We start from the raw sequence: 275,592 nt of genomic DNA on the forward strand, positions 1-275,592 counted from the left end.
TGTATATACAGACAGGGTATGAACACTGTAGATACAGACAGGGTATGAACAATATAGATACAGACAGGGTATGTACACTGTAGATACAGACAGGGTAGGAATATTCGTTCTGTCCAACCCACTGTACACTGTAGATACAGACAGGGTATGAACAATATAGATACAGACAGGGTATGAACACTGTATATACAGACAGGGTATGAACACTGTAGATACAGACAGGGTATGAACACTGTGATACAGACAGGGTAGGAATATTCGTTCTAGCCAACCCCCTGTACACTGTAGATACAGACAGGGTAGGAATATTCGTTCTATCCAACCCACTTTACACTGTAGATACAGACAGGGTATGAATATTCGTTCTAGCCAACCCCCTGTACACTGTAGATACAGACATGGTATGAATATTCGTTCTGTCCAACCCACTGTACACTGTATATACAGACAGGGTATGAACACTGTGATACAGACAGGGTAGGAATATTCGTTCTATCCAACCCCCCCGTACACTGTAGATACAGATAGGGTATATACACTGTATATACAGACAGGGTATGAATATCGTTCTGTCAACTACCATGTACAATGTAGATACGATGATCCAAGGCCGGTCTCTCTTTGTGTAAGATTAAGTCATTTCCATTTTCTCTTCAAAAAGATAAACTGGTAGACTTAAGTTCTTCATTCAAAACCTAAAAAGGGATCTTCCTATGAATTATGTGGTGACACCAAACCTGTCGCGTAATCATGTCTCTTCTACACACAAAAAAAAACTGGCGCGTAAATAGGTGTCTTCTACACACCAAAAACCTCTCGTGTAACCAAGTGTCTTATTCACACCAAAAACCTGTCGTGTAATTAGGTATCTACTACACACCAAAAACCTCTCGTGTACCTATGTGTCTTTTACACACCAAAAACTAATATCACGCGAAATCAATCATGTGTCTTCTACATACCAAACCTAGCACGTAATCATGTGTCTTCTATACACCAAATCCGGCGCGTAATCATGTGTCTTCTACAAACCAAAACCAAAACAAAACCTTCTACACACACCTGTACATACCAAACCTCGTACGGAATCTGTGTCTTCTACACACCAAACCTAGCACGTGATCATGTGTCTTCTATACACACCAAACCTAGCACGTAAGCATGTGTCTTCTACACACACCAAACCTCGTACGTAATCATGTGTCTTCTATACACCAAACCCGGCGCGTAATCATGTGTCTTCTACACACTATACCTCCTACGTAATCATGTGTCTTCAACACACCAAACCTCCTACGTAATCATTTGTCTTCTACACACACCAAACCTGCCGCGTAATCATGTGTCTTCTACACACACCAAACCTCGCACGTAATCATGTGTCTTCTACGCACCAAACCTCCTACGTAATCATGTGCCTTCTATACACACCAAACCTCGTACGTAATCATGTGTCTTCTACACACACCAAACCTCGTACGTAATCATGTGTCTTCTACACACCAAACCTCGCACGTAATAATGTGTCTTCTACGCACCAAACCTCGTACGTAATCATGTGTCTTCTACGCACCAAACCTCGTACGTAATCATGTGTCTTCTACGCACCAAATTTCGCACGTAATCATGTGTCTTCTACACACCAAACCTAGCACGTAATCATGTGTCTTCTACGCACCAAACCTCGTACGTAATCATGTGTCTTCTACGCACCAAACTTCGTACGTAATCATGTGTCTTCTACACACCAAACCTCGCACGTAATCATGTGTCTTCTACACACCAAACCTCGCACGTAATCATGTGTCTTCTACGCACCAAACCTCGCACGTAATCATGTGTCTTCTACGCACCAAATTTCACACGTAATCATGTGTCTTCTACAAACCAAACCTAGCACGTAATCATGTGTCTTCTACGCACCAAACCTCGTACGTAATCATGTGTCTTCTACAAACCAAACTTCGTACGTAATCATGTGTCTTCTACACACCAAACCTCGCACGTTATCATGTGTCTTCTACAAACCAAACTTCGTACGTAATCATGTGTCTTCTACAAACCAAACTTCGTACGTAATCATGTGTCTTCTACACACCAAACCTCGCACGTTATCATGTGTCTTCTACACACACAAAAACAAACCTGTCGCGTAACCATGTGTCTTCTCACACCAAAAACCTCCCGTGTACCTTTGTGTCGTCTACACACCAAAAACTAATCTCGCGCGAAATCAATCATGTGTCTTCTACATACCAAACCTCGCACGTAATCATGTGTCTTCTACACACCAAACCCGGCGCGTAATCATGTGTCGTCTACACACTAAACCTCCTACGTAATCATGTAACACACCAAACCTCACACGTAATCATGTGTCTTCTACACACTAAACCTCCTACGTAATCATGTGTCTTCAACACACCAAACCTCGTACGTAATCATGTGTCTTCAACACACCAGTCCTCGTACGTAATCATGTGTCATCTACACACTAAACCTCCTACGTAATCATGTAACACACCAAACCTCACACGTAATCATGTGTCTTCTACGCACCAAACTTCGTACGTAATCATGTGTCTTCTACATACCAAACCTCGCACGTAATCATGTGTCTTCTACACACCAAACCCGGCGCGTAATCATGTGTCGTCTACACACTAAACCTCCTACGTAATCATGTAACACACCAAACCTCACACGTAATCATGTGTCTTCTACACACTAAACCTCCTACGTAATCATGTGTCTTCAACACACCAAACCTCGTACGTAATCATGTGTCTTCAACACACCAGTCCTCGTACGTAATCATGTGTCATCTACACACTAAACCTCCTACGTAATCATGTAACACACCAAACCTCACACGTAATCATGTGTCTTCTACGCACCAAACTTCGTACGTAATCATGTGTCTTCTACACACCAAACCTCGCACGTAATCATGTGTCTTCTACACACCAAACCTCGCACGTAATCATGTGTCTTCTACGCACCAAACCTCGCACGTAATCATGTGTCTTCTACGCACTAAATTTCACACGTAATCATGTGTCTTCTACAAACCAAACCTAGCACGTAATCATGTGTCTTCTACGCACCAAACCTCGTACGTAATCATGTGTTTTTCTACAAACCAAACTTCGTACGTAATCATGTGTCTTCTACACACCAAACCTCGTACGTAATCATGTGTCTTCTACACACCAAACCTCGCACGTTATCATGTGTCTTCTACGCACCAAACCTAGAACGTAATCATGTGTCTTCTACACACACAAAAACAAACCTGTCGCGTAACCATGTGTCTTCTCACACCAAAAACCTCCCGTGTACCTTTGTGTCGTCTACACACCAAAAACTAATCTCGCGCGAAATCAATCATGTGTCTTCTACATACCAAACCTCGCACGTAATCATGTGTCTTCTACACACCAAACCCGGCGCGTAATCATGTGTCGTCTACACACTAAACCTCCTACGTAATCATGTAACACACCAAACCTCACACGTAATCATGTGTCTTCAACACACCAAACCTCGTACGTAATCATGTGTCTTCAACACACCAGTCCTCGTACGTAATCATGTGTCATCTACACACTAAACCTCCTACGTAATCATGTAACACACCAAACCTCACACGTAATCATGTGTCGTCTACACACTAAACCTCCTACGTAATCATGTAACACACCAAACCTCACACGTAATCATGCGTCTTCTACACACTAAACCTCCTACGTAATCATGTGTCTTCTACACACCAAACCCGGCGCATAATCATGTGTCGTCTACACACTAAACCTCCTACGTAATCATGTAACACACCAAACCTCACACGTAATCATGTGTCTTCTACACACACCAAACCTCGCACGTAATCATGTGTCTTCAACACACCAAACCTAGCACGTAATCATGTGTCATCTACGCACCAAACCTCGCACGTAATCATGTGTCATCTACGCACCAAACCTCGCACGTAATCATGTGTCATCTACGCACCAAACCTTGCACGTAAACATGTGTCATCTACGCAACAAACCTTGCACGTAAGCATATGTCTTCTACACACTAAACCTCGCACGTAAGCATGTGTCTTCTACACACTAAACCTCGCACGTAAACATGTGTCATCTACGCACCAAACCTTGCACGTAAGCATGTGTCTTCTACGCACCAAACCTAGCACGTAGTCATGTGTCTTCTACACACACCAAACCTAGCACGTAATCATGTGTCATCTACACACCAAACCTAGCACGTAATCATGTGTCATCTACACACCAAACCTAGCACGTAATCATGTGTCATCTACACACTAAACCTCGCACGTAAAGCATGTGTCATCTACGCACCAAACCTAGCACGTAATCATGTGTCTTCTACACACACCAAACCTCGCACGTAAACATGTGTCATCTACGCACCAAACCTTGCACGTAAACATGTGTCATCTACACACACCAAACCTAGCACGTAATCATGTGTCATCTACACACCAAACCTAGCACGTAATCATGTGTCATCTACGCACCAAACCTAGCACGTAATCATGTGTCATCTACACACTAAACCTCGCACGTAAACATGTGTCATCTACGCACCAAACCTTGCACGTAAGCATGTGTCTTCTACATACTAAACCTCGCACGTAATCATGTGTCATCTACGCACCAAACCTTGCACGTAAGCATGTGTCTTCTACACACTTAACCTCGCACGTAATCATGTGTCTTCTACACACTAAACCTAGCACGTAATCATGTGTCTTCTACACACCAAACCCGGCGCATAATCATGTGTCGTCTACACACTAAACCTCCTACGTAAGCATGTAACACACCAAACCTCACACGTAATCATGTAACACACCAAACCTCACACGTAATCATGTAACACACCAAACCTCACACGTAATCATGTGTCTTCTACACACTAAACCTCCTACGTAATCATGTGTCTTCTACACACCAAACCCGGCGCATAAGCATGTGTCGTCTACACACTAAACCTCCTACGTAATCATGTAACACACCAAACCTCACACGTAATCATGTGTCTTCTACACACACCAAACCTCGCACGTAATCATGTGTCTTCAACACACCAAACCTAGCACGTAATCATGTGTCATCTACGCACCAAACCTCGCACGTAATCATGTGTCATCTACGCACCAAACCTTGCACGTAAGCATGTGTCTTCTACACACTAAACCTCGCACGTAATCATGTGTCTTCTACACAATAAACCTCGCACGTAAACATGTGTATTCTATATACCAAACCCGGCGCGTAATTATATGTGTCTTCTTCACACCAAACCTTTCGCGTAATCACATGTCTTCTATGTACACCAAATCTTTCGCGTAACAATCTCTCTTTTACGCAGGCATAATATAAGCCTAAAAATATATGTAATGTCGATATTTTTAAGAGGTGGGACGACTGGTTCGCCCGTTGTCAGTATAATGTGACCGGGTGGGGTGTGCTGCTTTGTGTCTTCTGCAGTATGCTTCAGTGAGGTAGCACTATAAATCGGCAAAAGCTCCGGCCTATCACAAGGAAACTTAACACGAACATATCGCAGCCTCCCAAACACACACATTCGCTCTCACCACACGCATGCATGTCGCACGCACGGGAGGCCGTCCTTAAATGTATGGAACGCCAATTAAATTAACATATATTCAATTAATTTATATCTTCATATAATTGAAGATAGGTTCAATTCAATTAAAGATAGCTTTAATTCAATTAGAGATAGGTTCAATTCAATTAGAGATAGGTACAATTCAATTGAAGATAGGTACAATTCTATTAAAGATAGGTTTGAATACGACTAATTGAACCTATCTTCAATTGATTTGAACCTATCTCTAATTGAATTGTACCGATCTCTAATTGAATTGAACCCATCTTCAATTACAAACAAATAGGGAAAAGGGACGAATTAAAGATTGGTTCAATTGAATTAAAGATAGGTGCAATTGATTTAAAGATAGGTCCAACTGAATTGAAGATAGGTTTAATTTAATTAAGGATATGTTGTATTTGAAGATAAGTTTAATTCAATTAGAGATAGGTTCAATTAAATTAGAGATATGTTCAATTAAATTAGAGATAGATCTAGGTTCAATTCAATTGAAAATAGGTTCAATTTGATTAAAGATGGGTTCAATTCAATTGTACCTATCTTTAAATAATTAAAGATGGGTACAAATAATTGGACCTATATCTTCAAGTGAATTGAACCTATCTTCAAATAACTGAAGATAGGTTCAATTAATTGACTATATGTTAATTTGGCGTTCCATATAAATGATCTTAGCTGTTAATAGGACGTTAAACAAAATAACCCAAACCAAGTCAAACTGATTTATAAGTTCCCATTGTGATTACTAATATCTTGATTGTATATCATTTTTCTACACATGCGCTCTGTTACACACGCAAATAGCCATATATCTACATGAAGATATTATAGATGACATTGTTTTCTAAACATGCATCTTCAAACTGTGTAATTATTTGATAAAAAACGTGATGATAAATCTTTGTGGTACACGTAAACTATTTCCCTTACTAGCCGATATTTTATTGCCATGGAATGTGAAAGGAAGACCTACATGTACATTGTAGTTTTACATTGCATTTTTGTCAGTAAAAGCGCTGTAACATATGCAGAGTCCTGATTGTTGAAGACTACAGTAGCTAGCATCTTTTTAAAACATCATTTTGTTCTACAAATATGTCAACAAGCTGTCAAAACACTATATTTTATGGAATTTTAGTACGATCTATTCGATCTATTCACAGATAGCTCTACTTTCGGTTTACATGCGCAGCATCTATTTCCGCTGGTTCCTCAGCTTGCTCGATGAAATGAATATAGGCAAACAAATAAACTTTTGAATAAATTGTGATTAGAGACAACACCAATAAAAAATATATTACATTTTCTGAATCATACGTTGATATTTTATGCTGGTACCAACCATAATACACTGTTTTGATGGCTGTCGGTAGGTTATGTCGACGTAATCACCCCGAGCAGCAGACAAAGAGAAAGCATAATTTATCAAATTTCGGACAAAACATGACCAGAACTATTCTAAAAATATGTTACATCAATCTTATTTGAGTCAATTTCCGTGAAATGTTTTGTATGATTTAGTTTCAATATACTAGTTCGAGATTTTTTTCCTATTGGCGGAATTTTGAAAGACATTCCCGCCATCAGAGTGGCTCCAAAATTACTGTGTGGTATTCATACGCGCTTCCGCATTAACTTTCGGTAGATGTCGATACACATTTAAATATAAATTAGACTATATGTCGATATGATAAAATATTTCTGATCATACTTTATCTGAATTTTTTGCATAGATTATTTCATATTTTGCAAATAATTTGCTTTGTGCAAAGAACTATTTTTCCTGTCGCCCACGAATCGCACTGTGTTGTTGGGCAACAATGGTGGGCTCGGAGTAGACGGGCTGGAACAGAAAGAAAATGGTGCAAACGCGGCACAGCACAGAGGCAAGTGGGGCGTCGCCGTCTGACTTATTGTCCTTTCAACGTCGAAGTATTCGGAAACCGCAACGGCTTATTGCTGCTGTGAGTCGATCTCTTGAATACACTGTTTAAATGATGCACATCCTGTGTTTACAAAGCCAGAAACTATATTTATTTATATAGTAAAAATAACTTGATATAGTAACTGGTTGCACGCTTTCCTGGTGTATACATTTGAATAGATTTCTTGAAATCAACTTGAAATGTAACAGTTAACTTTTAATGATTCTGGGACTCCTATCTCCTGTTGATCTCCCTTTGAATGTTGCAATGTTTGTATAATACTTTTTAAAAATTCACGTCCAAGTCGCATTTATTTAGTCATGAAACATCATACAAATGCAAAAATATATATATATATAAATAAAATAATTTGCCTGTTGGAAAGTACTTTAAATTGATGCAATACTACCGGTAATGTAACATCAAGTTTCTAGTGAAAAGCGGGACTGGACTTGGTCGATCATCGGTGACCAGGTAGCTCAATTGGTAGAGCATCCGGCTAGTGTTCGGAGGTCCCGGGTTCGAACCCCGGTCTGGCCGTTACATTTTCTCCTCTCCTGTTACAAAATTGGCGCCTAACTAAAATACCCACGGTGGTGGTATAAGGGTCTCGTGTGTCTTCGAGGGCGAAGACTTGGAAAAAAGGAGGCAGGTGTGTAGCGGGACTGGACTTGGTCGATCATCGGTGACCAGGTAGCTCAATTGGTAGAGCACCGGCTAGTGTCCGGTCTGGCCGCTACATTTTCTCCTCTCCTGTTACACTAGGACAGGTAGACAACGCTTTCAGTAAACATATTTTATTAAAATATTTACCTTGTCGTAGTTTAGTTCGCCAATAAGAAATATATTTCAAAATATACTGTTTAATCGATTTTGTCTATTATTAGTAACAAATCCATACTTGAATTTGAGTAATACAGAAGTTGGCAGGTTTCTCCAACCTGATATATACATTTATGTTAAGATATATGCAGTGATCAATCTGTAGTCCTGAGTACTGTACTTGACAAAGACTTTTGATGGGACTCACAGAATTTCTGGAAATATATGTAAATTTAACATTGTCGGACTCATTGTCTTTAGCAGTACAGTTGCAATGGATTCATGAAAATAAATTGTAGATTGATCTCTGAATATGCTGCATTTCTGTTTTAGCTAAACCAAATAGAGTAGAATTTCCAATGATATTGAAATGTTTGTTTATAGGATGATGATAACAGTGATGACAGTGGTGTAGTTCATATATCCAAGAGGTCAAGGGCTCGTTTTGAAGAACCTAACTCATCACCATCCAGACCCAGAGGACGTCCTCGTAGAAGGTATACAATTTGGGACTAGATGGAGCTGTATCAAATTGGATTCTAAGCTGTTACTTATATATTTACATGTGTAGTGGAACTGGACTGGGTTTATCATGGGCGACCAGGTAGTGTCTGCCTAGAGTTCGGAGGATGTCGGGTTTGAATCCCAGTCTGGTTGCTACATTTTCTCTTTTCTGTTACACATGTATCAACTGGAGTGTTGATCATTCTCAAGCATAATACATAGCTTCAGATGGATGGTGTGCAGATGCCATAGATGCTGAAGTCTTACAAATCAATGATGCATCATTTTCCTTTCCAGTGGTTCATTCAGTTGCATAATGTCAAATTAGACTTGAATTTGCTTTCTGAACAAGTCATTTTTGTAACTGCAAGATCTTGCAAGAGTTATACACTGTCAACAATTATTAAAGTGAATGCATCATCATGTTAAAAGATGAGCCTCCTTCAATTCGTACTTAAAATATTGATCACTACAGACATCAGTTCAAGATTGATAATTCAAGACCTTGTGTTAACCCTTCGACTGCTAATAGCAGCATCAAAATGGCCCTATTTTTCCAAATGAAGACGAAAGATGTATAAGAGCAAATGATAAAAAGTATTAATTTTTTAGATCAGTATACAATAACATGTCTGTAACTTTTGGATTATACATGTCATTCAAGCAAAGACTACAAACTTTGAAAAAATAAAAACCAAATTGCAAATTTACACTCCTCCATGCAGTTTGGTTTTTGTGTCGCCTTTGAAAAAGGAGACATATAGGTATTACTTTTCGGCGTCGGCGTTGTCCGGAAAATGGTTTTCGTGCGGTAACTTTAGTAGTTTAGAACGGATTAATTCGATACTTCATGGGAAGGTTCATTACCATGATAGCTCGGACAAGTTCGATAACCAAAATTATTCGCACCTTTTTAAAAGAGTTATAGCCCTTTAATTTTTTGCGAAAATGGTTTCCACTCAATAACTTGAATAATTATTACAGGATTAATTTGAAACTTCATGGGAAGGTTCGTTACCATAATACTGTGGACAAGTTCGTTAACCAAATTTATTCGCACCATTTTAAAAGAGTTATGGCCCTTTAATTTTTTGCGAAAATGGTTTCCACTCAATAACTTGAATAATTATTACTGGATTAATTTGAAACTGCATGGGAAGGTTCGTTACCATAATACTGTGGACAAGTTCGTTAACCAAATTTATTTGGACCTTTTTAAAAGAGTTATAGCCCTTTAATTTTTTTTGCGAAAATAGAATGTTTGTTACCATAATACTGTGGACAAGTTTGTTATTGGTTTTAAAGAGTTATGGCCCTTTAATTACTGGAATTAATTCAAAATTTCATGGGAAGTCTTTCGCAAGTTTTTAAAAGAGTTATAGCCATTTATTTTTTCAAGTCCTAATTTTAAAGAGTTATGACCCTTTAATTATTCGCATACACAGGCGACACCTCCACTTCCGTGGAATTCTTGTTCTATCAGTTTGATGAAATCACAACATATTCAAACTCAGTAGTGAAAACTGCAGCCATTTTACAAAACAAATTTTCTGGTCACCATGCAGGTGCCTTACAGGTCAAAAACTGGTTGCCAATGGTGAATTTAAGGTGTCATGACCAAAGTAATGCCACTATCAGCCCTGTTACTATACAAACCAAACAAAAAATTAAACAGAATGATTTTGCTATTGTTTTCATTGTTATTTCAGGCCAGTCATTTCTAGTGCTGATGATGATAGTGAAGATGATGAAGGTACAGTATGTAAAACTGAAAAGTAGTTTCAGAGGGAGGAGCTCTTAAAAAGTTTTTTTTGTGTTATGAAAATAATAAGTTTGACCAGAGGTGACTTTTCTTAATCATGGGGTCAATTAACATAAATAAGAGGTCTTTGGTACTGTCAAATATGGTCGTAATACAGAATAGCGGGGTGGTTGTATTACTGACGCGACCAATACAGAGAGTTATAGAGCAAAATAACAGGACTAAAAAGTGGCTGTAATAACGGGATGGCCGTTAAGTGAGGTTTCACTGTATGTATTTCAAAGTTATATATAAATTCAAAGTAATTCTTTGTTACTAGTGAATTTAAAGTATGCTGATAAATCCCTGGTTATGATTATTAAGCAACAATAGTGAGTGAAAGTACCTTTTGTATATGAATTATATATCCTTTAGTTTCAACAAAGAGAAGGCAGACAAAAATTGGGAAAAGCCATCGCAAAGTAAATGGTGATATTGATGGTGGCGATGCTGCTGTTCGTCGTAGTAGCAGACAGAAGAAGTTAGTATATGGTACATGTGATCAGAAGATGCTGGATAAAGTCTTGTATCTAGATGGTGTGCCTGTATTTACAGATGAAGATCGGCCAAGGAAAAGAAAGCAGATGGAGGCTGAACCTGTTGAAGAAACAGTGAGTTAATTTTATGGCACCTACAACAAACTTGAAAGGTTGTGGAAAAAAGTTGTCGGTCAACGACTTACAGATAAAAGAATCATCTGTCTTTTTTCAAGAGTTATTTCCCTTTGGTAATATTTCTGACAAAATCTTGTCCTTGCTTTACAATATGCTTAAAACCAGATACATATGAATTTAAAGTAACATAGTGATAGAGAAAGTATAGTTCTGAATCATTTAAATCTCCATTGCCAATGAATTCTAATATTGATTTTTTCAGCAGAATCTTTTTAAAATTTTGCAGAAAGGAGAAGATATGTATAGTCGGGTGAAGCGAGTGAGGCGATCCATTAAGCGAGATATGTATGGGATTCCTCTCCCAGAATCCGAAAACTCTGATGATTCTGACTCTGATGATGACGAAGAAGAGGATGATGAAAATGGGGAAGAGAAAGACAGTGGTACGTATACAAAGTTTCTGTTCAGAAATCTAAAAGTTGCTTACATAAAGGACACCGGGTATCTTTACAGTTTAATAGTGCTAACTTTTGACATTATACACAGTTTAGTAGTGCTATTTGAGTCTGTTGAATTCTATACAATGAGTTCTTGATATTTTCATTTTAAAACAAAAAGATGATGAGGGGGGAGAAGGAGAGGAAAATGAGGAAGAGGAAGAAGATGATACACCACCTCCAAAACGCTCATACAATCTCCGGGAATACAAACCACGCACACAGCTGTTTGAGGTTCCTATCGGTAAGTCCATATCAAGGATGTCAATACACTCTAGTTGAATTAGATATTTTGATGTAAAAACCTCAGATGATAAGTTTTGTGCTGGAAATCTAGAATGTAATAACCATGAAAACATCACTTTACCTGACCCCATTACTTTACTAACATTAAAATAAAAATCCTTCCATGATTGAGTTCCTACATATTACTGTTGGTGATTGTTAATTGTACCCTTAGTCCTGGTATAGAATACATATTGATTCTATTTCTTGAAAGTTTGCAATATTGAATTGATTTTGTCTCATAACTTTTATATCAGTTCTGTTCACACATGTGCAGTTGTGCTGCAATCTATCTTTTAGAGAAAATTAAAAATAATTGTTGTAAAGAATGAATTTTGTAAAATTTAAAAATTTGAATTATGATATTCATAACTTATTAATTGAATATTGTTAATAATGTTTTCACACTTTTATGACAGAAAAAAGAAAAACCAGGGTCAGTATATTCAGAGAGGCTTCACCACCATCCCCAATTGTGAAACCAAGGAAAAACGAAGTGTACCGATCTCCAGCTCACAGGACAAGGCCTGTGGGGTATATATTCATATACTATTTCACTGCAATAAAGCCCCTACCCTACTAAAAAAAGCTTGGCCAAAAGTTGGAAAAGGGCTAAATTGAAAATATCTGCCATTCTGAATATCCCCTAGTTGATCTTTGATCAAATTAAAGGATTTTACATACCATGTACTTAAAATCGGCATTTTAGAGATAATAATCAGAAGTTAACACTATTTATTTATTTATTTTTTAATAATAACTTAATTCAATCCCATGTTGTAGGTGCTATGCAAATAATCAATAAATGTTAATCTTTCATATATCCTGTATTCTATACTGGCACCCAGACTTTCTTAATTTTTGAGTACTGAAAAGTGTCAAATTGTTGTTGTATGCTAATAATTCTTTTTTTGCTTTAGGCGAAGAAAAGCAGCATACCATGGTAACTCTAGTACCTCCTCTTCATCATCCTCATCTGACGATTCCAGTGATGAAGAACGCTTCAAACGCCGGAAGGCAAAAAGCATGGCGAAAGCAAGAAATCAATGTTTGCCTATGAATATGTCTTCAGAGGATGTCAATACATCCGGAGTCCTCCGAGATCGTGTCAAGATCGGGTCAAGTCTTGCTGATGTGGACCCCATGAGTGTTGACAGAACAGTATGTTGATTTGTGAAATAGTTTGACTTAGTTATAGATACACAGTTTTGAACTATGTCTAGGTTTTGAACCTTTGTTGCAGTATTTAAGACATTTAAAACAATTTAAATGAATTGATTTAGATGATCATCGATAAAATCAACTGTAAAAATATTCCGTATTAAAGGAATAATCAAATAACTTGTACCTTATCTAATTATTCAAAATGTTTATTATGATAGAGCTGACTATGAAAGAATTGTAAAATCCTATTTTTGTCAGAATAAAATTTATTTATCTAGAGCAGTATATCTTGAAAGTGTCATAAGAACATTAGTCCATGAAAGCTAAATCAAAAACAATTATGTACCCATCAAAAGAAATTATGTACTGCTGATGGAAATGTTAAGTGATGAAATTCTAAGACTAATACTAAATTTCCATAAGCACACAGTTTGTTTTCATGTTTTTGTTTCCTCCTCAGACAACATTTGATAGTGTCGGTGGTCTGGGAAAGCATGTGAGAGCTTTAAAGGAAATGGTTGTATTCCCACTCTTGTATCCAGAAGTTTTTGAAAAATTTAAAATTAGTCCGCCAAGAGGCTGCCTTTTTTATGGACCCCCAGGTAAGATATCCCTTTAACTGTAAATTTAGTATAAGCTAATTGGCTTGTCAAACCCCTTTGAATTTCATCAAAATATATCTTTCTATTTCTTCATAGCCTTAATTAAAAAAAGAGAGAGAGATAATATTATTTGCTGGGTATTAAATTAAGAACTGCTGATGTTTTATTTAATTACTTATCATTTACATTTTTGTCTCGTCTGTGACGAAGTCCTGTACCAGTGCTTTTTCCCCAATTGATATTATTTCATATTTAAGCCAAATTCCCAAAATCTTCAGTTTACTCCTCAAAAAATCTTTCACAATTTTCTTCCCAAAATGAGACAAAAAGGCCCTTTCTTAAATCAGCGAGAAAAAGCCCTGCGAACTAGACTACTGTTATGCTGTTATTTTTCAACAGCACTTTTCACCAGCAAGCATCAACATGTCACTTTATTAAAGTTTTATGTTCAGATCTGTTGCACAAAAGTATAGTTCCAGCGTAAACCAAACTTGGTATATAGTTAATCTCCTAGTGGGTATCTCGCCACACCTTTCATTTATGGAATATTATCTATAAGTTATAGTCCAGTGGTGACTCTGCAAATTACCTCAGTTTCTCAAAAATGATTGATGCTATTGTAACCCAACTTGAAAAACCTTAGATTTGGAGAAAATGATACAAAATCTGTATTGCTTCTCCAATCAATTTTCTGATAGAAAGAGTGATTTTTGGTGTAGAAAGGACATATTTTTTTGTAAATTTTCCAGAATTTAATTTTTTCTATGTTTTTTTGAAAAAAATACTTATATTTTGGAATATGCTTTAAACTTACTTGACTGACAAAACGGGAGAGAAAATACATGCAATTCTAGTGATGGTTTTGTTTGTTCAAATTTATAAGGTTTGGGCATAATTTATTTTAATAAGTTTGTTCCAGTCTTTATATATATCGGTCCAAATTTAAACCTCAGTACAAATTGTGTATTGTTTATTTTTCACAGTGAGTTCATCAGAATTCTAAAAGTCTTTCAGTTTGATATTTTTATGTGTTCACAATATCCAGTGGTCTATGTTTGACAATTTCACATAGTTAACTTTTACACTTATGCTACACAAAATATTCCCCATTTTGGTCAGGTGGCAATTTCCTTAAATGTCCAGGGAAAAACACTGATGCTACATCCCTTTTTAGCATTCTGTCTTAATTTATTAAAATGGTGTATTTCAGGAACTGGAAAAACACTGGTAGCTAGAGCTCTTGCTAATGAATGTAGCTCAGGTGAAAAAAGGGTGGCCTTCTTCATGAGGAAAGGAGCTGATTGTCTATCTAAATGGGTTGGCGAATCAGAGAGACAGCTTAGGCTTCTCTTTGACCAGGTGCATATACTATTCTACCAAAATTTTATATTTAAAACTTATTTTACTGCACACAACAAATGCCCTATAAGATTTCTCTGTTTATTGAAAGATGCTTTTGGAAAAGTTTTTCTTGATATAATCGAAATGTGATTTTAAATGATAATGTACAATGTGTGAATTGGGTTGTATATTTACAAAGAAACTGGATCCCTATCTATGTTATCAGAAATAATCCTTTTTCAAACTACCTACAAGTATCAAATTTTGCTATCTATCACATTTTAAAGCAACACCTGATTTTTTCCCCCCTAAATTGAAGGCTTACCAGATGAGGCCCTCCATTATCTTCTTTGATGAAATCGATGGCTTGGCTCCTGTCAGGTCAAGTCGACAAGACCAGATCCATAGCTCAATTGTGTCAACCCTCTTAGCATTGATGGACGGATTGGACAGCCGTGGAGAGATTGTAGTCATAGGGGCTACCAATCGCATTGACTCTATAGATCCTGCCTTGAGAAGACCTGGGAGATTTGACAGGGAATTTCTCTTCCCCTTGCCTTCACAAGAGGTTGGTGTTTAGTATGTAACCTATGATGTCTATATACATAACTAAGAAAAATAATGTATATATATTTAAATGTATGATTATGAATATAAGTTACAGTTTAATCTCACATTTCACTCTATAATTTTTTTGTCGTTATAGGAACTAAACTGTGGGACAAAATTTTCTTCATAATTTCATTTAATTTAAAATTGGAAAAAAACTAAATAAAAATAAAGACAATTGATGTAGCTGGCCTCGAAATTGGTTTGCTGTTATGATGGTTTGAGTTGTGTTCAGCCAATCTGATTAAAATACATATCTTTTTAATCAGATTGTGTGTTCAGCTAGATATTAAAGCAAAGAGTGCTGCGGTTATTAAAGTGTACTTCTTACAATCTTATGAATTTATACATTAATTGCATGTTTTGTTTTGACTTTTGTACACATTTTCTTAATATGACATTTTGAAGTAAACTTTCCTATGACCAAAGCAGCTTACTTAGAATTAAATGAGAAGTAACTTAATTTATTCCAACATTGTTACCATGATACTCGAGGTTTGTTTGGTAGGGATGAGCTATATAATATTTCATTGCATTACGTTTGCATTAACTGCAATTTATTGGTTTACAATTCATTTTGCTTTTTATAAAAATAAAAAATAATTTTCTCTTTTTTTCCTCCTTAAAGTAGATTTTATAGATAAGTAATATATTTATAGTTGTAAACAGGATTCATATAAAGTACATACAGTATACAATATGACATTCTGAATACAACAACTTTTGCTGTTGTGATGTCATTTTGTGATACATACTTGAGTAAAATGTCAACTTTTTAATTGATTGTTGATTGATGGATTTATTTCATAATAGGCAAGAAGGCAAATCCTGCATATTCAGACAAAAGCATGGAATCCCAGATTATTGGATGTATTTGTAAAGGAAGTTGCAGAAAGGACAGTTGGTAAATATCTTAATTTTTGTCTGTGAAGATTTTATTCCAGGATAAAATTTCAATGCTTGTTTTATGAGAAGTTGTTTATGCAACTTTTAGCTCACCTGGTCTGAAGGATATGTATAGTGTATACTTTTTTTCAGAAATTGACACGTGAAAAAAATCCACTGTGCACTATGTGCAGGAACAGGCCTTTGCCAGTCAGATGCATGGATGTCGTGAATGTGATTTGAAATTTTTAATTGTCGTTTCCTTCTACAGCCGAATAATGATTTAATACTTAAATATATATATAAAGTAATTTTTAAGTAGATATTGAACAAATAATCAAGGAAATAAATAGTTGTTTTGATGTTTAATACCTTGAAATTGTATATCTATTGATCAGCAATAATGTTGATTTATCCTTGTCGAGCTGCATGTGCTCCACACCGATACAATCTCACTGGAGCAAAGTTGCTGTATTCAGGTGCAATACGATGTATAATGAATCAAATAACATCAAACAAAACTTGAAATGATATATGAGTACTTAGTTAATTCATAATTCTAAATAAATCGCCTTATGAATCCAGAGCTTTGCCAGAAACTTATAACGTTCAACTTGTATATTTATGGAAGCTGTAACAGCACACATGCACAATTTGACGAGGATAATACTAATGCCATGATCTCAATGCGGCAGTCACTGACCAACTGGCCTTATTAATTACGACCCGACTGTAAAAATTGCTCTGATTCATCGTCTGCACTGTTAAATTTTTCCTATCAACCTGTTTATTAATTATATCATTGTATTGTTTCAGTATACAAAATGGTGGTCAGTGTAACATACATAGCCTAGTAAACTTCTATTCGCCATTCCAGTCAATCTTGTCATAATTGGGCATAATTAGCTTTGTATATATCATGTACAGATACCACAAAAGGTCATACTATTGTGAAAATCACAAGCTAATTGTAATATGTAATAATGTAATATGATCAAGCTGTCATTCCAATGTGTCAAACCTGACTGATGATTCCAATTAAATGTTGTAAGGTAGCTTTGATAAGTTACAGATTTCTGTCATCTTATGCTGGAGTGTTGAGCTATCGTGCAGTTAAAGTTAAACATTTAAAATAAAATTTTGTTTTCCCTGAAAATTAACCTCAAAAACCTACCTGTGCACTATAGGCGCAAATTTACTGTACATTGTACTTTATATTTGTATTTGTATAAGCGCTAAATTTTACATATAGGATCTGTCCTGAGTTTCCTTTTTAATGGAGATAGGTATTTAATACAAATTTCTGTCAATTTTATCTTTGCCATGTTATGTATTTGCTTTCTTCATTGTCTATTTATTTGATATATTTAATACCCAAAATATGCCATTGCATACTCAACAAATAGTACAGTAATTTACTAAATATAAGCTCAACTGGTCAAAACCTAAACAACTGATGTCGTGATGCACTTTTTAAAATGTAGCTGTTCATATCTACATTATGCCCACCAAATTCTTGGTGTTGGGTATTTGATAAATGTTGTCCTTTTCAGATGAAATGGGGTCCCTTTTTTAGACTTCATGACAGTATGTTACAGCTGACATACAGAGGATTTTATAAAAGGAGGAAACTTATGCTGCGATTTTTATGCTGTTTTAGGTTACTGTGGAGCTGATTTGAAGGCATTGTGTACAGAATCTGCCCTGATTGCCCTGCGTCGTCGATATCCTCAGATCTACACAACGTCAGAAAAGCTCCAGCTTGATGTCTCTTCTATCAGCGTTGGTGCCAAAGACTTTTTCTATGCAATGAAGACCATTATACCTGCTTCTCAAAGATCTGTAAGCTCACCAGCCAGATCTCTTGCCAACTACCTTCAACCATTGCTCAAGAAGACGTTAACAGAAACACTCCAAGTCCTACAAAATGTCTTTCCAATTGTTCTAGCTCAGCTGTCAAGCCTAGATGCTCCAGGTAAAATAAGTGATTTAAGATACTTTTATAGTGATCACAGTTAATGTTCTGTTTTCACTAGAGCTGAAACGAGTAGCAGATTTTGGCATTCGAATATTCGTTTAGTATATTCGAATAGTATTTGAATATTCGGTAGTGTACAGTCGATACTTAAGAAAATGTAATTATTTCTGATTTACTAAGCTTGATAGACGACTGAAAAGCTTTAAATAAGTAACAGTGATATATACAACTGAAGAATGGCCAGAACTAAGTTGGAAGCTCACTTTAATAATCGTTAAAAAATCACTAAGTTCGCGAAAGTAAACATGGCTGGCCTACCTGATTGACGAGCTTGTGTCTGTCATATTGTCAATGTCAAGAGAAGGAATATTTGTATTATAAGACCAATAAATAATTAAAAAAATCCAAGTTCACTACATTGGGTCCGCATGTAAAATAACATGAAATAAAAACGACCGCGAACTTTCCACATGGTAAGTTTTCCTCTGTCGGTTGAGCGCTTGTAACCGGGAATGTTGCTATTGTTTCAAAGCGTTTTATTGACACTGACGTAATGCATATGGGGCACCACATGGTTGACAGTACTGTACACAGTACGGATATGAAAGATAGCAGCACTGTACCTTATATACGATGTCATGTCAGAAAAATGTTTACATCTTTTCATTCACGCGTTTTGGAACCTATTCATGTCAAAATAGTTGTATATACATGTATTTTTTTATGTTAAACTGAATGCTGGATTGGAACGGAAATCTGACGTTTGAACACGTTTTCAATGAGTTTGGCCCGGAGATGATTTGCTATGTTGGATGTATAGTACCTTTGTACATTAAAACCCCTAAACATAGCTTACATTCTGCTTAAGAATTATTGGAATTTAGCTGGAAATACTCCCAAACTCAAATGGAACGTTTGTAGATGTTTCAGATCAAAGGAATAAGGGAAGTAAATATCGTACCGAATATTCGAATACCATTCCACTATTCGAATTCGGGGAATTGGTATTCATTCGCGAACATTCGAACATTCGTTTCAGCTCTAGTTTTCACTATATTTATTTTATGATTGAGATTTATAGTTTTAATGATGCTTGGAATTCTACATTATGTCCTTAAGTGACAGAGTTTGTGCAATTGGGGGCTGAACGCTTTCTATTCTTTAGAATGCTGTTTGGATGACTTTTACACACAAACTGATGTCTTTAAGTGTAAGGGCATTAAGTGATTTTAGATTGAAGGAGAGCTATAGCTTTATCTCCACGTTGGCGGCATCAGCCTCTGTAGTCGGCTTGGTGAACAAGTGTTTTTAGCTCACCTGATCCAAAGGACAAAGTTGAGCTAATGCCATACCTTGGTGTCTGTCCGTCTGTCAACAATTACCTTGTTAACACAATAACTTGAGTAAATATATAAGCAAAAAATTGATGAAACTTTGTATGCAGCCATATATCGACAAGATCTCGGACAAGTTCGAAAATGGAAATTATTCGACAGTAGCTTACAGTTATTGCCCTTTGTAATGATATTATTAATAGACCTTTTGAACACGATAACTCGAGTAAATATCAGCCAAATTTGATGAAACTTTGTATGCAGCCATATATTGACAAAATCTATTCAACTGTAATTGATCAATCATGACAGAGTTATTGCCCTTTTTTTAGCTCACCTGGCTCAAAGGGTAAATATTTCAAATCCACCCGTGCATCGTTCCGGCCCTAGGAGAAAGGGGCCCAACAAGGGAAATGTAGCAAACAAAAAACAACTTAAAAATACTTATTCTTTTTCAAGAATGACAGGATTTAGTCAACCTGTAGTTTGAACCATTGTTGGGAGAGTCAGTTCAAAAGAGGCAAATATTTGAAATTTTACTTAATTCAAAGTATTTTGCCATACTTACTGAAATCCAGGTGAGCCATGCAGGCCATCTGGGGATACAGCTTAGGTATTTGACATGTTCCTTGTGACCAAACCTTTCCATTGGTACTACATATGTGGACCTGCCTACCTTGGCTGTGACCTTTGACCTACTTTTTAAAGCAAACTTTACCTTGGCCACTGTATGTTAATTGTACAAGATGTGCGGAACTCGGCGAGGTATGTCGTCTTCTGACAAGTCTTTTTTCTTTTGAATCATCAGTTATGCTGTTTGTCTGTAGGTCATCTTCATTTCAGAGATACTTCTTGTTCCTACAGTGATCTTGTTTTCCAGGAATACTGCAACAATATGTTATATGTAGGTCACTGTGACTTACATTTTCTGCTTAACTTCCATGGGTAGAACTTGCATTCAACTCCATTTCCCTTACTGGTTGAGCCTAGACATATGTATTTTCTACAAACACTTCCTAGACACTAAAGATGCTTACTGACGGCTTGTATCATAATCATCTCTTCAGATTCTGAAATATAGTTTTTATCTTATTTGTATTGAAGCCACCAGTTCTCAGGGAGATGGCAGCACTTCTTTGGGTGATAACGATTTACTGAGTGATGATGAAGACAACATGCCCAGTATATTTGAACATCGTGGTCCAGGTCGACGCAAGAGTCATCTTGAAGGGCCAAAACAGCAGTTTATCAGTTTTACAAGGTAAATTACCATACCTAATTCATACATGAAAGAGCAATATATGCTTTAGTGAAACTTATTCTCCATTGTGATTTATTGGAAATTTTGACCAAATTGAAGTTCTTATAGAACCATTCACATGATTTTATTGATTATGTTATAAGCTAGAATGCAAACAGTCCTAATTAACAGAAAAAAGAGTTGATTTTACATTGACTTTTGAAAGGAAACCTTTATTGTTTATCAGGAATTTAAAGATAGTCTGTCTGGAAAAACAAAAATGTTTTAATCATGTTCATATAGTTTATCCTTTCTTGTGTGAGCAGCTACGCATACAAGGAACCGTCCACACATCGACCTCGTCTGTTACTGGCTGGTACCCCTGGCCAAGGTCAGTCCTCCCACCTAGCTCCAGCCCTGCTCCATCACATGGAACAACTGCCTGTACATGTTGTCGACCTTCCATCTCTGTTTGCTGTCAGTGCAAAAACACCAGAAGAATCCTGTGCACAGGTGTGACCACTACAATTAATTTTTAGTTTTGTATGATAAAGTTTTAATATTGCTTTAATTACCGTTGCGACTGTAAGTTTGGGGGGGGGGGGGGGATAGTCATGTTATCAAACATAAGTAGGTAATGCCTAAATTTGTCATTCTCTGCTGCTTTCATTCCACAAGGATTGTTTATCAAACTTCACACACTTGGCTATCTTTTGTAACTCAACAGCCAATATTGAATCACGAGGTGATTTGTTTGAATTTTGATGCCTTGTTTGTATTGTAATTTGGAATGAACCTACGAAATACAAATGTTGAGCAATATTTGATTAATTGGCATGTTTTAAAATGTACACAGTCTGTTTTTACCGAGAATAATAAAGTTTGCTGCTATTTATATAGTTTGGTGAACATGAGATAGTTCCTTGGTCAGGGATACAAACAATTACCATCATATTAAGATTTTAGAATATGCAATGAACATGTTGATTTGTTGATAGTGTTAAAAGATTTCATTGTTTTTCCATCTTTACATTTTCCATTTTACCAAATTGTAAAATTACACATTATGATAATGATATTACATGAGGGCATTTCCAGTAAAATATGTTTCCTATGGGAGGACTCCAGGAATAAAAAAAATTCTATGCATGGTGGGTATTGGATATATCACAGCATATTTTAATGATAGTGTTTGGATTAAATGACTTGCTATGGGTGGTTCCTGTTGGACGAGCTGAGGGTCTTCCTGTTGGGTAGATATTTTACTGGAATAACCCTTAGGATATTGTTTGTTTTGATTGTAATGAAATAACCAGGAATTAATTCATACAATTAAAAATATTTTCAGATATTTCGTGAAGCAATGCGAAGTGCTCCGAGCATTGTTTACATGCCCCATATCAACCATTGGTGGAATGTACTGGGAGACACACTCAAAGCAACCCTCCAGATGCTTTTGCAGGACCTGGTACCCACCACTCCTGTTCTTATTCTGGCCACCAGTGAACAGTCCTACACAGACCTTGACTTTCAGGTTTTTATTTTACACTTCACATTCATTGTCCATTTAATTCTATTAAAGAAAAGAACCATTAAAACACAATCTTCTGCTAAGTTGTATTTATAATTTTGCTTTAAGAATGTTTTATGTTGCAAGGGGACTGTGATAGCTCAATTAGTTAGGAGTGCCAGTCATGTACTCTCAGGTGAAGATCTGAGGTGCAGGGTTCATGCTTCCTACCTGTGTCGGTTTGTGTTTCTCAGGAAGCTGAAAAACCGGCTGATCTGTGCTGCTGTGATCGTGTCCTTTCTCAGGAAGCTGAAAAACCGGCTGATCTGTGCTGCTGTGATCGTGTCCTTTGGCAAGACACTTTACCCTAATTACTCTGGATGGCATGTGACGGGCCTCCTGTATGTTGTTCAGTGAGATTGTCACTAGTTACAAGGAGACTGCCTCAAAATGACCCCCGACTGTTCATGGGGTGATGAACCCAGCGAACAAAAACAAACGTGCTTGATCAAACACTTAAATTTCATTTCACAGCTTCAGCTCATGTTCAGTGTGTATGCTGGAGAAGTGGTGACAATGACCAACCCGAGTGAGGCCCAGCGGCGTGACTTCTTCTCTGATCTTGTTCTTAATCAGACAAAGCAGCCACCAAGCAAGAAAACACAGGCTGGTAAGTAAATGATTATGTCAATAGGATATTACCTAGGTCAGCTGCCTGAACACTTGGCTCATTTTTTATGCCTTGTGGCTTTAACCTGTGTTCTTGGTCAATGTATCTTATTTTTATACGCCCGACGAAAGACGGGACGTCTTATGTTATCATGTTGGCGTTCGGGCACATATGGTGTCCGGACCATAACTCCAATACTACTCGACCCAGGCTCTCCATACTTGACACAAATATACACGGAGTGTCGCATACCAAAATCATGCCCCTTACCCCCGTATTTGTGGAGTTATTCCCCTTTGATGATTTTACTTGTCCGGACCTTAACTCCAATACTACTCAACCCAGGCTCTCCATACTTGAAGTTGACACAAATATACACAGAGTGTCGCATACCAAAATCATGCCCCTTACCCCCGTATTTGTGGAGTTATTCCCCTTTGATGATTTTACTTGTCCGGACCATAACTCCAATATTACTCGACTCAGGCTCTCCATACTTGACACAAATATACATCTTGATGAGCCGGAGTGTCGCATACCAAAATCATGCCCCTTACCCCCTTATTTGTGGAGTTATTGCCCTTTGATGATTTTACTTATCCAGACCATAACTTCAATACTACCAGCCCCAGGCTCGGTATATTCTGTATATAAACATGTGAACTAATTTTTGTGTTGTTGTGTCTAAACCAAGGTTTCCCATATTTGCAACATATATACATCTCATCATTTAAAGTTACCCTTCGTTTTCAACTACACACCATTATGTGTATCAATATCTCCTTCGAACTTTCCAACAATGATACTTCATTTTAAAGCATTACAACCTGTGAAACTACCCCCTTCCAAGTGTCAAATATTGCGGCGGGCGTATGTTGTGGCCCTCCAACGGGCCCTTGTTTCCTTTCTTTTTTATGCTCTGTTACTCTTGACAGAAATTTCTTTTTATCATTTTTTTTTTCTTCAGTAATACAAAGTCTATTATAAAGTGCAAAATAGAATATTAAATTTTGCATGCAAATATGGCTTTAAGCAGCATGTTTAATTTGAACAAAAATTCTTTAAAACATTTTCATTTGAATGTGGATGAAAAGGTACATAAACAATTTTTCTACTTTGTTTCAAATTTTCATCTGTGACGCACCAATTGTTTGCAGAACAGCAGAATAATGTGTGTATATCTCGTCTTTTGATATAAAGTGGTTTCAATTTTGAGAATTTCTGGTGAAGCATGAGGTCAATGTTGAGCATGTTATACTTTACAGAGAGTAAAACTAAAAAAGGGAAGAATCCTCGGAAAAGTGTTAATAAAAACCAAGGAGGTACAAAAGGAGACAGTTCTTTGAAAATAATACTGCAGTTTTTAATTCTTATTTCTGTTATTAAGAGAGTTCCATTGTTTTGTTTTTTTCTCATTCAATTTCATTGACATTTATACATGTACACTTGACAAAGTGTGTACATGTCTGTTTTGGTTGTTAATAAATCATGGATTCAGTAAAAGATTTAAAACCAAAATGTGAAAATTAAATTATTGAAATGACAAAAATAATGCATAGTGCATATATTTGGTTTTGATTTTTATTTGATACCTAAAGTAGGATTCAAACAAATGATAATATAAATATAAATTATTAGGCAGTTTACTAGTTCAATGTTTCTGTAAAATGTTGCATATTGACTAATTTTTTCTATACATTTATATATATTTTCTAAAAGTATGTCACAAGCTTAACAAAAGAAAAAAATAGTTAAAAATTTGATATTGTCATCAATGTAATTAAGAAATCAACTCTAATGAAGGAAGATTGTGAAAAGAATGGAAAAGGAGAACTAGCTTGGAATTCATGATAACCTGTATTTTAATTGATCGCAGATACTGGCAGAATTGTATAACTTTCATTAATTTCTTTTTTTTAAATTTTTCAGCGAGGAGGCTGTTGGAGGTCTTGCCCAAAGCTCCAGCTCCAGAACCTAGGAAGCTGACGGACAAAGAACTTGCTGCTCTATACAATCAGGAGGAGGCTACTTTGAGAGAATTACGCCTCTTTCTCAGGGATGTCATAAACAAACTGGGACGTGACAGGAAGTTCCATATCTTTGCTAAGCCTGTTGATTTAGAAGACGTAAGTGCGAGTTTGGAGTAAAATGTTTATCAAATGTTTACATTATCTGTTGGCTCATCCATCAATACACACTGGAGGGGGTAGCACATGTTACTTTTACAGGTATTTTTAGCCCACCATCATCAGATGGTGGGCTATTCAAATCGCCCTGCGTCCGTGGTCCGTCGTCCGTCCGTCCGTCCCTCCGTCCGTGTTTACATTTGGGGCCCTAGAGGGTTTGATTTGTGTCCAGCCATTGCTAATGTGGTATTTTTGTACTTATGTGGTATATCACTTAAATAACTTGTGTTCATTGTGTTCAGTATACTCCTATGTGGTACCTGGTATTAATTTTTAAAAAGTACCACATGTGCGATAGACAAAATTTCAGGACGAAATTGGGGTTGTCTTTGTTAAAACACGGATTCAGGGGAAATAACTCCGACGGTATAAGTCAGTAATATTTCCCGCGGTTGTCGATGTCACGTGATCAATCTCCGAGACGCTACCTCGGCATTCATCGTCGGCCAATATTGAAAACTTCCGAGTGTCCCGAAAGTAGAAGCCATACTTGAGTCGAGCAACGAGGTGGATGACACTGGCGCTGAGATGAAGTTTTAAGGTAAACCACTTAAACTACTTGAACAAATAATTTAGGGTATGATGTTTCAATGTGTTTGACTATATTGGTGTGACTAATGGCATTTCAGCAGCATTTTCGAAAAATCACGACAAAACCTTTCACGTAATGTAAACCACGTGCGTCAAATGTACGATGTCTTGAAGAGGAATGAAGATTTTTATCAAATTTCCGTGGGATTTTCGTCAGATAATAGCATTTATTTTGTGGGGAAATTTAAATTGCAAAATTATAACCGGCATAAAAGATGCAAGAAATCATTTTGGAATAGACATTGACACGGAGCTTGCTGAAATTTTGTTATATTACTTGGAGGAACAGCAGATTTTCTATTCAGTCGAGCTTATTTAATGAACCATGGAGAAGTTATTGCTGATTTGTATTTTGGTAGCAATATTGTTAAATACTGCAGTCATTATTCTCTTGTTCATTTTTTTGGGTAAATATTTCATGCGATGGACAGATTTTTTCAGAAGTTGGAATCAAGATTTACAATGAAGTAAGAAGGATCAAAGTTTTGGTTGGTGAAAAATATGTTAAAATTGTTTCAATCATTTTATATTTATATTTATTTCATAAATTTTATCAGGGGTGTACACTAGCCTGACGCCCGGGGCTAAGTAGTTTTCAGGTCAGGGCTGCTCAATGGCACCGACTAGCCCGTCGGCTAGTGAAAATTTCTTGTCATAAATCTACCAAAATTTTCGTTAATACATCTACATTAAAAGCCAGTTTGTTTCTGTATATAGTTGTAAACATGATAACTGGTCAAGTTAATAAGATTTTGTGGTAGACATCGGTTGAACACATTTCTCAAACGTAAATAATATCTTCATTTAGGTCTATCAAATGCTTAGGTATTCCATTTATAGCATTCAAGCGCATGAGTGATCCAGATGCAAACACGAGTGACCCAGGTGCAAACACGTTTTGCCGACATGTCGGCATAGTTGCAGAGATAATTGAGATAGGAATTCAATTATGAAGTGACAGTATATGATCATATCACATTTATTATAAGGATATATGGATCTTATTATCACTTTTGTTAATCTTGCTGTTGAAATTGAAACAAGATTGTTAGTGCTGCTATATGTACAGGTCTGTTTTGATAGATGTTCTATTCACAAACGAGGCGTGATCACACCAAATTTGTTAAGCTGTTGTTTTTCTTTATAAAGTAGGGGAATCTTGTAGCTATAAATATATTTGACAGATTGACAAATGTTCACAACATTTTCACCTGAAAAAATCGACTTATTGTTATAAATTAAAATTTGAGCTTTACTTGAATTGTCATGGTTGTTATTTCCTATGATCATGATTAAAAGCTCTAATAATATTGATTTAATTCACATTGGCACCTTTAGTTCCAATCCAATACAATTTACTAGCTGTAAGTTTTCCCCCCAGGAAATGAGAACAAAAATATCCTAGAAAGTAGTGAATCAGAGTGAATTAAACTTCAAGTTCACGGTGACATGAAACCAGAACTATTTTATAGATCTAGTAGTGATTGAGTTGGTAATGTGTTGTTTTATTTAAACTAGCAGATTTAAATTTTTGAAATTAATTATTCCCTCTCATATAATTTAGATTGAAGTTTTTTTCACCTTAACTATTCAAAATACAATATAGACATGTCAGTGTATAGGTACATGTATGTAACCGTTCAGAAAGTTTTAACTCTTTTATCTACAACTAGTAAAATAAAACCCATATTTTGTATACTCTTAATTATTTTGAAATGTGTAAGCTTCTTTTACTGTACAGTTAATTTCTTTCGCAATAGTTATGACTATCTTGACACAGAGACCATATAACATTCTGAACAATATTGAAATTGTTGAATTCTTTGTTAAATTGCAAGATTCTGATCAATTATGTTGAGGAAAAGGTAAATTTTGGAAAAAAGTATTTAAATGGAATACACGTATTGAAAAATGGAGGCTAGGGCTTGTAGAATTTTCATCAGGGCTAGTGGAAAAAATAAGCTACCAAGTTTTCAGAATTGTACACCCCTGAACCTAGAAGTCCTGAAAATTCCAAATGTTTGTTCTTTTGACATAGAATTATTGATTACCAGACCCACTGCAAGTATTCAAGAATCCATTAATGGAAGGAGGAGTATTTATTGTTCATCTGGATACAATGGGTATTCAATAGATATGATTATTTTCATCAATTTAAACCAATGTTGTTGGAAAAATCCATGTGTAAATTAGAAAGCCACTTCAATTGTATGCTTTTAAATTGTATCGATCAAAACCTAAAAAAGTAGATACATATGTAACTCAATTTATTCCTCGTGTGACAATTAAGGCCCCTTGGGCATCTTGTGTTAATGTAGACCTCTGAAAATACTTGTTCATGACAAAGTTTATTGATCTCTCATAGGTAAAACATGAAAATGACAGCTGTTATGGTAGCTGCAGTGTTGACTGCAGCAACCTTCCTGATTGCAATGACCGTAGTTCTGTATTTATGGTGCACTGGCCTACTATAAACGGTAATGTCAAACTTATAGTTTGTTGTACTACCGTGCATTGCAATGAAAATTATTCAGGTTCTACTGTTTAGAATTAAAAAATAACAAGTCCTTGCCAGCTGAAAATTGCTAAGTCTGAATTTGAAAATCATGGGTCCCGGAACTCGGACATGTGGATTTTTACACCCCTGGATAGTGTCAGGTGTTGGCGTGTGTAGAAAATGCAATGCCCTGGTAAAATGTAGTGACCATTGTTCTGTGCACAAAATTGGCTATTAATTCTATTATAGTTAATCTGAATAAATTCTTATGAAATTATTTCAATATACATTTAAAACTTTAACTAACATTCCATTACCTCTGTTCTGAAGACATTGATTTAAAGTTTAAAAATAAGTTGTTGAACTGAAGTTTTGTGTGAACTATTTCTGTTAACAAGAATAACTTCACACTAAAGAGTTCAACTTTAATGATGTGTGTCAAAGTTTTTTGGTAGCAGTTAGGACAAGGCTTATGTGGTAGTGCGAGTCCATGAGTGTGGTACATTTTGTCCAAAGCTCAGGTGGTAGGTTATGATGAATATAGAATGAGTAATATTTAAAAGTTTTTTGCTTACAATTAGGACAAGGCTTGTGTGGTAGTGTGAGTCCATGAGTATGTGGTACATTTTGTCCAAAGCTTAGGTGGTAGGTTATGATGGATATGGAATGAGTAATATTTCAAAAGGTTTTTGCTTACAATTTAGGACAAGGCTTATGTGGTAGTGTGAGTCCATGAGTATGTGGTACATTTTGTCCAATACTTAGGTGGTAGGCTATGATGGATAAAGAATGAGTTATATTCACAAAAGTTTTTTGCTTACAATTAGGACAAGGCTTGTGTGGTAGTGCGAGTCCATGAGTATGTGGTACATTTTGTCCAAAGCTTAGGTGGTAGGCTATGATGGATATAGAATGAGTAATATTTTTAAAGGATTTTGCTAACAATTAGGACAAGGCTTATGTGGTAGTCGCGAAGTCCATGAGTATGTGGTAACTTGTCCAAAGCTTAGGTGGTAGGCTATGATGGATATAGAATGAGTAATATTTTCAAGGATTTTGGTAACATTTAGGACAAGGCTTGTGTGGTAGTGCGAGTCCATGAGTATGTGGTACATTTTGTCCAAAGCTTAGGTGGTAGGCTATGATGGATATAGAATGAGTAATATTTTTAAAGATTTTGCTAACAATTAGGACAAGGCTTATGTGGTAGTGCGAGTCCATGAGTATGTAGTACATTTTGTGCAATACTTAGGTGGTAGGTTATGATGGATATGGAATGAGTAATATTCAAAAGGTTTTTGGTATCATTTAGGACAAGGCTTATGTGGTAGTGCGAGTCCATGAGTATGTGGTACATTTTGTCCAATACTTAGGTGGTAGGCTCTGATGGATAAAGAATGAGTTATATTCACAAAAGTTTTTTGCTTACAATTAGGACAAGGCTTTTGTGGTAGTGTGAGTATGTGGTACATTTTGTCCAAAACTTAGGTGGTAGGCTATGATGGATATAGAATGAGTAATATTTTTAAGGATTATGCTAACAATTAGGACAAGGCTTATGTGGTAGCGTGAGTCCATGAGTATGTGGTAAACTGTCCAAAGCTCAGGTGGTAGGCTATGATGGATATAGAATGAGTAATATTTTCAAGGTTTTTGGTAACATTTAGGACAAGGCTTGTGTGGTAGTGTGAGTTCATGAGTATGTGGTACATTTTGTCCAATACTTAGGTGGTAGGCTATGTTGGATATAGAATGAGTTATATTTAAAAGTTTTTTGGTAAACATTTAGGACAAGGCTTGTGTGGTAGTGCGAGTCCATGAGTATGTGGTACATTTTGTGCAATACTTAGGTGGTAGGCTATGATGGATAAAGAATGAGTTATATTCACAAAAGTTTTTTGCTTACAATTAGGACAAGGCTTGTGTGGTAGTGTGAGTCCATGAGTATGTGGTACATTTTGTCCAAAGCTTAGGTGGTAGGCTATGGTGGATATAGAATGAGTAATATTTTTAAGGATTATGCTAACAATTAGGACAAGGCTTATGTGGTAGCGCGAGTCCATGAGTATGTGGTAAACTGTCCAGAGCTTAGGTGGTAGGCTATGATGGATATAGAATGAGTAATATTTTCAAGGTTTTTGGTAACATTTAGGACAAGGCTTGTGTGGTAGTGCGAGTCCATGAGTATATGGTACATTTTGTCCAAAGCTTAGGTGGTAGGCTATGATGGATATAGAATGAGTAATATTTTTAAAGATTTTGCTAACAATTAGGACAAGGCTTATGTGGTAGTGCGAGTCCATGAGTATGTAGTACATTTTGTGCAATACTTAGGTGGTAGGTTATGATGGATATGGAATGAGTAATATTCAAAAGGTTTTTGGTATCATTTAGGACAAGGCTTATGTGGTAGTGCGAGTCCATGAGTATGTGGTACATTTTGTCCAATACTTAGGTGGTAGGCTCTGATGGATAAAGAATGAGTTATATTCACAAAAGTTTTTTGCTTACAATTAGGACAAGGCTTTTGTGGTAGTGTGAGTCCATGAGTATGTGGTACATTTTGTCCAAAACTTAGGTGGTAGGCTATGATGGATATAGAATGAGTAATATTTTTAAGGATTATGCTAACAATTAGGACAAGGCTTATGTGGTAGCGTGAGTCCATGAGTATGTGGTAAACTGTCCAAAGCTCAGGTGGTAGGCTATGATGGATATAGAATGAGTAATATTTTCAAGGTTTTTGGTAACATTTAGGACAAGGCTTGTGTGGTAGTGTGAGTTCATGAGTATGTGGTACATTTTGTCCAATACTTAGGTGGTAGGTTATGATGGATAAAGAATGAGTTATATTCACAAAAGTTTTTTGCTTACAATTAGGACAAGGCTGTTGTGGTAGTGCGAGTCCATGAGTATGTGGTACATTTTGTCCAAAACTTAGGTGGTAGGCTATGATGGATATATGATGAGTTATATTTAAAAGTTTTTTGCTTACAATTAGGACAAGGCTTGTGTGGTAGTGTGAGTTCATGAGTATGTGGTACATTTTGTCCAAAGCTTAGGTGGTAGGCTATGGTGGATATAGAATGAGTAATATTTTTAAGGATTATGCTAACAATTAGGACAAGGCTTATGTGGTAGCGTGAGTCCATGAGTATGTGGTAAACTGTCCAAAGCTTAGGTGGTAGGCTATGATGGATATAGAATGAGTAATATTTTCAAGGTTTTTGGTAACATTTAGGACAAGGCTTGTGTGGTAGTGTGAGTTCATGAGTATGTGGTACATTTTGTCCAATACTTAGGTGGTAGGCTATGTTGGATATAGAGTGAGTGGTAGTGCGAGTCCATGAGTATGTGGTACATTTTGTCCAATACTTAGGTGGTAGGCTATGATGGATAAAGAATGAGTTATATTCACAAAAGTTTTTTGCTTACAATTAGGACAAGGCTTGTGTGGTAGTGTGAGTCCATGAGTATGTGGTACATTTTGTCCAAAACTTAGGTGGTAGGCTATGATGGATATAGAATGAGTTATATTTAAAAGTTTTTTGGTAAACATTTAGGACAAGGCTTGTGTGGTAGTGCGAGTCCATGAGTATGTGGTACATTTTGTGCAATACTTAGGTGGTAGGTTATGATGGATATGGAATGAGTGGTAGTGCGAGTCCATGAGTATGTGGTACATTTTGTCCAATACTTAGGTGGTAGGCTATGATGGATATAGAATGAGTTATATTTAAAAGTTTTTTGGTAAACATTTAGGACAAGGCTTGTGTGGTAGTGCGAGTCCATGAGTATGTGGTACATTTTGTGCAATACTTAGGTGGTAGGTTATGATGGATATGGAATGAGTAATATTCAAAAGGTTTTTGGTATCATTTAGGACAAGGCTTATGTGGTAGTGCGAGTCCATGAGTATGTGGTACATTTTGTGCAATACTTAGGTGGTAGGTTATGATGGATATGGAATGAGTGGTAGTGCGAGTCCATGAGTATGTGGTACATTTTGTCCAATACTTAGGTGGTAGGCTATGATGGATATAGAATGAGTTATATTTAAAAGTTTTTTGGTAAACATTTAGGACAAGGCTTGTGTGGTAGTGCGAGTCCATGAGTATGTGGTACATTTTGTGCAATACTTAGGTGGTAGGTTATGATGGATATGGAATGAGTAATATTCAAAAGGTTTTTGGTATCATTTAGGACAAGGCTTATGTGGTAGTGCGAGTCCATGAGTATGTGGTACATTTTGTCCAATACTTAGGTGGTAGGCTATGATGGATATAGAATGAGTAATATTTTCAAGGTTTTTGGTAACATTTAGGACAAGGCTTGTGTGGTAGTGTGAGTTCATGAGTATGTGGTACATTTTGTCCAATACTTAGGTGGTAGGCTATGATGGATAAAGAATGAGTTATATTCACAAAAGTTTTTTGCTTACAATTAGGACAAGGCTGTTGTGGTAGTGCGAGTCCATGAGTATGTGGTACATTTTGTGCAATACTTAGGTGGTAGGTTATGATGGATATGGAATGAGTAATATTCAAAAGGTTTTTGGTATCATTTAGGACAAGGCTTATGTGGTAGTGCGAGTCCATGAGTATGTGGTACATTTTGTCCAATACTTAGGTGGTAGGTTATGATGGATATGGAATGAGTAATATTCAAAAGGTTTTTGGTATCATTTAGGACAAGGCTTATGTGGTAGTGCGAGTCCATGAGTATGTGGTACATTTTGTCCAATACTTAGGTGGTAGGCTCTGATGGATAAAGAATGAGTTATATTCACAAAAGTTTTTTGCTTACAATTAGGACAAGGCTTTTGTGGTAGTGTGAGTTCATGAGTATGTGGTACATTTTGTCTAATACTTAGGTGGTAGGCTATGTTGGATATAGAATGAGTTATATTCAAAAGTTTTTGCTTACAATTAGGACATGGCTTTTGTGGTAGTGTGAGTTCATGAGTATGTGGTATATTGTCCAAAGCTTAGGTGGTAGGCTATGATGAATATTATAAAGATTGAGAAATTTAAAGATTTTTTGCTTCGAATTAAGTCTAAGTTTTAGTGGTGTTGTAATTTGTCCAAAGCTTAGTTAGTACTTGCACCACAATGAAGAAGATAAACATTTAAAGCATATAATGTATCCATTAATGAGCTATAGTCGAATTAATGAGAAACAGTTGACCAGTTGACAAATCATAAAAAGTGACATCCTGAAATCTTAGTTAAGAGGTAAAATTAAATATGAATGGATATTACACTTTTAAACTGAAATATTTTGGATGTGCACTATGTTTATGTATAGTAATATGTTCTTAGATTGATACAGGGTGTTGATAACCATGTTAGTGATGTTGCTGTTAAGGCTGTTTCAGTTTATAACAAAGTTACATGTATACAGAAGTGTGAAGAAAAAAGCTTTTGTTGTCCATACAATACAATTGTTTGTGTTTTTTTTTAACAGCTGAACTCAGTATGCCGGGGAATAGAAAACGGAAAAAAACGCACCGAAGTCCTGCCAATGACGACAGTACTAGTAGAACTAGTGAGCCAATCAAAGAGGGAGATTTTGTCCTAATGGACAAAATCTGGCCTGTTAAAGTCAGGAGAATTGAGTCCAGCTGTGTTACTGTATACAGCAAATCTGACAATGCCTTGTAAGTAAAGCCATAGTGTTATTCTTATAAACACTGTATAGAGGGAAAGCACATTTGAAAATATCATTAGTGGGGTTAGTGTAAATAAATTCCTTTTTTTCTTTTCTGTTCATTCAGTGTTGGTATAATACTAAAACAATTCCTGCTTTCATTAAGTCAGTGTTGTGAAATGAAACCCTCTACCCAGCAGCCTCGGTGACCTGACCTGTCCTGTGCATTTGGCCTGTCAGGTCAGGTCACTCTGACTGCTAGTCATCAGGTCTTCGTTTCACGATATTGACTTCATAGGCAGTTATATATTCTATATTGGTAATGATTTCTGAAGCATAATAATGTCTTTGTATAAAGGTAATTGTTAGGTAGTTTAATTTGAAATTTGATGAATATTCCTGTCACAGCTACAACACATTGACATCAAAAGTGGATTCCATGAAGTTTGAAAATATAAATTGGAAGACCTTGGCACGAAGTAAAACATGAGAGTTTATGTTGTTTATTTGATTGAAGTTAATTGTTAAAGATTTTTCTCTTTTTTTTTCTAATTTTAAAGGGGTATGCATACTTACTTTTGGGTATAATTTCATTTAGATAAAAAGTTTTCGCATTATTTATTTTTCCTGTTATCCCCAAAGTATGATTTTTCAGAAATTACCCAGTGTGCTAAGTAACATTATTAATATGTTTCATTTGAATTAGTATTAAAACTATGCCAGTGACTTATTCTGTCAACAAATAGTTTGTTTCAAATCGCGAAAACATGGTCCAAATGTTTTTCAGTTCTTTATTTTATCAGTCTGTTCAGTTACTATCCTATACAATTAACAGATAACTACAAAGAAAACACTATTTTACCCTTTCAGCTAGTATGTACGTGTATACCCCTTTAAATAATATGATAGCAAATTGCTGCAGACGATGACAAGTTAATTTTAAAGTCATCAATTTGTTTTTTATGAATTGCAAAATTTTGTAAATACATGTATTTGGGATGCATGAATCAGTTTTTTGAGTACATGCAGATGAGATTTTTAAACTGAATGTTTATCTTGCAGAACATGACAGGTTGTTCCATTTTGATTTGATGATGATAAGCATGTTTTCTAACATTGTTCAAATAGCTCGTGAGAATTGTAGCAATTCCACTTGATATTTCCTTGACAGCAAGGTGAAAATTGAGAATTTCGTTGTTAAACTTATTTATATACTATAAATCAATTTTATTTGGTAGTAATAAAACTCTGATTATGCCTGTAATATTTGAGGTGGCCTTCAACATGTAGGCTATATTTGGAAATTAAAGACACTTGACATCTCAAGATTGAAAATTGATAAGGATACAGAAGGTGATGTACGCGTGTTGCACATTTTTCTGAATTTGATATATATATTGCGATTTAAAAAATAACCAATGTTGATTTCTTATTATATATAATTAGACATTAAGAGGATTTTTTTTTTTAGAGAAAAATGAACTTTTCAATGTCACCTTCAGCTAAGTTCAGTATGCATGTTTTTAGTTACACTAACATTTGTTGTCCCACTCCAAACAAAAAATATTTGAAGAGTCAACATGCATGTAGTTTTTATTGAAATGTATTTAAATATATCTGTTTAGAATTTGAATTTTAATATAGTGTTATATAAATACCATAATATATATACATGTATGTGTACAGTATACAAATGCATAATTTGTTCTTTATGAAATGACCGTAACAAAGGAAAAATGTCAAGATTATTGTTTAACAATTTCAGTATATATTAAACAATCCAGGATCAGATCGAAAGTTTATGACGTACTAGCTCAATGGACAAGTACTTTTCAAAATCCACTAGTCTAGAAGGAAAAAGTACTTGTCCAACAATTTGCATATGCTCTTTCTTTCTTAGATATTGAGTCATTATATGACTATTAATATTGCTGTCCATTCATTTATTGGCATGATTGGTTGAAAAGCAGTGGCATCTGTCATAGTTTAATAGGTTTACCCATCTAGTTAAAAATCTCTGTAATCCGAATGCAAGTGCTATTTTAAAGTGAGAATCAAATCAGCCTTTTAATGGTGTGATAAAGGCATTTTACAAAAAATGTTTACCGTAGGTCATTTACTTATCTTTTTTCTCTCCACACTACATGTTAGGTATACAATTGAACTTGTACTGTGTAGCAATTTAATTAATAACATATACATATAAGGCTGTTGTAATAGTTTTGCATGTGTCAATACAGTAAAATATTGCCTGTGTCAATAAAGTAGAATATTGCATGTATTCCCATTATTATGACCATTAATTCTAATTCAGTTAAATGCCTGAAAATAATTTAATATTCAAATTTTCTACATATTTTGCAGAAAAGTTGAAGAAAAAACCTGTTAGTTACAGGTTATGGGAACAAGATGTGGAATGGGCTGAAAGAGGTGGTCAAGGTATTATTATATTATTTTTTGTACAAAATCATATATTTATAAAGAAATTTTATTATAGAACTAAAGGTTGGCAATTAAGGTTTAAGCAGCCCTTTTCTCGTTGTTGATCTACAGTCCAGTATACATCTAATTTTGCATGTGTTTTTGTTAGAGTCAACATGGTAATACCATGAAATCGGTTTGGGAGCGTATGCTGTAGTAAATGTTACACAGGTAAATCACAACCTAATAGATTGATTTACAAAAATGTAAACAAATAATTTTTAGGAAATTCTGCAGCATTCATTTAATCACTTATCCAACAGATTTTAGCAGCAAAGTGTTCAGCAATGATCACTTGAGGTACTCCTATCAATATTATCCTGAAAATGTTTTTGGAAAAGTGATAATTTGATCAATATATAGAGCAACCCACCAAAAAAAAGTTGAATTGCCAATGTCAATTTTGAGATATGATTAAATAATGGTTCAAATTTTGATATTTTCAATTGTCCTTTGAGAACAAATGTTGTAGGACTGCCTAGATTGATAGTTAAGCTAGCTGCTTGCACCAAAACATACTAAAGTATACTGTGTATTTAACGCTAGATTTTCTGGCGAAATTACACAATATTAGTGATATAATTTACAATAGAAAGATTTTTTAGAGTAAATACGGTAAAACACACAGGTGTCTTGTGATAGTCAGACATGCTATTATAATCCCCTTATCTACGCTTAAACGTATGATATGAGGGTGATAATGTAAAAAGAGAAGTTTCGGCTTATATTTAAGCAATATTCGTGTAAGTAAAAAATGCTTTTAAATTTTACTTTTGCTGAAATTGTTTTTTTTTTTTTTTTTTTTTTCTTTGGAAGATGATGATATGGACACTGATGATGAAGAGATGAACAACTTCAACATGGTCAGTGACGACAAGGATCTTGGTAAGGAAAAAGCCGATGATAACGTTGTGAGGGACAGCAATGATGCCAGTGAAGAGATTGACAACGACAACATGGTCAGTGACGGCAAGGATCTTGGTAAGGAAAAGGACAATGATAACGTTTTGAGGTTCAGCAATGATGCCAGTGAAGAGATGGACAACGACAACATGGTCAGTGACGGCAAGGATCTTGGTAAGGAAAAGGACAATGATAACGTTTTGAGGTTCAGCAATGATGCCAGTGAAGAGATGGACAACGACAACATGGTCAGTGACGGCAAGGATCTTGGTAAGGAAAAAGCCAATGATAACGTTGTGAGGGACAACAATGATGCCAGTGAAGAGATTGACAACGACAACACGGTCAGTGACGGCAAGGATCTTGGTAAGGAAAAGGACAATGATAACGTTTTGAGGTTCAGCAATGATGCCAGTGAAGAGATGGACAACGACAACATGGTCAGTGACGGCAAGGATCTTGGTAAGGAAAAGGACAATGATAACGTTTTGAGGTTCAGCAATGATGCCAGTGAAGAGATGGACAACGACAACACGGTCAGTGACGGCAAGGATCTTGGTAAGGAAAAGGACAATGATAACGTTTTGAGGTTCAGCAATGATGCCAGTGAAGAGATGGACAACGACAACATGGTCAGTGACGGCAAGGATCTTGGTAAGGAAAAAGCCAATGATAACGTTGTGAGGGACAACAATGATGCCAGTGAAGAGATTGACAACGACAACACGGTCAGTGACGGCAAGGATCTTGGTAAGGAAAAGGACAATGATAACGTTTTGAGGTTCAGCAATGATGCCAGTGAAGAGATGGACAACGACAACACGGTCAGTGACGGCAAGGATCTTGGTAAGGAAAAAGCCAATGATAACGTTGTGAGGGACAGCAATGATGCCAGTGAAGAGATTGACAACGACAACATGGTCAGTGACGGCAAGGATCTTGATAAGGAAAAGGACAATGATAACGTTTTGAGGTTCAGCAATGATGCCAGTGAAGAGATGGACAACATGGTCAGTGAGGGCAAGGATCTTGGTAAGGAAAAAGCCAATGATAACGTTGTGAAGGACAGCAATGATGCCAGTGAAGAGATTGACAACGACAACATGGTCAGTGACGGCAAGGATCTTGATAAGGAAAAGGACAATGATAACGTTTTGAGGTTCAGCAATGATGCCAGTGAAGAGATTGACAACGACAACATGGTCAGTGACGGCAAGGATCTTGATAAGGAAAAGGACAATGATAACGTTTTGAGGTTCAGCAATGATGCCAGTGAAGAGATGGACAACATGGTCAGTGAGGGCAAGGATCTTGGTAAGGAAAAAGCCAATGATAACGTTGTGAAGGACAGCAATGATGCCAGTGAAGAGATTGACAACGACAACATGGTCAGTGACGGCAAGGATCTTGATAAGGAAAAGGACAATGATAACGTTTTGAGGTTCAGCAATGATGCCAGTGAAGAGATGGACAACATGGTCAGTGAGGGCAAGGATCTTGGTAAGGAAAAAGCCAATGATAACGTTGTGAAGGACAGCAATGATGCCAGTGAAGAGATTGACAACGACCACATGGTCAGTGACGGCAAGGATCTTGATAAGGAAAAGGACAATGATAACGTTTTGAGGTTCAGCAATGATGCCAGTGAAGAGATGGACAACGACAACATGGTCAGTGACGGCAAGGATCTTGGTAAGGAAAAAGCCAATGATAACGTTGTGAGGTACAGCAATGATGCCAGTGAAGAGATGGAAAACATGGTCAGTGAGGGCAAGGATCTTGGTAAGGAAAAAGCCAATGATAACGTTGTGAAGGACAGCAATGATGCCAGTGAAGAGATTGACAACGACAACATGGTCAGTGACGGCAAGGATCTTGATAAGGAAAAGGACAATGATAACGTTTTGAGGTTCAGCAATGATGCCAGTGAAGAGATGGACAACGACAACATGGTCAGTGACGGCAAGGATCTTGGTAAGGAAAAAGCCAATGATAACGTTGTGAGGTACAGCAATGATGCCAGTGAAGAGATGGAAAACGACAACATGGTCAGTGACAGTGAAGATGCAGAGTTTGAGGATATAGATAATTATGCAGATAAAGATTATGAGGCCAGCAGTGAGGATGAGGAAGAAGGAAACAATACTGACATGGACGACCACAATACTGACATGGACATGATAGATAATGATTTGGACATACAAGATGAGGATAAAGAGGAGGAAAATGGTGGCTCCAAATTAGGGTCTGGTTGTCAGTTTGAAGAGTTAGATGAGGATATCATTGAAAGAGACCAAACAAGGAGTGGTATATATATAAGAAAACAGCTGAAATGTAGCAAAACCAATACAGGGAAGAAGAAAAAAACAAGCCGCGTGTATAACAATTATCACTGTTGTTTCATTTGTAAAAAACATACAACAAATATTTTGAAGCATTTGAGGACTCATAAAGAAAACAAAGAAACAAAAGAAATTGTAGACATGAAGGCAGCAATTGATGCAGGAAATTCAAAAGACAAAACAATAATAGAAATGAAAGAGGCCATTACCAAAAAACAAGTTCTTTTGCGGTGCAGGGGTGACCATGAACATAATATGAATGTAACAGCACAAGGGCATGGGGAGTTGTTGATTGCAAGAAAAAATGGCCAATTCAATGTTAAGGACTACGGGCCTTGTCCCCTCTGTTTTGAATGGATGAAAATAAAATCATTTTCTAAGAGACACCAGCTTAATTGCCCTGCAAAGAACAAGGACATCCTTAAACAAAGCCTAACTAAAGGTGAAGCTATCACCCAGTCTGCTGTATTAGTAGGTTTAGTAAGTGAGAAGGCAACAAAATCTCTCATAAAAGAAGTTTTCCCAATCATGACTAGAGATGAAATAACAGAAATGGCTAAAAATGATCCTCTTATTGTTGCGTTGGGCAACAATTGGCTTCGTCGAAACCTCGCCAACACTCTGAAACGAAAATACTACACATCGAGCAGAATGAGGGGTGCTGCAAGACTTCTTTGCCATTTGCACAATTTGTCCAGAGTAAAATTACCAATGATTGATTATATAACACCGTCGTATTTTGATACCATGTGTGAAGCAGCACTTCTCTGTGCAAATGTAGATGCTGACGATGAAGAGGATTTAGCAAGCCCATCTTCAGCACTCAAGATCGGGTTCGACATCGGGAGGTTAGCACATTTGAAACTTGGAATTACAATTAGGGAAGGCAACATAAAGGGCAAAGAAGATGCTGAGCAGTTTAACTCACTGATGAAAATGGAGTGGACCCTAAGAGTATCGAAAATTGCACATTTAAAACTTAATGCCATGAAATTGAGGAAGACATCCCCATTGCCTGTACCAGAAGACCTTGCGTCAATTTCCACTTATCTCAAAAGTGAATTGAAAGGGTTGGATTTAACCCAACGATCTTCAGTCAAAACCAGCGACATCTACAAAAGAGCGGTTATCCTTACTCAGACCCGCCTGTTAACATACAACAAGAGAAGGTCTGGAGAGCTGGAGGCCTTGAGGTATGTTAAATAGGACATATTTGCTTCATTTTTCAAGTCTTTCCTTGACATTGGCTGGTAAAAAATGGAAATTATAAATTTGAAAAGAGAATGTGCTTTGTTTTAGATGTACTTTTAGATTTAGATGGACCATCACCACTTATATATTGTCATGTGTATTTATAAATAGTTGTCAGTGTCTCCTGTGTATGCATACAGTTATACTAATAATGACGAGTTTTTGGATTTTTGTTTCAGTATGGAAAATTACGACAATAGGTCTGTTGGGCTTGATGAAGCAGACGGAGCATTACTTGGAAACGAACTAACTGACTTAGAGAAACATCTGATTGACAGTCAACAGCTCATCAAGATTAGAGGAAAGGTAAAAATACAACTTATGCATTAGTGTTTACCCCAGGGTTACAAAAGGGCATGGTATATGTAAAGAAAAAAGGGCACCCCAAAGTGCGTAATTTGTCAAAAAAAGTCACTTTGTAAAGATATAATTAATATTAGCACTCACTTGCCAAGGGAAAGTTTTTGCTAATTTCCAGTAATAGTACAGATACAGATACAAGTTTACTATTATCAGGAAGTGCAAGCAATGAAGAAATGAAACATTAATGAAGACATCATGGCATTATACACCACAATAAAAGGGCATGGTACAGGGCCATGCTAATCGGGCTTGGGGGAAACACTAATTTCAATACTTATTTCAATGTGTTGTTTTGACCATGTATTAAATGTATTTGTAATTTTCATATGGTCACTATCTGAAGCTCCCATCAACTTCTGACCCAAGACCTGTTTCTTTCTTTGTTGTGTTCAAATCATTTTACATTTAAGCATAATTTCACTGATCCTTGTATGAATGTGATTCAAAGTTGATAAATGTGTAATGCTAAGTTTTGGCTATGTCTCATACATGCAGTTTCACTAGGATATTTTTTTCTTATTATTCTAAAATATAGCTTCATTGCTTGGGTTGTTTAATTTTTCATTCCAGAACTCCAAGCCTGTGCCAATTCTTGTACCAGAGGATGTTGTTGCTGTCCTGGAGTACATTGTATCAGCAAATGTTAGAAGAAATGCTGGCGTGAAGACGTGGAACAAATACGTTTTTGCAAACGCAGGTAAAGTTGGTATTCTTATAATCTGAGGTAAATGCTTCTCTGTGGCTTTCCCCAAAAGACAATTGGTTTTTATAGGGTGCTACAGAAAGCTGAATTAAGGAATATATTGTTAGAGTTGACCCCACTAAAAACTTTTTTTTTTTGCCCAGCAGTAATGTTGCCATTGAGGGCTGACATTTCTATTTCTGATGATTTTAAGAGAGTTCAATGAAATATCTTTTACTCCATCACTCCTATTTGGAAATCAATGATCTCTGTTATTGTTGTATGTTGCATTTGTGTTTTTTGGTCAGAGAATTAATTCACATAGTTGTAGATATTAGTATGCACTTCTTTCCCATATCATATAAAGAACTGAGTTTAGAATATGCAAGTTGTGCAGCATTCTGGGTTCCAATTTTATTTAATCTAGTGTTGTATAACGTGTGTTATCCAGCAAATGCTAGGGATGTGAAAATGAAGAGTAAGCATTAGCCAATGAAATTGCATATTTTCGCCTTAATGGTAACAACAGCACTATTGTAAATGATGTCGTACCTATTTACGTATGCAACTGAAGTACTGATTTTTGTTTTTTGTTTGTAAAATTGTAGCACAACTAATCAAAGTGCTTTACATATATAAATGAACACTTCTGACATTTTCTCAAGTTGACCCATGTCAACACTAGCGAGAGCAAATTTGCAATAAAATAGTAGTGCATTGTGACTATGATGCATTCATAATTTTTGTGCAGACATAATCCTAAGATTTTTTAATTATCAGGTGAAGGTGTCTTCAGGGCATATGACTCGCTGAAGACAGTATGTAGTGAGATATCGTTATCAGCACCCGAGAGAATTACTAGTGTTTCCATGCGGAAGTATATTGCCACACTCAGTCAAGTAAGCTATACAAATATGCATCAACATGTTCTCAATCTTGGAATATACATGTATTTTGTAATGTTTGTAGTGTATGATATTATGCCAATACATGCAATTACAGCTTTTTTCAGTAGCCTTGTTGTCCTTGTCTTGATCTCGGTCTTATTTAGCTTTACAAATGCGAAATTGAACACTTGGTAGGGCCTGCATGTCATAAGATAGTCACATGATTTTGGGAGTAAAATTAATCTCGGGTACATTGTCATGATTGTCATAACTTTTACATTAGGAAAATGAAAATTGCAATAATTTTGGGAAAAACAATTTTCAAATGCACAATTACAGCGGATAAAGTATACAACACTCATTCTAAACATTTGCATTTCATTGATTTTTATGTATTAATAACATTTTTTTCTTCTGTAAGACTACAGTCATACAGCAACTACTAGTACCTGGCTTTAATGACGAATAAATCATGTCTTACATTTGGTCTAAATATAATGTTGTCTGTCTACAGCGAAACTTTGGTACCCGGAAAGTAGTGTTACCCAATAGTAGACTTGCAGACCCTAGTGAACACATTATTCTGCACAAAAAATTGATATAACTTTTGACAAATCTAACAACCCCTGTTTATATTTCAGGTCATTGACATGAAGGAGCATGAACTTGAATGGCTGTGTGGTCATTTAGGTCACACAGCTAATATACACAAGCTTCATTACAGAGCTACAAGTGGCTTCATTGAACGTGTGAATATTGGCAAACTAATGCTTCTTCAAGATTTGAATGTTGCTGGACAGTTCGCTGGTAAAAGGCTCCAAGACATCGATATTGTTGGTATGTTTTTTTCTTGTTCCAGAAAATTGTTTTTTTAATGTAATGTTGCTTAAATTTTTTAATGTAATGTTGCTTAAATTTAAGTGTTTGTAATATAAGAAGTGATTGTTTTGAGTATGAAATCCTATACAATTATAACAAATATGTTTGAAATGTATTGTATTGATTTATTGAATGATGGTAAAAAAATTTGAAGGCAATATATATTGTATGATGTTGAATTCATCTTCATGAATATTTAGGACTGTTATAAAAATAAAAGATTAATTTGTGGAATGTTCTAGTGCCCTTTTAAACAAAATATCCTTATCTAGAGTTTGAATCTATAGCAATAGTCATTTGGGATTCTTGATAGCTTTGACCTTAGGAGTTGATTCTAATGAGACCTTTGAACTTTTTTTTTTTTTTTTTAAACGTACTGAAATAGTCAAGATATTTGTCTGAACAGTAACAATAGCAGCTATATGTTTCAGGCGAGAGTTCGTCCCTTTTGTCATATTTATTTCAGTGTATTTATATGCTTGCAGTATTTATACACTTGTTTAAATTTAAAGAAGATACAAAAGATTTCTGTTTGCAATTTTTATTAGATGTTGTCAAAGGAACCTCCTCATCAGCCCAAAGACTTGAACCAGAAAATACAGGAAGATTAGATGAAGACGTGTTTGGTAAATACAATAAAATTGTTTTAAAATCTAGTTTACAACATGGCCATGCATCAAATATATTTACACAAGTATGACATAATTTAAAATAACGATAGAATATAACAATGTAATAAATATATAATTATCATCACAGCTTAAATATGGTTTAAAAATGAACGTTTGTATATCACACAAGTGTTGCTGAAGGGCATGATTAAAGCACTAGGAGTCGAATATACATACAATGCTAATATAGCAAAAGGTAAAAATTGACAGAATATACACTAACATAGTGTGAATTAAATTGGGACAATGAAGTGGGTGATCTAAAATTAAATTTTACAAAGGAAGATTATCAAATGAGATTGAATATTACTATACTTAAATATCAGTGTAAGGGAATTAATCACAGATATAACTGTATATTCTATTAGTAATCACAAAAGAAATATTTAGAAATTAAAACTAGACTAGTTGAAGTAATTTATAAAATATTGCAGTATATATATACTCTAGCCATAGCGTATCTTTGATTTACAGAAGATGACAATGTACCCAGAAAAAAAAAGGCTGCTAGTACCAGGCAGGCATGGAGCAAAGACGAAGAGGAGGAATTGAGGAAACTCTTCAAAAAAAACTTTGACACAAGGACCTATCCAGGTCTCAAAGACTGCAATAGAGCAATCCATAACAGTAGAACGAGCAGTGGATTAATTCACAAAAGAAATTGGGAAACCATCAAGAAAAAAGTTATCCGCATGGTCAAAGCACATAAATGACTTGGAACTAGTGCCATCTGCTAGTAAATAGACTTACATGTCTCAAAACAAAGACGTTGGAAGTTCTTGGGGGGGGGGGGGGGGGGGGGGATATTTTGTTTGATTGTTTAATTGTTAAAATTTGGGTAGTATGACATGATTGTCAATGGTTCAAAACTAATAACTTAGGACAGACAATGGAGATATAATGATTGAAATTAGCGAGTTATATGGACACTTGTTATGTGATGTGTTTTGTCAAAGGCTTAAGTGATTTGACTTGATGGAAACAGAATTAGAAAATCAATGAATTCAGGTACTTGCTAGGACAAGTCTTTTATGGCAATTTGATTTAGAAAATCAATGAATTCAGGTACTTGCTAGGACAAGTCTTTTATGGCAATTTGTCCTAAGTTTTTGATGGTATAACATGCTGGAAATAGACTTGCAAAATTGCAAAATCAGATATTTTTGCTGATAACTTTGACCAACCAAACAGTGAAGTGTTAAATTATTCCTGTCATACCAGATGCCCAAAATCATTATTGGTGTTGATGTAGATTGGAACCTTGTTTCTATAAAGCTAATTGATTTTTATTTTGTGAAGAACATCGGATTGAATGTTTAAGCCAAGAATATTTGCTGATCTGTTATTTGGTAGCAATATTTTTAAAAACTGCAGGCCATACTTAGGGAGATTGATTATTTTTCAAAATATGGTATCAAGGTTTATTATGAAGAAAAAATAATTCAGTTAAAATTGTATTGAGTTTACTTTAATAATCATTTGTCCATAAGATATGTGGATAATTTTTTCCAAAGCTGCGATAGTAGACATGATAAAAATAGATGTAAAATTGATTGAAGTTAGCTTAATGCTTAGACACATCTCGTGTGGTAATTTGTCATTTTATTTAATTAAGTGACCAGATGTAAACAGATTTTAAAAAATTGAAGTGGTACACCTTTAATTCAGATCTAGAAAAGTAGTATTTTTAGTTCCTGAGATAGATATTGATTTGAAGTCGAAAGCCTAGAGATGGTGATTGAAAATTGTATTTGATGCATTAATTTTATTGCTCTTTCTTCAGGTGTATTGCATTCTGAAGATGGTGTCATTTAAACATACTAGGTTAAAAGTGTGAACTATTCATGTGCTTGGATGATATTTGAGCTAATTGTAAGTAAAAATATTGTTTTTTGATGATAATTAGCTATATGAATGTCAATGAATTGGATATTTACATTTCATACTATAAAGCATATACATGCATATTCGAAAAAAATTGCATCAGTATTAGAACATGAAGAAAGAGCAAATATCTGTTTCATTTTGTTCATTGCCTAATAAATAGTTTGACATGATAGATCAATGTACATGTAAAAAACAACGTTTTTACATACATTTTGTTCGAAGACAAGATGGTAAGATATTTTTGATACTTTTTTGTTATTCTTATGTGATATTTGGTATATGGATAGATGCGTAAAAATTACTGGTATTCCATGCATATTTCCTGATGTTGGCCTTTCTTAAGATAATCTCGATGTTTCTTTTAATTCATCTCTATATGGACTGCAGAAGAAAACTGGGTTACAGGTTGATGTTATCAGGTGTGCTGATTTGAACAGTGCTCAAGGAAAAACTTTATGTGATTCTGTCCTATGCTTGGTCATGTTATTTCATGATGGCATTATGCCATGAAAGTTTTTTTTGTGCTTTTGAATGAGAAATGCAAGATAATTGCACAATAAAGTTATTTTAAAAACTAGTTTTTATTGATTATTATTTCAGACTAATAAATTGTAATGCTGTTTATGAAATAATAGTAGATATGCAGAAGGATAGTTTTGAAAGAAACTTGGCAGAAAAGAAATTCATCTTGGCCACAATGGTTCGAAAGGCTGAAAATGATAAACTGCAGAAAGAAGGATGATGTTTTCATAACGTACAGCATTCTATCTTGTACAATATCTTCTGTGGCATTAGTTTCAGGACCAAAGTGATACAACATGTTGGATAAATGAAGGATATTATTTAATAAATTTGAGTGTAATATCAAACGCATAAAATATCTCATTACAAAACCAACTTGCCTACATAATTTACGTATGACTTTCCCAGGCGAATGCTTTCTAGTACACAAAAAACTATTGTCATGTCACAAAAAGCCAAGGTGAAGGTCAACTTATATCGCTTCCCACCAAATATCAATAAAAACACCACAACTTCAGAACTGCAGTTATGAGATAAACATCTATAAACTTGATTTTAACTGAAAATTTGGATATTTTTAATAGTACTTTTTCTACTCATAAGTCTAGCAAGTATTGTACGTAGGAAATATTGTTGCTAGACCGTTTCTTGAAATAAATGTTATACTGTCTATGGATTTGGGTGAATTATCATTGTGTAGAACAGTGAAAACATGTTTATTCTCTTTCGTATTTGAATTATTTATTATTGTTGAATTAATTATTCGTATTTGAATGGAGTGTCAGTGATTTTAATTTACTTTAATTTTAAGTTTTAGTCATCGTCATATGACTGACATCACAATGAATAGTACAGAACAACTTGGTAAATCAATTCTTTGCAAGCATTTTCACATTCCATTTAATTTATATCTGACTGCTATTAACACCTTAAAAAATAAATCGTTATTATAATGTTTAAAAATAAGTGATTTGCCATCTAAAAATGAGGACCACATAAGTTATGGCTGTAATTACCCCGTAGGTGTCAATTAGACTGATACAAAAATTGCTACCACTTAAAGTCTCTTTTTGTGATAAAAGTACCACATAAGAAAAGTACCACATAAGCAGTTAATGTGGGTCCGTCCGTCCCTCCGTCCGTAAACAATTCTTGTTATCGCTATTTCTGAGAAAGTACTGATGGGATCTTTCTCAAATTTCATATGTAGGTTCCCCTTGGTGCCTAGTTGTGCATATTGCATTTTGGGACCGATCGGAAAACAACATGGCCGACAGGCAGCCATCTTGGATTTTGACAATTGAAGTTTGTTATCTCTATTTCTGAGAAAGTATTGAAGAGATCTTTCTCAAATTTCATATGTAGGTTCCCCTTGGTGCCTAGTTATGCATATTGCATTTTGGGACCAATCAGAAAACAACATGGCCGACAGGCAGCCATCTTGGATTTTGACAATTGGAGTTTGTTATCGCTATTTCTGAGGAAGTACTGAAGGGATCTTTCTCAAATTTCATATGTAGGTTCCCTTTGGTGTCTAGTTATACATATTGCATTTTGGGACCAATCGGAAAACAACATGGCCGACAGGCAGCCATCTTGGATTTTGACAATTTGAGTTTGTTATCGCTATTTCTGAGGAAGTACTGAAGGGATCTTTCTCAAATTTCATATATAGGTTCCCTTTGGTGCCTAGTTATGCATATTGCATTTTGGGACCAATCGGAAAACAAAATGGCCGACAGGCAGCCATCTTGGATTTTGACAATTGAAGTTTGTTATCGCTATTTCTGTGAAAGTACTGAAGGGATCTTTCTCAAATTCCATATGCAGGTTCCTCTTTGTTCCTGGTTATGCATATTGCATTTTGAGACTAATTAGAAAACAACATGGCCGACAGGCAGCCATCTTGGATTCTGACAATTAAAGTTTGTTATCGCTATTTCTGTGAAAGTAATGAAGGGATCTTTCTGAAATTTCATATGCAGGTTCCCCTCAGTGCCTAGTTATGCATATTGCATTTTGAGACCAATCGGAAAACAACATGGCCGACAGGCAGCCATCTTGGATTTTGACAATTGAAATTTGTTATCGCTTTTTCTGTGAAAGAACTGAAGGGATCTTTCTCAAATTTCATATGGAGGTTCCCCTTGGTGCCTACTTATGCATATTGCATTTTGAGACCAATCAGAAAACAAAATTACTGACAGGCAGCCATCTTGGATTTTGACAATTAAAATTTGTTATCGCTATTTCTCAGAAAGTAATGAAGGGATCTTTCTGAAATTACATATGCAGGTTCCCCTCAGTGCCTAGTTATGCATATTGCATTTTGAGACTAATCAGAAAAAAACATGGCTGACAGGCAGCCATCTTGGATTTTGACAATTGAAGTTTGTTATCGCTATTTCTGTGAAAGTACTGAAGGGATCTTTTTCAAATTTCATATGTAGGTTCCCCTCAGTGCCTAGTTTTGCATACTGGGACCAATACGAAAACAACATGGCCGACAGACAGCCATTATAGCTAAATCTTAAATTCTATATATAAGTTCCCCTTGTTTGAATAGTACTAGAGGGCTGTTTCTGAATTTACACAGATAAGTAAGACTTAGAGGAAGGGAAAAGTAGGGAAAAGATCAATCTGACATGGAACCTATAAAGTTCATTCAATGGTGGGCGCCAAGATCCCTCTGGGATCTCTTGTTTAGTGTAGTCAAAAATAGAGAAAACTTCAGTGGGAGAGATTATGCTTTTAGTTTAAATAAATATTGAAGTTAAATGAATATGTATCAGTTCAGCCATGTTAAGTGGATGGGCAAAGGGAATGTGAAGGTGAATTATGTAGATTGTATGGAATATTGTATAGGGACAGTTACACTTAGCAGGTAGAAATCCTATATAAAGTCTTTTATCCTGCAACTGCCACCACATTGTCGGAATACACCCACCATATATATTTTTGCTGTATACGGTAGTGGCGGAAAACAGCTGTATTTTGGAATCTTGGCACATGCTTTAATTTGACTTGCCTACTTCCAAGTAAAACAATGTTTAAAAGACGAACATATTTGGATTATTGTTGATACTGTTTCACGTCAAAAAGATTATTTTTGATGACTGTTGCCGGATAAATAGAATACATGGTCAGTGTCTTAAAATATAAGCTGTATTTTTGGTTCGGGACAGAAAGAAAAAAGTGGCTCGCCAAGGCTCGCCATTTTTGTCTTTCTTTACCCTCGCCAAAATACAGCTTATATTTATGTATTCTCTATATATGTTTTCTCTCTGGCTGTAGACCAGTATGTTAGTCATCAAGTGTTGATAATGGAGCCAATGGTTACACAAACCTCACCCCTTGGGTTGAGTATAGTCCAGGACTAGTGTGTCTATACAATAGAAACAAAACTCAGAGTGTAGTAGATTACAGCATGATGATTGGGGAATACATCGAAATAACTCGATCTAACTTAGCAGTGAGAGATCAGACAACCATATTTTCTTTCCTTTGCAAACTTTTACTAACTTATTTACAGGAGAGTTCCACAAAGGGAGACATGAACACATATGGATGGTTAGAAATAATATATATATATACCATATATATATAACAAGAGTTCTCTTCTTTCTTATAGTCATTCTTATTTCTAAATCTGCAGAATTATTATTAAGATTTTCTGTTTAAGTGGATGTCACACTTCACTTTAGATTCACTAACTAGGGGTATGCAAACTGCTTTTGACTTATTGATATTCTTATTTTAGGTGCCTGACTATACTGATATCATCACAAAACCAATGGATCTTGCCACCATGATGTCCAGAATAGACCGCCACAGCTATCAGACTGCCAAGGAATTTATGAGTGATATCAATCTCATCTGTAGTAACGCCCTGGAGTACAATCCAGCCACTGATCCTGCTGGTTAGTGTCTGTTTTTAGCCCACCATCATCAGATGGTGGGCTGTTCAAATCGCCCTGCGTCCGTGGTCCGTCGTCCGTCCGTCCCTCCGTCCGTCCGTCCGTCCCTCCGTCCGTCCCTCCGTCCGTAAACAATTCTTGTTATCGCTATTTCTCAGAAAGTACTGAAGGGATCTTTCTCAAATTTCATTTGTAGGTTCCCCTTGGTGCCTAGTTATGCATATTGCGTTTTGAGACCAATCTGAAAACAACATGGCCGACAGGCAGCCATCTTGGATTTTGACAATTGATGTTTGTTATCGCTATTTCTGAGAAAGTACTGAAGGGATCTTTCTCAAATTTCATAAGTAGGTTCCCCTTGGTGCCTAGTTATGCATATTGCGTTTTGAGACCAATCTGAAATCAACATGGCCGACAGGCAGCCATCTTGGATTTTGACAATTGAAGTTTGTTATCGCTATTTCTGAGAAAGTACTGAAGGGATCTTTCTCAAATTTCATATGTATGTTCCCCTTGGTGCCTAGTTATGCATATTACGTTTTGAGACCAATCTGAAATCAGCATGGCCGACAGGCAGCCATCTTGGATTTTGACAATTTAAGTTTGTTATCGCTATTTCTGAGAAAGTACAGAAGGGATCTTTCTCAAATTTCATATGTAGGTTCCCCTTGGTGCCTAGTTATGCATATTACGTTTTGAGACCAATCAGAAAACAACATGGCCGACAGGCAGCCATCTTGGAATTTCACAATTGAAGTTTGTTATTGCTATTTCTGAGAAAGTACTGAAGGGATCTTTCTCAAATTTCATATGTAGGTTCCCCTTGGTGCCTTGTTATGCATATTGCGATTTAAGACCAATCAGAAAACAACATGGCCGACAGGCAGCCATCTTGGATTTTGACAATTGAAGTTTGTTATCACTATTTCTGAGAAAGTACTGAATGGATCTTTCTCAAATTTCATATGTAAGTTTTCCTTGGTGCCTAGTTATGCATATTGCGTTTTGAGACCAATCAGAAAACAACATGGCCGACAGGCAGCCATCTTGGATTTTGACAATTGAAGTTTGTTATCACGATTTCTGAGAAAGTGTTTAAGGGATCTTTCTTAAATTTCACATGCAAGTTTCTCTTGGTGCCTAGTTATGCATATTGCGTTTTGAGACCAATCAGAAAACAACATGGCTGACAGGCAGCCATCTTGGATTTTGACAATTGAAGTTTGTTATCACTATTTCTGAGAAAGTACTGAATGGATCTTTCTGAAATTTCATACGTAGGTTTCCCTTGGTGCCTAGTTATGCATATTGCGTTTTGAGACTAATCAGAAAACAACATGGCCGACAGGCAGCCATCTTGGATTTTGACAATTGAAGTTTGTTATCACTATTTCTGAGAAAGTACTGAATGGATCTTTCTGAAATTTCATACGTAGGTTCCCCTTGGTGCCTTGTTATGCATATTGCGTTTTGAGACCAATCAGAAAACAACATGGCCGACAGGCAGCCATCTTGGATTTTGACAATTGAAGTTTGTTATCACTATTTCTGAGAAAGTACTGAATGGATCTTTCTCAAATTTCATATGTAAGTTTCCCTTGGTGCCTAGTTATGCATATTGCGTTTTGAGACCAATCAGAAAACAACATGGCTGACAGGCAGCCATCTTGGATTTTGACAATTGAAGTTTGTTATCACTATTTCTGAGAAAGTACTGAATGGATCTTTCTCAAATTTCATATGTAAGTTTCCCTTGGTGCCTAGTTATGCATATTGCATTTTGAGACCAATCTGAAAATAACATGGCCGACAGGCAGCCATCTTGGATTTTGACAATTGAAGTTTGTTATCGCTATTCCTGAGAAAGTACTGAATGGATCTTTCTCAAAGTTCATATGGAGGTTCCCCTTGGTGCCTCATTATGCTTATTGTATTTTGAGATCAATTGGAAAACAACATGGCCGACAGACCGCCATCTTGGATTTTGACAATTGAAGTTTGTTATCTCTATTTCTCAAATTTCATAAGTAGGTTCCCCTTGGTACCTTGTGTCCTGAAAACAACCTGGCAAACAAACAGCCATTATCGTTTAATCTCAAATTTCTTATATAGCTAGGATTCCCTTGTGTGAAAAGTACTGGAGGGATGTCTCAATTTGCACAGATTAGTAAAATGAAGGGAAAAGTAGAGAAAAGATCAATCTGACATGGTACCTATGAAGATCATTCAATGGTGGGCGCCAAGATCCCTCTGGGATCTCTTGTTATAGCTCTGTCAGGGATTGGTATGTGATGAGACCGACACGTGTTTAGAAGGCTTGTTACTATAGATTGATAAAGTTTCCTATAGGCATAGTAAAAAAAAAACATCGTCAAACCCACCAAGAAATCTTAAAAATTAAGAATTTCTCAATTCAAGTGAAACCTTAGCTTAAAAATTCCAACAGATGATGATAATAATAAGCAATGTTGACCAAGTTTGTGTGTCCCAAATGAAGTACTGGGGTAGAAAAGTAATATCAAGTGTGTCCAAAAATTAAGTATTGGGGTAGAAGAGTAAGGCCCACCAAATTAATCAGTTGTTCGTCGGGAATCCCGCTCCTAAAATGTCCATGTCCAGAAAAAAATAAAAACAAATTTTGCCACACACCTCAGTAAAAATCGGTAAATCCGGAATTTTTTTACCTGTTTTTCAACTTTTTCCCAGGTCATTTATATTAAAACACATCTAGATGCTTGAAACACGAGTCGTGTAAGCGTCTCATTGATTTCAATGATTAATATAAAAAAAAAAAGGATGAGAGTAGCCACAAGGGAAGGCGAGATATAGTTCAACAACAAAATAAATAATACAAGAAACCGCCTTGAGTCGTACTTTTAGAATTAATATGGATGTACATAGGGGGGCAGCTGAGCTAATGGCTAACAATCTATCAGTGATGAAAAATTTTGCTATTTATTCATTAAGCCGATATTAATCTGGAGAAGATTAAAATATCAGCTATGCTTTCGAAGCTTGAATTGATAGAAATATCTTATAAAGCCATGGCTCTGTCTGTGCCTGTAGAGATAAAATGTAAATTTGTTTTAATATAATAATCAGTATTGTTTTCTATCTATCTTCCATGATTTATACAATTTTACCTTGAGATCTAGTATTACAATTTGTTGTAATATGGTCAATAATAAAGAGGAATTATTATAGTTCATTTACTCTGTTCTGTTTTAAAGGTATGAGATTACTCATTTTGTATATATATCACTGCCTATTAAATATGATTGAAAAATGTAGTTCGGTGATATTTTGTTATGGCTATTCCATATAAGTAATCATTGCGGGGTTGATGGAAAATGGGTTGTTTGAGTCAACGTTTTAATATTTCATATTTGTTGTGAATTCTTCAAAAACATACATCTCATTCACCAATTTTCTGTTATTTTACATGGTATTTTTTGGTTATTTTGGGGTTTTTTTGGGTTTTTTTTTTTTTTTACAAATGACATGAGTTTGATTTTACCAAGGAGCAGTATGTCAATAGATAGTTGTTGGATTTTTTAAAATGCAATTTTTTTTTAGTTATCTGTGCATGAAATCTTGTGTGAATTACTCATTAATATACAAGTTAACTTTGAAAAATGGAATAGATATCGCTCCCATGACATCGGGATCTTTCGCCTCTTAAAATCTCCAAATGGAATTTCTGGCAAAAAAAAAGGGAGAAAAATTCACTTGTTTCTCCCTTTTTTTCCCAATTTCCCAAAGAATAACTGATTAATTGGCATGGCTTAATATCAAGTGTGTCTGAAATGAAGTACTGGCATGGGATCAAAGATTAATATCAAGTTGAAAATCCTATATGACACATGATCCAACAGAACAAATATTTGTAGGATACAAATTACTTATCACGTGAACAATTACATTAGCTTCAATTTTGGAAGACTTGCTTTGCCTGTTTTGTTTTCTCCCTCAACATTTTATTACATTCCTGTCTTCTTGAAAAGATGCTGAGTCTTGTACAGAAAGTTTTTCCTACTTTTTCTGTATTTTAAATGTTATACTTATTGGCAACTGTTTTCTTGGATAATAAATCCCAAAAATCCCAAAAAGAGTGATAGGCCACAAATGAAAATGCCATTTGTTAGGTCTACACAAGATAACTACCACTTTAACAGGAGCTACCACTTTAACAGGAGCTTGATTCAGGAAACTGTATCAGGTAGATATTTAAAACTTGATCATTGTTTTAATTTGTAATTTTAGGTCGTGCCATAAGGCACAGAGCCTGTGCCCTAAAAGACACCGCAAATGCCATCCTCAATGCTGAATTGGACCCAGAGTTTGAGAAAAGCTGTCAAGAGATTGTAGCCTCCAGGAAGCGAAGAGGTATATCATATTTATGTTCACAATGCCTGGTTAATTTCACCAGGATTTCTATAGTTTGTGGTTGATAAACTAGCATTAAAGATGATAATTAAATTGTCTCAATTTTTTCTCACCAATATGGTCAAAGTCAAATTTTTGCCTGATTATTTTGTAGAAGATAGGAAACTTGAACGGGAAGGAATTAAGTTCAGGTGTCGATATTTTGATTTACAGCGATCCTCTTTCAACAGTTTTTATGAAATTTGATGCTCATGAATGATCAATACCTGAAGTAGTTGTGCTTGTGATTTACTTGAAAAAGAATCCCAGCATGGATAAACTAATTAGTTGTTCTGTTGACTGAAAACTTAATACCCACTTGAAAAAATAACAAGATAGGAACTTTTTATGCTAGGTATATACCATAAAGTTGTTGAGTTTGTGGGGAGTATCTGTAAACATTAAACTTCACAGTGAACACATAACATATGCATGCATGTATAATGATGGAAATTACAGATCCTAGTATAAATATTAGCTGGGTATTATAATTTACGCTTCCTTTAGTGTCAGACTGCAAATATAATCAAATAGCCGATAATGTTCTTATGACCTGGTTGTACGTACATTAAAACATGTAAACTATTTTTAGGTATAAATCCAGCAGATTCTGCACCTCAATTCTGCCACACATTGCCAAAGAATTCCCAACAAACACCTACCTCCTCTAGTCAAAACACGCCTATGTCAGGGATCAACAGTGGCTACCGTGTGAGTCGCCGGGCACGTGGTCTCGATGCAGAGTCATCAGTTGATCTTGAATTGGTTGAGGCACAGTGGCGAGTGGAAAAGAGAAATACTTCTCCAATAAAAAAAGACACAGAAAACTCAAAAGATTCATCAGCAAAGTCTGTTTCGTCTTCAAAGAAACCTATTCGGTTTACATCACCCTCTTCACACAAAAGTCGTCCAAAAAAAAAAATAGTTTGGAGTTACACAAAACGTCGTAAGAGGAAAAGGAGGTTTACATTTGAGCATGAAATGAATACAGAAGAGGAAGAGGAAGTAGATATTGAAGAGGAAAAGGACCGTATTCATATTGATGTGACTCAAGAATTACACATAACACCTGTGAGAGACCTTTCACCTAGAAATCAGACAGATATGTCTCCACGATGTGATTTGTCACCGAGGGAGAGAGGACAGTTGTCACCTATTAGCAGGAGGAGAACCCACTCCCCCAGGACTAGAGACAGTGATCCCCACAAACACTCACCAAGTATACCTAAGGCTAGTCCTCGTATAATGACGGATGATGAATATTCAGAGTCCAAAATGGACATCTCTCATGGAGACGGGAAAAATTCTCCGGTGTTCAGGAAAAGGATTGGAACACGGAGAAGTAGTGAGGGACATGATGAAATAGAACAATCATGTAGTTTACAAAATTCATCTTCTAGTAAAGAGTGTGAAACAGAATCTCAGGTAAAAAACACGACCACCAAGGACAAAATACATACCTCAACAACTTCCTCAGGAGAACACACAACACCAAGCAAGGACACACTTGCCAAAAACAATCTAGTGTGTGTGAATGGGGAAGTTGACAGTGGTGTTGGAAGTTCAGTAGACAGTAATGGAGACTCCTTGGACAGTGTGGACCAGGCTAAACAACTGAGGGGAAAGGTCAGTTCCTGTCTCAAAAAAATTATTTTCCTTTAGTATAGATATTACGTGACAACATGTTGTTTGAGGAATTTTTTCAGAGATTTTTGGATGGAATGTATATTATTGCAGTAAATAAATTTACATTTTTAGCCCACCATCATCAGATGGTGGGCTATTCAAATCGCCCTGCGTCCGTGGTCCGTCGTCCGTCCGTCTGTCCCTCCGTCCGTCCGTAAACAATTCTTGTTATCGCTAATCCTCAGAAAGTACTGAAGGGATCTTTCTCAAATTTCATATGTGGGTTCCCCTTGGTGCCTAGTTATGCATATTGCATTTTGAGACCAATCGGAAAACAACATGGCCGACAGGCAGCCATCTTGGATTTTGACAATTGAAGTTTGTTATCGCTATTTCTGAGAAAGTACTGAAGGGATCTTTCTCAAATTTCATATGTAGGCTCCCCTTGGTGCCTAGTTATGCATATTGCATTTTGAGACCAATCGGAAAACAACATGGCCGACAGGCAGCCATCTTGGATTTTGACAATTGAAGTTTGTTATCGCTATTTCTGAGAAAGCACTGAAGGGATCTTTCTCAAATTTCATATGTAGGTTCCCCTTGGTGCCTAGTTATGCATATTGCATTTTGAGACCAATCGGAAAACAACATGGCCGACAGGCAGCCATCTTGGATTATGACAATTGAAGTTTGTTATCGCTATTTCTGAGAAAGTACTGAAGGGATCTTTCTCAAATTTCATATGTAGATTCCCCTTGGTGCCTAGTTATGCATATTGCATTTTGAGACCAATCGGAAAACAACATGGCCGACAGGCAGCCATCTTGGATTTTGACAATTGAAGTTTGTTATCGCTATTTCTGAGAAAGTACTGAAGGGATCTTTCTCAAATTTCATATGTAGGTTTCCCTTGGTGCCTAGTTATGCTTATTGCATTTTGAGACCTATCGGAAAACAACATGGCCGACAGGCAGCCATCTTGGATTTTGACAATTGAAGTTTGTTATCGCTATTTCTCAGAAAATACTGAAGGGATCTTTCTCAAATTTTCATATTTAGGTTCCCCTCGGTGCCTAGTTATGCATATTGCATTTTGAGACTAATCGTAAAACAACATGGCCGACAGGTAGCCATCTTAGATTTTGACAATTGAAACTTATTATCGCTATTTTTCAGAAAGTACTGAAGGGATCTTTCTCAAACATTTTTATAAGTTCCCCTTGGTCTGTAGTTCTGCATATTGCATCTTGGGACCAATAGGAAAACAACATGGCCGACAGGCAGCCATCTTGTATTTTGACAATTGAAGTTTGTTATCGCTATTTTACAGAAGGTACTGAAGGGATCTTTCTCAAATTTCATATGTAGGTTCCCCTTGGTTCCTGGTGTTGCATTTTGGGACCAATCCGAAAACAACAGACAGCCATTATCGCTAAATCTTTAATTTTATATATAGGTTCAATTGTTTGAAAAGTACTAGAGGGCTGTTTCTGAATTTACACAGATTAGTAAGACTTAGAGGAAGGGAAAAGTAGAGAAAAGTTCAATCTGACATGGAACCTATAAAGATCATTCAATGGTGGGCGCCAAGATCCCTCTGGGATCTCTTGTTGTTTTTAATGATTCATACTACACAACTAGTGACATCTTTTAAATGGTATGTAACATCATCCTAAAATCTTTCAAACATCTTGCATAAGCAATTCACTGTTGTGCTATACATCAATTAATTAATATCAATTAATTTTTATGTTGATGTGGAAAATGTTCTGAAATTGAATACACACAGGCTAGGCTTAGATAGTTACAAAAAAATATACATATTTCTTAAGAACTGAACTTAATCTTGTTTCTAGCTTTTGATATTACAAAAATATTGAGGGGAAAAAGGGGGGGGGGGGGGGGGGGGAATTCATGTGGTGAAACAAAATTATTGTTATAATCAAAATGGCCTCTGACCTGACCTTCATTTCATGTCATATCATGACCAACTACTATCAAGGTATTTATTAACAAAAAATAAAACATATCAGTGATAGCCACCAGAGTGCCCAAATTGGCACTCCTCCTTTGCAGTTTTGAAATTATGAGGTCTAGTGGATTTTTTAGGTTACCTGAGACTCGGGTGACCTATTCTAACTGCCTTTTGTCTGTCGTTGTCCATCTTGAGGTGTGCATCCGTAACAATTTACATTTTCAACTTCCTCGTAAATAAAATTTTGCAGAAACGTTCCATGGCCAAAGGTCAACCAAAATTGTGAATTATATGGTCCCCACCCGCCAAGGGATTGAGGGCGGGGCAAAGCCCAAAAGGGGTCAAATTAACTGAAATTTTAAAAATCATCTTTTCAAGACCCAAATAAGATAGAATCAAATACTCTTCATAAACTGAATGGGCTTGAAAAAGTGCTTTACCAAAATTGTGAATTTCGTGACCCTGGGATTTGCTCCTAAATAAGTAGTAAACTTTACCAAAGGTTTATTTAGGGAAATCACATTTCGGACTATCTTGGTTTGGATTAGCAGATAGTGATGACAGTTTGATGGTGTGCACATGTTGGCCATGAGTGACCCCCAGGGGCTGATGTGTGGAGTCAAAAAGGGTCAAATGGAGCTTTCCTTTTTTTTAGGTCTCCTGAGACAGAAGTGACCTGTTCTAATCGCCTTTTGTCCATCGTTGCCCTTTCATAAACAATTTACATTTTCAACTTCTTCTCCATAACCAAGAGGCCATGGGCCAAGAGACCTGATATTGGGCATTTAGCATGCTGGGGTGAAGGGCTATCAAGATATGTCTAATGAATGGACTTGACCATTGTTCAATGACACAGGGGTCAAATGTGCTAAAATCTTTACACAAAATCTCCCTAATCAAGAGGCCCGGCCTAGGGACCTGATATTGGGCCTTTGGCATGCTGGGCATTAAGTCACTGGAATTAAATCTGCCAATATATATCAAAAACTCAGGTGACCATTAAGGCCCATGGCCTGGGCCTCTTGTTGTTGCTTTTTGTTTTTTTTGTTTTTTTTCTTCATTTTTTCCCAGTGGCAAGAAGAATGCTTAATATATACAACTGTTTTAATGTTGTCAAGAAATGTGCTTTATGTTCTACTTTAATGTTTAGGCAACAACTGAAGTAACTGTACCTGGAAAGGAGAAAGAAAATGAAGATCAAACAAGTCAGAAGGCTGTAGAACAGGAAGATAAAGGTATCTGTACAATCTTGTACTTTATGGCTTACACATCCAGTTTTAAAAAGAATATAAAAATCTTGAAAGAAAAAGTGACACTTGCACGGTTATTTTCCGTAAACAAATTTGTGGTTTTATCATAATTCTATTTACTGTTATATCTAATGTGAAATAATTGAAGGTCAAACAACCTAAACCTGGAATTATTATACATTTGAATGTGTATTAATGAAACATTTGTTTTTAATTACAGAACAATCACCAGGAATTCGGATGACACGATCACGGCTTCAGACAAAAGAACAGGAGCGAGCACTAGCCATTCTGGAGGCTCCCAGCCAGCCGGTGGTTATTGATAACGATAGACTGGCATGTTTGTTGGAAACCTTGGTCAAAATTACACTTGATTATGATATAGAGAAGCTGGAGAAGTTGTATAGTATGCTAAGCCAGTGTATATATCACCATCGAGAAGATTTTGACAAAACTGTGATGACTGAGGTTTGTATATGTTAGCATTTTCTTGTAAAATTGTTCATTCTTCTTAATACCCAGCATTTCATCATGACTGAAAATTAATTTTCAGTAATAATAGAAGTTAAGCCATAGTGTAGGGATTGTATTTATGTCTGAAAAGGGAATTAACTCTGATTATAATGTGTCCCCCACATTGTTTAAAGCTGGGTCTTGTAGTTTAAAGGGATTGATCATCATCACATGGGAGTGTAGCAGCATGCTGAATGTAACAATGAAGTTACGATGAAATGAACTTACATCAATGCCAGCTTATTAAGTGTGGATTTACTCTTGTATCACACATATGAAATCAGTTTTATCACTTGTCACCATTTGAGTTTACTGTTGCATTTAGTTTCTAAATTCAATGAACTGCATTGTTTAATATTCCACTCATAAACCAAGCTCATATATTGAATTATGCATATTATTTAATACATGATAGTGTACAAAATGGCCTCCCACTTATTATATTCAGATCTTGAATTGTCGACTTACACTTCTACAAACAGAATCTTTCATGATCCTGTCCCATGCTTGGTTGGTTTGGAGAAGTTTCACTGTAGTTAAATGGTAATCTTCTGACTGCCAAGGTTAGGGGAGGATTTACATAGATTTTATTGCCTGCATTTGTCACCACAAAATGTGAGCATCAGTTTATTAACTAGAAACTTTTGTAATATATTTTAAAGATAGTTTTTTAATTAATTTTTTTTTTTTTCTCTCCTACAGAATCTAGAAGACTGCGTAAAGCGTTTTGACCATTACAATACAGGTATGCCAAGCAGTTCCTCTGGATCTGTGTAACATCATCCAGCAGCTACAATCAATACTGCAGGGAACTATTCAGTAACAGTCTTTCATTTTGATGATAACGATACTTTGAACAAAAATATCATTGTTCAGGGGCTTTTTGTTGTGTTGTTGGAACAGTGGTATTACAGGTTTTTATTTGTCCTCCACCTTTGAAGTCAGGGGAACTATAGATTTCCTCTGTCCTTCTTGTACTTATGTACATAATTCCAAAGTTTATGAGAGCTCTAGCGGCTTGATTACTCTAGCAAATTTGTTTTTCTCAGTTTTTAGGTCAAGGTTAAGGTTACTGTTACTATTTTTAGTGAGAGCTGGTAAGGGACATACTGCTTTAGAGATACCCAGTATGCTTGTTCAGCAATCATACAGAATGCTAGTTTTGATTTGAGCTGTTTATTAAATGTAAACGAAAGATATTAATTACTGCCAGTCAACTATTATGAAGGCTTTACCCTAGTAAGTATAAGATAAATTGTCCCACATATTGAAACTGAAATACTAAGAAGTTGTAACTGTTCCAACAATATTGCAAAAGGATGTCTATAGCTATCACACTGCCACTGATGGAATAACTGTTTTTTGAGAAGCATTATTTTGAATGGTGTGAACATGTTGATTTTTAATATAGATTATATTTTTCATGAGGTCCTATTAAGAGAATTCTTGGTATGTATGTATCTGATCATTAATGGCATAGTTTGTATGTGGACATATATTTTTTCTTTTTCTTTTTTTCATGAAAGGAATTTTTTCAACTTTGTTCAGGTCATTTCATCAAAGACAATCTAGATAAAATCCCAGAGCTTAATAAGACAGAGAAATGCAAGTTTGTTAGACTACGGCCTTTATATATTGGTTAAGGTAGAATTTTTTGTGGGTAATTTTTTTTAATTAATAAATATTGTTACACTAAATGATCAATTTAGATAATTTAAGTTGTAATTGAAAAAAAAAAAAAAAAAAAAATAGAAAATAAAACTGCCATGACCATATTTAGTGCCTATGTTATGCTCTGGGATTTTACCTCTAATCGGTTGTGCTATTTAGTTATACATTGTTTGTAATATCATTTTTGACACCTTGTAAACATGTGTTTCTACTGAAAATGTTTAACCATTGTTAATATAATGTAACAAAACAACAAAATTACAGACTACTGAATACAAATTTCTGTACCTCAATACAGAAACAAGAAGTCATCTTCTACAGTTTGGTTTAATTTTGTTTAAATTATCAATAGATTGTAAATTTCTCCGTAGTCTTCTGGAATGAAAAAAAAGTGGTACAAACACTGCATACTTGACTTCACAATAGAGGGGAGTTCACTATAAAAATGAGACACTTCCTCTCTATTTGTTTTATCTTGAGAAACAGTTTAATCAGTGTGTGATAATATTCAGCAATTAATATATGTTTATTTGGAAGTTTGATGTTTTAAAGTGGGGTATTACATAATGGGTACATTATTCATGGGAAACATTGGACATTTCATAACTGTGAGTGTAAGTGTTTGATGAGATTGGAATGATTTGAAATTGCTCGATGAAAACTGTAGAGAAGTGCAAGAGAAATAACTATTTAACAAATCTGCCTTACATGTGCTATTATGGTATTCCTCCCCTTTTGTGTTGTATTATTTTTATATTGGTTACAAATTTTTACAACTGCATGTAATGTGCGTACACATGCTTGTTTGTGTGTTTTAAAGAGACATGATCACTTACATCAAGGGACCAGCAGCCTCATTTATATTGGAGGTGATGTCTGTGAACCTGAGTATATCCTGTACATATATTTACTTGTAAAAATGACTTGATGTACATAACTAATTTATTTTTGGTTGAACACCTGTATCAGTATTTCAGGACAAGGTGTTTTTAGCTCACCTCGCCTGAAGGGCCAGTGAGCTTTATGCCATGGTGTGGTGTATGTCGTCTGTCCATCATCCATCAACATTTGCTTCAAATTGCTACTAGCCAAAAAGTTTTGAATGGATTTGAAACAAATTTGGTCAGAAAGGTTCTTGGGGTAAGGAGAACAGATTTTGCATAAACAGTGACTTTGACCCCCTGGGGCTAGAGGAACAGGGCCAAAAGGGGGGAATAAAGGTAAATCCTTTAATTGCTACTAGTTATAAAGCTCTGAATAGATTTTAACCATATTTAGTCAGAAACATCCATGGGGGAAGGTGAACAGGTTTTGCATAAATGGTGACTGGCCCCCCTGAAACCAGAGGGGGTTAGACCCAATAGTGGAAATTGAAGCAAATCCTTTAAATCGCTACTTGTTATAAAGTACTGAATGGATTTGAACCAAATTTGGTTAGAAACATTCTTGGGGGAAGGGGAACAGATTCCCCCCTGGGGCGAGAGTCCTTTAAATTGCTACTTGTCACAAAGTACTGAATGGATTTGAACTAAATGGGAAGTGGAACAGATTTTGCATAAACGGTGACTGATCTCATGCCACAACCATATATAGCATTGTTCGACATCAACAAATAAAGCTCTTAAAGAATTAAACATGAACATTATTGTGATATGGTCAAATCCAACCAGATGAGCGATACAGGTCCTCTGGGCCACTTGTTTATTGGATAGAACAATTCTGGTCTAAAGAAATAAATTTTGATAGAGGATGAGTGGGAGTTGATGTTTTACCCTTGATATCTGGTGTATCAAATTACAGTGTACAGGCAAAAAATTAAATAATAAATTAATAATTATAATGTAATGTACAATATATTTAAGAAGATCGAATGTCTTCACCATATTATACCCATAAATGTTAATACTGTCGGTTTTGATAATTTGAAATGTTCAGGTTTTATTCATTATTAAATTAAAATACAGTATTAATTTGTTTTCAATTAAATGAATTTTTCAAGCTTTCGGGGGTAGAAATAAGGGTATCTGAATCAGTGGATCCAATACAAGCATTGTTCATTCTTATACACCAACAACTGCATACATTAATCATAACTACTTTTTGGATAGCTCAAGTGTAACCAGAATACATCTTTGTAGGAACATGACACTTTGCTTGTTAATCACAGGATGTAGAACTCAGACAATATTTTTTTATATACAGTGTAGTAAATCTAAAAATATATTAGTGTGTTAATGGTCTTTCAGAAATAAAATATACAGTACATGTATAATGCCTTAGTAGATTTCACTTTGACATTCATATCATATATTAATATCTTTTTTTTTCTTTTTAATTTGTTGCATTATTTCTTTTTGCCATAATGTAATATTTATCACTACAAAATTCATTAAGACATCAAATAATTTCTTTGTTGGAATATAAAAAAGTTAAAATTTCCATATTTTGACAACAGGCGTCTGCATCTGGTTAATATATTGATAACTTAGTTGTTTGCCCTCTTATTTCTACCTCTGATGCTACTTTATTCTTGGGAAAACTTGGTCAATTACACATGTAAATATTCCTTGTTTTACACGAAATGAAATAAATGAAATAGTAATATCTGACTTGATGGTATAATACATGTTATGAGGCATTGTTTAAAATAGAAAGGTTCAGAATAAAATTGTAATTTATAATGTTTTGTACTATTTATGAAGTTAATAGATAATGATACTCAAACATGTTTATTTATTTGTCCTGTTGTTTTTACATGATTATGATCAAGCACAATTTAGACTTTATTCAGCAGGTATGGTAATATTTTTGTACAAAAAAAATGGACTGAATGCCAGGCATAGCCTGAAGTTCTTTCCAAAATTATTCATGGTTACTGTTGTTGTTGCTCAGATTGATCCTCTTTCTTTTTCCTCCCAATTGATTTATCTATTTTCAATTCTCAGTGAATAAAATCAGGTAACAACCCTATTTGAAATGTGATCTCAGGAATGGATCCTTGCTTTCCATGTTTGAACCCCCTCTTAAGTTGTAGTCTATTCTTTGATCTCATTAAATATGCCAGTATAGTCATACTGTGATGACATAATCCATACCAGTTTTGTCCAGCATTACTTTGTAAAAATGTTGTATGGATGTTATTCCTTTTGTATATTTAAATAGTGTTTTATACTATAGTAGTTTGTCCTTCCTGAGCAACCATTTGCTAAGAGACAACTTACAAAACTCTCCCTGGCAGTTTCTTGTATTAAGAGATTACCACCTTTTAAAACCACCCAATCTTGAATTACTTAAGAGACAGCTGTTTAGAGTTATTTCTTGTAGACTGACCTGTATGAAGAGACCACTAATAATGACAAACTACTTACAGAATTCCTTGAGCTCTTAATACAGGTTTAAAATGGAAAGACGGATTACATCACTTGGCATTATTTTGTTATGTGGGTTTTCCAATATTGGATTATGAAAAATAAAAATATCAGAAACTTCATGTTTTTGTAAAAGTCATTCATAATGCAATGTATCAATTCATCCCTGCATCCGTTCCAAAATATATTAAATCATTGAAAGTGATTACTTAGGATTATTCCCTTCGGGCCAATGGTCAAGTTATCAAAAATAAGAATGTAGACATAAACAGCATTGCAAAAGCAATCATTTTACAGTTGAGTTGTACATAGCATTCATCAATACACTGTACTTGATAAAATATTTTCAAATTAAGTTTTGAAAGTACAATGTGTCAAATTTCTGTTGACTGTACATGGCAATAATTAACACAGCACCAGTATGACAATTTTAAATGGTTTTATGTGTTTGAAAAAAATCACTATCATTTGTACTAAGATCTACATAGAAATTAAGTTGTTACTGCTTTGTTTTTTGCAGATATTTACGACCATCATTCCTTCAGTCAAAACATTACAATTAATTTGATACTTACGCTGTGCTATCATATCGTGTAGATGTTATATGTTGAGAATGTAAAGTGAGATGACAGAGCAGGAGCCAGATACACTTGTATATAATTAAATTCTAGTATGTATATTGATATTTTCAGTTATTATTTTCTTTTTTTCATTGCAATCGAAAGATTTTTTGAACAGTATCGGCGCTTAAGGTTGATTTAACTTACACATTTTGTCCACCAGACCGAAGAACTGGGGCCGCGGTGGCCGAGTGGTTAAGGTGAACCGACACTTTATCACTAGCCCTCCACCACTGGGTTGCGAGTTCGAAACCTACGTGGGGCAGTTGCCAGGTACTGACCGTAGGCCGGTGGTTTTTCTCCGGGTACTCCGGCTTTCCTCCACCTCCAAAACCTGGCACGTCCTTAAATGACCCTGGCTGTTAATAGGACGTTAAACAAAAACAAACCAAACCGAAGAACATGTTGTTATGAAACATTCACCTTGGAACATAAGCCATGATCTTGGTATCCACCAGCCCAAAGAACATGTCATAACACTGTCATAACACTTGATTATTAATCCACTGGAGCGAAGGGCTATGCAAGGCTTCAAAATTAGTATCTGTACATATTTTCAAGAACCAGTTTTAACAAAATTTGGTATAGGAATTCAATATTTCTTTTCAAAAGAAAGAAGACAGTATCTTTTACAGGACAAATGATAAAAGTTTGCAATGCAAACAAAAGTCCTTCTGTAAGTGAGGTAGAAAGCTTTTAAAGTTTTCAGTGACTCCATTGTCCCGGGAAAGCTTTATGGCAAATCTGTTCCATGAAAACAAAGTTTCTAGGGCATTGCTTTATCATGTAAATTGTTCCCATCCCAAAATATACCAATGGACAAGAAAGAAACAGCAATAACTGAAAACAAAGGCATGACTTATTAACACAAATTCACACATCATAAGGTTTGGACAAGAATGCGGGGAGGTGTAGGTTGTGAGGTAGTTACTTTTGGACTTGCAAGCTTTCCAAAAACTTTTTAAGTGGGGTGGGACTCCGTTGCCTGGGGTTGTTGCATGCAATAACTCGAGTTCCCTTGGGTCTATCATACTCAATTTTGCAGTTTTTCCATTCCACAACTGCTTGCATGGGATTTTTTTTAACGGGTACAAAGGTCAAGGTCATTTACTATAAATAGAATAAATACCGTGCAATAACTCAAGAACTTTTTAGCAGGCAAATTCCGTGGAATTCTCGTCTTATTAATGATAGAACAAACTAGAACTGTCGCCAGGATGGCTGACTAATACTCCTGCAACCTGCACGAGTCAATGGTGAATTGGAACTCTTAATTAGAGGCTAACTAAGATAACCCAGTAATATAGTGACCAGTTGACATAGCAACCATAATTTTGAGGAAAATAAAGTGAGATGCACATCTGCACATGGTCCTCTATATTTGTGTAAAGTTTCATTGAAATCGGCCCTTCAGTTTAGGAGGAGTTGTCCGGACAAACTTAAAGTTATGGTTCTTATCGGAAAACCTGTTCATAGTGACCAGTTGCCATAGCAACCATAATTTTGAGAAAAAGAAAGTGGCATGCATATCTACACATGATCATTAATATGTGTGTGAAGTTTCATTGGAATCGGCCCATCGGTATAGGAGTTGTCCGGACAAAATGTGTCTACACACAGACAGACAGACAACCTGATTCCAGTATTACCCCCCCCCCCCCCCCCCCCCCCCCCCCCCCCCCTTAACTTCGTTGCGGGGGTATAAAAATAAACAACAAATAGGCCTTAACGGTCAGAGTCTTGTACTATTGTAATATGCATACTCTGTAGCAAGTATAGTGGTTCTGTTAGCCATGGTGGCCATCTTGGATTTTGGACCAACCCAAAAGATAAGCATTTTGACTATAGGTATACAAAAAAATTGAATGTGCATATTGTGTCAAATTATCCTCTGGTGCTATTCAAGGAAATACATTGTAATGATAATCTCCAACTGAAGGTACCAAATATTTGTAGCCTACTATATACTTTAAAGCATGTACTGAAGCCTGCCTACACCAAAACCATTAGTTTTTGAGACAAAAAATATAAAAGTAAAATTACATGCGTGTAATGATTTCGTGTGTCCCTACCCAATATTAGTAATTTGGTATGCAAGTTCAAAATGTTTCAAAAATCAGAGTTGAGTTTTTTTCCAAAAATTAATTTATTCTACTCTGGGAAGTAAAATTTAACCTCCACAGAAACCCTTAAACCAAATATCAGAACCCTAGTACACTTATAAATGTATTTAACTGGTGCCTTTCAACACTTGCACCAAAACATTAACATTTAGAAACCAATGCCGACAACATGCTAGTAAGATCCCCCTCTCTTTGAGAGGCGACCTAGATATGATGGATGTGCAATAAAAATAAATCTTTGCTCATATTCACAATTTTAATATAAATAATTATATACAAATGTGATGTATCACAGTTCAAATGAAAAATGAGATTTAAACACGAGTTCCACATATGTAATCATATTACCGAGTGAAACAAAGCGTAGCAATTATTGTCCCTATTCATGACTGATTTTGTTCGCAGCCTCCAATCCTCCACACCATCACAACAAGTCAATTCCATTGGTACATCCAATGCACCATATTAATTTAATTTATTTCTTCAATTCAATAGAGTTATGAGCACTTCAAACGGCTTCAATAATCCTTTCTGACACTTCATTCTGTGCATGTCTTGTATGATGTTGAAAGGAAAATCACTCCAGATGATTTCATTTACTCGGACAGATCTGACTTGATTCCCATCACGTTGACGGGTATCTCTCCACAAGCATAGCATGGCCCTTGAAAATATAAGGATATTGGTGTTCAAAGTCTACAAACAAACTTCACTCTAATGTAGTTCATGGAATACAATTATCAAAGTAAATCTACAAAAGGTAATTGAGCTGTATGTTGATAATCTCCACTACCAGAGGTTCAGAATATGGGATTAGAAGCTTTGTTATACTCATTGGTGGAGATTTACTTACAATGCCTCCAGCTGCACATGCTGCCACAAGTCCAAATTGTCCATCTTCCTTGGCAAGGCGATGAGCTGCAGTCGTTACCAATCGGACTCCTGTGGCGCCAAATGGATGTCCAAGTGACAGTGAGCCGCCCCAAAGGTTAAACTTATCCATGGGGATGGCCCCAAACTGTAAGAAAAATATAGGTGAAGCTTGTTTTAGGCATCAGTGGTCATGTAAGTAAATCTCATTTTTGTATCTAATAATATTGCAAGTGAGTACATTTTTAGGTCACCTGAGACGAAGTCAAAGGGGTCAAATATGCTAAAATGTTTAAATGACTTCTTCTTGATTGATAACCATGGGGGCCATGGAATTTACAATTTTGATAAAACACCTAAAGGCCCTTCCAACCACATGATTTTACCTTATAAAAAATAGTAAATTCAGCCCCTATCCAGGAGGAAATGTGAAACCCATGGGCCATAAAATTTACAATTTTGATAAGGCATCCAAAGACTCTTCCATCAATGAAGAGTCTTTGATTCTGCAATATCTGGGTCTCAAGAAGAATATTTTTGAAATATCAGTCAATTTTACCACTTTTGGCACCATCCCTCTGTCCTTCACATTGATTTTATAATTTCATCAACAATGCCAATAGGCCTGTATTGCTCACCTGCTTCTGGAGCAACTTTGAAGTTGATCTTTGTCATTTATAAAGATACGAAGCTGATTACCATTTTAATCAAATAATTGAAAAGGCTAGGTTTATTCATGTAAATAAAATTTTGTAGTCCTTCGTTTCAGCATACTATTGGCCCAATATCAGGTCTTGGTGACTCTTGGCTATTCAGAAATCGTGGATTTCTGCCCTTCTGGCAGGTGAGCTATAAATGGTTCAGGACTCCGGAGTTTTTAAAAAGTCGAAGAAAGTGTGAAAAAGTTAATTATTGAAGGATGTCAAACAATGCACAGCGATAAATGAAGCCAGATTGGTCAGGTGACCTGAAAACAAAATTGTGCAATGTTCAATTAATTGGTCTGGCATACAATTAACAAAAACTTACCTTTCCACTTCTTCCCATATGATTCTTTGCAAACCAATCCGAGTCTAAGGCTTTCAAGTTTGCCAGGATCTGGCCCTAAAACACAAAACAAAGACCCTTGTGAAAGTTCCAATTTAAACAATACCAAATATTTTTGTTTTACACCATTAAATCTTGATGCATAAATTACGTAAATACATGTATCAACTAAGCAATGACTGCACTGTTTTTAATATATATTATTGAGCATTTTATATCTGGTGTGGGAATATGACTACAAATTTAGAGCTCAAATTACATTTGTCATGGTTAACATTCTATTTTATTAAATATATTTCTTTTTAAATTGAAATGCTACTACAATAAACTTTCAGAAGAGAAATTTTATGTCAACTGTATCTGATCAGTTATATATCTAATTTTCGGGAATAACACTTACAGCAAAAGCTTCATGGTATTCAAAAACGCTGATGTCTGACATTGAGAGTCCAGCCTTCTCAAGAATTTTAGGTGTTGCATATGCTGGTCTGAAAAAGAAATATTGACTAAAGAATATCAACTAGCAAATACACTTGGACCTCAAATACTGCCAACATTTTATTTTGGTAAACACTAACATTTACAGTATAACCTATGAGGGCATGAAGAACAACCAACATCACAGAAATGAAGCGAAGCACAAGTGAACTAAGTGTTACAGATCGACTGACAGACAGACAAAAGCAAATATAACGTCTTTCGGAACTAGAACATGAAGCGATGGCTAATACCGCCCCCCCCCCCCCCCCCCCCCCCCCCACCCAGTACTAATAAACCAGTATTGTTGAAATGACCTCATATTATCATATCTATCCTGTAATAAGGTGAATGAGGTCAACAGATAATCTCTGTGTAGGAAACGCTCATTTCTACCTTGTTGGGTGGACTTACCAGATATAGTCTTGCTTATATGATGAAGTATTATGTTACAGCGTACCAACTCACCCGAGCAGTAACTGGTCCTTGGGATCCTGAGAAACATACAAGTAGTCCCTCAAATAGGCTTTGGGTTTAAAGCCAAGGGCCAAGGCTTTTCCTTCTTCCATAATTAGACATGCTGATGCTCCGTCAGTCTAAAAGAATATGAAATTTACCTTGAAATCTTAAATGAAGTATCAATACATATACATAGCAACAAATATTTTGCTAAATCTCAAGGCAAACTAGAATCCTTTTGGACCAATGATGGCAGAATTTTTATGACACTTTATGGAACCCCCACCAAAATCCTTATCAAATCTCGGTGATCTACCTTCACAACACCCAGCATCAGAATGAGAACTGTTTTCTTACAAACACCTAGTGACTCTTCACATTGAAACATGCAGATTTTTACTTATTTTTTATTATAACTTTGTGATCGATATGAAAGAAAAGCTATAAATGTTCCATACATATTCAAATCCAAAACTCCACAAAATAAATTGCATGCTAGTAATATAAGAGATCATTGATACAACATCATAATCAGTGATGATTAAGTTATGATAACTATCTAACGATCAGGACCGATAAACTAATGATCATTGTTGCATCATGACTTATGATGGTAAATCTATGATCATTACTTTATGACAAACATTGATCATTAATCATTAGAAACAAATTTGGGCAAATTGAAAATACAGACGATGGAAAACCTAATATCTTAAATGATTACTTTGTTTCCATTTCTACTATTGACGATACTAACACTGACATACCAGCTGTAGAACTTCGGACGGACGCAACTATATCTGATATACCCTTCACTTAAATGACATCCCAAAAACGTTAAATATTAGTAAACCAGTGGGTATTGACACAATTCAAAAAGTGTTTGATCGTGTGTGGCACAAGGGGCTGATGGTGAAGCTGGCAAATTACGGTTTTTCAGGGAAATAGTTAGATTGGTTAGGTAATTATATTAGTGATAGACAGCAGCAAGTCTTTGTTGCAAATAATAAGTCTTTAGTTTAACCTGCAAATGCCGGTGTTCCTCAAGGCTAGGTATTGGGCCCTCTTTTATTCATTCTATATATAAATGACATAGCTGATAACCTTGAAAGTTTGTGTAAATTATTTGCAGATGATACTTCCTTACTGTACTCAGATACCTCTCCTCAAACCATTGAAACAAAGATAAATATCGATCTAGGTAAACACTGGGCAGGTACGTGGTTAGTTAATTTTAATCCTGCTAAGACAGAGGCATTACTTGTTTCCGACTTTGAGCTTGACCATGTAATTGAAATAAATTTTAATAATGTAAATGTTGACTTTGTAGAGAATCATAAGCACCAAGGAGAAATATTAAATGAAAATTGTAAACAGAGTTGCCACATTGAAAATATTTGTAAAAATGTGTCAAAACAGGTATTAAACTGTTTTACGAAAACTAAAGTATGTGTTAAACAGCGATCTTTAGGCAAAATATACTCTTGTAAAAATTTCAATAGAGGCACATTTAACAATTTAAGTGTTTCCTGTCATACATGTATATTTGAAGTGTATTTATCAAGTTGGAACTCGGGATATAAATAAGTATGTAAGTTAACATAGTCTCACCAGAAATGATGCATTTGCTGCAGTGATAGTGCCATGTGGCTTGATGAAAGCTGGTTTCAGACTTGAAAGCTTCTCCATAGATGATGGCCTGATGCCATTGTCTTTGGTGACTGGTTCTGCCACGCCTGGTACTTTGTAGCTGAGGACGTCAGAAAGAAGTCCCTTCTCTGATGCCTCATGTGCCATTGTATGGGATCTCAGAGCAAACTCATCCTGGAACAAATAATTGAAATATAGCAGGAAAGTTTAAAAAGAGAAATGGTTTCTTGGATTAACTATTTTGATGATCAAGAATTACAAAGTTTTCTTTTGCTTTCTTATAGCAGGAAAGTTTAAAAAGAGAAATGGTTTCTTGGATTAACTATTTTGATGATCAAGAATTACAAAGTTTTCTTTTGCTTTCTAAGTGTTTAAGATTACCATATGAACAAAATGTCACTTTTACAGGTACAAATGTGTCATAAAATTTAATTATATAACAAATCAATCAAAGTGAATAAACAGTAAATTTCAGTTGAAATTCTGAAGTTGAAGTGTGCTTTTGGATGCTTGTGTATTTCAGGTTTCCTTATAATAATAATCGTTGATAATTTGGAGTTTTATATACCGCTATGTCACAGTAACATAGCCCTCTCAAAGCGGTTCACAAATTTATATCCATGGTTTTAGTAACCAGCCAATGTCTTTCTCAACTCCTCGGGGAACATACAGCTGGAGCTGCCATTTTGACGCTAACAGCTTACAAACGACATTTCTTGCACTGTCCTACTATTTACTTATTTACAGATGAGACAACTGGAACACAATAGAGTAAATTATCTTGTTCAAGGATACAACACAGCGCCTGTGCCGAGATTTGAACTAGTGACCCTTTGGTCATGTAGCCTTGTGTCCTACCACTAGACCACTGTGCCTCCAATATGATAGCTTATGTACTTAGAGAGAAATTTAGCTCAATGTGGAGCTGAACAGAAAAATTGAACTAATGTGGCCCAATTAATTAGCAAAGTCCAATCAGCAGTAATATTTTTCTAAAATTCTGAATCTAAAATGTGTTTTAATGGTTTATGACAGCTTCTGTACTTGGAGAATAATTTAGAATATAACAGAAATGTTGACACTGTCACCAGTAAAGTAACGCCTATGTCTCTCTTTGCAACTCCATCACATGTGAGGCAACAATTCAACAGAAAGTAAAGAATATTTTATATTTACTTGTTCTCGTCGGCTTATTTGAAAAGCTGCACATAATCGGTCTGCAGAGTGACCCATCGTCTCATTGGTAGAAAACTCAGCAACAGCGGGTAACTGAAAAATAATTTTTATTACATTATTACCTTCATCAAAATTTATATCCTCACTGCTGATGTCATAACTTGTGAAATATATGTCATATTCAATGAAAAACCTCTTTATAATAATGTACACCAGTATGAATTTCTTTTAAATGTTGCTGTATTACCTCAGGTGTGAGAGCAGATGGTGACAACATTTTCATAATGATGCCAGCCTTATTCTTAGACTTGTTCAGTTGTAACATCAATTTCCTCATTTTACGACTGTGTCTAATTGGCACATCTGACATAAACTCCACTCCGCCAGCTACTACAGCATCACATGATCCTGATGCAATCAACCCCATACCTGTAAAAGATATATTACTCTCAATCAAAGGACAATAAATGTATTATTCCTTATTCCTGTACCAGGGAAAAACAAATGATGTATCCCTTCTCCTGTGAACAGATATGAATCTCTCTCCATACCTAAAAGAATATCATGGCAAAAATATTTTTTAAAATATCCCCTATGCCTGTGGCAAATACACCTCACATCAACTTTGAACTCAAAAAAAAAAAGAGCCAGTAAAAAGGCCAAGAATATGTGTAGGTTTTCTGATTCATGTTGCAATCATTTCCTCGATAAACTACCAGAGAATCCTTGCCAACGAACATATACCAAAACTAAGTAGTAACAAAAGTAAACTTTAAAATCAGACTTCCCTGGTATGTCTTTTCTGAAAAGTTCACTTAGAATTTGAAGGCATTTTCCTTCCTAAAGTGGTATATTACAGAACTATTATTCTGATGTACTTATTGTTAACTTGAATATTTTAGACATGCATACAAATGCTTTGAATAAAGATTAATATGATGGCTTACCAGTAGTGATGGCTTGGTTTGAGGAGATGCACGCTTGTGTGACTGTGTGGGCAGGGATTGTATCGGGGAATCCAGCTCCAAGGGCGGCCTACAAAACATATCTCTACTGTCACAATGATTGTTACCAGTACATTTAATAAGTTGTAACATATTCATTCATTATATCATAATGATAATGTGGCATTCTATCTGATCATCTAATATTAATGGCCTGAAATAATAATAAAAGAAAAAAAAAGAAAAAAAAAAAGAAATGCCCCATTGCCACTAAACACCCCGAAATACAATTTGGTGAGTAGAGTATTGCATCAGCAGTTCCTGATATTAGCCAGAATCATTGCATCGGAACAGGACGGGACAGGCATGTGTTACACTTATGCCCCCCCCCCCCCCCCCCACTCAATTTGCAAGTTTTCCTTTCAGCTCACTCAATATTGTACAAAACAAGTCAAAATTACTATGTAGTAATTTAGTAAGACAGAATTTCGACAAGTCCACAAAATGTTGATTTCCACCCATTGTTAATTTATATTTAGATTATCTCTAAAGGAAAAAAAAACAGATGAAAAAATTAAACAAATACAATTTTACTGATAAAGGATGTCAGGGTAACTGGCTGTAAAATTGTGGTTGTTTTACGCTTACTGACAGGAGAGGTTTCTGAGACTTACTTCTCTTGCAACATTGCTGGTCTTCACTTCCTGAATGACAGTTCCGTACAAAATGTAATCAACAATACCTACAAAAGCAAAAAGAATGTCAGGCATTCAACAAACATTAGCATAAGCTATATCAATAGATAAACTTCAGGCAGATGACCAAAAAAACAATGGGTCAATGTATTGTCTATATTCATTACCTAGATTGAAAAACACAACTACTAATATGTCAAATTGTCATTGAGTAGTAAAATACTTTCATTCCAATGAATTATTTTTTCCTCAATACAAATGTATTCAGATGAACAATTACACCATATATTTGGCCAATCAATATCCAACTTAGACAAAAACTAGGTACTTACTTTTGTCCATGTTTGTCTTCCTGATAAGCCCACTGAAATATATCACAATACCTTCATTAAATGAAATGTTTTCATTATAGGTACCCTTTTAATGATAAAAATTACAGCTCCACTACTGAGATTCCATCCCAGTACATTTTGATTGTTAACAAGCTTATCAGTTACACCAATATTAGTAGATTAATATTTTTCTACAACATTACTAGGAATAGTTCCCTAAAAAAGTCTGAAACATGTATTCTGTAAATAATAAGATCCAAGCTAGGATGAAACGATGGACAAATACACTTGTAACATTATCTTGCACATCTCTTTAAATCCATCAGCAGAAATCTTAGTGCAAAAGAAATGAACATTAATTGAATTTAGAAAATCATTTTTCTCCAAATGGTATTAATTTAACTTTCCAAAATGTTTCGCATGAACCCAACCATGCCATCAACATTTCTAAAATGTTATGTTGACTTACGATAAAGCCGCTCTAGCCAAATCATGTGGCATCAGGTTCTGATAGGATGTCATGGACATGAGAAATGGAGTCCTCACACCTTCCACAAGGACTATGTTCCTGCCTTGGTTTCCACCTACGGTCTTCTTTTCTAAAGGAAAAACTTAAATCAGAACTGGAAAACAATAGGCCTGTGGGGCCTGCATCACTCACTCGATGGCAGTGCACTCTAAGTTATATCACAAATACCCCGTACTTTTTCAATTTTGGAATTTCGCAGTCAACACTTTCCTTTAACTAATATTTTAGTGTTTTGGTTCCACCTACAGGTTAGCAGGGGCCCCATTGTGTGGCTATACATCCCTCATAATCATCAAAAAGCAATCTGTTGAAGTTTGACATTTGGACTTAAAAACAATTGCATGTATGAAGCAAAATATGAGGTGACCCATTCCATACTGGTATGATACTCATTTGTAGAGATTGGTTTATTATATCTAATCTGGGGTCATTTAATTTCCACCAACTTTGTTCATCAATCTCATAAGACAATGTTCATCAGTGAAACAATACATTTGGCCGTGAACTTTGAGTCACTGACAGTGACCTTTGGTCGACTCTTTGATTTTGACCAACTTTGCCTTTTTAAAATCAAAGCAAAATATTCACTTGTAAAAACATGCAAATCTTGACACCAACCTTTGACTTGCTATTCAATTCCAACTAAAGGTTTTGCAAAAGTTATTCCCCTTCACCCAAGGATGATTCAGACAAAACTTTGACCAATTCCTTTCATTTCTACAGATGAAGAAATTTTAAGAATTTGAGGTCTTTCCCCTGTCAGGAGCCCAACACGTCGAGCCTCTGGGGAGTCTGCCCCACCTTTTGTACAAAATTGGTTCCCCTTGACTCAAGGATGGTTCAGACTAAATACTTTCATTCCTACAGAAGGATTTTAAAGAATTTGTTATATTTTCCCTATTGAACCCTGTTCCTCTAGCTGCTTGGGGACCAGACTCGCTGTTTTAAACTGATTGTTTCATCTTCACCCAAGGATGCTTCTGACCAAATCTAGTCAAAATTCACAAAGTTGTTCATGACTATTAGTGATTTTTAGGAAAAGTTGACAGATGGATGACCTGCCATGGTATAAGCTAACTTGCCCTTCGGGTAGGTGAGCTAAAAATTGATGACATACAAGATTTGAAATTTTACAGATTACATATCAAAGCAATTAGTTTAGAAGGTACTCTAGATCTTTCAATATCAGATTAGATGTGAATGAAAAGAAATTTCAAAGAATAATCAATTTTTATCATGATTTAGTGTAATAAGGCTGATAAACTTATTAGTTTAAAGTTAGTGAAGACATGTGTCCTGTCTTTGAATGACATACATATGCATGAGCAGCAATGGCTACTTTGGTTAATGCCTTGAATGGTATCAGGAGATTGTATTATGTGAATACATTAGCGCATTGCTTTTGTGGACTTACTGGAGTTGGCTGGAGCATACTGAGCAACTGAGGTACTGATACATCGCAAACCATCTGAAAAGAAAAGCATCATGCATGTATAATTTACTATTATTTAATCTACACTAAGCATGGTATCAGTATGTGATGGGCATTTCATAGGCTATTACAGGCTCATAACAGGTGGTATATTTTGTAGAATTGATTACTTTCAGCAACAAATATTATCACCATTAAAAAAAAAGAGGTTAATTGCACTTAAAATATTCAAATGATCATTGATAAAACAGGAGCAAGGAGTCCATAGAGCCATGGAACTGTATTTTGGTACTAGTAGATCATTTGTTGCCACAATGCTGGGAATAATTAAACAACGATTGCATTGCCTTTTTTTACCCATAGACTTTGACCAAAATGTCCACATTTTGAGCTCAGTGGTTTTATCCGAATCTGAATTTTAGGTTACTCATCTGATAGACCTTCAACTTCAACGTTCATGTTATCACAGGCACTACTGAGTGTAAATCAAAAATGTAAATTGTAACTCTAAGTTAAACATTAAGGGGAAATAGTGTATTTGGAAAATATTAGACAAATTAACATTTGCAGACTTGACCTAAGATTTCAAAATTTTGTGCTAGCAATATGTAAGCATCATTTCAAATTCTTCCATATATGCATTCCCTATGACAGACCACACCTAGACAGCTTTTTTAGTTTAAAGTCACAGCCAGTACAAAATGTGGTATCAACAGGAAGTAGTGGAAAAGTTCAATGCAAAAAGAAATCAAACCTAAACCCAGGCAATTTCCTTGGTCATAATTTTCTTCTGTAATTGAGATAGATCCAGTATATTTAGAGCATCTGCCAAACTCACATGTATACATAATACTGCTGTAGATACAAGGATGTATTATATATGTATACAGTTAGTGTATGTAAGTGTGTGTGAAAGTTGTCTTTGTTTCTTTCTGTATCATGTGAATACTTTATGTGGAAAATCTGAGTAAAAATGTCAAAAGTGAAAAAAAAAGATACAGGGGTGTAAAAAAATCCACTAGCCGACATCCGGGGCTACCAAATTTTCAGTTAGGGCTAGTGAAAATTACAGTCATACTAGTGACTAGGGGGCTAGTGAGATACCCATGACGTTTCAGCAGATAAAGAAACTTTTAAATTCAATTCTGTTTATGGGGTTGACCAAAACACATTTTAAAACCTTAAAATTCTTGGCAATAATTTTACCTACATATCAGTCAGAATACTATGGAGTCAATTGTTTCAAATTGATCAATAAGCATAGCTTTTCACACGTATGCTTAAAGTTCAAGTAGCCTAGGCTGTACATGCATCATAAATTATTTAAAGAAAGTTTATATAAGCCACAAAATAAGCAGCTATTGTTACCAAATCAATATCTTCTAGTTGACATAAGAATGCTGCCTTAGATTGTAGTCCATATCTTAAAAAGTTGGCAACAAATTAAAGCCAAGCTGGCAGCAATGTTAGGTCTCCTGAGAATACTGGTTTTGGAATCTGGACAAATTTTAAGGAACCGTCTTTTTTCAAAAGTGATGAGACACTTGGGTTCAGGAAATATTATAGCTAAAAGAACTGATTTTTTTTTTTCAAATGGAAACTGATAGAAATACATAATATATAGAAATATATATGATGTTTATTCGATCTCTCCTAACCCCCCTCCATTACTGCACACACACGTTGGATTTTTGGTGTCTACTAACTACTAACACGGAGCTTGTGATTATAAACAAATTTTTACATCCCTCAGATACACTGATATACATGTATTATAATCATTATAAACACTATCTAGTAATTAGATTACAGATACAGCAAATGTACTACATTTGTACATGCTATCAGAGTTTTATTTACATTGTAGATTTGCACACCTATGTATTAGATGTTTGATATAGTCCCATAGAAGTTTTATTGTAGAGGTACTCACATCACAGGATGTTACATAGTTCCAATGACAACCACAGTAAGTACGTATACATATCTTGTAGGCAGAAAAGTGAACATTGTGATGTGTATATCATGTAAGGTGTCAAAAAATGCGTAAAAATACATGTATTTATTAGAGCTGAAATGAATATTCGAATGTTCGCGAATGAATACCAATTCTCCTAATATTCGAATAGTGGAATGGTATTTGAATATTTGGTATGATAATTTACTTCCTTTTAGTCCTTTGATCTAGAAACATGTACAAATGTTCCATTTGAGTTTGGGAGCATTTCCAGCTAAATTCCAATAAATCTTAAGCAGAATGTAAGCTATGCTTAGGGGTTAACATACAAGGTACTATACATCTAACATAGTTAATCATCTCTGGGCCAAACTCATTTAAAATGTGTTCAAATGGCAGATTTCCATTCCAATCCAGCATTCAGTTTAACACAAAAATACATGTATATTGCAAATATTTTGACATGAATAAGTTCCAAAACGCATACATGAAAAAATATAAACATTTTACTGACATGACAGCGTAAATAAGGTGCAATGCTGCTATCTTTCATATCCGTACTGTGTACTGTCAACCATGTGGTGTGCCATATGCATACTCTAATTATGTCAGTGTCATTAAAAAGCTTTGAAGCGATATTCCCAGTTACAAGCACTCAACCAACACAAGAAATTTACCATATGGACAGTTCGCGGTCGCTTTATTTCATGTTATTTTGCCAATACATTGAATGTAGAGCATTTACATACAGACCCAATGTAGTGAACGTTAATTTTTTATTATTTATTGGTCTTATAATGCAAATATTCCTTCTCTTGACATTGACAATATGGCAGCCACAAGCACGTCAATCGGGCATGCCATTCATGTTAACGGTGTCATCAATAGGCAAACTTGAAGTTTTTTACAATAATAAAGTGGGCTTCCAGTTTAGTTCTGGCCATTCTTAAGTTGTATATATTACTGTTAATTATTTAAAGCTTTTCAGTGGTCTATCCAGCTTAGTAAATCAGAAATATAATTACATTGTCTTAAGTGTCACCATTAACTCATCGAATAAACCAAACAAATATTCAAATGCCAAAATCTGCTAGCTACTGTATTCGTTTCAGCTCGAGTATTTATGAAAAAAAAAATCAAAAACAAAACACTTATTACTGCCAACACAAAATATGCAGTATTTAAATATCATCTGATAATTTCTCATAAAAAAATGTTATCATTTTATTTGCTGTATTCCTTTGTAGCCTACAAGCTACATAGAAATATAGAATGTTACACACAGCTACTTGTCAGGAACAAAATGCAGTAATGTTTGACTTGTAATTTTGTTCCATCTCTAAAAATACAGTGCCTGGCTTCAAATTGTGCAGCGGCAGATAATGCATATAGCATTATGGCATAAAAAATTAACACAAATATGGATATAAAACAATTCTAATACTGCTACTGTAATAAAATAACAAGATTAAAATTCAATTCTCTACTGAAATAAGGAATGAGAAATTAATTTGTCAAAACTGAAATGACTTTTAAAAGTGCCTCAGTTGTGGAAACAAGCTAAACACATATGGTCTTGGTAATAATTTGGTTGGTGACTAGGCCAATAAGCATATAGCAGAATGTAGGTCTATTTATCAGCTGAAGAGTTATACTGTATGTTGAGGGACATGAGGGGTCGAACGGTAATCGATGGCGTATAATATAATAACAAACGTTTCGGTTTCCAAGTAACATTTGACACAAATATGTATCGAAATGCTTCTCGAGCTTAAAACATATGTTATCTATCTGATAAGACGTAATACACACTCAAATTGGCTTGCGAATTCCAGACACCGGCTCCGATCTTCCACATAGCCGCCATGATGTATTTTGTAACCTTTGGACATCATGTGACCAAACGTTAAATTAGAGCGACTTAAGTAAAGTGTTATATATACGGTCGTATGACCAGTCTTGAAAATAAGAACAGGCCGAAATATAAACGACTTCCAAAATTTCGGTTAAAATTTACTCAGAAATTCGCGAAAATAACAAACGGGATTTTGCGATTGACGAAGTTTTTCGAGACTTCACGAGAGTACAAAGTGCAACCGGCACCGGCAACATGTCTGCTATGCGAATCCTTGGAGCGTTCAGGAACATTGCGAATCATACACAACGTAATTTCATTTAGTTTCTTGTTTTAAATAAGACCTTGTTGTATCATTTCACAACTCATGTTGTCAAATTATCATGAAACTCTTTTAGTCAATTATTTGCACAGCAGAACGGTTGTGTACAGTAGCCTAAGCTAATTTTGCGTTCCTTGTTGTTCTTACATGCAAACGCCAGGTAGGAATACAAGGTCATGTCCTGTGTGACAAAATTGAATGCAACGATAGTTAAAATTTCGTGGTGCTTATAAATGAAGGAAATAATAATATGATGATCAATTTATCCACCCTATTTTACTAAATGCATATGATAACAGTAACAAAGTAATAAGTCTAACACCTGACAACTGTCAAAATTTTGTCAATTTACAGTAAAATAGCCTACAGGTTGGGGAAATCACCAACTTTCGTATTAAACGCCAATTGAGGTACAGTTGTTGGGCAGTAGCGGATCATTAGCTATATTGGATCACTCGAAAAACTAAAGCTGATTATGAAAAAAGTACAACTCCCAGGAGGGTGTTTGTTGTACACATTTGTTAATCATTTTTTAGTGTCTACAACGAAAACTTGATATACAGGAGCAAATTACGTACAGAATTCAAGAATTTGTTAATTCCTCAATCCGCTAAACAAGAGATGGCCGCCATCTTGGATAAAGGACAGTTCGATTGGGAAATGGTTTCTAAGATACAACACACTGTCAAACACATAAAAATGCATTCTACTAATTGAGCTACCTGGTCGTCAGCATTCATCCCAGTCCTGTTACGCTACATTCCTTCCTCCTTCAACAAAGTCTTTGACTCTGAAGACACAAGAGACCTATACCAACTCTGTGTATTTAGTTGCGTCCCATATGTAATTGGAAAAATGCACTGCCAGACCGTCAAACCCCGGACCACCAAACATTAGCGGGATGCTCAACCAATTGAGCTACCCGGTCGCCTGCATTCATTCCAGTCCAGTTCCACTTTAATATTGCAAAACTTACTGTTTTGAGTGATTTTGGCTAATTTTATAATGGACTGGCATATAATACGCAAGTTGGCTGTTTCCCCAACCTGTAGACTTGATAGTTAGTCTCCATTTTACAAGACGTGTTTGTAGTGTTCGCAATTCATTGCACATATAATGCATCTTGCTGTTCTGATATGTTTCAAAGATACTTGATGGTCAGTATTAAAAGGACAATTTAGTAAAGCATGCTTTTTAGGTCACCTCAGAGTAAAGCTTTAGGCGATATTAACATCAGAACCCTTCGGATTAGGTCTTGAGGTGAATTTAAGGTTCTTTTGGAATTAATTCTGACCTGGTTGTTAGAATAAGGCAGTTTGATGATATGCAAATGTTGGCCCCACTGACACCCAGGAGCTGATGGACAGGGTCAAAAAGGGTCAAATTGACAAAAAAATATATTTCAAAACTCTGGTGCCTGTTGCTCTTATTGTTTTACAAATTATGCTTAACCAATGTACCACATTTAAACATAATTTCAGCAAGAAAACTGTGATACAAGTTTTATTTGTTAAAAGGTTTACAAGAAATTTATTTCAGTTATTTAAATTAAATAATTTAATTAAGTTTTAATTGTACTTTATTCAAACAATAAACATATAATCAAAAGAAATGTTCAAAATTTTTAAATACTTTTATTTATTTAATAAAAACAAATATTGAAAAATAAAATGAACTAAATTCTTTTGAATATCATTCAATTATTTATAATTGGAAAAAAAATACACATTTATCAGTTTACATTTGAAAACGATTAACCGTCAAGTTTGAGAATTTCATGTTTTGACTCAGGATTTTGATTTGACTCTCAGGATTTCAGAGCTGAGAGTCACTGACTCTTGAGATTTTAATCCTATTGGATGCCCTGTACTCAAGGAGATAATTTTACTATGAATTAGCATTGCATTTCATCCTCAAGGTCATGTGGTGCTAATGTTACTATGAATTAGCATTGTATTTCATCCTCAAGATCATGTGGGGCCAATGTTACTATGAATTAGCATTGTATTTCATCCTCAAGGTCATGTGGGGCCAATGTTACTATGAATTAGCATTGTATTTCATCCTCAAGATCATGTGGGGCCAATGTTACTATGAATTAGCATTGTATTTCATCCTCAAGATCATGTGGGGCCAATGTTACTATGAATTAGCATTGTATTTCATCCTCAAGATCATGTGGGGCCAATGTTACTATGAATTAGCATTGCATTTCATGCTCAAGGTCATGTGGGGCCATGTTCAAAGCATAAGTCTTAAACATGTTTACCTAGAATTGCCAAACTTTGTATGAGATAGAATATTAGAATACTAAATGGGTTGGTATTCATCATAAAGTAAAGAGTTATCGCCCTTTCCATTGACTGATCACAAGTAACTTGGTATATATCTCATAAAGGCAATAAATAGATCAATACTTGGATAGCAGAGCATATTGTATACATGGATGGGATTGTATATTTATATTTAACATTCCCAATTATATAGTCTAAGAGTTAATGTCTTTGTTCAGATTAAAATGTTATGCCTGGGTTGTTCATAATATTCTGTCTTTTTACTGTCTGCAGGTGGACAAAGTCGTTGGCTGTCAACTTCAAGTGCTTTAGGTGGTGAGTTGATTTTGTATAAGAAAAACTTGCACATGTGTTTTAATAGTTAAAGGTTGGTAACAGAAACATGTAAATTCTGTTATGCAGAAATTGGTAAATGATGACAATGAAATGTGTCATGGATGTGTTTTAAGATTTAACCAATTTGAAATTATAATTTATCATATTGTCTTTCAGCCAGAACTCATCTGAGATATGAGGTTAAAGATGATGTAGCAGTTGTGAAATTTGACTCTCCAAATTCTAAGGTATGCATCATTGATATCTGATTTCCTCAATAAATACATGTAAAATTTGTAATTGTTAAGTGAAAGGTTTGGCCTAGTAGTTAAAATCACCATTCCTGACAAGTGTTTTTTGTTGGTTGATGAAAATTCTACTTTTGTAGAGGCATTTTCATTTGGATAACCTCAAATTTTTGCCATTTGAATTGCACCAATCTGGAACACTCTTTGTCGAAATTAAAGACTTGTTCAGTGGAGACATGGTTATTAATTCGCATATGTGATAAATTGTGACTTTTCCATAAAAATGCCCCACATAAAGGTAACATAATCAAAAGCATTGAATGCGGAATGATAATCATTAAATATGTGGAATTACTTCCGACTTCTTTTCATCTGAAACTCACTTGTCTGTTAGCAAATTCTGCTTGTCGGTACAGATCGACAAATGTTTTTGCTGGGCTCTGTTACACACTGATGAGAACATGTGATTAAATATGTGAATTAATGTGATTTAGGTAAACACGCTCTCCAGAGATGTACAGCAAGAGTTTTCAGAAGTGTTTAAGGAGGTCAGTGACAATCCAGCTGTCAAAAGCATTGTTTTCATGTCCGGCAAACCTGGCTGCTTTATTGCAGGAGCTGACATAGGGTATGTATCTGTTTTTTCAGTAAGAATTGATAATCCTGATACTACCCCAAAGGTATTACTTTTTAGACATTTCAAACAGATTCATGCTTCTTTGCATACTTGCCAACTTTTTAGAAATCTCATCGGGGAGAAAAGTGTGTGAGTGACATTTTCAACTGAAAAACACTATGCGTGTTGCCAATGTAAACAACTTCTAAGGGAGATAATTTGCTATAGAAAAATTACTTCCCTTTCTGATCATCTCCCTTTCTAAGTTAAGAAAAATGTTTCATTTCTAATTTGTCAAACTTTGGAAGGTATCAAGTAATAAGCAGTCAGTAACAAAAAAGATATACAAAATAATTTTTTCATTAGTTTTTCTCTCTTATAAGACTCTTTACTCTTACATAGACAGGGCCCGGCAAAAGCACTCGTCCGCTCGTCCTGACGAGTAGATTTTCCCGACGGACGAGTGGTTTTAATTGTCAACTAGTCCGTCGGACGAGTAGAATTTCTCTATGTTATTTCAGTATTCGTTAATAAAATTGCTTAAAATTTGATGCATTGTTAGTTATGTATTCTTTTTTGTGCCATTATTACGAAAAATAGCAAAATTTCTGCATGATAGCAGGTAAGTAGGCCTATCTTCGTCTGTAAATCGGAAGTCATGTACGATGACCGATAACCTCTGAGTGTTCTGGGTGACATGTAAGTATAATGGGTGTTGTCCGAGGATGTCTGCATAAAAATGGCTTAACGAAAATTGGATTGTTAATTTTATTGTCAGTCAACCTAAAAAAATAGGATGACAGTTGTGTTGAGACGACTGATTCAAATGAAAATGGTAACCATTATGATCTCTAACAAATAATTAATTAAGTCACTGCTATATTTTATACTGGTTCATCGAAAACTTTCTCACAATTTCTCGCGTAATGTGACCTATTTTCCCGATGTTTACATTCGCTACATTCCTGTATTAGTTGAATCATCGGTCTTTCTATCGATGGATTAAAACTTTACTAACGTAATGAACATTATAAGATCGATCGTAAATGTATTGAATACAATTGGTAAACAGCCATGTGAAAAATGAGAATGTTGTATAGCAGATAATTCTGAAATTTTTTGGACAAGTGAATTCTTTGTTCGGACAAGTACTTTAATTCAGGCAACTAGTCCGATGGACCAGTGCTTTTGAAAGTTTTTCCTGGGCCCTGATAGATATGTTATCAGAAGAATGTTTAAATTAAAATTAATGTCAATTAATGCAAATTACCACAATGATATCACAGCTATTTTTATCATTTATTATCAAATTGTCAAAAATGCTACAATAATTATCTGGAATGTTATATATTTTAAAGAAGTTTTAATTGTATTCCCCATGTTTTAAAGCACATCGATTGAAAAGGGGTCTGTTTTAATATGACAGTATTGGACAAATGAGATTTTTAAGACATGTTTTGCCTGCAGTTGGAAAGTTATTTTCAGCCAAAAAAGGTCCTAGGTTGAATCTGAAAAGTACCCTATTTATGAAGTACGGGCGAGAACCTAATTCCTAACTCATTGACTACTAGTATTGTGGATGATGCAAAGTATCTTTTTACTAATAAAACAGTTTTTTTCATGCTTTGCAAATTCGCTGAAAATCTAATTTTGTATAATAGTGTAGATTTGTAGTTTGAATGAGATATTCTGTATTTTGATATATATGGCTTAGATTATTTATGAAATTCATTCATGTCACAGAGGCCTAAAATTTAACAATAATTTCATCAAAGGATGATAGAAGCATGCAAGACAAAAGAAGAAATTGTAGAGCTGTCTACACGTGGCAAGGCATTATTTGATGAAGTGGAGAAAAGCCCAAAGCCAGTTGTAGCTGCCATTAAAGGCTCTTGTCTTGGAGGAGGACTAGAGGTAGATAAGTTTTATTTTGTTCTGAGTGAATGGTTATAGTGCTGGAAATGTCAAGTAAATATTCAGGTCATTTTCTAGCATGTTGTGCAAAAACAAGATAACAAATTTTTAACTCTAGACTTCTGTATGAAAACGAGAGAGAAAAAATAATAAAAAAATTATATCAAGGTAAAAGTGTTTCAACAAATTTCATTAAGAGCCTTATCGTCAAAACCATCCATTTCTATTGGTGTGTTGGACTTTCCAGCACAGGATAGATAATTGGTTTTTTGATTTGGAGGGGTGAACACTTACCTGTCCAGACAAGCCTGGGTCCTCTGCGGGAAATAAACTGTTAAGGTGTCAAACATGAACTCTAACCTGAGGTTACAGATTACAAAAAATATTCAACAGGGCAAAAAATACAACAATCGGGAGTTCATGTTGGACTATATCATGATTAACAGTATTTTGTTGCTTAGTTATCTGAAGAGAAAGTCTGTGGTAAATAGTTATTTGGCAATAAGATTGTATTGTTTGATGTATGGAATACGTTTTATCATTTTTGCACTTGAAGACAAAAAATTCTATTCTACTGGTCCTAGATTTTAGACTTTTGATTTATATTTTCTATCACAGAAGAACTGTTCAAGTTTTGAATATTACGACACGAAAGAAATTTGGTGTACAATAACAAAACATACTTTGTTTAAAAATATGTATTGGTTGCTTTGTTAATATGAATGAAAATTTACAATTACATTGTTGTGTGATACCAGGTTGCCCTTGCCTGCCATTATCGTATTGCTGTGAAGGATAGCAAAACCAACCTCGGTGTGCCTGAGGTTAAACTAGGTCTCCTTCCTGGTGCTGGTGGTACACAGAGATTACCAAAAACGGTATGTAACTGTAAATTATGTTATGAACAGTCTAGGCCTGTAATTGGCTGTACTTTCCCATCCTTTCAATAGTAATATCACAACTAAATGTCATTGTGTGCATTGTGACAGAAAGAAATCAAACCAGTTAAAATATACCACTTCTATAGATTTACATCAGTCTGAGAGAACTGCTTTCATTAAACATTTACAGTAATATCTAATTCTTGATGATGTGAAAAACTAAATCTTTAATTACTTTTTTATTTTGAACAAGAGCTAGAAAAAAGGAAAGTTATGAGACATGTCAAAAGCATTTTTCAAATAATATTTCAAATGTTGTAGAGATATAAATGATATGAAAAATAATGTTGCTATGGGTGTCTTCCTTTAGGTTGGTGTCCAAGCAGCATTGGATATGATGATGACAGGTAAAAACATCAAAGCAGATAAAGGCAAAAAGATGGGACTGGTAGATCAAGTTGTTGATTGTCTTGGTGAGTTACTACATACAGAATGCATAGAATTATCTCTGTAGGAAAGTCCAATAATTTGACTTCAAAGTGAGACTTTGTACATAAACCTGTTAATTTTAATGCAGATGCTGTTCTTGCAGATATATTTTTCATATTTTTTTATAGTTTTTTGAGTGAAAAATATCAAATAGTGTATCTTTTCAAGCATTTAATAATAATCACATCAGTACTTGTTAAATAAAGAGTAAGGTGTTCACATTTTCGATTAGTTATTTACTTATTGAAAATAATAGCAGTGCCGTCAATGACCTTTACTTCTGTGTGTCAGGACCTGGGCTGATGGATCCAGAAACAGCAACCCTGAATTACTTAGAGGATGTAGCTATACAGGCTGCCAAAGGTTTGGCCAGCAAAAAATTGCAAAAGAAGCCATATTTTTCATACATGAATTGTAAGTATATCATGATGTTGTACACTGCAGGTAAAATACCTTAGTGGCTGATGTTTGCACGCAGTAAAACTGATGCATGTATACCTTTGGACTGTAAATTTTGGTGCATAGAAAAGTGAAAAATTGTCTCAAGTTGACAAACAGATCCATAAAAAGTTTTCTGTTAAAGTCTCCCTATGTTTTCATAGCATATACATTAGGACAGTACAAAAATATGTTAAATGATAAAATAAATACCCTAATGGTGATATGATGTGAGAAACAATACTGTAGTTCTTCATAATTGCAATTATAAAACTGGGAAACTACTCACTGATTATTGGAAATCTCCATTCTCTATGTGTAAATCAGACACAGAAAATATGTCGTGCATACATTACATGCACAAACTGGTGTGTTTGAAAGAATGGTGCACTGGCAATCAAAGCCATACATCAAAAGCCAAAAGTCGATCATAGGTTGCTGTTGCGAAGGCAAAGAAACGGATGGAATAAAATCACAATTTTATCTTCAAATTACATGAGTCATTTGACAAAAATTAAGGATAGCTAAATGTGAAAAGCCATCATGAATAGGCAGTGAAATTTCTCTGCATTTGATAAACCCATGCTTTTCTGTTTATCCTCCGTGATGTAACTTGGGGTGTGCAGGATTGGTTCACGTTCTGTTTTTAGATGATTATTACTTTATAGATTTTTACATTCATAAACAAAAACATAAAGAGGCTTTAAGAACATTGATATATCTCTGTATAACTGTTTTAGATAGCTTTGTTTCTTTACATGGTGAAATTGAGGCTAATTTAAAGTTAAAGGAAGAATATTTTTAAGGTAAAAAATGTCATTTTTATGTGAATTTGGAGATGTAATATTTTTGTTATTTTATGATGTCTGAGATTTGTGTTTTTTACTAGATTTTATTCTCCATTTTCAGCTCTCTTGTCTACATCCCGGGGGATGTCATTTGTAAAGTCTCAGGCTACAAAGGCAGTGATGAAAATGACAGCTGGGAACTATCCTGCACCACTGGAAATACTAGACGTAAGTTTGAGATATCTAAAAGATAACAAGTACAGTGGAACTTCGTTAAATCGAACTAGGAAAACTCTAATAACCCGCTTAACTCGAAGTACTTTTTCAGTCCTGGCCGGATGATCTCTTTATCATCCTGGCCGGATGATCTCTTTATCCTAGTAAAAAAAAACTTAGAAAACTTGTATGATACAAATTAGAAATTTGGTCCAAACAATAAACACCCTACTTGAAATGATCAACAAAATTGAAGTATCATTTTTGAGGCTAACAACGATCGGTGGTAAACGCCAACATTTTTTCAGCATCAAATCTCCGCTTGTAATACTGAAGGTATCAACACTATTACAAACCTACTGATTATTATATGCTATTATAAGTGTTTAATAAATTAATTAAACAATTTGTCTGTGGAATCTGATAACAACAACTCTCGGTGATAAAAAGTACTGCTTTACTTGCATTAGGTAATTTCCCAAGGCGGTCGCTGACAATAATACACACGGCAGTGAACTCATTTATTCGCTCGCTCAAGCGGAAATAATCTCTGACACACTGGTACTGGGCTGATGTTTTTACATTTGTAGAAATGAAACAGGCAATGCTGCCTATTAAATCTTTTAATGACTGAAACAATAGCATAATTACTGCAGAGATGTTCAGAGTATGTCTGTTCTAAACAGTCACCGCTGTGTATTAAATCAGATAGCACGCCAACTCAGTAACAGCAACATTTTATTTGCACATGCGCAGCTCAACTTCCTATGCTAATACACTATAATGGTGTGGTTATCGGGAAAACATAAGTATGCCTATCAAACAGTATTTTATATGTCCAATATAAGGGAATAGTTCTGTTACATTTTACCTGTCTTCACACAGTACCTAAGCCGTTCATTTTCTGAGGAAGTCTGAGAGAAACTTATTGTTACACATGTTGACAGGTTGTAGAGAAGCAAGTCGTGGAAGGAAAAGAAAAAGGAGATGCTGCAGAATCTGAGGTAGGTAATCATGTGTGTGATTGTCTGTAACTTTATATTGAATGTGAGATGCTTTATTCCCAAATTATGACCCAACAAGCAACTGTCCCTAAAAGTCCGTCAAGAAATGATAAGGAATATGAACTTCAGTTTATCTCTGAAATTTGATGTTGTATTGGTAAACTCTAAGCTGACATGTTTTAGGACTTAAGGTATTGCAGAGTCAATATGTATGCAGTGTGATAATGAAACTGACTGATGTCAGACATATGAAAGTAATTTTAGTTTTATGATTCTAAAATCGGCTCTTGGTTATCTTTTTTTTCTTTAAATATCTACTGATTTTTTATTTGAAAAGTTGATTGCACAACAATTGTTATTTCCCGATATAATTTAAAGTTCAAGTTTACAAACAATTGACTTCAGTATTACAATTTATTTGAAAAGTTGATTGCACAGCAATTGTTTTTTCCGGATATAATTTTAAGTTCATGTTTACAAAAAATTGACTTCAGTATCACAATGATGTTATTGTAGGTTATTCTTTATTCATTGTGAAATTATTGTTGCAGGGATTTGGAAAGCTAGGCATGACCACTGAGTCTAAAGCTCTGATTGGTTTATACCATGGAGACACAGCATGTAGGAAAAACAAGTTTGGAAATCCAGAGAAAAAAGCCCAGTAAGACAGTCATCAAACCAAAACTGAAATATCCTAGTGGGATACTACACTTGTTTCTGTATCTGACCCAAATATATTGTATATAAATAATCAATCAAAGTGTCAATCATTTCTCGAGACAATCTGTCTATATGAACCACCTATAATGACTCTTTTAAAAGGTTACATAAAACCTGTGTCAGGAGTGAGAAATGGAGAGTTTAAGTTACAAAATAGTTTGTGACCAAGAATATAAAATGGTAATAAACAGGGTAGATGTATCATACTCAAGTGTAATTTGTAACAAGTAATCGAGAGTGTGAAGGTTGATACACTATTTCAACCCCCTTTAGGTAAATGTCGGAATATGTATTGATTTATATTGTAATTTACACATTTGGTCCATGAATTAAGTTCACTTTTTGTGTGCGCTCTAGGAACATTGGAGTTCTCGGGGCAGGTTTAATGGGTGCTGGAATTGTAGAGGTGTCACTGGGCAAGGTTGACTATGTACAGATGAAGGATGTCAACTCCTCGGGCCTGGCCAGGGGAGAGGATCAGATCGTCAAGGGAATGCAGACACAAGTCAAAAAGAAGAAAATGACAAGGTATCATTTTACTGCTTTTTCAGAAAGTACTAAATGGATCTGCCTCAAATTTCATATGTTTGTTTCCATTCGTTCCTCTCTATGCATACACTTTTTAGACTGACTAGAAAACAAAATGAATAACAAGCTCCATTTTGGATTCTGACAGTTGAAGTTTATTACCACTATTTCTCAGAATGTAGAGAACTTTCTCACATTTCATAAGAAGGTTCCCCTTGGTCCCTAGTTGTGCATGCTAAATTTTGAGACTGATTGGAAAACACTCTGGTGGACAGGTTGCCATCTATGATTTTGTCAGTTGAAGTTTGCAATCACCATGCATTTCTTGGAAATAATCCTTGAATTCTTTTAATGTCATTTGTGGATTTTTATTCATTGCTAGTTGTATATGTTCAGTAATAGACTGAAGAACAAAACTCCATCTGTTTTTATCCATACAATGTATACATGTATGTCAAGATAAATGACTAATCTGTTTTTACAAAAAACCGATAAAGACCTTTCAGTAGTGGGCGCCAATATCTGTCTGGAATCTCTTGTGTAAGCCATTTTTGATTTTGATATACCGGTATAAAGTTTGATACGGCTAGATCAAACAATTGATCTCAGACTGTGGAGTCTAATAACATGCTGCATGTTCTGTATTTCTAGTGCAGAGAAGGACAAGGTCTTGTCCACAATGGAACCAACGTTATCCTACAAGGATTTCAAAAACTGTGATATGGTGATCGAAGCCGTGTTTGAGGATATCAATATAAAACACGCTGTCATCAGGGAAGTGGAGCAGGTAAACTCGATTTCTCTCATACAACAGCTAATGTGTTCAAACGGCTACTTCCTAGAAAGTCTTATAACACATACTTAGTATATTGCTTAGAGCAGTAGGTTTCTAAATGCCTGAAACTTTTCTACATTCTGTTATGAACTTCCTCTGATAAATAGTGGCAAACAATGTGGTAATACAGATCATAAGTCTAATGTGCAATATATATTGGATATAATTTTATGTTAGTAAAAGTATCAACCAAAAATGATTTAATCTTGATTTGTCTAATTTATCTTTGCTTATGTAAATTTTGTCTTACTGAATTTTCAGCATATACCAGATCACTGTATATTTGCGACAAACACTTCAGCGTTACCCATTTCCCGTATAGCAGAAGCCAGTAAGAGGCCAGAAAAGGTTGCTATACATTTATTTTGCATTGTTGAAAATGAATTGAATTTGAAATTAATATAATGTTTTATTATTCTAAGGGGAAAACATAGATTTGAAATAATATTTTAAAGTTATTCCAGTTCTCTTTGAATCCTGTTTAATATAAAGAATGTTGTTTAGGTATGTGAATGCCTAACAGCTGGTAATATTATGTTGGTGATAAAACTGAAGTCCAGATGTGCTTTATTTTATATGGTATGTAAAGTGAGAATTTACAGTATCCTGACTCCATTGTTCATTCCTGTATGTATAGCCCAAAAAGACACATACCATAGTCTGGCTGTAAGGGCCTATTAGTAGTTTTGTATTGTTTATAATTGCTACAAATCTGCGGTCTTCTGTTTACAGGTCATTGGGATGCACTACTTTTCACCTGTAGATAAAATGCCACTTCTAGAAATCATAACAACAGATAAAACATCAAAAGACACAACAGGTAATATACTACTAAGGGAAGGAATAGGCATGTTGTATTTCATTTCATACTATTACTCAACTCTTATGTCGGTAAGGGCCTGCAGAATTACAATAAGGAGATTTCTTCATGTCTTCTATTGTCAAAGTATGTTGAATGATCAAAAGGTATTCTCCTACCCCCATATTATAAAATGTTTCTTTTTCTTTTATAAGCTGGTGGAGGGCTATTCAGATCGCCCTCTGTCCATTGTCTGTCGTACATCTGTAAACCTTTTTACCGCTATTTCTCAGAAAGATCTAAATCTTTCTCAAATTCATATTCAGTATCCCCTTGGTCCCCTAGTTTTGTATTTAAGATTTTTTGAGTCAGATCAGGAGACAAAATGGCTGACAGATGGCCACCTTTGGATTTGACATTTGAAATTTGTTATTTCATTTCTTGAGAATTGCTTGAATAGAAAAAAAAAGAGAAAGAAGGGAAAAGGTAGAGAAAAGATCTTTCTTGCATATAAATAAAGATAATTTAATGGTTGGCACCAAGATCTCTCTAGAATCTCTTGGTTTTTTGGTGGTGTCACATAGTCTTAATAATACCTTACATGTTGCAACGGTATTAAACCCAAACAAAAAACAAGCACTGTAATGTACAAAGCTGTCTAGTACTATAATTGTGCTGATTACTACGGTGGTTCAGCCATATACCTTCAATGCTACAAGGCTAAGCTATCATTGACATGTACATATTGTTTTAGAAATTGGGTCACTTTCAGTCAAGTCTGGGGAGTTTTCAATTGACAAAAACTTACAGTCCTCAAAACAAATTTTATTCTTTGCCCTTATTTCCAATGTTCATTTTGTAACTTTGTACTTGCAGCATCTGCTGTAGATGTGGGACTAAGACAAGGTAAGGTTGTGATCGTTGTCGGAGACGGCCCAGGCTTCTACACTACCAGGATCCTGGCCTCTATGTTGGCAGAAGCCATCAGACTGTTACAGGTTTGTGGTTTTGTTAGGGCCCTTGCAAATATATCCACAGTGTTTTAAAGTCTTTTTCATCTAAGGAATCAGATGTCTAGAAATTTCATATGAAGTTCATAAGGTCCATGTAACTTTAAAAAATGGATGAGGAATATGTACATTTGTCAGATATACAGCAGCCAGGCTTGTGTTGATCAGTCTGCTTTAATTCCATGTAGGTCTGATGTCTGTATAACATTACCAAGTCTTCAAATCGGACACTGTTTTTCGTTGGTTTTGTTTCATCAACTTGCTTTGAAAAATAAAGATATTGCCAATCATTATCATATTGAAGTATCCATCCAATAATGCTTGTTTGAATCTCAAAGTGATGGTAGGCACAGATTTAACTACCTGTTTTTGGTCTTTGACAATTTTATAGATCTAGTCCATGAACAACATTGATGTCTATGTAAAATGCCATGTTCTATTATGTGCGTAAAGTAGACATGTAAGAAGTAGTTCATTCACTAAATTGTTTATAAAAATACCAGCTAAGAAAAAAAAATAATAATACAATTTTTGAAATAGGAGGGTGTGACTCCAACACAATTGGACAAGTTAACCAAGAAGTTTGGCTGGCCTGTGGGTGCAGCTACCCTGGCTGATGAAGTAGGTGTTGATGTAGCAGCCCATGTGGCAGAGGATCTCACCAAAGCTTTCGGCTCCAGGTTTGCTGGTGGAAACCCCAATGTTCTGGGAGACATGGTGAAAGCTGGATACTTAGGTAAAGTGTTCGGTCCGGAAACGTCCATCATCTTTTCTAATGTGAAGTAGTCTGTAAAGTGTCTTTAACAGTGAATACAATCAAATAACATTGGCTTCTTGATATCACAAGTACAGTATTTGATTTATGTAGAGAATGCAAGTTTGGATAATTGCGGGTTTCTTTTTTTTGTTCAATGACATTCTTTGTTAAAGATAGTTACACTTTGTCTTCTTGATACAGACAAAATACTGACTATAGTCTGTGAGACAAAACCTAACAATAGGCAGAGTCATGTAGGTGGTAAACCAGTAACTAACTAAAGTTGATAGGACACTGTCTGTAGTTGGTGAGATAAAACCAAACAATAAGTAGATGGTAAACCAGTAACTAACTTAACTGTGTTCTTGTCACATATCAATAAACAACCACTGGTGATATTATATTATTTTGGCCATACTGCAAGAAGGTATGCTTTTAAAATTGACAGATAACAGTAGTTCTGATGTGGTATTACTTACGCCCTTATTGACAACACTGAGTTCATGCTTGTCTTTTTTTTAATGTGCTGTGTCCACAGGACGTAAATCAGGGAAAGGATGCTTTGTGTATGAAAAGGGATCCAAAAAACGCCCAGAGAATGCAGGAGCAGCAGAAATTTTACAAAAATACAAACTTGACCCACCTGTGCCGTAAGTGTCTAGTTCTGTTCTTTTGGCTGTATTGTGATGACTTTCATTTACATTAATCTACAGGCTACAGAACAGCTGTATGGGGAAACCATTGTATTTTGACTTTTTTTTTTTTTTTTTTCCGAGGTCACTGTCCAAAGTAAAATGTCATTTAACAGGGTTATCTTTTTTGAAAACTTTTATGTTTCATTTGGAAAATATTGATAATGTGCCATATGTAATGAAATATGAAACACTCATAAAATGCTATCTCCTGAGAAAAAGATTTTCAATTACCAACAGACCTTAGTTTAAGTACAGTTTGTAAGAGTTATCCTTCTTCCCATAATCTATCATTGCAAGAAAGGTTATGATTTTAATTACAAATGTTGGGGTTTTTGTTTTTGGTATAAAAATAATATTTCTATAGTTCCGTTTCTGTGGAAGTTGAATGTAATTATATGCATTTAACATTACAGAATAACAGATGAAGATATTCAATACCGACTGTTCTCCAGATTTGTGAATGAATCGGTGATGTGTTTACAGGAGGGAATTCTGAAAACACCTGTAAGTTTTATTTAGATATCATATTTGGTTATTAGCTTTTATTTGTGGTGTCAATATTGATGCAAGATTTAATGGAAAGAGACATATGTTGAAGTATGAATTTCAAAGTTATTCAATTAAACATAAAATATATTTATTTATTCCCTTATTTCAGTTGGAAGGAGATATTGGTGCAGTGTTTGGTCTTGGGTTCCCACCATTCCTTGGAGGTAAGAACAAAATGGTCTGCTGGTTAGCATTCTAAAATATCCTGGTGGAAATATGATTCCTTGTCATCAGTCATGCCTACAGTTCAATCCCATTCAGTTACTGGAAAGTCTGAAAATAAACGGCTTTTACAGAAATAGAGGCCATTGTTTGGGGAGCATATAGAGTTACCCATGCTTCCTATCAAGTCACACCTTATGATGGTCATCTGTCAAGGGTCACATTTGATCCCTTTAGCAATGAAAAGCATGTGTACGACATATTTTATGAAAGCTTCAACAGAACTTCTAGTCTACCGTAATGTTTACCATAGTATAATATTGTTTGAATTTATTTACAGGACCATTCCGTTATCTCGACTTACATGGAGCTAAGCAATTGGTCGAGAAAATGGAACGATACCAGCAAAGTTATGGAGAACCATTTGCACCTTGCCAACTGCTGTTAGACCATGCCAAACAACCATCAAAGCGTTTCCATTAGAAATTTATCTGAGACATTGTGATATTCTTGAATCTTACGAACAAATGTGTCAGGGGCTGAATGGTATGACATGGCCATATAGTGCTCAACTTTATCAGGTTTAAAGGTTACATGTGATGTAACCAAAGTGTGATATGTGATGCTGAATCTTGTACAGTTGTGGTGCCATTTTCACATGCAAAACTTTTAAGATATAACTTCAAAAATGTTGAAAACACTGAAAGTTATTGATGTGAGTTTTGTGTTTTACTGGATTCAAAGGTGGTGCATGTGAAATTTTGATTTTATGGCCTGCTGGAATTACATTACTTCAAGTATGAATCACTTTCATTCTCTAGCCCAAGGCTAGTCTATGAAATCCCTGGTTTCTGATTACGAGATTATTTCTATGATAACATTCAATTTGACAAATTTTGTTATTTCATTAATTAATTCTACAATGTAAGGTACTGTCGTGGAAGTGTTTTTCATTCAACGCAACCATTTATCATGATTAAGTCCAGCATGGGCAATCTCAGGATATATTTGTTTTATATTATGTTACATTTGTATAATATATTTACCATTTTCAGTTTAAACAGACAATAATTTATTATTACCAAAATTTCGTGGGGCATCATGGACATTCTTGTCATTTACTGAAAATATCTTTGTAATAAATACTGATGTGATTTACTGTTTTGTTTGATTGGTTGTATAGATATATATAGTTTTACTTTCATTCCCAAAGAAATATACATACTGTAAATGTTTACATTTTGACCTCTTTATAGATATCAGACTTAATAAATACCTAACAAATTATCCTGAATCAAAAACTGGAGGAATCTGTGTATTTATGAATGGTGTAATTCCCAAAAATAATAACTGCGTCCAATGGACCATGTTTATATCCAAATTAGTCCCACAATGCAACGGGCGGGTTATCGGCCAACAACAATGCCGGAATGCCAAAACGCAGATTCTGACAAAAAGAAATGTAAAAGGGACTGTACTCGGTAAAACCTCAGGATTTCCTTAGGAGGAGAATTTATTTGTTGGAACCTAGCAAGAGAAGAAAATGGACTCTAGTTCCGATTTTGCTGGACATATATTGGATTGCTGGTTAGCTTTTTCTGTATTCCTTATACATTGTCAACTTTACCAATCTGATTTTAATAGATGTTTTGTTGCATTGATATTGCTATATTTTAAAATAATATTTAGTTGTATGTTTGTTTATACTGATCAGTTATTACGAGAGTATTTTGCCAATATGTTCAAATGAAAGCATTAATAGGCAAGTTCACGCGTACTCAATATGTAAACCACAGAATATCTTTCAAAATTACAAAGTTTTTTTTTTTTTTATGAAATTCATAAGGCAAATATACTGGATGGACGTTTAAGTTTGAATTATTGAAATCATTCCCAGTAAAGTTACAGAAAAGTATAAACATATAAACTTTGTTAACACCATTCTAAAATGAAAAAAGTCTGATCCTATGAATGTACAGGTTTATAAGATTAAGATAAGAATATTATTTTTCATTTAATTATAACTCTACTAAATGTGAATGGGCAGACAATAGGACTCGGGAAATGATATTGAATTATCTTTGATTGAGGATAAAACACAGTGAACTCATAGGCCTTTAACTTAAGATTCTACAGTTATGTTTGAATTGTTAATCACAACATTGTTGAAGGATAAAACGATACACACAGTATAGAATACATCAGATTCTTGAGAACATAGTATGGGGGAGTCTGGTCCTGTAGAACGGGACACAAGGGAGTGTTCTGGAGAACTTGGCATTAAGGAGTCTTGTTTTGGAGTGCACAGTCCTGGAGAACGGGATGTGAAGGGGGCCACGTCCTAGAGAACAGGGTGTGATGGGGGCCACGTCCTGGAGAACGGGGTGTGACTGGTGTGTCTGAGTCCACGCCCTGGAGAACAGGGTGTGTAGGGTCCACGTCCTGGAGAACGGGACGTGAAGGGGGCCACGTCCTCGAGAACGGGGTGTGAAGGGGGCCACATCCTGGAGAACAGGGTGTGTAGGAGTTATGTCCTGGAGAACAGGGTGTGTAGGGGGCCACGTCCTGGAAAACATGGTGTGAACGGGGCCACGTCCTGGAGAACATGGTGTGTATGGGCAACATCTTGGAGAACATGGTGTGTATGGGGGCCACGTCCTGGAGAACAGGGTGTGTAGGGTACACGTCCTGGAGAACGGGGTGTGAAGGGGGCCACGTCCTGGAGAACAGAGTGTGTAGGGTCCACGTCCTGGAGAACGGGGTGTGTAGGGTCCACGTCCTGGAGAACGGGGTGTGAAGGGGGCCACGTCCTCGAGAACAGGGTGTGAAGGGGGCCACGTCCTCGAGAACGGGGTGTGAAGGGGGCCACGTCCTGGAGAACAGGGTGTGAAGGGGGCCACGTCCTAGAGAACAGGGTGTGTAGGAGTCCACGTCCTGGAGAACATGGTGTGATGGGGGCCACGTCCTGGAGAACGGGGCATTTAGAATGTTAGTGGAGAATGCAGTGTTAATGGGTCCCGTTCTGGAGTGCAGGTATTCGGGAGTCTGGTTCAAGAATGCAGAGCGTGAAGGAGTTACGTTCCGGAGAAAAGGCATTTCAGTGTATATTTTTGTGTTTTGGGAGGATGCGGTATGTTTGTGTTTGTCTCCTTGTGATAGCGATTTATAGTGCTACCTCATTGCACACTGCCGGAGACACCGCGGCATGAGTAGAAAATTACATTAGAGACTATGTCTATGGACACAACGCCTTCACGGGGACGAACGCTTAATAGGTGGGGCAGTGTCAAGAGAGATATTGGGAAGAAGACAGTTTTTAGAGCGAAGAGAACAGATAATATCCAAAATTAAGTCGCCTCTTACGATCATGCAATTGGGGCATCGGGTATAGCTCTTATGCCCTACCTCAGGGCACAGGGACACTTAGGAGTTGAATTATGGCTAAAAGGTAGACGGAGTTCTGAAGAAAAAGGAAGTAGGAGTCGGATTCTGGTGAGGACTTTATTTATGTGATTGATTTATATTATTGGGTCTAATAATTCGATATGATGCCAGTCTTTATGTGTACTAGTAAGTGGGGACCAAGGGAAACAAACACACTTTTGCAAAGTTTCAACGTCTCGGATATAACTAGCGACCCTAAAGTAAGCGGCCAATCTCGAGGTGAAAAATGCACAGAAAAGAAACATTGGAAACATGACATGATATGTATATATGTTGCAGTAGACCTACTCTGACAAATAGCTTTAAAATATAAGATAATCGCCTGTCAGCCATTTTGTTCATCCAGACAGTTTCAAATTCAAACAGACTTACGGATCCAGGTAAACTGAAATGAGAAATTTGGGAAAGATTAATGCTGTACTTATTGAGAAATAGCAATAAATGAAATCCAAGATGACAATGGTGACAGGCTAAAAGAAGAAAGTCAATCAATCAATCAATCAATTCTTTTATTCCTCAATTAAATGAGATTTACAAAATAAATAAAGTATTTTAAATCTTTACAATCGTTGGTTTCTACATTTTAGTTCATTGTCAATTATTAGTTAAATGTAGGAAGAGTTCATTTCATAGGATACTTTCATTTTTTTTTGGACATTTGGTTAAAGCATTTGTATGCTCTTTCCAAAAACTCTGCAGCGTCTTTCAAAAACAGTAGATACATTTCTTCGGATTCAAAGATGGTTTTGAAGGCATGACAGTTTGTACCGAATAGTATTCTCAGAAAATATTCATGAGATAGGTTATCAAGGTAAATACAAACTTCGGGTCCGTATGACGCAAGAACTTTTTCCATAAATCTCAATCTAAGGTGTTTCGTAGTATGACACTTTGACACAAAATGCAATATAGGATCAATATATAGATCCTCACAATTTTCACATTTCGATTCAATCCATGTTGGCGTAAAAGTTAGCATTTTGGCTGCGTAACGTATTGTCTGCGTACATGGCATATTCCATAATACATGTATGTATGGTGAACGGTATGTACAATGTACATCTTGAAAACGAATGAAATCTCCGTCGACGCATAATCTTTCTCTTAACAATTTATCTTCGGTGTAATTAATTGAGCGATTTACTAGTCGTTTCCACACATTTTTGGGGGGGAAATGCGTAGATTTTACGTAGTCCAGGAGATGATCCTGTAGATCATATTCAGCCAATGTTTTAACAATATCAGGTATAAATCCAGTTTGGGAAGTTGGTTCGTTCAGGTGCTGATAAAGCCGTGACAAGAATATTTGCTTCGGTAATTTATTCGACGGAAGGGCAATTAATGTATGTAGGAACAGAAGTTTCTTTTTGTCTATCTCTGCCGCGATTCTGTAGAGTCCAAGCATTGGTTCCGCTATGTCTGATCGCGTACGTTTCCTAAAACACTGTGCTCTTTTCGCAATTTCGTGCTGAAAGACATTGAGCCGTTGAATATCTTTTTGCAAAGGGTTACTCCAGAATTGTGAACCATATAACACACTAGGGAGGATGACTTTCTTATATAAATTGGCGGTTACCGTAGGCTTCGTGGATTTACAGTCCTGTCCAAACCTTGTCATAAGATTGAATGATTTTCTTCCCTTTTCACATCCGTTCGATATTGCTGCTTCGACCTTAAGATCGTTGGTTATCAGCATTCCAACATGCTTATATGAATTTTGTATCGTTAGTTTTGTTGCGTTTAAGGTCCATTCGAAATTTGTGATATTTCGTGTTTTTCCAAATATAAGAATAGCACTTTTACTCGCGTTATATTGGAACTTCCATTCTTTCGCATAGTTTTCACATACATTTAAAAGATTTTGCAAGGAAGCTGGATTTGTAGCTAGTAAGGCGAGATCATCAGCCAGTGCTGGGTTTCCACATTTAATTTCACATATTTTCGCTCCCGAATTTGTTGCTTCTAATTCCGTTAATAAGTCATTAATATATATGAGGTATAAAAATGTTGACGTCACTCCTCCTTGTCGGATTCCGGAGCGTACCGGAAACCACCGAGATCGAGTTCCATGAGTCATTACTGCACTTGATATGTCTGTGTATGCGTTGCGGATAATTTCAAATGTATGTCCTCTGATTCCAAAATCATGAACTTTTTCCAAAAGACCCGCATGCCATACCGTATCGAACGCTTTCCGGGTGTCAAGGAATGCGGCAAAGACATTGCTGTGCTTTTCTATGTTATACTTTATACATTCCCTGAGGTTAAATGCGACTGTTTCACAGCTTAACTTTTTCTGAAACCCTTGTTGTTGAATGCACAGGTTATTTTGTGTAAGTAGTAACCATTCTTGAAGTCGATTATGTAGTAGCTTTTCCATAACCTTATATAAGGCTGGCAGCAGCGAAATCGGTCTGTAGTTGTCAGGATTCTGTTTGGACTTGTTTCCTCCTTTAAATATAGGAATAATGATCCCGCGTTTCCAGGTTTTAGGAATTAAATGATTTTCTTGTATTGCATTGAAAAGTCCGTTCCGTACCTCCGTACTTCCGTACCCGGATACCTCCTTACATAATCTTTACATTTTTATCAGACACGCAAACTCGGTATAACAACGCCATTGACCATGCTACAGGAACGCCAGAGCTGTCTTAGGTGATCAAATATGATTATATTCGGTGGGTATGTCTTTATATGATGTAGTTATACCATTATATGCGGTGCTTTTTTCTTTATATTCGGTGGTTATGTCTTTATATGAGGTAGACACATCCTTATATTCGGTAGATACGTCTTTATATTCGGTAGACATAACCTTATATCCTGTAGATATGTCTTTATATTCGGTGGATATGTCTTTATATTCGGTAGATATGTCTTTATATTCGGTAGACATTTCCTTATATTCGGTAGTTATGTCCTTATATTCGGTAGTTATTTCCTTATATTCGGTATATATGTCCTTATATGCGGTGCGTTTCCTTTTATATTCGGTAGTTAAAATGAAACTTTATATTCGGTGCAAACTTTCTTATGTGCTGTGCAAACTTCCTTATATGCTGTGCAAACTTCTTTATACTATGTATGATGATGACCAAACCCGGAACTTTATGAGTGGATGAATCCTGCAACGACACCGTACAGAGAAGCGTCAACCCAGACTCCAGAATCTCCAAACAAAATCTTGCTTGAAGATTTGAAACATGGTATCTAATCATGAAATACTAGAGTTTCCTTAGCTGTATAACTATTTTGAAGAAAAGTTATTTTTCATTGTTGTTTAAAGGGGTATGGCGCATATTGGCATGTTTCGACCTAACGGTCACCGTTTTTAAAATCAAAAAAATAAATGTTAAAAACTGAGTTTTTTAATACAACCCCATAAATCTATAACAAATAAAGATTCTTATTTGCGAAAAATTTGTTTGTTCATTGCAATAGATTTTCATAAAATTACCATAAAGTTGCATCATCGGGCTATTTGCAACTTTCGAGGGAAGTTTTCCCGCATTCATATCATTTTTTTTACATAGAGCGCATCGGAAGACCAACTGTTACAATGTCTAATTTTATTCTATATACCAAAAGACAACTAAAATCCTATTCTTAAAAAGCGGTTCTCCGATGCGCTGGTATAGAAAAATTGAAAAAACATAGTTGATAAAACATTTAAATTTTAGCATTAACTAGACTGACTCTAAATGGTAACATAAACTTCACATGTTAGTCCGCATAGCTCATATGGTAGAACGATCGATTATCAACCCGAAGGTTTGGAGTTCGAATCACTAAGATGTATCTCATTAATATTTTGTTATATTTACATTTACACTACAGACCCACTATATAACTTTACCAAGCTCACTTCTCAGTTCAATGCTTAAATGTTTCTAAAAATGATAACTTTCAATTTGTCTTGGTCATATTTGAAAGATATTTTGAACATTAAACACAGATTTGATATGAAGTATTTAGTATAAAGATAGAAATGTTGAGTTAGAAAATTTTCACTTGGATACAAAAAGAGTGAAAACATAACCTATTTACTCCGTATCATTCAAAGTAAAATCTGAATGAACTGAGGGAATCACTGGGGTCACGTGATATTTTACCTGTATTTAGCCCGGACTATCGCTGTACGTGGCCTAGGTCAGAATAATCGGGAAACGACCATACTTCTTTCTAAGTCAATGAAAATGATATTAACAAGCATGATTAAATTATCTAAGCATACAGTGAGGACGTTAAGTATACCAAACTTTCCCACTAGAAAACAGACTTTGTAATTTGTTTCTTTGTGTGGAAAATGAAGCCTGTTTTTCATAACTTGTCCATTAAGCACTCACTTCTATGGCATTCCGTTAGGGCCCAATTTCCAATATCGCTACTTCGCTCCTTCGACGTAAACGCAAAGGAGCTAAAACACGATGGCGAAGGAGCGAAAATACGATGGCGAAGGAACGACGGAACTTCGCTCCTTCGCCATCGTGTTTTCGCTCCTTCGCCATCGTATTTTCGCTCCTTCGCGTTTAGGTCGAAGGAGCGAAGGAGCGATATTGGAAATTTGGCCCTAACAGAACACCATACACTTCAGATTAAAAACCTCAATGTTTATAATATACATGTAACTCAAATAATAGTCTATAAGTGAGTGATTTTGCTTCTTGTTATTTCAACCACGGACAATGTACATACTAATATGTGTCCGTGCTTCAAAAACAAAACAAAAACAAAAACAAAAACATGCATAAAACAAAAGATAATATACATAAACGTCGCAAGTTTTAATTGTAAATAGTTTATATAGTAATACGGTTGCCTTCTAGCCCTTTAGTTCTGTCTGAACCGGCTGACTAGTTAAACCAGGGGTCGCGGGTTCGATCCCGGTGGAGGTACACTGTGTACTTGCTTTTCTGTTGCATGTGGTGCCGTTGACCACTCCAAGTGAAAAAAGCTATAGGAAAATGAGAGGCTTCGTTGGGGATAAAACCTAGGTTAATGTGTGTTCGGGGCAGGTTTTAATTGTAAATAGTGTACATAGCGATACGGCCGCCTTGCTTCTAGTGTTGGTGATGGGGGGATGTCCCTTTAGCTAAGTCAGTAGAGCGGCGGACCAGTAAGCAAGGGTCGCGGGTTCGATCCCTCCGAACTTTTACGTTGTTAGTAGCATATGAAATGTGGCAGTAGAATAATGATGTCATTATGCAGTGCACATGTCATCACGGATATGATATATGTGATAATCTGGAATCCGACAATGAAAAGTGAAGACAATGCTTGTTACATCAGGACAAACAAGAATTTCAGCCGATATACGTATAGATGTAATACATTGTGTTTACATGGTTGTTTTTTTTTTTTTTTTTTGTTTTTTTTTTTAATGGGGGGTGTATAATTTACAGTCTATATGTATTGGAATAGGCCCTAATATTGGCCTAGTTTGTAGCATATTTTGCAGATACGTTGTGTCATTATTTAAGGATTAACATAAATTATTTTTTCTATTATACAGTCATAACAGAAAAAGCTGGAGTGTACTCTAAATAAACGCGCTCTTCTAAGGCTTTGCCTTAAATACTATTATTTCATGATTATATACCATGTTTCAAATCTTCAAGCAAGATTTTGTTTGGAGTTTCTGGAGTCTGGGTTGCTTTGACGCTCTCTGTACGGTGTCGTTGTAGGATTCATCCACTCATAAAGTTCCGGGTTTGGTCATCATCATACAGACGTTTGCACATAGTATAAAGAAGTTTGCACAGCATATAAGGAAGTTTGCACCGCATATAAGGAAGTTTGCACCGCATATAAGGAAGTTTGCACAGCATATAAGGAAGTTTGCACCGAATATAAAGTTTCATTTTAACTACCGAATATAAAGGGAAACGCACTGCATATAAGGACATATCTACCGAATAGAAGGAAATAACTACCGAATATAAGGACATAACTACCGAATATAAGGACATAACTACCGAATAAAAAGACATATCTACCGCATATAAAGACATATCTACCGAAAATAAGGTTATGTCTACCGAATATAAAGACATATCTACCGCATATAAAGACATATCTACCGAATATAAGGTTATGTCTACCGAATATAAAGACGTATCTACCGAATATAAGGATGTGTCTACCTCATATAAAGACATAACCACCGAATATAAAGAAAAAAGCACCGCATATAATGGTATAACTACATCATATAAAGACATAACCACCGAATATAATCATATTTGATCACCTAAGACAGCTCTGGCGTTCCATTGTATGGTACTATACTGCAGTGTAAAGACACTGATATTCATACATAGCTAACGTTACACCAATATCATTGATGCTGAGAAGCACTTTTGATTATTTGATAGACGTGCTAAAACAGAACAACAACATGTGCCGTTTTCTAAAGAAAGACATGTTAACGAACGGAGTTTGGTTTATCCAATTATTCTCCACAAGTTTGTCTCATATTCCAGTGTACCCAACGATATTCCCTACTTGGTGAAAACACGACAGAATAGGTGATAAGATAGATCCTCTGTTTTCTCAGATAGTCATAACAAGGACATTTCACCAGGAAACTGTGATACCCATGCTTGATCATGATAGTGAGATATTACGATCTGTTACAGTATTTCGTTACTAAACACTAATGGTTTTCAAGAGCGTGAGTAATAGAAAGCACACCTGTCTTTCACCTTGATGTACGTTTAAAGGTATAATAAGCCACAAAAGACTCCCTGAGTCACAGGGGTCTGAGAATTTGTTACAGTCTATGTGTATTTGGACTTTACCATATGTGTATATTACAAATGATCTGGTCCTCATGACGCCTACCCTTCTAGAACACCTGATGACGCCTACCCTTCTAGAACACTTGATGACGCCTACCCTTCTAGAACACCTGATGACGCCTTCCCTTCTAGAACACCTGATGACGCCTTCCCTTCTAGAACACCTGATGACGCCTACCCTTCTAGAACACCTGATGACGACTTCCCTTCTAGAACACCTGATGACGCCTTCCCTTCTAGAACACCTGATGACGCCTACCCTTCTAGAACACCTGATGACGCCTTCCCTTCTAGTACACCTGATGACGCCTACCCTTCTAGAACACCTAAGACGCCTACCCTTCTAGAACACCTGGTGATGCTTGTATTATATAAGAGTAAGGGCTGTTTTCCCTTATAAATACTAACCAGCTGAAGTTGCATGCCTACCTTCACCAGCATAGCAGAGAAAAGTGCGAAAAACTGAGTGGCCGGGGAGTAAACTTACCCCCCCCCCCCCCCCCCCCCCCCCCCCGGGTTTCTCGGATAGGGAACTAATGAGGACGGACCTGTTGATTGTACAGTTGTATGTTGTTTTCAGACGATCCTTGGCAGACTTTCAAAGCCCGAATTAACAGTATTATAACAGCAAAAAATGGTTAACTGAAATAAAAATTTGGGAAAATATTTATTTATTTATTTCCATACAGATCAAGAAGTTTCAATGCAGGATAATATGATATAACATTCATTTTATATCAAGACCAACTTTAATATAACAAAAAATTGCAAAAAATGTGTTACAGTAATTACATTAAAAAATATTGAGCTTTCAAAATGTCTTCAAAGCTTTTCGAACTTGATAAACCTTTATTTTCTTTTAAAGTGCAGAAAATACTATTACTTAATTTTTTTTTTATAAAATTCGAGTTAATACATATTTTGCTTCTCAAAACAGGCCATCTTATCGTGCATGGAAAATAGTCTATGTTATAATTAGCTAAGTCCGATGGGGAAAACATCATCTTAAATGAAAAAACAATGGCCTAGTCCAAATCTTACCTACGGAAATCTTGTCTATTCATTTGTAAGATTTATGCCAAACCTTGATTCTTCCTATTCAAGAGGGCCCACATGTTATGACAGCAATTCCTTCCAAAATATTAAGTAAGTGAGTAAAAATAGTATATACTTTAGTACTTCAAACATTGAAACGTTTTTTAGCCCACCATCATCAGATGGTGGGCTATTCAAATCGCCCTGCGTCCGTAGTCCGTCGTCCGTCCGTCCGTCCCTCCGTCCGTCCGTCCGTCCGTCCCTCCGTCCGTCCGTAAACAATTCTTGTTATCGCTATTTCTGAGAAAGTACTGAAGGGATCTTTCTCAAATTTCATATGTAGGTTCCCCTTGGTGCCTAGTTATGCATATTGCATTTTGGGACCGATCGGAAAACAACATGGCCGACAGGCAGCCATCTTGGATTTTGACCATTGAAGTTTGTTATCGCTATTTCTGAGAAAGTACTGAAGGGATCTTTCTCAAATTTCATATGTAGGTTCCCCTTGGTGCCTAGTTACGCATATTGCATTTTGGGACCGATCAGAAAACAAAATGGCCGACAGGCAGCCATCTTGGATTTTGACCATAGAAGTTTGTTATCGCTATTTCTGAGAAAGTACTGAAGGGAGCTTTCTCAAATTTCATATGTAGGTTTCCCTTGGTGCCTAGTTACGCATATTGCATTTTGGGACCGATCAGAAAACAAAATGGCCGACAGGCAGCCATCTTGGATTTTGACCATAGAAGTTTGTTATCGCTATTTCTGAGAAAGTACTGAAGGGATCTTTCTCAAATTTCATATGTGGGTTCCCCTTGGTGCCTAGTTATGCACATTGCATTTTGGGACCGATCGGAAAACAAGATGGCCGTTAGGCAGCCATCTTGGATTTTGACAATTGAAGTTTGTTATCGCTATTTTTGAGCAAGTACTGAAGGGATCTTTCTCAAATTTCATATGTAGATTCCCCTTGGTGCCTTGTTATGCATGTTATATTTTGGGACCGATCGGAAAACAACATGGCCGACAGGCAGCCATCTTGGATTTTGACCTTTGAAGTTTGTTATCGCTATTTCTGAGAAAGTACTGAAGGGATCCTTCTCAAATTTCATATGTAGGTTCTCCTTGGTGCCTAGTTATGCATATTGCATTTTGGGACCGATCAGAAAACAACATGGCCGACAGGCAGCCATCTTGGATTTTGACCATAGAAGTTTGTTATCGCTATTTCTGAAAAAGTACTGAAGGGATCTTTTTCAATTTTCATATGTAGGTTCTCCTTGGTCCGTCGTATTGCATTTTTTGGACCAATCTGAAAACATTGTCGACAGACAACCATTATCGCTTAATCTCAAATTTCATATATAAGTTTAATTCCCTTGTTTAAAAAGTACTGGAGGGATATTTCTCAATTTATACAGATTAGTAAAATGAAGGGAAAAGTAGAGAAAAGATCAATCTGACATGGAACCTATGAAGATCATTCAATGGTGGGCGCCAAGATCCCTCTGGGATCTCTTGTTTTAAAGCTGTAGCGGTTTTGGCTGTGGGGATTTCTGGCTAGGCGTAGATCTATATAACAGTGTTGCGTTATAATTAATAAATGATTTATGTTCGTTTGAACGTGTGAATTAGCACTTAAGTACTATTTGAGTTGGTGATCCGAAGGTATAGATTTAAATTTTTTGTCGTAGTTATACTGTGATATGTATATGTATATCGTCACATTTTATATCTTTCCGGTTCAGTCAAGATGGCATTCACTACTTAGAACAACTTGCATGTGGAATAATTTAAAGCCGATTTCAGAATTTGCTGAAGATATTATTAAACTGATCTTGTTAGGCCCATGAATTGAAATATCGTTCTTTTTTATCGCTTTAAAGTTGGCACGGAAGTTAGTAATTATTCTTATTTTTGGTCCTATTTCCGGCGAAAAAAAACAACCCTATTAGGCTATATGGCACGCCATCCTATCATAAAATTTTAAAAATACTTAAGGTCAACTAACTTAAGGATACAGATGTACAGTATGCAAGATCTTATAAAAACAGGCCGTAACAATCTGTGACTATAATTTAATCGTCCTTAAGTTAAAAACACTTTTTGACCTTATGGTAAATAAACTTTTGACATTATGACCATTATGGCAAAAAAGTTTATTTACCTTAAGATAGAACTTTTTTTTTACCTAAATGTCAAATCTTTAGACCTTAATTAAGTTTGTGTAGGCAATTTTATGACATCATATTATCACTAATTAAGGATGACTTTTAGTACACTTTTTTTTTAAATAATATACTTTGAGGTTAAACTATAACATGATCGGACTATTAACAAAAATGGAACGGATCATCGAACCTGTACTATTTCTGAAAATATCTCGATAGTGAATTCACCATACTGATTGATTCAGTTTTGCTTGGAAATTTATAGGGAAGGGTAGATAACTCACGAAGAACAAATATGACGTCACGGCTAAAATCCTAATGGCGCACTGCATGGAAAACTATTTCCTGTTTGCAGGTTTTTGCTGTTTATGAAGCAGGATTTCCGCAGGTAACATTGATATCACTTTATGCATCTACATGATACGTAACAATGTCACTGACACTAGCTGTCTCTCACTCTTCACCTTTCAAGTGCATTAATAAGTATTAGTGATTGCCCGGATATTGTTACAGGTTCTCTAGTTCGGAAACGGGAAGTAGGACCAGGAATTATACAAACATGATATAAAAGTATAGGTAATGATTTTCGATAGGGTATCAATGTCATTCTCTAATGCTAATTGTCATTACTTGTATGTAACTTATATATGTAGAAATGAACCACTTTGCACATTCACAACAGTGTTGCAACTTACTTGTCACAGTGCCAGTGGCGAACAAAATTAGCCTAACACTTTTTAGTTTGTACTCCCATGTTCATTGATTCTTGGCTATAGTTAACGTGACATTTTCCCTTTATGGTAGATGTGGAATTGGTTGGAAGATAGTTATATAAAATCCAGACAGAGTCTGAGATGTTAATTAGGGTTAATTGTGCTACAGAAAATAAGCCTGAAATAAAACATTTACAATATGACATTACAACTGTAGTGAACCGAGCTGAAAACCAGTGAATCCGCTGGTAGATCAAATGGTTAGACTATCTGTCCAGAGTTTGGAGGTTCTGGGTTCAAGTCCCTGTCTGGTTTTTGCATTTTTGTCTTTGTTACATTTGGCACCCTAAATGTTCACGGAAAATTGTATAGGGTATTGTGTGCGCCTTCATGATCAGTGGTAAAAACTTTGTTGAAGGAGGGAGGAATGTAGAGGAAATAGACTGGGCTGGAAGCCAGCTAGATCTAAGGTTTAGAGCGTCCGTCTAGAGTGCGGGAGTCACTGATTCAATTTTGGGTCTGCATGATCGTTGCATTTTTCCTGTCCTGTTACATTTGGCACCAAACTTATACCTACCGAATGTGGTGAAAGGGTCTCGCATGAGGTGTCTTCATTTTGTGAATATTACTATGATTGATATTGTGAAGCTATTAAGTTGATTATAAAGGCCCCAAACAGTACGTGTTTCTTTTTGTATAGAAATCTATGTTATTATATATACCCCCTTTAACAAAGTTAGGGACGGTATACTTGAATCGGCCTGTCCATCCGTCCGTCTGTCATCCCATAATCTTGTCTGGACAACTCCCTACTAAATTACTCTACCAATTTCAACAAAACTTGGCATGTATAATCAGTACAACATGTCATTGTGCATCCTGACTTTTTTTTTTACGATAATGCATTTTTGAAACTGGCCGCCGACTTCTGATTGGTTGAGGCTTGTCCGGACAAGTCCTACTAAAGTACAAAACAGATTTTAACCAAACTTGGCATGAAGTTATGCCCAACTAAAATGAACATAAGTCAATTTACAATGTTATCAGGAGTGTTAAATATTTGTTACCGAACCGATGTACAATTGCAGTATTGGATAGTGTATATCATGTATATTTATAAATTGGAGCTGGTTTTGGATCGATTGGTGTCTTAATATTGTCATTCATAAAATGTAGTAACTGACTAGATTAAATATGATTACACTCACCAATAGCCTACTCAACTATAGACGCCCACAGGGGGGGGGGGGGGGGGGGGGGGGGGGGGGGGGGGATTAGTTAGCCCTTGGGATACAACTCTAGTTATAATTTTTATTAATTATGTAATGAATGATCTGCATATATGCAAAAGATATTTACTGTTCAGTATGATGATATAGATATTTGAGAGTTTACGGTATATTATAAGTTAACGTTCATGCTGCATCTGTGGAAGCCCCACTGTTGGTTGAATTAGATCAGAATACAGAAGAGAAGGTCTGCTTTTAAAATGGTCAGTAATAATATCATTGGTAGAATTTCAAACAAAATAAAAAAACTATATCAAGGCTTAAATTTGAGGTACATATATTTCACAATTGGGCTACAATAATCACTTTTACCAAAAACATTTCAATTGACTAGACTGGGCAAAACATTTTTTTCGAGGCATTCAATGACATTTGTAAAACAATTCTTACTTTTTACACTTCATTTGAGGTGTTCAGACACTGAAAAATAAAATGGTTCAGTTATAAATATTCAATAGTTATAAAGCTATCATAGCTAGAAAATCATTGTTTTTATTGAAAAGAACATGTGTTTGAAATAAGTGCCAATTTAAATTGACTGAAGGTTTACAACACATCCATTACTACAGAACATCAAGTGAATTCCTTGTCCTAAATATGTAAATGTGGAAAGGATAGGTCCACTTCCCAGTACTGGCTATTAGCTTTAGTGTTAGCCTTACACTGCTAGGATGTACACCTGCTTCAGTATGGGCTGGTTATAACTAGGGCTGTCAAAGGTATACAATTTTTGCCCCAGGTACTCGATCTATGCAATCCGACCGACCGGTACCCTGTTACCCATAGATAGCTACATATATATAGGCTGTCAGCGGACCAGCTGTCTATGTGTAACTGATGTTAGTAAATGGTAGAGATGACATTGATAATAAAGTAAAAACATAAATTTGTTCTTTTTATACTAATAGATCAACCTAAAAATAGTTCTTAATCATTTATGTACTATGATGAAAATTTTCCAAAAATAAAATAAAAAAAAACCCAGTGATTTTACCCTAAATATTGATATTTTTTGGTCTAGGGATATGCTTCCCCCAGGTTTTGTGATATTCTAAACCTATGCAATTCTCTCAATCCTCAATAATGCTTAATATGAAAATTTTCTAAGGTAGGGATGTCATTTTGAAATTCAAAAGCAATCTTTAAATGCAGTAAAAGGAATAGTGTGTAGAAATCATCCAGTTGCTCCGTATCTGCATTATATATCCAGACATTATACTATACTGATGCAGAGTTCTACTTCTATCAACGAAGCCTTGCTGTTTGGTTAATAGTTTTTTATGTATATCACCGTAAATACAGACCTACCTACTTTTTTTTGTGGCCATTGGATGTGCCTTTACTGTGTGTATTACCGTACAAACTTTGTGAAATTGCTAAGTGTTTGAAGAAATGTGGTCAAAAACATGTTTCTAGGCTATGAGAATGAATTTTCAAAGTGCTAAGAGTACTTGCAACATTATAACTATTAAGATATATGTTGTTTACAGAACACTAAACATCGTTTAACTGTGGATATATGTGTCAAGGCTCCAGTGTACTTTAAGACATTTTATTTGTACTTCGGAGAACGATATACAATTATTGCATTTTGTGGAGGTGTACTCAAGACTATACGGACCTGGTCAAGAGTTTTTTCATCAAAGCCGCAGGCCGAGGTGAACAATCTCTTGATCAGGTCCATATAGTCTTGTGTACACTGAACACAAAAGGCAATATCTGTTTTGTAATATGGTCAACTAAAATGAATGAAAAATCCCAAGGCTTGATCCAGTCCAAATCATGTTGACTAAAGTTTTCAAAGTCAGCATGCAGAATGACCTTTGGAGCTTAAATATGGCCGGAATAGTCTTGTTGCATCTGAAGTATATGTCCGGGTGTTCAACAAGTCTTTTTTCTTAAAAATATCTTGTAATTCCTCTTCGTTTATTGTAGCGAAATGTTGTTGGGGTATCTCGTTTGTAAACAAAGTGATGCCAAACAATCGTTTGTTTCCAGCATTCTGATTGGCTGTTGTCCAAAGTAACATGTTGCGTGATTGGAGGCAAAGATTGCAGACCTGTTCATGCTATGGCACTGCGTGGGGAATTTCCCATCTTAGCTATTTTTAACAGGTCTACTCACTGAGGGTACTTGTGAGGGAAACAGGAAATTGGCCAATGAAAATTAAGGAAACAGTACTCCAGTCATATAACAATAGTAGTTCTAGCTAGTGCAAATATTTCAGGGTTTGGGCACCCATTTTCTAATCCTGGTCGGGATGAAAACTGACTGGAATTGGTCACCCAGGTACTCGTTACTGACCTAGTTGTAACCCTCCATTATCAAATGTGGGCTATTCAAATTGCCTTTTGTCCTTTGTCTTTCCCTTTGTCCATCCATAAACATTTTTTTTACCGCTATTTCTCAATAAGTACTCATTGGATCTTTCTTAAATTTTACATGTAGGTTCCTCATGATCCCTAGTTATGCCTATTGAATTTTGACACTGATGAGAAACAAAATGACTGACAGGTGGCATTTTGAATTTTGACAGGTTGAAGTTTGTTGCTGCTATTTTCAAATTTCATATATTTGTTCAACTGGTCCAATTTTGTGTGTATTGAATTTGAGACTGATTGTAAAATGAAAACTCTGATAGCTAGGTAGCCATTTTGAATATTGATTGATTTAAGTTTGTACCTCTAGATCTATTTCTCAGAAAGTACTGAATGCATCTTTCTCAATTTTATATGTAAGTTCCTCTTGACCCCTAGTTGTGTTAAATAGAGCTGAAACGAATAGCAGATTTTGGCATTCGAATATTTGTTTGGTTTATTCAAATGGTATTCGAATATTCCGGAGTTAGTGTCTGGTTTATTCAAATGGTATTAGAATATTCGGGAGTTAGTGTCGACACTTAAGAAAATGTAATTATTTCTGATTTACTAAGCTGGATAGACAACTGAAAAGCTTTAAATAAGTAACAGTGATATATACAAATGAAGAATGGTCAGAACTAAGTCGGAAGCTCACTTTACTAATTGAGGTGCTTATGGCTGCCATACTGTCAATGTCAAGAGAAGGAATATTTGCGTTATAAGACCAATATAACGTTCACTACATTGGGTCTGTATGTAAATGCGCTACATTCAATGTACTGGCATGTATAAATGCGCAAAATAACATGAAATAAAACGACCGGGAAATTTTCCTCTGTCATCAGATGGAGGGCTATTCAAATTGCCTGACATCTGTGGTTCATCGTGCATCCTTAAACAATCCTTGTAATTTCTTAGAAGAACTAGAAAGATATTTCTCAAACTTCACACATTGCTTCTTTGTCATAGCATGCTACAAATTCAGTTTTGACAGAAATACAGCCTTAGGAATTTGCAGGACCAATGTATTGCTTCAATGTGTTTTTTTAGATGTTTTATTTTCATTACTTAGATGTTTAGTTTTTGATTTTCATGTTTGAGATGTTTAATTTTTAATTTTCGTTACAGGTGTAGGTGTTATTGCTTTAAAGACATCATCCCTCTCTTGAAGCCTGTGGGCCACAACCAAACTAACCCTAGTAGGACAGCAATACATTTTGGCTGTACAGGATGGATGGGGAAGTCCACTTGTATCTGGCCATGTTTGCCCATACCCCAGAGAAGACAGGAAATGAAGCTGAAGAACCAGAATACATCAGCATCGAGGTGGGAGACATTCTTGAGGTTAAGGGTCCACGTCCATCTACCAATGATACTTGGATGAAAGGCCACAATAAAAAGAAAGGCACAACTGGATTCTTTCCTGGCAACTTTGTGGAATATGTAGGTCCTGCGCCAAAAGTAGAACCACCGGCATTACCAGGTTAGTGAATACTTTCTTTGAATGTTTGTATTTATGTGCTTTTGTTTGGCAAAAACAAAGGATGTGATGGAATGCAGTATCACCAATTGACCAAATATCTGGTCTTAGCCTTCAAAATCAAGGGTTTTTAAAGGGTAAAGGTTGGTAATCAATTTCACAGCTTGTTTTAAGCGTTTTCTCTTCGTGACAAAGTCTGGGAGGGAATATAGCATTCAGTTCTTATGTGGATTCGTGTGTTTTCGTGTGTATGTATGTTTCATCTTTTGTTTATTTCTGTAGCGATTTCACTTATAGACAGATTTCTGTCATGTTGATCAAGTATAAGAATACCTTTTGTCGATTCATGTCGAGTGCCGCGACGAGAATCGAACCTGTGTTTCGTGCGTAATACTCCTTGGCTCTACCTGCTGAGCCAAAGAAGCATGCCCAACAGCTGAGTAACAGAGCTTTACATAATGTACAAGCCACATCAATTCGCTCCATTTACACCTGGAACAAGTTCATGTTTCAAAATGCCAATGTCATGAACAGGGTGACTGGTACTATTTATAGAAAATCTTTGTCAGTATTCAAGCAACTTAATTATGAATGTATTTTAATAAAACCCAATATATTTGTCAAGTATGAGAAGACTTTTAACGAGTTCGTGTATAATGGTGACAGGGTAATGGAAAGGGTCACTGCTACTAGTTACAGAAAATCTTTTATCATCTCTTGAGCCACTTCATTTTCAAATGGATTTTGATCCAAAAATCAAGTATGAGAATACCTTGAATGGGTTTGTTTCATGGTGCCAAGGTTAAGGGCAAGGTCACAGTTACTATTTCAAGCGACTTCAGATTTTGATAAAACTTCATATATGGTAAAGTTTGTGAATACCTCAAGTGAATTGGTTTCAGAGCTTATTGCAGGATATTTTGGCAAGTATACTTGGTACATAATTTATAATGAGATCATTTGAAGTTGCAAAATGAGATTATGGTGTTAATTTTCTGAAGCGATGGCAGCATTATCAACATTTCATCATTATACTTTGCATTTAAATCTGTTGTTCCAAAACGTCAAGTCCAGCTTTAGCCGAACGTGGTACAGTGGATACTACTTATGATCAGATTTTATAATATTGCATCATGTTTGCCAGAAATATCCCCTAAAATGTGAGTTTTTGTTTTGATGTAACTTCTTTGGATTGTATAAAAGATGCTGATTCCTCATACTGATGATCATGTGACTGTCGGGATGACAACATGTGGGAATACTGCCACAGCTGTTTACGAGAGCAAGGTGATGCAGGTTTTCATCGGAAGTTCGATAAATTTTGACATTACTGTGTAATATTTATAATTAATATTAATAAGTTCAATGGAATGGTAGAATACAATAGTTCTTGATCACTGACTTAATGCAAGTGTAATTTACAAAAGAAATAAAAGGTGGAAATATGCTGCAACATTGTGGTGATTTTGCAGACAAAATGCAAATTTATCAATATCAGTATCAGATACTGATAACTTGATTCAATATTTTGTTACATACTTTTTGTAGAATGTTATTTCTGTTTTTCCATCTCTTTCTGCACTAAGTCATACGTCTTACGATTGTAATCAGTTTAAGCGACCTATAATGGCTTGCTCCATTATAATATCCCCGTCATTATATTATTACCTGGTTATATTTTTCTCTGGAAAGAAGAATATTTTTATAAACAAGATCCAACATATTTTAATTAAATTTGATAGTGGACATTTCAACACACCGTTCAGTTACGGAATATCATACAGAATTTATGGTCCAGTGACTATGGAAATTAGGGATGCTGGTAATTTGAACTCAATGTTATTTCAACCAAATCTGGATTATGGACATTTCAACACACGCTACAGATTATGTGAATTTAAATTCTTTGCTGTATTTTTGAAAACCCTAAGATTTTGAAAATTTAACATAAATCTTTATTTGCTTCTCCATCCCATGGACTTACAAATTACATAGTATATCATAAAATTGAATACATTCTATAATATATTATGTGACAGTCAAGACCTATGGGCTTTTGTTAAATTCTAATATTACTTCATCCTTATGGTTTAGAGGTAATTGGGAGATAAAAGTGGACAGCCATCATCGTTTGTATCAGGTTTAAAAATTCAGACTGGACAAAAAAACATATACCGGTAAGTATATTTCAGTAAAACATTTATTGTACCAGCAGTAAACTGGTAGGGCTACAACGTAAAAAAGATCAGACAATTTATCTGAGGGAAATCATCACTGCGTTATTGTACAGGGCTACCGTATCAGTACAGTAAGCTGGCCTACCTTGCATGTTTGTTATTTGTCCTTATAATAGCATGCAAGCACATCACACAATCACAGGACAATGATCATAGGACATTGAATTAAAGCCATTTATAGATGCTTTTTAACAAAATGTCAAACACCAAAAACAACAAAATGGTTCTGTTTATGTAAGCACAGACTGGTTTCAAAATTTGTCTTCTCTATAGGTGTATCTGAACCTTTTCAGATGTTTTTGGAAATTCCCTGTCTTACATACACTCATGTGAAAAGTCTTATAATCTCAGTCGAGTTTCTGCTCGTCACAGAAACTGATAAGATACTGAAATTGCTTTTGTTCTATCCAGGAAATCTCTCCTGAGCTGACAAAAAATATTTCATTTCTATGCTGTTCAGGTATTTGGTCATTTTCTTTAAACATTTACAAAAAAAAATAACATAAACAGTACAAGGAAGTCGATGTGCCAAGATTTCTGTTATTCACTATTCAACACTGCCAAAACTTCCTTGTACATTGTATTGCCAGCGCGATATTTCCATGACAAAGAGAATTAGTCTAAAAATAGTTTCTAGAAATATTGGTAATTTCCTTGGTAGAGTCCCAGTCCCTATTACATGTTAGGTAAATGGCTACCATTAACAGGTAAATGGCTACCAGGTTAATAGGTAAATGGCTACCAGGTTAACAGGTAAATGGCTACCAGGTTAATAGGTAAATGGCTACCAGGTTGACAGGTAAATGGCTACCAGGTTAACAGGTAAATGGCTACCAGGTTAATAGGTAAATGGCTACCAGGTTGACAGGTAAATGGCTACCAGGTTAATAGGTAAATGGCTACCAGGTTAATAGGTAAATGGCTACCAGGTTAACATGTAAATGGCTACCAGGTTAACATGTAAATGGCCACCAGGTTAACAGGTAAATGGCTACCAGGTTAACAGGTAAATGGCTACCAGGTTAACAGGTAAATGGCCACCAGGTTAACAGGTAAATGGCTACCAGGTTAACAGGTAAATGGCTACCAGGTTGACAGGTAAATGGCTACCAGGTTAACAGGTAAATGGCTACCAGGTTGACAGGTAAATGGCTACCAGGTTGACAGGTAAATGGCTACCAGGTTAATAGGTAAATGGCTACTAGGTTAACAGGTAAATGGCTACCAGGTTAATAGGTAAATGGCTACCAGGTTGACAGGTAAATGGCTACCAGGTTAATAGGTAAATGGCTACCAGGTTGACAGGTAAATGGCTACCAGGTTAACAGGTAAATGGCTACCAGGTTAACAGGTAAATGGCTACCAGGTTAACAGGTAAATGGCTACCAGGTTGACAGGTAAATGGCTACCAGGTTAATAGGTAAATGGCTACCAGGTTGACAGGTAAATGGCTACCAGGTTAATAGGTAAATGGCTACCAGGTTAACATTAGCACCTGGTACATAGGTACATGCAAACATTTCTCAACGTAACACGGGATACAGGTAAAGGTACTGTATGGTGTTTAAGGAGGAAGAAGACATCATGATGTACACGTTGTCGGTGATGTCAAATGATACAGAACACAATAACTTAATAAAATGACAAAGATCTGCATTGTTTTCAAGTTATTTGACCATGAGGTCTTTTTCCAATCTCTAAATTTTCTTCAGTAAAATGCTTCATATTCTATTAAATTATTTTGTTACTTTATCAATCAACTGTCGAATTTTAAACAGGATTATTTTTGAGGACAAACCTGATACAGAAGAGTTTCAGTAACAGCATTTTACAAGAGTTGCCTCCCTTATACCATTGAGTGAGAAATATTGGCTACTGTGTGGCCAGTTCAACCCAACTTGCAGTGTACGATAACCCTTGATTCATACTAATTAATCAACAAAGTATTTGTGCCAATTTTGTTACACATGATTATAAACTTTGATAGGTATGATATGGTCTATTATTTTGACTGTTTTTATAAAGATATTTTGAGCTTTAAAAGTGGGAACAATGCTGTAAGTATGCCTGTCAGTAATTTCATTTGAAGCTATCAAATGTTTTACTGGTATTAAACCTTTTCTTCTAAATATCATCAAAGCCACTCAATATCACTTGTTCAATTTGTATTTACACTGAATGTTTCATTTATCATTAGAAGTAAAAAACAAAAACCAGAATACAAAAACTGTTATAAGCTCCACAAGAGCTGGGTCAAATTGTACTTAAACACTGATTACTTGTATCTTTCAACTTAATGTGTTGGCTTTGTCATGTAATTTAATGGATCAATACTTTTTTCACTTAAAACTGCCCTGAAATATGTTATACACCAAGAAAATTATTTAAGGACCCTGTTTAAATTAACATCCAGCACAAATTCCTACCAATGCTTGAAGTGAGGCCAGCACTACCAGCATGCCATGGTTTAAATATAGTTGAGAGCTCAATACTTCATCGCCCACTGGGGCTGGTATCACAAGGACTTAATCATCCTAGCTTCATTACAATTCAGTAAAAATGGATTTCTGTAAAACCATTGGAACCAAAGACACGAAATTCTGTGTGTTTTTTTTTTTAAATTCTGCGAAAAGGGATATTCCAGAATATTGATGCTCATAAAACTCGGACTGTATTCGTGATGAGTAATCGCTACACTGGATGAGTAACTAGGCTCGGAATGAGTAACAGCAAACGAAAAGTAATAAAAAAGTATGATATGTTATTGGTGAGATGTTGTACTTCTCCATTTCTATTGTGAAAAACATTAACTGTGCCAACCCCCTGTTATTGATAAGACGAGATATAAATTATCATTTTCAGTTTGATATACAAGCATAGAAAATTAATTTGTTTTGATGTTTTATTTTACTAATCCAGTGGGTAACCAGAAAAGCTTATGTGATGGTGTGTTGTTCGTAATCTGGTGTCTGTCCATCTGATGGAGTGTTGTTGTCCATCGTCTTGTGTCTGTCCATCTGATGGAGTGTTGTTGTCCATCGTCTTGTGTCTGTCCATCTGATGGTGTGTTGTCCATTGTCTTGTGTCTGTCCATCTGATGGTGTGTTGTTGTCCATCATCTTGTGTCTGTCCATCTGATGGTGTGTTGTCCATCGTCTTGTGTCTGTCCATCTGATGGTGTGTTGTCCATCGTCTTGTGTCTGTCCATCTGATGGAGTGTTGTTGTCCATTGTCTTGTGTCTGTCCATCTGATGGTGTGTTGTCTATCGTCTGGTGTCTGTCCATCGTCTGGTGTGTTGTCCGTCGTCCAGTGTCTGTTCATATGGAGACAGGTTATTGTTTTTTCTCCTCAATGAATAGTCATAGAGATAAGGCCTCATGTATGGTTTATGTGTGACAGTTTTTAGTTTGGTCTGACTGAAATTTTGAACCCATGGGACATATATATTCAAGATGGTTGCCATCTTGAAAATCTTGTTATCCTTCCAAATGAAAAGACAAATGGAAACTTTCACTTTTGTGATTGGTCTGGAGATACTATGAACTGAAATCATTTGATCACTTGGCATGTTGATTATGAATGATTTTATGTTATATATGTTGCTTTATTTTTACCTTTTTTGTTCAAAATTTATGCATTAATTAATAAAAAAAATGGCGAATAGAGATCCGAGGTACATAATTCAATATTCCCCACCTGTGTCGGTTTGTTTTCCTTGTAAAGCTGAGAAACAGGTTGGTCTGTGATGTTGTGGTTGGGTCCTTGGGCAAGACACTTGACTCTAATTGCTCTGTTAAGTCCCTTCCATGAATTTTACTATATAAGATATTATGAATTAAACAACTCACTGCTTTACATATCAAACAAACATAATTGTAGTCACTGAATTGTCTGTCTGTTGAATTATGGGACTTGATATTTGGTCAGATTACTTTCCCTGCTTTCACTTTATTATAGCTGTCAGTGAGACATTTGCATGACAATACAATATATAGCACTTAAAGTATTCTATACTAACAGCTATCAGTGTCTTTTAACTGTGTCAGTTAACTGTGTATATCAGACTGTGTTTTGATGGCACTGTTTATAATTCATCACATGAACACATGGATGAAAGTGTTGAGTATTAATACCGAAATCTGTGTTTTAGAAAAATTTTCCCCATAAAATATGCCTATGTTAAATTTTGACAAAACCAGCTATTTCAGTATTACAGGAACCAGGACACTTTCACCTATGTGAACACATATAATCAATGAAAAGGAAATTGTTTACACTTTATCACAACAACTCTATAAATGATATGATATCTGAAAGATACCAATGCCATCTTTAAAGAAGCGTAGCCAGTGAAATACACAGGCCGCCAGCTTATTTTAAATACCATATTGTTAAAGCAGATGAGTAATTGACATAATTTCTAAATGTTAATTGTTTGATCGTTACACAGGACTTTGTGATATTACTAGTTATTTCTCTGCAAGTGACATTGTTAGGTTAAGTTAATACACTTATTAAATTTGGCTATTTCATGATTTTGATTAACACCAATAAGACTGAATCAAGAGGCTGTCATATTTGACCCTATTTAGACTTGTCATATTTGACCCTATTTAGACTTGTCATATTTGACCCTATTTAGACTGGTCACAAGGATTGACTTTTACAATATGGTAGGATTGATCTGTATACTATATATTCATCTGTGTACCAGCTATATTAACTGTTACAGTCTTCACCTTTTCTCTATGAAACAGAGTGCTTGATTAATCAAATTTAAATCACTGCCTCCACTAGGTATCGAACCCTGGGCCTCAGGCTTACTGGTCAAACGCTCAACCGATCAAGCTAAAGAGAAGTTGTCTCTTGCCAATCGGTATGTTGTGGCTAGTTTTTACCAGGGTTACATCTACACAAAATTTTCAGAGTAATTCAGCCGAGAATGAAAATGCCAGGATTAGCTGGACTTTGTTCCTGATATCTGTATCGAGAATTGATGAACCTGAGACCAAAGAGTGTCTAGACTGACTGTTATCATCTACATACAATACACAGGCTATTGTCCACATATTATCTGTAGCCATGTTGACAATATTTAGGGGTACGTAAGTGACCTTGATCTCTATCACAGTCAAGGCCCCAGACTTGAGAGGTACATGAAGACCTTGACCTCGATCACAGTCATGAGGCCCCCAGATTTTAGAGGACTGCGGATGGCTATCAACTTTGCATTACAACAAGCATGTGGAGGAACGGGATTACTTAACTTTTATACATCCCTGGCTTCAAGCAAGCAAAATAGTGTAATATCAACTGTAAAAGGAGGGAGTAATGCAAAATACCCTGCCAGCACTGGGACTCGAACTGGTGACCTCTTGCTCTCATGTACGTGTAACATGGAATATTGATATTTGTATAGTATTATGATCAATAATAAGATTTGAAAGTTCTGCTGTAAAAGCTTTCCCTCTAATTTTGATATAGGATTTTAAGTATGAAGATGCTTGTTGAAAATGGTTTTGAATTTGTATCAGAAAAAGAGGTAGAATTGTGTTTATGCTACCCAGATTCTCTTTTGACAACAGAAAAAAATTCAATCCTAGACTCCTTTGTGAAGAAACTCTAGTTGCACACCCCCAATATACATTTAACACCTTCAGGATTTTGTAAACTGTCAATTCTAAGGCTTTTTGATAGAAATCATTTTGTCTTCCAATTTTGTTTTGAATTATTTAGTAAAGCTTCCAAATAGAGATAGCATATAAATATTTAAATACACTGTTTATAATGGTAAAATATCTAATTTAAGGTATTCAAATTTTGAAGCACGATATAGGCATGAATAATGTATTAAGAGCTGCCATCATCTGTCATGGGCAGATTTAATGAGATATCAGCCAGGTGAGCACAGGTGTCCATTGTTACTAATGACTGCTGCACTGCGATTTCTAAAGCAGCTTTCAAAATGTAGCAATACTAAAAATAGAACAGGAGCCGATTTGTCGAGTACTAGTCTTAATGCTCTAAGCCGACCTACTTACGACTAAACTCGTTCAATTTATTCATGGCCCTAGGCACAACTATTGAAGCAATTGACACTGGGAAAGAGCCTGTGATTCTTAATCTTCTATAAAATTGTCACTTCTATGTACAGTCATCGTGCCGCATAGTATTGGCTCTAGCTTGGTATAGTATCTGATGCTTGCTTCATGATGCATGGCTCATGTATGGGTGTGAACATGCATTGATCTCTTTTGACTGCATGCTGCTTGCATGATGGATTCTCAATTTGATCTGAAATCTTAAAAATACAATTTATGAAAATATTTTCATAACCCAGGAAAGTTTTATAGGTCTGACTTATGACCAAAAAAAATATGGATGAAGCTTAGCCATTTCTATTGATTTTTTTGGACATTTTATCTCTGAAAAATGTTTTACATCATAATCAAAATTTTCTTTTGAAAATCAGTTTTTCCTACCAATTAGATATTTCATAATTTTACAAAATTTCCTGAATGTCAGATCTCTAAAAATATATCTAGTGTGACTCTTAATCAAGTTTTAGATTTTAATGAAAGTTTTTCTTGACTTCACAAATATTTTGATATATTATTGTTGTTTGGTGAAGTTACTTGCAGTAAAATCTGACTTAACCACTGGGAAAAAAATTAACTGAAAGTTGTTAATAAGAAGGACTATATAATCGGAGTTATTATCGACAAAGGCTTGTACCTGCGTATAGTGCGCAGAGGAATTTTTCACTTGTCAAATTTGAAAAAAATTGTGCACTATATGCGAATATTTACAGTATGTTCGCAGGCCGTTTGCCTCTAAATCCATATCTTATATTAAAATAAACAACTTAGTTGTGTCCATTCTGCCAAGCCTGGTGGTGAGTAGCATTGTCTAATACATAAACATAAAATTATTCAATATGGACAGTAGCGTAGTGCAAATGTACATCTGATTTTAATTAGATTGAAACTTGTTCATCCTCGTATAAAGTGCATCGTATAAATTCGGACAATTCAAACATATAGAGTTTATCATTGTCAGTTTTGACATTTGTATAATTATATGGGTCAAAATTAGCCAGATTTTATAGGATTATCAATTATATCTTATATGGCATAGACCACCCAACAGATAAATTATATTTATGTATATGTGTGTGTTGGAAATGTATTCCTGATCTGAATTTTAAATTAGACAACATAATGAAATTTATTCAGATAGCTTTTGATCTTCTGTTCTTTTATGCATGCATCACTTAAACAATGTGATTTAAAATGAAATCTCCATGTCAATTTATAACATATAGACAAAAAGAAAAGTCGGGTTTCACTAAAATAGTTATTAATGATATTTTAGGTGCCCATACATTACCTCGTAGATTCATTATTGTGACACTTCCGTGAAACATATAACTTTTCTATCCAATTTAAGTAATGGACCTTAAAACTGTCTGTTTGGAGCGTGATGTTCTTGGCTTTCATGTATACATTGACAGTAAAAATTTGTTTTGATTTATATAGAATATAACCTTACAGCCAGGCACCTATTAATTATGTTGATGAAATTTTGTGTCTATACAAAGTGCAAATTTTGTACTAATTTAAGAAAATTGCTTTTGAAATACATGTACTTTTGAATTAACAGTAATTTTTATTTAAAGCTTCATAGAAGTCATAATCTGAACACTTCACTTTCAGACATCATCAAATTTTAGATCTAATTCACCATTAAATCAATTTAATTATTTGACCTATTGACCCGATGAGTTTAATCATTTGACCTATTGACCTGATGAGTATAATTATTTGACCAATTGACCTGATGAGTATAATTATTTGACCAATTGACCTGATGAGTTTAATCATTTGACCTATTGACCTGATGAGTTTAATTATTTGACCAATGGACCTGATGAGTTTAATCATTTGACCTATTGACCTGATGAGTTTAATCATTTGACCTATTGACCTGATCAGTTTAATCATTTGACCTATTGACCTGATGAGTTTAATCATTTGACCTATTGACCTGATGAGTTTATTTATTTGACATATTGACCTGATGAGTTTAATCATTTGACCTATTGACCTAGTGAGTTTGATCATTTGACCTATTGACCTAGTGAGTTTGATCATTTGACATATTGACCTAGTGAGTTTGATCATTTGACCTATTGACCTGATGAGTTTAATTATTTGACATATTGACCTGATGAGTTTGATCATTTGACCTATTGACCTGATGAGTTTGATCATTTGACCTATTGACCTGAATAGTTTAATCATTTGACCTATTGACCTGATGAATTTATTTATTTGACCAATTGACCTAATGAGTTTAATTATTTGACCTATTGACCTGATGAGTTTGATCATTTGACCTATTGACCTGATGAGTTTCTCACCTACTTGCAAATAACAAATTACAGTCAGAACACTTAACATGGATCTTCCTTTTCTGCTGAAAACCAAAATTTCTGGGATTGAGACAAGAAGATTCCCCATTTACAACAATTGTATGATATGTCCAAGGAACAATACAAAGACAATTGATTTTTTTGCTACCATAGATCATGTCAGTTGTCTTTCCCTATTCCATGTCAGATAGAACTTTCTCCTACCATTCGCAAATCTGTCTTCTGTTTTACCAAAGATTTGTATTGTCACCTGAGTGTGAGATTTGTCTGTCACTCTTTAGGGTGTGATTTTCATTTAAACAACTTCTTCTCAATAACCAAGAGGCCCAGAGACTTGATATTGGGCCTGTAGCATGCTGGGGTGAAGGGCTACAAAGTTTGTTCAAATAAATGACCTTGACCTTCATTCAAGGTCACATGGGTCAAATAGGCTATAATCTTCAACCAACTTCTTCTCAATAACCAAGAGGCCCAGGGACTTGATGTTGGGCCTGTAGCATGCTGGGGTAAGTGCTACCAAGTTTGTTCAAATGAATGACCTTGACCTTCATTCAAGGTCACATGCGTCAAATAGGCTATAATCTTCAAACGACTTCTTCTCAATTGTAGCATGATTAGAGCCAAGAGTCACCAAGACCCGATCTTAGGCTAATAGTATGCTGGAATGAAGGACTAGAAAATATATTGACATGAATAAACCTAGCTTACTCTGATATTTAAATAAAGTGGTTATCAGCATAGTTTTTGCAGATATGACCTCAATCAACTGCAAATTTGCTGTAGAGCCAGATAAGCAATACAGGCCCATTGGGCCTCTTGTCTATCTTACCTTAGGGTGTGATTTTTTAGGATGTGTTTTGTCTGTGGTCCCCTAGGGTGTGTTTTGTCTGTGGTTCCCTAGGGTGTGTTTTGTCTGTGGTGTCCTAGGGTGTGTTTTGTCTGTGGTGTCCTAGGGTGTGTTTTGTCTGTGATCCCCTAGGGTGTGATTTGTCTGTGGTTCCCTAGGGTGTGTTTTGTCTGTGATCCCCTAGGGTGTGATTTGTCTGTGGTTCCCTAGGGTGTAATTTTGTGATCCCCTAGGGTGTGTTTTGTCTGTGGTCCCCTAGGGTGTGTTTTATCTGTGGTGCCCTAGGGTGTGTTTTGTCTGTGGTGCCCTAGGGTGTGTTTTATCTGTGGTGCCCTAGGGTGTGTTTTATCTGTGGTGCCCTACGGTGTGTTTTGTCTGTGGTGCCCTAGGGTGTGTTTTGTCTGTGGTCCCCTTGGGTGTAATTTTGTGATCCCCTAGGGTGTGTTTTGTCTGTGGTGCCCTAGGGTGTGTTTAATCTGTTGTGCCCTAGGGTGTGATTGGTCTGTAGTCCCCTGAAGCGTAACCCTGTGTAGATAAAATAATATGATGGGAGTAAAATAGTCATGTCCCCCTACCTTGAGGAGGATGTGACAGAGAAATCTCCACCCCTCAGGGTGTTATCCTGGCTTGACCAAGAATCTAGTAACCATGGGATCAAAAAAAGGTCATTAGTCCTCTCCCTGTGAAACTAGGAGTACTATAGGTTTCTTCCTCATTCGTATGTCCGTCCGTTTGTTTGTCAGTCCGTCCAATCAGTTTCTGTACTTTTCTCAACCATGCTTCAAGGTATGTTGGTGAAAGTTTGTCTGAACTTCTATATGAGTAGTTGGAGATCCAGTTTGAGTTTCAGGGTTTTTAGATTAAGGGTAAGGCCACTGTTACTATTTTTAGCGGGGATTGGTAGGGGACATGTTTTGCTATAGCAATACCCAGCATGCTTGTTTTTTTCCTGGCAACAATAGGATCGCTGGCAGTAATAGGATCGCTTTGACCTTGAAAGTTGGAATAATAATTACCTTCTGTACATATCAAATGATGTATGAAATCATACGTAGAATCAAGGATTGTAATTGATGGATTCAAAATCAAATGAATAAAGAAGGGTTTTTTTCTGATTGAGGTTTTCCCAGAAATTTTGATGTTAGTTAATATTCAGATCTGGTAGTATTATAGCAGGCGGTCTGTGAGAAGGGCGGGGCTGGTTTATTTAGAGTTCATCTTTAATGACATCAGACGAAACCCATTTGTCCTTCACGTGACAAAATATAATGACAGAATATGCTTTACCTCATCAGCATAGATGTTCACTTATGGTATTTAGTGGGAAAGAAATATAATCTGTGTCAATTACTTCATTCTTATTTTTTGGCAAAGGTATTATATTAAAGAGTTAGATTGTTTAAAAAGTTAAAATATGTGTATTTTAAATGTGTTGTTTGACAAGATTATAATTAACTTTGACATTGATGTTTCGTTGACTTGTATGTACTTGAAAGCGCATGATAAAGCGATCTTATCCCAATCTTAATACACAGATTAGTTATTTACTGGTTTACTGCCTACAAAAACCAGTAATTTTGTGATGATTATTCATAGTGAAACCTAACAAGTTTTTAAAGCTGAAGTATAAAATACCCAAACTTATAATTTTTCTTCATATCCAAACAAGTGTCTCCAGATGCAAAGCTGTTTATTCTGATTGTTTAACTTATATATGATACCTTCTAAGTGCAAATAAAAAGATTTTAATGATTTTACAGACCTGATGGTTGATGTTATCGTTTTAACGTTGTACTCACTGAAACATCTCAATGTTTTAAGTGGTGCTAAAAATAATTTGATTCATTCTTGGCAAAACAGATTCTTTATGTTTTTATTCTGGGGTTAAATAGGTATCATAAAGGGTAAATTATGACTTTATCTTGGTAGATCTGCATGAAGTGTTGGCGACAGTGTGTCTGCCTGGGCGAAATCATGGTGCAGGGCCTGGTAGTAGTTGGGTCCCCTGGCAGCTTACCAACCTGTCAGCACTGGGCTGGTATAGGGATCTGCCAGACTCCCCAATATAGGGGGCTAGAAGCAGGTCACTCGGACTCTATACAACTTGTTTACATCACATTTGGAGTTCTCTGTTCTCAGATTAGTACATACACTATATAGAGATCCTACAGCTTCTATCTTATATTAATAAACATGAAAGTCTGTAAAAGGTTGGGGTTTTTTTTCATTGTCCCAAGCATCAGGCAATGCAAGCTAACCTAAACATTTGTGATGGTTTATAAATGGAAAATGGAATTAAAATATCCTTACATAACAGAGGAAGATTTTGTTGCGAATATTTATGAAACCTCTTGACAACAGACAACTCCATGTTACTCAGACAACCTCTTGTCTACAGACAACTCCAGGTTACTAAGACAACCTCTTGTCTACAGACAACTCCAGGTTACTAAGACAACCTCTTGTCTACAGACAACTCCAGGTTACTAAGACAACCTCTTGTCTACAGACAACTCCAGACTACTCAGACAACCTCTTGTCTACAGACAACTCCAGACTACTCAGACAACCTCTTGTCTACAGACAACTCCAGACTACTCAGACAACCTCTTGTCTACAGACAACTCCATGTTACTAAGACAACCTCTTGTCTACAGACAACTCCAGGTTATTCAGACAACCTCTTGCAATTGTCTACAGACAACTCCAGGTTACTCAGACAACCTCTTGTCTACAGACAACTCCATGTTACTCAGACAACCTCTTGTCTACAGACAACTCCAGGTTACTAAGACAACCTCTTGTCTACAGACAACTCCTGACTACTCAGACAACCTCTTGTCTACAGACAACTCCATGTTACTAAGACAACCTCTTGTCTACAGACAACTCCATGTTACTAAGACAACCTCTTGTCTACAGACAACTCCAGGTTATTCAGACAACCTCTTGCAATTGTCTACAGACAACTCCAGGTTACTCAGACAACCTCTTGTCTACAGACAACTCCAGACTACTCAGACAACTTCTTGTCTACAGACAACTCCAGGTTACTAAGACAACCTCTTGTCTACAGACAACTCAATGTTACTAAGACAGCAAATAAAACACATAAACAAAATCCTAGGGGTTGTAGCCAGTTTAGCCCATTAGAGGGCACATCAACAAAATCCTTGGGGTTGTAGCCAGTCTAGCCCATTAGAGGGCACATCAACAAAATCCTAGGAGTTGTAGCCAGTCTCACCCATTAGAGGGCACATCAACAAAATCCTTGGGGTTGTAGCCAGTCTAGCCCATTAGAGGGCACATAAGCTGGATTAAGCAGCCTGACAAACAGCCATATATAGGATATTTAACCAAAGGAGGTTTGAAATAAATCAATATAATCTTGGTATCTGTCCACTGCTATGTATGTCTGCAGGCTGTCCTGTACCAATATACAACTCATTAGTTTGTGTTTCTGCTCCACTCCCTGTCAAAATGAGGCTGTGACGTGACCTGCTGGTTGTGCTGTGACTGACCTACTGGTGGTGCTGTGACGTGACCTACTTGTGGTGCTGTGATGTGACCTACTGGTGGTGCTGTGACATGACCTACTGGTGGTGCTGTGACGTGACCTACTGGTGGTGCTGTGACGTGACCTACTGGTGGTGCTGTGACGTGACCTACTGGTGGTGCTGTGACTTGACCTACTTGTGGTGCTGTGACGTGATCTACTCGTGTTGCTGTGATGTGACCTACTTGTGGTGCTGTGACATGACCTACTGGTGGTGCTGTGATGTGACCTACTTGTGGTGCTGTGACATGACCTACTGGTGGTGCTGTGATGTGACCTACTGGTGGTGCTGTGTTGTGACCTACTCGTGGTGCTGTGTTGTGACCTACTCGTGGTGCTTTGACCTGACCTTCTCGTGTCTGCATTAGCTTGAAGATGATATGATAAGGTCGTAAACATTTGTAATAATCATTTCTCCAAAGAATGAAAACCAGACAAAGTTTTATTTTTTGATATTGCATACATATTTATTGAATAGAAAGTTGAGTGCTACCTCAGATTGTCAGAAAGATCCAAGCTTTCTTCCATAAGTATAGTGATATAAGTCTTGTAATAAGGATGACAAAATGGGGGGGGGGGGGGGGGGGGGATATGGGGGGCATCTTTATAAATGCCACAGTCTTTTTAACTGCTCTCAAAATAGTGTTGCTGTAAGAAGGCTGTGACAAGAATCCTAACATAGGATAAAGGTTGTGACAAGGATCCTACAGTAAGTTACAGACTCTGTGACAAGGATCCTACAATAAGTTACAGACTCTGTGACAAGGATCCTACAATAAGTTACAGACTGTGACAAGGATCCTACTGTAAGTTACAGACTGTGACAAGGATCCTACAGTAAGTTACAGACTGTGACAAGGATCTTACAATAAGTTACAGGCTGTGACAAGGATCCTACAGTAAGTTACAGTTACATACTGTGACAAGGATCCTAAAGTAAGTTACAGACTGTGACAAGGATCCTACAGTAAGTTACAGGCTGTGACAAGGATCCTAAATTAAGTTACAGACTGTGACAAGGATCCTACAGTAAGTTACAGTCTGTGACAAGGATCCTACAGTAAGTTACATACTGTGACAAGGATCCTACAGTAAGTTACAGACTGTGACAAGGATCCTACAGCAAGTTACAGACTGTGACAAGGATCCTAAAGTAGGTTAGAGGTAAGATTTGTTTTTGTGAATATCAAAGCATCATTTTTTTCCGAAATTTTGGAAATAAACTTCACAGAAAATGATAATATAGATCTGTTTAGTCTTGTTTTATAAACATCTCAAAAACATGCTGTTGTCTGTCAGTGTTTGATCTGGAGTTGGTTTTTTTTTACTCAGAATTAGCTATAAATCTCTATTTTCTTCAGCCTTTGATAAGTGAATTGAATGATAGAATTATCAGCTGAGCTGGAATCGTAAAGTTCACAATAAAAGATTACATAAAAAGTTCACAATAAAAGATTACATAAAAAGTGGGTCATACAAGTTCTCTAATCCAATCATTTTACTCCAGGGAAATCAAAAGGATATCAAATTGGCTAAGCAGTTGGTGATTCAATTCTCTTTTTGGAGAAAGAAGAAAATTGTCTTATGGTGATATTTTATTGAATGATTTTAGTATCCTCTAAAGGGTAATAAGCCCTAATATAATCATGTGATCCTTATGTATGTAGGGGATGGAAGCTGGTATATAACCATGTGATCCTTATGTATGTAGGGGATGGAAGCTGGTATATAACCATGTGATCCTTACGTATGTAGGCGATGGAAGCTGGTATATAACCATGTGATCCTTACGTATGTAGGGGATGGAAGCTGGTATATAACTACTGAGTATGTGATCCTTACGTATGTAGGCGATGGAAGCTGGTATATAACCATGTGATCCTTATGTATGTAGGCAATGGAAGCTGGTATATAACCATGTGATCCTTACGTATGTAGGGGATGGAAGCTGGTATATAACCATGTGATCCTTACGTATGTAGGGGATGGAAGCTGGTATATAACCATGTGATCCTTACGTATGTAGGGGATGGAAGCTGGTATATAACTATGTGATCCTTACGTATGTAGGCGATGGAAGCTGGTATATAACCATGTGATCCTTATGTATGTAGGGGATGGAAGCTGGTATATAACCATGTGATCCTTATGTATGTAGGGGATGGAAGCTGGTATATAACCATGTGATCCTTATGTATGTAGGGGATGGAAGCTGGTATATAACCATGTGATCCTTACGTATGTAGGGGATGGAAGCTGGTATATAACCATGTGATCCTTATGTATGTAGGCGATGGAAGCTGGTATATAACCATGTGATCCTTACGTATGTAGGGGATGGAAGCTGGTGAAATGGTGACAGTGGCCGGTTAGTGTAATAAGGTTAGGATCACATTATGGTTTTTGTATCCAATTGTAGCCAGATTGTATAGTTCTTTATTGTGAGAGCTTTCATGCATTAATTTAGTTGTTCCTGTTGTAACTATATTGTAATTAAACTGTTATTAGATTGTAACTCTACTGTAATTGAATCACAACTAGATTTTTTGTTTTTTTTTGTTTTATTTAATTGTTATGAGATTGTAACTATATTGGGGTGGTTAAGGTGTCCCGACACTTTAACACTAGCCCTCCACCTCTGGGTTGCGAGTTCGAAACCTACGTGGGGCAGTTGCCAGGTACTGACTGTAGGCCGGTGGTTTTTCTCCGGGTACTCCGGCTTTCCTCCACCTCCAAAACCTGGCACGTCCTTAAATGACCCTGGCTGTTAATAGGACGTTAAACAAAAACGAACCAAACAAACCAAAGTAACTATATTGTAATTAAATCATAATGTTACATATTGTAACTATAATGACTAGATTGAAACTACATTGTGACTAGATTGTGACTATGTTATGATTAGATCATAATGTACTGATGGTCAATTAAAAAAAAGAAATTATTGTTTATCTGAACTGTTAATGTTAACTTTATGCTAAAATGTGACTAAATGTGACTGGATCGTAACCAGATTATGACTACCCTGTATATTGTAATGTGACTAAATGTGACTGGATTTTAAACAAATTATGACTACATGACTACCCTGTATATTTTAATGTGACTAAATGTGACTGGATTGTTAACAGATTATGACTACATGACTACCCTGTATATTTTAATGTGACTAAATGTGACTGGATTGTAAACAAATTATGACTACATGACTACCCTGTATATTTTAATGTGACTAGATTGTAAACAAATTATGACTACATGACGACCCTGTATATTGTAATGTGACTAAATGTGACAGGATTGTGACCAATCATTGAAGCAATCAATCTTACTGGTAACCTGACCTCCTTGTGACCACCACTGTGTAGTGACCTGACCTCATTGTGACCACCACTGTGTACTGACCTGATCTCCTTGTGACCACCACTGTGTACTGACCTGACCTCATTGTGACCACCACTGTGTACTGACCTGACCTCATTGTGACCACCACTGTGTACTGACCTGACCTCATTGTGACCACCACTGTGTACTGACCTGACCTCATTGTGACCACCACTGTGTACTGACCTGACCTCATTGTGACCACCACTGTGTACTGACCTGACCTTATTGTGACCACCACTGTGTACTGACCTGACCTCATTGTGACCACCACTGTGTAGTGACCTGACCTCATTAATATTGTGACCACCACTGTGTACTGACCTGACCTCATTGTGACCACCACTGTGTACTGACCTGACCTCATTGTGACCACCACTGTGTACTGACCTGACCTCATTGTGACCACCACTGTGTAGTGATCTGACCTCATTGTGACCACCACTGTGTACTGACCTGATCTCCTTGTGACCACCACTGTGTAGTGACCTGACCTCATTGTGACCACCACTGTGTACTGACCTGATCTCCTTGTGACCACCACTGTGTAGTGACCTGACCTCATTGTGACCACCACTGTGTACTGACCTGACCTCATTGTGACCACCACTGTGTAGTGACCTGACCTCATTGTGACCACCACTGTGTAGTGACCTGACCTCATTGTGACCACCACTGTGTACTGACCTGATCTCCTTGTGACCACCACTGTGTAGTGACCTGACCTCATTGTGACCACCACTGTGTACTAACCTGATCTCCTTGTGACCACCACTGTGTAGTGACCTGACCTCATTGTGACCACCACTGTGTAGTGACCTGACCTCATTGTGACCACCACTGTGTACTGACCTGATCTCCTTGTGACCACCACTGTGTAGTGACCTGACCTCATTGTGACCACCACTGTGTAGTGACCTGACCTCATTGTGACCACCACTGTGTACTGACCTGATCTCCTTGTGACCACCACTGTGTAGTGACCTGGCGTCATTGTGACCACCACTGTGTACTGACCTGATCTCCTTGTGACCACCACTGTGTACTGACCTGACCTCATTGTGACCACCACTGTGTACTGACCTGATCTCCTTGTGACCACCACTGTGTACTGACCTGACCTCATTGTGACCACCACTGTGTACTGACTTGACCAAGATAAATCACTATAAGAATAAAACTGTAGATGAGATCTATCAAGTGCCATAAGTTTTAATAGAAAGCATCATTGCCAAGTAAAAGGACTTTAATGCACGGTCTAACCTTATTGTTAAGACATTTTGTTGGTCATTGATTTTCTTTTTCATATCACATTTCATTTGTCTGTCAGTCGTTTGACCTTGTGATCTTGTGACCTTCTTACTAATACAAAGTGTCTGTTGGCCATGTGTGGGTCTAGAAAATTTATTTTATTAAGAAATACAAGGTTGGTATATTATCAGTATAAACAGGGGGTTAAGGAGTTGAATTCAATCCAGATGAACACATGATAAAGATATTATTAACTCATCATGAATAACAATTTGGGTCAAGTCAGTTTTCAATATTTCTTTTTTTCCATTTTGTTATATATTGTTCATGTTCATTATCCCCAACATCTAAAAATAACCTGTTTCCAAAATCAGCTGGATGTGGGAAGGTGCCAGAAGTTATGATTTAGATGGTGTTTGAAGTGACTAAAATAGCTGATAATGTGTAAAATACAAAGATACAAACTGTAACCCAAGTCAATCTTCAAACACGGCCCTGGTGGTTCTCGGTGGCAAGGTTATGTATTCGGCTGGAGTTCTTCTTACACTGCTTGCAAAAGCTGTTTTACACTCGAGAGTATGCTTGAAGTATATGCATTCCTATATTACATTTATCTATGATGATACAACAGCAAACATCTTTTAAGCAAGAATTTACACGGAAATCCAGCTATATAGAATGTTAAGAGAAATAAAGGCTTAAGATTTTTAAGAATTTTATACGAAATATTTTGAGAAATTAATCCTAGATATAACAAGAAATAATATTTGATAGTGAAAACATAGAGAAACAGGCCTGATTTACCAAATTTAGAAATTGCAATGGTACTTCTAAAAATCACTAATGTCTACACTCGGGTAAATAAAAATTACTATGGTACTTCTAAAAATCACTAATGTCTACACTCGGGTAAATAAAAATTACAATGGTACTTCTAAAAATCACTAATGTCCACACTCGGGTAAATAAAAATCACAATGGTACTTCTAAAAATCACTAATGTCCACACTCGGGTAAATAAAAATCACAATGGTACTTCTAAAAATCACTAATGTCCACACTCGGGTAAATAAAAATCACAATGGTACTTCTAAAAATCACTAATGTCCACACTCGGGTAAATAAAAATCACAATGGTACTTCTAAAAATCATTGGTACATATGAAACGTGAAAAGATAACTTCGTGAAATAAAAAAAAAATCTTCTTCAGGTAGTTTCAGAATTTTCATTTTTAATGTGACCAAATGAGAAAATGAGTTCTTGTTTCAACTATACTAATCAGATACACAATTGTATTCTTAGGTTGGTGTAGAGAAAGGTTAAGAGTTTGGTTTGATTAGGATGGAGAAATGAGTTGCGTAGAAACCTCCTCTAATGGAGATGAACTTGAGTTACCTCTAGCTGTGTCCTGCCATTAGCCAATCTCATTACCCTACGTTACCTGTCGATAAATTAACACTACCGTTTTCTTTCCGCAGTCCGCTGTCTTAAATGGGTTTCTTGAAATAGTATCGAAGGAGCCAGCTTTCCTGTAAAAAGTTGTTGGGAGTCTTGAGCGAGAAATAAAAAACCCAAGACCTGCCGCAGTGGTGATTGTAGGGGCACGTAATGGTGCCCTCGAGTAATTAGGTCGGGGCGTAACAAATGATAGAGTATCGGCAGGTTAACTGGCCTTTTATCCCCAGAGGTGAGTCTCATTTAGGATGGCAGCAGATCTACAGTGATCAGGCTCCACCAGTATTAACCTGTCACATCTAGCCCCAGTAGTCTAGTGCAGGTGGCTTATATAATTTGTTTTCGTCCAAAACCAGCTAACTGACATAAACCAGTATCTACAATGTGTACTCTACTGAAATTGGCAGGTTTTTTCCAACTGCCAAACTGCAGTGTTATTTCTCTCTATGACATTTGAAATTTGAATTAGGGAAAGAAAACAAGAAGAGGGAAAAGTCAATGCGCCAATATAAGAAGAAAAGATCCTTTTGAGAAATAACTGGTAGATGACCTACACTGTAGCTTTGTTTATAAAACTTTTATATATCATCTGTAATTTTTCAGACTTTTATGCAAATGTTGGAGTTTTCAGGTCAATGTTTTTATATTTAGCATGACCTTGAAAACAAATTTTAGTTGAAACTGCGGAGATAGTACTAAGATAGGGACCTCTGAATCCAAAACAACATTCATGACAGCTTCTTTAGAAATTAATTCATAAAGGTCATGATTTGCCCTGGATTCTGTTTTTCCAAATTAGATAAAAAAAAAAATCATATTAAGGCAAGACTTTCATTAATGAGTTGTGTTGGTTCTACCTGAACTCATATTCAAGATGGCCACCATATTACAGTCTTCAGAACAATCGATACTTGGATCACCTCACCACAAGGACAAAAACTGTTTTGGAGGTTGAACTTTGACTAATGAGCTTTTTGTTCCAGACAGTTCCAACTGAAATTCAGACACTTGTAAGTTAAAGATGGCTACCATATTTTCTTGAACTGAATGTTGTATGCAGATGAACCATTTCTACAGAGTTGTACTTTAAAAAAACATGGACCTCTACAATTCTCAAGGTACCATCTTTAAAGAAACTGTTGTGTTTGTACTTCTGCTGAACAGTGAGTCAGATTATAAGATATGTTTTAGATAATGAGCTATGCTTGGAGATGATTTGTTTATCTGTATTACAATAAGATGTATTATGTTTGTAATAAATCTGCAAAAGTTTTACCTTAAGCAAATAATCTACATTTGACAAACATAAAATGAAATATTGTTGTTTTATTGCACAATATTAAAAAAAAATTAAATAAGTTATGATAAAGATAATCAATTCTCAATCAAAAAAAAGAAATTATCATGAAATCCTGAAAAGTTTTCTTTCTGATATTTCCATGCTGCATATGTTTTGGTATGACAAGAAAGATGCTTTTGATGATAATGATGTTATTGCACAATATTCATAGGCATATGAATATTCAGCCATTTGTATATTAAGCCTATAGCTATAGCCTCCTTCATTACTTTTTGCACTATTATATACATTATTACATGCTCTGAAAGCAGGTGGAATGGCAATGTTTGTCTCGACTCTGCAATATCTCGGGAAATTAATTGTAAAACGTGTAAGTTGTAACTGGTAAAGTTCATATTGTGATGAATGAATTGAAAACAATCACACATGTTGTTTTTATTTCCGGCTCATTTCTTCTTCAGCATGTAATATTGCCAGGGTACATGTACTTTCGGTACTCCTGGATACACAGACTAGCTGGCAGAGAACCAAAAGTACGATATAAATTATTGGTTTTTAAGTCTATACTTTGTAAAAAACCCACACCCACTGGCTAAATTGACAGAAGTATGGAAATCATTGCTGTGTATGGATATTTGTTTGTTCTACCTGTATTATAGGACAGCACATAGAGCTCAATCTTATGTCATTGAAGCCACTTTCTAAATGGTTTTTTTTTTGTCTGGTAGCAAAGTGTTGAATTCAATTACTATTTTCCAACATAAAAAAAGACTGTTGCAAGGTTTTGATTGCCACTTTATTAAAGATTGAATTATTTGAATAAAAATGATGCAGAACATTACCAGTTTGTATGATCTAATGTCACCGTATGAATATTACCAGTTTGTATGATTCTAATATGTCAACATATGAAAACATTACCAGTTTGTATGATTCTAATATGTCAACGTATGAAAACATTACCAGTTTGTATGATTCTAATATGTCAACGTATGAAAACATTACCAGTTTGTATGATTCTAATATGTCAACGTATGAAAACATTACCAGTTTGTATGATTCTAATATGTCACCGTATGAAAACATTACCAGTTTGTATGATTCTAATATGTCACCGTATGAAAACATTACCAGTTTGTATGATTCTAATATGTCAACGTATGAAAACATTACCAGTTTGTATGATTCTAATATGTCAACGTATGAAAACATTACCAGTTTGTATGAACTTGATAGACATTCTAATATGTCAACGTATGAAAACATTACCAGTTTGTATGAACTTGATAGACATTCTAATATGTCAACGTATGAAAACATTACCAGTTTGTATGATTCTAATATGTCAACGTATGAAAACATTACCAGTTTGTATGATTCTAATATGTCAACGTATGAAAACATTACCAGTTTGTATGATTCTAATATGTCAATGTATGAAAACATTACCAGTTTGTATGAACTTGATAGACATTCTAATATGTCAATGTATGAAAACATTACCAGTTTGTATGAACTTGATAGACATTCTAATATGTCAACTTATGAAAACATTACCAGTTTGTATGAACTTGATAGACATTCTAATATGTCACCGTATTAACGTTTTATGTAAGTCCTGGAAGTGTCTACCATCAGACTAGACTAGGCTCACTAAGGAAGGACGATTGGCAGGGAGATTTTTGACAGTGTTCAGATCGATACATCAATAACTATAGTCACATTTTTCAGAACACAAACAAAACCTTCACCAGAGTTGTAGTGCTCGGCTACATTAGAAATACATGCACATCACATGTTATGCAAATGAGATGTAATTTTTCTGCTGACACATAGCATTTTGAACACTATTAATAATTTATAGGGTTTATTTTTAAAGAATTTGGTCTGGGTACATATGATCTTTAGAATTATTATGCCTGCGGCAGCAGGTCCTTACCATTCTACCTTGGCAGTATATTTTAATAATTGATACACTTTATGCATCGTCAGATATAACATAATTTGTCCTATTTCCATGCACATTGTCACGTTGTTGAAACATGTGTTGTAGATCTACTGATGATACAGGTGTTCTTGAATTATTCTCATTGTGGGATTTCTAAGGTAGTTGTGCTTGATTTGCTCTGGGGGTTTGAAGGCATGAAAGCATTGTGACATTACCAAAGAGACAGAAATTGAAAATATTGCCTTTTTAGATTTCTTTGACAAATTTCTACTGTTGCGAATGATTACAAATATATCTTAATGATACGATAAATGGAATCTTATAGCCTGTCCATTCCATATGAGATTAATGAATTTGTCACAAATTTTTATGATATCCCTCCAGAGGCTCAGTAAAATGAAAAATTGTTAGGAACAATTCATAAATATCATATGAAATGAAAAGTCATACAATAACCTATATATGGTCCATGAAATTAACCCTGTGAATCTGACAGTTTTTGATGGGTGTTTTGTATGATTTCATCATTTTGGTGTATAATTGTAATATATTACTTATATAATCGGACCATACATGTCCTCCTATATAAACCTGGTTGGTACTACAGCCAGCTATATAATCGGACCATACATGTCCTCCTGTATAAACCTGGTTGGTACTACAGCCAGCTATATAATCGGACCATACATGTCCTCCTGTATAAACCTGGTTGGTACTACAGCCAGCTATCTGATTAATCGGACCATACATGTCCTCCTGTATAAACCTGGTTGGTACTACAGCCAGCTATATAATCGGACCATACATGTCCTCCTGTATAAACCTGGTTGGTACTACAGCCAGCTATCTGATTAATCGGACCATACATGTCCTCCTGTATAAACCTGGTTGGTACTACAGCCAGCTATATAATCGGACCATACATGTCCTCCTGTATAAACCTGGTTGGTACTACAGCCAGCTATCTGATTAATCGGACCATACATGTCCTCCTGTATAAACCTGGTTGGTACTACAGCCAGCTATATAATCGGACCATACATGTCCTCCTGTATAAACCTGGTTGGTACTACAGCCAGCTATCTAATTAATCGGACCATACATGTCCTCCTGTATAAACCTGGTTGGTACTACAGCCAGCTATCTGATTGTAAATAATTTAACGAGGATGAAGTGTACTCTTCTGGGCTGAAGTACACAGCACTTTAATGTACTTCACACAATGTGCAGGAAGTCTGACAACTCTTAAAAAAAAAATTGTTAGAAATATAATACTTCACATTTATATGATGGTATCATCAGAAGAAAAAAGTATTGAATGCCGATGTGAATGGACAACCTTAATTCAGGAAATATTGTAGGTTGTATAATACTAGTTCCTCTTTTTATGCGAACCTGACAAAGAAATTAGAAAAAAAAGATACATAAAAAGTACTGTATTTTTTCTGTTTTTAGGTCACCTGAGGGGTGGGTCAAAAGGGGTTAAATTGACTGATATTTCAAAATCTTGTTCTCAAGATCCAGATATGGCCCAATGAAATACTCTTCATGGATGAAAGGTTCTTATGGCATTTATGACATTTTTTAGCATAATTTGTTTGGTTTTCATTGAAAATTGGTCAGAGTTTGGTCAGGGCTTACTTTTCTCAATGATGTGTTATCAGAGAATGTGTCAAGGTCCGGGCCTTACTATGGGATCAAAAGTGGTCAAAAAATAAACACATGATCCACTGAAACAGAATGTGAGAGTTTTATGATTCTCTGATGAAAAATGACAGAGATGTGGCACTTTGAAAAATGTGCAATTCAGATGTTTTTCTGTCATTACTGTGACACATATAGACTTGGTAATTAGCACATCTACAGCATGAGTGACTGGAATAGTTGTGCAAATAGTTGACATTGACCATCAAAGTTCAAGGTCACAGTTATCAAATCAGAATGTCATGCTGTTTGTAATGTCATGTTATTTCTATCAGGTTAATCCAATGTGATGCTCCAGTATATTGTAATCAAAGCTGCTACCGTACTGTTACGGTCTTGGTTTATGCCTCTATTTGGACTTAAAATATCTGTCTTTGATAGATATAAATCAGTACAATTAACCCCGAGATGCCTTGGTTTATTGTTGGGATACCAGCATCTTTTACCTTGGTTTATGTGGTACCAGCTCATTGACCTTGAAATGAGGTGGCAACATCTCATTTGACCTTGAAATGAGGTTGTACCAACCAATATCACCTTGAGATGATGTGGTACAAATCTCACATGACCCTGAAATGTTGAGGTACCTACTGATATGATCTGTAACCATGTGATGCTGAATTATTTGACTTGAGACATTAATGCTATCACGGTAGATTGTGGAATGTCTGCTGGATTGTGAAATGCATTATAAAGAAGGTATATATGTTTAATGATGTGAGGTATCTTTACAAGTTTCAGTTATTCACTGCAAATGGTATAACATTTATCTGATGCTAGAATTTAATTCTTCTTTGTTTGAAATTATTTTCAGATTAGATTTTCTGTATGAGGTGCCAGGTGGCCAAATTAAATTACCACTTCAAAAATTATTTTCAGTAAATGTTTAAAGTTAAAATCTCTATATACTTTTGTATATAAAAATGTCAAGCTGACCTGCAAAAATTCAAATTTTGGCAGGTGGCATGAAAATTAATGAAAATTATAAGTCATATATTTTAATTAATACACTGAATATTCTAACCTAAAAATATTCCACTAAATTTGTCAATGTGAAGCCTTCTGTTAAGATTCAGAATCTTGCACAATGAAATGTGTTAATACATTCTGGCCTTTAGAATAAATTGAACGTTTGAGAACAAATAAAATACACCTGAATGTCGGCCATGACTGATTTTGACAGTTGGGTTGGTTTTGTATTCATTTTTAAACCAATCTTTTAAATTTGTCCTCTTACCTCATGTAAAACGCCCACCAGTTGAGAGTTTTCTCCCGTAAGTATAAAATAACATTTAATGAACATTTCATTAACTCAGTAGTCTACCTGTGGTTTGATTTATATTAAGAGTTATCTCCCTTGAGTGACACTTCAGTAACATATATCCTTAAGCTTGTTATTTAATCAATCTTGATCAAAGTCATTCTATGGCATAAAACACTCTTAAGTGAAGTTAGAAGAAGTCAAGTTATCTGTTCTCTAAAAGTTTTAATTCAAAATGGATTCATTTTTCTCATCCTATAAACTGGAACTTTTTTTTTGTGATGCATAGAACTACTAGGCTTTGTACATGTGGGAATGTTAACCACCAGTTGTATAGGAATTCCTGTCTGGAGAGATTTGCCTGATACTTTTTAGTGCACTTGGTATAATCGGTGCCCACCTACTTCAACTGCTAGACAGTGTGTACTCTGATAAGAGAGCCATTATGATAAACCATATTTTAAATTGATACCCATTTAATATGATCAGGTAATGCATTGAGGGGGAATCTGGCCGAGTTTCTGCTGTGCGTGAGTTTAGAGTCTCTCTTTGACAGCTGATGATGAAGATTTTACACTGAGAGACCTCCGTGTGGAAAAGGTGCCCCAAGCCAAATGAGTGTAAAACCGTATTTTTCTGCTTTCAAGAACACAACAACATTCTTTAAAGATAATTTACATTCTTCTAACTGTAATATGAATTTCTGCTCTTCTCGAAAACACTGTTAAATAGTTTGTGCATTCTACGGAATAATAAGATTAAAGAAGAAAACATGTCTACAGTCTTTGTAATCAAAGGTGACTTTGTTCAGTGTACTGTAGATTAAAATGAGTTTAAATCTGAAGCTTGATTCCAATGTTAAATCTGTGATAGTTTAATTGTCTGTAATATGTGACTATTTCCTATATCTGGAAATAAGATATTGCCTTCTAATAAATACGACTGTATTACCCCCTCCTCTACGTTCTGACAGAATTCATGAGTGATAGTATCCCATACAGTGATTTCTACATTAGAATTTACATAGGTGAGTATTCCATGCAATGGTAGCTAGTCCCATGGAAGTTCTCTTGAGATGTGTCTGGGGTAGCTTCCCATTTTGTTAGGGCTCATATCCCATGCAGTGATTTCTGCATTTAAGAAGTTGTGGGTAGGTTGATGTCCCATGCAGTGATGTCCAGCAGCTGGGTTGGAGCCACTGCCAGGCCCTCCAGATCCTGTTATGTAATACTGGTTCAGGATGACTGGATGACATCATCAACCCAACATCTGTGTTGTAGTTCACTCCATGTAACATTATAAGCTGATTTTTTTTAAACTGTTGTACATAGTTTAAAAACACGTTTGTGAGCTTCAGTTTTAGCATTGCTAGAATAAAGAAAAACCTTTATCGAAGCAAGCATCTTTGCCAGGTATAGTTGGACACCTATATTTTGGAGATGTGAAGAGTAATTTGAACAATAACACACTCTATATTCCTGGACTTGAGTATAAAACTAGCAAAGAGCTATAATTCCCGCTCACAGTGAAACATATGACCTAATTTTAGTTCAAGAATGCTCCACCATCCCCAGAAATATTAGCATAGGGAAATACAAGATATATCCTGACAAGAGATATGTTGTGAAATAGGGGCCACAACTCTGTTTAATGTGGCCTAAGATCTGATTTTAGTATGTGAGATTCAGTAATTCGTAGAGGTACTCCTTACAAAATTGGGCGGTAACTTTGGACAAGGTGACACAATGAAGAATAGATGATGCTTTTCAAATCGTTGAAAATTCATGTATCTGTTTGGGAAGCCTGTAATTAAAACAAAGGTACTTTAGCAATGTTGAGTAAATAAGAATTAAGTTATTAAAAAATTATTAAAGGAATTTCACAGGAGGACACTGAGAAGCAATTAAACTGAATCTCATTTAATGATAATGTTTTATATACAATATGTAGTAATTCAAGAGCAGCATTGCTTAAGGAGACATGCTACCTTATACAATACACCTGTGATTAGTGTTAGAGTTATCTTTCTTGCATTATATTTTTATAAGGAATATCTTTTCAGAATTACCTGGGCATTGTTAAGAAAACCATAACTTATGTGAATTTTAGAAGTATTTGATATATTATAGTGTTTTTTGAGTGAAGCTCTTTAGGAGCATTTCACAATATGTTTCCAAGCAGTGGATTTGATTTGGATTCAAGTTAATTGATCAAAAGATGAATGTATTCGTGAACTGAAATCAAGCAAAAGTATTGAGAATATAATGGTTTGAAAGCAAACTTACATGGGCAAATTGAATTTATTTGTTTTTTAATTACTTCAGGAAAAAAACCCAAACAAACAAATTTTGCCATCAATGTTATTTTAAGCATATCATTTTACAGGTTTGTGGGAGATACAGAATGTAGTCATGACTTTGTGGTCTACATGTGTTTGTGTCAACTTGGCATGTCTGGTGTAGTATTAGATCTATTTCTGTGAAGAAGATCAATGGATCGTGTTAAGAGCGATATTTTTTCTCAGGCATCAGCTGTGACTTATGTATGTTCTTGTCCATCACTATGGTTACCTAGGAACTGGCCAGGACAGGAAGCCGTTTAAATTTACCAGCTATTTATGGATTGGATAGACGTTTAGATGACCTTGGCGAAGCGGAGACATTTAACATGATCATGATATCACGACTGAAAAGCATGATGGTCAGTTTAAATAGGTAGCCCCTCCCACCCTCTCCTCACACTTTAGTAGAAAATAATGTAATGGTTTTTCTAACTATAGGTATAATGAATAAGATCAATGATACTTTATTTGTGATACAGAGAGCAAGATCAATGAGACACGATAGTCTATTTTGGTCTCTGCACAAAAATAGGCTGACAGTGACATCAATGAGTTTTAAAGATTTAATAAGGCAGAATTTTATGTCAGGATTTTGGCATTGGTGTAGAATCTTTAGAGCAAAAATCAGTCTCTACCAGGTGTTGTCCTGTGTAAAAATTGTTATATAGATTGCACTATAGTTTTGCTTTTGCTGACAAAACTTTTTTCTTAACCTGAATAAATTGTCATTACTGGCTACAGAAGAATTGTCTGTCTGAAATGTTCTGGTATATATATCATTATTTCTTTATTAATTCTTAAAGACATCTAGGTGGAATCGGGTCAGGTCCAGCCACCAGCAAAACTGAGTTTTGGCCTTATAAAGAAAGTATAGTATCAGGTTTGGCTTGAGATCAATAATTCCCTTAAGGTATAATGACCAATTTATCAATTGATGAGTCGAAAAAAGTATGTGGGAGGTAAAACTATTACAGATAATACAGTGACAGGCGATACCGAACCAGACATGTCAAATACATCAGTGGTGCTATATATAGCTTACAGAACAATACTGGTGTAAATAGCCCTAATATACAATCTGATACTGTCTGATTTATTATCTTATTCTTCTGGATTTATCATCCTTTGTGTTAAAAGTGTAAGTGAATTCATCCTGAAATACCTGAATGAGAAAATGCTTCCTTGATGCTAGTGTTATACAGACTAAAATAGCATTGGAGTATAAAAATAACTTGTGTATAAGATTTGTTCTAAAAGCGCATGCCTCTGGTTGCAAAAACAAATATTTGTAAATGTAAATGTTTATTTCATCAAACTTATTTGTTATTTATTGTGTCTGCAAAGCATGGTGGACACTTATAATTAGGGATCAATTTGTCCATGGTAGTGTGTTGTTGGCGTCAGTCACACTTTAGTGTTTACCACATGTATTTGTAATTTGTATATGGCTTTATCCTGATAGATCACAGATAAATATTCCATATTTGCTAGAGTTATGGCCCTTTTTACATAGGAAATTTTCTGAATTAATGGTATCCATTTTTGTCCTGCTACTGCTCGCTACATCAATTGGTTACTTGGTATGTGGCTTTATCATGTTGGATTACAGATTGAGTATCTATTTTTTGCTGAAGTTATAACCCATTTTACATAGGAAATTATCTGAATTAACTGTTTTCCATACCTTAATTTTCTATCGCTTGTCATGTCAGTGTAACCTGGTGATTTTGAACTCTGTGTGAAATTCCTCTTTTTGCCTAAGGTATGATCCTTTACAAATCAAAAATCTATCATAATTAACAGATTTCCGGACCTTTCTTCACTTCTGCTTGAACCTTGTTTCTTGTTTCACTATTTTCAGACCTGCCAACTACTACTATTTTATAGTAATCTTTACTATTTTGTGGTGGTCGTTACTCTTTTTTCTCTCGAAATAGTAGCAAATTACTCTTTTTGATGCAATAGATTTGGCAAGAATTGTTAAGAATTACTCTTTTTTGCTCAAAAATGGGCCAAATTACTATTTTTGAATTTGAAAGGTTGGCAGGTCTGTATTTTGTTGGAGTTATGGCCCTTTGCACAAAACATTCACATAATCAAATTAACTGTACTGCTGGGCAATTTAATTAAAAGTGAGTGCAAGCGACCTATCCACTTTTGTGGAATTATAGTTTTTCTAGTTATATTTCTGCGTATCCTTCTTGAAATTTCCTTCGGGAGATTGTGCCGTTCAAATCGTCAAAACTCGGGAAACTATTTGATAGACTTCCTGTTGACAAACTAATACCCTAACACAACACATGCTGCCTGTTTCTGAGGAACTAATTCCAAAAATTTTTAATTGAAGTATTGCCTAAATTAAAAATAAAAGACAGAGAATATTCCTCTCAATTAGGGAAGGTTGGCAAACATAGTGTATTACACTGATCACACGTTTTCAGCTCCAATATAGTCAAAACACTGGGGAGTTGTTCCCTGTAGGAAGAATCTGTCAACCTCTTTATTGAATTAACACTATTATTCTAGAACAGCTCAGTGAATGTTGACCAAATTTTAAATTGAGCTAGAGTATTAATCAATAAAAATGACTTGATATTAAAGTGGAGTGTTAAATCATGGTTGAAATGTCCTAAAGGACATGAATACAAGAGTAAACTATACTGTAAACACAGTTATTTGCGATATGTAAACTATATGCATGGGGGTAATTTTCGCAATGAATCCACCCATTTGTAGTTTGAGATTAAGCAAATTGATATCAAAATAAACACGCTGGGGAAATATTCGCAATCAAAAGGACTCCGTGTTATTAGCGTAAATTTCCCTCTCGCATAAATCTCCACATTTACAGTACAGTTATATACCTTGATCACTTGGTTATGATGTTGCTTCTCTATGAGATAATTTGAAAATTAAGTATTCAATTAACAATTACGTTACATTTCAGGTAGAAGTAGGTCAATCCTATATATATTAGGTCTTAGACATTTGTAACTACAAAGTTGTTTGAAGGCAAAGTAACATAGCAAACAGCACAAACATAAATGATTCCTATCAATACAACAAACCATTGAACTGGAATTATGTAAGTACATGTAGGAAGACAGCCTATACTTTCCAAGCCCGCTCTCCTCATTTCCAGGCACTATTTAATGAATAAGCAGTAGTCCATTATAAGCTGCTTATTATCAGAAGACAGGATTGACGTCATCAAGCTCAACTTTTGCTGCTCGACTACTCGGCAAGTATTTAGAAAAATAGTCATCATTTGTTTTTGTCTCGCCTGCAACAAAGTCGTCACGCAAAACTATTGTGTTACTTTTCCGGCAGCAACGGCAGCATCATCAACATTTCACTTTAAAGTTTTGTGTTAAGATCCATTGCTCAAGAAGTAAAAGTCCAATTTTACACAAACTTGGTATATAATTAGGTCATATAGTGGACATAGCAGTACAGCCTTCATTTACAGAATATCATCCAGAATTTATTGTCCAGTGACTGGTACAGCCTTCATTTACAGAATATCATCCAGAATTTATTGTCAGTGACTGGTACAGCCTTCATTTACAGAATATCATCCAGAATTTATTGTCCAGTGACTGGAAATTAAGGATGCTGGGAATCTTGATTTTCAAAAAGTATCAATGTTATTTCAACCAAACGGGGAATATGTTGCAGTGTAATATAGATATCTCGCACACACACTCAACAGATTACATGAATTTTAATTTTGTTGTTGTATTTTTGGGAAAGAAACCTTTGATTTTGAGAAATTAATGTAAAATCTTCATTGCATCTCCAATTGATTTACAAATAAGTTGGTAGCCAAGTTTGAACAAATTTTGTAATAAATTAGATGTACATTTGTATCTCTTTTTACTTTTCAGAAAGAGTGATTTTTGGGGTAAAAATGACATACGTGAATTTCGAGAATTTCGAGAATTACTGATTTTGCGAAATTTGATATTTGTTTTTGTAACCTTTGAATATTTACACTTGTCTACAATGTATACAGGGGACTTCCATACTATCAAATAGAGTTTGTTATTTTTAATATTGATTTTTTACTAAAATTTTAGTGAATATCAGAGTTTGCTTAAATCTTTCTATACTGACCAAGCGGAAAAGGAGAGAGTAAGCCTTTGTTATACAGAGGACAGTAAAAGAAAAAGTGTTCGTCATTTTCAACAACAACACACACAGGTAATCCATGGTTAGATCTTATTGCCAGTGCAGTTAACATGGAGAGATATGTAAATCCACCATGTATTAATACATACTCACTTCTCCAATCAAATCTCCAGGTATGATTTATGGACGAAATGGATCAAGTATGCTACCTTATATTAATAATAATAGGTAGGTTTCTATGAATAATTCATCATGGCGAATTGAGAAATTTACATTTGCAGTTTTGTCATGAATAATTTTGACATCAAGTTGGTCTGAAATATCATCCTATACATTGTATATTCTTGGGTATTGCAATATTCATATCAACTTATGTGATTGAAGAAATACTGAGTTTTAAATACACAGCATATCTGTTGGGTGGTGTTATTTCTTACATAAAAAATAATAGTTTCTACTTGTCAATGTATTTATACCCCAGACCCTATCCTGTTTCAAAATCAGTATTTTGTAAGACAGTATATTTGATTTCAACTTCAGGTATTAAGTTAAGACACATCTGAACCTTAAGTTAGGATGTGTTATGTGTCAAACGGAAACTTGACTTAAGACACATCATGTGTCTAACTGAACCTTAAGTTATGACACATCATGTGTCTTACTGAAACTTGAGTTTGACAGATTATGTGTCTCACTGAATTGATGTGTCCTAACACATTAAGTGTCTTATTGAACCTTGACTTAATTGGGATACATCAAATGTCTTCTGATCCATGAGTTGAGATATGTCAAGTGTCTTGCTGATCCTTGAGTAACGACACATTGTGTATATTATTTGAATTGAGACACGTGACACATTGTGTATATTATTTTGAATTGAGACACGTGACACATTGTGTATATTATTTTGAATTGAGACACGTGACACATTGTGTATATTATTTTGAATTGAGACACGTGACACATTGTGTATATTATTTTGAATTGAGACACGTGACACATTGTGTATATTATTTTGAATTGAGACACGTGACACATTGTGTATATTATTTTGAATTGAGACACGTCTTATGTCTGACTGAACCTATAAAATTGTTTTAGCCATTCTCTAGATACCTACTGGACTCTGAGTTTGACTAGTTTATCAGGTTAAGGGTCACCAAAATTTAAGTAAAGTGCATTGACTGTCTGTTTGTTTAATTACATATTAAAATGTTTTTTGACAAGTAATTATATATAATGGTAAGGACTATCATCATTGATTCTGATATCCAGGGAAATATTTTAAAGTTGGATTAAAGTTTAAGACTACATACACATCGTAGGAGCAGGTGTTGATCTCAGCTTTATATACTCCCACATTACAGTTGTCTGGCTATAAAACATTTTTTTCAAGTGAAAACACAAACGCATTAATTGAATTATAGTTCTTCATTGTTTATTTATTGGTGTTATTAAGCTACATGGTTTTCAATAACATTATTTATACATCAAAAATACCTGAAACGCATCAAACCAAATGGCATAATTATCTGATATATTGTTTTTGTAATTAAATTCAACAGTGTTGAGCACATGCTCCCCTAACATAGCATGCCACCATGGTCACATGACATCAACGACAGTTGTACTATACACATATACAAAAGGGAACAACAGAGTTCAACTTCATTTAGCATAGTGTTTTTTTTTAGCATAATCAGATAATTATTCATTGATGCAAAATAAGATAACAGTAAACATAATTATTTGAATGCATCTAATTATATATAATTGATAGATTAGTTGGAGAGTAATCTAATGCTACTACTGTTCTTACATAACATTATTACTCAACGCATTATAACAAAGATTTCTGTTTCGCTTTTCATTTGACACGACGATAGATCGTCATTTCTCTTAGATAAGACACTGAGGTGGGTGTGTGATGACTGTAATGCCTAATCCTCAGTATGTAGGTGGAATTCATTATCAGTGAAATAAATTCTCTGACGTGAATGTTTTAATTTGACTTTTATACATCTTGGTCCTAATCATTAACAAGTTTTTATATTATGAAAGATGAAAGATGAGATTAAATACAGCTGTCACCATATTCATATCTATTTACGTAATAAGGGGGTATGTGTATTATGATATGGGAGGTTTCAGTCACTTCCATTTACATGTCTAGTAGTTCAAAAACCATCTTGTGATTCATGTTGTAAATATAATTCCTTTTTGGAAAATTAAACATTGTTTTAAAGAAATAAATCAAAATTAAAAATGTTTTAAAGAAATCAATTTATTTTTAAAAAAGCTAAGCAAATGAAGCTGTTTAAAGATCATTCTGTTTTGCCAGTGGAAGTATTGAAGAAAAAAATTTAATCATAGGTTCTTATAGGGTTACCTCCCCTTTAATGATGAAGTGTGATAATTCAATGCTTTATGTGTTGTCTTGTTGCCTGTTGTGATTTATAAATAATAATAATAATAATCCAATTAACTAAACACATTCCTTCCTTAAGACCAAGACTGTTTAAAACAAATCCAGTTTTTTGGTTCTTTATTGTTATGAAACACTTTAAACTTGTGAATGCTGATCAGGAACTAAGATAGACCATAATTAACATGAGAAATGTATTATTCTGTTCGTGATTTATGTCTGGAGAAGGAATGATGGAGGTGAACTTGTACATCATTCTTCCGGCCCCCAGCAAGTTACCTGTTTTTAGAAATAAAGCTGTATTTAAAACTAAATTAACATGATGTATGGTTTTAACGGATGTTAATGTTTATTATCACGGTAAAAACATTTAACAGCTATAATTACAGAATTCATCACAAATTTATTTCTGGCTTGATATAAACTTTCTTCCACTTCCTGATAGATTAGCATTGAAAATTTTGATAAATCTATGATGATACGTTGGAGTCAGCGATCTGAGAGTCGTCACCTACAGTTTTAGATGTTCGAGTCAGTGATCTGTAGAAAGAGAGTCGTCACCTACAGTTTTAGATGTTTGAGTCAGTGATCTGAAGAAAGAGAGTCGTCACCTACAGTTTTAGATGTTTGAGTCAGTGATCTGTAGAAAGAGAGTCGTCACCTACAGTTTTAGATGTTCGAGTCATTGATCTGAAGAAAGAGAGTCGTCACCTACGGTTTTAGATGTTCGAGTCAGTGATCTGTAGAAAGAGAGTCGTCACCTACAGTTTTAGATGTTTCAGTCAGTGATCTGAAGAAAGAGAGTCGTCACCTACAGTTTTAGATGTTTGAGTCAATGATCTGTAGAAAGAGAGTCGTCACCTACAGTTTTAGATGTTTCAGTCAGTGATCTGAAGAAAGAGAGTCGTCACCTACTGTTTTAGATGTTTGAATTAGTGATCTGTAGAAAGAGAGTCGTCACCTACAGTTTTAGATGTTTGAGTCAGTGATCTGAAGAAAGAGAGTCGTCACCTACAGTTTTAGATGTTTGAGTCAGTGATCTGAAGAAGGAGAGTCGTCACCTTCAGTTTTAGATGTTTGAGCCAGTGATCTGTAGAAAGAGAGTCGTCACCTACAGTTTTAGATGTTTGAGTCAGTGATCTGAAGAAGGAAAGTCGTCACCTACAGTTTTAGATGTTTCAGTCAGTGATCTGAAGAAAGAGAGTCGTCACCTACAGTTTTAGATGTTTGAGTCAGTGATCTGAAGAAGATAGTCATATTAATCAATACTTACAAATGACTTGCCTTCAAATCATTTAAATGTACGTATGTCAAGATTCAATAATTCATTCTGGCACTCTCAGGTTATGTCTTCCTTGTATGTCAAAAAGACAATAAAATTGATAGAAAGATGCGAAATTAATCCCTAATAAGGTTTTTTTCTAAACACCTTGACAGGTTGTATGTTATCAATTTTTGACTTACGTAGAATATAGTTCTGGTAATTTAAAGAGAGAAAAAAACTGAAAACTTATTCATAACAAGTCCAAGGTTCATTGAAATATTTTCCTTTCTTAAACTTAACCATACAACAAGCACTTTTTGATGTTTTTTTATTATGAACATTCACTTTTTTTTCAACAATGATATCAGGATAGTTTGCAATGGGTGAAATATGATTGACATATGTCTGTTTGAAGTTCACAGATCTCCTGGCCTGTGTTATTTGTACTCGCTATATATACTGTATATCCATAGATTAGGGTTTCTCATAATTTATTGGAAATAATTTTGTAAATGTTGTTTCCGTATAGAAATTCAACTTTACTGCCATATATTTTGCTGATAATGTTGAAATTCATCTACCTATCCATCCAAGCATCAAGAGTACTTAAATAAAGCCTATGATATGGGATGAAATCTCCTGAGAAAAGTCTCCTTCAACCTACCCAAATTATAACCTACCCAAAGTATAACCTACCCAAATTATAACCTACCCAAAGTATAACCTACCCAAATTATAACCTACCCAAATTATACCTTTGACCTTTTTTGTGTCATTAGTCTGTAAACAATTCAACTTCTCAAAAAGCCTTGAACTCAGAAGTTTGCATGAACCTACCATGGTCATCATATTGTCAAAAAGGACTTTTAAGTAGACCTACATTTCACCACCACAGGGTGTGCTGTGCATGACAAACTTCCAGACAAACTATAGTTTATGGGCATGCATTGTGGTTTTGACAGCATTCGCAACTTTTTACCTGTGCTGTCTGACGGATCATGTGGTGAAGTGATGAATGCGCTATTCAAGGCCTGTACTAAGTAGGTAAATTGCTTGGGGGTATACTTTAAACTTGTAGACCACCATGTAGGCCCGATCTAAAGTTAGATTATTGTAATTCTTGTATTTAAGTGTGGCATATTATTCCATAGAAAAGTTTAAAAATTGATGAAATATATATAAATCCTATTCGACATGAAATTGATAGACATTTCATATTACCACATACCAGAACAGCTATTGTAATGAACAGCTATTGTAATGAACAGCTATGGTAATGAACAGCTATTGTAATGGAACATTTCATCCCATTGTTTCACCAGGTACATTTAAGCATTGAACGGCTTTCAGTTGGCATTCATATTGACTATGAATGCCAACTGAAAGCCGTTCAATGCTTTTATTTACCATCTGCGATTTTTTATTTGTCGTGCGATTTTTTTTTGAAAATTTCAAATTCAAATTTCAGTTGGCAGTTCATAAGCTGGTGAACTCGCAACTGAATTGGTAGGGTTATATAGTGGCAGTGCCATACAATGGTAAATATAGTACTATGTATGGGTCTGCAGGTAAAGATACAGTGTGTGCCATTGTGCATGTGAGGCTGAGTAAATGGATGCCATAAAATGCAGTTTACCACTTCCAAAATCACCTTCACTGGGGTTGACACAAGTTTAAGATATCTTAGATCATCTAAAGATGACTGAAGGAAGGGGGTATTGGTTGTGTCTGATCTGACATAGAGAAATCATCAGAAATTGTATTATACCTGGCCTGTACAATAGAGAAATCATCAGAAATAATATATTTTACTTAGTCTGTACTATAGAGAAATCATCAGAAATAATATATTTTACTTAGTCTGTACTATAGAGAAATCATCAGAAATAATATATTTTACTTAGCCTGTACAATAGAGAAATCATCAGAAATTATATATTTTACTTAGCCTGTACTATAGAGAAATCATCAGAAATTGTATTATACCTGGCGTGTACAATAGAGAAATCATCAGAAATAATATATTTTACTTAGTCTGTACTATAGAGAAATCATCAGAAATAATATATTTTACTTAGTCTGTACTATAGAGAAATCATCAGAAATAATATATTTTACTTAGCCTGTACAATAGAGAAATCATCAGAAATTATATATATTTTACTTAGTCTGTACTATAGAGAAATCATCAGAAATAATATATTTTACTTAGTCTGTACTATAGAGAAATCATCAGAAATAATATATTTTACTTAGCCTGTACAATAGAGAAATCATCAGAAATTATATATATTTTACTTAGTCTGTACTATAGAGAAATCATCAGAAATAATATATTTTACTTAGTCTGTACTATAGAGAAATCATCAGAAATAATATATTTTACTTAGCCTGTACTATAGAGAAATCATCAGAAATAATATACATGTATTTTACTTAGCCTGTACTATAGAGAAATCATCAGAAATAATATATTTTACTTAGCCTGTACTATAGAGAAATCATCAGAAATAATATATTTTACTTAGCCTGTACTATAGAGAAATCATCAGAAATAATATATTTAACTTAGCCTGTACTATAGAGAAATCATCAGAAATAATATATTTTACTTAGCCTGTACTATAGAGAAATCATCAGAAATAATATATTTTACTTAGCCTGTACAATAGAGAAATCATCAGAAATAATATATTTTACTTAGCCTGTACAATAGAGAAATCATCAGAAATAATATATTTTACTTAGCCTGTTCTATAGAGAAATCATCAGAAATAATATATCTTACTTAGCCTGTACTATAGAGAAATCATCAGAAATAATATATTTTACTTAGCCTGTACTATAGAGAAATCATCAGAAATAATATATTTTACTTAGCCTGTACTATAGAGAAATCATCAGAAATAATATATTTTACTTAGCCTGTACTATAGAGAAATCATCAGAAATAATATATTTTACTTAGCCTGTACTATAGAGAAATCATCAGAAATAATATATTTTACTTAGCCTGTACTATAGAGAAATCATCAGAAATAATATATTTTACTTAGCCTGTACTATAGAGAAATCATCAGAAATAATATATTTTACTTAGCCTGTACTATAGAGAAATCATCAGAAATAATATATTTTACTTAGCCTGTACTATAGAGAAATCATCAGAAATTTTATTATACCTGGCCTAGACATATTGTTTTATACTGGTTTATGTTGTTTTTGTCGTTATACAATGTATGAATTTTCGAACAGTTTAAGATATCTTAAGATGAAACTTATAACATATTTCTGTTATTATGAGAAGAATAAGAAAACATTTTTCATAAAAACAATTAAATCAGAAATTTGATTTTGGGTTCACCAGGAGGAACATTTTGTTTAGGCATTACCATGTTTAATGAAAAAAATAATTAAACTGTGTTTTCTGGAATATTAATGAAGATATAGGTATGTAATTTTATGGCATTTTTTTTCAATTTAGGAAAAATGTTTTATCACACATTTTCTTTTCTTTTCAATCTGGACAAAATTTTGATCTGATTATAATAAAGTAGAATTGTCTTCACATAACAGCTGTTTCTCCGGGAGCAATATCATAATTACATTTGAGTAAATCTATATTACATTACTGTACCAGTGGAAACTTATTCAAATTAAACTAACATGATGTATCTAAATTGAATTCAATATGGTGATCTTTCTGAACTTGTTTCTGGTTTCGTTATCATTAACATTTCATGCATTTCCGTGGAGATTATTTATTGCAGTAACAATACATTATTCAGGCAGTCGACTGGTTTTATGACTGCTTGCTTCAGACAGGTAAATGGATAGGACTAAGATCAGAGAACTAGAGAGTCGATTATAGGTATATGGGAGCCCCAGGTTCCAACGGTCTAGCAGAAAGGTTATAGAAACTAAAATATTATTGACTTTCCATCCACACTGGGGATGGAAAAGTTGTTGAAAGATGATAAGTTTCTAGTTATCTTTGTGAATTGTGTTATTGTTGTCTTTATGTAATCTAATGGTGGGAAAATGGAAACATTTCCATATTAAATATAGTATAGACTACAAAATGAATATCAAGTTGCTGTTTCCTCCCCCTCGGACTCAGTAGTAATGCTAAAACATCATCTAGTTGTTTCCTCCTCCTAGGACTCGTCAGTAATGCTAGGGACATCATACAGCTGTTTCGTTTTTCTAGGACTCGTCAGTAATGTTAGGGACATCATACAGCTGTTTCCTCCTCCTAGGACTCGTCAGTAATGTTAGGGACATCATAGAGCTGTTTCGTTTTTCTAGGACTCGGCAGTAATGTTAGGGGCATCATAGAGTAATTATACTCCTCCTAGGACTCGGCAGTAATGTTAGGGACATCATAGAGTTGTTTCCTCCTCCTAGGATGCGTCAGTAATGTTAGGGACATCATAGAGTTGTTTCCTCCTCCTAGGACTCGGCAGTAATGTTAGGGACATCATACAGTTGTTTCGTCCTCCTAGGACTCGGCAGTAATGTTAGGGACATCATACAGTTGTTACCTCCTCCTAGGACTCGGCAGTAATGTTGGGGACATCATAGAGTAATTATACTCCTCCTAGGACATAGCAGTAATGTTAGGGACATCATAGGGTTGTTACCTCCTCCTAGGACTCGTCAGTAATGTTAGGGACATCATAGGGTTGTTACCTCCTCCTAGGACTCGTCAGTAATGTTAGGGACATCATAGAGTTGTTTCCTCCTCCTAGGACTCGTCAGTAATGTTAGGGACATCATAGGGTTGTTACCTCCTCCTAGGACTCGTCAGTAATGTTAGGGACATCATAGAGTTGTTACCTCCTCCTAGGACTCGTCAGTAATGTTAGGGACATCATACAGTTGTTACCTCCTCCTAGGACTCGTCAGTAATGTTAGGGACATCATAGGGTTGTTACCTCCTCCTAGGACTCGTCAGTAATGTTAGGGACATCATAGAGTTGTTTCGTCCTCCTAGGACTCGTCAGTAATGTTAGGGACATCATAGAGTTGTTTCGTCCTCCTAGGACTCGTCAGTAATGTTAGGGACATCATACAGCTGTTTCCTCCTCCTAGGACATAGCAGTAATGCTAGGGACATCATACAGCTGTTTCCTCCTCCTAGGACATAGCAGTAATGCTAGGGCATGTTAAGGACATCATACAGTTGTTTCCTCCTCCTAGGACTTGGCAGTTAGCGGAGTAGAGTTATTTCCACAACAGAAAAACATCACAAAATATGAATAAATGTTATTCTGTTTTCTTATTGAACTGATATCATCTGTTTGTCTGTTTTCTTTGTTGTACCTTTTTTGTTTCAATATCAAATTAGTTATATGTCTTGTAGCAATGATGTCTCTGTGTTGGAGCAAGGTTGGTGTTAAGGTATGATTATATGTCAACATGGTCCAGATACATTTAATTTAGCTGACTGTTCTAGTTGTATTGACAGTGTTAAGAGTCCCAGCCTCTGATAATAATAATATTGATACCTTCATGCTTGTGTATATAAGAGATTTGATTATTTTGTTAAGTTGTCCATCACCACAGTGTCTGTCTGACAAGTAGGTCACTAGGTCAATCTCAGCCTGCTCCCTTACCTGTACACACAGGTGACCCCAGGCTTACCTGATTGGCTGTCTCATTTGTCACTGCCTGGTGAAGTTTAGGAAGACATTTCATAGTTAGCTTGATCCTAGGAAAATTTGGATCAACGATAAATGTAGTGATTTTAAAAATAGATATATTTTTAAATCCTAGGTTATATATGGAATCAAAATGATCACGTTATTTCATTAAAAAAATGATGTTAAACATTCCATGAATTAGAGCTTTATTTGAAATAAGGTCTTGTTAGCAGCTAACAGACTTTACGATGTGATGTACAGGTGTCTCCAACAGGTGGGCATGGATGGCTGAATAACCAACCAATCAAATCTCCTGATGACAGGAAGGGCTGGAGGGCAACCAATGAGGCGCCAGATTGGATCATAAACTATTTCACAATTTACAAGTAGGAAACATATTCTAGGAAATTTAGTGGAAATACAAGCAAAATTTTGACACAGTTTTGGCATTTCTTCTCTGAAACCCAGAACAGAATAGATGTGTTTTGAAGTGATATTTCTTGCATGTTAAATGCATTAAAGGTTGACATATGTCAAAAGCCTCTATGTTTTCGTTCTTATTTGACCTCAGGCAATGTCGGTAACCGCACCTGTCTCTAATTACGAAAGAACCTCATTAATACTAACTACAGTTGTCAGGAAAAGCTCATTATGTTTTAATTTGGTCAGTAGGTTTATTTCAGGATGGTGTCAGGATAATTTAAAAATAAGAAAGATGGAAAGGGTGCAGTGAGGGAAAGGATGGAAAGGTGCAGTTATAGGGAATAGAGGAGGGAAAAGGTGCAGGAAGGGAAGGGGAACAGTGCAATTAGGGAGAGCGAGAAAAGGTGTAGTTATTGACGACAGGGGAAAGGTGCAGTTAGGGAGGGGAATGGAGGAAAGGTGCAGTTATAGGGAACAGAAGAGAAAGGTGCAGTTATAGGGAGAGGAAGAGAAAGGTGCAGTTATAGGGAGAGGAAGAGAAAGGTGCAGTTATAGGGAGAGGAAGAGAAAGGTGCAGTTATAGGGAGAGGAAGAGAAAGGTGCAGTTATAGGGAGAGGAAGAGAAAGGTGCAGTTAGGGAGGGGAGGGGAAAGATGCAGTTAGGGAGGGGAATGGAAAGGTGCAGTTATAGGGAGAGGAAGAGAAAGGTGCAGTTATAGGGAGAGGAAGAGAAAGGTGCAGTTATAGGGAGAGGAAGAGAAAGGTGCAGTTATAGGGAGAGGAAGAGAAAGGTGCAGTTATAGGGAGAGGAAGAGAAAGGTGCAGTTATAGGGAGAGGAAGAGAAAGGTGCAGTTATAGGGAGAGGAAGAGAAAGGTGCAGTTAGGGAGGGGAGGGGAAAGATGCAGTTAGGGAGGGGAATGGAAAGGTGCAGTTATAGGGAGAGGAAGAGAAAGGTGCAGTTATAGGGAACAGAAGAGAAAGGTACAGTTATAGGGAGAGGAAGAGAAAGGTGCAGTTATAGGGAACAGAAGAGAAAGGTACAGTTATAGGGAGAGGAAGAGAAAGGTGCAGTTATAGGGAGAGGAAGAGAAAGGTGCAGTTATAGGGAGAGGAAGAGAAAGGTGCAGTTATAGGGAGAGGAAGAGAAAGGTGCAGTTATAGGGAGAGGAAGAGAAAGGTGCAGTTATAGGGAGAGGAAGAGAAAGGTGCAGTTAGGGAGGGGAGGGGAAAGGTGCAGTTATAGGGAGAGGAAGAGAAAGGTGCAGTTAGGGAGGGGAGGGGAAAGGTGTAGTTATAGGAAGAGGAAGAGAAAGGTGCAGTTATAGGGAGGGGAGGGGAAAGGTGCAGTTATAGGGAGAGGAAGAGAAAGGTGCAGTTATAGGGAGAGGAAGAGAAAGGTGCAGTTAGGGAGGGGAGGGGAAAGGTGCAGTTATAGGGAGAGGAAGAGAAAGGTGCAGTTAGGGAGAGGAAGAGAAAGGTGCAGTTAGGGAGGGAAGGAGAAAGGTGCAGTTATAGGGAGAGGAAGAGAAAGGTGCAGTTAGGGAGGGGAGGGGAAAGGTGCAGTTAGGGAGGGGATGGGAAAGGTGCAGTTGGGAGTTGAAGGGGAAAGGTGCAGTTAGGGAGGGAAGGGGAAAGGAGCAGTTAGGGAGGGAAGGGGAAAGGTGCAGTTAGGGAGGGAAGGGGAAAGGAGCAGTTGGGAGGGAAGGGGAAAGGAGCAGTTAGGGAGGGGAGGGGAAAGGAGCAGTTAGGGAGGGAAGGGGAAAGGAGCAGTTGGGAGGGAAGGGGAAAGGAGCAGTTAGGGAGGGGAGGGGAAAGGTGTAGTTATAGGGAGAGGAAGAGAAAGGTGCAGTTATAGGGAGAGGAAGAGAAAGGTGCAGTTAGGGAGGGAAGGAGAAAGGTGCAGTTATAGGGAGGGGAGGGGAAAGGTGCAGTTATAGGGAGAGGAAGAGAAAGGTGTAGTTATAGGGAGAGGAAGAGAAAGGTGTAGTTATAGGGAGAGGAAGAGAAAGGTGTAGTTATAGGGAGAGGAAGAGAAAGGTGTAGTTATAGGGAGAGGAAGAGAAAGGTGTAGTTATAGGGAGAGGAAGAGAAAGGTGCAGTTATAGGGAGGGGAGGGGAAAGGTGCAGTTATAGGGAGAGGAAGAGAAAGGTGTAGTTATAGGGAGAGGAAGAGAAAGGTGCAGTTAGGGAGGGGAGGGGAAAGGTGCAGTTATAGGGAGAGGAAGAGAAAGGTGCAGTTAGGGAGAGGAAGAGAAAGGTGCAGTTAGGGAGGGAAGGAGAAAGGTGCAGTTATAGGGAGAGGAAGAGAAAGGTGCAGTTAGGGAGGGGAGGGGAAAGGGGCAGTTAGGGAGGGGATGGGAAAGGTGCAGTTGGGAGTTGAAGGGGAAAGGTGCAGTTAGGGAGGGAAGGGGAAAGGTGCAGTTGGGAGTTGAAGGGGAAAGGAGCAGTTAGGGAGGGGAGGGGAAAGGTGCAGTTAGGGAGGGAAGGGGAAAGGAGCAGTTAGGGAGGGAAGGGGAAAGGAGCAGTTGGGAGTTGAAGGGGAAAGGTGCAGTTGGGAGGGAAGGGGAAAGGTGCAGTTAGGGAGGGGAGGGGAAAGGTGCAGTTGGGAGTTGAAGGGGAAAGGTGCAGTTAGGGAGGGGAGGGGAAAGGTGCAGTTGGGAGGGAAGGGGAAAGGTGCAGTTGGGAGTTGAAGGGGAAAGGTGCAGTTGGGAGGGAAGGGGAAAGGTGCAGTTAGGGAGGGGAGGGGAAAGGTGCAGTTGGGAGTTGAAGGGGAAAGGTGCAGTTAGGGAGGGGAGGGGAAAGGTGCAGTTGGGAGTTGAAGGGGAAAGGTGCAGTTGGGAGGGAAGGGGAAAGGTGCAGTTGGGAAGGGGAGGGGAAAGGTGCAGTTAGGGAGGGAAGGGGAAAGGTGCAGTTGGGAGGGAAGGGGAAAGGTGCAGTTGGGAGGGAAGGGGAAAGGTGCATTTAGGGAAAGTTTGACAATATGTAAATAAAGCATGGTACACCTGTATCCAGGTATGTTACATGAGTTAACGAATTACATGGTATTCAAGTATGTATATCAACTGGAAACCACAGCCTCAACACATGTAAATATATACATTGAAATAACTGATATTTACCTTTATCTAGTAACTATTTCATGGAATTTTCATTTTCTATTGATATATTCAAGGCTTAACCACTGTGGCCTCGCCAACATGTACCGGATATGGTGACTAGAAATGCTTAATCATGACATTAGTTATCTTGTCAGTGTGTATGATAGCTATATACTGGACACTGGGCAGTTTTATGAGGACCAGTATGACAGTATGTAGACTGTCCTATATCTGTATATATATACATTTGTAAGATTAATTCCACAATGTTTGCATAGTCAGCAGATATTTTGGGGATCTCTAATATCTCCTGACTAGATTTTTGTTGTTGTTTACAATGGTGTGTGATTTATCTGTCATTATTCCTTGTCTGTGTGAACTTCATTTGATAAACTACGTCTATGTTTTCTCTAACTTTGATTTAGATTGTCTTCTGTTGTTTTTATACCCCTACTTCCGACTAGGTCGATAGGATACATGTATTAGTCTATATATCACCTCTGATTTACAATGTATGGAAGGTGTATATTGGGAGGGTGGCCGAAAGTGAAGTTAAATAATATATAAGTTTGGGCAAAAAAAGACAATCATTTTTTTGGCCCACAGGGTGGGGATTTGGTTGGGTGGGGTCAGAAACATTGTAAATGACAACCCCCTATTTTGTTTATTCATATCTTCACTATTTTAGATTGATAAAGTTAAAAACAAAGATTTTTGGTAGGGGTGTACTTTTTATGCAGGAATAAAAAGTATCTGGATGCCTTTTGGTAGGGGGGGATACATTTTATGGAGGAATAAAAAGTATTCGGATACCTTTAGGTGAGGGGGGTGTTGTGTTACATATTATGCATTACACCGGGTATACACAAGGTAAAACACATATTTCCTACCATCTCACTTCATCAACAATTTCTGTACCAAAATCAGTTGCATTGCAAACAAACCTAGTACCATTTGATACAGGAGATTCTTAACTTTCCATATGTATGCATTGATCCTGTCAACTGACCACTGGTCACTTTTCTTCTCAAGGACTTCATTGTTTTGAATAGAGTTAGACAAGCATATTAATAAGCTTGCAGCCAGCAGCCCCAAGTTTTGTAAGAATTGCCCAACTGAATACTGGATTATCCCCTCTGGTTGTAAACAATCAGACATAACCTGGAGATGTGAATTATAAAGCTCAATCGTATTTATAATTCAATATTCTGGAGACATGGACCAGTGAGTCTACCATCACTAATTGCCGTGCTCTTGTTAAATATGTACGTGGCCGTTTGTACTTTAGAATCCTGTCCTAGTAGTATTGGGAACATAAACGCTGTACATGTACTGTTTGGTTGTTGGCCTTTTTGTACTCAACATAGAAACAGTTATACATAGCTATCACAGCGGTCGGGCCACATCTGAATGCTTACTGCTGTTCTAGACAATATAACAAACATGTTACAGACATGTTATAAAATCTTAAGCAGTTCCTTCCCTTGGGCATAATCATTCTTTTGATAGTTTTTCTTCAGTTTATTACGCAGAAATATTACGCTTCCAAAATTGGGCTTAGAATTAGGAACATCTACCCAACCTGATATAATTGCAACATAGAAACTGAAAAATCTTTTTTTACTTGATTGATCCTTTCAGCATAAAATCTTGTCCTTTTGACCTCTTGTTTATTAATGCAGCCTGATAATGTGACATTAATATTTATGATGTTATATATTGGGAATTAGTTAAAGAAACAAAAAAGGCTCTTAAATCGTAATTAAACACAGATAGAAATAGAAAGACAAAAACTGACCATCCTTCATTTGAAAATCAAAGATATTTAACGGTTTTCAGGTAAGATTTTGAAACACAATATACAGGTATTTTGATAATGCAAATGTAAAGACAAGAAAGCAAAAGATATTCATTGTACGAAAATAGAATGTATTTAATTGTTTGGATGTAACATTTGTTAAGCGTATAAAGTAGTTGACCCGGACATTACCTGGACATAACCTACACTCAACCCTCGATGTGTTTTACCTGTGTGACAAAGTCCTACCAGGAAATTGAACTTATTACCTGTACAGTATTTCCATGAAAGGCTTGTCTGTTGTACCTTAGAATCAGTCTTACTATGGTACCATATCTTTCCAGGTAGAAAAATAAATGTTCTGGCTTTGTGTTTTAAGCTGATTCCAAACTTTTTAAAGTCATTAGGCATATTTTGACATTTCTCTTCAACCTCATTGTTCTTTGTAATTTTGGGCTTTTTGCTTATGAATTTTTTGATAAATCTGCAAAAATTAAACCATTAAAGTGGAATAAACGGCTACAACCTGAGTTAATGACCAATGGTGACTATTGTGTTGTGTAGCTGAGAGGCAATTGTGAATTGGTGAGGACAGGCAAGAATGAATAGGTGAGGCAAGGCAATTGTGAGTTAATGAGGAAAGGCAATTGTGAATTGGTGAGAATATATAGCAATATGTGCCCGAAACAAATACATATCCTGACAAATACAGTGTTAGTACTTATGTAACAAAATCAGTGTATACTAATATACTGTTTTACAATTTTGAAACAAGACCTGTTATTTCAGCATCAAATCTTACGATGTTGAATGTTTAAAGCTGTTTTGGGAAATTAATCAAATTAAATTAACATATGTATCTGAAATGATATAATATTTGATGTTCTTGTTCTTTATTTCTTAGCAGGATTTAAGACAAATTGTCATGAAGTGCTGACCTGACAACTTCAGTTTTTCTACAGAATTATAGGACTCTACTGTTAAAGTACAGCGAACCAGCCCCACATGAGGGCATCTGTGTATGATTATGGGTGATCCAGTGGTTTAGATAGGACTGCTAGAGGGCAGCTGTCCACCTGATAGGGGTAATGACCTCATTTGGTGGCTAATACCTTATTATGTAAATGGAGGGCCAAAAGTTCATAATTCATTAGTAAAGCTATCGGTGTGTCATCTGTCATTACTGGTACACAGGTAACACTTGAAAGCCTATAACCACCTATAGGATACTTCACATCCAATGTAGATTTTAGTCCGGATATTGACCTTTCTTTGGCCTTGGATAAACAATAGGATCAATGATGGAAGGTATAAAACTTGCTTTGTTACTAACCCCGTAGGTATATGTTTGATTTAAAAATATTTTATTTGTAAATATACAAATAGGATCAGACACAAGTTTAAAACTTATAATCCCTATATTTTTACAAGTACTTATTTAATTAAAAAAATCCTAAAACATGGATAAAATAACAAATTATCTCCCTTATATATAAGACAAGACAGAAATTTTAGTTTTGGCATTTAATGAAACTAAATAATACAATACAAAAAGCCCTTTCACCCCAGATCGAACTATAGAGTCACATTAAAGTCCATTCATGATAAATCGCCATAAATTCTGAACAGGGTGAAAGGGCTACAAATATGAGAATAATTTAATTTACATATGAGCCCTATAAGGCAGACAATCAATAAATTAAATTTGTTATATTAATTAAGCACATCAAACATACTATACAAGTTTCCACTCTCGCACAAATAGCACCAAATAGTAATATTACATACAATAGATAAGCAAAAGTTCTCTAAATTTTATATTAAACCTATGTGAAGACAATAAATTAAAGATAATTTAACATTCTTCAAGGGAGGGTGGGTGGGTTTTTGAAGATTTCTGACCAAATATCTGTACATCCTGACACCTCAGGATTCTAAAATGGAGTGCCCAAGCTACAAAGAAATAACAAGAGAAAAGGCGCCCAATAGGACTGACCAATGAAATTCCTAGGCTAATAAGGGGTCACCCCACGGACCGGTCAAGCTCGTGCCAAAACTGGAAATTGACACTGGAGGTGTGAACATGATTCATGACACTGGATCATTCAATACATGTGTAAAAGATATATATATATATACAGGGAGGTAATTAAACATTTTGGAACAAAATATCCAAATTATCTCCCTTATATATAAGACAAGACAGAAATTTTAGTTTTGGCATTTAATGAAACTAAATAATACAATACAAAAAGCCCTTTCACCCCAGATCGAACTATAGAGTCACATTAAAGTCCATTCATGATAAATCGCCATAAATTCTGAACAGGGTGAAAGGGCTACAAATATGAGAATAATTTAATTTACATATGAGCCCTATAAGGCAGACAATCAATAAATTAAATTTGTTATATTAATTAAGCACATCAAACATACTATACAAGTTTCCACTCTCGCACAAATAGCACCAAATAGTAATATTACATACAATAGATAAGCAAAAGTTCTCTAAATTTTATATTAAACCACCAAGCCCTCGGCCCCAAAAAGGATGACCAAATGATTATTTGTAAAAAGCAGCTTGAAAGGTGATGATGGAATTTTTTACAAAGTTAGCCACTTGCATTTTCTGCTCTAGGGAATGATCTAAATAAATCTTATAGGCATCACTGGCCCAATCCCCTTGTAGTTGTATGAGTTCCCCTGGAACATTGGATTGGAAGGCCCAAGTGGCCCCTCCCCTCCGAAAACTGTGGGAAGAGAAAAGGGCTGGGTCCCTGCCTGTCTGGACAATCAAAAATTTTAAAAATTTTTGGAAACATGAATATGAGATAGGTTTGGATCGAGTCCCGGGCATGGAAAAGGCTGGGGCCTCGGGAGGGGCTGGAACTAGGTCACACATATTGTGAAAGGCGAGAACTGGGCATAATTTGGAGGAGGGAATTCTGATTAAAGGAATGACATGCTTTCTTTTACCAAATTGGTTGGTTTTGGACCATTTTAAACAGACCATTAACATATCACCCTGCACTGAGATATCCTGCCTCAATAAAATTTGCTCTGGTTTGAAACCCCCACTGGAGGCGACGATGTTGGATTTTCTAATCATTACATAAAAAGACAACAAAAAACTGCACCACAAGGTTGCATGTAAAGGATCAGAGAAGTTGATAAATTTCACAAATTCTAGCAATATTCGCGGAGTGATGGGGGAGGCTCTATGGGGGCAGTGTGGGTTGAGCCGGGCTACACCTCTCAAGGCTAGGTTAACTTCAAACTGCCTTACCTGTGAATAATCAGTGTCAGTTAAAATGTGAAGTGTTTTGACACCACTGACATAATTGCGAATAGAATCGGGACTTTTCATGCTTCGACTCAAAAATTGAATGTATAAACATATTGTCTGGGTGTTAACGGGTAATGGTTCCCGCTGAAAGGCCTCACAAAAAAGGAAAAACGCTTGCCATTGTATGTCTAAATTTCGGGAAGTACCCTCAGCGAAGGCTGCTCGCATGGAGATTTTTAAATCGTCCTTTAATTTTGTAATGGCCTCCCCTACAAAAATAAGGAAGCAAGAGCATTAAATTAAGAAAACTATATACATCTACAGGGCACATAGTACATGTACACAAGTGTACATCTATGTACTACCACCTATGGGAGAATTTGAAGATCTCCTCTTCTATCGGGTGAAATGTGACTTCCATCCCTCTGGTTAGCTCGTGAAACATGCCTTCTTGAGAGGGATCCAAATGCCATCTCGACAAATGATCTGGAATTCTGTTTAGCTCACCTTCAATATGTCGGGCTCTCAGCTCAAACTCGTGGATGGCAGCATGAAAACATATTTCACGTAAGCAACCCTGCATAAAGGCCACCCTAGATCTACCAGAGTTTATGACTGCCACCGAAGCACTGTTATCACAGTTGATGACAATCTTTTTACCCCTGAACAAAGCCCCCCATAACTTGACACTTACCACTATGGTTAGTAGTTCTAGACAATTTATACTGAGGTCCTGTACACGGATGAACTCTGGGAAGACCACATGAAAACTTTGCCCTTTGCAAAAACCACCACAGCCTGATAAACAAGCATCTGATGAAAACTCACCATCTGGCGCCGACCATTCCTCCAAACTCATCATGGATACCCCATTGTATAAAGACAGAAATTCCTTCCACCAGAGGAGGTCTTTCCTAACTGCTAAGGGAACTATGAGAGATGCTTCAGATCCTGTATTATCACGGAGCCAGTTAAGGAGTCTACTTATGAAAATACGGCTCTGTCGAACACAACTTGCTACAAACATCAACTTACCTAGCAGTGACTGCAACTGTTGTAAGGTGGCCTGATCCTTTTCTAACCATACCACTACAAGATCTGTTATTTCCTGTAGTCTAAAAGGGGGTACCTCTAAAGTCAGAGACTCTGTGTCAAAGAGAACTCCTAGAAATACCATCCTAGTAGAAGGAGGAACAGCTTTTGACTGGGATTCAACTAGACCACCATTCTGCAGAACTGCCCCTAAAAATTCAAAGGCGTTCTGGCTTTTAGCCTTCGTCTCCGCACCTGCGAAATCATCTAAGTAATTTAAGATGAAATATCCTGCCTGGAGACAAATAAAGGACACTGTCGAGGTAACTCTCTGACAAATGTAGGCAGCCGATCTAAGGCCCATGGATAACACCCTATCAAGATATATTTTTCCGCTCCACATATAACCCACTAGGTGGATATCTCCGGGATCTATAGGAATTTGCCTGTATGCACGTTTAAGGTCTCTTTTGAACATGTGACAACCCTTACCTTTATCTTTGATCAGATCCACCAGATCATCCACTCTAGGATAAGTGAGATTGATGGGCTTACCTAAATAAGAATCCTTTGGAATGTGGGAATTCACTGACTTACCCTTGGGGAGACTGAGATCAAGTATCACCCTTCTTTCTACAGAATCTCTTTTAGGTACAGAATTTAAAGGAGACAGCTTAATGGGAGTCCTAAGTGGATTAATGTCAAAAGGACCTATAACTGCCTCTGCCTCTAATTCCCTTTCCAAATACTCATCCATCTGCTTTGGGTATACTTTGGCCCCCTTATGATTGGCTACGAATTCCTGAGATCCAAATTCAAACTGATTGGTACAAACCGGTTCACTTCCCTCTGTTTGTTTGATACTTACCGGAGTAACAAGATCTTCCTGAAAACCTAACGGGAAACCAAATTCTAACAGATCACAAATTTCCCGGTCCTTGTAGTCAGTTAACATGGCTCTAAAATAATCTATATTCAGAGCTGATTTAGCAGGAAACCGACAGCCTTCAAAATTGCACTTACCTGACTCCTGGATTAGGCGATGCTGCTCAATTATATTTCCGTTAGACTCCTGTTTTACTGTACCTGGCTTCTTTATGAGCTCCTCATTATCTACAAATTTAGGGAGAAAGAGATCAACCTCAGCCACCTGATTATTTAACACCTGATGTACAAGACTAGATTGGGATTTCCTACCCCCTGGGCCTAGTCAGATGTGATGTGGACACTCTTGAGAAGATTCCTGATGTGGTCTTTTAACCTTCTCCTTCCTCCAACATGAGGCACAAATGTGCACCACATGTCGACGAACTCCCATGACTTCCCCCTCATGATCCCCTTTTTCAGAGCACTTGTTTCTCTGATAGGCTGAGCAGAACCAGACTGAGGGCTTATCCGAGGTCCCTTGCCCCCGAGAGGTAGGGTTTTTTGATTTAACAAGGATATGCCTAGCCAAGATAGGTACCTCAATACTAGCAGGATTATCCGTCCAATCCTTTTCCCCTATTTCAATTTTCCGTAACCAAGCAGCATAAAGTGACAAAAGAGCTTTCCATTCATATATATTGGAATAGTAAACGATACGCTTCAGAAACCCTGTTCTTCCCTCCCTCTCGGTAACCGAAATTTTAGCACTGGAGATAATTTCCAACTCCCCCGCTACAAACAATTTAAATGATAAATCGTTAAATTGTATATTTTGGTTTACATACTCAAACTGTAAAAAATGGTGGGGGTATTTCTGAGGGAAGGACACAGCATCACTAGATTTTCTTTTTATTCCTGAGCGCTTAGACATGTTCTGCTTTTTTGACTCCACATAGCTCGATCCATCACTATCAGATTCGTCGGAACATGACGACAAGGACTCACCAACCAACCTCAACCCACTCAACCTTTTTTGCGACCTTTTGGCTACCCCACTAGACTCTCTCAATTTTTTTAAATCAGTATCGATTGACACTTCCATACCTTTAACTGTCTTTTTAGCATGGCCTTTTTGTCTTTTACTGTCTCTCTTGGGTTTGGGACCTTTCCTCGTTTCGTCACGGTCGTTGTTCTGTTCCGGATCCCCCGAACGCGACCCTCGAGTGATGCAAATGTTAGCCAACTCCTTTTTCAATTGAGCAATTTCTCGTTGCTTGGCCTCTAGCGCGCGTCGCTTCTTTTCAAATCGGATCTGCTTTCGAAGCGCGGCTATCTCCTGAGTTGCCTCGCGGACGTCTACATCTTCGTCATTCTGTTCCTCATCACCGCAAGTTTCGAATTCCTCGGCCGACTCTTCCTTCTCACTATCGCTTGAGTTGTCCCCGGAAGTTGATAATGAATCTTTGCCGGACGCGTTCGCTTCCGCACAGCTTTCCTCGTCGTAATCTAAACCTGATAGTTCATTATCTGAAGTTACTGAATGTTCAGACTGAGCCAAGCTTGCTCCTTCATGAAGCGCTTTGTAGTCCACTTTTTTGGCACGAATTGGTCTGCTCGCCATTTCACAGTCTGTTTTTGAAGATTTCTGACCAAATATCTGTACATCCTGACACCTCAGGATTCTAAAATGGAGTGCCCAAGCTACAAAGAAATAACAAGAGAAAAGGCGCCCAATAGGACTGACCAATGAAATTCCTAGGCTAATAAGGGGTCACCCCACGGACCGGTCAAGCTCGTGCCAAAACTGGAAATTGACACTGGAGGTGTGAACATGATTCATGACACTGGATCATTCAATACATGTGTAAAAGATATATATATATATACAGGGAGGTAATTAAACATTTTGGAACAAAATATCCAAATGGGTGAGTGAATCAAATGTTTGTGGATATAGGTCTGTCAGATGGGTGAACCACTGGTTTGTGGAGGTGTGAGAGGTGTGTGGACCACTGATTTGTGGAATTGTGAGAGGTGTGTGGACCACTGATTTGTGGAGTTGTGAGAGGTGGGTGGACCACTGATTTGTGGAGTTGTGAGAGGTGTGTGGACCACTGGTTTGTGGAGTTGTGAGATGTGTGTTGACCACTGGATTGTGGAGTTGTGAGAGGTGTGTGGACCACTGATTTGTGGAGTTGTGAGAGGTGTGTGGACCACTAGTTTGTGGAGGTGTGAGAGGTGTGTGGACCACTGATTTGTGGAGTTGTGAGAGGTGTGTGGACCACTGGATTGTGGAGGTGTGTGGACCACTGATTTGTGGAGTTGTGAGAGGTGTGTGGACCACTGGTTTGTGGAGTTGTGAGAGGTGTGTGGACCACTGATTTGTGGAGTTGTGAGAGGTGTGTGGACCACTAGTTTGTGGAGGTGTGAGAGGTGTGTGGACCACTGATTTGTGGAGTTGTGAGAGGTGTGTGGACCACTGGATTGTGGAGGTGTGTGGACCACTGATTTGTGGAGTTGTGAGAGGTGTGTGGACCACTGGTTTGTGGAGGTGTGAGAGGTGTGTGGACCACTAGTTTGTGGAGTTGTGAGAGGTGTGTGGACCACTAGTTTGTGGAGTTGTGAGAGGTGTGTGGACCACTGGTTTGTGGAGGTGTGGGAGGTGTGTGGACCACTGGTTTGTGGAGTTGTGAGATGTGTGTGGACCACTGGATTGTGGAGTCTGTGGGGGTGGACCACTGATTTGTGGAGGTGTGAGATGTGTGTGGACCACTGATTTGTGGAGTTGTGAGAGGTGTGTGGACCACTAGTTTGTGGAGTTGTGAGAGGTGGGTGGACCACTGATTTGTGGAGTTGTGAGATGTGTGTGGACCACTGGTTTGTGGAGTTGGACCAATGGATTGTGGAGTCTTTGGGGGTAGACCACTGGATTGTGGAGTCTGTGGAGGTGAATCACTGGATTATGGAGTCTGTGGAGGTAGACCACTGGATTGTGGAGTCTGTGGGGGTGGACCACTAGTCTGTGGTGTCCATGGGGGTGGACCACAGGTGACCATAAACTGTAGGCCAGGTCACCGACCACTATAAGTACACATATAGGTTTTATAGTCACCTATAAACATGACGTAGCTCCACCTTTCTTTACGAGTCTCCATTCTGCCGAGACACTAACAATTTCCTGTTTTGGGATATTGGCCCTTTGTGGTATCTAAGCACATCATACCTGTCACTAATAACCAACATACAGTGTGTCATCTGTCAATAAACTCCCATCAGCTACTATTGTGTCCTGCAGGTGTCATAGACTTCAATTTGAGGAAGTATTTTTTTTGGAAAATATGGAATTGATTTTTGATTTCTGCTCCTTGCTGGTAATCAAATTAAACCAATACAGTAAAATATGTTGGTAATGAGTTCTACTGCACCAGGAAATGGTGAATCTGGAAGCGAGTGATTGTAAAAAACAGTGAATGGATGAAATTTGTTTGTCCATAGAAAGGGGAGAGTAATAGTTGGTAATTTTTCCTGAGGATTTAATTTACCTGATTATTAAATAGAACCAATTTATCTATACACTGAAATGTATAGAAATGTTTACTACATTATGTTTACAAAGGCCATGGTTGTTCCAAATTTAATACACAAAATCTAGATGGACTGGAATAGGAGTTAATCACAAAATATTAGCCGTGTACAGACAGTATATTACCTAGCTCACTTTCTTTTAATGTAAATTAGTCTCTAGAAGTTTAAATGGTTGGATTCAGCCTTTCATCAATAAACACCTGTTCTAAAGATTCTACCTCTCCGAATACATAATTTCTGTATATAAAGATGATTGGTCCACATATCTGTTTTGTGGGTCACCTGATATGAAGTGAGCAGCATAAATTGTCTGCCATCTTGACTGGTAATAGCCTTTGGTAATGGGGCTATGGATACGGCCAGGGTGCTGAGCTGGAGTGATGGAGAGTCTGGGAGAATGGCCTCTAAATTAGCTTTATTTCAGGGTGTTATCCCTCAGACATCAACTGGTGTCAAAATCGTCTACCGTAATTTACTCATAAAAACGCCCTGATAAGTACATCTCAACCATAATGAATGATGATCTTTAGAAAACTACATACAAGATTGAAAAAGCCAAGGAAACAAGTTGTGTAGAATATGTCAAATACTGGGCTAAAAGTCGAGGAAACAAGTTGTGTAGAATATGTCAAATACTGGGCTAAAAGTCCAGGAAACAAGTTGTGTGGAATATGTCAAATACTGGGCTAAAAGTCCTACAATATGTCAAATACTGGGCTAAAAGTCAAGGAAACAAGTTGTGTAGAATATGTCAAATACTGGGCTTAAAGTCCAGGAAACAAGTTGTGTGGAATATGTCAAATACTGGGCTAAAAGTCAAGGAAACAAGTTGTGTAGAATATGTCAAATACTGGGCTAAACGTCAAGGAAACAAGTTGTGTAGAATATGTCAAATACTGGGCTAAACGTCAAGGAAACAAGTTGTGTAGAATATGTCAAATACTGGGCTAAAAGTCAAGGAAACAAGTTGTGTAGAATATGTCAAATACTGGGCTAAAAGTCCTACAATATGTCAAATACTGGGCTAAAAGTCCAGGAAACAAGTTGTGTAGAATATGTCAAATACTGGGCTAAAAGTCAAGGAAACAAGTTGTGTAGAATATGTCAAATACTGGGCTAAAAGTCAAGGAAACAAGTTGTGTAGAATATGTCAAATACTAGGCTAAAAGTTCAGGAAACAAGTTGTGTAGAATATGTCAAATACTAGGCTAAAAGTCAAGGAAACAAGTTGTGAAGAATATGTCAAATACTCTTGCTGTAAAGTCATGTATTTTCATGAGGGCCTTAATTTCGTGGTTATTAAGAATAATAAAAAAACTTCTTAGGTCAATTTTTCATGTATGATATATATAAAATTTGATGTATCACCAATGGAAAAATGAGATATGCTTTTAAGCATAAAGACCATGTCCTCAAGATTTTCTGAGTAGACCACCATGTTTTCTCATATCTTAGTATCCCAATATCTATTTTAAAGGGATCGTAACTGTGTTATTTGATTGCAAATAATGTGTTAGATTTCGTATGGTGTGCTTATTAGATGAAATATTGTACATAGCAGTTTAAGTTCTGTATCAGACGTATATTTTGTATGGTGTGCTTATTAGATGAAATATTGTACATAGCAGTTTAAGTTCTGCATCAGACGTAATGTATATTTCGTATGGTGTGCTTATTAAATGAAATATTGTACATAGCAGTTTAAGTTCTGCATCAGACGTATATTTCGTATGGTGTGCTTATTAGATGAAATATTGTACATAGCAGTTTAAGTTCTGCATCAGACATATATTTCGTATGGTGTGCTTATTAAATGAATTATTGTACATAGCAGTTTAAGTTCTGCATCAGAGGTATTGTTTGTGTGTATGGTGAGGCCTTATAGGAATTGTGTTTTTATTTCAAATTCTGCTTCTGATGTTTTGAAGGTGTTTATTAGGTCAAATATCTTCAGAAGTCTTACAAGAAGTGTGTTTTTAGGTCAAATACTGCTTCTGATGTTTTGTAAGACACACATTGAAAAGTTTATGTGAAGGCTAATTTGGTGTATAGGTGGTCAAGATGTTGGGCGGGCACCTCTAGATAAGCCAATGACTTCAGCAACTGTATATGTTGGGCCAAGATAGATTTTAGTTTCCATTACCTTTGGAAAGAGTTCAAGGAGAGGAGAATAAAAACTATGGGGAGGTCAAAGTGTATTTATTCAGCAAACATTTCAGGTTATTGGCCACAGAGGAGAGTAGGCCGAGGTGGATGTCCTCATTGTTTGGTCAGATACTGACCACGGGTTACCCTGTTTGTTATGGACATGTTAAACCCTAAGATAGAGTAACAAGGGAATGGTCAGGTAAATGTTTTATGATATCTCTTATTATCTGGACTTTCACCTGTACAATCTGTAGGACACTTGGGGGTTAGTCTCTCATAGTAACTAGGTCACACGCCTTAAAGCTCACCTAGGTATAAAGTACTTGTAACCGTATGTACTTTAATCACAACTAGTGTATATATTTTAAATCATTTAATTCATAAGCTATCTTATCTAAATATAAGCTTATGTAATCACTTTGATGATTGTGAGTTCAGTATGGTTGACATCATTTAATTGATTACTGCATGCCTGTCAAAGAGGTGACTTAAGTTGAATCTTTTTGTTGCTTTAGCATCTTATTATAGCTTCATGTAGCATAATCTATCTATGTTTAAGGGTAAATTGCAAAGGATACGTGAAAATAATAAATTTGTATTTTATAAATCTGAAGTTTAAGGCCAAATGTTTTCAGTGAACATTGACAAGTTAACTAAAATTAGAGACTCCAGTCTAAAACTGGAGACTTGGCACGAATGTCATGATTTACAGCTTATGAATTTTAAGAGCAAGTTAATAAAGTTAAAATGATTTAATTCACGACCTTCTTTGTATATGATCCTATAAATGTTAAGAATAATATGGAACATGGATAGGTATAATGTTAATCTCATTGCATATCATAAACTTGTGTTGGCACTGGGTCAGGCTTCAGTGGAATTCACTGGGTCAGCCTTCAGTGGAATTCACTGGTTCAGGCTTCAGTGGAATTCACTAGTTCAGGCTTCAGTGGAATTCACTGGTTCAGGCTTCAGTGGAATTCACTGGTTCAGACTTCAGTGGAATTCACTGGGTTAGGCTTCAGTGGAATTCACTGGTTCAGGCTTCAGTGGAATTTACTGGTTAAAGCTCCAGAGGTTTTCACTGGTTCAGGCCCTAATTGAATCCATTGGCTATTTTCTAGTTGTCAGCTGTTTCAATCGATTTGTTATTAATCAGATGTGAATTTCCCCAATATTGTTGTTCAGTTTTAAAAGCAGTTGCATAAACTACATATGATATGCTGTACCTTTTATATATATTGTATTCACCACAATTGCCCCTCCCCTCTCTGGTGGAGAAATTGAAATAATATAAATGCCCTTTCTAATCGTAAAACAACTTCAAAATAAAAAATATTACTATATTCTATATGTCAAGAATTAACTTTGGTGATCACAGCTGGACTACTGCTCAACCTTTGTCCCCTCGGTAACCAATTTTTAAGGGCCCTGGGCGCTAATTATGGCAAATATGGTACTTCAAAAGATCTCTGTCATCAAGAGTCTTAGCAGGGCCATCAATCCTGAACTTTTGGAAAAGAATTATTGAGCTAAATTCCAAAACTAGATTACCTTGCATTTGGCACTAATTTATATATCCTAGGGACCAAAATTATTGAGCTTGACTCTCTTTTATTTATAATTTCAGGTGCCTGTCTACTAGAGACAGACTTAGCAGGTTTAGGTTTGTTTGGATCTGTCATCATAGAAGATGGTGATAGTACAGTTTTGTATGACCTTGACATTTTGTTTGACCTTGTCATTGGGGAAATCTTATCATTAGCCTTCTGATTTATCATACTTGATATCTCTTCTGCCTGCTGGGTAACTTTCACCCAATAAAATATTCACCTGTTAAATTCATATATTATAGTAGCCCAGAGTCAATTCTACCTTCATACACAGTGGTATGGAGTAGTAGAATGAGGTTGAGGATGGAGCAGGGAGTGAATATTTCTATGTATGTGGTAGTTGCAGTCCCATACTGTGGTTTATAATTAATGCACAGCAGTGCATATTGGCTGCACAGGAAAATATTTGCCTTTAAAACTTGCAATACTGTATGCAGGCACTTTGTGTTGAGCAACTGTTCCCCAACTGGCATGTAGATTTATGTGTGTGTGTGTGTTGGTATATACTACAAGGAAACTGATAACCAAGAAGAGAGAAAAAAAGAGTCTTTAAATCTCTAGGGATCTTAGTGTATCCTAGTTGACCCCAGTTGACCTCATCAGAGGGAAGCTGACTACATTTCCAATGACCTAATTGCCGGAACATGAACCTGCTTCATGCTAAAATGAAACAATGACTGTCAGTTACAGTTAGCCTTTATAGATCAGCCGACCTCTCCATAAAACGCTTTCATGCAGACAGGAATGTATAATGTTGTATTATTAGAATATAACACCTGTTAATTAGTACTGGTCCGACAGACAATCCTAGGTCAGGCTCTAAACCTTCCTCATCCACAACAGATAGTCCTAGGCCAGACTCTAAACCTTTCTCATCCACAACAGATAGTCCTAGGTCAGACTCTAAACCTTCCTCATCCACAACAGACAATCCTAGGTCAGACTCTAAACCTTCCTCATCCACAACAGATAGTCCTAGGTCAGACTCTAAACCTTCCTCATCCACAACAGACAATCCTAGGTCAGACTCTAAACCTTCCTCATCCACAACAGATAGTCCTAGGCCAGACTCTAAACCTTCCTTATCCACAACAGATAGTCCTAGGTCAGACTCTAAACCTTCCTCATCCACAACAGACTATCCTAGATCAGGCTCTAAACCTTCCTCATCCACAACAGATAGTCCTAGGTCAGACTCTAAACCTTCCTCATCCACAACAGACTATCCTAGGTCAGACTCTAAACCTTCCTCATCCACAACAGATAGTCCTAGGTCAGACTCTAAACCTTCCTCATCCACAACAGACTATCCTAGGTCAGACTCTAAACCTTCCTCATCCACAACAGATAGTCCTAGGTCAGACTCTAAACCTTCCTCATCCACAACAGACAATCCTAGGTCAGACTCTAAACCTTCCTCATCCACAACAGACTATCCTAGGTCAGACTCTAAACCTTCCTCATCCACAACAGATAGTCCTAGGTCAGACTCTAAACCTTCCTCATCCACAACAGATAGTCCTAGGTCAGACTCTAAACCTTCCTCATCCACAACAGACAATCCTAGATCAGGCTCTAAACCTTCCTCATCCACAACAGACTATCCTAGATCAGGCTCTAAACCTTCCTCATCCACAACAGACTATCCTAGGTCAGACTCTAAACCTTCCTCATCCACAACAGATAGTCCTAGGTCAGACTCTAAACCTTCCTCATCCACAACAGATAGTCCTAGGTCAGACTCTAAACCTTCCTCATCCACAACAGATAGTCCTAGGTCAGACTCTTAACCTGCCTCATCCACAACAGACTATCCTAGGTCAGACTCTAAACCTTCCTCATCCACAACAGATAGTCCTAGGTCAGACTCTAAACCTATCTGATCCCCTTGACTATTTCAGACTAGGGCAATGCCCCTTTGACCTAGAGGTAGGATGTACACTCAATGAGCAAGAGGTCTCAAGTTCGAGCCTCATGGGATCGAAGTAGGGTATTTTTCATTGATATTTACCTTCTTTACTTCCTAAATGTAGTTCAACGACATATATTTCACTAACCCATTTCTGTTTGAATATGGGTCAATTTGTACCTTGATCTAAGATAAAAGTGTATTAGTATTGACATGTTAAGTTTTGTTCACCTAGATATACAGGTATACCTGGTCTGTGAGTCATTGTTACCTGATGTGGGCACTGTCCAGATCGACTGTAATTAAATGGACATCGGCCAATAAAAACCTTGGTGGTCTACTTCTGTTGTCTCTCCTCTGGTCTGAGTGTTGGTCAGTTTGGCTCCAATGCTATTATACCTATTATAGATAATGACCGATTGAGTGTTAATGTGAACATTAATTCTCTGATTTATGAAAGGTTGTGCAAATATTTTATCATCAGATATTGGTGGATATGGCTAACAGGTATTAATCATCAATGTATCCCTGCAAATTGTAATTAAATTTGCTGACAGTTTACTTTGGTAGTTGTACCATTGATAAAGTACATGTACTTCATCTACCTTAGTAATATACTATACAATTATTGCATTTTGTGGAGGTGTACACGAGATTATACGAACCTGGTCAAGAGTTTGTTCATCGAGGCCACAGGGCTCGATGAACAATCTCTTGACCAGGTCCGTATAGTCTCGTGTACACCGATCACAAAAGGCAATAACTGTTTTGTAATATGGCTAACTAAAATGAATGAAAAAAAAAAATCCCAACGCTCTGTCCAGTCCAAATCATGTTCACTAAAGTTTTCAAAGTCGGCATGCAGACTGACCTTTGTTACTGAAATATGGCCGGAATAGTCTTATTGCACCTGGGTTTTCAACAAGTCTTTTTTTTTTCAAAATATCTTGTAATTCCTCTTCGTTTATTGTAGCAAAATTGGAAATAGCACGAACAGGTCGGCAATGCCTGGGGAATTTCCCATCCGAGGTATTTTTAGCACGGACAGGTCTACTCACTGATGGGTACTTGTGAGGGAAACAGGGAATTGGCCAATGAAAATTAAGGAAACACTCCAGCCATATTACAAAGCCAAGTACGGCATTGTGATATTTAAAAATTATCTTTCTTTGTAATACAAAGCCAAGTACTCTATTGTGATATTTATAAATTGAAACCCAAAGTACTTTATACCAGTAGTGTGATATTTTCCCCACATTCCTATCACAGGTGGGATTGAGGGCTGATCCAATATCTAATACTGTCACTTTCAAAATTAAAAGTCAAGGTATTTTTTCTGCTCTACATATTTCATGCATTCCTGAATATTTTGCTGTGCATTGTCATCAGATGGTGGACTGTTCAAATTTCCTTTTGTCCATGGTCTATTGTTGCTGTCTGTAACCTGTGATGATCATCAACTATTTCAAGCATTTTTGGAAGGATGTTTCTCAAACTTGATGTGCCTGTTCACTTTGGAGACTGATCATGAAAACAAAATGGCTGACAGGTGACCATCTTGGGTTTTGCAAATTGATTTTTTTTTTATCTTGAGAAGTGTGAGAAGAATATTTCTCAAACATTATATAAGTAGTTTCTTCTTTGTCCTTAGGTGTGCATTAACAAATTTTAAACTGATCCAATAAACAGAATAGCTGACAGGTGACCATCTCAGATTTTGACAAGTGAAGTTTCTTTTTGCTATTTTCAAATTCTCAAAATTAATGTGATTGATTTGTAGGTTCACTATGTGCTGCTGAATGTGTTCAGTATTGGGACTGTATGGCTAGGGTAAGGAGGAACCATGTGTTAATAACACACCTGCCTTTATAACCTAGGCGGCTGGGGTTTGATTCCGCAGTCCAACGTGACAAGTTATGTGGTCACCTGCCCAACCAAATGGGTTTTAACCCCAGGTTCTCAGGTTTTCTCCCACAGTTGGACCTCTCACACACTTCCACCCGGGCCAACAAGAATGATAGACCTCTCACACACTTCCACCCGAGCCAACAAGAATGATAGACCTCTCATACACTTCCACCCGGGCCAACAAGAATGATAGACCTCTCATACACTTCCACCCGGGCCAACAAGAATGATAGACCTCTCACACACTTCCACCCAGGCCAACAAGACCTCTCACACACTTCCACCCGGGCCAACAAGAATGATAGATCTCTCACACACTTCCACCCGGGCCAACAAGAATGATAGACCTCTCACACACTTCCACCCGGCCAACAAGAATGATAGACCTCTCACACACTTCCACCTGGGCCAACAAGAATGATAGACCTCTCACACACTTCCACCCGGGCCAACAAGAATGATAGACCTCTCACACACTTCCACCCGGGCCAACAAGAATGATAGACCTCTCACACACTTCCACCCGGGCCAACAAGAATGATAGACCTCTCACACACTTCCACCCGGGCCAACAAGAATGATAGACCTCTCACACACTTCCACCCGGGCCAACAAGAATGATAGACCTCTCACACACTTCCACCCGGGCCAACAAGAATGATAGACCTCTCGCACACTTCCACCCGGGCCAACAAGAATGATAGACCTCTCACACACTTCCACCCGGGCCAACAAGAATGATAGACCTCTCACACACTTCCACCCGGGCCAACAAGAATGATAGACCTCTCACACACTTCCACCCGGGCCAACAAGAATGATAGACCTCTCACACACTTCCACCCGGCCAACAAGAATGATAGACCTCTCACACACTTCCACCCGGGCCAACAAGAATGATAGACCTCTCACACACTTCCACCCGGGCCAACAAGAATGATAGACCTCTCGCACACTTCCACCCCGGCCAACAAGAATGATAGACCTCTCACACACTTCCACCGGGGCCAACAAGAATGATAGACCTCTCGCACACTTCCACCCCAGCCAACAAGAATGATAGACCTCTCACACACTTCCACCCGGGCCAACAAGAATGATAGAAATAAGCTGATATAACTTGTTTTGCAATTGTTGTAAATACAAAAAAAAAATGAATAAATAAATAAATAAAATTGCATCTGTTAGGTTTTTATCCCACCAACTGTTCTGTCAATGTGAAGAAGTAGTCCTCCATTTTGGAGGTTATATTAATATAACAGATGATTATTCAGATGAAAAAGAGAAGAAAGGTAGAGAAAAGATCAGACTTACATAGAACTATACATCATTGAATGGCGGGCACCAAGGTCCCTCAGGGACCTACTTGTTAAAGGAATTTCTGAGGTCATTTGTAAAGCTATAAAAACAAAAATTTGCATCCTAAAAGAGAATGGTCTAAAACAAATTTCACCCTTGACAACACTTTTAGTACTTTAAATTCTATAGTTTTCAAGATATGACAATTTATTCATCAGAATTGAAATGTCTTTTTGTTACATGATCCTGGCTTTTATCTTAACAGACTTTGAGAGTAAAGAATTATTCAGAAATGAATTTAAAGCTGAAGAGAATAGGATAATATTTAAATGATACCTGATGTCGTTTATGATGCACAGTTTAATTTGATCACCTGACTAGCATGGTTACGTAGACGTCTGGAGTCCAGCCAGCATCAACTTTACCTTTAGTTTATTCACTTATCTTTCTGACAAATCAAAACATTTCTAAAAAAAAAAAACTTACATATTGAGTAATAAATATATTCATCAGCTCATTTTTTTTCTTTCACTTAAAGCTATTTATTTTTGAGCGACATCTAAATTTTTCAATGACATTTTTGAGCAATAGAGATATTATGCAAAATCTATGCATATTTCCTCTTTTAGTTCTTCACAGAGCCTGAGGGGTATGAAAAAAAATCTTCTAATTCATGAATAAAAAGCATGAATGTTTTGACCAAGTGATTGGAAGTCAGGATAAACATGTCTGAACGAGATTTTTTTGTGCAAATAGTTAAGTTGTAATGATATATTTTCATGGCCATCAGTAATTATAAGTACAGGGTCATTGGGAGGTCACCTCATAGATGTTACTCGACACACGCCCAAACTTATTGATATACAGAAAATATTGATTAGAATTAAATGGCAATAAGTAACATTAAATCTCATATTTGTCCTCCACAAAGCGGCTTCCAATTGCCATAAAAAGCTATAAAAAATTGGATTGTTGAGAAGAAAGGACAGATACATTGTACGGACATTGTAGGTAGACATTTTATAAATTATGGACAAGTAGTCGGAGTCAACTTCAGGTCATGTTATATCTCCTGAATGTAGTCTGTACATTACAATAGCTAACCAGAGCTCTTATTGAACATTCCCAACAAAGGAACAATGCCTGTCAAGCAAAAAAAATCTTTGGTTCGGTCAATATTGGGTCATGAATGAGCGTATTTTATTTTTTGTATATGCTAACTGGCGTTAGTTGCCTTTGTCAATCCTGGTCATCTGTAGGTCAGCCTCATATCAAGTGACCTCGGCATTCATGGATCGATTTCTCACAAAACAAGAAGCCTTTGAACATGGAATTTTAATAAGTGGTTCTGTAGAAATTACCTAAAATGACCAGAGCGACAGCTAGGTTGTGTTACCATGGCACACAAAGTCCAGTGAAGGTCGTGTGATCAATAGTAGCACTAGATGGGTTGACCTCGGTCACTGAGTCAAGCTTAAACATGTCCTTATGAGGGAGAGGGTTTCCAAAGGGATTTAACAAACTGACAAAATGAAAAAAAAAAAAAATGCAATGCTGCATTTTCTTTTGTTACTGCTGAAATTCAAATATTTTTTTTGATATATTGTGCTGTGATTTTCTGTGAAATTTTAGACTTTTTATAATTATTTCAGTTTCAAAGTTTTCCCTTTCTGCCTCAGCATTTCTGTGCCTGCTGTCTGCCTAGTCCATGTGAAGCATGTCATCATGCTCTCAATGGCTGACTGAGCTCGCCATTTACCCACTGCTGCAGTGATGAATCACTCGGGTTTCTACAGAGCTAATTACATTTCAATGTCCTTTGTTAACAAAGCAAAGACCTTGCAGTTGAAAAATCTCAAAAAAATTAAAAAATCTCTAATGATGACCTGAAGTTTGTTGAAAGTCTTCTTTTTAAACAGAAATTGCTCTGTACCAAAACATATTTGAAATGCCTTCAACGTGGTAATTTCCTTGTTTTATTCTAATCGTAATATCACCAATGTAAGTATATCTGTACTATGAATTTGCAATCAGCTTTTTTTTCTTTTCCATCCTCGTCATAGCGACCCAGCTTCACCATCAGAAGACATTATGTCATTACAACATGTATTTGGGTGGAATTTCGGACACAACTGGATTTTTGAAATCTTTATTATTGAGATTCAAAGGTTAAGATTCCGAATTTGCTGACAAGTTGTCATTACATAATAAAATGTTTTTACAAAAGTAAAACCTGAAGTTATACGGTGTCGCTGACCTGCAATAGTCAAATCTGCTGTCAGCCATTCCAAAAAATATAGAGTAAAAAGGAGTTTTAAATGGTTGTCAAATTAAAATGCCATATAGTCGGTTTATAATGAGCTGTTTCCCTGGTATCTCACCTCAGAATTTATAGTTTTTGAAATGTTTCTAGCTCCTCCATAAGTATGCATCACTTGTTTTCTATATACTGGGTACAACCATGAGAGGTCTATGGTAGTGATGTTATCATAATGCTTTGAGATTATTTATAACATGAATTCTACTCGGATTTTGGGCTTAAAGTTAATGACGTTTGAGTCATTGATACATTTTGTTTTTCTCTAATCTTACCATGTTTTCAATTTTGATATTAATTTAACACTTAAATTTCATTGTATAAGTTTTGGAATTTGTTCTAAATTTCCTATAGCTGGTGTTTGTGTTTAATATACATTTGAAATTCCTCATTATCAATTTAGTCACCAAACTTTCCTTTTTTATTAAAATCAAAACATTTAAAACTTCTCTTGACAATAAGAAATTGAAATTAATTCAATTGAGACCTCTTAAATGTGACCTACATTTCCTTGGAATTGATTTTGAAATCAAATTTTGAAAGTTATAGATATAAGCATTGTGCAATGACATTTCAATTATTTTAGTTTCCAACGAAAGAATTTTGAATGCTTTAATTTGTATCAAAAGTATGAAAGATCAGATGATTCCAGCCAATTTGAGCACTAGGTCCTAATAATGGTTAATGTTGGGTTAGACTTCCAAAATCAGGTGACACTGTCTGTCATCGGACAGTATAGACAAAAGATAATTTTATCTAGGGTTTCTCCGACATAGATATTTATGGTGTATTTATTTATAGAGACCCAACACGAAGGTCAGCGAAGGCTGACCGATATATACAGACAGGTACCTGTCTTAATCAACAGCAGGAGTGCTCAAATTGGTCAGATAATACAGGTTTTCACAATTCATTATAATTTATGAGAGGTTGTACAGATACCATTTTTACACAGAGAGGACCTACTTGCTGTCAAATAGGGTATGCAGATTGTGAATTTCTGAATTTACAAAGGGTTTGAAATCTGTGATGAAGTTTTATTTACTGTGTTAAAATATTCCATGTTAAGATATTCAATATTAAGTCATTAGCATCACATACAAGATCAATTACTTTAAACAATTTACATTTTGTGAGATGGTTTGCTGTATGATCAGTCTGGAAAATGCTGAGGTTTTATGGTATACCCTGTGTTGTCCGTATGTCCATCTGTACATCCGTCCGTTGACTTTTCCTTGTTAGCGCTCTCTAGCTTGTTATGGAATTTTGCAATTATTTTTAGCAGAGTTATACCCAAATATGGGTATTGTGTAGAAAATGCACAAGACATTTTTTATTTCTTATTCAAATCCTGTAAGATTTTTTTCACTACAACATTAGGGGTTTTTATACGCCTGTCAGCAATGCTACATTTTCCTGTGGTAGCTTTTCCAGTGACCGCGTATAATGCTCCCGCTTGCGGAGCTCTTGTTTGAGCTCTTTTCATGCTAAATGATGGAGACTGTAATACAGCAAAACAAAGACAATTTTTGGAGAAAGGAGAAGTTGGAATAACAGTTTTTCCTGTGGAATTTAATGTAGATTTCTTTGTTATTCGTAGACATGGTGAATAACTGTAGCTGCCTCCCCTACCCTCACACTTCTGACCCATTTCAATCCCTATTATCTCACTTCCTCTAGTTTCTACAAACCACAATAGGGAGAAATCACACTTATCTATCATCTATTAGCTAGCCAATAATTCCTATAAATGGTACAAAAGACACACCAGTGAGGGGCACCTGTCAATGATATCAATGTGATAATTGATACAAGCTGAATAATAAATTACCCTTCTAAGACTCATTAGTAATGTTAGGGGCTAGATGTGTGGAAATCCAGAATTGAAGTGGGGCAATCCTAATTTGAACCCTGGATTTTTTATAAGATAATTAGTGGTGGGTTTATTTAGTACAGCTATTGATGGTAAGCTGGGTACTTAGGCAGTAGATCATGGCTTTATAGACATTGAATGTTTCTGACTTCAAAGGCCCTGACCATCTTGTGTCAAAACTGATGCATGGTCATATAAAGTAAAGCCAAGTTAACCTATACCTGTGATGTATCTGTGGAGGCCCCAGAAACTGGGATGCTAGGCATTTCAGCCATGTATATATATCAGTTCACTTTGGTGGTCAGTCAGTACTCTGCCCCGCCAGCTCTAACTAACCATGAAATTATATCTGATTTTTTGTCAGGGGCTAGCTGGCCTAGTCATATGTATGGTGGTCAGTTCTGGGTCACATGCAGGCCTAAGATTTATTTTCTCTTGTTCTCCTATCATCGTGTCGGACCAACTTTGAGGGTCAGGGAGTGCAGTGGTGAGTTGTGAGTGGGAAACCTGCCAGATAAAAGACTATCTCAGACAGCTGGTGCAGGACCAGAAACAATATGGCTCAAATGATCTATTGTTTTCACGTTCTCTCCATTGTCCATCTGTTTTACAAATTCATATTGTGGACATATGATGGGCTAGCTCTTCAGAGGGCCAGAAAAATAGGACTGAGGATAATTTGGGGGATATCAATTATCACAGATAATCATTCCTTGGCTGCACAATAAATTGAACTTTGACACATGTAATATAGTCTATAATTTAATCCTACACATGATTGATATCGGGACGTCAGTGCCCCCTAACTTTCTACAGTAATCATACATTTGTTTGTTTGAGTTTCAGTTGACATTCATAGTCATAATGGTTGTCACTTTGACAAAATGTGGCCTAATGTTTTCCATAGTTTGTGGTTGCCATTTTAGAAATATTTTACTGACGCAATTTGTTACGGTACGGAGAGTTCATATTCACCTCAGTACATATAATGGCCACCTTTTTAATAAGTTTTTATCAGCAATGTCTTTACATGGTAAATATTTTAATCACAAGTGCAAGATACGTTTGCATTAGCTCTGTCATTTAAAATGACTATGAATATGCAAAAACCAGTCGGTTCAATGCTTATATTTACCTTCCTACAGTTTTTGCTGCTTGGTGAGATTCCATTCAAAATAAATAAGTTATTCATTTACCAACTGAATGAGCCTTTACATGAAACAGCTGTTCTGAACTTTTCACCATTCCCATGGTTGAAATTATGACGTTATAATGAGAATTAATTAATGTAATTGCACATTGAATGACAACTCTTTCTAGAGTTATGTAATTGTGTCATTGCCATGTAAATGTCAATACATTGAGATTCAGTTGTGATTTACTTACTGCTTGTATTAGGATGGCTGTCCGCTCCAAGGTTTTTATAAAGAATGCTTGATTATCTCCACCTAGCTTGTTCAAGATTTAAAAAAATGTGAGTCTCTTTCATCTCTATGGAAGTACAATTCTATACACCCAAACCAGTCAGTATCTATCTGAAATACCTAGTCCGGTAATATGTCTCGCCAAACTTTCTGGTAGCAGGTCTTAATATTTGTGAGTTTATAACTGGTACAGCTTAATTTATATTCAATGGGAAATATTTATTTAAACCATTGAATTGGTCCATAGACCTTTTATACATTTGAATGCAACTATAGTGCTATGAAGGCAATAAGACTCCATTTTTATGGTGCAAAAACAGAACCTACATGAATAGGCCTCAGTGAACACAACAGTATATCGCAATAAACCCTGACTGATATTTATGGCTTAATGCTTAGAAGGGTTGATGAGGGTTTCGCATGTGGGCAAGACTACAGACTTAATGAATAAACAGGAATCTATGAAATTTGAATGATTTGCGCTGATGGGACATCTAGATTTAATTCATTGTGTTTTATATATTTATGCTGTGATGGTGTTTGGAATCATTGATATGACAAAAGAAAACCTTAACTTTTCAATTTTAAATGTTGATTAGTTTTATCGAGAGATGAACCTTGTCTTCTGTTTTATCCGTAACAATTACCACAGGGACTATAACGATGCATGTTTAATGTCTGAGATCATGATGGAAATCCTCAAGAGCTTTAAGAGAAAATAGGTTAATTTTGTATCATGTTAATTATATATGTATAATTTTATCTAAAGATCTCAGCTTGTTGTATAGATTTTATCACTCTACCTGTGTGTGATTGAGGAGATGAACCAAAACATAATTTGTTTTTTTTGGTCTTTGAAGTAGCTTTAATTCCTTTTTCAACATTTTTTCCAGATTTTTAAACGAACATTAATGTTCGGTTATTGCCATCAAGAACTGGACTGAGAAATATGACCATATTTGGTAGCCACATTCACCAATACGCCATCTACTGTCTATTTCAATGAAATATGGCTGCCCCCATTGCCTTACGCTTCAAATAATTTACTTGCAAAAACATCCTCGTTTTATGTAGTAGTTTTACCGAAAATGTTGAAATGTATTCAGTAGATGTTTTCAAGATGCATACGATTGAGAAATGCATAACGCTAGCGAAATGTGAAGACTAAATGAACCTGAACTTTGCGAATAACTCCAGGTCAATAGGGCCTATATTTATGTAAACAAATATTGCACAGGCGCATTCGTCTCGGGATGTTTAGAAAGTTTTGCTCTTCCGTGTTCATTCCAAAACGGCTGGCATCGGTCTGCAAATATGTCCGCGATTTACTTAAATGTGTATTATATATATTCTAGAATGTTACATCATTATCAACTAGATGAGTATTTTTATAATTTAGAGAAAGAAATATATCAATAACGGCATACGAGACGATACATTGTATCATACTATATAGGTTACTGTACAGTACATGTTTGCTAGAAAGGTAGATACTAGGTGGCATTTGTGGTCAGGGTGACTGGTCATAGTGTTAACATTGTCATCGATTTCCATATTCCATTTTCCTTTGACGAAAACGACCAATAAATCAAATGCAAATGATAATATCTTGTTGCCATGTGCACGGGATTGGTTGTTGTAGGCGATACTTAGAACGTATTTACTGTTGTAAGGGAGGTAACTGCAAGATTACGGAAATCAAACGTTAAACCAATTTGATTGGTCGATTCTTCCATGACTTTGGCAATGGGTTTACAATCGAAGTGACAGATAACTACGGCAATATTCAGATGATATCAACAATAACACTTTTAGATACGTGTGGTCGGCAGTTGTCATGTTTAAAATGAACAATTATATAGCTTGTTTTTATTTCGGCAAAGTCGAGAATATTTACTGAAACGGACAACAGGTGAAGCAGACTTGGAAATACCGAAACGAAGAAAAATGGGGCTTAATTATAATATAAATTGGCATTATTTTCAGAGAATTGACCCACATATATGTTTTTCAATGCCTAATTGTATCATATGTAAAATATTAGAGGTTTACGAATTTTAAATTAATTTTTCATTTGCGAATCAGGGCCCGATTGTCGTTAGAGTTGAATTACCGAAATGGCCGATAGTGGACCCAAATCGATATTTTTAAGAGAGAATGACTCAATATAGGATCTATTAATCTTTGGTGTGTGTATAGAGACCATATGCATTTTTTTCCTTTACCTGGAAGTATTTTGAAAGAATTTGCAAAATACCGAATTCACGATCAAATTTTCGATTGTGACGAACTACTGAGACGGTGTTAAGTTCATGTTAAGTCAATCTGATTGAAATCAGCTGTTACATATGTACACTGTACACATGGCTACGTTTACTATGCAATACGCCTACGTAATTTTTTTTCAAAGACGGAAAACGGAAATCCGGATTATCTAAAAACAAATGCAAAAAGACTTGTGATATTCACTTAATTTGACATTCAGCCATTAATTATTATTTGTAGTTTTATAACTTCTGAAATAGTGTGATCGATTCTCTATATAATATTGCTGTGGAACTTGTGCTATTTTTCAAACAAATTCATTTTGATAATTTGTTAATTTAGAACGTTCATCAAGTCATGATCAAGACTTTAAATTCTCGCTACACCATACTTCAAACACAGTAATCAATGAAATTGAAAATTGAAGTCAAGCAAATGAGTTAATATTTACCTAAATAATTTTTCAATTATATATATACAACACATGTTCAGATGACTATTTGTGCCATGCTGTTACAAGATTTCAGTTACAATTCTAAAAGTCAAGCAAATGAGTTAATTAAATATTTACCTAAATAATTTTTCAATATACAACACATGTTCAGATGACTATTTGTGCCATGCTGTTACAAGATTTCAGTTATAATTCTAAGATTGAATTAGTATGTAAATATATGTTATACTGTCAATATCCACAAAGCGAGTGTAGTCTACTGTACTCAGTCATGCCGGTAGATAGCGGTACATATACGTACTGCTTACATCTCGTGCTTACTTGTGTGAACTATAAATCAATAACAAAAATGGTTCATATATTTCTATATATGACTTCACAAATTATGCGGTGTCTGAAGATCTGAATGAAGTGAATAAACGATGTATTAAATTATTTTTATGAAATATTCAAGTCATAGATCATTCTTTTTTTTTAAAATACTGATTTCAGGTCCATTTTGGTAATTCAACTATAACGGCAATTAAAATACTTCTCGTTTTTTTTAAGGCCGGAAAACCGAAATCCGGATTATCTAAAAACAAATGCAAAAAGACTTGTGATATTCACTTAATTTGATATTCAGCTGTTAATTGTTATTTGTAGTTTTATGACTTTTGATATATTGTGATTGATTCTCTATATAATATTGCTGTGGAACTTGTGTTATTTTTCAAACAAATTCATTTTAATAATTTGTTAATTTAAAATTTTCATCAAGTCATGATCAAGACTTGAAATTCTCACTACACCATACTTCAAACACGGAGTAATCAATGAATTGATAAACTGAAAATTTACCTTAAATAATTTTTCAATATACAACACATGTTCAGATGACTATTTGTGCCATGCTGTTACAAGATTTCAGTTACAATTCTAAAATTGAATTAGTATGTAAATATATGTTATCCTGTCAATATCCACAAAGCGAGTGTAGTTTACTGTACTCAAAGTCATGCCAGTAGGTAGCGGTACATAAACTTACTGCTTACATCTAGTGCTTACTTGTGTGAACTATAAATAATAACAAAATGGTTCATATATTTCTATATATGACTTCACAAATTATGTGGTGTCTGAAGATCTGAATGAAGTGAATAAACGATGTATTACATTATTTTTATGAAATATTCAAGTCATAGATCATTCTCTTATAAATATTGATTTCAAGTCCATTTTGGTAATTTTACTATGACGGCAATCAGGCCTAGAATGGCGAATAAACCCCTAATATTTTACATATGATTAATTTTGACATTGGAGAACATAAAATTGTGTCAATTCTCTAAGAACTGGTAGAATGTACAGAATAGAGCTTCATAAATATATTCTCAAAATTACTAATTACCCCGGTAAATATAACATTTTACATAAACCTCCCATGACTGATGGTGAACTTAAACTTGCAAATCTCCTGTGTCATTCCAATTTTGATATGTGTAAATATATACACGTACTGTTATATATATAGTTATAGATATGGAATGCTTCACAATTTGCATACAGTTATGGAATCTTATAACACCCCCAAAAATGTTCTCACCACATAAAGGTGTGATTTGTGCAATTACATTGCTACATTGTGTGGTTCAGTATGATTGGATGATCAACATTGGAAAAGGACATGTACAATAAATAGGGAATGTGTCGTCCCATCGAATGGACTGTAATCTTTGTGATCAGGTTTGAAGTTGAAAATGAATCTTGAAGTTTTCTTTTCCTGTTTTCTGAATTATTCGATGAAGATAGTCTTTATCTGGTTGTTATTCTTTATCACATTGTTTACAATACTGTAATTATAACAGAAGTTTATCTTCTCATATACAGATTTATTAACATCAAATGATTCCTGAACAAAAGGAGTCAGGATTTTTTGTTTTGATGTACCATAAATGCTTGAGTACAGTTTCAATAGGATACATTCCTAATTCGGGCCTTGATTAGCAGCTCTGGTTTTGGTTTTCAGTAATTCTTTATGTGTGTTTCATCATATTTAGTTGAAATACAACTATGTATGCCAAACTAACGATGGAACTAGCCTAAATTTAGTGCATATTAGAAGTCACAGAGTCCTGGCTGTATTATAACTGATGATGCCTTCCCGAAAGAAAGAAGACATATTTTATTTTCATCGATCCAAGATAGATCAACAAACTTCCAATTTCAATTAGGACCTTACAGAAACGTGTACAATCATCAGAACAGCTGCAAACATTTCAAATTTTTTGCAATTAATTCCTAAACCGATATCAGTAAATTTATCAACTTAAAACTAAGAAGATTACTGATTTTGCATTAAACAATAATGTTCGTTTACAGTACTTCCAGTACTTTGATTTAAAAATTCTTGCTTGGAAATGTTTTCAGCTTTAAAAGTCAGATATCAAGGTCATTCATTGCATAAATAGAAAATGATAAAATTGTTGGTAGATAAGAAAATGGGTCAAGAGTACTGTCATCGGTAGCATTAGAGAATGAGTTCACAAACTGGGATCTATATACTGATGTTTTAACAAAAATACAGAAAAAAACAAAATATTGCAATATTTAAAATAGACATAGGTCATATTAGGTTTTGCATTGAAATTGTTGTAAAATATATAAAGTTTTGATTACATGTTGGTAAGTATGAGATTTTCCTCTAACACAACCAGTATTGATACCTATAACATTTTGCCCTACTACAACTGTAATAGGATGCATCAATGCCACATTGGATTTGGTATAAAAAATAAAATAACAAAATGTTTGAAAATACAGTGTTTTAAAAAAAATCTCCACTTACTCCAACTTCTGGACTTAGTTAACCCCTATAGAAACCTTGATACCAAATATTGATACCCAGGGCTGCTTTGATGCCCATAAACACTTGCACCAAAAACTTAACATATAAGATTTGCCAAAAAATAGTTCAAGTCCAAAATGTTTGAAAATGCAGGTTCCTAGTAAGCAGTCAACTTTGAGAAACCAATACTGACACTGACCGAAAGTGACAATATAAGCTTTCTACCTCTTCAAGAGGCAATCTTAAAGAGCTGTAATAGGAACATAGTTACATCATGGATATCTGTGTTCGTTTTTGAACCCAGTGACACTGGAAGGTAGAATCTCTATGTTAAATACTCCTAAAATCACACGTGGATGCATTTAAATAAAGCCTGCACTGGAATGCACTCCTAATTGAGACAGGACTGTACCGAAGCAGCTCTGGAATGTGCACACAGTATATTAATTTTACATAATCAATTTAAGTGTGTATTGCAGAAACAGCATTGTTTATTGAGTGACATAGGTAATAAAGGGTTTTCATAATGTCTCTTTGTTTCCTATATGTGGCTCCAAGTTCTCTGGCACATGCGATTTGTGTCAAATTACTAAAGTTCTCTACAATTTAAATTGTTCAAAGCGTTGTCATCTTAACAAAGTAAATATGTATCAAATTTTTGGTCAAAGTCATTCCAGATTTACTTTTTTTGAAAGGAAGTCTTTTTTAAACTGAAACAATAGATACTAATATATGTAAGGAAATTGAGAATGTTAATTGTTGGTGTAAGTTGGCAGGAATTATTTACCATCTCGAAGCTGATAAAGGGTTGATATGTACTAGTAACAATAAAGGATATTAATCATTCCAGCTGACACACTAGCCTGTTAGGAATTCTTTGTTCCAGACAGAATTTTGAAACATGTCAAATTATGAAAGATAAAGATCTCTTCATGTAAGTTATAATTGTTTTTCAGCAATGTGTATTCAGGAAATATTTTTGACATTTTTTAAAACCAATGTCACTGTTTCTTGCATAATAATTAGGGCAAGTTTTGCCATTCCTTCTTGATATTTCATATTGACTTATTGGTCTGTGAATAATGGCTGTGAGGTATTGGTGTGTAAATAAGATAAAAAAAAATATCAACAGAATTGGTGATTATAATTAGTTGTCATCCTGGTCAGAGTTGATTGATGACCTGATGACCAATTGCTGATTAAAAAGATTGTTACCCTTCCTAAATATAAAAAAAAATGTATTCTTCAAGTTGAAGTGGTTGTTTATTGTGCTAATTGAAACAGAGAATTTTGTGATTAATAAAATCTTATATTTGGTCAGTGTGATAAATAGAATCTTATATTTGGTCAGTGTGATAAATAGAATCTCATATTTGGTCAATGTGATAAATAGAATCTTATATTTGGTCAAAGTGATAAATAGAATCTTATATTTGGTTGATGTGATAAATAGAATCTTATATTTGGTTGATGTGATCAATAGAATCGTATATTTGGTTGATGTGATAAATAGAATCATATATTTGGTCAGTGTGATAAATAGAATCATATATTTGGTCAGTGTGATAAATAGAATCTTATATTTGGTTGATGTGATAAATAGAATCATATATTTGGTTGATGTGATAAATAGAATCTTATATTTGGTCAATGTGATAAATAAAATCTTATATTTGGTCAGTGTGATAAATAGAATCATATATTTGGTCAGTGTGATAAATAGAATCTTATATTTGGTCAATGTGATAAATAGAATCTTATATTTGGTCAGTGTGATAAATAGAATCTTATATTTGGTCAATGTGATAAATAGAATCTTATATTTGGTCAATATGATAAATAGATCGAATCTTATATTTGGTCAATGTGATAAATAGAATCATATATTTGGTTGATGTGATAAATAGAATGTTATATTTGGTTGATGTGATAAATAGAATATTATATTTGGTTGATGTGATAAATAGAATCTTATATTTGGTTGATGTGATAAATAGAATCATATATTTGGTTGATGTGATAAATAGAATCATATATTTGGTTGATGTGATAAATAGAATGTTATATTTGGTTGATGTGATAAATAGAATCTTATATTTGGTTGATGTGATAAATAGAATCTTATATTTGGTTGATGTGATCAAAAGAATCATATATTTGGTTTATGGACACACAACACCATCATATAACTATAACACACAACACCATCATAGGACTATAACACACAACACCAGCATAGGACTATAACACACAACACCATCATAGGACTATAACACAACACCATCATAGGACTATAACACATGACACCATCATAGGACTATAACACACAACACCATCATAGGACTATAACACACAACACCATCATAGGACTATAACACACAACACCATCATAGGACTATAACACAACACCATCATAGGACTATAACACAACACCATCATAGGACTATAACACATGACACCATCATAGGACCATAACACATGACACCATCATAGGACTTAGGACAACATATATGACATGCATTCCCATTCAAACTTCAAACATTCTTGTTCAACACAGAAATTAAGTGGGGGCACTAACAACTAGTGTATCAAAAAATCTGTGTTAGTGGCATAATATTTTCTTCTTATCACTGACAGGGGTCACCCCAATCCTGACACAGACATTGATAATATGACGTGCTTGACCGATAGGCTATATTTACATCAGTTATACATAAATTATACAGCCTTTGTTTGTACCTGTAGGTCAGGTAAAGTGGAAAATGAGGTCAGTGCCCCACACACCCAGATATAGGATTGATTTTCCCTATAACATTTACAGTGGAAGACAGTTGTCCTGGAACAAAGCTGAGACAATGTACAGGTGACATCACCTGATGTGATGTCACAGAACAGTGTATAATTGCAAATTACCTAATATAGGTTAATGGTGTATGTTATATGAATAGGTGACAAATTCTACTTCCTTTAGATTGAAGGTTAAGTTTACCACTCATGTCAAGTTAAGATTTTCTTTAAGCAAATCCTCTCCTGTAGATTATCAAACTAGTCTCCCATGTACGCCTTCAGTAAAACCTGTATATAGCAACCAGTCTAGTAAGTTGTGATCAAACCTGTCTATAGCAACCAGTCTAATAAATTATGATCACAGTAAAACCTGTCTATAATGACCAGTCAAGTTGTGATCAAACTTGTCTATAGCAACCAGTCTAGTAAGTTATGATCACAGTAAAACCTGTCTATAATGACCAGTCAAGTTGTGATCAAACTTGTCTATAGCAACCAGTCTAGTAAGTTATGATCACAGTAAAGCCTTTCTATAATGACCAATCCAATAAGTTATGATCATAGTAAAACCTGTCTATAACAACCAGTCTAGTAAGTTATGATCACAGTAAAACCTGTCTATAAGGACTAGTCTAGTAAGTTATGATCACAGTAAAACCTGTCTATAACAACCAGTCTAGTAAGTTATGATCACAGTAAAACCTGTCTATAACAACCAGTCTAGTAAGTTATGATCACAGTAAAACCTGTCTATAACGATCAGTCTAGTAAGTTATGATCACAGTAAAACCTGTCTATAAGGACCAGTCTAGTAAGTTATGATCACAGTAAACCTGTCTATAAGGACCAGTTCAGTAAGTTATGATCACAGTAAAACCTGTATATAAGGACCAGTCTAGTGAGTTATGATCACAGTAAAACCTGTATATAAGGACCAGACTAGTAATTTATGATCACAGTAAAACCTGTCTATAAGGACCAGTCTAGTAAGTTATGATCACAGTAACACCTGTCTATAAGGACCAGTCTAGTAAGTTATGATCACAGTAAAACCTGTCTATAAGGACCAGTATAGTAAGTTATGATCACAGTAAAACCTGTCTATAATGACCAGTTCAGTAAGTTATCTGTAAGGTACAGGTCTGTGTCCATGTTTAATGGTGATCATTCTCTGTTAGTGTTTTGACATCAGATTCATACTCGGCAAAAACAGATTACTGAAAAATAAGAACACAAAGTTACATGAAATATTGAAAGTTAATGTTGGACTTTTGTAGAAATCAAGGTTTTATTAGGTAATATGCTTTAGCTGGAGAGGAATTTTTAAAATATGCAGGGCTCAGGGTGTTCCAGATATTGATTTTGTCTTCATTTCGAAATAAGTCTTCCATCTTATTACTGAAAACGTTAAGTTTTCAAGGGAAAACATTGCATGGAGAGAGAAAGCTGGAAATATGTGTCTGTGAAAAATATTGTTTTGAGTAAAATGTAGCCCAATAACAATCAACTGTAGTAGATAACTAACTGTCCATCGATGGCCTAATGAACTTACTGTAGATTACTGATGGCCTAGTGACCTAGTTTAAAGGACAGGTGGATCCACCCAAATATAAACCAACAGTGTTAGCTCATTGACATTGTAGTGTATTTAGATATAATACATTGATGACCTTACGAACTTAAATATAAAATGTCTAAATGATCTAGTGAATTAAAATATTATTCATTGATAACATGATGTATAGTTTGTGATGTAAAATTATAAATATATAGTTCATTGATGATGTGTAAGTACTTCATCATTGATGGCATAGTGAACTTATTGAGTAGCACATTTTACCATATAATTACTCGTTAATTTGACTCTGAAAATTACACAAAAAATCTTTCTTTTTTTTTTTTTTGCTGAATATTTATAACATGAAATAGCTTTAATATCATGACATTGAGCTTGTCAGGCTTTGCAGAGCTAGTTAACACATATAAAAGGTTTTTGTAACCTAATATATGTCAGGCCGTCCTCCGATTAAGGACTTGAGCAGCAGTTTTTGTCAGGTGACCCACAAGTTTCTTTTGTACCTGTGGAAGAAATTCTAACGAGATTTTATGTCCTACATATGAAAATGTCGATTACTAGGGCAGACTCCTATTTTGGTTTATAATTGGTTTACATTCTTTTTGTCCATAGTTGTTGCAATCATGATCTTATCAATTGAATGAAAAGGTTAGAATGACTTGGAAAGAAACTCACAGAATGTAAGAATAGATTAATTTTTACACCAACTCAAATTACTGGTACTTCAAAATTTGCTCTTTGAAGGTTAGTTGAATTTTCTGATGTAACTTATACTGTTAATAACTTTATTTTTGTGAGTCCCTCTTTTCATGGTATCTAAAGACATGCTCTAGGAGGTAGAAGGGGAAGGAACATTTAGGGGTTATACAGATGCTATAACCTGTTGAGCTACTTGGCCGTCAGCATCCGTCAGCATTTAGCCAGTCCAGTTCTGCTACATTACTCCCTCCTTCAACAGTCTTTGACCCCAAAGACATACAAGACCTATACCACCTTCCATGGGTATTTAAGTAGGGTGCCAAATGTAAAAGTAGAGTAAGATTACACTGACCAGACTGGGACTCAGGACCTCAGAGCTTGAAGAGAGACACTCTATTTTTATCTAATGGATGTGTGTGAAATGTAACCATTAACATGAATTACATCGGCTATCTATATTTTAATCTGCTGTATTTGTGATAAGAAATATGAAATATTCATCCATATAGGATTGAGTCATTTTCTACTAAATTATTACTGCTTTTAAAGCCAGCTGGCTTGAAAACATGAAATGTGGCAGTGATTCTATCGTCGGGGTTGTAATTACCTGTAACTCGTATAACTTTTTTTTGTTTCAAAACTACTTGACATAAGATCCATTTCAGTAGATACATAAGATATAAGATTTATATATAGTTATAAAGAAGTTTGAAAAGCACTTGTACTTGAAATGTTTTCATTAAAGGTTTAAATCAGGTTCAAATACATATTCACTGATAAGCAGTTGAATCACAAGTTATTTAAAGAACACACATATGTAAGACTAGATACTCCGACTGATAATATGATAAGAGTGATATTCTATATATAAACATAGATTAGCGAACATTTTCAGACAACAGTGTCCGTTGGACAAATTTCAACTTCATATTATGCAATCAATTTTATTTGAATAATAGGCAGACAAAGATTTCAAATAAAGTTTGGTTATTTTTGGAAACACACACGTTTTTTAAACAGTTTAAAGCAACCCTTTTCAAATATTTACTTTGGGTTCAATTACTTGAATTTTTTTCTTTAAATAGTAACTGTTATAAGGCCTAGACTTTTAATTAAACACACACATTGTGGTTTCATATAGAAGTTGATATTTAAATTCAGACAATTTCCTCTCCACAGAATGTATGGGTAAAGCTTTGTTACTTTCCTATAATGAATGTTATATTCAGAACTGAAATGTTTTATTTGAAGGTATGACATAATTTACTTAAACCAAAAGATACACATACAAATCTGGATCAATTTGACGAGTTTGTTAAAATTTGAATATTGTATTAGGCAGTATATCTATATAAAAGTCTGTATTATCCATCAGCTTTCTCCAGTCTGTAGTTAGGGATTGAATAGTATCTTCAATATAGTGCTCTATTTATATTTTCATATTGTGAGGATATAATATATACATGTATAAAATAAATATTTGCCCCCCTCCTCTGCTATTTTTACCGTACTGGTGTCCTGTTGTGAGGCAGCTCTGTGTGAACACACAACTGGGTAAGTGGGTCAGTGGGCCAGGCTTTATGTACAGTGGGCCATGTGTGTGCATACACTATAGTGGAGAGGTAGAGTTGGTTCAGCCAGCCACCAGTATAATAGCTTAGCAGGAATTATATCTCCAACCCAACAACTATGTATCATAGGTGTTCGCTCTGGGTAAGTAATCCATGATTTTATCTTCAATATCACCCAGATGGGGAAAATATAGAGTCATAATTCCTACAGTTTTTTTTTTAATTTCTTTGCAGAAGGTTTGAAACAGCTGACTGTTTCAGATTACATTGGGTTAAAAATGTTCATATGCATACAAATATATAACACATTTTGTAATTTCTTCATGCATAGCTATGGCACATGCATTTCCTGTGAGATACTCTGTGCATGCATGCGTCACATACGTTTAAGTGGTTTTCCGTGTGCGAGTTTCAGCGTTTTGTACTTGGTTGCATTTTAGCTACCTGCTTTTAGCTACCTGCTATCTCTTGAAATGTGGTAATTATGTCATATATATATATATGTGTGTCACCTGAATATCGGGCAGAATTAGTGAGAGCTATGAGGTTTCATTAAAATTTCACTGAGTAATATGGCAATAAATGGATCACAGCCTTCTAAGTGAAAAATGGCCAAAACTGAAAATCTAAAAAATTTCTGAAATGTTGAAAATGTGAAAAATATTTCTTGATTAAAAATGAAGGTATTTCAGATGAAGCTATTGTTTGTATTGTAACTACACATCACAGGCCAGGACCATGAATCTAGGCCCTAGATTCTAGGGGGTCTTTATCATAATAGTGTAAATCTTCTCATGAATAATTGTCACTCTTACATAGGAAATTATTCACTTTCAGAAAATGTTTTCCATTTCCTTAGTGTTGTGTTTTAGTAACATGGCAGTTACCAAATTTTATTATTTTGTGCAAATTCTTTAAGAGGTGTTATTAATTCATTAAAGGAAATGTTCTCTAAAATTGACTATGAATTAAAAAAAACAACAACTTTGTATTATAATTAGTGCAGTATAAAATGAAATCAATTCCAATCACTTGAAAAACTTGCTTATTTATAACAATAAAATAGTATTTATGAAAACAGGAATGAGTCAGTGATTTTTTGTGTTGAATTTTGTTTTTTTCTTTCTGCAAGAAACATTGATATTTTGCAGATACCTGCCTTTTATTAACATATTTTCTCTACCAGAATGTCAATGTAACATTATACAATTATAGTCTTTTGATAAGGTCACTACATAGATTTATCAACCTGTGAAAAAAAAAAATGTCAGATTGATATTTGTGTAATGTCAATAAAACCCAGTATTGACCAAAATCAAAAGGCTATATTAGTTTAATTACATTCCTAGTTTCAGAATCATTGCTTGTCTGTGTTCCAATTGATTGCCAAATATTCAATATTATCAAACAGTGCCAATTAAGGGGAAGTAATTTGAATCTATTTGTTTTTCCGAAAATATCCAATCAACCAGCTTTTTTTTCTCTCAGGTTTTTTTGCAAGACATTGTCAATGTGTTTTTTTACTGGGAATCATGTGACACTATTTTAGCCAAATCAGGAAATGTGAAAAATATTTACAATGAATGTAAACAGATCTCTTTGTCAAATCAACAGACTTTCCATTAATTTCTAATTACTAAAAAAGTATGGGTTGATCAGGGGAATTTTTTTTGGAATACTTAATATAATAGTAGTCATCATACAACTTTGTAATACATAATTATTACAATTGATTTTGGGGAAAAAATTGTTTTTCCATAACTTTATATTACTTATAATATCTGAAAAGTAATATGATATGGCCTAAACATGTAAAAGGGAACTGTTGGCAGGTACTCTGTCTGAAGATTTATATATAGATTTTACTATCACAGATTTTAAAGTTGGTCTAGAGAAATGCATTGTTACAGCATGAACGTATTACGTCCTTAACTTATCGTTTCCTTACTATTTTTCAGAGGTTCCTAAAGTACCACACCGACTAGTAGACTGTTATTTTGTGAGACCAGTCCTGTGCGCCTTCTGTAAGTATTTTTTCTTTATTTGAAGATTGATATAAAGACATTTGCTTGGATGTTCTGACTTTCTTTTCGTTGGAATCATTTTTGGGCGTGCCTTTAGACGATTCCAATATGACCATGTAGTATTTATCCTCAAATAAGCCCCCTCCCTTAGTGTGAAAGTTTGGTACTGTATTTATCCTCAAGTGAGCCCCCTCTCTTACAGTGAAAATTTAGTACTGTATTTATCCTCAAGTGAGCCCCCTCTCTTACAGTGAAAGTTTAGTACTGTATTTATCCTCAAGTGAGCCCCCTCTCTTACAGTGAAAATTTAGTACTGTATTTATCCTCAAGTGAGCCCCCTCTCTTACAGTGAAAGTTTAGTACTGTATTTATCCTCAAGTGAGCCCCCTCTCTTACAGTGAAAGTTTAGTACTGTATTTATCCTCAAGTGAGCCCCCTCTCTTACAGTGAAAGTTTAGTACTGTATTTATCCTCAAGTAAGCCCCCTCCCTTAGTGTGAAAGTTTGGTATTGTATTTATCCTCAAGTAAGCCCCCTCCATTGCTGTAAAAAAGTTTAGTACTCAATTTATACTCAAGTGAGCCCCCTCCCTTACAGCGAAAGTTTAAACCCCTCCGTTATAGTGTGAAAGATCTGAAAACCTGAAATTTACATTTTGGAAATAAAGTGAAGATTTTAAATCAAGATGGAAGTGTTTGAAGAGATGCTAAAATAATGAAGGATTAACATGTGAATCAGAAAATTGGATATCTGTACTTACATATCTTTTGAGAAATATGTCTATAAATGTTTTTGTTTGTTAAAATTACCTTTCATTAGTGGTCAATGTAATTTTTTTTCTTTGAAAATGAAAATAATTAAAAAGAAAAAAAAAAATAACCAAAATGACATAGGAAGTTTTATCACAGACAGTTTCTACTTTGAGTGTGATGCATGAACACTTCAAATGACAGTTTTTTTTGCTTGTTTGTAGTATGTTTATCATATAACTTGCTTATCCTGTTCATGTAGTAAATAAAACTTAATAAGATTAGTTAAAATAAAAAAGTAATGTCATTATTAAATGATGTCTCTGTCTTCTCAGCATTGGGAAACCTACCATCAAGTTGAAATTTGCCTTTACTGAATGGATTTGAGAATATCATATTGATTTCATAAATATTAGTTTTGTGATAAATAGAATCTTAAATACATGTTTAAGTATGATTTGGAATTTATTGATTCTATATGTAAGATTCACACAATAGAACTGTTAAAAAATCATAACTATGATGGTGTTTTGAATAGTTTGTCTGTATAATAAATTGATGTGATGAAGTACTTTAAATTTCTACAACACTGAAGTATAAAATCTAATTTTGATGATTATGAAAATTACATTGAATCAGAATATTGATCACCAGTCTGTAAAATGATTGAATGAGCACAGCACTTCAGTTGATTATAAATAGAATATGAAAGAGGCTAGTAAGCATATTCACCAAGATTAAATATCACTGGCTTCACAATGAAATTGAATAAACATGGTAATTTTGTAAAAGCCAATACATAATTTATAAAGTGAATTGGGCTAGTAGGTTACGGCACACAATGAGCCATAACTATTTCTGATTGGGAGGTTCTGTACAGGTAAGCAGAAATGTCATAATTGATTTCTGTCCAGGGAACAATTAAGTTTCAGTGAAAGTATCAGAGCATAAACGGACCATGTGAACATTGATCCGGTGTCATGTCTAGGTGCTGGAGATGGTTGGTTTGATCCGGTGTCATGTCTAGGTGCTGGAGATGGTTGGTTCACGAATGCAGTGCATAGCAGTGCAGAGAGGTTAATGTGAATCTCGCTGTACAGTATTATTTGGAAATGTATATTTCAGTATCATTACCCATCAGAAATGTTCTGTCAGTGATTTAGACTTCAGTCTGTAGATGTCCTAGATGGTGGTTTTGCCATAAGTATTTACAGCAAAAATGTCTCTACCACAGTTTTCATGTTTAAAAGTTGTGCTTCATGCTGCCATTTTGTTGTAATGGATTTCTTGAAGTGCTTTGTTGGTGCCCCAGATTCAAACACATGCCATAAATATTCTAAAAAGTGTTCTTTTAGTGAAACCTGTGTAGAAATTAAAGACTGTTGGAATAGGTTAACGATTCATTCCGTATACATGTGTATTTGACATAAAGTATAAGAAAAAAAACCCCATTAAACTTTAATTTAGAATTGTCACATAATTTAGATAAAAAAGGAAGTGCCAAAATATATTTTATTGTTATGTTTTGTTCATTAGCAGAATGTTTTGTTCATTAGCAGAATGTTTTGTTCATAAGCAGAATGTTTTGTTCATTAGCAGAATGCTTTGCTCATTAGCAGAATGTTTTGTTCATTAGCAGAATGTTTTGTTCGTTAGCAGAATTTTTTGTTCATTAGCAGAATGTTTTGTTCATAAACAGAATGTTTTGTTCATTAGCAGAATGTTTTGTTCATTAGCAGAATGTTTTGTTCATAAGCAGAATGTTTTGTTCATTAGCAGAATGTTTTGTTCATAAGCAGAATGTTTTGTTCATTAGCAGAATGTTTTGTTCATTAGCAGAACAATATTAGCGGCATAGTTACATTATTTGAAATCTAGTCTTAAAGAAAACTTGAACATATGTTTGATCGGTGCAAATATTTCAGGGTTCAAATCTTTCATAGATTATTTTCTGAAATCAACTGGCTAAATTAGAAAGGAGTGGAATTGGAATATTTTCTGCAATCAGCTGGCTAAATTAGAAAGGAGTGGAATTGGAGTAATCAGCTGAAAATGCATATCATGTAATAATAACACTTTTGGGAGACATATCATGTAATAATAACACTTTTGGGAGACTGATTTAACTGAAATGAATGGGACCAATGAATGCCCAACCCTTTTCCAAATATTTAAATCTACTGATAACTCAGGCCGAATGTTTGCATAGGTAGAGAAAAATATTGATCTTTTTCCTGTTATGTAATAGGCAATGATATCAATTCACCAGCATTGACCCAATAACACACTTAGATTTCCCTGAAGGTGTTGCTCAGTAGATAAATTGTCTGACCCACTAACACAGTATTTCCAGGACTGCATTGAGTAATGAATTGCAAACAAGACACACTTGAGAGAATGGAGTGTTGAACAACAAGAGAATTATCACATCAGGAAGATTTTAGATCTAACCAGCCACTAGAATATTCCTGTTTTAGGAAGAATAGGGTTTGAGAGCTAGTGACAAGGAAAATGAAAAAAAAAAAACTAAAAACAGGTTGTACAGGACACTGGAGGTTTAGAAATCAATAGGAAGGTTGTCTCTGTATGATTCACAAGACAGGTCATTGTGTCACCGATTGGTGTAAGGCACAGCTGCTGAGCTCAGGCTTAGCTCAGTGTGTCTCTGGGGTTTATAATCAGTGAACACATTGACTCATTAGGGTTTATAGCATCTAAGGAAGGACTCATACACAGCTTACTTGTCACTGATAAAATTAGTCCTCACATTCTCTGTCAGATTGAATAGGCTCACTTGAGACTAAAGTCATAAAGGGAGTGGTAAACAAGCTAACAGTATCTCTATAGGTTACTGGTTTATATACACGGAGGCAAGGGATTGTTAGGTTCATATAAAAAATTAATAGAATTCAAAGTTTCTTCAAGATTAAGTCTACTTATTTGAGCTAATGGTCACTGAGGGAATGAATTAACTACTTATTTGAGCTAATGGTCACTGAGGGAATGAATTAACTACTTATTTGAGCTAATGGTCACTGAGGGAATGAATTGACTACTTATTTGAGCTAATGGTCACTGAGGAATTAACTACTTATTTGAGCTAATGGTCACTGAGGGAATGAATTAACTACTTATTTGAGCTAATGGTCACTGAGGGAATGAATTGACTACTTATTTGAGCTAATGGTCACTGAGGGAATGAATTAACTACTTATTTGAGCTAATGGTCAATGAGAGAATGAATTAACTACTTATTTGAGCTAATAGTCAATGAGGGAATGAATTACTACTTATTTGAGCTAATGGTCACTGAGGGAATGGATTGACTCAACTTGTTTGAGCTAATAGTCACCGAGGGAATGAATTACTTGCATTTAAAGTTTAATACAGCTCACAATCCCTATAGAGATCGAATAGGCCTATAAAAAAAAAAATATATATATATGGAGTGTCAAGCCCAGTTAGGCCCCAGTGGAACATCACCCTGCTGACCATCACTCTACAAGAGGGAGCTCCCACAGTATGACACTTCCCTAGCATACCCAACCCACATCAATTAGCACATATCATTTACCTGGCTAGCAGATTAACACTACTACATATACAGTCTTCCTGAGGAAGACTAGGTTTAATGGTTAACTAGACTTAGATATGTCTTGTTAGAGTTTGTCGTCACTCTGGTTGTAGAGATTGTCGTCACTCTGGTTGACTAGGTTTAACGGTTAACTAGACTTAGATTTGTCTTGTTAGAGATTGTCGTCACTCTGGTTGTAGAGATTGTCGTCACTCTGGTTGACTAGGTTTAACGGTTAACTAGACTTAGATATGTCTTGTTAGAGATTGTCGTCACTCTGGTTGTAGAGATTGTCGTCACTCTGGTTGTAGAGATTGTCGTCACTCTGGTTGTAGAGATTGTCGTCACTCTGGTTGTAGAGATTGTCGTCACTCTGGTTGTAGAGATTGTCGTCACTCTGGTTGACTAGGTTTAATGGTTAACTAGGCTTAGATATGTCTTGTTAGAGATTGTCGTCACTCTGGTTGTAGAGTTTGTCGTCACTCTGGTTGTAGAGATTGTCGTCACTCTGGTTGTAGAGATTGTCGTCACTCTGGTTGTAGAGATTGTCGTCACTCTGGTTGTAGAGATTGTCGTCTCTCTGGTTGTAGAGATTGTCGTCACTCTGGTTGTAGAGATTGTCGTCACTCTGGTTGACTAGGTTTAAAGGTTAACTAGGCTTAGATATGTCTTGTTAGAGATTGTCGTCACTCTGGTTGTAGAGATTGTCGTCACTCTGGTTGTAGAGATTGTCGTCTCTCTGGTTGTAGAGTTTGTCGTCACTCTGGTTGTAGAGATTGTCGTCACTCTGGTTGTAGAGATTGTCGTCACTCTGGTTGTAGAGATTGTCGTCTCTCTGGTTGTAGAGATTGTCGTCACTCTGGTTGTAGAGATTGTCGTCACTCTGGTTGACTAGGTTTAAAGGTTAACTAGGCTTAGATATGTCTTGTTAGAGATTGTCGTCACTCTGGTTGTAGAGATTGTCGTCTCTCTGGTTGTAGAGATTGTTGTCACTCTGGTTGTAGAGATTGTCGTCACTCTGGTTGACTAGGTTTAAAGGTTAACTAGGCTTAGATATGTCTTGTTAGAGATTGTCGTCACTCTGGTTGTAGAGATTGTCGTCTCTCTGGTTGTAGAGATTGTTGTCACTCTGGTTGTAGAGATTGTCGTCACTCTGGTTGTAGAGATTGTCGTCACTCTGGTTGTAGAGATTGTCGTCACTCTGGTTGTAGAGATTGTCGTCACTCTGGTTGTAGAGATTGTCGTCACTCTGGTTGTAGAGATTGTCGTCACTCTGGTTGTAGAGATTGTCGTCACTCTGGTTGTAGAGATTGTTGTCACTCTGGTTGTAGAGATTGTCGTCACTCTGGTTGACTAGGTTTAACGGTTAACTAGACTTAGATATGTCTTGTTAGAGATTGTCGTCACTCTGGTTGTAGAGATTGTCGTCACTCTGGTTGTAGAGATTGTCGTCACTCTGGTTATAGAGATTGTCGTCACTCTGGTTGTAGAGATTGTCGTCACTCTGGTTGACTAAGTTTAACGGTTAACTAGACTTAGATATGTCTTGTTAGAGATTGTCGTCACTCTGGTTGTAGAGATTGTCGTCACTCTGGTTGTAGAGATTGTCGTCACTCTGGTTGTAGAGATTGTCGTCACTCTGGTTGTAGAGATTGTCGTCACTCTGGTTGTAGAGATTGTCGTCACTCTGGTTGTAGAGATTGTCGTCACTCTGGTTGTAGAGATTGTCGTCACTCTGGTTGACTAGGTTTAAAGGTTAACTAGACTTAGATATGTCTTGTTAGAGTTTGTCATCACTCTGGAATCGGCTGAGCTTATTCTGAATCTTGTTAGAAGTTAAATGGTCACTTATTCATCATACCAAATTAAAATGCAAGTGCTTTAATATATATATATATATATATATAAAATGCTTTATGAAAAGAAAAAAAATAGTTGTATTTGCCTGTGTGAAGGCTTGAGCGACTTGATCCATCAGGGGTTATTTGAGCTCAAAATTTGTAAGGGTTGGCAAGAGTTTATTGAATTTCACAGGTCCATTGTAGCTAATATCACAATCCTTAACAACCCTGCTAAAGCCTTACGAAGCATTGCAATGACATTGCACAAGCTTCTTCATGAGACTGATAAGGTTTGTGAAATCTTTCTGATGAGTGATGACGCTCCCATTCACTGGCCTACTGAGCCCACCGTTTCCATATATAGGTATATGATTATCACGTCTGGTGGCTGCGTGATTGTCCTTTCAGCCTGGCCTCATTCCGTTCCTTTCATGAACAGTTCAATAACTACTCAGGCAATCTTTGTTGCTGCCGTTTAATGAAGACCGATGACATTTCTGGTCAGGTACTGATTAGAACTCCAGTCTCTCACTTATAACTGTACCTCTAACCTTTCAAAACGTTCAACTGATCTTTTCAAACAACTGGAATCAATAATTGGATGACCTACATTTAAGGCTGGCCAACCATAAGGTTTCTCCTGTTTATGATGTAAGATTTTTTTAGAGCTATTTATAGAACATCTTTGAAACACTGTCAAATGACTTTGGTAGCTGTATCTAATCCCCAGTCGCATGCTATGTGTATGCATCTAACTATAATATATTCAAATAGTTCACCAATATTTTCATATTCAATATTTCTTTACAGTGTATATTTAAACATTTTGATGGCATTTTTAGCCCACCATCATCAGATGGTGGGCTATTCAAATCGCCCTGCGTCCGTGGTCCGTCGTCCGTCCGTCCCTCCGTCCCTCCGTCTGTAAACAATTCTTGTTATCGCTATTTCTCAGAAAGTACTGAAAGGATCTTTCTCAAATTTCATATGTAGGTTCCCCTTGGTGCCTAGTTATGCATATTGCATTTTGAGACCAATCGGAAAACAAAATGGCCGACAGGCAGCCATCTTGGATTTTGACAATTGAAGTTTGTTATCGCTATTTCTCAGAAAGTACTGAAAGGATCTTTCTCAAATTTCATATGTAGGTTCCCCTTGGTGCCTAGTTATGCATATTGCATTTTTAGACCAATCGGAAAACAAAATGGCCGACAGGCAGCCATCTTGGATTTTGACAATTGAAATTTGTTATCTCTATTTCTGAGAAAGTACTGAAGGGATCTTTCTCAAATTTCATATGAAGGTTCCCCTTGGTGCCTAGTTATGCATATTGCGTTTTTAGACCAATCGGATAACAACATGGCCGACAGGCAGCCATCTTGGATTTTGACAATTGAAGTTTGTTATCGCTATTTTTGAGAAAGTACTGAAGGGATCTTTCTCAAATTTCATATGTAGGTTCCCCTTGGTGCCTAGTTATGCATATTGCATTTTGAGACCAATCGGCAAACAAAATGGCCGACAGGCAGCCATCTTGGATTTTGACAATTGAAGTTTGTTATCGCTATTTCTGAGAAAGTGCTGAATGGATCTTTCTCAAATTTCATATGAAGGTTTCCCTTGGTGCCTAGTTATGCATATTGCGTTTTGAGACCAATCGGATAACAACATGGCCGACAGGCAGCCATCTTGGATTTTGACAATTGAAGTTTGTTATCTCTGTTTTTGAGAAAGTACTGAAGGGATCTTTCTCAAATTTCATATGTAGGTTCCCCTTGGTGCCTAGTTATGCATATTGCGATTTGAGACCAATCTGAAAACAACATGGCCGACAGGCAGCCATCTTGGATTTTGACAATTGAAGTTTGTTATCGCTATTTCTGAGAATGTACTGAAGGGATCTTTCTGAAATTTCATATGTAGATTTCCCTTGGTGCCTAGTTATGCATATTGCGATTTGAGACCAATCTGAAAACAAAATGGCCGACAGGCAGCCATCTTGGATTTTGACAATTGAAGTTTGTTATCACTATTTCTGAGAAAGTACTGAATGGATCTTTCTCAAATTTCATATGTAAGTTTCCCTTGGTGCCTAGTTATGCATATTGCGATTTGAGACCAATCTGAAAACAACATGGCCAACAGGCAGCCATCTTGGATTTTGACAATTGAAGTTTGTTATCACTATTTCTGAGAAAGTACTGAAGGGATCTTTCTGAAATTTCATATGTAGGTTTCCCTTGGTGCCTAGTTATGCATATTGCGTTTTGAAACCAATCTGAAAACAACATGGCCGACAGGCAGCCATCTTGGATTTTGACAATTGAAGTTTGTTATCACTATTTCTGAGAAAGTACTGAATGGATCTTTCTGAAATTTCATATGTAAGTTTCCCTTGGTGCCTAGTTATGCATATTGCGTTTTGAAACCAATCTGAAAACAACATGGCCGACAGGCAGCCATCTTGGATTTTGACAATTGAAGTTTATTATCGCTATTTCTGAGAAAGTACTGAAGGGATCTTTCTGAAATTTCATATGTAAGTTTCCCTTGGTGCCTAGTTATGCATATTGCGTTTTGAAACCAATCTGAAAACAACATGGCCGACAGGCAGCCATCTTGGATTTTGACAATTGAAGTTTATTATCGCTATTTCTGAGAAAGTACTGAATGGATCTTTCTCAAATTTCATAAGTAGGTTCCCCTTGGTCACTTGCATTGCATTTTTGGACCAGTCTGTCCGGAAAACAACCTGGCAAACAAACAGCCATTATCGTTAAATCTCAATTTTTATATAGCTAGGATTCCCTTGTTTGAAAAGTACTGGAGGGATGTCTAAATTTGCACAGATTAGTAAAATGAAGGGAAAAGTAGAGAAAAGATCAATCTGACATGGAACCTATGAAGATCATTCAATGGTGGGCGCCAAGATCCCTCTGGGATCTCTTGTTTGGAAAATAAAGACAAAAATTCTCTGTGCTTTAAAAAAGCTCAAATTGAAATATGGTAGGTTGCTGGAACAGATGATCGAAGATAGGTTTTCAGTGTATGTGTTTTGGTAATCCATCACGGACATCTTGTTTGGCTTGACACTGCTTTGTTTAAAACGTCATATCCAAACAACAAAGAGTCATCGTCACAGTTTATAAAATCATGATACCACCGACTAATTACAATGTACCACAAATATATCAATTCCTGTGAAACCTTTCCCTTTTTACGATTACGGATCCCAAATTTGTTACCATGTGTGAGTTAGTTCTAAGGGAATTGTACAAAATGAAAATACAAAATTTTCTATACAGATATATGGTACCTGTAAAGGATGAGTATATTGTACATAAGTATGGTATAAAACACTTCTATTTTGTGTGGGATTTATTTTCACATTACACAACGAGAGTCAATTGTGAATTCAAATCCTTACATGATTATTTGTACAAAAATAACACTTTTCAACATACTTTATTGCTTAAATATAAACTTTATTTATTTTACAACAGTTGCGAAACAGGTTATATAAATTTACATTAATCACGCTTGTTGGCCCAGATGGAAGCGCACGAGGGGTCTTATTGTGGGAAGAAACCGGAGTACCCGGGGAAAACCCACGTGGTCAGACAGGTAACCCTGTAACTGTAGTACCTAGGGAAAACCCACATGGTCAGACAGGTGACCCTGTAACTGTAGTACCTAGGGAAAACCCACATGGTCAGACAGGTGACCCTGTAACAGTAGTACCTAGGGAAAACCCACATGGTCAGACATGTGACCCTGTAACTGTAGTACCTAGGGAAAACCCACATGGTCAGACAGGTGACCCTGTAACTGTAGTACCTAGGGAAAACCCACATGGTCAGACATGTGACCCTGTAACTACAGTAACTAGGGAAAACCCACATGGTCAGACATGTGACCCTGTAACTACAGTAACTAGGGAAAACCCACATGGTCAGACAGGTGACCCTGTAACTGTAGTACCTAGGAAAAACCCACATGGTCAGACATGTGACCCTGTAACTACAGTACCTAGGAAAAACCCACATGGTCAGACAGGTTACCCTGTAACTGTAGTACCTAGGGAAAACCCACATGGTCAGACATGTGACCCTGTAACTGTAGTACCTAGGGAAAACCCACATGGTCAGACATGTGACCCTGTAACTACAGTAACTAGGGAAAACCCACATGGTCAGACATGTGACCCTGTAACTACAGTAACTAGGGAAAACCCACATGGTCAGACAGGTGACCCTGTAACTGTAGTACCTAGGAAAAACCCACATGGTCAGACAGGTGACCCTGTAACTGTAGTACCTAGGGAAAACCCACATGGTCAGACAGGTGACCCTGTAACAGTAGTACCTAGGGAAAACCCACATGGTCAGACATGTGACCCTGTAACTGTAGTACCTAGGGAAAACCCACATGGTCAGACAGGTGACCCTGTAACTGTAGTACCTAGGGAAAACCCACATGGTCAGACATGTGACCCTGTAACTACAGTAACTAGGGAAAACCCACATGGTCAGACATGTGACCCTGTAACTACAGTAACTAGGGAAAACCCACATGGTCAGACAGGTGACCCTGTAACTGTAGTACCTAGGAAAAACCCACATGGTCAGACATGTGACCCTGTAACTACAGTACCTAGGAAAAACCCACATGGTCAGACAGGTTACCCTGTAACTGTAGTACCTAGGGAAAACCCACATGGTCAGACATGTGACCCTGTAACTGTAGTACCTAGGGAAAACCCACATGGTCAGACATGTGACCCTGTAACTACAGTAACTAGGGAAAACCCACATGGTCAGACATGTGACCCTGTAACTACAGTAACTAGGGAAAACCCACATGGTCAGACAGGTGACCCTGTAACTGTAGTACCTAGGAAAAACCCACATGGTCAGACATGTGACCCTGTAACTACAGTACCTAGGAAAAACCCACATGGTCAGACAGGTTACCCTGTAACTGTAGTACCTAGGGAAAACCCACATGGTCAGACATGTGACCCTGTAACTGTAGTACCTAGGGAAAACCCACATGGTCAGACATGTGACCCTGTAACTACAGTACCTAGGAAAAACCCACATGGTCAGACAGGTTACCCTGTAACTGTAGTACCTAGGGAAAACCCACATGGTCAGACATGTGACCCTGTAACTGTAGTACCTAGGGAAAACCCACATGGTCAGACATGTGACCCTGTAACTGTAGTACCTAGGGAAAACCCACATGGTCAAACAGGTGACCCTGTAACTACAGTACCTAGGGAAAACCCACATGGTCAGACAGGTGACCCTATAACTACAGTACCTAGGGAAAACCCACATGGTCAGGTGACCCTGTAACTGTAGTACCTAGGGAAGACCCACATGGTCAGACAGGTGACCCTGTAACTGTAGTACCTAGGGAAAACCCACATGGTCAGGTGACCCTGTAACTACAGTAACTAGGGAAAACCCACATGGTCAGACAGGTGACCCTGTAACTGTAGTACCTAGGGAAAACCCACATGGTCAGGCATGTGACCCTGTAACTGTAGTACCTAGGGAAAACCCACATGGTCAGGCATGTGACCCTGTAACTGTAGTACCTAGGGAAAACCCACATGGTCAAACAGGTGACCCTGTAACTACAGTACCTAGGGAAAACCCACATGGTCAGACAGGTGACCCTATAACTACAGTACCTAGGGAAAACCCACATGGTCAGGTGACCCTGTAACTGTAGTACCTAGGGAAGACCCACATGGTCAGACAGGTGACCCTGTAACTGTAGTACCTAGGGAAAACCCACATGGTCAGGTGACCCTGTAACTACAGTAACTAGGGAAAACCCACATGGTCAGACAGGTGACCCTGTAACTGTAGTACCTAGGGAAAACCCACATGGTCAGGCATGTGACCCTGTAACTGTAGTACCTAGGGAAAACCCACATGGTCAGGCATGTGACCCTGTAACTGTAGTAACTAGGGAAAACCCACATGGTCAGACATGTGACCCTGTAACTGTAGTAACTAGGGAAAACCCACATGGTCAGACATGTGACCTTGTAACTGTAGTACCTAGGGAAAACCCACATGGTCAGACATGTGACCCTGTAACTACAGTACCTAGGGAAAACCCACATGGTCAGACAGGTGACCCTGTAACCGTAATACCTAGGGAAAACCCACATGGTCAGACATGTGACCCTGTAACCGTAATACCTAGGGAAAACCCACATGGTCAGACATGTGACCCTGTAACTACAGTACCTAGGGAAAACCCACATGGTCAGACAGGTGACCCTGTAACCGTAATACCTAGGGAAAACCCACATGGTCAGACAGGTGACCCTGTAACTGTAGTAACTAGGGAAAACCCACGTGGTCAGACAGGTGACCCTGTAACTGTAGTACCTAGGGAAAACCCACATGGTCAGACATGTGACCCTGTAACTGTAGTACCTAGGGAAAACCCACATGGTCAGGCATGTGACCCTGTAACTGTAGTACCTAGGGAAAACCCACATGGTCAGACAGGTGACCCTGTAACTGTAGTAACTAGGGAAAACCCACATGGTCAGACATGTGACCCTGTAACTGTAGTACCTAGGGAAAACCCACATGGTCAGACATGTGACCCTGTAACTACAGTACCTAGGGAAAACCCACATGGTCAGACAGGTGACCCTGTAACCGTAATACCTAGGGAAAACCCACATGGTCAGACAGGTGACCCTGTAACTGTAGTAACTAGGGAAAACCCACGTGGTCAGACAGGTGACCTTGTAACTGTAGTACCTAGGGAAAACCCACATGGTCAGACAGACAGGTTACCCTGTAACTGTAGTAAATAGGGGAAAACCCACGTGGTCAGACAGGTGACCCTGTAACTGTAGTAACTAGGGAAAACCCACATGGTCAGACATGTGACCCTGTAACTACAGTACCTAGGGAAAACCCACATGGTCAGACATGTGACCCTGTAACTGTAGTAACTAGGGAAAACCCACATGGTCAGACATGTGACCCTGTAACTACAGTACCTAGGGAAAACCCACGTGGTCAGACAGGTGACCCTGTAACTGTAGTAACTAGGGAAAACCCACATGGTCAGACATGTGACCCTGTAACTACAGTACCTAGGGAAAACCCACATGGTCAGACATGTGACCTTGTACCTTTATTGCTTAGTGACATGGAAGTTTTGCATGACATGAGTCCATGACACTATAAGCTTATCATTCATGAATTTATAGTCATGTTTAGATCAGCATTCACAACGTCATGTATTTGCTTATATATCTGAAGAGGTAAAATCGCGAAATCCAAGTGATTTACAATATTCTACACAGTGTGTACAAAGTTTTTATGATTAGTTAACAAATTATGTTTGTTTGACCAAATTCTGATGTTATTTGAAGACAAATATAATGTCATGTGTATGTGCTTTGAAATATAGAATTAAAATATAGTTAGTGAGTGCTGTCAATGTAGCATTCAGATAAATTGTGATTGCATTGAAGTGTATTGGTAGAGCTAGGACATTTGTATAATGTAATTTAAACATTTTCTAGATTTATCTTAATACGGTTGAATTAGATGTCATCCAACAGCCAAGGTCAATGTGATAGAGTGGTCTAATGGCCATGGTCAGAAGTTCACCGCTGGAGATCTATAACTACGAAACAATGAATATTGATGAAAGATGTTGTTTGTTAAATGACCAAGGACCTTCCACTAATTATAGCACAGTTGATATAGGGTCATTGCTACCTGATGAAGAATAGGTTCCTTTTAACTTACCTGTAACGACTATTGATCAAAGGTAATCACCAAAAGAAATTATCTCTCCGTCATTTGATTCATTCTCTATAGCTTTTTCCTGATCTATAAAAAGCATCAGTTGAGTGTGTAAATTATATGATAAAAGACTTTGTTGGTATTGAAAAAAAAGTCCTTATTAATGACTTTTTTTTATGTGACAAATGACAAATCTCGACACGAATGATATTAGTATGCAGACCTCATTAACGAATCGGGAGATATGGCAGTGTCATAATTGTTAAAGTACTTTTAACGTGCACAGAAATTAGAAATGACAGATTTGCACAAAAAATGTATTAGTAATAAAAAAGCAGAAGTAAAAAAAAATATTCAAGAAATGGAAATAATATAAATGGGTTTCCTTAAAACGTTTTATTAGTTCATCCGGCTCATTTTGTACATTCATCCCTTGAAGCTGCATGCGGCATTCATCTTGTCAACTTTTTTTTCTAATTTTGAAATTCTGTATAAAAAAAGGATTGGTTTTGATTCTACCAAAGTTTCCTCATACCACGAGTGTGATAATGGTATTGTGATGTAATCTGTTATGAATTAAAATCTGGGTTTTACAGGATTTCATTTGATTCCAGTCCAGTTATAAAGAAGTAATTAGATTTTGCAATATATCTCTATAACTCTATTTTAGTACAATCAAGTCTTTACGTAAGATTGGCTGGAGGAGAAATACCTAACTAGGGCAAATTTTTATTTTTTTTTATCAAAAAGTTTTACGATGTTAATTTTTTGTTTCCAGGTCAATATTCAGAAGCATGTTAATCATGATCGAAAAGTCACCAGACATTCTGTAAAATAAAAAATCTTGGAGAGGTTCATAATCCTCATACCAAATGGAAAGTCATGCAAGATCATAAACAAAGATATGTCATGCCATCAGTTTCACAAATAGTTTTGTCAGAGAGGATAAGAGTGCCCGAGACCTGATGACCCCAGATATACAGAGTTAAAGTACCTTGTCAGAAATCCCCACAGGGGCATCATACCAGTCCTCATTGTTATCACATCAAATCGTAAACAGATTTACCATCAACATTTCTAATTGACTCTGTTTCTCTTGGTACGATCAGGTACATGTATCTGTATAATCCGGGGGAGCAAATTATCTTTCTTTTATCTGTGTTTATGCAGTGTCAAAACTGTTTCATCTTCTGGGTCAGGTTTCTAAATCTTTAAAATGTAAAAAAATGAAATTGTCCTTTAGGTGTGGTAGCCATTGTTTAAATCAAATGACTTTGTATCACATTGAAAAGAACCCTTATGGCAACTATGAAATCAGTTTACAAATATTGATGTTCAGGATAAAATGCCATCCCAGGGCCACATGTAGAATTCAAAATGAAGTTGTTTTACAGTGATGTAGGTCAGCAATATTTCGATAACAATTTATGGACATACAGAATTTGTGAGGATGGTGATTTTTATATAATTTCAGATATACTCATACTTATCAGAGCGACATCAATGAATAAAACAAAAAATGAAAGCCAGATCCTGAGGCTTTTCAGGAAAATAATATTTTTTTTAACTTATTTAACGAACCTCAGTTTATTCAATATGTCAGTTATAAGTTGGATAAAAACTGTTCTGTATGCATGGACATGATTCTTATTATAGTTAGGGGGTTGTATACCCAGAAATAGGGTAATGGTATTTTGACTGTGGTCAGCTGTTATTAGACAGTGCTGATTTTCATTATTGATATTTAAACACTTTTATGTGATAGTTCCTCTGTAGGAGGTTCATTAGTTCACATCAAATCACTGTATTATTACTGGTATTTACACTATCAATTAGAGACATGGTCCACCACAATTAGAGACCGTGGTCCACCAACTGTCCAACATACAGACGCTCTCTCAATCCTCATTTGTTCTTCATTTTACCATCTGTTGTATTGGCTACTCTGACCTTGACTCTGCTGAAATAACTATCTGTAGAAAATCTTCACAGCCAGGTCTAGGTGACCCATATATTGATGACTAGTAATAATGACCTATGCCAAATGCTGACCACCAGGTATAATGAGAATGGCTGACCACTATCTGATTTGTGGCCACAGCGTGGGTCATTTAACTGTTGTATTGATGGTTGATCTGATAATTTTCAATAAAGTCATGATTTCTTTGTATCAGGTATATATACTAAAACGTATTTCTGTTCTCTCATATCAGGTAAACATATACATATATAGATTGGTCGGGTGGTTAAGTGGGTGGAGTGGTTAAGGATCGAACATCATTAGGTGGGGCGGGTGGTTAAGAAACATTATTAGGTGGGGCGGGTGGTTAAGGAACATCATTAGGTGGGGCGGGTGGTTAAGGAACATCATTAGGTGGGGTGGGTGGTTAAGAAACATTATTAGGTGGGGCGGGTGGTTAAGTGGGTGGAGTGGTTAAGGAACATCATTAGGTGGGGCGGGTGGTTAAGGAACATCATTAGGTGGGGCGGGTGGTTAAGAAACATCATTAGGTGGGGCGGGTGGTTAAGGAACATCATTAGGTGGGGTGGGTGGTTAAGAAACATTATTAGGTGGGGCGGGTGGTTAAGGAACATCATTAGGTGGGGCGGGTGGTTAAGGAACATCATTAGGTTGGGCGGGTGGTTACATTCTTGACTGCTTACACCTTGGCAGAATCAAAATTCCTTTGACATATTTAGATACAGAATCAAAATTCCTTTGACATATTTAGATACAGAATCAAAATTCCTTTGACATATTTAGATGCAGAATTTTACAAACTGCATTTATCTGCAAATAAGCTGCTGCCAACAAATGCTTGCTTCAGAACTATCAATTTTAAAATAATGAGCTATAAGTGGCTTATTTGATGATGATTTAATGGTACTGGTCATAATGAAAGATAGTCTTTATGCTTGAATAAAACCAACACTTGCTTGGTTCAAAATTATGTACCAATAGGAAGGTTTTAAGATTTTAAAAACTTATTAATTAAAGTATGCACTATCAATTGTTTTGAATTGACTTGTAGAGTTTTAGGTCAGGCTTACTGTAATACCCATATATTTCTTATCAAACACATCTTATAATTCAGATGGATTTAGAAACTGAGTAGATCTCTTTTGTTGTAAATTCATAGTCTGTTGAACAAGAGCCATATAAATGATCTAGATCAAATAGTGTACCTGAACAAAAGTTCTTCCTTTGTTATTAAATGTATGTCAGATTTTTAAATTGAGGTCATGTCTTTAGAGTAAACGAAGCACTTACATTTTGTCCCATATATCCTTTGTGACCCTGCTAACTGGTAATGTAAATATTCCTTTGTGTGCCCTTTCCAAATATTGACTGCTATCAATGGGTAATTTTGTGCTGACTATCTAATGGTTTAGCTGACTGCAGTGTAAGTATATTTATTTTCCAAGGCCAGAAGGTTATAAGCAGGACAGATAGAAATGTTGTCATTCCAGCTTAGGTAAACCAAGGGAAAAACAGCTGATGAAAATTGGTTTTAACTTTGATTCCATATTGGTTTTAACTTTGATTTCGTATATGTTAGCGGTTATTTTACAGCAACACACAAAAGAGTTTCACAATAATACTATTTTAAGAAAAAGGTTTACAATTTATCATTTGTCCTAGTAATGAAACCCAAATCCATTGATAACATTTAAATACTTTTTAACATTCTGCTACAGAGATGTTAATATGAAATGTATTAGTTTCATGAGAATGCCTAGATTGCTTATATCTCTACCTATAGTAAACCTTGAGTCAGTTCGAACTTTGAACTTTGAAATTGAACAGGTTCATCAATAATTATTGATGTTTTAATTGAAAACAAATGTAATGGAACTATCCGCTAATTCAAACTGACCACAGGTTTACCGTATTTGGTGATTTCAGTCATTTTGTATGTGTGTCCACATATTTAAAAGAAAGATATATTGTAATGCAATGTGACGTCACTGTATTGCTACTATGACATCACTGTATTGCTGCTATGACATCACTGTATTGCTGCCATGACATCACTGTATTGTTGCCATGACATCACTGTATTGCTGCCATGACATCACTGTATTGTTGCCATGACATCACTATTGCTGCAATGACATCACTGTATTACTGCCATGACATCACTGTATTGCTGCCATGACATCACTGTATTGCTGCCATGACATCACTGTATTGTTGCCATGACATCACTGTATTACTGCCATGACATCACTGTATTGCTGCCATGACATCACTGTATTGTTGCCATGACATCACTGTATTGCTGCAATGACATCACTGTATTTCTGCCATGACATCACTGTATTGCTGCCATGACATCACTGTATTTCTGCCATGACATCACTGTATTGCTGCCAGCACATGATGTATTTTATACGTTTAGAACATGTGTATTAGTCACAATATTGATTTCACTATGGAAACCCAATCCTTATATAAATGTGGATTTCATAAGCCTATTATATGTGTCCGTTATCTACCTAGAATCTGTCTCTATATACACAAATATGGAATGGACAAGCTGGAGTTCAAATAGGTAAAACCTAATGATGCACTGTAAAATGTCAGTACAGATGTACTAACTGTAGTATTTAGTGATATTACCACTAGCCATACTGATATAATAACTGTAGTATTCAATGATATAACCCCTAGCTGTTCCCTTCTTTACACTTTCTAATGTATATGAGAGAGAACAACCAACCCATTTTATGGACAAACATTTCAATAGAAATTCTTGGTGTTTAATGGATAGATCAACTTAATTAGATTACACTGCAGGTTGTCTGTGATCATTGGTATTAGATTCTTGAAAAAACTCGCCTGCCTGTTAATGATATTGTCTTTGTTATCATATCTAACAGCATGTACACATGCAATGGCTAATGGGTTGTTTCAGTCTGTATAAAACCCTGGTGTATTTCAAAAAGACTTTTATCCAATTAATGTCTGCTAAAGTTTATCTATATCTGAGTATGCTATAGTTGACCTATATTTGAGTCTGCTGCAGTTGACCTATATTTGAATCTGGGGCCACAATAGCTCAGTTGGTTAAAGGGCCAGAATCTTAACCTCAGGTGAAGCTCCAAGTTGTGTGATTCGATGCTCTCTACTCATGCCGCTTTGTGTTTCTCGGGGAAACTGAGAAAAGGGTGGGTCTTTGCTGTTGTGGTTGTGTCCTTGAACACTTTACCCTCATTGCTCTAGTAGTCACCAACTACTACAAGGAGACCCTGTCTGAAAATGACCATTACTATCACAGGGCCATTGACCCAGCAAACAATTCTGCTACAGTTGACCTATATATAAACCTGCTACAGTCAACTACTATCCTGAGTTCGCTACAGTTGACCTATATCTGAGTCAGCTAAAGTTGACCTATATCTGAGTCTGCTATGGTTGACCTAAATCTGAATCTGCTACTGTTGACCTATATCTGAGGCTGCTATGATTGACCTATATCTAAGTCTGCTATGGTTGACCTATATCTAAGTCCGTTATGGTTGACCTATATCTAAGTCCGCTATGGTTGACCTATATCTAAGTCCGCTATGGTTGACCTATATCTGAGTCTGCTATGTATGGTTGACCTATATCTGAGTCTGCTTGCTACTGTTGACCTATATCTGAGTCTGCTATTTATGGTTGACCTATATCTGAGTCTGCTATGGTTGACCTATATCTAAGTCTGCTATGGTTGACCTTTATCTGAGTCTGCTATGTATGGTTGACCTATATCTAAGTCCGCTATGGTTGACCTATATCTGAGTCTGCTATGTATGGTTGACCTATATCTAAGTCTGCTATGTATGGTTGACCTATATCTAAGTCTGCTATGTATGGTTGACCTATATCTGAGTCTGCTATGTATGGTTGTCCTATATCTGAGTCTGCTATGGTTGACCTATATCTGAGTCTGCTATGTATGGTTGACCTATATCTAAGTCTGCTATGTATGGTTGACCTATATCTAAGTCTGCTATGTATGGTTGACCTATATCTAAGTCTGCTATGTATGGTTGACCTATATCTGAGGCTGCTATGGTTGACCTATATCTGAGTCTGCTATGGTTGACCTATATCTAAGTCCGCTATGGTTGACCTATATCTGAGACTGCTATGGTTGACCTATATCTAAGTCTGCTATGTATGGTTGACCTATATCTAAGTCTGCTATGTATGGTTGACCTATATCTGAGACTGCTATGGTTGACCTTTATTTGAGTCTGCTATGTATGGTTGACCTATATCTAAGTCTGCTGGTTTCACACTTATTGTTTGAGGAGTTGGCTTCAGGGTTCAAAAGTGCATCAATGGCCCATGGCTATCTTTTTTCTTCCTACTCACTACAAATCAATGGTCATTTGGTTGATTGCTTCTGCTCACTTGTCCAGAAACATCACAAACCCAATAGGTTGGTTAATCAAGCCACTCCTCACAGGAAAGGCTGACCAGATGATTAGAGATTTCCTTAGAAACACTGACCAGAGGCCTCCTCAACTCATTAGCACATCCCCTGACCAGGTGTACTTGAACAGCAGGACTGAGAAGTTTACTGGGTTTGATTTAATATTGCTCCCACATGGCCATCAAATCAGCATTGTCTTCCAGTGACCATTTATTCATTGATGAAAAATCAAAATTGAAACTGAAGTATGATGAAAACGAAATTATATGGTAATGTTTGAGGAATGAAACAAATATTAAAAAGAAAATGTTGTGAAAAGATGAGATGAAATCAGTCTACAAAATATTCTCAAAGATTTGATTAAGCTGTTGGTGCTTGATTCTACTCCATAGTCCACTTGCAGGAGCATTACCTTTAGGGAGTAGGTTGAACACTAGTGTGTTTATCTGGCAGAAAAAAAAATTAGAGGATTATTTTTTCATGTCTAAAATAATTATGTGGTCAGATTTGTATCTGCTGTAAAACAGATCATGCACGGTACATACATATTTGGCCGATTTAGAGAGGGTTCAGTTTGGATAAGTGATTCATTTTGACTGGTCAGGATCTGGGGATAATATTGATTTGATAGAAGTTTTTTTTATGTGTGAAGCAGTGTTGATATTAAGGGAGTTAATGAAATCATAGAATGTGAAGACAATAAAGTTATACTTATTAAATAAGTTCTGATACTGATTTAAAATGTATGCCAAATATCATTTCATTATCATTTCACAATGCTGACATTGGGGCTGATCTGCATCTGGCCTGACACTCCACCTCTGTGCTTATGGGGCGTGACAGGGGGTATTTATTTCATCACTAACTAGAACGGTTTTACAAATAATAAGAACAATCATTTCAAACATTTACCAGTTCCTACCGACGGTATTAAGGACAATGATATTGCATTTAATTAAAATGAAGCTTGATCTATCATTAACTTCCTTATCATGTGCGTATTTGCTCGCTGCAAAAATAACCTGTATGGGGCCTTATGTAAATTAGATGCACAACTCCAGCTTTCCAGCTCTACTTGTTTTTTAATGGTAAAGAGACAGTGCTGCTTTGATGACACATGGTGATTTGACTTCCTCTAGACTGTTTTAATTAGTAAACTATTAAACCACAATGCTCCTTAGTTATGATGTTGGGTACCAATTTACTTACAACACGCGTATGCCCCAAGACAAACATTATGACAACAATAGCCACAGGTGTTGATTTCACAGTCTGTTGGCCGGGCATATGTCATGTTTTCTCAGGTAATGCGGTTTACAGAAGTAATTTTAGATATATTTTTATCATTCTGGACTCAAAATCAATTCGGTATTTAAGGAATTTAGAGGAATCAGTATTTTTTACTGTCACAAAGAAGTTCAATGAACGATTTTGATCAGTATCAAGAGGGGATCGGTTTAGAGAAGGATCTGTTTAGAGAAGGATCTGTTTTCTGATCAGTATCAAGAGGGGATCGGTTTAGAGAAGGATCTGTTTTCAGAAGTTGCACTGTACTCTCCATCATAGGTACTGGTAGAATTGTTGTCTGGGCTATTGTTATGATAGAATTTTGTATTCTTTTGTGCAGGCTAAGAGTTTTATGTATATTCTATAATTTACTGCATGGTCAGCTTTATTTGATTCAAAAGATAATGAATAACCCAGACATGAGGCTCATGGTAGAGTGGTACTTAAAGACATTTAAAAACAAAATCTAAATGTTTAAATTGGAGAAAAGATGATTTGATTACAATGATATGACATAAAAGTACATGGTACAAAGTCAATTATGTAAACCTTCTAAGGCCTTCCAATCACAACTCCACAACTGTCTCTATGGCCTCCCTATCACAACTCCACAACGGTCTCTATGGCCTCCCTATCACAACTGTCTCTATGGCCTCTCTATCACAACTCCACAACTGTCTCTATGGCCTCCCAATTACAACTCCACAATTGTCTCTATGGCCTCCCAATCACAACTCCACAACTGTCTCTATGGCCTCCCAATTACAACTCCACAACTGTCTCTATGGCCTCCCTATCACAACTCCACAACTGTCTCTATGGCCTCCCAATCACAACTCCACAACTGTCTCTATGGCCTCACTATCATAACTCCACAACTGTCTCTAAAGCCTCCCAATTACAACTCCACAACTGTCTCTATGGCCTCCCAATCACAACTCCACAACTGTCTCTACGGCCTCCCAATCACAACTTCACAACTGTCTCTAAAGCCTCCCAATCACAACTCCACAACTGTCTCTATGGCCTCCCTATCACAACTCCACAACGGTCTCTATGGCCTCACTATCACAACTCCACAACTGTCTCTATGGCCTCCCTATCACAACTCCACAACTGTCTCTATGGCCTCCCTATCACAACTCCACAACTGTCTCTATGGCCTCCCAATCATAACTCCACAACTGTCTCTATGGCCTCCCTATCACAACTCCACAACTGTCTCTATGGCCTTCCAAACACAACAACTCCACAACTGTCTCTATGGCCTTCCAAACACAACAACTCCACAACTGTCTCTATGGCCTCCCAATCACAACTCCACAACTGTCTCTATGGCCTCCCTATCACAACTCCACAACGGTCTCTATGGCCTCCCTATCACAACTCCACAACTGTCTCTATGGCCTCCCTATCACAACTCCACAACTGTCTCTATGGCCTCCCTATCACAACTCCACAACTGTCTCTATGGCCTCCCAATCACAACTCCACAACTGTCTCTAAAGCCTCCCAATCACAACTCCACAACGGTCTCTATGGCCTCCCAATCACAACTCCACAATTGTCTCTATGGCCTCCCTATCACAACTCCACAACGGTCTCTATGGCCTCCCTATCACAACTCCACAACTGTCTCTATGACCTCCCTATCACAACTCCACAACTGTCTCTATGGCCTCTCTATCACAACTCCACAACGGTCTCTATGGCCTCCCAATCACAACTCCACAACTGTCTCTATGGCCTCACTATCACAACTCCACAACTGTCTCTATGGCCTCCCAATCACAACTCCACAACTGTCTCTATGGCCTCCCTATCACAACTCCACAACTGTCTCTATGACCTCTATGGCCTCTCTTGTCACAGCTCCACCAACATCTATGCTGCCTTTCAATCACAACTGGACAACTTCACAGTCTCTATGGCCTCCCAATCACAAATAGTGACAACCATCTATATTGCTTCCTTATCACAACTAGACAACTGACTTTGCAGCAAAATTGAAAACTTGTGATATTTCTGTGGCCTCTTTATCAAAGCTGGACACCCCTGTCTTTGATGTCCCAATGACATCATATACCATTTACTCTGTGTAACTGAGAACTGGTACCTGAGTGTGGCTTCTTTTGGATGACCTTTACAACTTGGGTTCTTCACACCATTATCACATTCTTTGTGGTAATACTGTCATATATAGAATTCCCTTAGGCCAAACACAATTTACCTACCGTTGTAAGTAGATTATAGGCCTTACTTATCTCATTGTTACCCTAAGCATATTACCCTCTGTGGCCTGTATCAAAATGTCTGTTATCCTAGGGATTCTGACAGTCAATTTACCCATCTCCACGGACATCTGTCTTGGCATTCAATGTAGGTTTGATTTCCATACATGTACACTTAAAGTTCAAGTTAATTTCATTTCCATGATTATCTGATAGCCAGAGAGTACAGGTAACCTGAGTCAGTACAAAGGTTCTTACATTTCTTCATAAATAAAAGTACATTCAAAATTGCATATCTTAACGCTATGACACAGAAATGTATACAATTAATCTCATAATCTGGCATTGCATGTTTTTAATTCAATGAAGAGAAATTGTATCAAATTACTGAGATAGAATATTAATGCAAGCTTTTGTGACATTGAGGTAAAAATGACTGCTATCAACACGCCAATGAACAAATTCTGATGCAGGTCATTTGCTTTTAACACTTTCACTGTACCTTTAACTATCAATGTCAATCTGTGAATTTTATACCTGAGTATTAGAGGATACAAGCTGTGGGGCCTTCCTGTAGGGCAAGTAGGGTTCTCTGTCTTTTCTGTCAAGGGAACATCAGAGAGTTGATAAGGCCTTACTGTACCATACTGCTTGTTGTAAGAGGCTAGGAGTTGTGGGGCGCTCCTGCAGGATTGGTTCTCAATGTCCTGTTTCCAAGGGAATATTGGAGTCCTGGAATAAGGTCTTCTAGCAAGAGGCTAGGAGTTCTTGCGCCCTCCCGCAGGATTAGGGGACAAGGCCTACTGTATTGAAAGAGGCTAGAGTTGTGGGGGTTTTTCTGTAGGATTATGGGGATTCTAAAATGTCTTTACTTTTAAAGGAATATTGGAGAACTGAGGAATAAAGCCTAATGTAATGTTGATTGAAGTTTCTTGCCTTTAGTCCAATTGAGACTTGGACTGAAAAAGATATTTTCTTTATATATTTCAAAGGTTTGTCTGATATATTGTGGTTTTGAATTCTGAAAATGCTACTTTTCTAGTGTATATAGGCCTCAAAAGGTACTTCTCTATTAAATTCTTTTTCACACAAAGATTGCTATACTAGTAGGCTTTTCTAGAGGTAAAAAACGTTTTCTGGGAAAGGATACTTTTAATGAAAGTCTGTAAATAAGTTGTCTGCCTAAATGATCTATCAGTGCTCTCAAGCTTCACTTATTGGCTGCTAACGAGCCAATCAGAAAGCCCAACTGATATTTTACTCAAAAAAGTGAAACATAGCCAATGCATGGACCTGGACCTGCATAAATACACTATCACAGTTGTACACAGAAAAATAAACTGCATCTCTTAAAAATACAACATTATTCGGGTGATGATGTTACCGTATTCCACGGGATGAGTGTTCATGAAACAAAAATTGGATTACACTAGTTAAAACATAATTATTAAGAAAAATCCTTATCTCATTTATATGACAACATAATGTTCAGTCTTTTAACCAGAGACTTTAACTTCATAAATGTATATAAAAAAAAGGTAGGATATTAGAAAATATATGATATTGTAAGCGAACAGTGTACTTATTAGGTCGAATATGGTTTTAGAAAAATCTATGATCTTGTAAGCACACTGCATTTATTAGGTCGAATATGGCATTAGAAAATCTGTGTAGTACATTATGTAGTATCCTTTGTTCTTTTTCTTGTTTCTGATGCCTCTCTATGAAGTAGAAACAGTCTTATACAAAGGGTTGATTGGACACTGTGATGTCACAGGCTGACGAAGGCCTGGCAATAATGTATGTTATAGGACCATTTGTAAGCTATATAGACCAACGGTCTGGACCAAATATACCAAGACCAACCATCTGGACCAAATATACCAAGACCATGCAAGGGTCTGGACCAAATATACCAAGATCAACAATCTTGACCAAATGTACTAAGACCAACGGTCTGGCCATATACCAAGACCAAGGGATGGGACCAAATATCCCTTGACTGTTGTATTGATAGCGATTTCTTTGGTACATGTTACAGAATTTGGTCCTGTAAATCCTTCTTTGGTACATGTTACAGAAATTGGTGCTGTAAATCCTTCTTTGGTACATGTTACAGAAATTGGTCCTGTAAATCCTTCTTTGGTACATGTTACAGAAATTGGTCCTGTAAATCCACTCACTGGGAGAGATTAATCTTCACACCTTTGTATCTATAGAATATGTTAACTGACTTTAAGGGAGATAACATCATGTAATTTCAATGAGAAGTAGGCTAGTTATAAATAGTCACTGATATCACTTTACTGTCAGTTATAGTTTGCCAATAAAGCTGTTTCCAGCTGAATGGCTTTTAATTGAAAATTGTGTGGAAAGTACCCAATGAAACAGCAGCATACAAAGTGTACACACGTGTGGACAGATGACTAATATATTATCACTGACCCGATAAAGTTTTTTAAAACCTTACTGTGGCAGGTCTCGTGTGCAATTTCCAAATTTAAATGCCTGCCTATCACTGGGTTGTGTCTGTCATTATTCTCGACAGAAATGGAATAGTAATGTCATACTTTTTCAATATCCTATATGACAGTTTTCACCAAAATTCGAATTCTCCCACATGTAATGTGCCTGACACATACTAAATTCGATATTCTCCCACATGTAATGTGCGTGACACATGTGTGGCCCATGTGAGATGCTCATGTATGATAAACTTTATCACAAAGGTGTACGTTGTGACCTCCATTTTGGTAAACGCCAGTACTGACTGAAAATGATAAAATTTGACATAGATAAAATCAGTCTCTTACAAAAAATATTCACACAGGTAGGGTTAAAATTTCATCTCATCTTTAAAAAAATATGGTCACAAAAAATATTCACACAGGTAGGTTTAAAATTTCATCTCATCTTTAAAAAACTACGGTCACAAAAAATATTCACACAGGTAGGGTTAAAATTTCATCTCATCTTTAAAAAAACTAGGGTCACAAAAAATATTCACACAGGTAGGGTTAAAATTTCATCTCATCTTTAAAAAACTAGGGTCACAAAAAGTATTCACTTTTTTTTCGATATTTTTCAGCGATTTTATCTTTTGCCTGTGCAGGTTGTTGTTTAGACACAATTTTCTTGGAGTAACCATTGACATTGAAATGTGAGTTTGAAAGAGAGTGCCAGCGGTTAAAGGCTTGGCAAAGAACAAGATTCGCTCTATTCATTGGGTATGGCATTTCTAAAAATAAGTCAGCATCACTATATTCTTAAAAAAATCTTAGCCTTTCTTTAGTTCTTCTCTGCTCAGTTACGTGTGTGTTTGTGTCTACAACCCACATACCTGTCTTTCTCCTGGTGTGAATTTTTTAATGAATTGAAAATTGTACTGAAAGGAACAGCCCTTATACAAGTGTTTTAGTATATGACTACTGTAACACCTGTACATAATGACCACCTGTCTATAAAGACCTGGAATCCTACCTGTATATAGTGTCCACCTGACTACAAAAACAAGAAATGCTGAATCTCCCGGGGAGTCCTTACCAGTAACAAATTGTCTAAAAGGCCAGAAATACTGATAGTGTCCACCTGTATAGTGTCCACCTGTATAGTGTCCTCCTGTATAGTGTCCTCCTGTATAGTGTCCTCCTGTATAGTGTCCACCTGTATATAGAGGCCAGAGATGTTGTTCTCTAAAGGAATCTCATTTCTGTATAGTAATCACCTGTGTATAAAGGCCAAGGTTATTAAATCTTTTGTGGTATCAAATATGTTTCTTCTTTTCGATCAATGACAATTTTTTGCTACCAAGAAATGAGAACGATTTCTACCTGTCTTTGTGAGTGACATAATACATAGGTGTTAATTTCTTATTCCTCTGTCACCAACCTTACAGAACGATTAACCTTTAAACTATTTCATAAGTTCAAACCCCTGTCAGGGGAAGTAAGGAATGATAAGAGAGAACTACTAAAGAAAGTCTGCAACAAACATCACACTTCAACAAAGGGGACATTGTCCGATAATCTTGTGGGACAGGGTTGGTATAGAACTGGTGGCCTTGAGAGAACCAACGTGTATTACCACAGATCCTATCATGGCATGTCAGCAGAAAAGTTGAAATACCACAGAAGTGTACCCATACAAATGTCACATGTATTGTCATCTGGAAAAGTCGGTTAGCTATAGAAATGTCTGATACATCACCTCACTAGGGCAGGATTTAAATCTCTAATCTTTTACACAATAGATTGGCAGATATTGTGGTTTTGTGGTTTTAATGTTGACCTATTACTGTCAGAGCTTTAAAAGTATGGTTAGTTTACCTGCTCTATATCTAATAGGGAAGGGACCATGTCCGGCAATCATAGCATTGCTGTTTTATTGTTTCACCAAAATTACAAAACTCTGTCACATTTTCTGCAAAACCTCTTCAGTAAAACCTGACTTAACCGAAGCCTGACTTACCTGACACTTGAGGACCCCTGATAGGCTTTTACAGCTAGTTATTCTAGGTCTTAAATCAGTGCATCATGATATCAAGAAAGATGGAGTCCTTTCTATACAATATACACCTCTGAAAATCTGAATTAATCAGACCACCTGGTTTGTGTCAAATCATACTGTGTCAAATCATACCGTGTCAAATCATACCGTGTCAAATCAAATCATACCGTGTCAAATCATACCGTGTCAAATCATACCGTGTCAAATCCAAAAATGGTCTATTAACAATTGATAAATTGTTGCATGATATTAAACTAATTCAAACATTTTTCTGTCTTAGAAAATAACAGAAAAGATGAAATATTTGGTCTGTGATGAATTAACTTGATTTAAACAGGTTTCAATACAAAAAAAACCTCAATGTTCTTGAATTCTCAGCAGTATTACACAATATAATTACTACCCTTGCTAGTTGCAATAAATGCAGCACAGAAGCCAAATATAGATTGAAGAAACCCGTGCATTCTCACAAACTGCTGCATCAGCAGAAGGATACTTTATTAATTGAAATGAAATTGATTCTCTCTCAGCCTTTCCATTTGTAGGGATTAGGCGGAGGAATGAGTTGTACAGGGACAAGACAGAGATTTTTACAGTCAAGTGTCTCATACCTAAGTTCTGTAACAGTAACATAGAGATACTACACCTAGTTGAAACCACAAAAGCCACAGAGTGTGGACATAGATTGTGCTGAGTCAGCTGGTTTGTGGTTAGATCAGCTGGTGGGGCAAATATTTAAATCAATAATCTCCAGCTAAATATAATAACCCTCCAGTGCTGTGTTCAGCAATTGGTACAACATCTATACAGGTGGCACGACTAAGGTCTTTGTAGGCTCCAATACCTTATACAACCTTAACATTGGCTTAAATACTGACCACTGGTCAAGGTGTTTTAGTATACATATGATAAAAGTTCATTCAGATTAAAATCAGCTGGTCACGACTTCATGCTGTGTGTTACCTAGAAGGTAGTGAAGTTGGCAGCACAAAGTATATGAGGTCACAGATGATGTTAATCATATTAATGTAATAATATAACATATTAAACATTCAATTCAAACTCTATTGGAAAGAATTACAAGAGTTATTTGACAGTTTTAACGAGATAATGTATACATAATACTAAATCAAACTGGATGTAGGCTTGTCTTCCTCTGTTCTGATAACATCTTCAGGGTACACACTTTTATGTACATTATTTTAAGGGTACATGCTATGTACATTATCTTAAAGGTACATTATCACATTATCTTAAGAGTACCCGCTATAAATATTATTTTAAGGGTACATGTATGTACATTATCTAAAGGGTACCCAATGTAAACATTATCTTAAGGGCACATACTATGTACATTATCTTAAAGCACATGTTAATTCATTATCTTTGTATGTTATTTTAAGGGTACATGCTGCATACATTATCTTAAGGGTATACACTATGTACTTTATCTTAAGGTACATATACATACATATTGAGGAATAACATTAGAGACATATATTCATAGATAAGAAACATCAAAATCTGTTTGAAAGTTTACTTGTAAATGTTTTGTTCTTTTGTCATTGCAGGTAAAGACTATATCTGGGGTCCCGGAAAAGTGGGTAAACGATGTGAAGGTAAGGATATGATTTATTTCTGTTATGAATGCCATTCCTCTTACTGGTACTACTTCTCTTAACCAGGGTGAAATAGACTGTCCTGTGCTGTCTTGGTCCATGAGCAAGACACATTACTCCAATTGCTCTGGATAGCATGTAATAGGCATCACCAATATCGTTAAGTGAGGTAGCCACCTGCTACTACAATGATATGTGATCTCAGAATGATACTGGCTGTTCATGGGTTGATAAATCAAACAGGCAATCATCTCCATTTCTAAAACTAAAAACACACTCTTTCCAGTCAAGGCTGTGTGTACATTCACTACAGTGTACCTAGAAATTATGTCATATTTCCTATATATATTTGAGCAAAGATTAGAGTATGGAGATCATGGATAAAGGACTTCACAACATTTTAATCCATGTTCCATTATAATCATGATTGCTTTTGTGTCCGGTGTGAAGCCTACTACGGGTTATGGAAGATCATCCACAGGATATTCTACCAGGTTAGATTATTCATAAACCACAAAATGTACATTACAGGGGAAAAATAGTGAGTTATCAAGAATACCTGGAGAACCTGAGATGCAACGTTTTAGGTTTTTCCTGCCCTGCCCTTGATCTCCTACAGTAAGTCAATCCCGCTTAGCAGGGGTTTAATTACATGTGCTGCTGGGGGACGCCTGCACAGCTGTTGAGTACAAACCTGTCCTGAAAGGGGGAATCGCTTGACCGACTTTATATAATTGCTGCTACCAGATATAATCTGTCATAGGATGTAGGTCACCCGGTTTGTATGGGGATGTGTTTGGGGAGGACTGTATTTGTCAGTTGTAGTTACCTCATAGTGCACTTGGGGCTGGTATTATACACATAATGCTGTTATCACAATCATGGTACAGGTAACCTTGTCTGGCATGTGTTCTAGGTGCTCCATGCTTCCATCCTGGTTACTGTATGCCCCTTCCCCTCTATCCTGGTTACTGTATGCCCCTTCCCCTCTATCCTGGTTACTGTATACCCCCTTCCCCTCTATCCTGGTTACTGTATACCCCCTCCCCTCTATCCGGGTTACTGTATGCCCCTTCCCCTCTATCCTGGTTACTGTATACCCCTCCCCTCTATCCTGGTTACTGTATGCCCCTTCCCCTCTATCCTGGTTACTGTATGCCCCTTCCCCTCTATCCTGGTTACTGTATACCCCCTTCCCCTCTATCCTGGTTACTGTATGCCCCTTCCCCTCTATCCTGGTTACTGTATGCCCCTTCCCCTCTATCCTGGTTACTGTATACCCCTTCGCCTCTATCCTTGTTACTGTATACCCCCTTCCCCTCTATCCTGGTTACTGTATGCCCCTTCCCCTCTATCCTGGTTACTGTATGCCCCTTCCCCTCTATCCTGGTTACTGTATACCCCTTCCCCTCTATCCTGGTTACTGTATGCCCCTTCCCCTCTATCTTGGTTACTGTATACCCCCTCCCCTCTATCCTGGTTACTGTATACCCCTTCCCCTCTATCCTGGTTACTGTATACCCCCTCCCCTCTATCCTGGTTACTGTATACCCCTCCCCTCTATCCTGATAACTGTATACCCTTCCCCTCTATCCTGGTAACTGTATACCCCTTCCCCTCTATCCTGGTTACTGTATGCCCCTTCCCCTCTATCCTGGTTACTGTATACCCCATCCCCTCTATCCTGGGTACTGTATACCCCCTCCCCTCTATCCTGGTTACTGTATACCCCTTCCCCTCTCTCCTGGTTACTGTATGCCCCCCTCTCCTCTATCCTGGTAACTGTATACCCCCTCCCCTCTATCCTGGTTACTGTATACCCCCTCCCCTCTATCCTGGTTACTGTATGCTCCTCCCCTCTATCTTGGTTACTGTATACCCCCTCCCCTCTATCCTGGTTACTGTATGGCCATTCCCCTCTATCCTGGTTACTGTATACCCCTTCCCCTCTATCCTGGTTACTGTATGCCCCTTCCCCTCTATCCTGGTTACTGTATGCCCCTTCCCCTCTATCCTGGTTACTGTATGCCCCCTCCCCCTCTATCCTGGTTACTGTATGCCCCTTCCCCTTTGATCTTGGTTACTGTATGCCCCCTTGGTAGGTTCTTAATTCCAAATACTGTATGCCTCCTGGTTCATTAAGGTTGTCTGCTTTGGTGATTGATGCAAGAAAATCTCTTTTTTACTGTGTCATGTTTTTATCGGAAAGTTAACATTTTATTAATGACCACAAAAAAGAAGAGCCACTGTGTTACTTACTCCAAATAAAGTCTGTTATTGATAGCTTTACATAGGACAGTTTAATGTATGCCTGTATAAACATAACAGATATGTTACCAATGTGTTACTCATGTCGCTTAAAATGTTTAAAAATTCTGTGCTGATAAAGTTCATTAACCTAAGGTTTGAAAAAAGTACAGTTTGCAATATTGACATTTTGGTAGCTATATAAGTCCTGAATGTACTTGACTACCCTTCCGTTACATTGGCTAGTACAACACCATTACTTCTAAACCAGTTCACCTCAGGCATCGTACATGGCTTTTGGCAATTTCATTGAAGGAGATTTTTTTATCAAATTAATCAGATCAATTTTGAGATTTATCAATTCTGGCAAATTTTTCTTTGCCAGGTTTCTACAAAAACAATAATAAAAGAAGGTCTTTTCAATATAACTTATTGGTATTGGGAAACAAAGCCTATATTGCTGTCCCCTTATAAAAAAAGGCAAATTTTAATTCAGTGAAAGTTGGAGATACGAGTAGGTATTGGGTTGTTCACTGTATGATGATTTCAGTAGCCAGTTTCTGCCCTGTCATTCCATTAGTTCTAATCTACATTCTGTAATCCTTTTGTACCTGGTGGTAGTTGTGGATATACAATGGTCACCGTCCCAGAAACTTAACAGTACTCTATAGTGAGATGTGAATATATACAAATATTTTCTGGCTCAGCTGGCTTAAAATGCCATATGAGTTCACTTACACAGAAGCTAGGTGTACTTATGTGGAAAAATTCCCCTGACCTAAACTTCTGGCACGATCATAAACTAGCTATCGGTGAAAAATTATTTAGTTTTGAAAAATACTGTAATTGAGATATGAAGATTCCTCATACTTGTTTGATTTGGTTCTGAATACGACAGATGTAAAGGTATTTTGAAAAAACACATTGACACCCTGTGGTTATTATGGCCATAGAGTGATGCATGTATTGATGACCTTTGAACCTTTGGCAGGTCTTGAAGTCATTTTACTTTTGAAGGTTGTGTATTTAAGGGTTAGAGGGGGACAAGAAAAGGTTGTAATGTAGAGTTTTATTTTTTAACATAGATAAGCTTTGGTATCCATCTTTGGAAAATCTAACTTTAGTTATGTCCTTGACTACTAAATACATCATTTATAGTCAGGATATGAATTATTCAAAAATATACAATAAGCATACATAGCAGTCATCTTTCTTGTGGTTTTTTTCATATGACATAGAAAAGCAATCTTCATTTTTCAATCTGTCAGGATTTCCAGCTACAGTCAAACAGGTTATGTAACAATTAATTTTCAAAAGTCCAGAGGAACATTGTTTGGTATATATGAAATTATCATAGGATTTTAAAAGAAATATTTATGGGTCAAATATGGGATTTTAACTTACTTTGTAATTAGGAGAAATTCGTAGGAAGCCATAAGTCATAAGAAAGTTTGTATGTTTGGAACGAGAACTGACTTGAATACGTAAATGCATTAATGCACCAATCAATTTTGGCAGTATGTTAGTAACTTAGAAAAAAGCAAAACTTAAGGTAGCTGAGAAAATTCAATGTAGATATCATGTTAGAAACTCTAACTTTTGGTTTGCACGTATTTAGGAATGGACACAATACTGTGAGACACCTGTAAAGGAAGTAACTTTGTGTTTTCCTATTTACTGACCTCTTCCAAGAGTCCATTATATAGGGAAGAATATGCCAGTCTTTGCCATTCTACATCTCTCCATTAAAGCTCTAAACACCTTACATTTGATATTTCAGTAATATCCTGTTGGCCTCTGGTTTCAAACTTTGATATTTAGATTTATTTCATACTTTTACTCTGACGTACGATTGAGTGCGTCGTTAATAACTTGTAAGCTGTAACAAACATTGCTATCAGAGAAATCATGAATTGTGAAATCTGGGACATATATTTAACTACACACCTGAAAAAATGACATGAGTGATTCTGTGTTCACTGACAAAAATAATTATGTAAGATTGGGGATCTGGATGCAAACTGTGTCGGACAGGTAGATTAATTAATCCCTTCCCTCATGACGAGTCAGTGAGGAGATAAAGGGATGGACTTGTATGTACGTAACCAAATGACGTCCTCGGTCTATCGACTTCATTAAATCCTTCTGTACTCATGACGTCTTGAGAGGTCACAGAAAAGTGCTCTCGTATCCTTCACGACGCCTTCAGACATTGTGGTATACATGACTTTTTTCCTTGTGACGTCTCAGGACATCATGAAACGCGTTTGTGCTACTCGCTAGTTAGCATAATCCTATGTTGGAATTGAGGAAAGAAATATGTATTTAACAAACTATAGCTATCAAAAACAGTATAATAATAAGATATTTCATTTGTTAAAAGCATATTCATTTGTTAAAGTAGTCTTATGCTCAGAAATTGGCTGGTTTATGTCTGACAAAATAGCAGACTTGGATTTTACTTTCAATATTTATCAAGATTGCGTATTACTTGTGCACGTTTCAAAAAACTGATGTTGGGATGTGTGATAATGAGTGATAACTAAAACACTAGTGACAGCCTTGTGTGTAAATGACCAACCTCACGGCCGCTTCTGGTAGCAACTGCAAACTTTAATAAGTACAAAAGCTTAAATGATCAAATTGTCCTGAAACATAATACACTCACAACCACCATCTCTGTACAAGTTTGCATTTCAATCAAGTGTGGCTAAGAATAAGGTCACTGTTACTATAAATAGATTTTCATCCTCCTGTCTATAACAGCTACATTAATTATCACAGTTCTGTTGCTTAAAACTTTTACTCATAACTGTTTTCTCTTTTTATAATATTTTGTTGTGTTTTCCTGAGCAACATTGTGATTAAACAATTCTAATCATATTTTGTTGCATATTGGTCATTTTTTAATAAGGAGGGCATTTGTATTGCTTGAGATGCCGTGTTAGGTTAAATACGGTAAGTTAAGGTTGAGGTTCTGGATGCCAGCAGTATTGGACCAGTGGGTTTATTATAGGATAAATACAGTAAATGTAAGGTTGTTGGTCCAAATGCTAGCAGTGTTGGACCAGTGGGTTTATTATAGGATAAATACAGTAAATGTAAGGTTGTTGGTCCAAATGCTAGCAGTGTTGGACCAGTGGGTTTATTATAGGATAAATACAGTAAATGTAAGGTTGTGGGTCCAAATGCTAGCAGTGTTGGACCAGTGGGTTTATTATAGGATAAATACAGTAAATGTAAGGTTGTGGGTCCAAATGCCAGCAGTGTTGGACCAGTGGGTTTATTATAGGATAAATACAGTAAATGTAAGGTTGTGGGTCCAAATGCCAGCAGTGTTGGACCAGTGGGTTTATTATAGGATAAATACGGTAAATGTAAGGTTGAGGGTCCAAATGTCAGCATTGTTAGACCAGTGGGTTTATTATAGGATAAATACGGTAAATGTAAGGTTGTTGGTCCAAATGCTAGCAGTGTTGGACCAGTGGGTTTATTATAGGATAAATACAGTAAATGTAAGGTTGTTGGTCCAAATGCTAGCAGTGTTGGACCAGTGGGTTTATTATAGGATAAATACAGTAAATGTAAGGTTGTGGGTCCAAATGCCAGCAGTGTTGGACCAGTGGGTTTATTATAGGATAAATACAGTAAATGTAAGGTTGTTGGTCCAAATGCTAGCAGTGTTGGACCAGTGGGTTTATTATAGGATAAATACAGTAAATGTAAGGTTGTGGGTCCAAATGCCAGCAGTGTTGGACCAGTGGGTTTATTATAGGATAAATACGGTAAATGTAAGGTTGAGGGTCCAAATGTCAGCATTGTTAGACCAGTGGGTTTATTATAGGATAAATACGGTAAATGTAAGGTTGTGGGTCCAAATGCTAGCAGTGTTAGACCAGTGGGTTTATTATAGGGTAATTGTGGTAAATTTGAGGATGTAGGTCTGAGCCCCATCCTGGTATAGCCACATTATCTACATGTAACTTAATCAATAAACATTTCTTGAATGAAACTTGAGTAAAAAAAAATCTAGCAAAACATCAATTTTAACGAGAGATCCACAATTAAGATGTAATTAGTTTTTTGCAGACTTGAAATAAATGCTACCATAAGAATATCTTGAAGAGGTGAACTAGTGCATGTGTTTCACCATCTTTGATTAGTTATCTTGTTTTGTATGATAAACGAGTTCCGGAGAATCTTGTAATTGATTTGAATATCAAGACAAGATCATGTGTCGCCAGTTATTGGCAATAGAGGTTATCCAGTACCCACAAACTTCCAACCGTCCCCGCAGGTCCTCAGCACCATCAACCAACACATTCAGTCCATTATCTTCCCAGAATTCATTTACGTGTCTGTGTGTGAGATGAAATGGAGGTACAAAAGTATAAATAAATGTCTAAGAGTTCACCGAGGGGAGATATGGAAACAGATCTCATTTCTTGATAGAAAACAGAAATCGAGGTTGTATTTGGTTCAGCAGTAACGTAGTTTGTTACGGGTTTCTGTAAGAGATTCTGCACACTGCCATGCCATGCCATATCTGTTGACACCATTCTGGCAAACGATAACCAGTTATTGTCTCGTAGATTAGAATAATAAAGATTAAATCCTGTGGATTTATGGTGAAATAAAGGTAAACTGCACTCAGCTTGGCCTCTTGATAAAACAATGATTTTGGATTTATTGTGCCAGAGGAACCTGCCCTTTATTTACTGATTGTATAGGATTAAGAGGTACAACGAATTATGTGTATTAAATGTAAAAGTATATTAATTTTTTTTGTATTACGAATCATTGACTTCACTTCAGGTTTTATCAAAGTTGCAGATTTCAGACGGAAATGATGGTATGAAATACCACAAGAAAACCCTGAGATGTTCAGTGTCTACAGTAGATATAAAAACAATACAGTCTCTGCCGTTCATTACTTTTTCTACAAAAATTCTTTTGTTCCGTTAATCTTAACCACAAACAAGTATTTGCTCATTCAATCTTATTTCAATAAGGACAAGGAATTTAAGGGTGGTTGAGTGGCACAGTGGTAACATACATTTACCTTATCAGCTAGGATTTCATTCTCTTAATCTGACATGGAAATGTATGATGTCATCTGCCCATCCATGTTTGGTTTCTCTGGGTACTCCAGCTTTCTTTCAGAGTCAACAAGAGTGAATTTTTATTTTTCATTAGTTGATTGAATAAAGTTTAGTGACCAATTTGATAGAGTAACTAGTAAGTGTTGTTTTTATTTTCTTGTTTTTATTTGCAGGTTGCAAAAAATGTTGTCACATGCGTTGTTGGGAAGTGTTCTTCAACAGTCACTGTAAACGGGACAAAAATGGCATCGTGCCCCAGACACACGATAAGGATGTGGTAAGTCACCATGTATAGTCTTTATAATGCTCCACTTGTGGTACCACTTGTGGTATCTACACATCAACTGCCACCTGTTCCTCTCTTTAAAAGGTTGAACATGTTGTGATATGAAACTTGGAAATAGAAAACAGGTTTGAATTGTCAAATTTGAACTGTTAAAAAAAAAAGGCAAATTTCATAGTGGTTGAGTTTATGGGAGCAGGCATTTAGGTCACATCCCACTTGTGGTACCAATCCCTCTTGTGGTACCAATCACTTGCCCAAGTTGATTGTGATAGGTTTAAGTATGTATGGGGGTTAATCAGTTTTTTTTACCCAGGTTGTATTTAATGAAATAGTTGAAATTCATGGATAGAAAGGAACAACAGTGGTATCTGTGTATTGTTGAAAGTCAGACATGGTTTGTCTCTGATGATTTATCTACAGACATTGTGCCCCGGCTTTACCTGGGCATATTAGCCCTGTCCTCCTCCATAAATACATGAACAGATGAACATAAAATGATGCCTATCGGAGGAATCTTTATATAGTACAGGTATAACTGACAGGTGAATGATATCTCCCACACCTCCGCACATCACCATGGATTGGCAGTGCTACGTAAAAACAATGATACATAAAACAAAGGGAGGAGCCATTATATTGTACAGACTGACAGCCGGTATAATAATGCTCTAATGTTAAGGTTATTTGGTCCTTACAAATCAAGAAAAGAAAACATATTTTAGTCCAAATCCATTCAGAATTCTACTGATATTGCAAAATGTATGAAACAGAATGAAATTATTTTATGTTCGGTCATCTTTGTAAATCGGATGTAGACTTCGCTGTCATCTTTGTAAATCGGATGTAGACTTCGCTAAAGCTAAGTTATTATCAGTGGAACATATAATCTAGATGACAGCAGACTCGCACAATTAAGGTTATATGGTACCTTATTTAGCTATCTCCTTCACAGGAGAGCTGTACTGTAATAAAACCTGTAAATTTCATTTCAAACTTCAAAAGTTCTTAAGTAATTCTCCATTAAAGACAAATATACACTTAAGATAAATCACAGGTTAATATTTGTCCTTCCATATATATATATAGCAGTAAGCATGTGCTCCCAACTCACTGATAAATTGAATTTTGTAGAGTCACATTCAGTGCAACTATTCATTGCCCTGTGTAGTTAGACTGGTCCCCTGTCTCTAGAATATTAAAATTATAAATAAAATTGAGCTTTATGATTTTGATCCCTAGGATATGTCTGATTCTAAGTTTCAAACTAGGGGCAGATAATCTGGTATTAGAATTTAGCTTGGCAATTCTTAAAAAAAAAAAACTTAGGGTCTGGTGGCCAGTCTACTGTGTAGTGTGTACCTCTCCTTTCGTTTGTCACGCTCTGTCATCCTATCTTTCTCTCTCTCACACTCATCCCTTGGTACTTTCCTCTCTCTTGCACTCGTCCCTTGGTACCTTCCTACTGATTATTTGTCTGAAGTGTTCCCGTTTTCAACCTCAGGTAGTAATAGTATAATCCAATCTATGATTTAATATGTAAATATACTATGGACACTGTTAGGATGTACGTTCTAAGCTGGTTAATACTCTAAGCTGATTAGTGTGGTGTATTTTTAGCCAAGAAGGATATAACAGGGGGAAAGCTGGAGCCAGGCAAATTTTGGCCAGATCTTTCACTGAAATCCCAGCTACTCTAGGTTACCTAGGGGGTTAAACACTCAGAGCACTGGGTTAGTATGATCAATACCAACCAGTTTCCATAAATAGCCTGTAAGAAAGATCCATTGTGATCGAAACCATGGGGGCCAGACCAATGTCTTCGACTAAGAATAGAAATATTTTTTAATGCTCTTGGTACTAATTGTGCTGAATTAGGTCATCTGGTTGTCACTGAGGGTACTTAGGGAGTTCCCTTTTATCAAATGGCATTGAACTGATACAAATTTTTGTTGATGATAATGTTAAGCTTTAGTCATTGAATAAATTACCAACCACTCTATTGGATATTTAACTTCTAAGAATAAGATAAGTGTTTCTCTAGTATTTTCTTTTTTACCGACACTCATAACTACATAAACGACAGGATGTCAGCGTTTTCACTGATTCCGTCATTAATTACGTAAATGACAGACTGTCAGCATTTTCACTGATTCCGTCATTATTAACATATTCATTAGTTACATAAACGACGGGTTGTCAGTGTTTTCACTGATGTTTCATTATTTACATAAACGACAGACTCAGTATTTTCACTGAATCCATCACTAATTACATAAACGACAGGCTGTCAGTGTTTTCACTTATTCTGTCATCAATTACATAAACGACAGGCTGTCAGTGTTTTCACCAATTCCGTCATAAATTTCATAAACAACAAACTATCAGCATTTTCACTTGATTCAGTCATTGATTACATAAACAACACTGTCAGCATTTTCACTGATTCTGTCATTATTTACATATTCATTAGTTACATCAACAACGGGCTGTCAGTGTTTTCACTGATTCCGTCATAAATTTCATAAACAACAGACTATCAGTGTTTTTGCTCATTCAGTCATTAGTTACATAAACGACATAGACTTTCAGTGTTGCCACAAGTCCCTAAAAGAAAGAATGCAAAACAAAAAAGAAACTATGAATAACATACATTTTTCAATTATTGTCCAAGATAGAAACGAGCGATAAGATTAAGATATGCATTTTTTATCAGTTTCAGCTATACAGCTATATATATCCCAAGTCTGTCTGACTATGAGCTCACCCACACAAACCAGACTAGATCGAAACCACAAGCCAAGGCAATCTGCTTCTCAGCTCTCCTTTTATAAGATTTCAAATAACTGCTAAAACAAAGTAGCATTCTGGGAGTTTTTAGGCCTATCTCCCACACAACTTTCCCAGGGTATAACCTGCTGTCAGCTATATGTAGACTGAACTACAGAGTTGTGTGTGGTTTAATATGGATTGCAGTGAGATAACAACTTTGTACCTATTGCTGAAGCAAACATTATTCCTAGGAAGAATCTATTGTTGAGAAAAATTCCTTACCTAATAAATTTGCTGTGTTCCACAAGATTTCAAAAAGAAATTAAGTCAAATGCTCATTCAGATATCTCTCTAGTATCTGTGTACACAGTAGTCCAGAGAGATACAGAAACAATCATGGAAATAAATTTGCTTCCAGTGTGAAATAATCAGATATTGAAACATTTAAAGAAATTTGTTATACTATCAAATCTTACATTTTGTTTATGATATCGTCATCAAACCTGGTAACCATGCAAGAAAGTACATGTGTGTGCTGGTAACCTAAGTGAAGGACAAATTATTTTTGAAGGTGTGATTTCTGGGTCACAGACCAAAGTTCAAGACTGCAAGGTCATGTTTAAATTAAGCTTTATGAAAACAAAACAGAATTATCATGATTCCATGTGGAGACTGTGCCAATTTGATACAATCACTGTATTGAATTAAAATGGCTTTAGCATATCTTTATTTTGAAGGTCAGATGTCAAGGTCATTATATATACCATAAATACTGCAATTAAAGTAAAAAGTCTGATGATACTTTGATAGACATGGGTTTTAAATGTCAGGGTCAGGAGATCAAATGCAAGATTTCATAAATATATTTAAACAAACTATAGAGTTCCTACAGGAATTGCTAGGAATTTAGAAGAAGAAAAAGGCATTGAGAACTGAGGTAGTGTATTAGGTAAACATACTTGTTTTAGCGATAATTTGACTTACATGTTTTTCACACTGGAAGCCTTCCGCTAAATTATGATTGCGTTATTGGAGTTTATCTACATTGGTTTCTAATTCATCATTCTGCTAATTTGTTTTAATTGGGTTTGTGCTAAAATTTTGAGTCTGTCAAATTAAGTATGTTTACCTTATAAGCTTGTGAGATAGATTAAACAGGTGACATTAACTTCATGAAAAAATATATCTTTCTCAGTGGCTGTCAAAAATGTTTCACACTGAATCCTGTTACGAACTCATTTGGTCTAATTGATGTTACAGGTCATTTACAAGGTAATTCTCCTTTGTTACAGCCCCTGAAAGAATGGAATATCAATGATGTTACTGACTGGATGGCCGCGGTGAACATCTACCGTTACGCTCAACTCTTCAGGGACCGCAATATAACTGGTGTTATGTTGGAAGATATGGATGAAGACAAGCTAAAAGTAAGCTATTCATTTGTCCCTAACAGTGTTAGGATCGATATGGAAGTTAGACTAGAATTACATTATGCATGGTACCTTCAAGTGGCTTTTCGAAAAATCTACCACTGAAATAAGTGAAAGCACTGCGATATCTATTTAATAAATAGTCCCTAAACAGATAATCTGGGCCACAGCAGGGACTTGTAACTATTTAATCTATACAAAATTATTCCTAGAACTGTATCTACCATTTCATCATTCCCTAGTCACTGTAATCTACCACTTCATCATTCCCTAGTCGCTGTAATCTACCAATTCATCATTCCCTAGTCGCTGTAATCTAACACTTCATAATTCCCTAGTCGCTGTAATCTACCACTTCATCATTCCCTAGTCGCTGTAATCTACCACTTCATCATTCCCTAGTCACTGTAATCTACCACTTCATCATTCCCTAGTCGCTGTAATCTACCACTTCATCATTCCCTAGTCACTATAATCTATCACTTCATCATTCCTAGTCACTATAATCTACCACTTCATCATTCCCTAGTCGCTGTAATCTACCACTTCATCATTCCCTAGTCACTGTAATCTACCACTTCATCATTCCCTAGTCGCTGTAATCTACCACTTCATCATTCCCTAGTCACTGTAATCTACCACTTCATCATTCCCTAGTCGCTGTAATCTACCACTTCATCATTCCTAGTCCCTGTAATCTACCACTTCATCATTCCCTAGTCGCTGTAATCTACCATTTCATCATTTATAGTCGCTGTAATCTACCACTTCATCATTCCCTAGTCGCTGTAATCTACCACTTCATTCCTAGTCGCTGTAATCTACCACTTCATCATTCCCTAGTCACTGTAATCTACCACTTCATCATTCCCTAGTCGCTGTAATCTACCACTTCATCATTCCTAGTCCCTGTAATCTACCACTTCATCATTCCCTAGTCGCTGTAATCTACCATTTCATCATTTATAGTCGCTGTAATCTACCACTTCATCATTCCCTAGTGACTGTAATCTACCACTTCATTCCTAGTCGCTGTAATCTACCACTTCATCATTCCCTAGTCACTGTAATCTACCACTCCATCATTACTAGTCACTGTAATCTACCACTTCATCATTCCCTAGTCACTGTAATCTACCATTTCATAATTCTTAGTTGTTGTAATCTACCACTTCATCATTCTTTAATTAAGTGGCTGTAATCTACCATTTCATCATTCTTTAATTAAGTGCCTGTAATCTACCACTTCATCATTCCCTAGTTACTGTAATCTACCACTCCATCATTACCTGGTCGCTGTAATCTACCATTTCATCATTCCCTAGTCGCTGTAATCTACCATTTCATCATTCTTAGTTGCTGTAATTTACCACTTCATCATTCTTTAATTAAGTGGTTGTTATCTACAATTTCATTATTCTTTAATTAAGTGGCTGTAATTTTCCATTTCATCATTCTTAGTTGCTGTAATCTACCACTTCATCATTCCCTAGTCGCTGTAATCTACCATTTCATCATTCCCTAGTCGCTGTAATCTACCATTTCATCATTCTTAGTTGCTGTAATTTACCACTTCATCTTTCTTTAATTAAGTGGTTGTTATCTACAATTTCATTATTCTTTAATTAAGTGCCTGTAATCTACCACTTCATCATTCTTAGTTGCTGTAATCTACCACTTCATCATTCTTAGTTGCTGTAATCTACCATTTCATCATTCTTTGATTAAGTGGCTGTAATTTTCCATTTCCATCCTTGCCAGGTCTTAGATAGTGTTACAGGTGTATTAAGAACCAGGTGTTGAATCAAAGCCAAACACTCTCTGACAACTCCATAAGGCACAATGAACATATGATGTACCACTAATATTTATATAAAGCAGTGCCTAACAGTATTTTATCAGCAAAAACTAGGTCTTTAGGTCGAGTGGTTGACAGATTTGCTGTCTGTTAATACATCCCATGAGTTTTTTTGTGTGTGTATGGGAAAGGTGTAGAGCGGACAAGTGTGGGTGTTGTAGCATTTTGTGAGTAAACATGTCTGGTGGAGGGTGGACACTTAGTGTCTGTATAGCAGGATATGATGTTTCTACACAGATATAGGTCAGGACAGGAGATTTGTGGTTCTGGCATAATTAGTTTGGCAATATTAGTAGCAGACCAATAGGCTGTTGGTTCTGACCACAATACTGATGTTCTGTTGTAGATATACCAAGTCTGTGGTGCTTGTGGTCTATTATATCAAGCTGGATGACAAGCCAAGAGTTTTCTTTTCATCCAAATTCCTCAAACAAATTTTTAATATGCCATGCATAAATGTTTGGTTAATGAAGTGAATATAAAAAATGAATTTATTTTTGTTTTGCCATGCTGCAATCTGTAGCTTGGCCTATCTGTCAAGCTTTATCCTGGAATGTTATTCCTCCATTTCAACTTCATTTCCACTGACAGCATCAATTCCTTTTCCTTCTCTTTCCTTCTTTTTATCAACATTTATATCCCCCCTCCCAACCACACACTCACACACATGCCTACCTTTCTGGCCTAGATTAAGTTCACTAGAATGAACCTAGTTATCAGTACACTAACATAAATCCTCCTTGGATACTTGGTGTAGGTAACACTCCATCCTAGAGCCTACCACTCCCAGTCTGACTGCTATGGTCTACCCATGGCTGCCAGCTTGACTGGTGTATGGCCAACAGGTGCCATCCAGGGTTTATGTAGTTGTCTACCTGCTTGGAACTTCCCTATATTTGGTTGAAGATTTATATTCCCACTGAACTTTGACTTAATGTACCTATAAGGAAATCAAGTGTTATTTTCCATAAACTTTCACAGTTTCCCAAACTTCTATTCTATTTATATATTATTGAATTCTATTTATATGTTTGTATATATATGTGTTTTCTGTTAACTTTAAAGGAAGATGACCAAATTTTTCTCTAATCAACTGAAAGGAAGATTAGTGAATTTGATTGAATTTAAAGAACAAGTCACGGTTATGATAATTCCACTGAAAATATTGACATTTGCACTGCATCCTTCCATTGTAATGTATAGAGGACACAATATGTGTTATTAGACTACGATACCATTTGATCATGTGACCATTATGTCACTGCTCTCTTCGTGAAGACATTGACTGGGCTATTCATGGGAAAGGGCAAATCTTTTGTGGTTGTCTGTCTCACAGTTGTCAGTGGACTTGATGTAACTGTACTTACTGATAGGTCTGTTTGTAAAGGTTTCTGTATTACCGAGGGTTTTGTTTAAAGGTCTGTTTGTAAAGGTTTCTGTATTACCGAGGGTTTTGTTTAAAGGTCTGTTTGTATAGGTTTCTGTATTACCGAGGGTTTTGTTTAAAGGTCTGTTTGTAAAGGTTTCTGTATTACCGAGGGTTTTGTTTAAAGGTATGTTTGTATAGGTTTCTGTATTACCGAGGGTTTTGTTTAAAGGTCTGTTTGTAAAGGTTTCTGTATTACCGAGGGTTTTGTTTAAAGGTCTGTTTGTAAAGGTTTCTGTATTACCGAGGGTTTTGTTTAAAGGTCTGTTTGTAAAGGTTTCTGTATTACCGAGGGTTTTGTTTAAAGGTCTGTTTGTATAGGTTTCTGTATTACCGTAGGCTTTGTTTAAAGAGGTTTTTACTACATGTACAAAGTTAACTGAATTTGTTTTTAGGACTGGTTATATATATATAATTCTATATTACTAAGAATTTTGTTTAGAAAAGTTTTACTAGAAGTACAAAGAATGAACTTGTTTTTAGGATTGATTATATATATAATTCTATATTACTAAGAATTTTGTTTCTAAAGGTTTTACTAGAAGTACAAAGTTAAATGAACTTGTTTTTAGGATTGGTTATATATATAATTCTGTATTACTGAGAATTTTGTTTCGAAAGGTTTCACTAGAAGTACAAAGATAACTGAACTTGTTAATAAATCCTGCATGCTTTCCACTGAAGAGGAAGACAAACCACCAGCAAGCCAACATCTGTTGCTGGAAATACCCCATTATATAGCCACTGCCAAATCCCATCATGCTGTAAACAGTAATGTTGTGCTGAGTTGACTCAAGCAGTAGTAGGTTTAGACATGCAGGGAGGCATTTAATCCCTATCTCCTCAATCTTTCCGTAATGTCTAGGTAAAAACCATACATTATCGGCCAGAGAGCCAAGCTCCGGTCAAGTTTTCACGAAATGCCAATCATCCAAATAAAAAATGGCTTATCAGCTAAGAATTAGATATTTAATGTTATTGGTAACTGACATAGCTTGCTAGTAATATTGAGTATATGGATTTGTGGGTTGTGAACTGGGCTGTGGATGACCTACTATCCGGTATATGAACTCAGCACAGAACCCAGCACAGGCTTTAAGGCTCAATCTGATCTCTAGATTGAATCGCTAGCATTAATTAAAGCTAGCACTGACAGGTATGGCAGGGATGAGCTAGTGACAGCAGCAAGGAGCAAGGCTTACTGGGCAGCAAAGGGCAAGGCTTACTGGACAGCAAGGAGCAAGGCTTACTGGGCAGCAAGGGGCAAGGCTTACTGGACAGCAAGGGGAAAGGCTTACTGGACAGCAAGGGGCAAGGCTTACTGGACAGTGAAGGACAAGGCTTACTGGACAGTAAAGGGCAAGGCTTACTGGACAGCAAGGAGCAAGGCTTACTGGACAGCAAGGGGAAAGGCTTACTGGACAGTGAAGGACAAGGCTTACTGGACAGTAAAGGACAAGGCTTACTGGACAGCAAGGAGCAAGGCTTACTGGACAGCAAGGGGCAAGGCTTACTGGACAGTAAGGGACAAGGCTTACTGGACAGCAAGGGACAAGGCTTACTGGGCAGCAAGGGGCAAGGCTTACTGGACAGCAAGGGGAAAAGCTTAATGGTCAGCAAGGGGCAAGGCATACTGGGCAGCAAGGGGCAAGGCTTACTGGACAGTAAAGGGCAAGGCATACTGGGCAGCAAGGGGCAAGGCTTACTGGACAGTAAAGGGCAAGGCTTACTAGACAGCAAGGGGCAAGGCTTACTGGACAACAAGGGGCAAGGCTTACTGAAAAGCAAAGGGCAAGGCTTACTGGACAACAAGGGGCAAGGCTTACTGGACAGCAAGGGGCAAGGCTTACTGGACAGCAAGGGGCAAAGCTTACTGGACAGCAAGGGGCAAGGCTTACTGGACAGCAAGGGGCAAGGCTTACTGGACAGCAAGGGGCAAGGCTTACTGGACAACAAGGGGCAAGGCTTACTGGACAGCAAGGGGCAAGGCTTACTGGACAGCAAGGGGCAAGGCTTATTGGACAGTAAAGGGCAAGGCTTACTGGACAGCAAGGAGCAAGGCTTACTGGACAGCAAGGGGAAGGCTTACTGGACAGTAAAGGGCAAGGCTTACTGGACAGCAAGGGGAAAGGTTTACTGGACAGCAAGGGGCAAGGCTTACTGGACAATAAAGGGCAAGGCTTACTGGACAGCAAGGAGCAAGGCTTACTGGACAGCAAGGGGAAAGGCTTACTGGACAGTGAAGGACAAGGCTTACTGGACAGTAAAGGGCAAGGCTTACTGGGCAGCAAGGAGCAAGACTTACTGGACAGTAAAGGGCAAGGCTTACTGGACAGCAAGGGGCAAGGCTTACTGGACAGCAAGGGACAAGGCTTACTGGACAGCAAGGGGCAAGGCTTACTGGACAGCAAGGGACAAGGCTTATTCGGCAGAGTAAGGGACAAGGCTTATTTGGCAGAGTAAGGGACAAGGCTTATTCGGCAGAGTAAGGGACAAGGCTTATTTGGCAGAGCAAGGGACAAGGCTTATTCGGCAGAGTAAGGGACAAGGCTTATTTGGCAGAGTAAGGGACAAGGCTTATTCGGCAGAGTAAGGGACAAGGCTTATTTGGCAGAGTAAGGGACAAGGCTTATTTGGCAGAGTAAGGGACAAGGCTTATTCGGCAGAGTAAGGGACAAGGCTTATTTGGCAGAGTAAGGGACAAGGCTTATTTGGCAGAGTAAGGGACAAGGCTTACTCGGCAGATATCATCATCATCATCTAGAAAGTTTGTCACTGGAAAGTTTTGTCATGTCTTGTTTGATGATGAGGTAGTCATGTTGTGGAGAAGGTTATATAGGTTGGAGTACGGTCAGGCTTAACTAACAGTAGATTTATAATGAGGGGTTGTAATATGGAAGAAAGATGTCTATGCTGCCATTTATATCTACCTGGAGCCTTTAAACCAGCAGCAAATGAGCCATCACATTATACATATTACTCTCACTAGACATCATGGGTCGGTGAACAATCCCACCTCTAATGCACTACTCTAAACACCAGGAAGGACCCAAGTTCCTGGTTAAACCATTTCATTTTCTTTCCCAAATAAAGTAAAATAGAGGGCAATTCACCTTTATTGTTAACTGTTCTGCTCTAAGTATGTTATATGCAATAGTTGATGGTAGTTCCAGGCCTTTAATTTTGTTTGAACTGACCACTCCACATGTACATCTGATTCACCTCTGTACTATACAACCAAAATCTGGGAGATTTGATTGATGGCCGGTAGAATGGGTTAATGTCTCCTCCCAGATCCTGGTTTGTTCCAAACACCTTTAGTAGATGACAGGAATTGGTAGGAAAATCCAGTTTGGTCCTGTACTGAAGTGGTGAGATAATCACACCAGCCAATCGAAAGGTGAAGTGGGTGTATGGATCGGAGTTTAATGACTTGTGAAGTTTGATGAAGAAATAACAAGGTGCACATCAAACACCATTGTTTTAGTGAATGTAGGTCTAACATGTAATAATACCCCGTGTCGGTGTATGATTAATCAATTGGCAAAAAATATCTATTCAAATGTCAGCCAAACTTAATTCATTTGAATGGCGCCTTGGTTCTGCTAATTGTACATTGGGTCAATCTTAAAGGGGAAAAAAACAATAGCCTTGAGCAAGGTTCCAAGTTAAATGACGATTAAACGTCCTTTGTCTTAAGGGAACCACTGAATGATCCTAATCATATATTAACAATGGACACGGGAGTCATCTGGTACAATCTTGTGCTCGGCACACTGGTCCAATTACACTGGTACATTAGCCTGCTCTGGTTGATCTTTAAAGCACCCTGACTATTATTGCTAATATGGGTGTCGACTTCCTTGGCAGGTAAAAATAACGACTTATGCCAGAAATGGCTACAAAGACTGACAAGCGATAAGAACAAGCTCGAAGTACCTATATTATGCTCTTATCTTCCTGATTACGTTTTTGAAGACAATGATATAAGGTTTGGCTCATTGTCTCCTGTTCTGTTTTTAGCCTGTAGATCTGTGTCTGGCATGGCTTTAGCTAACCTCCTGTCATACATGATTACGATATCCGTCTAATCGTAGACAAAGCAACCTGCCGAACATGCTGATTCCTAGTTCTACGTATTGTGGGTATTGTCATATTACTCTTATAGAACATTGAACTTCTGGTTATACTGGCATGAGCCAAAAGAGAACTTCTGGTTAATCCAAAGGAGAACTTCAGGTTATACTGGCATGAGCCAAAGGAGAACTTCAGGTTATACTGGCATGAGCCAAAGGAGAACTTCTGGTTATACTGGCATGAGCCAAAGGAGAACTTCTGGTTATACTGGCATGAGCCAAAGGAGAACATTTGTTATTTTGCTACCATTTCTCCTGCTAAAGGCATTCAAAAGGAATTGACTTTATATCACTAAGGAATTACATTTAGAAACATTATGTGTTTCAGATCAAAGTTTTGAAATAAAAAAAAATGAATACACTATCAATATACATGTGTATCATTTTCAGACCAAATTCTGAAATCATGTCTTTTGACGATTCTGCCGTAGAATGTTATGGTAGCGTAGGTCATTTGTCATGTTTTGTGTTTGTTAAGCCTTGTTAAGCTATACATTTATAGATGGAGTTCAAGTTTATCATATAACCTCCAGCTTTGAATACATTTGAATTTGATAGGCATATACCCTTGGTGTTATGTGCTGTCCCGTGACCTAACTATGAAAAATTGAAGATATTTTAGCCAGATTTGTACACATTTTCATTCTGGATTAATGATACACCATTTAACACTTCCATAAGCCTATAGATCAAGGTCAGGGTTTACCTGTTGTAGTAATTAACTGTCTGTGTGGTTTCATTATTACGGAATCTAGTGTACTAGATGCCCCGCTAACATCAGGTGATTACGTATCAATATGTTATATCAATATGTCTGGTAATCAATCTTCATGGTTTCTAAAACGAAGTTATTAAAAACAAATTGACGTCAAAACAGGAATATGAATGCGGAGATGAGATTTCATAGTTTCTTAGCCGTACCAGTCGGTAATATATACAGCCCGTATCCAACACCTGCCTATACGTCTTGTCGACAACATCAAGTACACTTTCACATCAAACACTAGTTTATAGTGTTGTGTCAGGTACAAGTTTGTGACATTCATATGCTGATATCGGGGTCATTCCTCATATTCTGCCACCGACATATGGACAGATTGCGTCACATCTTACCTCATTTATATTCCCGAGATATATTTCAAACTTTCGCCCCAAGGTACAAATGTATTTCACTAATTCAATGAGTGGAAAACCCAGTGAAGTTTAATCTTTGTAGCCATCCCATCTCTTACTGAAGTTTAATCTTTGTAGCTAAGACATCCCAGAGAAATGTTTTACTGTAAAAAATGAAATGTTTATATTGATTTTGAATCGAAATATTAAACTATTGTTGGAAGTTACCTTGATAATTTAGTAAAGAAACTTAATATTCTACGTACCCTTGTTTTTAGCTCATCTGTCCCGAAAGGCCAAATTAGTGTGCCCGTTATTATGTCATAACTGTTACATAGCACAGGGCGAAGACAGTTCATCGTCAAAATGGCCGCTCCATTTAAAGGATCACACTGTCAGTGATGAATACCTTACTGGTTATTAAATTGAATGAGAGTCTGCATAAGACAAGAAAAAGTGTAAGAAATGTAAATATAGCCATGGTATTTTAGTCTTTATCAGTTGCAAGCGCATATGAAATATATTGTTGTCTGCAAAGCTGTCATATAACAACCGTAAATAGAACAGCAGTCTTTATCAGTGACAAGAGCATTACATGTGCATTTTGATGTTTGCCTGCAAAGCTCTGTCATTCATACTAAATATAAATAGCAGTCATTATCAATGACTTTTGTTTATGCACATGGTTATATTTGCTTCCGAAGTTTTGCCATTCATGACCACTATTAATACCACAGCAAGCCGATTTGATGCTGAACTTTTAATACCTTCTCTGTTAATGTTACAGATAATGTCCATGCTTTGATTGGTTAAACTATGAAAAATATCACTTTTGTAGAATGAATAATTTTCGTTACTTCACTAGTAAATATAGAGAATATACATTATTGTTTATATGTTCCATACTGGAATGATAGGCTTTGCCTAATACTGAATCCATTAGCTTCATTTTACCTAAAAGTTTGTTGAAATTGCATGAAATGGAAGTGATTGTCACTCAAAAACCTGAAAGTATTGCAATTGTTAACTGTCATTTAACTATTTGTTTACAGGAGCTGGGAGTTCAAGATAGCTTTCACAAGAAATCTATCATGGTGGCCATTGATGAACTGTGTGGGACGTGAACCAGAATCTAGCAATGTGAGTTCCTTCCATTGGTATCATTTTTCTCCATTTACTAGTTTCTGATAGTCTCCAAAAAGCCAATTTGTAATCTTGTGTGAACCAAGATGTAGTGTTACTGGGTTGGATTTCAAATAAGATGTTCAATTTATAGAAATTCAAAACTAATTATTTAGATATGATACAAGACAATAAAATAATTAGAGATACAGTGGAAAATACAATAATTCAAACGGGGAGGGTTTGTCTTCCCAGGTCAGTTATTTCTTGGGACTAGATATGATCCAAAAGATCAGAGAGACTTCTCTGTAGAAAGGGTCAGAAATGACGTAGAAAATGGAATTTTCATAAATAAGATAGTTAGATATGGTATATGTATGAAGGAGGGCATTTATTTAAATACATATGGCATATAGGTATTAAAGGAGGACGTTGAGACTGTTTATTTAGATAAATATGGTATATAGGTATTGAATGACGCGTTGAGGTTGTTTATTTGCATAAATATGGTAGATTTTCATATGGGTATTGAAGGAAGGCATTTATTTGGATAAATATGATTCAAAGGTAATAAAGGAGGGTGTTTATTTGAATAAATATTGTAGTCATGCGAAAGGAATTCAGGTTAAAAATTGTTATATTTCGCTCAAATATAATGATACGTTTGGATATCTGTATCCTGTTGGCAAGGTGTGGGGTAGACATATAGCCATAATTATCAAGTAAAGATTGATCTTTACTAAGTCAAAATACAATCAAGGAGGTTTGTATAAAAGTGGAGACAGGTATACATTTGTAAATACAAATCAAACATCCTTTGTATACCCAAATTCAGGTTAAGGGAATTTATATAATGACTTTCCTGATAGCAATCCAAAACTACTGTAACCATTGTACAGACAATCCAGGGGGTGTGTATGGGTGAATTAAAAGTACAAACTTTGTCATTGCATGTACAGCATGAAATTGGACAGTTTAAGATGTGTTTTGTTTGTGAGTGTGACAGTAATGTTCCTGTTATATAAATGACTTTTGACCACCTGTGGGAACGTAGAAAATTGGCATTATGTAATGTTGACATATAATTATCATGCTGTAGTTAACGTAATTAATTCTTTTATATTTATAGGTCCATTAGTATTCTGGTGGAACACATTGCAAATTAGTCCATGTTCTCATCATAATGCAAAATGTTTTCCAGTTCAGTTAATTTCTGTTTTATCATCTTTAAGACGTCACTACCCGATCCTGTACTCAATCTGGTACTCGACATAATTTAGGTCAAACTCATTAACAAAATGTAATCAGATTTGTGGAAAGGTGCTTTGTGAAACTACATTTGTGGTTTAACAATTAGAGACGGTGGTGAATTTACACTTTTGAAGTGGGAGTGTAATTTTCCAGAGTAACATTGGCCACCAGGTAAATGTGTCACAGGCGTGGAGACTTTGAAGTTGTTCAATAAAACACCAGGCCTAATGGGTTTATAGGTGTAAGTTAGTCACCCTGAGTTGGCCTGTGTGGGTTTGTACTACAGGGAGCAGGATGTACTTGCCCCAGATGATCCCTGATAGTGCTGGCTATATGTCTCCAGACAGGCTGGCAGTCCACTAATTTAGTTTTTAAACTAAATATTCCAACAGTCTACAATTCCTTACACCTAGCTCAACCCCTTTCCTTCTTCATGGCATCAAAGGAAATACTCAGAAAAGTAAATTTTAACTTCAGCATGAAGACATATTCTTGTCCTCGCCTGCCATTCCTAAACTGTTAGCTTAGAAAGTCCTGGCCATGCAATTCAACTCAATAAATGTTTGTCTTCTCTTTCTCAAATTACTTTTATGATAATTATGTTAATATCTGTCTACCAGTCGTACAGAGGAGGATATATGATAAAAAGTATTTCTACAATTTATTTGCATTTTTTGAGGACCTATTAAAAAAGAATGTAAAATTTGGCTTGATACCTGACAAAAATACAGGTACAAGTCTCATTGTCTGATGGCATTATACTACAATATATAGGGACTTGATATGTATGAATACATTAAACGCTTTAGGTAACTGACATGCCAAAGATTGATCTTGTTTATTTTCCCCCTTTAATGTATGAATTATGTAAGAAATGTAAAATATAGCAGTGCAATGAAAATATTATATTTTTTTAAGAAACTGTATCTTTAGTGAGTTTCATGAGACACTCCATCCATGTCTTTTGTAAAATTTCAGCAAATTAGCATAAACATTAAATTGATATACCTGTATAAAAACACAAGGCAGGTCTCAATAATAACAACTAACTTACTGCGCAGTAGCATTGTCAACATGTCTTACTAAGCCACATTTTACAATAAATGACATTTTAATACATACAGGTGTCACCAAATTGACTTTGTTAATTTATGTCTGTTCACTTCTGATAAAAACTATTTATGGAAATAATTTTATCTATTATTAATAATCCAGTATCTCCAGATATGTGTCTGAATAAGTCAACAAATATTGAAGATACCACACACAGAATAATACTGAAACGTCAATTTTTTTTTTTTTTTTTTTTTGTTCTTCACATTTTGATATCACATGTTTTAACTCCATTTCTGGCAAAGTGCAAACAAATTGGCATACGTATTTCACAAATATTCTTCAGTTCTTAAATTCTTTCTTTCTTAAATGTTGCCTTTGAGCAGTGATACAAATTTACAAGTGGAAATAACTGAAATGTTTAAGAATTCCATATATGTATATAACAATCTGTCTCCGGCAGAACCAAGATAGTGTATTGATACATAATTTGATAGTTCCTAAATTTAGGAGCATATTATTAGTGGTGACGTTTTCATCATATTTTGAATGTTGAATAGAAGTTTATTTAAAATGACATTATCGTGTTAAATGACCTGTTACAGTCTAGCCAGGCAAATGATAGGCTGATGTGCATTCTACCTGTGTTACCTGCACACATATGCGCAGTTTTCTCACAGGTGTATAATTTACCTGGTTTAGTGGCATACATCACTGCGTGACATCTGGTATCCCATCACTAATGAGTGACCGACTTTTTTTTGTATAAGGTGACAATAATTTCATCACAATTTTGTCTTTACTGTACTATCTAGTTTACTTTACTAACTATAAAAGTTTTCTTTATAATTTGATGGATTAATAAAACAAACATTAAAAGAGCAAGACAGTTTAGAAGTTTCTAGAGGTTTGGGTGGAGTAAAGAGGATGTGTGTGGCAATATTGTAGTGTAGTGTATAGATATTGTGTATAGGGATGTGTGTATAGATATTGTGTATAGGGCTGTGTGTATAGATATTGTGTGTAGGGCTGTGTGTATAGATATTGTGTATAGGGCTGTGTGTATAGATATTGTGTGTAGGGCTGTGTGTATAGATATTGTGTATAGGGCTGTGTGTATAGATATTGTGTATAGGGCTGTGTGTATAGATATTGTGTGTAGGGCTGTGTGTATAGATATTGTGTGTAGGGCTGTGTGTATAGATATTGTGTGTAGGGCTGTGTGTATAGATATTGTGTGTAGGGCTGTGTGTATAGATATTGTGTGTAGGGCTGTGTGTATAGATATTGTGTGTAGGGCTGTGTGTATAGATATTGTGTATAGGGCTGTGTGTATAGATATTGTGTGTAGGGCTGTGTGTATAGATATTGTGTATAGGGCTGTGTATATAGATAGAGGTTTTGAGTATATAGAAGTACAGGCTGTGGAGTATATAGAGGTTTTGAGTATTTAGAGATACAGGCTGTGGAGTATCTAGATCTTCGAGGTTTTGAGTATATAGAGGTACACGCTGTGGAGTATATAGAGGTTTTGAGTATATCGAGGTACAAGCTGTGGAGTATATAGAGGTTTTGAGTATATCAAGGTTTTGAGTATCAAGGTTTTGAGTATATAGAGGTTTTGAGTATATAGAGGTTCAGGCTGTGGAGTATATAGAGGTTATGAGTACAGAGGTTTTGAGTATATAGAGGTACAGGCTGTGGAGTATATAGAGGTTTTGAGTATATAGAGGTTCAGGCTGTGGAGTATATAGAGGTTTTGAGTATATCGAGGTTTTGAGTATATAGAGGTTCAGGCTGTGGAGTATATAGAGGTTTTGAGTATATAGAGGTTCAGGCTGTGGAGTATATAGAGGTTTTGAGTACAGAGGTTTTGAGTATATAGAGGTACAGGCTGTGGAGTATATAGAGGTTTTGAGTATATAGAGATACAGGCTGTGGAGTATATAGATCTTCAAGGTTTTGAGTATATAGAGGTTCAGGCTGTGGAGTATATAGAGGTGTAGACTGTGGAGTATATAGAGGTTTTGAGTATATTGAGGTACACGCTGTGGAGTATATAGAGGTTTTATATAGAGGTACACGCTGTGGAGTATATAGAGGTTTTGAATATATAGAGGTACACGCTGTGGAATATATAGAGGTGTATAGTATATAGAGGTTTTGGCTGTGGAGTATATAGAGGTTTTGAGTATATAGAGGTTTTGAGTACAGAGGTTTTGAGTATATAGAGGTTCAGGCTGTGGAGTATATAGAGGTTTTGAGTATATAGCGGTATTTGCTGTGTAGTACAGAGGTTTTGAGAATCATACCGGTGTTATCCCTGCCAGTGAGTATAGTGGGTGCCTTGCCTAGGCTGTCAGAGTTATATAGAGTATTCCTTGGCTGATAATGATCCGGCTTTTGGGCCCCTGCCAAGTCTGTTATGTTGGAAAGTAGGCTAAGCTTTGGTTGGCTGCCTGCCTGCCTGGCTGGCTGGTTGGACTGACACACTTGCTCACAGAGGCAGAACCAAGCTGACAGCTAGCATACCTACCTGGCCCTGTGTGTATGGCTCTATCAGTTGTAAAGCCACAGAGCTTGTAGGCCCTCACTCTTTCTCTACCCACACAGCTGTACACATGGTCTGGCGATATGGCCACAGTGTAACATGCTATAACATCTTGGGATCTACTTAAATCATTTTCACTGTGGATTGTTATTCTGTGAACAGTTCTGGATTTTATTTTGTTCTAATAGGAGTTTATTACATACTGTGTGAGGATATTTTTAACATGGTATACAGGATGGATTAATAACACCGGATTTTTCCACTGACCTACATTTGGTGTGTTAAGATTTTTTGACTTGTGGAGGACTGGCAGTAGTAGAGCACTACCTGTGTATATTTATGGGGAGTCTCTGAAAATGTACGAATTTCCTTCACAATGCCCCTGTTCATCAAATGAATTTACTCAACTGTGTGATTTCTATCCCCAGGGACCTGTCTATCCCTCTGACCCCATGGAAGGTAGGTTTTAACATTTTTCTTCATATAACTTAAATTATAAGCCTTGATTTTAACAATTTTAGGTGAATATTTTTTTTTATTTTCATGTCTGTTAAGAAAAACTACACTAATTTCTGTAAGTTTTCATTTAAAAAATTTTGAATGGAAGGATAAGAAATTTCATTATGTATAAAAGACAGTGATAATTTTACATTATATATTTTTGTTTCCATATAAGTATCATATAGCTACTACAAGTATATGAAAGCTGGAATCAATGAATGGATGCTATGATTCTAGTTTTGATTTGATGATTATTTTTTTTTATGTGAAAGATATCTCCGCCACAGAAAATGTAAATTGAATTTGTTAATTTCTTTGTTTAGCCGCAAGCTGTGGAGCTTCTTCAGAACATCGCTTTGCAGAATATAGCTTCTCATCAATGCAAAGATGTCATCTTTGCGACAAGTTTCTCTATGGACTTGTGCGCCAGGGACTTCAATGTCGGGGTAAGTATGATTATTACAGATTTCTTGTTAGAAACTTTTTAACTTTGTGTCTTGACATTTCTTCATTTGAAAAGTGATCTAAAACTTATGAAAAAAAATAATAAAGTTGATTGTGTTTTGACACAACTGTGTTTTCCACAAGCAACAAAAAAAATCTTGTAAGTTAATGTCGGCAGAATGTATTTAAAGAATCTTTTGTTAAAGAAATGATGAGGTTTTTTTTCTATATTACATTGAGGTAAAAAAAAACTGCTTTAGAAATTTATGTTCTTATTTTGATATTGAGTTCCTTTTATTCACAGAATGTGGTATGTGCTCTCACCGCTACTGCTCCGCATCAAGAACGTCAGAATGCAATGTACCAAAGATAGACCGCTTGAGAAGACCCAGTTTCACACAAAGTAAGCTTTCTTATCCGGTCTCACTGGCTGTAACAGTCGACACTATGGGCTAAGGGCAGACAACTCTGTTAGGAATTGTAGTATTAGTCATGCATTGAATAGCCGACTTATCAGAAACTAGGTCAGTCAGAAATCTTTAAATCGTGTTGAGCTCTGTTGATGTGTTATCCATTGCAAATCACATATGGCCTAGGAAATAGCACAGAGATTGTACAGAAAATGTTATTTTACAGGCCAGATCATAGGAATTTCTTTTTTTTTCTTTTTTTTTCGCAAATTTTTATTTTTGAACTTAAACAAAATAACACTTAATAATGCTACAATGAGATTGAAATGGTGGGATTTTTGATATCAGATTTCATATAAGTCTATCCTAGTTTGATATGTATTAAATTAGAAAACAAAAAGTTCATATTCCTGTTTATAATATAATCACCAATAATTTTCATAGTTACAATTGTATGTAAACTGATAAAGTTAAGCTTGTTATATTTCTGGAATAAAGCTCATTAACCTTAATACCTTTGAGGGAGAAAAAAAAAGAAGATTAAATATGTAATTTAGTTATTCATGATACTTCCTGACAAATGACGACCAATATATTCCCCATCTTTGTTCCAGATTCATCATTTGGGGCAGAATTAGGAGAGGAAGTTAGTAAGTGCCAGTTAGAGGCGCCCTGGATCATTGTCAAGTGTACGGAGGTGATTGAGAAGTGGTGTGTGGACCACAGTAAGTGTACAAACGGGCCACTGATTTAACTAGTGTTCTATTAATAGTTAATATCATTTTAATGGTTTGTGTCCTTATCCTGTTCTGAAAAAAAAAAAAAATGGAAAAAAGATTTTTGTGTTATGTATGCTTTTAAATGCCCTTTCTCCTGCTTTACTACCTTACCATGTATGCACTTTGTTAAAAACCTGTATTTTTTAAAACTCTGTCTAGCTGTCAGTCTTTACATTCGATTTACATCCTGTTTCAGAATCTGAAGCACTAAGTGTTTATAGAATTTTTGCTAAGACTGAGGAAATCAACGAAATCAAGGCTGAACTAAACCTAGGTAAGTTGCCTGGTAGTACTTGGCACTGTTAAATGTTAACAGAGAGATCAGTTTGTGTGAGCTAATATAGGTGTATGACTGATATATAATTCTAGTCATAATAACCATATAGGAATTTTATAGAAGGTTAATTCAATAGTGCTCTGCACATCAGTTTACAAATTTTCTGAAATTTATTGACAGTATTCTGACAGATCTTGACTTGAATCAATATTTGTGTCTCAATAATTTCTGTGAGGATAAAAACTACCATGTACACTGTATTATATTTGGATATGCATGAAGAATAAGAAATAAAAATTGAAGTAGTTCCAGTGTTTTTGATATGTGATTTTTATCTTTTCACAGTAAATGATCCTACACAGGTGAATCTGGCTCCGTTTAATGTGCACTGTGTTGCTGGGGCCTTAAAAAAGTACCTCCGCGAGCTTCCCAACCCAGTCATCCCTGTCGACATGTACGACGCTTTCATGGCTGTTGCACAGCAACGTGAACACGGATCATCAGATATCACAAAAACTTTAATGGAGTTGATCACAGCTTTGCCAGGTCCTCATCAGTCAACGCTGCGCTTCCTGATGGCGCACTTTATCAGGTTATGGAAGATACAGCACGAGTCTGAGGTCGACGACGGTCTGGACAAACTGTCCCACGTGTTCTGTCACATACTGCTGCGGCCGCCCTGGGAAAAAATCATGTAAGTGTGGATTTAAAATGAGAACAGAATGGTGATGTTGTGATCTCATAGAAACTATATCAATATTGCTTCAACGTCATATCAACGTTCAAAAAATCAGTCAAGGCAAAATGGCTGTAAGATAAAAAGAGAATTGAAAACATGATGGTGCAAAAGCATTGAAATAAAACGGATCAATGTTGTTATGTACCCGAGATCGGGGAAGGTGGATGGAGGGCATACATCTGACTTCAAAATACTTCTTAAAAGGCTTTTGTCTAAATGACTTGTCTTCTTTAATTTAACATTAAAATCATAGGTAATAGAACTAATTTGAGCTTGCCCCTCATTTCACAGATACTGTTAATCATATGACCCACTAACATTAATATTTATCTGTCCTGATTGGCTGTCTTTACATATACCACAACATGGACTCTGGTCCTATTATCTTAAGATTAGAATTCTGTAATCAATACTTGTTGTGTCGGGTCAGTGGATGATTTGTGATCTGCATGCAGAAAATAATACCATGTGAACTAGGAAGCAGGATGTTTTCATTATTTATAAATGAGTGACACAAAGAAATGAGCCCTGAAGGAAACTTCAGACTCGGTGGTGAACATGCCTTGATTTATAACTTGTGTTCCAGCTTAAGAGAATTCTGTCCTGCCTGTCGATGAGGAGGTTTTTGTCTGTTATCTTGTATATACTTACATTATATAGGGCAATAGACATTCAGAAGTCTATATGTGTTAGGTGAGGTTAGATGTGGAGTCTAGAAGGGATTGGGGATGCCTATCATTGTTAAGCGATTTTCTCAGCATCTCCATGGTGATGGAAACAGGAATTGGATATTGATTTAAGAATGTAAAAACCCACAGCCAGTCTATAACTCGGAGGCTTATAATGTCTTACATGCAAGTACATTGATCAAGTATAGTCAGTGATGGAGCTTAACTTTGATGTCATATATTTCAAAAGTTTGGCCGAAAGTACTGATTCGAAAGTAGTTAGGTATGGTATCAGTAATGTATATTTAAAATGTTTAATTTGAAAGTAAAATGTTGATTTATATTGTTTCAGTGAGATTGTTGACAACACCAAGTACCACATAGACATCTTCGAGGAGCTTTTGAAGAACGGAAGTTGGGGAGAAGCACCTCCCCCATCACCGCCCACCCGGCCACCCCGCCCACAGTCCCCGATCATATCCTCAGAACATCTATCCGTCATGTCTGCCGAGGAGCGACTAAAGGAAGCAGAATGGTACTGGGGGAATCTGTCCCGTGAGGAAGTTAATGAACTGTTAAGAGACAAACCTGATGGAACGTTTCTGGTGCGCGATTCAGCTACACAAGGAGATTATACATTAACAATACGGAAAGGCGGAACTAACAAACTCATCAAAATTTACCACAGTTCCGACGGCAAGTTCGGCTTCGTGGAACCGTTAACTTTTAATTCTGTTGTGGAGCTTATACAGCACTACAGTAATATTTCACTGTCTATCTACAACCGAACACTCGATACCAAGCTTCTTTACCCTGTGTCCAAAAACAAGGCAGCGGTAAGTCATCTTCCCACCATAAATATTTTAACTATTCTAAATGGCAGATTGGATCATGTTCAGCCTTCACCAAACAATATATATGATATCCTTGGTGATAATTTACCTTTAATTCTTAATTTCAAGTAAGGGGTGATTATATAGATCTTTGTTGTTAAATATGGATTTCATTCTGTAGAATTATGGAATATATGCAGTTACCTAGGACATTTTAAACTATATATTTAGTCGAAATTAATTGCATTAAATTTTTGTTCTGTAGGAGTTAGATACAGACAGTCTCAAGGAAGAATGCAAGAAACTCCAAAGAATCAATGCAGAGTACCTTACGAAGATGCACGAATACGATACACACTACGAGGAACACTCCAAACTCTCTCAGGAACTCCAGCTCAAACACCAGGCATTGGACGCCTTCAAGGAAACCGTCGCCGTGTTCGAGGAACAGATGGAACTCCACAGAAAACATCAGCGAGATGTATCACTCCACGATATTCAAAAGTAAATATAATTTTCCCACTTCAAATTTCATAGAAAGTCTATAGAAATTGGTGGATCATTCAGTCAGATTTATAAAGATCAGCATTTGAACTTTTTGATGATTTTGAATCTACTCTTTCTGCAATATGTATTGGTCAAAAGACAACATTCTGTCAAGTTGGATTTTGTTAATGAGAATACTTTGGTGTGGGGATCTAAAATGTCATCCAAACTGATCACAACATTGTGGGATCCCATTGAACCTGTTTATTATATTATTTTGAATAAACTTCCTTCTTCTCCCTGTAATCATTAGCTACTGCGAGAGGCTAAATTTTCATTACACAATTGATATTTTAATTAAAGGTTATTTGCTAATTATTGTTTTATTTTCATTGCAGATTACATGAAAATTATGAGCTGTTAAAAAGTAGATGTCAAAGTATTTATGAAAGTAAAGAAAAATTGGAAATGGAAATTAACAGAAAAACTACTCTAAATAGAACACTAATAAGTGATATGAACAGTTTAAGACCAGAAATCAAGAGACTTCATAAACAGCGAGAGCAGGTGAAGAAGTTTCTTCTGGACCAAGGAGAACAGCCCGATTCTATTGACGCCATTCTCCTGGAAAACGACAGGTAAATATGTCTGAATGTTAGGTATAAAGAAATGATGGGAAGTAATGTTATAATTGTATGTACAGGTAAACAGTGGTGATTTGTATGGTGATAAAGGCTGGTACATTTATTGTTCAGTTTAGAGTTTCACTGGCTCTAAATAGTGAAACATGATCACAGGAAGTTGTGCAATGAAAGGCCTCTTACCTGTTCCCATATGTTTATGTTACCATTAAGGGCGAGTGATTTTAAAATATTCATCGTTTAACAAATGGGATATGTATTCGGGGATCCTCTATCAAATAAGAACCTAATTAGGCTACTTCTATGTGGAGATTTTCTCACTCGATATGTAATACAGTTTACATTATCATCCTAATCAGCCATCTTTCACTGGATATGCAATACGCCAAAAACAAAAAAATAGGATATAGGTGAAATTTATACAGGTAAACTCTATTTTTATTCCAAATTGATTTGCATATATGTAAAGTAGTGAACATCAGTGAAGAAATGATGTCTGAAAAGATTACTTAGCAACAGAAATCACTGTATCTTAGCAACAGAAATCACTGTATCTTAGCAACAGAAATCACTGTATCTTAGAAACAGTAAAGGCTGAGAATCTGTTTAAATATTCAAAGTTTGACAAGGAGAATTTGATTTTACAGGGACCCTCTATTAAATGAGAAGAACTGGTTTGTGAACTGTGTTCGGGAACAAGCAGAGCGTCTTCTCGCTGGAACAAAAGATGGAACATTCCTGGTTCGACCAAAGGATCGTGTCCATGTGTTGTCAATCATGTAAGTTTTCCAGGGATAGTCATTCAAATTTTATATTTATTTTCACAATTTTAGTGGCAGAATATCAAGTTAATTGTGAAAACAAAATTGTGAATTAAATGTTAAATGTTTTTCTAGCATTTTCTTGAGATAAATATCAAATTGGATTGTCACAAGTTTGAATAAAAAAATCATCAAGAGAGAGAGCATTATTTCAGATTGCAATTGTCCAAATTGAAATTGTCCATATTGAAAAAAAGCATTTCTTTAAGAAGTGATTATATAGTGTATAAATCCTTAAAACAACATGTCAAATATCAAGCTGGATTTGAATTATGATTTATAGATGTATTATATTGAATGTCCATTTCTTTTGCAGGTGCAATGGGAAAGTAGGTCACTGCATCATCGGTAACAATGAAGGACGCTTCGGGTTCTCTGAAGGTTTTTACAAGTTTGACGATGTGAAAGATCTTGTATTGCACTACCACAGAGAATCTCTGAAGGAACACAATGGAGAGTTGGACACAAAACTAATTTATCCTGTACACTGCCAGACAACAAGTGCTCAGGGCCAAGGTCCGGACATATACCTCAAAATGCGACCAACGACATCTTAGTGCATATACATATACAAATTATTGACAGTATTCAAGGCAACTGTGATTCCTCTCGTCAGTAGTGTTACAATGCGAGTTCATAGCATAATCTTAAGTTTGTGGAAGCTATATATCGAGCAAGGAAACTGTGGTGGTGATAGCCACCGTAAATATGTGCTGTGTCTCTAATCAAAGAGATCTGCTGAGATAAACTCTTCGTCGTAAAATATAAGTACTAGTTTTAATGTGCTACCCACTAGAAAACGTCTTTCAATTCTGGTGCACAAATGGTCATGTGACCATGGACGCTTTGTTTCATTGGATCAAGTCTACAAGACTGCTGAATAACAGAGTCAAACTGTTTTTTCATTGGTCAAATAATTATATATTTAGTTGTTTTTTTTCTTGGATGAATGAACAAAATGTGACGTTTGTGACATTAGGTGAATGATTCACCAAATGGTATGAGAACAGCAGAAAAATGAAGTGAAAGGATACATCTGTGATTGGTACGCCCCAAGTGCTACATAAAGAAACTTAATTGCATGTTATAGATTTCAAAGTAATTTTCTTACTGATATTTTTTGCAGAAGAAAAAGATATGTGGGGAAATTTATCATGATGATTGTGATTTGCATGAGAAGAATAGTTGAATTTGTTTTGTGAAAGTTTGTTGTCTTTTGAAGATTATGTTTGTGAGAACGAATGGTGATAGCTAGAATATCTAGAGTCATCAGTGATGCATTGTTGTTTGTTTTTTTGTTGCTGATGTACATTGTACTGCAATCAAATTGTTACTCTTGAGCATGGAAATGATTTAAATGGCATTTGTGTGTCTGTTAAACCACAGGACCTGCAAAAAATATGTTGTTCTATTACGACTTGTGTTCAGTTAGCAAAACTGTAAATATTGTGCTCTAGCTCATTCAGGAAAAAGCTCTGATTGGTCGCTGATGTGCATGTTATTAATATAAAATGAGTGAGAGTGGGTGAGTGTGGGTCATAGATTAAGATCATCTCCCATTTCTCATCATACCTGACTATCTTAAGGTAACGGAATCAGACTGGTGCTATACATGGTTCTTTGTGTCCTTTTGATAAGCACCATGTGTGTTTGCTGAAAATATCTTTCTGTGTTGGTAATACATAAATAAACCTGTGCTCTTCCAGAAATATTTTCCATAGATAATCCAATTCTAGTGATACGATTGGCGAGGAGGATAGAGATATGGTACAAGGTACGACAACCTCCAGGCAGAATACTCACTCGACCATGTAGAGAGTGATGGAGCGTGTCTCTAACTTTTCTGTATAATTTATTACTGTCTCTTAATTTTGTACCATGCTAAGCATTTTTAGAAGTATGCTTAGCCACAAATTTTAAATGCATTAATATATTCATCATTAAAACTATACTGCTTGTTCCTTCAGCATTAACTTATTTTAAATTTTCATAACTATATCTGCTTAATATACGAGACAAGCTTGACCTTTCAAAAGTTCAAATAGTGCCCCCTGGCCTTAAAGCTTTCACAGGTTCAAATTTTAGAAGATAATTTTCACATATGTTTATGAAACGTTGACTTATTCAAATATTATAACTTCGTCTTCCTAGTATTTTATATATGAATAATTAAAAGCATGTTTATGACATTTACAGGGCAAACTATTTATGTGTATCAGTTGACAAGATTGTATCACAAAGACAATATGAAAACCGTCAAAGTTTTCATTGTAATAATATTTTTTGACAAAAGTTATTCTATATTTTGTGAATCTCTCAATCTATCAAAACAAACTTGCTTTATATTGTAACAATTTGTAAGAGTTTCATAGTTAAATAAGAACACAATACATTCCAAATGAAATGTATAACAAGTAAGGACTGAATCCGGCAAATAAACTTACAAGTGGTTTTTTTTTTTTTTTTGCAGAAATCTTTGCTATATTTTACAGAGAAAGGAGGGCTATATAAATTGTTATGTATGAGGATTAAGCTTCTGTATACCAGTTAGATTATGACTTTTGTTATGAAATCTTGTGTACAAGTTTCTCACTACTACCAGGTGTGATGGAAAAGTCATATACATGCCTGATTGTTATGACAGAAATGTTGTGTAATTTGTTTCCATAACTTACATCTTCATCATTGACTTCATTGTCTGTGTGGTTCTGTGTGTAGTGCCAAGCAGACAAGTATCGATCAGTTCATATCTTACACAAATCCTACAAATAAAAGCATCAATTTTATCTCGGGCATTCTATTATATTTTCTGTTTCTTTAATGTTTACACATGTTACAGAGGAATCTGTGCTTTTTCTGATGTTAAATGAAAAGTATGTGTTCCAATGTGATAGTCGTTTGCTTTATGAGTTTTCATTAACTTGTTTAAGAAGTTAATAAAACGTATGATTCATTTTGATCCATGAATCGGGAAATTTTCCACACCTATTGGCTTATTACCAACAAGCAAGAAGGAGATATTTGTTAGTTTGGTCTAAGAGGTGTGGAATGAAAATTTCAGCTTCCAAAAGTATTTTATTCTAGGGACTATTTGTTGATCCAAAACTTTTCTGGAACTGAAAGCAAGGAGATAAATACCGAATTCACAATCGGGTAATGAAAATGACAATCTGTAAAACTAGATGACAGTCTGATACATTCCCTTCAGGGTTGTTGGAGAACTGACACTATCTCATTTGTTATGTGGGGCTATAATTGCTTGGTCACTGGAGGATCAGACATGATTTTATCTCCTGGTGAAGATCCAAGGTGTGCGGTTAGATCCCTTTTCCCAGGGCCAGTTGTATTTTTCTGAAAGCCAAGATCAGCAATCATTCCGTGCAATGTGTGGATGAGTCCTTGGGCAAGACACGTCACTCTGATTGCTCTGGATATCATGTAATATGCCTTTTGTTTGTTCAGTGAGGTAGCCACCAGCTACAACCCAGTGGCATTTCTGGTCAAATATACTTCTATGCTATAATTTAGTTTGCAGCCATCTAAGATGGTAATGAAGCTTGGTTTCAGGAAACTATACAAAATGAGAAAAGAAGAGTTTCTTTCAACAAATAGCCAGATAGTGAGAGGACTAATCCGATTCAGGCTGAAGTAATTGATATGGCTCAACATTTTAAACACATCAATCTTTGGGATTTTATTGGTAATATTTTTTGTGAAGTCGTTGATGGCACTGGTGAGCTAAAAATGAAATCAAAATCAAAATGAATTACTATATACTGCATCTGCCAGAGACATCTTAACATGTGAAAAGACAAACGTAAACAAATGTACTCCGGGATTTATCATTATACAGAAGATTTTTGTAATAGTTCGGAGGCAAAAAAGTTTCAACAAACAGCTAATCTTCAGAACGTTTACAATATTTCAATTACATCTAGTTAGTTTCTGTTTAGTGCCTACATGACTCTAGTCTATTACTAGGTTTTGGTGCCATACAGTCATATTAATCAGTGTTAGACAACATACACTACAAATTATACACAACGATAGCACGACACAGGAGAGACAACAGACACGAACAGGAGACACAACAGACACACACATGGAGAGACAACAGACACACACAGAGATACAACAATCACGACACAGTAGAGACAACAGACACGACACAGAGAGACAACAACACGACACAGGAGAACAACATACACGACACAGGAGACACAACATGACACGACAAAGAACACAACACAGACACACAAGAGACACCAAGAGACAGACTCACACACAACAGACACACACAGGAACACAAACAGACATACACAGACAAACACAACATACACTACACATAAACAACATACACACACATAAAACACAACATACAGCACATATAACACAAAGACATACAACATTAGACACAACATACACGACACATAACACAAACACAGACACATACAAACAACATACACACACAATACAACAACACTACACATAACACAAGATACACTACACATATAACACAAATACACTACACATATACACAACATACAACACACAGAACACAACATACACACACATGGATAAAAAACAACATACACTAACACACTAAACAACATACACTACACAGTTAACACAACACATACAGACACAGAGTAACACAAACAATACGACACATGATGAACAACAACAGACACAGTAGAGACAACATACACGACACAAGTAACAAAATAACATAACAAACAACACAAAAACATACAAGGAGACACAACATACACACAACAGGAACACAAACAACACGACACAGGAGAACAAAACACTACACAAGATTAACACAACAGACACACACATTAACAAAGACACACATTACACAACAAACTACATATAACAACTACAACAGTATACACAACATACACGACACATATACACAAAGACACGACACATAGGACAACATACACTACACATTATACACAACATACACTACACATTATACACAACATACACTACACATTATACACAACATACACTACACATTATACACAACATACACTACACATTATACACAACATACACTACACATTATACACAACATACACTACACATTATACACAACATACACTACACATTATAACACACATACACTTCACATTATACACAACATTACACATACACAACATACACTACACATTATACACAACATACATTACACATTATACACAACATACACTACACATTATACACAACATACATTACACATTATACACAACATACATTACACATTATACACAACATACACTACACATTATACACAACATACACTACACATTATAGAAATTATTTGTTATGAGAGACAAGTTTACAGCATAATCCTTGTAAACACATGTCCAGACTCTATACTTGTTGCAAGGAGGCGAATGTTACAGAGAACATATGTTAAGGCAGAAAACCTATAGAAAATACACATTTAACAGTTTGCTTTGTTGAGCATCTATATTTTCTCAATTTTAGAAAATTAGCATTTATGGCTACAAATTATTGAATTCACTAGTACATGTATTTGTAACATATGTAGTTATATTATTACGATAGCAGTATTCTTACAACACAGCTAGTGAAGTGACAACATGCATTTCCTATGGAGTAAGACCTGAGATGTATGACCGAGTTCATTAAGATATGAAGTGCGTCCTTATGTGCAGGAAGGCAGCACTTCTCACATACCCAGCTATATCCTGTGTGGGGACGCCACATTTCTTTCATGATTGCAAACTCAAGGTCAAGGTCATTTAAATATCCGCACGTCCACATATAAAAATCCTAATTACATCAGTAGCTACTGATAAAAGCATGTGGATATATAGACTACTGTAGATCTCTAAGCTGAGCAAACTTTCAAATATTGCTCCACCCATTGTTAACCTACATCCTTACCTATTATAGATTTATTGTAGTAGCCATGAACATGGTAGAACCCTACCAACCCCAGTTCCCTACAGACATTATGTACATGGTAGAGCCCTACCAACCCTGGTCCCCTACAGACATTGTGTACATGGTAGAACCCTACCAACCCTGGTCCCCTACAGACATTGTGTACATATTTGGTAGAGCCCTACCAACCCTGGTCCCCTACAGACATTGTGGTAGAACCCTACCAACCCAAGTTCCCTACAGACATTGTGTACATGGTAGAGCCCTACCAACCCTGGTCCCCTACAGACATTATGTACATATTTGGTAGAGCCCTACCAACCATGGTCCCCTACAGACATTGTGTACATATTTGGTAGAGCCCTACCAACCATGGTCCCCTACAGACATTGTGGTAGAACCCTACCAACCCAAGTTCCCTACAGACATTATGTACATGGTAGAGCCCTACCAACCCTGGTCCCCTACAGACATTATGTACATGGTAGAGCCCTACCAACCCTGGTCCCCTACAGACATTGTGTACATGGTAGAACACTACCAACCCTGGTCCCCTACAGACATTATGTACATGGTAGAGCCCTACCAACCCTGGTCCCCTGCAGACATTGTGTACATGGTAGATCCCTACAAACCTTGGTCCCCTACAGACATTGTGTACAAATAACATGGTAGATATCTGTCAACCCCAGTTCCCTACAGACATTGTGTACATGTAGAGCCCTACCAACCCTGGTCCCCTACAGACATTGTGTACATGGTAGAACCCTACAAATCCTGGTCCGTACAGACATTGTGTACATGGTAGAGCCCTACCAACCCTGGTCCCCTACAGACATTGTGTACATGGTAGAGCCCTACCAACCCTGGTCCCCTACAGACATTATGTACATGGTAGAGCCCTACCAACCCTGGTCCCCTGCAGACATTGTGTACATGGTAGAACCCTACAAACCTTGGTCCCCTACAGACATTGTGTACATGGTAGAGCCCTACCAACCCTGGTCCCCTACAGACATTATGTACATGGTAGAGCCCTACCAACCCTGGTCCCCTGCAGACATTGTGTACATGGTAGAGCCCAACAAACCTTGGTCCCCTACAGACATTGTGTACATGGTAGAACCCTACAAATCCTGGTCCGTACAGACATTGTGTACATGGTAGAACCCTATCAATCCTGGTCCCCTACAGACATTGTGTACATGGTAGAGCCCTACCAACCCTGGTCCCCTACAGACATTGTGTACATGGTAGAGCCCTACCAACTCTGGTCCCCTACAGACATTGTGTACATGGTAGAGCCCTATTAACTCTGGTCCCCTACAGACATTGTGTACATGGTAGAGCCCTACCAACCCTGGTCCCCTACAGACATTATGTACATGGTAGAACACTACCAACCCTGGACCCCTACAGACATTGTGTACATGGCAGAGCCCTACCAACCCTGGTCCCCTGCAGACATTATGTACATAGTAGAACACTACCAACCCTGGACCCCTACAGACATTGTGTACATGGTAGAGCCCTACCAACCCTGGTCCCCTACAAACACTATGTACATGGTAGAGCCCTACCAACCCTTGTCCCCTACAGACATTGTGTACATGGTAGAACACTACCAACCCCAGTTCCCTAAAGACATTATGTACATGGTAGAACCTATCAACCCCGGTTCCCTACAGACATTGTGTACATGTAGAGGGCTACCAACCCTGGTCCCCTACACACATTGTGTACATGGTAGAACCCTACCAACCCTGGTCCCCTACACACATTGTGTACATGGTAGAACCCTACAAACCCTGGTCCCCAACAGACATTGTGTTCATGGTAGAACCCTACAAACCTTGGTCCGTACAGGCATTGTGTACATGGTAAAACTCTGTCAACCCTGGTCCCCTACAGACATTGTGTACATGGTAGAACCCTATCAACCCTGGTCCCCTACAGACATTGTGTACATGGTAGAGCCCTACCAACCCTGGTCCCCTACAGACATTGTGTACATGGTAGAGCCCTATCAACCCTGGTCCCCTACAGACATCGTGTACATGGTAGAACCCTACCAACCCTTGTCCCCTACAGACATTGTGTACATGGTAGAGCCCTACCAACCCTGGTCCCCAACAGACATTGTGTTCATGGTAGAACCCTACAAACCTTGGTCCGTACAGGCATTGTGTACATGGTAAAACTCTGTCAACCCTGGTCCCCTACAGACATTGTGTACATGGTAGAGCCCTACCAACCCTGGTCCCCTACAAACACTATGTACATGGTAGAGCCCTAACAACCCTTGTCCATCGTGTACATGGTAGAACCCTATCAACCCTGGTCCCCTACAGACATTGTGTACATGGCAGAGCCCTATCAACCCTGGTCCCCTACAGACATTGTGTACATGGTAGAACCCTACCAACCCAAGTTCCCTACAGACATTGTGTACATGGTAGAGCCCTACCAACCCTGGTCCCCTACAGACATTGTGTACATGGTAGAGCCCTATCAACCCTGGTCCCCTACAGACATCGTGTACATGGTAGAACCCTACCAACCCTGGTCCCCTACAGACATTGTGTACATGGTTGGAACTATGTCCAATCCTGTAATGTAGGATCGTATCAGAGTTTGAGGCAGTAGTAGAGCTCTTTTGTCAGGACTCAGCAACGCTAAGGTTCTAAAGAGTTGATGTCTAGGGAAGACGGGGGAAATTAGCTTGAAAGAAATTCTGGAGGGGGGGGGGGGGGGGGCGTAATGGCCCCATGATATTTTCAACAATTGGTTTCAAAAGAAACTCTTAGTACCGAATTACTCTCTTTTTCCATTAGACTTTTTTTTCTAAATGTTACAACTTACATAGTACGATGTGTACGAAGGGAGGTAACTCCCACAAGTATACGGCAAAAAATAGTGTTATATGTACGTCCCAAGATATGTATATCTTCTTTTTATCATCAATCAAGCATCATGTTCGAATTTTTTTTCGGCATAGCCGTATAATATTCTTTTGGCCCGGATATGACGCGACAGGTGGCGTTACTGGTCAAGATGAAGTATGTGATTGGTCAATGTAGTGGCAAATGCAAAATGCAGATATGCAGTTAAAAACGAATGAAAGTTAAGAATGCAAGCTGAATAAGTGGATGTATCTTTTCAAATGACACATTATAAAATTATATTCCTGATTCAAAACCAGTCTTATTATTACCAAAAATGATTCAAACTGATCTAATTTTGTAATCCGTGCTGAAACGCATTAGTTCGTTGATTGATTTACCAGCAGTTTTACATTGTAACCACCAGCATTAAAACTATGCCGTTTATCTCTTTTAAAGATATTTCTTGTTAAACTTTTGATTTACTTTAGGTTTTGTTTAATTGTTGTTGTTTTTTTTTAATTCCCGGTCGAGTAGATATATGCCAGAGTTGTGTATGCCCCGGTGATGGATCCAATAAAGAAGAAAAGTTATCTAATATAAACGCAATCTACAACTACATGTAGGAAATTCTGTCTGGTGGAATTAACACCAGTATAATATATTGATGTTAATTCCACCAGACAGAATATCTATTAAAGTCTCGTATTTTTTCTACAACATTAAGTCATTTAATAAAACGCCGTGACGTCGTGAAAAAAGTCTCTCCCACATTGGGCTACTTACAGGTTGGCAACCCTGATATATACAAACTGGA

General features: G+C 36.4%; 8 protein-coding genes and 1 long non-coding RNA gene across 12 annotated transcripts; 6 read left to right on the forward strand and 3 right to left on the reverse strand.

The window, feature by feature from the left end:
• Positions 1-7,468: 7,468 nt before the first annotated feature.
• LOC117326418 (ATPase family AAA domain-containing protein 2B-like) lies at positions 7,469-98,889 on the forward strand. Its single transcript, XM_033883167.1, has 45 exons — positions 7,469-7,631; positions 8,799-8,911; positions 10,628-10,671; positions 11,095-11,330; positions 11,620-11,776; positions 11,952-12,074; positions 12,535-12,649; positions 13,036-13,276; positions 13,740-13,881; positions 15,092-15,240; positions 15,542-15,790; positions 16,645-16,735; positions 18,377-18,691; positions 21,133-21,289; positions 21,595-21,781; positions 22,617-22,802; positions 23,313-23,448; positions 25,378-25,574; positions 51,000-51,159; positions 55,420-55,542; positions 56,174-57,207; positions 60,333-60,417; positions 60,653-60,900; positions 61,648-61,690; positions 82,281-82,460; positions 85,040-85,081; positions 85,259-85,329; positions 85,824-85,957; positions 87,721-87,859; positions 88,618-88,737; positions 89,111-89,213; positions 89,521-89,643; positions 90,577-90,683; positions 91,619-91,675; positions 92,227-92,336; positions 92,753-92,923; positions 93,575-93,710; positions 94,020-94,106; positions 94,491-94,578; positions 95,434-95,555; positions 96,108-96,303; positions 96,863-96,974; positions 97,433-97,523; positions 97,678-97,732; positions 98,071-98,889. The coding sequence occupies exons 1-45, from the start codon at positions 7,527-7,529 to the stop codon at positions 98,211-98,213; spliced, it is 7,023 nt and encodes a 2,340-aa protein (XP_033739058.1). The 5' UTR covers positions 7,469-7,526; the 3' UTR covers positions 98,214-98,889.
• Positions 25,750-47,294, forward strand: LOC117325406 (titin homolog). Of its 3 annotated transcripts, none has more exons than XM_033881582.1 (11): positions 25,750-26,175; positions 34,189-34,381; positions 36,736-36,810; positions 37,669-39,512; positions 39,795-41,290; positions 41,528-41,654; positions 42,282-42,408; positions 43,174-43,292; positions 43,922-44,117; positions 44,708-44,785; positions 45,305-47,294. In XM_033881582.1, the coding sequence occupies exons 4-11, from the start codon at positions 37,677-37,679 to the stop codon at positions 45,541-45,543; spliced, it is 4,218 nt and encodes a 1,405-aa protein (XP_033737473.1). In that variant the 5' UTR covers positions 25,750-26,175; positions 34,189-34,381; positions 36,736-36,810; positions 37,669-37,676; the 3' UTR covers positions 45,544-47,294. The 3 variants fall into 3 exon arrangements, with proteins under 3 accessions (XP_033737473.1, XP_033737472.1, XP_033737474.1); XM_033881581.1 differs by lacking the exon at positions 25,750-26,175 and adding an exon at positions 27,145-28,702; XM_033881583.1 differs by lacking the exon at positions 25,750-26,175 and having other exon boundaries at positions 31,559-34,381.
• On the reverse strand, positions 68,965-82,195 carry LOC117325407 (trifunctional enzyme subunit beta, mitochondrial-like). The gene is made up of 14 exons (XM_033881585.1): positions 82,108-82,195; positions 78,321-78,374; positions 76,847-76,976; positions 76,378-76,409; positions 76,025-76,092; positions 75,354-75,441; positions 74,654-74,835; positions 74,407-74,499; positions 73,192-73,404; positions 71,590-71,717; positions 71,045-71,132; positions 70,627-70,701; positions 69,581-69,745; positions 68,965-69,391 (listed from the first exon to the last, which is right to left on the reverse strand). The coding sequence occupies exons 1-14, from the start codon at positions 82,160-82,162 to the stop codon at positions 69,353-69,355; spliced, it is 1,410 nt and encodes a 469-aa protein (XP_033737476.1). The 5' UTR covers positions 82,163-82,195; the 3' UTR covers positions 68,965-69,352.
• A 12,585-nt stretch (positions 98,890-111,474) lies between the features above and the next one.
• On the forward strand, positions 111,475-130,752 carry LOC117325410 (phosphatidylinositol 3-kinase regulatory subunit alpha-like). The gene is made up of 3 exons (XM_033881589.1): positions 111,475-111,568; positions 116,671-117,025; positions 130,471-130,752. Exons 2-3 carry the CDS (start codon positions 116,773-116,775, stop codon positions 130,608-130,610), a joined length of 393 nt encoding a protein of 130 aa, XP_033737480.1. The 5' UTR covers positions 111,475-111,568; positions 116,671-116,772; the 3' UTR covers positions 130,611-130,752.
• Positions 130,753-167,037: 36,285 nt separating this feature from the next.
• On the reverse strand, positions 167,038-169,503 carry LOC117325409. The gene is made up of 2 exons (XM_033881588.1): positions 168,055-169,503; positions 167,038-167,354 (listed from the first exon to the last, which is right to left on the reverse strand). Exon 1 carries the CDS (start codon positions 169,040-169,042, stop codon positions 168,092-168,094), a length of 951 nt encoding a protein of 316 aa, XP_033737479.1. The 5' UTR covers positions 169,043-169,503; the 3' UTR covers positions 167,038-167,354; positions 168,055-168,091.
• On the reverse strand, positions 169,176-172,340 carry LOC117326419. The gene is made up of 2 exons (XM_033883168.1): positions 171,818-172,340; positions 169,176-170,959 (listed from the first exon to the last, which is right to left on the reverse strand). The coding sequence occupies exons 1-2, from the start codon at positions 172,332-172,334 to the stop codon at positions 169,176-169,178; spliced, it is 2,301 nt and encodes a 766-aa protein (XP_033739059.1). The 5' UTR covers positions 172,335-172,340.
• Positions 172,341-177,254: 4,914 nt separating this feature from the next.
• LOC117326420 (putative protein TPRXL) lies at positions 177,255-179,854 on the forward strand. The gene is made up of 3 exons (XM_033883169.1): positions 177,255-177,459; positions 178,077-178,158; positions 178,847-179,854. The coding sequence occupies exons 1-3, from the start codon at positions 177,255-177,257 to the stop codon at positions 179,847-179,849; spliced, it is 1,290 nt and encodes a 429-aa protein (XP_033739060.1). The 3' UTR covers positions 179,850-179,854.
• Positions 179,855-200,806: 20,952 nt separating this feature from the next.
• LOC117325411 lies at positions 200,807-233,025 on the forward strand. The gene is made up of 3 exons (XR_004532250.1): positions 200,807-201,110; positions 202,927-202,992; positions 232,978-233,025. It is a non-coding gene; the product is annotated as an uncharacterized LOC117325411 (long non-coding RNA).
• An 11,717-nt stretch (positions 233,026-244,742) lies between these two features.
• LOC117325408 (phosphatidylinositol 3-kinase regulatory subunit gamma-like) lies at positions 244,743-268,754 on the forward strand. Of its 2 annotated transcripts, XM_033881587.1 has the most exons (13): positions 244,743-244,856; positions 254,445-254,532; positions 259,798-259,828; positions 260,194-260,316; positions 260,619-260,717; positions 261,339-261,449; positions 261,700-261,777; positions 262,126-262,474; positions 263,540-264,023; positions 264,286-264,524; positions 264,905-265,144; positions 265,795-265,926; positions 266,285-268,754. In XM_033881587.1, the coding sequence occupies exons 2-13, from the start codon at positions 254,497-254,499 to the stop codon at positions 266,523-266,525; spliced, it is 2,163 nt and encodes a 720-aa protein (XP_033737478.1). In that variant the 5' UTR covers positions 244,743-244,856; positions 254,445-254,496; the 3' UTR covers positions 266,526-268,754. The 2 variants fall into 2 exon arrangements, with proteins under 2 accessions (XP_033737478.1, XP_033737477.1); XM_033881586.1 differs by lacking the exons at positions 244,743-244,856; positions 254,445-254,532 and having other exon boundaries at positions 259,022-259,828.
• Positions 268,755-275,592: the final 6,838 nt, after the last annotated feature.

The sequence above is a fragment of the Pecten maximus genome, chromosome 4 (assembly GCF_902652985.1).
Source record: "Pecten maximus chromosome 4, xPecMax1.1, whole genome shotgun sequence".
Classification (NCBI taxonomy): Eukaryota; Metazoa; Mollusca; class Bivalvia; order Pectinida; family Pectinidae; genus Pecten; species Pecten maximus.

Coding starts and splice junctions, on each gene's coding strand:
- LOC117326418 (XM_033883167.1), top strand. CDS start 7,527: ATGGTGCAAACGCGGCACAGCACAGAGGCAAGTGGGGCGTCGCCGTCT. Junction 11,777..11,951: donor TGGGGAAGAGAAAGACAGTG/GTACGTATACAA, acceptor TAAAACAAAAAG/ATGATGAGGGGGGAGAAGGA. Junction 96,975..97,432: donor AAACTTGACCCACCTGTGCC/GTAAGTGTCTAG, acceptor TTAACATTACAG/AATAACAGATGAAGATATTC.
- LOC117325406 (XM_033881582.1), top strand. CDS start 37,677: ATGGACACTGATGATGAAGAGATGAACAACTTCAACATGGTCAGTGAC. Junction 42,409..43,173: donor ATACGTTTTTGCAAACGCAG/GTAAAGTTGGTA, acceptor TTTAATTATCAG/GTGAAGGTGTCTTCAGGGCA. Junction 44,786..45,304: donor ATTAGATGAAGACGTGTTTG/GTAAATACAATA, acceptor TTTGATTTACAG/AAGATGACAATGTACCCAGA.
- LOC117325407 (XM_033881585.1), bottom strand. CDS start 82,162: ATGGCGGCTATGTGGAAGATCGGAGCCGGTGTCTGGAATTCGCAAGCC. Junction 78,375..82,107: donor GAATTCGCAAGCCAATTTGA/GTGTGTATTACG, acceptor TTTTCTTTTCAG/ATGGTTTGCGATGTATCAGT. Junction 70,702..71,044: donor AATACCATGAAGCTTTTGCT/GTAAGTGTTATT, acceptor TTTGTGTTTTAG/GGCCAGATCCTGGCAAACTT.
- LOC117325410 (XM_033881589.1), top strand. CDS start 116,773: ATGGATGGGGAAGTCCACTTGTATCTGGCCATGTTTGCCCATACCCCA. Junction 117,026..130,470: donor AGAACCACCGGCATTACCAG/GTTAGTGAATAC, acceptor TTATCTTGGTAG/ATCTGCATGAAGTGTTGGCG.
- LOC117325409 (XM_033881588.1), bottom strand. CDS start 169,042: ATGCGAGCAGCCTTCGCTGAGGGTACTTCCCGAAATTTAGACATACAA.
- LOC117326419 (XM_033883168.1), bottom strand. CDS start 172,334: ATGGCGAGCAGACCAATTCGTGCCAAAAAAGTGGACTACAAAGCGCTT. Junction 170,960..171,817: donor TGCTAAAAAGACAGTTAAAG/GTATGGAAGTGT, acceptor CTAAATTTGTAG/ATAATGAGGAGCTCATAAAG.
- LOC117326420 (XM_033883169.1), top strand. CDS start 177,255: ATGGATAGGTATAATGTTAATCTCATTGCATATCATAAACTTGTGTTG. Junction 177,460..178,076: donor ACTTCAGTGGAATTCACTGG/GTTAGGCTTCAG, acceptor TTATAATTTCAG/GTGCCTGTCTACTAGAGACA. Junction 178,159..178,846: donor GATGGTGATAGTACAGTTTT/GTATGACCTTGA, acceptor CCTGTTAATTAG/TACTGGTCCGACAGACAATC.
- LOC117325408 (XM_033881586.1), top strand. CDS start 259,726: ATGTACGAATTTCCTTCACAATGCCCCTGTTCATCAAATGAATTTACT. Junction 261,778..262,125: donor CAAGGCTGAACTAAACCTAG/GTAAGTTGCCTG, acceptor ATCTTTTCACAG/TAAATGATCCTACACAGGTG. Junction 265,145..265,794: donor ATTCTCCTGGAAAACGACAG/GTAAATATGTCT, acceptor TTGATTTTACAG/GGACCCTCTATTAAATGAGA.